This window comes from Pleurodeles waltl, chromosome 8 (assembly GCF_031143425.1).
Source record: "Pleurodeles waltl isolate 20211129_DDA chromosome 8, aPleWal1.hap1.20221129, whole genome shotgun sequence".
Lineage (NCBI taxonomy): Eukaryota > Metazoa > Chordata > Amphibia > Caudata > Salamandridae > Pleurodeles > Pleurodeles waltl.
Genome location: NC_090447.1, coordinates 973017772 through 973261564, shown reverse-complemented (window position 1 = coordinate 973261564; position 243793 = coordinate 973017772). Strand labels below are relative to the sequence as shown.

General features: G+C 45.5%; 1 protein-coding gene across 1 annotated transcript; it reads right to left on the bottom strand.

The window, feature by feature from the left end:
• Positions 1-2999: 2999 nt before the first annotated feature.
• On the bottom strand, positions 3000-233185 carry LOC138249571 (uncharacterized). The gene is made up of 8 exons (XM_069203515.1): positions 233174-233185; positions 229423-229601; positions 206636-206754; positions 109034-109167; positions 74217-74309; positions 54222-54272; positions 53317-53352; positions 3000-3863 (listed from the first exon to the last, which is right to left on the bottom strand). Exons 1-8 carry the CDS (start codon positions 233183-233185, stop codon positions 3816-3818), a joined length of 672 nt encoding a protein of 223 aa, XP_069059616.1. The 3' UTR covers positions 3000-3815.
• Between the last annotated feature and the right edge of the window lie 10608 nt (positions 233186-243793).

Below are 243793 nucleotides of genomic sequence, written 5' to 3'. Positions count from 1 at the left end.
TGAAAGTAACTAATATGTGGCACTTTTTGCTAGTAGACCAATGCTCACTTTTGATTGACTTGTAGACCAAGGTCCGCACACACTTTCTGATCATGCCTGTGACTGCGACTTGGCCTGCTCTGATGGGGGGAAGACAGAGTGAACATGGAACTGAACAGTTCCTTTCTCAGGGACCCAGTGGTATTAGGCAGGAAGTAGATAAGGGACCGCATCATCCTCAAAGGATCAGAAGAGGCTAGGAAAAGGCAGTAGTGAGGGGAATCTTTATATAGGAAACCAACTCACATCAAGAGGACAAGGGAAGCTTTACCACTCAAAGTCACAGAGGAATTACAAGAGAAGGAAGATAAGCAAAGAGCTGCACCATCATTTAGCAAACGTTGCCTGCACGGAGAACTCAAATACATGCTACAGAGAACAACAGAGTTAAATGTATATCAGCAGAGTAGGAATCTATAACCAAAAGGGTGGAAAAGGGCAAACATTTTCATGCAGTATGTTGTGTGCTCTTAAAGTACTTGGTTAGGTCTCAGAGGTTAAAAATTAGTTAGGGGTAGCTCAAGTATCAGAGGACACAAAACTTCAAGCATTCCAAACGTTTCTTTTGATCAGAAAATGTATGCAACATAGCACACATGTCCATACAATAGACACCTTTATTTCTTTATTTACACCCCAGAACCCTGCGTAAATTTAGCACTGCTGAAAGAGCTGCTCAATGAACCATTAGCTAAAGAGATACTTTCAGAGCCTTAATACCCACCAAAGACTTGGAAACAGAAGACACTGATACTTTTGACAAAATGTTCACACTCCAGCTGCTTCCACACATCACAGAGGTCTTCAGAGGTGCTTTCGCCACCCGGTGTATGGAGGAAGCAACAATTTCAGTACTTTTGTAGCTAAACAAGGTCACAGCATTATTTTCCTCACAGGGCTTAGTATCCTCTTTGAACTTGGATGTAACCTCTTTAAGAAACATTTCGCCAACAAGGTGGATAATGTACTTCCTTCCCTACCCAATGTGGACCAGACTGTATTTATCTAACTGCTTAACACTACGAACAACATCAAAACAAATCCCTAAACCTCAGACATTGCTAGGAAGCTGGGGAGGAGGGCAGTCCTGTTTCACTAGACTTCAAAAGAATTGTTTGGCCATACTGCCGGAGGTTTCATGGTACACACACTGATCCTTTGGGTCATCCTTTATAGCTTGGGTTCTGGGCAGCTGTCAGTACCCAGGGGCAAGGGTTATTTTCAATGGTCAATGTACAGGTTGCATTAATATCCAGAAAGATTCCTGCCAGGGCGGTACCCTTTCTACCCTCCTTTTTGCACCAGTCTTAGAATCACTTCAACCAAAGATCACAGACAATCTTGCTGTTAGAGAAACCAACCTAAGTCTCAACACTGTCATGATGGCAGCTGTCACCAATGACATTTTAATTGCAGTAACTGACCCAGAAAAGTCCTTGAAAGAGCTACAGAGAATCCATGAGGTGGCAAGCTTAAATGTCAATCAAAACACATCAGAAGTCCTAACTCTGGAGGGAAGATCACAGTAGGTGTTGAGATTACAGTTGTGCATGCCTTTCTAATGGTTGATAACGAGGATCCAACACAAAGGAGTTGGACTGAGCCCAAATTTGCATGTGTGCAACCAATATTCTTTTGATCCTGCTCTGAATAGGAAACGTGGGCCTCTCGTTCTGCCAGCCCAAATATGCTGTCCTGTGAGGTAGGAACCCCAACCTTGCAAATGGTGATACTGCCATAGATCTTTAATATATTCCAGACTGTCTCATTGCATCTCATGCAGAGCACTGTTAATGGCTTTCAGAAACTCTAATACATTTGGCTGGGAAGGAAGGAGGCAGCTGGGGAAGGGAGGAGACAGTGGCTAAGCTGCAAACAATGCAGTAAACACTAGAGACAGAGAAGTTAGATTTCCTCACCTACTTCATTGCTGTCAGGATTCCTAGTTGTGAAATATACTTAAATGGTCGCTGGCAGACACAGATAAGCTGTGGTCCTTTGTTGATCAAAATCAAGTCTCCCGCTCGTGGTACAGAGTGCAAAGAGGACGAAACATGTACGTCTCCCCTGTAATCAGAATTACACTAGAGGTTTGGGATTTGATATCAGCTAGGAAGGGGCTGGCCACTTACCCATCCCCATTCCCCCTGTTTTCAGAAATGCATCTTTTGACCCTGGTATTTATAGGGATGTCTTCAAAAACTGGTGATTTCAGCTGCAAGACACTACTGAGAGCAAATAAAATTACAAAACATGATCAAAAAGGGAAGGGGAGGCATATTATTTCATATGCAATATAGATGGCAGTATACTACATCCCACCTGCACATTATGGACATGGTATACCTAGAAATATGGTCCAGATAAGATACTGAAACAGAGCAATTCTCACTTCTAAAATACTGATAAAATTTGGTGGCTAGAAAGTACAGAACAACTAGCATATGGGGTTCGGGGGTATCTTAGGGATTTTAGAAAAGTACAGGTTACATTTTCAGTTATTTGAACAATAAATGTCATGGGAAGCTTAGACTTCTGAACATCCTGGAAAATGCCCTAAAAGCTAGATACCTCTTGCTATATGATTCCACTAAGTTCAGAGTGAACAGACTTGGAAATTCGCTAAACAGAAGTTGCTCTGAAGAAGGCAGTATCAGGTAACCACGAGCTAACAATCTGGGATCTAACAAAGTCTGGGGAATTTATGATGGAGGGGACTTTTGAGTCAGTGGACTGGAAGGGATGTAGAGGTGAGGGACTGGAAGGGTTGAAGGGGTGAAGGACTGGAGAGAGGATGTTATCCTTACATTTAGCTCAATACTGACTGATTTAAGTTTGTTAATATTTCAATACAAAACTAGTCAAATTCTCTGCAAACTAAAACATTTTTTTATTGTTCTCATTCCCGAACCATGGGAGCGCAGTTTATTTATTTTCATAATTTACATTTAAACCAACAAATGTAGGCTATCTTTTATAAAATAAAAAATTAAAACTACTACATAGAAGAAACTCTCTCTAATGGTCAACAAATGGCTTACATCACAACTTCACAACGTCAAGAGAATATATTACAAAATGTAAGCAGGATGTTCAATAAACATTTGAAGATAAAGAAAAATGTGGTCTTTTAGATAACTTGGAGTTATCAAAACAGTAAATAACCACATCATCCTTAGATTCAGCAGATTTTCCTGTAAAACAAGGACTTCTAATCGTTGCGGAACCTTCATTGTTTTAAAATTAGTTTTCGAAACATTGTGCACATTTTCTTTATAGATGATGATTTAATTTTACTCTAAGCTATTCATTATTTTCTATACAACATGCAAGTTCACTCCCTTTGCTTTCACAGGAAAGCTTACTATGATAAAATTGTCAAAGCCTTCTTCATTTGAGCTGTGTGGAAAACTTGTTGAACTGTATGTTTAACTAATACATAATGTTATAAAGTATTCTATTGTTTTTGCAGTGGACTGGTTAACTACATCATTCTCACTGTTGACGGATCAATGCAATCGCTCTTTTAATGAAGGTTGAGATATGGAATCCAAGTATTAGTAGTGTCCTGTATTTCAAAGACGCAAAATTGTTCACAGTGGTTTAGAAATGATACACTGTGTCCTGCACCACTTTCTATTTTCTGTCCACACAGTTAATCACATGTTGAACACATATTCTGCTCTTGAATGTTTTTTTTAAGGGTTGCAACTTGAGTCTCAAGATCCCTTACATAATCATTCCTTGCTTTTAATTCTTTCTTCAGACGGTTCAACTCACACTCGTAGTAATCCACTTTGGACTGTAAAGTAGTCCCTGCAACTCTGAAATAAAAATAAAATTTATGGTTTGGGTGTTTGATAACTTAACACCAAGCACGTCACTTTGTATTGCCTTTACTGAAGCACAAGTATGCCAACATTTAACAATCAGTAACACATACTAAATGTCACAACTAAACCTGAACAGCTTTTTAAAACCATGGTTGTCTTAGCATACCTATAGTGCCTAATCAGAAGTAAAACACTTGAATTAACATTTAAAGAGAAAAATGGAGTACAAACAGTGATAAAAAATAAACCAACAATTTAACATTACAAAGGCACTAATCAAGAAGAGCATGCCAAGTTAAACCCATACCAAATTAATATATAATAAGTTGTTAAAAAATTCCATTAACTCCTTTTAAGTCTTTAATACATAAAGTACATTTACATGTTTGCTTTGTAACCTAGTTAGGAACTCTGGAGTACCTTGCTCTTCCCCTCCACAAAACTTCATGAACACTACCCGAGTTCCACGAGATCTGTCCATAGTGACACAACTCCGTAATGCCTGGGTGGTTGCAGTAAGAAAGAACAAAGACTAGCAGTAACAGACTAGCTCTAGGGGTATCTTTTAAAAACATAATTCTCAGTCCTACCTTCCCATTGTTCTTACCGGGTTGTGGGACACATTACACAGTATGACAACTGCTAAATAGAATTAGAAAAATATTCTGGCCACTAATTCCACTGCATATAAACAAAATAAATAATACATACAAGCGCACTGGTCCAGTTGTGAAAATCTTTCTGCATGCTCAATTTCAAAGTGTAAATAAAAAATCTTTGCAAGGTAAACATCTAAATATTCATGCACAGAAAGGGAGCAATGGGATGTTTGCCATCATAAATTAAATGTGCTCACACAGAAATGTACGCCCATTGCGTGTTCATATATGAAGAGGTAGCTCACAATATGCCTAATAATCTGACAGTCACAACATCAAATGGGTATGTCTGGAATTTATTGAAAATTGCTAGTAAATATATATTTTTTTAAACCCTGAAATGTACTCGTTGTGTAAGAGTAACCCAACAGGCAAATAGTCTTGCTTTCAGTAACTTTAGTAACGCGGACTGATTAAGAGCAATGTGTAGAGGAAATGAGGCCATGTTAACAAAAAATATATATATATGACATAGGTAAGTATCTCCGAAAGGACACTGAGCTAAATCTTTCAGGGTCAGATTCTCGGTTTGTGATCTGGTTGTCTCCTGGCGTCCTGTAGTTTTGGCCTGGTATCCTGGTTTGATGGGAGCGCATTACAGCACCATTAGCGAATATGACAAGAAAATGTCATTCTATCTGCCTGCCAACTCTTTCTGGCCTCATCTCTGCACCATATTCCATATTCTTAACTGTTCTATTCTACTTACATTTTAAAGAATCAGTAATCACTTGGAGTCCCAGAAGTTAACTGTTGAAAGTCCTCAAATGACTCCATTGATTGAGACAAATCCACCTAGAGGACAAATCCAGTCACCGTTCTCTCTTACCCTTTTTCCCTGTTTTCTACCACTTCCTCCAATGGGTATATCCTCTGCCTGATACATAGGCACATACATTAAGGGACATAAGTTGTGCTCACTGAGTTTGACTATTTTAACATGACAATAAGACACTAAACACTGACTTGATCACCTGAAAATTGAAGTTTTAATTTAAAACAAATACAAGAAAATATGCATCATACTAAGTAGGTGAATTAACTTCTTAACAGGTGCTGAGAGATTGGGGTGTCAACTTAAGTCAATGGAGGGGGAACATGGTGGCCAGCTGAAGGAGCAGGTCGGGAGTTTGTCGGCGAGGCCAAGATTTTGGCATAATTTACCAGGTTTTTTTCACCTCTCAGCCCCTGCTCTAATGTGGAGATTGCACAGTTGTGATTTAGAAGTATAGATCCTTTGGAATAGCTGTATGTGATACACAGAGTTGGTGCTTCACTGCCGGAGAGATCAGGTGATAGCAAATAGTGTCATAACATTTTGCCCTGGAGTAAAGCAGATAGCGTCAGCACACTCCACAAAGTTTGCAGAACAAGGAAAGCAGCATCAGTGAAGGTGGTGGGAAAGCAACTGATTGGATGTCAGCTTCTGGATCAGTGTCTGAGTCCACCAACCTCAGAGACTAGTCTCACATAAATGGTTTAACTTTGTCGGAGGGGTCAGGCAATGAAATGCAGGAAAGTTTAGGCAGCTCAAGAAAAGCAGAACTTGAAGTAAGTGAAAAGGTGAAAATGTTTATGCATCTCTTAATAGTTCTAGCTCCTTTAAAGGATATTTCAAATGGGCTGAGAAATGCATAAAGAATATTGCCAAGGTTAGTAGATACAGCCTAAGGTTGAGGAAAAGTACTTGGTGCCTATAAAGGAAGCAACAACATATTAGCACAATAAAGCACATACAAATGAAAAACAGAATGGGAAGTTAAAAGTAACACCCAGGTGATACTTAAAACTTATAAAGGTCTGCATACTCTGACGAAAAAAAGCACTGCAAACAGGTATGACTCTAGTAGATCTGGTTTCTGATGATGTGGATGTGCATACTCCAACTGGTGGATGACGGCGACAGAGTTTCTGACGTCAGAGAGTGGTGGGGGAACTGAACAGCCTATGTGATATCGAGGAGATGAGCAATCAAAAAATAGTTGTGAAGTCTCTCCACAGAAATGAAGGGATGTGAGATTTCGGAAGCAACCGATAAAAAGGTAGTAGCAACATGTGCTGCACTTGGGAAAAAATTTGACATTCTGGCAGAGAGTACTGAAGCACTAGAGATCACAATCCAGGAGCTCAGTATAACTGTTGAGTAAAGAGTCCCAGGAATTCTCTTGAATTAAAAAAAAAAAAAAGCCTCAGAAATAAAGGAAAGATTGCAGAACAATGCCAGAAGGAATAAGATAAGATTTTTTTTAATGGGACCGAGGTGAAAGGGGTAAGAGATCTTAAAGGTTTTATAATAAATTTATTAAAGAAGACTATACTACCGGTTGACTCGACCAACGAATTAGCACAGGAAATATACAGAGTGCATCGAAATCACTTCAAATTCAGCCTGTATAAAAAATAAAATTAAAAAAAAAAGGAAAATCCTAGTGAATGTCTTACCTTATGTTGTTAAAGAAAATATACTAGTTAAGTCCCAAACATTACAGGTAAAATACTTTTTTCAGTATAAGATCAGGCATCTCAAGAACAATGCAGGATAGAGAATGGGTGCTAGGAAAGTGAATGGGTGAGTTGAAAAAAATTGGGAGCAAAAGTTCAAATGAGATTTCCTGTTTTACTAAAAGTTATATATGATAGCAAAATACATAACTTCAGGGAACTAGAAGAGGTGGATCAAGTGAAATTTACAACTGAAGTCCAATAAAAGGGTCTGAGAGATTGTACACATTGCAGGCAAGCTCGAACAATGGTATTAGGACAATGTCAAAAAGAACAGAGGGGAAAGTTCACCCTGGGTGTAGGCAGTGAGAGGTGAGCATAAGGGAGAAAAAGAAAGTGAAAATAATTGTCCTTTTAAAAAAAAAAAAAAAAAGGAAAGAGAAAGAGAGAGGGACAGACTATAGCCCAGGGAATGCCAAAGATTTTACTAAAAATAAATTAGAATGAATGAGAAAGACAGGTTGGATAATGCAGTGTCATTCTTAACATGAAACATAAATGGCGTAAAACTGAAACAATGTCTAGTTATTCCGTACCACCTAGGAGATCAATGCAGTAAACTAATTTATCAAGGGATGAACTTATGGCATTTTCAATAATGAAAACTAGATTTCATGAGTAATTGGTACCGACCAAGCAGGTTTTTCAAAGAGGGAAGCCATTTTGCTGAGGCAGGATTCTGGGGTGGAGATATTGTAATTTAAGAGAAAGAAAAGGGGGAGGTAGATAATAGCTAAGGCTAGAACTCAATTAAGGAGTATGGATTTTGTTGGCTTTTATTGTCCCAATGTGGATGATCCTGAATCTCTGAGGGAGGTTTTCTCTAATCATTTGTAGTAATAACTATAGGTGGTGATTGTAACATGTTATTGGATAAAACGATAGAAAGATCAACGATTCGCAGCCAAGTGTGCTCATATTTGTCTTTTATGATAAAAGAACATGGGCTGTGTGATATTTGGTGATTATAAGTAGGTAGAAATTAAGGTTACACTTTACTATAGTAAAACATATGGACACTGCTCACAGCTGGATTATTTATGACAGAATACAAATGAATAACATGAGGAATTTGGAACAACGATCCATTCATATATCTAAGGTTTGAGAAGAATACCTAGAGCTTAGACTAGCAGGACATAGGGCAGAAGTAAGATGGACTATGGATAAATAAAAATCTCCCACAGGAAGATATAATTTAAGAACAAAAAAAAAGTTCTTAAGCCTTTTTTGATCTCAATCTAAGCTCACCAATTATAAAGATTGTGTATGATGCATAAAACTCCTTCCTCAGAGGGCAAGTAACCAGTTTAAATTTCCATCTTGATAAAAAAAGAAAAGCAGAGTCCTAAATATTGGAGAAAATGATCACTTAAATTCAAAATACATTAACATTTGCCGGCTTGAGTGAGAAGGGAAGGCAAGAGATATTAAGTTTGCTTCAAACCTCTCACAAACTATTTATAGTCCATGTGGAAAGGCAGTTTATGTAGAAATTAGAAATTAGTAAAGTGCGTCATTTTGAATATTGAAACAAGGTAAAATGCTTGTCTGGAAAGAAAAGGTGTATCGGAACAGAAGCTTTACATAATATAGCAAATTCCACATCTAATACAACTAAAGATACTGGTAAAGCTTTTCTTAATTTCTCTGAGAATGTCTACTAGTATGAATGCACTTCTAAAACGACAACATTAAAATGCTGGTTAAAAGGTAAACACTTGGATACCCTAAACCTTCAATAACAATTGACACCGAGCCACGAAATTAATGAAGTGGAAATCTGTACAGTATTAAATATGAGTAAGAAAGGAAAAGCCTCTAGCCCAGATGGTATTCCAACCAAATTATATTTTAATTTAAGGGAAGTAACAGTTCTAATCTGGAAACATTGTGCAATACAAATCTGGGAGAAAATACAGAGTTACCAGCATAATGGCACACAGTGACAATTGGCTTGATATTAAACTAACAAACTGCCTAACAGATGTAAGTTGTATCATTCAATTGCTTTAAAATTGTGATTATACGATTTTTGATGCTATCATGGTAAAGAGACTAGCTCAAGAAATAAAAGGTCTGGTGCACGAATATCAGAAACGTTCTAGCCAGGAAGGTAACTACACAATTTAACCCACACATTTGTTGGTTCTATTGACATAGCTACTTTTTATTCAACATCCATAGTGGTGCAAACCTTGGAAGCTGCAAACACTTTAATCAAGTCAACTGCCACTACCTAGAAGTATTAAAACATTTTGGGTTGGGAAGGACCTTTTGCAAGGTTGTGCAACTGATTTACAATTCCCCTAGGTTCAGGAATCTGATCAAGGATAATCTGCTGGAATAAGTGAGGGTAATGAGGGACGAGGTGAGGCTGACCTTTAGCTCCCCTCCTTTTTAATGTGTATATAGAGCCCTTTGCAGGAAGTCTTAGACACAACACCAGTAGTGTCTTTCTTCTGTGGAGAATTTAAAAGAAAAATAGCTCTGTATGCTCATGCGCCAATTATTTATGCAGTAGAGTCAGCAACACTCTTAAACATATATACTACATTTTTTAACCACTTGACAGAGTATGAAGTGAATAACAATAGGAAAGAGATATAAACTTGGAATTTTATCTGGGAAGTTGAAGAAAATAAAAAAAACATTAAATAGCTAGGCATAAATGTGGTTAAGAACTTAGGAAAAACACCCAAGATCAATTTCAATAGGATTACTAAAGAAAGCAGAGGACTGATGAAAGAATAAACAAAACAAATGAAGAACTTGCAGTTGAGGTTAGATGGCTGAGTCAGTCTAGTGAAAATGATGATATTGTCGAAGTTTACCTTCTTGTTTGATAGTATTCCTCTTTTAACAAGAACAAAATTAAAAAAGTTTCACAAAGATATAAGCAGTTTTATTTGCAGTTCCAGGCGAATAAGAATCTTGTCGCAAAAACAAAGGAAGTAGTTAATAAAAGGGAGTCTAGCTTTACCAGATCTACAGCTCTATTGTTGGTCTTTTCAGATAAAGAACTGTAGGATGCGGATTACAATGTCAGATTAGAGTAAAATCAGGGAATTTTTGAAAAGCCTAAATGAGAATCTATGTGAATCTTGTTTTCGGATCACCTAGATTCTTCAAAAAAGTTATACTGAAGAGTTCACAGGCAGCTGCCAGATGATGGTATGAAATTAGAACTATCTTGGGAATCCCATATTAAACCATGTTAACCCCAAGTTGGCATTCACCAGGCATCTGAATGTTTAAATGACTCATTATGTAACCCTATTAGGAAAGAAAGTTAGGCACTGGGGAGATCTAGTGTGCAAAGGTAATGCACTCATTTGGGAACAAAGTACGTACAAATACTGTATTGCTACATACACTACGTGCATGCGGCAGCACTACGTGCAAGGTAAACAGTGGTGCAGAGTGTGGACCATTGGCCTCTGCTTTCATTGGCCTTCGCTTCCATTTTGGTTCACAACTCCATTTTGTCGAGTCTGGTTCGGTGCGTAAGGCACTGTTCTGTGTTTTTCCACAAGCTTCGGCAAGCTGAAGGGTGGGGTGTTTTTCTGCTCAATTTCGCTCCATCTGCCTGGTACGAAGGGCGCTATTTACATTCCACGAGCTATCAGTTAGAACAACAGGGGGATGTGCCTGTACACAAGGAGGAATGCAAGCTTCACCTTGGAGTCCTCTCCTGGGAACTTGGCCCGTTCTGAGGAGACGTCTCGAAGGGTGAACAAGGTACCGCCGATTGCACAATTTGTAAAGGAGGGGGTCTTTTTCTAGAAAAGACTCCTGGGCGTTAGTAAATACTATAAAAGTTGGGGGCCTGGATGGGCTGGTTTAGGAACACTCTCTTCTGGGTTGGACGCAACGCCAGGAGGACTGATTGTCCCGAACAGAGGCTCCCTGTGCCAGCTGATTTGGGTTCCCCAGCTTTGTGTACGGCGGAGGGATGCAGACGCTCTTTTCGGTGAAGCTTTTCAATTTATTAAGTGTATTGTGTGTGCGCGCGTAATGTGTACTTATTCTTGCAGTCATTTTCATGCTATTGAGCATTGAAGTATATTGTGTGTGCGCGCGTAATATGCACTTATTCTTGCAGTCATTTTCATGCTATTGAGCATTGAGGTATATTGTGTGTGCTTGTATTATATGCACTTACTTTTGCAATTGTTCACAGAGTGCTTATATCTTTATCATTATTCTCATGTTATTCTCCTGATGTATATATATATATATTAGTGTGGTTTAGTTTTGCTAGCTGAGAACTTGCCCCTTAAATAAACTTGATTATTCTACTTACGAAGGTGTTTGAGAGTGATTGCTTTACATTGTGCCTTAAAATATCCTGAAGTGCATAGTTTTGATATTCTGAAGAGTAAAGCAGCACAAATTGGCGTAGTCGTTTGCAGGATTCAAAAAAAAAAAAAGGGAAAATGCTTAATAAGATCAAAGCGAGCTCAAAAGCAGGTTCTCAGGTAGCAAATCCAGACATAGAAATACCGGGATGGGAAACTGCCCCGTATAAACTTTTAGCTCAGGAATGGTCACGTTGTGCTGGTTTGTGTGAAAATTGGAATGCGTGTATGTTGAATGTGGAACCTGAAGATCTTCTTATATGTCTACGGAAAGTTTCAATTGACAAGGGAAGGGAGGTTTGTGCGTTGGGGGGTCGAGGCTGGATCTTGCTTTCTGCGTACCGAAAGTTGTATGAAAAATGTTTACAGTTACAAAAAGACCACGAGCAGCTGGAGAAGGAGTTAGTAGAAGCCCGAAATTCCTCTACCATGCTAGCTTGTCAAAATAAATTATTAAGTGATAAGTTGGAAATGTACCAACTGGTTGCAGAGAGAACGGCCGTTAGTGTAGCTAAATATAAACACAAGAAACGAAGAGGGAAAGTTAATAAAAAGAAGGTGCATTTAGCTATCTCTCAGGCAGGATTAGCCTTTGACCCTGAATTTTGGGATGGAAACATCTGGGATACATCTGATTTTTCAGATGGGTCCGGGGGCGATGACTGCCAAGATGTTAGACAGGAGAAGACAGAGCGCAGGAATGTTGTCCGTGCGCAGCCCATATATCGGCGAAAGTTACAGCATAGCCCAGCTAATCCTGGAGGGGTGATGTTGGATGCCCTGGAGGATTATACACAGCAAGAACTAAGTGATGTGATAGACAGATTTCGACAGAGGTCTGGGGAAACATTGTTTACGTGGTTGGTGCGGGTGCACGATATGGGGGGCCAGGGGGTCCAATTGGATCACGGCGACGCCCCGAGGCTTTGTATGTTAAGTACAGACCCGGTTATTCAAAATGAGTTTAGAACCTATCCAGGGAATGGTCCCATGACCAATTTGTTAGAGCTAGCTGCGCAAGGGTGTGCTCAGAAGTATCCGACAGAGTCAGACTGGCCGCCTAATGATAAACCTTGGTATACTTTGAGAGATGCAGTACAGAGATTGAAGGAAGAAGGGATGAAAACAGCTATCTTTATGGGTAATGCCCATGATTTGATGAATGGAATTTTAAGTGTGTCTGTGCGAAACCGGCTGATTAGGGCCGCTCCTCCTGCATATAAGCATGTCATCATGACTTTGTTAATTAATCAGACGGGTAACCCATTGTCTCAGGTGGTAGAAGCGGTGCGTGAGTTAAGTGATTTAGGAGAATGGGCTAAGCCAGAGAGGAATTCACGGTCTGAGAATCGTACTGATAACAACAGGGTGACAAGGCGAGACATGTTTCAGGCCTTGCTGCGAGATGGGGTGACCAGGAATGAAATTGATGGGATAAGCACCAAGGACATGTGGGAAATGTACCGCAAACGCGGTTTGGATAAAAAGGAGGGGAGCAGGAAAGGGAACAAGAAGGATAACAAAGTGGTGAACCAGAGAAAGGCAGGAGGGGAGGAGCGTGAGGGTGAAAAGGGAGAGAGAGGGAGAGAACCCCACCGTAGAGAGAGATCCCCAGAGGACGGAAATTGGGAGGAAGAGCACCGAAGCGCAGAGGGAACCCGGAGCAGGGAGAGAGACCGGGAACTGACAGGTTCTGGGAAAACTCGAGGAAGAGAGTGGGAGAGGGAGCTGGTAAGCTCAGAGAGGTTGCGAAGCAGAGACAGGGAGGAGGAGTTCCCTGAGAATTACCGCAAACTGTATCCAGATTTGACTTGGGCAGACTCTGATGTGCGCAGAGTGAAAATAGATTAGGAAACAGGCCAAACTCCGGTGCAGGGATGGGCTCGCAAAGATAACAGACCTCATGTCAAAGTAGAAATTTATTGGAAACGTGGAAATGTTCAAAAAGTTCGAGCCCTCGTTGACACCGGAGCGGAGGCCACTTTGATTCATGGCAATCCAAGAAAATTCAGGGGACAGTACTTCACCATTACGGGATTGGGCGGAAAAGAAACCCCGGCAGTGCAGATAGTGGTTCCCATGAAAATAGGGGCACTTCCAAAGAGAGAATACACTGTCCTGATTGTGCCCATTCCCGAATACATTATTGGAATTGACATTTTGAAAGGGATGACCCTACATTTGGAAGATGGATGTTATCAATTTGGTTCCAAAAGATTTATATCAATAGCCGCCGCAAGGGTGGGGCTGTTGAAGATTCCTCCGGTAACACTTCCCCAAGCTACTAAGGTGATTCAAATGAAACAGTACAGAATACCGGGAGGACATGAGGAGATTAGCCAGACTATACATGATTTACTAGAGGCCGGGGTAATAGTTCCCATCACCACTGCGTGGAATAATGCCCTCTGGCCTGTTCGTAAAAGTGATAACAGTTGGAGGATTTGCATTGATTATCGCCAATTGAATAAACATACACCTCCTCTGACTGCAGCGGTCCCAGACACCATTACCTTGATTGAGAACATACAGAAACACAGTGGGACTTGGTATGCAACCATTGACATTGCCAATGCCTTCTTTACGATACCAATAGCTACTGAGAGCCAGCCTCAGCTGGCATTCCAATGGGCGGGGCGTCAGTACACCTTCTGTAGATTACCCATGGGGTATTTACATAGCCCCACTATCTGCCACCGGCTGGTGGCAGAGCATTTGGATGAAGTACCAGTGGTTCCTGGAGTGCAAATTTCTCACTATATAGATGACGTGATGATGCAGGGAGAGACGCAAGAACAGGTGCAAATTCAGCTAGACAGGGTGGTGGAACATTTGCAGAATCAAGGGTGGGAGATTAACCCCGAGAAAGTGCAGGGACCGTCTCAGAGCGTGAAATTTTTGGGCATTCAGTGGAATCAGGGACACAGAGAAGTGTTGCCAAAAGTGAAACAAAAGATTAAGGAATTTGCAGTACCGCGAAATCGGAAGGAAGCCCAGAGTTTTATTGGACTATTCGGGTATTGGAGACAACATATACCCCATTTGTCTCAGATTTTGGCCCCATTGTACAAAGTTACACGAAAGAAAAATGCGTCTGAATGGGGAGAGCAGGAGCAGCGCGCGTTTGAATTGGCGAAAGACGCCATTCAGCATGCTTTGGATTTGTGGCCGATTCGAGAGGGAGACATTGAGTTGAATGTGACAGTCCAGGGGCAGTATGCCAATTGGAGTTTATGGCAAAAACAAGGAAGAAAGAGGGTGCCCCTGGGATTTTGGACAAAGAAGTTACCTGAGGCAGGAGAGCGGTATACTCCCTTTGAGAAGCAGCTGCTGGCCTGCTTTTGGGCCCTGGTTGATACTGAGCAAATTACACTGGGACACAATGTGATTTTAAGGCCTGAAATTCCCATCATGCAGTGGGTGATGAGTTCCCCAAAAACTCATAGAATTGGACATGCGCAAGAAGCCAGCATTATAAAATGGAAATGGTATGTCCAGGACAGGGCACGAGAGGGTCCAAAAGGGACCGCCGTTTTGCATGAGCAGGTAGCGCAGGCTCCAGTGGAGAATTCCGAAATGTTGCATGATGTACCTTCAGTGTGTGAATCCCCAGTAGGGTGGGGCCAGCCGTTCGCAGACTTGTCTGCAGATGACAAAAAAACATGTGTGGTTCACAGATGGTTCAGCAAAATATGTTGGAGCGAAAAGGCACTGGAAGGCAGTGTCCTATAATCCTGTTACCAAGAAGCTTTTGACAACTACAGGACAGGGAAAAAGTAGCCAGTATGCAGAGCTTTATGCCGTGTATCAGGCTTTAAAACAGGAGCTACCCGGAAAATGTCACATTTATACAGATTCCTGGTCTACCGCCAATGGGTTAGCTACTTGGCTTCCCACGTGGCATGCACATCAGTACAAAATCCATAACAAAGAGGTATGGGGGAAGGAGTTATGGCAGGAGATCTGGGAAATGTTACCTCAAAGCACCGTGACTGTCTATCATGGGGACGCTCACTGTCCAACTGATTCATTAGACCGATGGTTCAATTGTCTTGCAGACGATCGAGCCAAGATTCAAGAGGCTGAAGTGGAGGCGCAGAGTTCTGATTTGGTGGGAATGGCTAAATGGGCACACCAGAAATGCGGACATCTTGGAGAAAAGGCTACTCACAGGTGGGCTGAGATTAGAGGGATGCATCTTCCCCTAGATTTGATTAAAACAGCGATCATTGAATGTCCCATTTGTCAGCATGCACAGCACAGACCGGTCCCACAGGTGGTGAGAGGCCAGCTAGGTAGAGGTAAATTGCCAGGACAGATTTGGCAGATTGATTACATTGGACCAATGCCAGTGAGCAGAGGGTGTCAGTATGCCTGCACCGTGGTAGACACTTAGGGGGTTATTCTAACTTTGGAGGAGTGTTAATCCGTCCCAAAAGTGACGGTAAAGTGACGGATATACCACCAGCCGTATTACGAGTTCCATAGGATATAATGGACTCGTAATACGGCTGGTGGTAAATCCGTCACTTTTCCGTCACTTTTGAGACGGATTAACACCTCCTCCAAAGTTAGAATAACCCCCTTACTCTGGTTATCTCATAGCCTTTCCCTGCAAGCGCGCAACTCAGCAGAGCACCCTGAAAACACTAGATCTGTTGATTCTGTACTATGGGGTGCCACTCCAGATTCAAAGTGATAACGCCAGCCACTTCAAGGGCAGACTAGTGCAGGACTATTGTGCACAACGCAATATTGAGTGGATTTTTCACATACCTTACTACCCACAAGCAGCGGGACTGATTGAGAGAATGAATGGGTTGCTGAAAGAACAATTGCGTAAACTGAATGATGGGACACTGAAGTGGTGGAGGGATAATTTGTATGATGCTTTGCAAATTTTGAACAACCGACCCCTAACAAATGCCGAGACACCTCTCATGAGAATGCTGACACCTGCTTTACAGATTAATCCGTTTACAACGAGCAATACCATTGTGTATTGGGAAACAGCTCCAGGAGCTTTGGCCCCATATCGAGCTACACCAGAATCTGCAGGACTTGACTTACATGCTTTACACATGCATCGATTGAAACCTAGAGACATCACTCTGATTGAAACTGGGGTGGGAATTCAGATTCCCCCTGAGCATTACGGTCTGATCGCCCCTCGATCTGGGCTTGCCTTGAGGGGCATCCAAGTTTTAGGAGGCGTGATAGATGCAGACTACCAAGGCGAGTTGAAAGTCATTCTCTTGAACAGTGGTGACACAGACCTAGTGGTGCAACCTGGTGATCGCGTTGCCCAAATTGTCATTATGCCGGTTTATGGAGGTGTTGTTAAGAAGGGGAGCGCCCCAGCTCTTCTCACTGTGAGAGGCAAAGGAGGGTTTGGATCTACTGACAAGAACCCAGGGGCCAAAGTGTGGATTGAATCCCCAAATAACCCTCCTCAACCCGCTGATGTCATCGCCACTGGACCAGACAATGTCCTGGTAGTTATGCGACCTGGTCAAGACAAATGGGAACATGTTCCCGCTGACAAATGCTATCTGCGAGAATGATAATACGTGTTTTGTCCTTTGTTCTTTTCAGATCATCCTGTGGAGTGCCTGTGCCATGAGTGTGGTGTATGGAGCCCGTTCGGGAGACTCCACCGGGGAGCGGGAGGGGCTCATAGCCCAAAAATTCAACCGTCAGCCGCAGATGCCAACGCTGCTGCATCAACCGAACAATGTTTGGATTCATCTAGCGCAGGAAGTGCTGAATATATCTCACTTCTGTATGAGTAACATGCAAAGCGTTCAAGATTTAATTACCACTTGTCTAGTGGCAGTGCCCACTCCTGCTGCTGTATTATTACACATCTTCAACAATACAAACCAGGATGGAATGGTGGATATGAGTGACGTTCGCTCCCATCTGTCACTCTATGAGTACTGCCGTCATTGCCCGGAGGTGGGCAGGCGGTTGTGGAGGAACATGACATCTATACTCACGTTTAACATCTCAAATGGGGATGTGTGCTATTCATTGACCTGTGATCCTATGAAAATAGGTAAATGTGCTCAGCTCAAATTGGAGAAAAGAGACAAAAACTTAACTGCTGCACAACGGACGTTGTGCCACTCACGGACTGACCTAACCTGTTTGAATGTAAATAATTCGATGTTTTGCCAACATGTGGTGCCTGCTGCCAGCCACATTCAAAATGTTAAGTTGCCTAAAGGTTGGCTCTTTTCTTGTGGTAATCTTTCTTTTACTTATATTCCAGCCAATCTAACCGGAGGGCCTTGTGCCTGGTCACGCTTAGGCTTTCTCATGTTTCCTATGGATACTGCTCTACACCCTCGCTATACCAGAGACACTATTCAACTACCTACGGACTGTGATTCTGAAATTTCATTGCTGTCCAAAACAGAATATGTTAGTTTAGCTGGTTCTATCGTAGGGGTGCCAGGACTTGCAGTATATATTACCAGAGTTATTAATAAACTTGCATGTTTAGTAGTCAAGAATATTAACTATACATCAGCTGCCTTAGCTGAGCTGTTATTAGATGTACAGGGAATCAGAAGAGCTGCTTTGCAGAATCGCGCTGCTATTGATTATTTACTGCTTAAACACAACCATGGCTGCAGTGATTTTGAAGGATTATGTTGCTTCAATTTATCCGACCACTCCATATCAATCAACTCCCACATAGAGGCCCTGCATAAGTTGGTGAAGGGGGTGCAGCAGGATGTTGACAAGGGGTGGTGGGATTGGGCTTTTGGATGGCTGCCTAATTTAGGCCAACTGCGTTATATCTTTGGTGTAATCATTATCATAACCGTTATTTTAATTTCATTATGTTGTTGTATTCAGTGTGTGCCTAACCTTCTATCTCAGTTTCTCCCAAGAGCATTGCCATTTCAGCTTATAGGATATACTTAGTTGTAAGTTGGCCAAATGGTCCAAGGGTGGAAATGTATTGCTACATACACTACGTGCATGCGGCAGCACTACGTGCAAGGTAAACAGTGGTGCAGAGTGTGGACCATTGGCCTCTGCTTTCATTGGCCTTCGCTTCCATTTTGGTTCACAACTCCATTTTGTCGAGTCTGGTTCGGTGCGTAAGGCACTGTTCTGTGTTTTTCCACAAGCTTCGGCAAGCTGAAGGGTGGGGTGTTTTTCTGCTCAATTTCGCTCCATCTGCCTGGTACGAAGGGCGCTATTTACATTCCACGAGCTATCAGTTAGAACAACAGGGGGATGTGCCTGTACACAAGGAGGAATGCAAGCTTCACCTTGGAGTCCTCTCCTGGGAACTTGGCCCGTTCTGAGGAGACGTCTCGAAGGGTGAACAAGGTACCGCCGATTGCACAATTTGTAAAGGAGGGGGTCTTTTTCTAGAAAAGACTCCTGGGCGTTAGTAAATACTATAAAAGTTGGGGGCCTGGATGGGCTGGTTTAGGAACTCTCTTCTGGGTTGGACGCAACGCCAGGAGGACTGATTGTCCCGAACAGAGGCTCCCTGTGCCAGCTGATTTGGGTTCCCCAGCTTTGTGTACGGCGGAGGGATGCAGACGCTCTTTTCGGTGAAGCTTTTCAATTTATTAAGTGTATTGTGTGTGCGCGCGTAATGTGTACTTATTCTTGCAGTCATTTTCATGCTATTGAGCATTGAAGTATATTGTGTGTGCGCGCGTAATATGCACTTATTCTTGCAGTCATTTTCATGCTATTGAGCATTGAGGTATATTGTGTGTGCTTGTATTATATGCACTTACTTTTGCAATTGTTCATAGAGTGCTTATATCTTTATCATTATTCTCATGTTATTCTCCTGATGTATATATATATATATATTAGTGTGGTTTAGTTTTGCTAGCTGAGAACTTGCCCCTTAAATAAACTTGATTATTCTACTTACGAAGGTGTTTGAGAGTGATTGCTTTACATTGTGCCTTAAAATATCCTGAAGTGCATAGTTTTGATATTCTGAAGAGTAAAGCAGCACAAATACCTTTTTGGATACAGAGTCAATACAGAACTGAGGATTTCACTTGCCAGATGGAACAAGCCGAACAGATCACCCATCCAAAGAAAAACACAACTGTCTATTCAGTATTAGCATATCATTACAGCTGCAGATGAGAAACTGAAATCATTTTATTAAGGTTCAGAGAACAACTTGCCTCCAGCAGAGAACTTTTTGCAAGGGTCTTTGAAAATGATACATGGTAGTGCCAAACACGCTCACCTATAAAATAATCATTATTTTACTCTCCACAGATACTACAGGACTTCATTTAATATTGCAAAATTTAAGAGCAAAGTAGAGAGTAAATGTGTAAGGTGTGAGTGGACCAACGGCAATATCTACTTGTTTTTAGATTGTCTGCTGTTGGCCTTCTTCGGGCAATCTGAATGTAAGGTGTCAATGTCAATTATAGAGATCCAGGAAAGTCTTATCTTGCTATTTTCTAGTACTAATATCAATGAATCAGTGTTGTGAGACTCTAGCCAAAATAATTAGACATCTGAGCACCACCGAGTATGCGGAACTGAGTATGATCCCAAAGTGTGTGGCAGCTGTCAGCCTAACCCTCTCAGCTAGCTAGCAGCACCTCACAGCTACCACAGATAAAAGTGATTTGTGGCAGCCCATCGCATGATACTCTTCGAATTCTCATGGAAATCATGGCGGAAACAGATCGTGCCCCGTTCTCTCAGTTACACAAGTCTCATACATGTAAGGACACGCAAAAGCATATCTTGGTTCAACAGGATTTATTGAAGCAAATGCAGTCTAAGTAAAAAGGCATGAAGTGCGATTATAAGGATGATTAAACTAGATAATATTATAACGGTGACCAAGAAAGTGAAACAAACAGTCCCACCATATTTCTCACAACAGCGTTACCAATATTCCTACACACACTAAGATTCCTACATGTGAGCGAGTAGCAGTATTAGCCCTAACCCGCCCACCTAGTCCCAGAAGTGTAGCATGAGCCTCATACCTGTGCTGAAGGTAAAGGAGAGTTATGTTAGTTTGCTGGAAATCCTCCTCAGCAACAAGAGGAAGCACCAAGTTTCTGCTGAAACTGCAAAGGCGATGGGCAGCATAAGATGGCAATCTGACTGGAATGTGCCTTCTAAAGATACTAAGGCAGTCTGATGTTTTATAATAAACATTGAGTTATTTTAGGAACTGCCCTGACGTGACAACACGTCCCTTTCTGTGTAAAGAAGATACAGTTTTCTCTGAGATTGTAATACCCGGGAACCTATCATATGTAGCCTTAATGCGAGCACAGAATGCAATGTCATGCAATACAATGAATAACCAAAGTCTGCAGAGAAGGACAATAGATAAGAATGATAAAACCTCAGCACTAAAATGATGCCTCACTAAAATAGTAAAAGGAATAAAATGCCAAGTGACTTGGTGAAGGGTCACTGGCCTTAGACCCAAGCTAAAATAGGCAAAAATAAGTGTATGTGCCTATCGAATAACCTCACAACACCCTCCCCACTGTCGGTTCAAGAGTGCTATGTGGTCTAAAAATCCTACAGTTAATGTTGCTGCAAACTAATTAAAAACACGCACCAATATACAAGACTGCAGATACAAAATTTCTTCCCTGACAAGCCAGGCTTACTAAGAGCGAGTCAAATTATGTAAAAGGACAATTTAGAACTTTAAAACTGATGCAAAAGGTCCATCAAAAAAATCAGTAAGTCAAATATCAAATCACAGAGAGTAATCATGATCCTGTAAAAAAAAAATTAATGTCTTCACATGTACATTAATTTATAGAGGACTCCACTTCAGCAGATAACAAGTTAACCAGCTCGGCCAGAAAGAAGACGAGGGAGCACTTATGCTCCTGTGCTTCAGCCAGTAGTCCAGCCAAAGTGTCAACATCCTGTGAAATGTCAGGTGCAATAGCATCTTGCGCCACTTGATCCACGAATGGTGGTTCACAGGAAGGTTCTCATAGCAATCGCAATCTCAATTTGCACATCTGGTGATGAGCCCTCATAGAGAACAACAGACATGCGTCCAAAGCAGGTGCATCTGGCATAGCAAGGCACTTCTGGTATATGTTAGAATTGGCACTATTGACAACAAAAGACGGGCTGCACAAAGTTCAAGACTGGTCTGGATGACAAAGACCAGTCGGACTCCAGTTCTTCCGGGAGTGGTGCTCCAAAATACTGCTTCATGCGATTACAACAGTTAGGATGGTGGAAGAGCCATAAGTCCTTCTTGTTGTGGTAGGGCAGCAATTGCGAAGAAAAAACAGCAACAGCAATATACCACCAATCAAAGCCAATGTCACAGGAAATCCCACCCAAAACACCTGAAAATATAGAGTGTATGTCTGAAGATATAACGCCAAATATAGGGCCTGTTTACGATCTTGGTGGATGGGATCCTCCATCACAAACATGACGGATATCAAGTCCGGCCATTTTACAAGTTCTGTTAAAGCCTATGGAACCTGTAATACGACAGGCGGGATTTTCGTCACGTTTGTGACGGAGCATCCCATCTGCCAAGATCGTAATCAGGCTCACAGCTTGAATGGTGCTGACAAACAGCCTTAAAGAAGTGTACTATCCCCGTGGAGTTGGAAGCATTAAATCTGCAACTCATCAATTTGCCAAAATGTTTAGGAAAATATGTATTTATTAGGGAATGTATCTCCGCAGATGACCTTGCCACTTGAAGATCGTAGGTCTCCCAGGTGGAAGTCAGCGCCATGTGTATTTTTGGAACAAAAGAGCTTTCATTCTGCTCAGTGTGTCAACATTTACATTTGAAGTTGCGATGTGAGGCCACATGAAACTTTTATCCCTCGTGGGGGGGTGGGGCATGTTACTGCAACAAGTTACAATTTGGGATGCCGAAACTACATAGGCAATTCTGGCTCGCATTCCACAACAGTTCTCCCCATGCAGGAGGACATAGCTGCCGTCTAATAGCACCTGGAAAGCTGGGAAAATCAAAGGGACAGGAACGCCTTCAGAGAACAAGCTAAGCAGCTGATGGATTGCATGCTCCCTCCAAAGACAGCTGTTTACAAATTATCGAATGGCTTACAGAGGTCTCATATTCGCTGCCGCTAATAAAGACCTCATTCATTCAATTGAAACATTTTTACTTGAAGGGCAGCTCCCACACCTCATTGATATAACAGTCTCCTAAATTCTCAAATCTGCCTACGGTAATTGTTTTAACACAAGGTGAATTGTAGTGCTGAAATGGGCAAATTGGTAAACCGGCATATTAACCAAATCGCAGAGGATATTTCTGCCACAGTAAAAGGCAATTTTTTAAAAAATTATTGATGTTTAACATTACATAAGCAGCTGATTTCTTCGCCATCATTTGCTGTTGCCTTGTTAAACGCTGCCAACAGGTCTCGTTAGCTGAGATGCTGCTGAGTACGCAACCACTTTTCAGAAACTCTAACATTCAACCTAACTGCATAATGGACCTAGGTTGACTCTGTCAATGTTGTAAGAAAGAAATATCAGTTTGCATGATGTCTACTGCAGAGGAAACAATGTTATTTAAGGTGCAAATGTGGTTAACAAAGTATTCATACCATTATCTACAACAGCTAGATTTTTCGGATAGTTTTCTGGTCTATTTACCTTAACCGGGTAGCAACTTCCATTTGTAATGATTTCCAAATTTCATTGTAAATTGCATACAGGAAGCGCTTTCTGCGTCGCTTATGGGGACCTAACAAAAAAACCTTGTAAATCTGTGTTTTCAGATAGGGGACTAAGGTGTTCTTTGGCAGATGCTAGTGTCAATGTTTTCAACAATTGTTTTTTTTATTTTTTTTATATTCAGTTAAGTGTATCAATATACAAAACAGAAAACCATGCCCAAACAGCATTAAGCAATTATAATGATCATTTTTCTTACCCCACACCCTTCGGCTGGAGACATCACAATGTCCTCGTCTAATCCCTTCGTATTGGCGAATTGATTATATTAGTCTGTCATATTTACTATGTTGGCCTTGATTATAGAATCAGCAAAGCATGGAAAAAAAACCCATCCCTTAATCACTTCCTGATATATAAACACATCCAAGTTTCAATAATGTTGTATAATATTAACACACTATTAACAAACCGTTCTTTACTACACCTCCAGACTTCCCTTTTACTTGGCTTATTATCCCCCCTAAATGCTGCCATATAGCTCAAAATCTTTTTATACTCCCGACGCGTTTTGAGTATGCTTCCTCATATTTCTTGGTTCTTAACATTTTATTCCACCAATTCTGCATTGTAGGGATCGTTTGGGTCCGCCAAAACTGTAGTATTAATGATGAGGCTACTGCGAAAACTATCACTATAAAATATTGTCGATATTTAGCTAGCTGGCACGTTTTCTCAGATACACCAAACAAAACTAGACTCGATTCTAGCTCAATCCTTGTGTGAGATCTGTGATTTATTACCTTCTTTATTTCCAACCAAAAAGTAGTTTGGGACAGTCTAGAAAAATACGGCGCTAGTTTCCCTGCCCCTCCTGAAGGCAGCGACAGCATTGATCGGGAATTGATGGGAACGTTTAGTGTACCATCGCAGGAGTGTAATAAGCCATCCATCTGGAAAGAAAAGACATTGTCTTATAGTTAGCTGCCCTTAACGATGTGTACCCTGCTTCCGAAATAATTTTCCAGTCTTCGTTAGATATTTCACATTGTGTTGTTCTGCAGATTTTATCCCTAAAAATCAATAATTATTTCCGTGGTGGGTTGATCCGCTAGCAATCTGTACCAGTTCCCTGTACCGGGTACTTTACTCCTGCTTACAGCCCTGTATATCGGGTGTTCTTGGGTACTTGCGCTGGGGAAAATTAGCACTAAGAAGGTGGGAGATCTGAAAAAAAATAAACTCCAAAAGAGTCTGGTTGCCATGTTCTCCAGGCTAGTTTCAACCTCGTCCCAAGTAATATATCTACCTCTTAGAAGAAAATCCCCCATCTCTTTAAACCCTTTGCTATTCCATTGAGTTATCACAGTTTCTGGAAGGTACAGACCAAAGTATTTACACTCCTGTAATTGTAGATAAATATAGCCTGATGGTATTTGATGTTTTTACTTACAATTTCTGCTCTTTTACTAAGATCACAAATATATTTGTATTGGTTTTGTTTTGGAAGTTTAGTGGTTTTAATATGCTGTGAGACTTAGTGCTGATTCGACGATCATCTTCTTGACCAAAACTATTTCCAGGGTTACTCTGTTGTCTAAGTATCGTGCCAACATATCCTGCTATGCAGCCTGATAATAAACTTGAAAATTAGGGAGTGCCAGGCCCCCTTGGCTTTTATTGAGCTGTATGAGAGCCTCACCCTTGGGGCTTGTTTCCTCCAAATAAAACTTCGTAACATAGAATCCAATTCATGAAAATGAGAGCTATTTATTCTTATTGGTACATTATTGAATAAGGAAAGAAAAAGCGGAAGAACTGACATCTTAATTAGGGAGACTCTCCCTATCAGGGTCAACGGGAGATCCATCCATCTTTCCAAAAGTGTTTGTACTTTTGCAAGCATCCTAGCATAGTTGAGGTTAAACAACTGTCCATAATGCTTTGTGACGTAGATTCCCAAATACCTGATGGGTTCGGATGAGTTAGCTTGGTTTTGCAAGGCAAGAGGAAGATTCTCCATTCCTGCGTTAAATAGGAGGACTTCTGTTTTGCTTTTGTTTATCTTGTAGCCCCCTATTTGCGTAAACGTGTTAATTTTATCGAGCACTCGTAACAAGTTGTCAATCTCTGGTTTTAAATATAAAATGCCGTTGTCAGCTAAGAGCTTAATTTATGGCATTGCTGCTAATTTCGTTTGAGCTATGTATTATATGAGCTCTTAGTTTTAGGTTTTAGTTGTTTTTTTGTCCGATTAGAGGTATCTAATCTAATATCTTGAACATAATTGAAATCCCCTCCAATAATGAAGGGACCCGTGGCACTCATTGCTATATTATAGAGTTATACTAGTGGCTCTACCTTATCCATGATTGGCCCGTAGTAATTGACCAAATTGATTTGAACTTCTGATTGTCTAACTTTAAGCCAGATCCACCTCACCTTGGGATCTCTAATGACCTCTTTTATAGTCCAGTCAACTCTGTTACTCAGGTATATTGCCACCCCTCTAACTGCCAACCTAGATGAAGCGAATAAAGCTACTGAGTACTGTTTTGGAATAGATATTTTGGGACTATTACTTTTTAGATGAGTTTCCTGAAAAAAATATATATATAACTTCGGGACTGAATGATATTAACCATTTTAACATTGTCTTATATTTCTGCCTATTTAAAATACCATTTGCATTGCACTAAATAATTTTAAGTTTCATCATATCTTTTAATTAGTTTGAAAGTAACCCTTTTCCCCCAGACATACCTAGTGTCTGCTATTGTGTGAGCAAACCTGAATTTTCTCAACCTTTTAGTCCCCCCCCACGTGCAGCCCCTCACTCCCACCCTGCCATCCCATCCCTCCCTCCCTCCCTCCTTGGGTGCTCTGAGCTTGAGGCCCTCCCGTCTAGGGACTCTAAGGACTCTCAGAGGACTTTGTACCTATAGACTGAACTGCTGGGACTCTATGAGCGCGTGTAATTCTAAGATCATCTTGCTGTCGGCAGGCTCCATTAAAACATACTGCTTAATCAGATCTGTAACTAATTTAATAACCGTCTGACCAGACTATCTCCCTTCTGGTATCCCAGTGAACCTCAAGTTGGAGCGATGGGAGCGATTTTCCGCATCATCGTCTCGAATCTGAAGGTCAGGTAATTCAGCTTGGTAACTAGCAACTGATGCTTCCATCTGTGATCCACCATCCTCCAGGTCTGATACTCGTGGTTCGACTTCTTTGACACGAGTACTTAATTGCTGTATGTTATTATTTATGAGACTGAGTTGAGTTTCTGTCTTACGATTTGCCTCCTCTTGTGATAGCTTTAAAGCCTTAAGTTCAGTAAGGATCTGGAGAAGCAGAGACTCTGCAGCTGAAGAGCCTTCACCCGCTTGTCCCCCTTCTGCCCGATTACGAGAAGTCCGCCCAGCATGCCCAGAACCAGGATATGGCGAAGAGCTCGTATTTTCAACTATTTTGCCAACTTCCTGGTGCCTTGCTGTGACCCCCCCATCTGAATAGAGTCTGTCGTCAGTAAATAGTTTCTTAATGCAGGAGAGATGTATGGATCTGGGTGACACTGTGTACTGAATAAATTATAGGAGGTTGGAGACTGGTGAATAGGTACTGAGTTGCGTCTAGCCTGATTCCCCCCGCCTTTAACCGTTCTGCTGGAAGTGCTAGTTTAGATGGTTCTTTGGGCTCCTTGGGCAGATATGTCTGTAGTTGTCCATTGCTATTCTGTTGGGTGGTAATCTGACCTTGCTCTGTCTGTTCAGAGGGGTGGAGGTCTTGTGAGCAATTCTGGATATTGCAGATTTTCTGTAGATAATCCTCTATCCAGCTACTTGTTACCCGTTCCTTGCCCTCCGCTTCCATAATTGCACCTTTTGCTTCGGAGATGATCTGGGAATCGAAGGAGGGTAGTGCTGCTTGGGAGGGGGGTTGCGGTACTGGAGAGGTTGTGCCTGAGCTAGAGGTTTTCTCTCAGCAGGACATTTTGTTTTTAGATTTCACAAAACCTTAATGTTTTTGCCGGATGGGCTTGCCTTTGACTATAGATTGCGAGTAATCCTTTTCATAATGTCAGATAGTTGTTTCTTTTGAGGTATAGCAGGTCCTCACCTCCCTTTTACGTATCTTCACCAGCTTGGTTGCCACAAACCGCACTTACACCTATGCGGGCCTCTTCTGTAGCACACCAGTCTGGTGGCACCCCTATAAAGAAGGCCTAGTGCCACTCTCTCAGTTGGAGGGGGGAGATTATATTCTCCTTTTGACAAGCCTCGGCCCCCCTTTTCCATACTGTCGTAGCACTTTCAATTCTGTGTCCTCATACACTATACCAATGGCCAATGTCCATATATATACTACTTTTATGAACTTTTAAATTGCATTCCCTAATACAGTCCCTAATGCCTCCTTCTGCCAGCAGAAGGCTGTAACCCATAGCTCGGAGTAATAGTAGCAAGGCACTGAGGATATATAGTAGAACAATTGAGAAAGCACAGAATATTATATTAGTCAAGTTCTTTAGTAGGTTGAGCTTCTTCTGGGGCAAGCTGATATAAAGTTATGTGCTGAATATCACCAATGCAAACAAAATGTATTTCAGGTGCCTAATTATGGTCAAATTAGAGTCCAATACAGTCCATGAAAGCCCTTATATTGATTTTTTGGCCAATTTCACTGATAGCCTGGCACCACAAAGTTGAGAAGTGAGAGTGAACGTTTTTCTCCCTCTCTCTCTTTTTTTTTCTTTCTTTCTCCCCCTTTCACTCACCCCTGGTCGGGATCATGCTGCACCGGCATTCCAGGGCTTCGGATCTCTCTCCTTATTTCCAATAGGCTGCAGTTTCCAGCTCGGGCTCCAGCTCGGAGGGTGGGAGGGGAGGCTTTTAAAGCCTTTGTGAGCTTAATATTAGCCCCAGGGAGCTTCTGGGCAACTTAGCAACCCGACTGGTAGCCTTCTAAAAAAAAAAACACTGCCACTTGCTGCCTGCCCGATCAAACGTTCCTGAGCGGCATGAATTACGTGTCCTCCGACGCTCTACTACTGTGCCCATGCCTCCGTAGCTAGCCGCGGAGCATGACGGGAGCTCCAGACGCAGCTAGTCGATCCCAACCATTGTTGGCATAATTCTCCTACACTGTACGGGATACTAGGCACATTCATTTCCTTAATTTTCGCTAAGGCTAAATAACTTGTTTGTTACATGGTTTCATTTAAAAATGTAATTTGTGATGTACATGCTCAAAACAAAGCTTCCCACCCCTGAAGTTGCCAATTTCTACTTACCCACACACTCTTTAAGTCTATTGACCAATGTTCGTAGCCTTCAATAGCCAACTGGGAAACAAATGAATCTGACTAAATCAATTTGGTGTTCGTTAACATGATACTCTGTAACTTCATAGGAGGGAATATAAAATACAACTTTGCATATTTTACTGTGCATGTTGTTTAAAAAAAAGAAGAAAAAAAAAAGCTAACTTTTTCAAGTAAGTTTTAGTTTCCAATTGGTGGCGTTGGACAGTGTTCCCACTATGTATAAAGTGATGTCCATAATGATAACAAAACATTCACCATAGTTGTTTGGGTACCAACTTCACTTTCAAATGTAGTGTAATATTCAAGCTCAGAAATCATAGAATCAACTGTTTTCACATCCCAATCATCACAAACAACCCCTGGTGTTATTACATCATTCATTGGAATTTGAATCTTTTCTGTTGGCCCGTATATATTAAAAGATACTTTATCCCAAACAATCCCATCAGGAATCTGAATAGCTGAAATGTTCACTAGTGACAAGTCTCTTTGGACCTTATGAGAGGACAGGAGGACAGGTTTTAATACTACATCCACCAGTTTGATAGTAGATGTTCAGGAAGATAATGACCATATATCATTAGCCAATTGACTAACTTATGTGAACTTGATACATGTGCAGAAGAAGATGCTGAAGAGTTTGAAAAACAATCGTTGAGGTCAGCAAAATATCCAGAAGCAGCTCGTGCAAATACTAGAGCCGGATGCTGGCAGATGTATCGCTTGGTGGTTCATAGTAAACAATTCCATCAGTTATTGTAGAATTGGAGAAAAAGGACTCAGAACTTTGGACATTTCATGTTGATGGTGTAGAGACAAACTAATGAAAGATCATTTTCCTCCCTTGCCAGGCTCGGGGAAGTCTCATCATTCTTGCTTAAATCTTGGAGAGTCACATCCTGACTGGCAGTGAGAGGTGCCTGGGAACTGCTCAGGATTCCTCATGGTCTACGGTGTAGGGCTGTCCACATGGTGTAACATGACACTGTCAATGGATACAAAGTGGTTTTCTCTGGAACAAGACAACGTTGGTAGTATGACAGTTCTGGTACCGTATACTCGCAGGATTGAATCAGTGCTCTATCTGATGGCCCAAATTCTTTCTTAACGGCAAGCTTTTAATGCACTAGATCCCTAATCTTTGAAATTCAACCTGTTGTTTTTGGTGAGTCCCTCATCCCCAAAGCAGCGGCAGACGTTGATGAATTGTCATCGCAGAACTGTTTTTATTCCTGCAAGACAGTGACACGTTCATTCATGTCAAACGGTGTGTCTGCCGCCATAGCGTCGTGGCCATCAAGATCTGACGCTGATGAATTGTCATCGCAGAACTGTTTTAATTCCTGCAAGACAGAGACACGTTCATTCGTGTCAAACGGTGTGTCTGCCGCCACAGCGTTGTGGCCCTCAAGATCTGGGACATACATAGGTATCGCAAAAAGAACCTCATATTAGATACACTCTCCCAGGACAGGGACCTTTTGGGCAGATTGAGTGCTCTCTGGACTCCATACAGGTGATTAAGACAATTACGACACACATCTAGTACTCTTGCTGTTAAGGACTGCTTTAAGTCACAGTTTTTCGGCTTCACTACCGAATTTCCCTCGGGATGATAGGGTGACGAGAAACAGAGTTGGACCCCCAACGTAGCCCTTGATAGCCCAAGGTGTCCTTGAATGCCCTTGAGGTAAAGCAGGGCCCTGGCCCAAATGGAATGCCACAACTGCATATGTACTGATGAAGACCTGCAAGTCTTTCATAACAGTTTGATTGTCAGCTGATAGTTGTTGCCATAACCATAGGAATCTAAAGCAATAATCAACACAACTAAAATATATGTATATGCACCATCAGATGTTAGGGGACAGAAATGGTCAGGTACATACAATGTAAAGGTTTGTTGGAAATTAGGAGGGGGTCTGCAGTGGACATTTTGTGGGGGACCCTCTTATTTGCTGGCAGACGTCACATCAAATGACATACTGTCTGGTCTGTTTTTACTGTATAGACCCGGCTACCAATAGCATTTTTGAAATAGTGAAATGGTAGCCACTTCACCTGCATGGGCAGATGCAACCCCCATCTCATGTGCTGCTTTAATTCATTCTTGTCTTTGGTCTTGGTTGGGGATCACACTATCACCCACCCCTGGTATGCAGACAAAAGCAAAATTTTGGCCACTTAGATGGTAGGAGTATTTAGCGGGATATGCTTTTGCTGAGGGCTTGCCATCAGCAGAACCTTTCACAGCAGCTAAAGTCTCATCATCCAATCTCATCTTCGAACCGGTAATCGTTGCAACAGAAGCTATAGGAACTGACGATTTTGCCACTTAATTAGACAGGAACGTGCTGGTGGCCCATTCGGTGTACAACATGTGTTGCGTTTTTTAGATTGGCTACTTTCCCCCACAGGAGCCTGTATTCAATGGTGTTCCCTTTTGAGTCATCAAACCCATTCTGTCAGTAATGTACGTATGCACTGAAAGACTGAACACAGCAGTACGAATCCCACACTATGAGTGTTCTTAATTCAGGATCCGTATGTCCCAGTGCCATCAGGAGAGTCTTAAGCTCTGCCAGCTGTGCAGTGAATTCCCAGTGTGTACGTATTTTGAGGCTGGAACTGGTAATTTTTCATTACACAATTCACTGCTGCACAAGTACTGTTGTTTTGTGCCTACTGCTGCTTGTGCTGAACCATCAGTGTAAATGATCATCTGATATTGGTCAAGTGGCAAAATGTTAGCAGGCATTGGGTATTCTAGTTCATTGTGGGCTATCATGTGTCTAATTCAGAAGAGCTATATGAACAAGTTACTTACCTTAAGTAATGCCTTATCTGGTATAGACAATATGTAGCCACAGATTCCTTACCTTTAATTTCCCCAGACTGGATGCAGAAGATTTTTCGTGAGCAGTATTCCTGCGTGCCAGTAGGTGGCATCTGTAGCAGATTCCGCCGCAAGTGACGTCTGGCTCACTTATTCAGGCATCACTTTGGTGCGCTGACATCAGTTACTTTTCATGACTTTCCACGCCAGGAACACAGAGTCATGAAATGCACTGACACTGGTTTGTCCAAACTAAGCCCCTGCAAGGGATCATCCCTAACCCTGGAAATCTGTCTGCTGAGCGGGGAGAATGAGTTGGTAGGAAAGACATTTATGGCTATTGTCTTTCAGATATCAGATACGGCGTTACCGAACTTAAGTAACTTGTTCATCTGATAGAGAGTTCCAGACGCAAATGTCGTACCCGCGAAGATTTGGTCATCCACCCAGAAATCTTCTGTGAGGTCAAGGTAGAACGACAACACTCTTTTTGGGTCCAGACTGTGGAGTCGCTCCTCTTCTTTTGTGGGATATAGAGGAGCGTAGAAAGAGGGCAAGGTTACAGATTGGTCCATATGAAGTGGATTTATCACTTTCGGCAGGAAAGAGGCACTAGTGCAAAGCACTAGTTTTGTCTGGAAAAATAGTCAAGAACAGAGGCTTGGATGATAAAGCCTACAATTTACTCACACTCTAGGCAGATGTGAATACCACAAGAAATGATTTGTTTGTGAGCAGCTGGGGGGAAGGGACGTTAATAAAGAAGCTCGAAAGGAGCACACATCAAGAATGTGAAGAAGAAGTTAAGGTCCCACTGAGGCATAATAAAGGGAGAAGGCGGAAACATAGTTACAAGACTCTTAAGAAATCTATTTACAATAGAGGACTTAAAGAGAGTTGGTCAGTCAGCCGCAAGAAGGCAGACAGAGCAGAAAGGTAACTCTTTAGCGTGCCCAAAGCAGAGCTCTGATAGACAAGGGTAACAAAAAGACTGGTACCCCTGATCTCCACAGATGTGCTGCAACCACCGCCAGCATCTTGGTGAACATACATAGGGGAGCAGGTAAGGCCAAAGGGAAGTATTAAAAATGCTCGTGGCATACTGTAAACTGAAGGTAAAACAGATGGACAGGCATGAAGGGGATGTGAAAGTAAGTGCCCCATAAATCCAACGCTATTATCCAATCTCTTGGCTCTAGGGAAGACAAGACCTGAGCCAACGTGAGCATCCTGAACGTCTCCTTTTGAGGAAGATGTTGAGGGTTCGTAGATCTAGAATAGGACGAAGACCCTTGTCCTTTTGGGAACCAGAAAGGAGCAGGAATAGCAAACCCAGCCTACTTCTGGCTCCGGAAGCCTCTCTAGGGCTCCCTTGGCAAAGACAGCCATGACTTCCTTGTGGATCTGTCAGCCTGTCTTAAGTTGGAGGCACTGAGGGAGGGGAGGATCTGAAGGGGAGGAAATAGCCCCTCCATATGATCTGAAGAACCCACCTGTCCGATGTTATGGGCTGCCAGTGGTGGAGATGATGGCAGATTTTGCCACCAACTGGACGCCCATGATATAAAAGGACAATATTAGGAGGGTTAGGAGACTGCAGCTGCCTGGGTGGTGGTTGTTGGAGCAGACTGCTGGCCACCCGCCCTACGTGGTCGGTAAGAACCATGCCCTTGCTCAGGCTGGAAAACCAGCGTGGGACAGTGACTGGGATAGGGTTGGCGCAGTTGAATGCCCCTGCCGTAGCCATGAAAGGAAGAAAAGGCAGACTGGGGATGCAGGGCAGCTGAGAGGCTCAAGGATGTGGCCATTCTTCATGAGCCCTTAAAGTGCTCCAGTGCCAAGTCTGCCTTGTCTCCGAAGAGACAGTTCCCATCAAACGGTATGTCAATGAAGGAAGCCTGGATAGCCCCGAAAAGCCAGACGGTCTCAAACAGGTGTGGCGTGTAAGTGCCACTGTAGAAGTTGGCTCTGTATATACTATCTCAAAGTGAGAGATAGTGTGCACAGAGTCCAAGGGTTCCCCTTAGAGGTTGATAGTGGCAATAATAGATAACACTAACGCTCTATTTGTGGTAGTGTGGTCGAGCAGTAGGCTTATCAGAGGGTAGTATTAAGCATTTGTTGTACACACACAGGCAATAAATGAGAACACACACTCAAAGACTTAATTCCAGGCCAATAGGTTTTTATATTGAAAAATATTTTCTTAATTTATTTTAGAACCACAAGATTCAGAATTCAAGGGGGCAGTGTGCAAAGTAGGTGTCAGGTTTTGAATAGAAATCAATGGAGGGACCCAGGGGGTCACTCTGGCGCTGCAGGCAGGGCACGGGGGCTTCTCTGGCCAGCCACCGACTGGGCAAAGAGGAGGGCCACCTGCTGGTCACGCTTTCACCGGTAGTTGGTTCCTCTCGGGCCTGGGGGCTGCGGGTGCAGTGCTTCTTCCAGGCGTTGGGTTCTTTGCTACCGGGCAGTCATGGTCAGGGGGAGCCTCTGGATTTTCCATGCAGGCGTTGCCCTGGGGGTGCAGGGAGGTCATCTCAGGGTGTCCACGTCGTGGGAGTTGCCTGGGGGTCCTTGCTGCAGTGTTGGTTTCTCTGGACACGAGCCGGGGGCGTCGCGTGCAGAGTGTTGGGGACTCACGCTTCCGGAGTGAGGCTGGAGTCCCTTTAAAGTTGGTTTCTTCTTTGCTGTCTAGAAAGAGCCACTGTCCACAGGAGTTTCTTGGTCCTTTGGGTTGCAGGGCAGTCCTCTGAGTCGGTAGAGGTCACTGGTCACGCTGGATGCGTCGCTGTTGCAGGTTCTTTGAGTCTGGAGACAGGCCGGTGGGGCTGGTGCCAAGTCCGTCTTCTCTGTGGGGCTTTCAGGTCAGCAGTCCTTCTTCTTGTTCAGGTCATCTTTTTTCCTGGGTTGAGGGTCGGCCCTAAATACTACATTTAGGGGTGTGTTTAGGGCTGGAGGGCAGTAGCCAATGGCTACTGTCCGTGAGGGTGGCTACACCCTCCTTCCACCTCCCCCCTTTTGGGAGGGGTGCACATCCCTAATCCTATTAGGGGAAATCCTCCAAAGCAAGATGGAGGATTTTCTAAGGCAGGGGTCACCTCAGCTTAGGACACCTTAGGGGCTGTCCTGGCTGGAGGGTGACGGTTCTTAGTTTTTCTCATTATCTCCTCTGGACTTGCTGCCAAAATTGGGGGCTGTGTCCGGAGGGGCAGGCATCTCCACTAGCTGGAGTGCCCTGGGACGCTGTAACACCAGGCTTTAGCCTTTAAGGCTCACTACCAGGTGTTCCAGTTCCTGCAGGGGGAGGTGTGAAGCACCTCCACCCAGGACAGGCTTTGTTCCTGGTCACAGAGTGCACAAAGGCACTCACCCCATGTGGCCAGAAACCCGTCTGGAATTGGCAGGCTGGCAGAAACCGGTCAGCCTAGCACTTGTAGTTGGGCTGGTATGCAGGGGGCATCTCTAAGATGCCCTCTGTGTGCGCATTTCTCAATAAATCCCACACTGACATCAGTGTGGGTTTATAGTGCTGACACGTTTGATACCAAACTTTCCAGTATTCAGTGTAGCCATTATGGAACTGTGGAGTTTGTGTTTGACAAACTCCCAGACCATATACTCTTTATGGCTACCCTGCTATTACAATGTCTAAGAATTGGCTTAGACACTGTAGGGGCATAGTGCTCATGCAGCTATGCCCTCACCTGTGGTACAGTGCACCCTGCATCAGGGATGTAATGCCTGCTAGAGGGGTGACTTACCTATGTCACAGGCAGTGGGTTGTGGGCATGGCACCCTGAGGGGAGTGCCATGTCGACTTAGTCTTTTTCTCCCCACCGGCACACACAAGCTGTGAGGCAGTGAGTATGTGCTGAGTGAGGTGTCCCCAGGGTGGCATAATACATGCTGCAGCCCTTAGAGATCTTCCCTGGCCACAGGGCCCTTAGTACCAGGGGTACCATTTACAAGGGACTTTTCTGTGTGCCAGGGCTGTGCCAATTGTGGAGACAAAGGTACAGTTTTAGGGAAAGAACACTGGTGCTGGGGCCTAGTTAGCAGGGTCCCAGCATACTTTCAATCATAACAAGCATCAACAAAAGGCAAAAGGCTAGGGGGTAACCATGCCAACAGTGGCATTTTCCTACAGCCACCATTGACCAAACTGCTCTGCCCAGCAAGTCGGTCATGTCCAAACCACAACGGTACAGTGAACTTCACTGGGTCTCTCCAGTCACTGACTGATTAAGAAAGTATAACCCGGGCCTCCTACGGGACCTGTGGCAGCACCTGCACAAGCATGTCCCACAGTGTTTGAATAATGGCCAAATAAGCATACGGTGTTCATTGACTGCCATGCAAGGCTGACAGAAGAAAACATTTTCTTGCTAAAGCTATCCAGCCTCTTGGATTCCCTGTCCAGAGGAGGGGTAGGGAATGCATGGTAGGAGGTAGAAACTTGGACCACCAAGCTCTCTGGGGTAGGGTGGTGGGTGAGAAAATGTGCATCCCCAGGGTGGGGAGATGGCGGGGGCAAGAGTCCTGTTCACGGGAGCCCTGTGTTGAGTTTGGACCAGGTACCCAGAAAAACATCTGTGGGGCTTTGTTAAAAGAGAGCAGGGGTTTGAAGGAAGAAGCTCCTGGTTCCAGCACCTCTGTCAAGATGTTTGTCTTGACTGCCACTGAGGGCAACTCAATGTCCAGGACGTCAGCTGCCCTCTTTACCACCATAGCTTAAGTAGCTCCCTCCTCTGTAGCCACAGTAGTGGGAGAAAGCAAGCTGGTGTCTGGAAATGTGACTAGTCTGCTGGCATCACACAGTTCCTCACACCAGTCAATGTTCTGGCCTTCTGGTTGATATTCTAAATGGTCCAGTGATACCTCCCATTCTTTCCCGAGCCCTATCTCTTCAGAATAAGGCTGAGGTGCCAACCTAGGACATATGACTCATGTCGGCGCCGGAGTCTGTCAACACCGCTCTAGCTCAGTGCCTGATTTGTGGATCCAAATGAGGCTGACACCACCTGTGGGCACTGGGAGCAATGGCATCAGGATCAGCATCTGGGAAGGTCGCAGTGGCACAACCGGCACACCAGTACGGATTCATTGGGGGGGGGGCATCAGAGCAGAGGCTGAAGACGCCAGCACTGAACCAGATGGGGTCCTTTCTGACCCCATGGGCCTGAAGGTGTTATGGACAGGTCTGCCAGCTCAAAGACAGGGCGCATCGCCTCGTAAAACTCCTCAAGTTGAGCGGGGTTGCTCCGGGTCCTGGAAAAGTGGGGAAGCCCTGGCGCAGGCTTTGAAGAGCAGTGTCTCGAATGCCAATGCTCCTTCAACTTCTTGAGTTTTTTGTGCCTCTTACCAGAGTGTCCCAACACCTTTGAGTGGGACGAAGAGGACTTGAGGCTCCTAGTGCACTTCCAGGACCTTCCTCTTGACCAAGACAGATGAGGAGTCGCCTACTGGGCAACTAGCTGCCTTAGGGAATCGCTCCTTCAAAGCCTTTGGTGCCATGGCCAGGCAGGCGAAGCACGACTTCGGAGGTGTGGGTCCGTAAGCAACATGGCCCGGTGACAGGCGCCATATGGTTTAAAACCTGTCTTCCTCTAAGACACTCCCTCGACACACCAGGAAGAAAAAGCCTCAAAAAAAGGGCCAACAAAATGTCAAAAAAACTATCAGAAAGTGACAGAGAGTAGCTGTCTCTTGATCTGCGCTAACTGGCACAGAAAGAGAAGAACCTATGTTAGCACGCTGAGGTGGCACCTATATAGATGACGCAGACATCACTTCTGGTGCAGACGAAGCAGCTTGGAGCTGACCGATGCTATCTACTGGCACTCATAGGTACTGTTCATGAAAAATCTTCTGGATCCAGTCTGACACCTGAGAAAATTCAAAGGTAAGGAACATGAAGCTAGAAGTCTATCAGAAATTATACATTTTAAACAGATATAAGCACTTGAGATATAAGCAAGTCCTAATAGATACATTGAACATATCACAATAATTATATTTTAAATATGGAAAATGTTAAGTCTCTCCAAAGTATCAAGTACTTACAAATGGCAATGTTTTGTATCTCAATGTAAACACTATGAGGTAACGAACCTATGATGCAGTGGCAGTACAAAACTTCTGAAGCCTGTGCAGACCAGCAAATGGCAGGGTTTAAAGTGAAGCTTTATTAAATGTTTAAAAACGATCATCGCACTCTGGTACCACAAGTAGAGGGAGGACACTAGCGGGAGCTTAAAAAAACTGCGCGCTACTGGAAGGGCAGAATAGCAGAAGTAAAGATGATAGTGCTCTAAAGGTTTCTTTATTTGTTTCAACCAATTCCTGTCACAGTGAAACCAGGTACTCTTAAACAGTTACAAAAGGCCATCTGAGATTACACTTGGAAAGGAAAACACACAAAATATCAAGAAAACAAACAATACAGATCAGGAAGGTCATCCTGCATGTGACAAGGATTTACCAACAACTCGCACTTTCTATTTCAGTGTTGCAAGAAAGACTTAACCAATGTTGTTTCATAGATTCCCCAATCTGCTTGTGAAGGTTTGACCACACAAATTTACAACCTCACATGGATGAGAGCCACTATCACCCAAGATAACTATTCCAAAAATGACTACCTCCGTCACCCCCAATAGGATAAAATGCTATGTTTACAGTCACAGAGGCACAGATGTACACAAAATTTGTAGATCGGTTTGTTAAATGTGTAATTTTGCTCTACAACAAAAACACAACTTGGGATTTAGCAGACTGGGCAGTGGCGTATATACTACCTAAAGTAATAAATGTGCCATAATCTCATTAAAGGGGTTTCATAAATGGCTGCAAAACAAAGATTTAGCAAAAACACACATTCTAAAATTCATAGGAAATAAAACTAGGGAGAAAACTGGAAAAGGGCAGGGACAACATAACAGGGCTAGCACTTTGTATCAGGCACGCAGTTCTAGATGAAGGCGGCATTTTGCTGGTGGGACACACAGTTTACCGCTGATTGTACAGAGCACTACTGGAGGGGATATGGAGTGGTAGGCATATTAATATATGTGATATGACATTTTATCAACTGAAAAGGTTTGGGGATGGGCTTGCTTCTATGAATCAACTCCGTTCATGCAATGCTCAAGACACAGAGGTGGTTGTGCTGGATGTTCTAGTTGCAGAACAGCTGGTCTTGCACTCAAGGGGAGGGATGTGCATTTTACAGGTTTTAGTAACAAAGAAGTGACATTTCTCATTTCTGTGTGTAAGATTGAACCACATTTGGTACATGACTATGGATTTATTATTATCTATCGAAAAGGCTGATTTTTACCAACAATAACAGGAAGCCACTACGTAGCAAAATGGGCACCAGTGCTAATCTTCCAGTCTAAGAAATTGTGGAAGTTCATGCACCAGATATTTGAAACAAATGGGTGGCAAGTCAGAAGGGAGGCAGGTCAAAGATCTAGGACAGGAAATGTTAGATGCCCCCAAGAACTTTTTGAAAGGGGATGGGATGAGGACAACCATCAATAGTTTATCTAGCTATATTGACAGTCATAGCTTCTCTTGCAACAACGTTAATTGATCATTTAAAGAAAGGGGAGCTCATAGTGGAAGTGAGGCAATTTCTGAAAACCAACTGAGAGGTGTGTGAAGATACAGAGATCTGTCACCTAAGAGGTTAGCTGATTTTGTTCATTACAAATGTAGTTTCCATGATAAAGTGATTGCATGTACTTTTTGATGGGAAGACTGATAAGGAAAAGAGCTTTATTAACAGAGGGTATTATGAGTTAAGAATAATTAAGACATTCAAACTTTAATAAAAATGCATAAAAAGTCACAACTGTATGTACTTTTGTTTTTAATTTTTTGACGCCTAGCAGTTAAGAGATGTTCTTACGTTATTAATGTAACAACAAATATAACAAGTATTGACAACCCAATAGGCCAAGAGCTATTGGCATTGTTAATGGCAATGTCTTTTAGCCATGTGGTATAACAGCACAGCTGCTGTTCAGCATGGCTGAAAAGTGTGGAAAAAAAACTATTTGACGTAGCCAGCCCTGGGTATGTCAAAGTGTATTTTTGTCTGGCATGAGGGGCGGAATAAGAATCATGGCGGTGGGATAACCCACACTATGAGGGGATGGGTGATGAGAAATTGAAAAATTGATTTTGTTGTCTGAGAAATGCTGAAAAGCACTGGTAAAGTGACGAAGTATATTGACAAATCTACTCGCTAACTTGCATGTTTTGAACATTTCTTGGAAATTTACTGTATGTAAATGACCGTGCACTACCACATCATGATTTAGTAATATATTTATTAAAAGCGAGTGTTCAAATATAAACTGAAAAACACGCCTGCCCTGATGGCAATTCCATTAGTATAATAAGAGGCAAGTCAATGATCACGTGTCCCATATATGTGGGCTAGATGTTTTTTTTTTACATGGAGCAAATGTTTAATCTATTTCATCAAACAAGTTTCTTTGTACAGCATAAATGCTGAGCTCACATCTGAAGGTGCACTCATGTGAGAATGAATAAAAAGGAGTCTGTATACTAACATATTTGCCTAGTGTCACACAATTTGAGACCCATTAATGGGTCAAGTACATTACAGTTAGGTCAAGTAGATTATTCAAGTTACTCAACCTGCAGGTCTAGTAACAGTTTTATGATTTTTCGAGGCCTGATAAGGGTGCATGAATCATTATGCATACGCACATATTAACGCATACTAACAGTTGATCTTACAAAACCCCATGGAAATACAAATATGTGCCCACGGGCACACGGTGTCTGCAGCACATTCAAGCAACATATGATGGGAGATTGGGGGGGGGGAGCAAGCATCAACAGGCTCTCTCAGGTAATGTGCCAGTGCCTAATTTAAAAAGAAAAAAAAGAAAGAAAACATGAATGTAATCTAACTGGTGCTCCTGTAAAGCACTCATATTTGCTCCATATAATACTGCCAAAATAAAATAAAAAATCAAAGAAATAAATAACATCAGAGAGGCAGTAACATGCTGACACGAAACAAAAGAAAAATGCTGATATGAAACAAAAAAAAACGCACAAATGTAGCATTAGATATCTTGTGAGACGTTGCCAGATGTTGTCTAGGGGTCTTTGCCTCTGTTCGGCTATCATTCAGTTCCAGCCATAGCACCCTTCAACCCTTTTCACTGTGACGCTTCCATCCTTGCACGCCTTTGGTGCAGTAGGGACAGGTTCGAGAAGAGCTCTGCTGGTTTTGTTGTGATTTCCACAGGAGGCTGAATGCTCCTTGAGTTAAATTCACTGGGAGGAGCCTGGGCAGATGATATTATCAAGGTATGATGTTTGATGATCTACGTGGGTTGCGCAGAGCAGTACAGTAAAGTCATAACTATCATTATCTGTTCCTACTCCAAAACACTATCCTAGGTTCATTCACAGCTGCTGTCACGAAACCCCATGAAAACATGAATATTTGCCCATGACCACAGTGTCCGCAGAGCCTTCAAGTAACACTGTGGGAGATATGTTTGGGAGGGAGGGCAATAGCAAGCAGCCTGGATGGGGTGGTAAGCCTCAACAGGCACTCTCATGTAATGGTCCTGTGCATGTAATGTAATTGGTGTTCTTGTAAAGTGCTCAAGTTTGCGCTATACAACATCGCTATTGTTGCAGCTGGGAAAAGTGACAAAAACAGGAAGTTATTCACAGCTGCTGCTACAGAACACCACATAAACACAAATATGTGCCCAGGACCACACAGTGTCTGCAGCGTATTGAAGAAACATATTGTGGGAGACAGGGTTGCTTGTGGCAAGCAGCTAGGACGGGGCCGCAAGCATCAACAGGCTCGCATGTAATGTCCCCATGCCTAATAAAAAAATAAAAGTAACATGAATGTAATGTAATTGGTGCTCTTGTAAACCGCTTGAGTTGGCACTATATAACACTGTCAAAAAAGAAAAGGAATATTTAACATCGGAGAGGCAACAACTAATAAACATTTCTTTACCAAAGGTGGTCTTTGACCATATACTTTCAGTGAGGACTATACATATGGACCCTCTGGCTCAAATCCTGTACACTGAAAAGAGATATTCTGAAATGTTTACCATCCACCTGTACTAAAGTACTAGAAAATGAAAATGTATGATCAATATAAAGTAACCAATCAAAAAGAAAACAGCATCTTCAACCTACAGAGCAGGCTTCACATTACCTCTTATTCGAATTAGAGGAACATGACTTTTCGTGCTGGTTATTTATTCTTCGATTAGGCTTTCTTCCATGGCTCTTCAGTTCCTTACAAACAAGACAAAAACACATTATACATTGTTAAAGAACATAAAAAAATACAATGGAGCAGAAACAGCATTAACATTAATTAGTACACCGGGGGACCGCCTTGTGAAGTAAAGAAGGGTGGGTAGGAGAAAGGAACGGGTGGAAGAATGAAAAGGGCGGGTGGTTGGGAGAAAAAAAAGGGTGGTTTGAAAGGAAAAGCGGGAAGGTGGGTGGCAGAAAGGAAAAGGCAGTCAGAAAGGAAAGGGCAGGGTGTGAGAAAGGGCAGGGTGGGAAAAAGGGCAGGGCGGTCAAAAAGGGCAGGGCGGTCAAAAAGGGCAGGGCAGGAGGGCAGGAAAAAGGAAAGGGCGGTCAGAAAGGAAAGGTTGGGAAGACAGAAGGACGGGAGAAAGCAAGGGCAGAAGGGAGGGAGAAAGCAAGAACAGGAGGGAGGGAGAAATCAAGGGCAGGAGAAAGCAAGGGCAGAAGTGCGGGAGAAAGCAAGGGCAGAAGGGCGGGAGAAAGCAAGGGCAAAAGGGTGGGAGAAAGCAAGGGCAAAAGGGCGGGAGAAAGCAAGGGCAAAAGGGCGGGAGAAAGCAAGGGCAAAAGGGCGGGAGAAAGCAAGGGCAAAAGGGCGGGAGAAAGCAAGGGCAAAAGGGCGGGAGAAAGCAAGGGCAAAAGGGCGGGAGAAAGCAAGGGCGGGAGAAAGCAAGGGCAACAGGGCGGGAGAAAGCAAGGGCAACAGGGCGGGAGAAAGCAAGGACAGGAGAAACCAAGGGCAGTTCGGCTGGAGAAAGCAAGGGCAGAAGGGCAGGAGAAAGCAAGGGTGGGCGCGTCGGGGAAAAAAGGGAGAGTGAAAGGACAGGCGGGTGGAAAAAGGAGAGCTGGGTGAAAGGGCTGGTGGGGAAAAAGGAAAGCGGGGTGAAGGGCGGGCAGGGAAAAAGGGAGGGCAAAAGGGCGAGGAAAAGGGAGAGCAAAAGAAAAAGGGCGGGCGGTTGAAAAGGGAGGACGTAAGGGCAGGTTGGCGAATTAAAAGGGAGGGCGAAAGGGCGGGTTAAAAGGGAGGGCGAAAGGGCGGTTTAAAAGGGAGGGCGACAGGGCGGGGTTAAAAGGGAGGGCGACAGGGCGGGGTTAAAAGGGAGGGCGACAGGGCGGGGTTAAAAGGGAGGGCGAAAGGACGGGGTTAAAAGGGAGGGCGAAAGGACGGGGTTAAAAGGGAGGGCGACAGGGCAGGGTCAAAAGGGAGGGCGACAGGGCGGGGTTAAAAGGGAGGGCGAAAGGACGGGGTTAAAAGGGAGGGCGAAAGGACGGGGTTAAAAGGGAGGGCGAAAGGACGGGGTTAAAAGGGAGGGCGAAAGGACGGGGTTAAAAGGGAGGGCGAAAGGGCGGGTGGGCGGGGTTAAAAGGGAGGGCGAAAGGGCGGGTGGGCGGGGTTAAAAGGGAGGGCGAAAGGGCGGGTGGGCAGGGTTAAAAGGGAGGGCGAAAGGGCGGGTGGGCAGGGTTAAAAGGGAGTGCGAAAGGGCGGGTGGGTGGGGTTGAAAGGGTGGGCTGGCGGGGTTAAAAGGGAGGGCGAAAGGGCGGGTGGGCGGGGATAAAAAGGAGGGCGAAAGGGCGGGGTTAAAAGGGAGGGCGGGTGGGCAGGGTTAAAAGGGAGGGCGAAAGGGCGGGTGGGTGGGGTTAAAAGGGAGGGCTAAAGGGCGGGGTTAAAAGGGAGGGCGAAAGGGCAGGTTAAAAGGGAGGGCGAAAGGGCGGGGTTAAAAGGGAGGGCGAAAGGGCGGGTGGGCGGACTTAAAAGGGAGGGCGAAAGGGCGGGTGGGCAGGAATAAAAGGGAGGACGAAAGGGCGGCTTAAAAGGGAGGGCGAAAGTGCGGCTTAAAAGGGAGAGTGAAAGGGTGGGTGAACGGCTTAAAAGGGAGGGCGGGTGGGCGGCTTAAAAAGGGAGGGCGAAAGGGTGGGCGGGCGGTTTAAAAGGGAGGTCGAAAGGGCGGGCGGATTAAAAGGGAGGGCGGGTTGGGGGGGATTTAAAAGGGAGGGTGGGTTAAAAGGGAGGGCGGGTGAAAAGGGAGGACGAATGGGCAGGATAAATGGGAGGTGCTGGTTAAAAGGGAGGGTGCATGGGCGGCGTAAAAGGGAGGGCGAAGGGGCGGGTGGGAGGGGGTAAAAGGGAGGGCGAAGGGGCGGGTGGGTGGGGTTAAAATGGAGGGCGAAGGGGCGGGTGGGTTGGGTTAAAAGGGAGGGCGAAGGGGCGGGGTTAAAAGGGAGGGCGAAAGGGTGGGTGGGTGGGGTTAAAAGGGAGGGCGAAAGGGCGGGTGGGCGGGGTTAAAAGGGAAGGCGAAAGGGTGGGTGGGCGGGGTTAAAAGGGAAGGCGAAAGGGCAGTTCTTAAAAGGGAAGGCGAAAGGGCGGGTGGGTTGGTTTAAAAGGGAGGGCGAAAGGACGGTAGGGCGGGTTAAAAGGGCGGGGTAAAAGGGAAGACAAAACTTAAAAGGGAGGGCAAAGGGAAGGGTGGACAGGTAGGATAAAAGAAGGGCAGGCGGGTGGGCAGGAGAAAGGAAGGGCGGGAAGGAGAAATGAAGGGCGGGCAGGAAAAAGGAAGGGCAGTTTCTGAAAGGAAGGGCGGACGGGCGGGTGGGAGGAAGGGTGGGCGGTAGAAAGGAAGGGTGGGTGAGTGGGTAGCAGAAAGGAAATGGCAGAAAAGTAGGGTGGCAGAAAGGAAGGTTGGGCGGGAGAAAGGAAGGGGAGTTTCTGAAAGGAAGGGCCGTCGGGTGGGAGAAATTAAGGGGGGGCGGGTGCGAGGAAGGAAGGGCGGGCGGGTGCGAGGAAGGAAGGGCGGGCAAAGGAACGGCGGGCGGGTGCGAGAAAGGAAGGGCGGGCGGGTGCGAGAAAGGAAGGGCGGGCGGGTGCGAGAAAGGAAGGGCGGGTGCGAGAAAGGAAGGGCGGGTGGGTGGGTGCGAGAAAGGAAGGGAGGGGGGGCGGGTGTGCGAGAAAGGAAGGGCGGGAGAAAGGTTGGGTGGCAGAAAGGAAGGGCGGGTGGGTTGAAAGGAAGGGCAGGCGGGAGCTTGTTTGGATGAAGGGAAGGGTGGGAAGTTGGGAAAAAAGAAGGGCGGGCAGGTGGATAAAAAGAAGGGTGGGCTAAAAAGGAAGGGTGGGTGGGAGAAAGGAAGGGCGGGCTCAAGAAAGGAAGGCGGAGGGAGGAAGAAAGGGCAGGTGAGTGGGAGAAAAGAAGGGCGGGTGGGTAGAATGAAAAGAAGGCTGGGTGGGTGGGAGAAAGAAAAGTAGCTTTATCCTCTGTATTTCCATGGTGGGGGCACAGTGACACGAAACAGACATATATGCACCAGTGATGGAAATGTACTGATTTCTCTCTAGACCTGCCCATCTCACATATCTGGATGGAGGAGGTCGCAGAAAGAGGTGTAGTTGTGAGGATCGAGATCACATTAAGTGATGTCATTAGAGGAAGCTTCAGTGATCACAAGCCTATGTTCTCAGTACAGTTTCTTTTATACAAATTCTTCCTCCCTGAACCTGACAATCACATGTTTTATAAAAGTGGTTGATAAACATTTTAAAATAGCTTTTGGGTTGGGGGAGGTAGTGTGTGGAAACCTGCTGTGGATATCTATACTACATACATAGCAAGTTTGAGGGTACAATAGGACTTTGCAAAGTTTTCCTCATGTCTTACATAGATTATGGTTAGCTTGCTCCCCATACAAAGGTCAGGAAGTTACCTACTTTTGCAATGTTAGGTCCTTGGTGTAGTTTTCTGCTGTAACCTTGCCTATTTCCTCAGAAGTTCTAGGTGGTGCTGAAAAAGATGTACTATTTAATTATAAATTCATTTCAAAACTATTTTATTTGCGGCCCTGAATCTGCTACATATCATGCTGAAGGCTGGCTCTGCCCTACCCAAAGACACACACCGCATGTGGGAAAGTGCAGACATACAAAACAGTAACAGCTCAGAAACCACACTTAGTAGCCCTCACTCCTATTGTATGGATGACGAACCGTTGCTCATTGCCTGCACCACCCTGTGCACAAGCATAGCTTTTCTATCACAGGATGAAGGGCAAGGCCAATCTCTCTCTCACACACACACACACAATTGTAGAGGAATCAATGAACAGAGTGTAAACAAATAAATCCCTTTGTACTTCCGGCCCACTAATACCTGGGTTAAAAAAAATTAAAAAAAATGTCCAGAGATTTTCATTTTTGATTTGTGTTTCTGGATCATCAGAGAAGCAATTTAACTTGGGGAGACACTGCTGATCTGGGTCAAAGTTTTCTGGGCAACATTTTTAAAAATGGCAGATGTGTTGCAGTGATGATGTAATATTTCAGAAACCATGAGACCTATATACTTCATTTTAATGTCAAAACACAGGTGTTGGTGGTCAAGTAGCCTTATAGAGACAAAAAAAAAAAAAAACTCTTAAGAGCAACCCTCCTGCCATTTTCCAAAATGGCTACTATAACACTGGAAGAAGAGACACACAGAAAAAAACCAAATACTGCTTTTTAACCTTTTATGTATACGCTAAATAATGTTCATGATCTGAATATGAAAAAATGTCTATCACTCATGTTTTAGACAAATTTTCATAGTTCATTTTATTTATTTCGGAAATTGCTTGTGGTACATTTGCAGAATGTTGAGCATTTGAGAAGAGCATAGAGACATGGACATTTTTTTGTAGCACAGGTTTTGCAAGTACATGTACGTTTAAGTTCTGTGGGTAGAGGCTTTCGAATTTGCTCATAGGGTCATCACTCTTAAGAATAAGTGCTTTGATAAGAACACCGGGCATCTCTGGGTCAAGTTTCTTGTATAGAATATGAAGCGGGATTAAGTGTCTTTTGCCGCTTTTCCATAACTCTGACAATCCTGGACTTATGAGCATTGCAACAAATCTAAGTAGCACAATATTAACAGCTGTGTCATTTGACAGTACAATGACTCGATTGGAACCATTTCGAACAGCCCACTCAACATGTGGCACAACACGAAGTTCAGCTTCCTCCAATTTGCTGTTAGGTTCTTGAACAATATGGCCAGTACTTTTTGAATATCTCTCTGCAGGTACCAACACCTCATTGACAATCAGTGGTCACTGAAGCATTAGCAATGTTTTGGCGAGTTAACATCTCCAAGTTCATCTTGTTCGATGTTGATGACCAGAATTTACCAACTTGCACAGGTATTGGTGTCGAATTTTTGATGCAGGCAAATTCAACTGTTCCACTTGTAGACATTCGTCTGATTCTCTCATTTTTTGACAGATAGTTGAAGATAATTGTAAAAGACAATGTGCAAGGTGCACACTGACATACAACATTCTCAATGAACTGTCCGAAGTTTTGCATAGATTAAATCTTGACCATTCACAATTCTTCAGGTGAATTTTTTTTTTTTTTTTTCGAGCTCCTGTAAGAGTTTGTGCTTCACTGCTTTGGTTGCAAAATCTCCACTTCATAATGTGTTTGTTGGAAGAAGATCATGCAAAAGAATGTCCTTGATTAATTCACCCTTTTCTTTTTCTACATCCATCTTCCTACATGCTTGCAAAATTTGTTTTTTTGTAACCTGTTTTGTAGTGGCTGGTTGGACAAAACTGTTTCTGTGGTAATTCAAGTGTGGAAGTTTAGCTTTAGTGATTCTGTGAAACAGCTTTTTCTCTTTCTCTTTAAATACAAATCTTTCCTGTTTCAGTTCTGCTTAGTTTCGATCCATGTTCCAGGACACCTAGTAGATATATCATTACATCATTATCCACATATAATTCGGTCACAAAGTTGTGCAGTCAGACGGGCTCAGTCATTTCAAAGGGTTTTCTTGCTGCTGCATGAAATGAAGAAGGCAACATGTTTATTAAAACGTTCCGCTCTGTTTCCAACAAGTTCGAGGTGAGGAACAGTTTCAAGATAGTTTATTCATTTTGAATTTGTCATCGCTCTGAAAACATTGCAAATATAAAGGGCTTCATGGTAAACTAGCTGCCATTGGGCAACGTATTCACTTTTACATGTCTGACCAATAATTCCCTTGGAGCTTTTCTGTGATCTCTGAATCGTCTGTTTCACTTTCATATCTGGAGCCACAGCATTGAACCTTCCCTCTCTGTCTTTCACCACAAAATGTCTTTGCGTGAATTTTCTGTAGAGGTATGGCCTTTCCACCTCTTGCTTCTTCACTCTTTTCAAATACCAGGACCCATATCGCAGGTAGTTTATGCAATCAAACTCGCAAAACACAGTAATCAGTGACTCTACAGTCTTCAAGTGCAGCTCAAAATCACCTTACTGATCAGCATGTACCACGTTTTTCACTAGAGCTATGTGTAAAACATTTCCCTAGTACTTGAAAAGTTTTGATTTTAATTCACATTCTTTGAAAAACTCTATGAATTTGGTTTTCAGGTTTTCTGATTTTGAACTGAGTGTATAGAATATTGCCTGGCTTTGCATTATGCCTTCTGAATTAAGTGTACCCTGTGCCTTGTTCACTTCTGAGATAAGATATACAAACCCTAATTTATCGTTCTTGTTCCAGAAAGCATTCTAACCCGATGTTTCTATAGCCACAGATATGAACATACCTTGTAATGAACGAACATAATGATTTCCGCTCGATACTGACTGGACTGCCTTTCTTCCAAAGATTTCAACTTCAGTAAGTGCATCGTCTATGCGACATCCGCTGAGAACTTCCTACACAATGCAACACAACTTTTGTCATGTAAAAAAAAGTCCATCAATGGATAAAGATCATCACATTCTATTGGACTGCTCATAAAAATATCAGCTCCAATATGGAAAGCACCTTCATAACAGTAAATTGGTAGGATAGGTGGGTCTTAAGGCCAAGCATGCACATTTTGGAAATTTGTTAGAACTGTGTTTGTAACTACAGATGGTGATTACTTGTAAAAACACAACCTTCTTCAGTGGGACGGTATATTCTGGGAGATCAGATTATGAATTCCAGCCCACAGAGGAACTGGCTTTTCTTCATCCTTCAGTGTGCACCGAATAAGCGATATGATAAGTTCAGTTAAATCAGCTTTGCAGGCAGTAGCATCAGGTAGAAGATGATCCATGTCCTCAGCCACTTTGAAACTTTCTGGTACAGTGGGACTTGTTGATGGTTTGTAGTGATTTTGCACACGTTGGCAAGGTAGTTGGGTTGTAAGTTTGCAGCTTCAATTGTTTATGCCTACAGCTCTCTCAGCTTGTTTTCCAGCAGATACTCCACTGGTACAGTCTTGAAAAAGAACTATGGCAGTATCGTGTGCTGGATGTTCTAGACAAAGAACAGCTGTCTTCAATATCAAAATTATCAAGAGTAGCAATTGTAAATCCTTTCCTGGTAAAGTGATTCGGAAGTGGTGTGCTGTTCAATTCACAATATTTTACAGCATGAGCTGACAAGTTCCTGCTCCGTACTACGGCATTATAACTTATAACACCAATCTTATTCACTGACGTGATTAGCTCTCTATTTTTGCACTTTCACTGATTGCGTGGGCAGTCATCATGTGTGGCAGATTTTTCTTTCTGCTGTGATGTAATTCATAAAACATGATTTGGAAAAGACAGTGCATTCGCACAGCGTAAGCCTGTTGGTTCAAGGGATTGTCTTCTACTTCTTCATTTATATCTTCAAAGCCACCATCAATGTTGTCAGCTTCTGTTCTGAACTCAAAAAATGTACTTTGTAACAGTTTTGCTTTGCTAATATTAAACAATAATGCAAAAAAATTATAAGATAACATCAGGTATTCTTGTTGACTCACATGATTTGCAGAGCTCTGGGGCATCACAAAATTTGTCATTAAGTCCAAAATCTAAATCTTTCAGGACATTTTTTCTTTTTTTTTTTAAATCGTTCATGCTGATTTTACTATATCATGTGACCTTGTTTTGGCAGCAAGAACTTCAGGAGTCAAATCAGCCGAGAACACCATAAGTGGCTCGCTCTTTTTTTCTTTTTGAATGACAAACAAATTGTACATTCTCACCAGGAAAATGTTAATTTAATTATTGTGGATCAATACAGTTTCATCAACGTTGACCATAATTTCTCAGATCTTGTAGATTTTGGCTAAAGAAATCCATTTTATATTTCCCCAGGCCTGACCTCATCCTGTGATACTCAATGATGAACAGGCCTGAAAAACATATGCAGAAGGTTGAATGACCTTTACTAAATTAACTCTGACAAATAGCTTGTAATGCAAGGTTTGCTTAAAAGAGACACTTCATGCTACATGCATTCCTTTATTCGCCCAGCAACAGATATCTGGATGTCCACATAGGTCTGAGGAGAGGTTATGAAGAAACTGGTTTGGTGACGCCTTGGAAAGTCCCAAATGTGAAGGTCCCGCTTGTGGTCATCTTGTATCATGCTCCCATCATCAAATGTTGTTATACTGTGATTGGTTAGATGCGTAATATATGTATAGCACTGTGCATCTCCTGGTCAACATCACACCATGTACTTGATCAGGAAATTACCTTTCTGTCATTCTGATTGGATGATGGATTTTCAAGACTTTGTGGTTTTCATGCATAAAAGATTGTATTGGAGTTCTGCACTTCAGACTCTTGAACTTGGCTCTGCAAGTCATAGGACCTCATTTTAACATAGGCGGTAATAACCGCCTATCGCCGCGGTGACAGCCACCACCATACCAGTGACCATCCGTCCACCAGAGTATGAGCACTGCCTGACTTCCATCACAATAAGGATGGAAATCCAGCAGTGTTCATACTGGCGAACGGTGGTGACCTGGTGCTGCTACCAACTGTACTGCCCTGTCAGGAACGCCGCCAGCCGTATTTTGAGCTGAAATACGGCCTGGCGGTATTCTGCTGGCGGTAGCAACGCCCCTTCCCTGCTGGACGACCTCCTCGCCCAAGGTAAGTCAGGTGTCCGACAGGGGAGAGGGGGTTGGAGGAGTTGCGTGGTGTGTGTCTGAGTGCGTGTGTGAATGTGTCTGCGTGTTGTGCTGTATGTGTGAGTGAATGAGTGTACGAATGGTGAAGTGAGTGCGTGTCTGCATGTCAGTGTGCCTGTGTGTGAGTATGTCTGGATGAATGTGTGTATGCCAGTGTACGTGAATGGGTGTATTTGTGGTGCATGTGGGTGTCTGTGTGCTTGTATTCTGGGAGGGGGGGTGTGGGGCGCTGTGAATGTAGTGGGGTGGGGGTGATGTGTGCGTTTGTGGTTGTAGGGGTGCGGCAGGTGTGTGGTGGGTGCGTGTTTGTGCGTTTAGGGAGTGTGGGGGATTCAATGCGTGTATCGGTTTGGGGTTTTTTTGAATCAGGGGGGTGGGGATGGGTGCTTGGATGGAGGGTGTCAGGTGTGTGCTGGGAGCTGGGGGGGGGGCGGAGCCAGCTACCGGTGACAGGGAAGGAATTCCCTGTCACCGGTACGGCCTACCGCCATGGTTTTCGTGAGTTGCTGACGCCAAGGAAACCATGGTGGTAGGCCGGCTCATAATGCCGCCAGTGGTACTCTGTGGGCTGCAGGATCAGAGACTGATATCTCGGCCCGGCGGCTCATACCGCCATGGCAGCCGCCATGGCGGTATGAATGCAGAAGTAGCGGGTTGGCTGCAGCCAACTTGCCACACTCATAATGTGGCAGTAATGTACCACCAGCCTGTTGGCGGTACTTCTGCCACATTAATCCGGACGGTCAATAGACTGCCAGTGTTAAAATGAGGGCCATAATCTCAGTGTCACATTAAAATAAATTTTTCTTTTATCTTTCCTGATGAGTTCATGCCTCTGATTTTCAGAAGCTTCTACAATCTCACGGAGTGTGAACCTGTAGCCAGCACCCAAGAGTGGATTTGAAACTTCATTTGCTTTTTCAAAGAGAGCAAACGTCACACTGCTGATGGGAGCTCATTGTATATTCATATTTTTGAATGTATGCACACATGCAGTTTGGGTGGGCACACAAATCCACTGCAAATACATTCACCTCGCAGGTTAGATCAGATACTAGGCTGAAAACGTCATCTTGGAAGAAACAAGCTGCAGACAAATACAGGTTTGCCCTTTGAGACTCACTTGCTCTGTACTTTGTTCTTTCGTCAATACCATTGCCCCTTGCTCTGGCAAAATCACAGATAACATACTGAAGATCCTCTGCTTTCTGATCAGTTGTTGGAGGTGGACGAGGTGTAGCCATCGATCTTCTAAGTGGATTGGCACTGTGTTTGGTTGACGTCGCTTTCTCAGAAGACTCAGATACGTCTTGGGATTCACTGCTTTCTGCTATTTTTCGGCAAAAGTTTTTCAGGCTTTTTTCCATTGTATACGACTTGTAGTACTTGCCACAACAATAAAATATTTGATCCTCTTCATCCATCAGTTTCAATCTTTTGTGAACTTCGTATTGCCGTATTTCTGTAGCATCTTGAACTCTTGTCTGACCAGCTGGAGTTGATGTTCGCTTTTATTTTGAATTAGTTTTTCTTTATTGAAGGACTCCTCCGATTTTGTAGTTAGCAACACTCTGTCAGGAGGTAAGAAATCGGCTGCATTAGCAATGTCTAACCAAGCTAAATTACTTCTCTAATGTTACAAAACACACAAATCAAAAATGAAGATCTCTGGAAAACAATTTTTTTTTTGTTTTTTAACGGAGGTATATCAAGGGGCCAGGATTACTGATGGCCTGTTGCCAAACCACATTTGCAAAGAGTCCAGGCCATTGCTAAAAACATATCTAACTTCTCCAGGGCTGCATGTACCCCTCTACAACTCACCTCCACGTAACTATTTCTAAGTGCCTCTCTTGGGTGGCAGCACTGCATGGAGGCACTGTCCACTGGGCATTGTTCTCTATACATCGGGTACTGAAGTCAGGGGTACTAATTGCACTGAGCTGAGGCAGAAATGCCAACCACCGCAAACCAGCACTACCAGGGGCAGGACCGATAAAGTATTTTCATGAACATTAGATAATAGGCCATGGAAAGGTGAGCCAGCACCCCCCACCAACATACAAGTCATCCAGCAACTATCACACACTGTGGCAGGGTCTCAAACATGCCAAGTCATTAATAGCAAATCATTGTTTTTTCAGGTTTGGATTTAGCCAACACATTTTGATGTTTTAAAAGATATATGTAGAATATCCTTATTTAAAGGGACTTTCAGCCATCTGTCTTCATCCATTGGTCTGTTGGCGTGGCATTCGCATTCTGCTTCCACACACTACAGCATACAACATGGGGTAGGTCGTCAAGCTCACTTCAGCCGCTGGATAAATGCACTTTGAGTTACTGCATTTTGCTTCTTCACAAGGACCACATCCACACACAATGCATTTCTTTTTAGTGCCAGTGTTCATTTTGACTTTATTATTTTGCCGCCGCCCTTGTGTTTAGAGACTCATGAGATTGCAGGATGCTTTCTTTCAGCTCTCCATGTCAAGTATAGGGTACATTCCAGCTTTATACGTACCTGCTGAGGGTGTTGTAAATTCCTTCTGATGTGGCTTATTTTTTTTTAATGTTAACCTGACCGCTGACATTTCCAAATATACCAAAATTGTATCAGTGAGAAGTTGTTCTTCACAAAGTTGTCATTTACTTTTTTTTTTTTTTTGGAATGCACGTAATGAAGTGCATTTCTAACTGCACCACTGTATGCCATGCTTTTAACTGAAGACTGCAGTTTTATTTGTACACCAATTTAGTCTGCATTTCAACCTTTGTCAGGAGGAAGAGAGAGATGTTGGGGATGACCTACCTCATATCCAGTGCTGGGCCTCTTCAAGCTTCCTCCCTATAAGAGAGAAAGAAAAGAAAAAAAAAAACCTTGTTTTCTTTCGAGAGGTGAGAGGAAGAGCAGAAGGACAAACGCAGGAGGTGGATAATGAGGAAAAAGACAGTGACAGCAAGGGACTAGAAATGCAAGAGAAAAAGACCGAAGAAGAAGAAAAGAGAGGAGGACGCAGAAAGGAAGATGGCGCTGCCTTGGGAACTGAAGTCAGAGCAAGCAGGAAGCATGGCCACAGGGATGAAGAGCCGTACAAAACAAATATGAATGCCTGTCAAGCCAGAGTGCAGGAGAAGCTATCCGCCAGGAGGGAGGAGCCGCATGAGCCTCACATGAAGACGCTGTGCTGCAGCACAGCAGGAGATGCTTTCCAAGACAGTAGAGGAGATGCGTGAAGCCACTATGGAAGAGGAGAGAAGCCAGGGGACTGTCTGGCAAGTAACAACATCCTGCCGTGTTCCAGGAGGAGCGTGGCTTCAACAGGTGCAGGAGCAGTTCAGAAGGTGGAAAAGAGAAGGGTGGGGAAAGCAAGGGCTGGATGGGACGGAAGGCTACAGCAAAACAAGAACCCCTCACAAGTTTATATTCAACAGTTGTTTTATGATGCATTTCCTTTTGGTATAAGTGCTATATTATATGCCTTAGAGTTAACAGATACACGTCACTAATTTTATGACCAGAGCGATATAGAGATTCTTATCAATATAGTAGGACTATGAACACTAAATTATTGTAAGGAAGAGAAAAAGGATAAAACAGAAAAAATGGAGGATGAAGAAATGAGAGAAAGAACAAGATAATCAGAGAATTGAAAGAAAACCACAAAAACAGATAGAAGGGAAAGGATATAGCCAATAAGTAAACAGACAGCTTACACATGTTTTGTTTTTTCTGACGGTACTGGCTTGGGATACCTGAAGAGGAACCTAGAAGCAGGAAAACAAAAGAAGGGAACATCAATCTTCATCAGGAGAAAAGAGGCTCTTTGAACTGTCTTTATACAAGATATGTAACTACAATATTCAATAAAGAGCTTCTGAAGAATAACAAGAGTATTAGACTCAAGTGTATTAATCTGCCAAGTGACAATCTTGTATGACCTTCTAGTTTGCTTTCTGTGCTCTTCAGTCTGTATGTCTTCCTTACTTGACTTTCTAGATTCATTTCAGTGTTCTTGTATGTCATGCTTATATAGACATTTAACTTTTATATTACTAATTTTAGCTCTGCTGTTTATTAAAATTTATTGTAGTATCTATTCAACCCACATTTTTTATCAAATTTCCTGTCTATATATCTACCAGTCAGTATGTCTGCCTATCTATGTATCTATCAATGTCTATGTGTAGGAAACTGGCACTTGTTGCAGTTACACCCCCCGCCCCCCACACACACTTTTTTGCCTGATATTGATGCTGACTTGACAGAGTGTGCTGGGATCCTGCTAACCAGGCCCCAGCACCAGTGTTCTTCCCCTAACAATGTAGGATTGTTTCCACAATTGACACACCTCTGGCACACAGATAAGTCCCTTGAAAAAGGTACCAGTGGTACCAAGGGTCCTGTGACCAGGGAGGGTCCCTACACATGCTGGGCTGCAGCATGTGTTGTGCCATGCTGAAGGCCCCCTCACCTAACACATACACACACACAATCTGCTACGGCAGAGAGCATGTGGGGAGAAAAAGGCAAAGTCGACATGGCATCCCCCTTAGAGTGCCATGCCCACAAAACACTGCCTGTAGCATAGTTAAGTCACCCCTCTAGCAGGCCTTACAAACCCTAAGGCAGGGTGCACTATACCACAGGTGAGGGCATAGCTGCATGATATGCCCCTACAGTGTCTAAGTCTATTCTTAGACATTGTAGGTGCAGTGTGGCCATATTAAGTGTATGGTCTGGGAGTTTGACATTCCGAACTCCACAGCTCCATAATGGCTTCACTGAATACTGGGACGTTTGGTATCACACTTCTCAGCACAATAAACCCCCACTGATGCCAGTGTGGGATTTATTAAAAAAAATACACACAGAGTGCATCTTAGCGATACCCCCTGTATTTTCCCCAATCCTCTAGTGTAGGACTGACTGGTCTGTGCCAGCCTGCCACTAGCAGACGAGTTTCTGACCCCATTGGGTGAGGGCCTTTGTGCCCTCTGAGGCCAGAAACAAAGCCTGCCCTGGGGGAAGGTGCTTCACACCTCCCCCTGCAGGAACTCTAACACCTGGCAGTGAGCCTCAAAGGCTCAGGAGCATGTTACAATGCCCCAGGGCACTCCAGCTAGTGGAGATGCCCAGCCCTCTGGACAAAGCCCCACTTTTGGCGGCAAGCCCGGCAGGAAACTTAGGAAAAACAAGGAGGAACCACTTCAGCTGGGACCGTCCCTAAGGTGTTCAGAGCGGAAGTGACCCCCCTCCCTGCAGAATCCTCCATCTTGGTTTGGAGGACAGGGACCAATAGGGATACGAATGTGCCCCTCCCCAAAGGGAGTGGACACAAGGAGAGTGTAGCTGCCCTCAGGGACAGAAGCCATTGGCTACTGCCCTCTGACCCCTGTAACACCCCCAAATCCTGAACCCAGCTCCCCATATTCCTGGCGACCTACAAGAAGAAGGACTGCTAAGGTAAAAACCCCTAGCAGAGAAGAAGGAAGACAACAACAACTGTATTGGCCCCAGCCCTACCGGCCTGTCTCCTGCTTCAGAGAACCTGTAAAAAGACCAGCGACGTGTCCCGTGGGCCCAGCGACCTCTGTCAACTCCAGAGGACTGCTCTGCACCCAAAAGGACCAAGAACTCCAGAGAACAGCGGCTCTGTCTGAAGAAACCTACAACTAAGAACTCTCACCTGACTCCAGATGAGTGAGTCCTGACCCCTGTGCACCCGACGCCCAGGGCCCGTGTCCAGGTGGTCCACCCAGCAAGAAAGGGTCCCCAGGCGATTGTGAGCAAGAGCCCACCCTAGGTTGACCTCTCCAACCATCCATGACGATGCCTGCAGAGGAAATCCCGAGGAACCCCCTGACCGCGAGCTCCGGACGAAGATAACCAATGCCTGAAGAACCACTGCACCCGCAGCTGCCAGGCCTTGGAGAAACCGACCCCAGGTGCAGTATCGACCAGCAGGCGGCCCTCCTCCCTGCCCAGCTGGTGGTTTGCCCGAGAAGCCCCCTGGACCTCGTCTGCAGCCTCAGAGTGACTCCCAGCGTCCCTTCGTAGAGTTGCTTTGAAAACCTGATGCCCTGTTTGCACCCTGTACCCAGCCGCCCTAGTGCCACTAAGGGTGTGTGTGTGGTGCCTACTTGGGGCCCCTACTATGCTCTCTTGAGGCCCCCCGGTCTGCCCTCTGAATCCACGGGTACTTAGCTGCCAGCAGACCAAGTTCCGAGTGCCCCATATCTCCATAGGAGCCCACGTTAATTTGGTGCCTCTCTGACCTCTGCACCTGACTGGCCCAGTGTTGCTGGTGGTGGGTGTTTGGGGTTTACTTGAACCTCAAACGACAGACAACCTACACCCCAGAGATAAGAACTGTAAGTTGTATACTTACCTGCAAAATCTTTTCTTCCCCCATGAACTGTTGAAAAATGCAGTGTCCACTTTTAAAATAGTTTTTTGCCATTTTAAGAAAAACTGTATACATTGTTGATTCTATTCAAAGTCCTGATCATATATATGCAAAGAATCTTTTATTTTATGTACTTACCTGCAAACTGAATCTTGTGGTTCTAGAAATAAATTAACAAAACATTTTTCTATATAAAATCCTATTGGAGTGTGTGTTTCTTCTATTGCTGGTGTAAGTACAACAAATGCTTAACACTACCCTCTGATAAGCCTAACTGCTCGACCACAATACCACAAATAGAGCATTAGTGTTATCTATTTCAGTCTCTGTCAAGCCTCTGGGGGAACCCCTGGACTCTGTGCACACTACATCTCATTTTGATATGGTATATACAGAACCAACTTCCTACACTATGCATGCAACCCTATCTATGTAAACCTGTCTGTGTACCTAGTTAACTATATCTATGCAACCTTGTATATGTATGGAACTCTGTCTATACAACTCAGTCTTTTCAAGCTACCTTGTTTTGTCTGTCTTTTCAATGCTTCTTCCCGATTTGTAAAAGATTTGGAAAAACATTACAAAAACATTCGCAAAGCGGCTACCAAACAATGGCAAATCATTTATTTTTTATGTTTAAGTCTGGTGGTATTAAAGATCTAGTGATTTTAATAAAAATGTACGAGTAACGTAGTTAAACACTTTACCGCCAGACTTCATCCATTAGTCTGTTGTGTCATTCACATTTGTCTTTCACCAAATCCATCATGCATCCTGGTGCAGTGTCCAGTCCCCTTCAACCATTGGCTGACTTCACTGAGTTACAGCATGCTGCCCTTTCACAATGAGTGCATCCACACACAATGTAGTTCTCTTCAGTGCCAGGGACTACTTTTGTAATATGTGCTTTTTGCAGACCAGAAAATAGTTTGCCTTCAACCATTTTTTAGACTGATGAGGGCCCTGCAGTGTCCCCAACAAAAACGTTTTGCTAAAACCATGATGGAACAAAACAAAAATTGCCATAAACAAAAGGCCGTTGGCGAGGGCCATAACTCTTTGCCAATGCTTTTCGTATATGTTTTCTTTTATGGTACTTTCAGCCATGCTTCAAGAACATAAATATGTGAACCAGATGTTCGCCCCAGGAACCATGCTAGGCCATGCGTTGCCAGCATTTGGCGGTTGGGGAAGGACGAGAAGATGATTGCGTTCCTGTCTACTTTGTGAGCTACTACTGTGGTGCTAAACAAGAGTGCTTAAAAATCATGCTGGTGCAAGCCACTGATGTAGCGTCACTTTTATTGGTTGTCCATGGTATGGGTGTCACTTCAGTAAAGCTGCAATGTGGGCTAACAAAAAAAATCAGAGAGAAAGGTGAGTCAATGCTGGATACGATAGGGCATGTTATTTGTGCAGTACTTGTGCGCCCAACACAGAATCGCATTCCATGGGCACAAGAAACTGCATATAATGGTAGGCAGTATGTACTATGTTTCACTACCATAACCTTATAAGCAAACACCTTTTCAGTCAATAGGGCTGTAAAACAAGCCATTTGCACAAGATTGCCATGTTTAGCCAACAAGGGTGTAAAAGAAGTACTCTTTAGGTGGAAGTACACAACTTCTGCCTATTCGAACCCTGCACTCGGGGTTCCAAACATGTGCTGCTGCTCTCATTGTTTGGTGACAGTTGTGCTGTTAGACCAGACTATAAAAAAAGCATTGCCAAGTGATCCTGGTTCCAATAATCTGGGAGCAAAGTCAAGGCAGTTTTTTTGTTTCTTTTCTTTGGAAAGTCCCACTCTACGAAGATGTGATGTAGAGCATCATCTAAAACCTATTCACTGCCAGGGGTAACCACAGGTGCTTGTCTCCACTTTTATTCCCCTTTGATCCTGAGCGTTATTAGCCACCACTTGCTCAGGGAATTGCCACTCGAGACGTCATCCACACTGATAGGTTAAGAGTCACGCCACTCAGGATGGTGGATGCCACAATTTTCAAGTCAAGTGAAGAGTTCATCATCTCAGACATTGTCTGCTTGTGGTACATCTTCTACAACATCGTTTTAAAATAGTATCCTTGCATTCTTTGAACTCTTCAACTCTTCCAACAAGGATATTTAGAGGCCCCAGGTTAGTGTCTAGCTAGATATATTTGTTTGGATTGTGAAACACAACTACTACTTGCACCTACTTATTGAACTCTTCCTTACCTTCTAAGCTGTGCTTTAAGAACGGTCTCTTGAGCCTTTCCAGAGTTATGCTTACAAACTATGAGCAAACCTTTGTTTCTGCTTAGTGCATCAGGTTGTGGAGCTTTAACAGCTGTGTGTCAGACATCATAGGACCAGTCTCCTGACGATTTCCATGGCTCTAGTAAAATAATGGTACTGTGCCTTTGATATGTTAAGTGCTAAAAGGATCGGAAAAATAATCAAGAGTTACTCTAGCACCAGGTGCATTATAGTAGATAGGATGAGCAACGCAACCTGATCACTTCTTGTGTGCCTTGTTCTATATCAGTATGCCCCTTCCTCCCAGCTCCCCATCAGAATCGAGTATAGAGTTGGACATGTTCAGCAGTCGATGTGGAATAAAACAGGTGGGATCCACGTCATTTCTAGAACAACATTCCAGCTACAGATCCAAATAATTAACTGAGGAAACCAGCTTGTTGGCTTAGGGTTCCTGGCAAGCGTACTACTTTAAGTGGCAGGCCTCTAGCTAAGACCCATTACCAGATCTGTAATTCCAAGAAAAGCAGTCTTGATCTCTGTAAGGAACTGGAGTGTATTATATAGTATGGCTACGTATCCCTACTTTGTAGTACACTCCAAAATACTGTCTTATGTCCAGTCAGGTACATTTACTCAATGTTAAGCTCAACCCTGGGTAGCGTGGCTGCGAGCAGGAAGGCATAGCAAAATAACAAGGTGGAAAGCATTTAATAACACCAAAAACAGAATAAGAAAGTCACAGGACAAGAAAAAACAAGACCCCAGGTTAGAAATAGAGATTCTATTGTTATGTACCTCGATCATCAAAATACACTGCAGAGTTCTAGATATATAGATTTGTAAAGGAATAAGTAACTTTAGCATCAACCACAAACAAGCATTGGTCAATAAAAGCTTTAGAAACTTTTGAAAAGTTTGGAAATGTTAGTTACTCTGGGCCATGATGGGCGACGAAGTCCTGCAGGACAGAGGTCCAGGGGGTCAGAGAAGATACTTTAGATAGTTTCCTGGCCACTAGAGTTTTTTAGAGCAAGATCCAAACTTTACAGGATGAATGCCATAGATGGTAATGGAATGGTCCTGAAGCTGAGGGATGCAGGTTCAAAGAGGCTCAAGGATGCTCCTGATCCACAAGGGTGACGTCCGGTTGAGCCTTCGGTCCACAGATGAGTGGGGGTGACTTGTTCCCCGGTTTTCAGGTTCCCATGAAACCCTCTTTGCAAAGAGTTTTGAACCCTGCAGAGTGCCAATGCAGACCATGTGCTTTTGCAACACAGCGGTCATGGTGCAAATCTTTGGTGGGGACTGGTGTCCCTCCCAGGTGACGAACCCGGTCACAACCAACACAGAGGTCCGGCAGACACAAGCGCACCTTTTGGCTATCGCCAAATTGTCCTTGGGCGTGCCCGGCGTCCAGTAAGAGCAAAACGTCTGTGGTGGCTACCAGAGATGTGACTTGGGCTCCTTCAGCTTTAATGTTCCCAGTGCTGTTCAGGGGTGGCCAGCCAACTGACACTTGGAGTCTCTACTACGAACTGGGGCTGGAGATTGGCATTTGCCTGAGCCAGGCATGCAGAACAAGATCCAAATCCACTAGCCCAAAAAGCAACAGGTGCAGTCTCTCAGGCGTCACAGCCTCTCTTTGTGCGCTTCCAGCGGGTGGAGTGTGGTCTCCCTCTAGTCCTCCTTCCAGGTCCAGCAAGTATTTAGAGTTAACGTGTCAGGGGTGCCACAATTTTCACAGGAAAAGTGCCTTAAGTGGACCACGTGGTCACTAGCCAATGGCCTACTTGGTCCCCTCCTACCTAGGTGAGGAAGTTCCTGTGAATTTGTGGCACATTCTTGACCCCTTCAAGATGGCACAACCCTGCCTCGTTCGTGAGGAGCAAGCTAGCTCATCCTAGAGGTGTGGCTACCTGTTGACAACACACCTACGGTAGAACATGTTTTGGGGCGACTTTCCCTCCTCTGGCCCAGCCTCCATACTGTCTACAAGGACAAAAGGCATCCTGCTCAGGGGTGTTGGGCCAGGTGGCCCATCAAAGGCAGCTTCCTCTTCGAAGCACGACTCTGGGCTAATTCTGAGTGGCCATCCTGCCAGAGGAGTTGATACCTTGCTACTGTGGCACTGCCTTTGTCCTTGAGCCTGGGAGTCTTTCACACGTATCCCCAAGCTGTCAGAAAGCTGTATGTGTGTGCCTTTGGTAGGCCGGTGGACAAACAGAGCACAAAGTGGTCACTTTTCTAAAAGTGTTCAACTATTAATAATGACATTAATTTCGACCTGATTATGATGCTGCATTTAATGTCATGATTAATTTGATACCTCACATGACCTAGTTTGGAAGTCCCAAGTCAAATCAGCTGGGTAGGGATGTCGACCCGTAACCCTGTGTTAGCCAATGGGGCTACCAACTTTACTCACAGCCAAGTATGGAAAATGTTACTTACTCAGTGTACATCTGTTCGTGGCATGTAGTGCTGCAGATCCACATGCTATGCATAGCTTCTGCCATTTAGTGTTAAAAGTTGTTTTTCTTCGACGATCGAATGACTCCTCCCTTGGGTGATAGTGCGCATGGGCATCAACTCCTTTGTTAGATAATTTTCCCGCAGAAGGGTGTAGGAAGGAGTGATACAGTGAAAAAATATAAATGTACAAGTAAATGTAGTAAGTAGATAGTTTTTTACATTTGCATGTACATCCTAATATATATATGGAAAATGTCACTTACCCAGTGTAAATCTGTTCGTGGCATGTTGCGCTGCAGATTCACATGCTGTGCACTGTTCCTGCCATCTAGTGTTGGGCTTGGAGTGTTACAAGTTGTTTTTTTTCAAAGAAATCTTTTCGAGTCACGGGACCGAGTGACTCGTCCCTTTCGGCTCCATTGCGCATGGGCGTCGACTCCATATTAGATTGTTTTCCCCGAGGTGCCCATGCAATGGAGTAAATGTGTATGTACATAGCGTATTAAAGTAAAAATTATTTACATATTTACAATTTTAATGCAACTAAAACGGCTACAGGCTCCCGGGGAGGTGGGAGGGCGCATGTGAATCTGCAGCACAACATGCCATGAACAGATGTACACTGGGTAAGTGAAATTTTCCGTTCGATGGCATGTGTAGCTGCAGATACACATGCTGTGCATAGACTACAAAGCAGTAATCTCCCCAAAAGCGATGGTTAGCCTGTAGGAGTTGAAGTTGTATGAAATAATGTTCTTAGAATAGCCTGTCCTACTGTGGCTTGTTGTGCTGCTAACACATCTACACAGTAATGCTTAGTAAATGTATGAGGCGTAGACCAAGTGGCTGCCTTACAAATCTCTGTCATTGGTATATTACCAAGAAAAGCCATTGTGGCGCCTTTTTTCCTAGTGGAGTGTGTCCTTTGAGTAATTGGTAATTCTCTTTTAGCTTTTTGTTAACAGGTTTGTATGCATTTGACTATCCATCTGGCAATGCCCTGTTTGGATATAGGGTTACCTGCATGTGGTTTTTGGAAAGCTACGAACAATTGTTTCGTTTTACGAAATTGTTTTGTTCTGTCAGTGTAATACATTAGTGCTCTTTTTATATCTAACGTATGTAATGCCCTTTCTGCTACTGAGTCTGGCTGTGGGAAGAAGACTGGGAGTTCTACTGTTTTGTTTTAGATTAAATGGTGATATGACTTTTGGTAAGAATTGTGGATTTGTACGGAGAACCACCTTATGTTTATGTATTTGTATAAAGGGTTCTTGAATAGTAAACGCCTGTATTTCGCTAACTCTTCTAAGTGAAGTGATGGCTATTAGAAAGGCTACTTTCCAAGTAAAAAATTGGATTTGACAAGAATGCATGGGTTCAAATGGTGGGCCCATGAGTCGTGTTAATACAATATTAAGATTCCACGAAGGCACTGGTGGTGTCCTTGGGGGTATGATTCTTTTTAGTCCTTCGATAAAGGCTTTAATAACTGGGATTCTAAAAAGTGATTTTGTATGTTTAATCTGCAGATAAGCAGATATTGCAGTGAGATGTATTTTAATGGAAGAGAAGGCTAGATTGGACTTTTGTAAGTGTAGTAGATAACTTACAATGTTTTGTGTGGAGGCGTCTAGTGGCGTAATCTGATTAGCCTGGCAATAACAAACAAATCTTTTCCATTTGTTAGCTTAACAATGTCTGGTTGTGGGTTTCCTTGCTTGTTTAATGACCTCCATACATTCTTTAGAAAGGTTTAGATATCCAAATTCTAAGACTTCAGGAGCCAGATTGCTAGGTTGAGCGATGCTGGATTCGGGTGTCTGATCTGTTGTTTGTGTTGTGTTAACAGATCTGGTTTGTTTGGTAGTTTGATGTGAGGTACCACAGATAGGTCCAACAGTGTGGTGTACCACGGCTGGCGAGCCCATGTTGGTGCTATAAGTATTAGTTTGAATTTGTTTTGACTCAGTTTGTTGACCAGATAAGGAATGAGCAGGAGAGGGGGGGAAGCGTAAGCAAATATCCCTGACCAGCTGATCCATAGAGCATTGCCCTTGGACTGAGGGTGTGGGTACCTGGACGCAAAGTTTTGGCATTTTGCGTTTTCTTTTGTTGCAAATAGATCTATGTTTGGTGTCCCCCAGTGGTAGAAGTGATCTTGTAGAATCTGGGGATGTATTTCCCATTTGTGAGTTTGCTGTTGATCTCGACTGAGATTGTCGGCCAACTGATTTTGAATGCCTGGTATGTATTGTGCTATCAGGCGAATGTTGTTGTGAATTGCCCAATGCCAAATTGTTTGTGCTAAGAGACACAGCTGTGACGAGTGTGTCCCCCCTATTTGTTTAGATAATACAATGTTATCATACTGTCTGTCTTGACAAGAATGTGTTTGTGGGCTAGAAGTGGCTGAAACGCTTTTAATGCTAGAAATACTGCTAGCAGTTCCAAGTGAATTATGTGAAGTAGTTTTTGTTGATTGTCCCATTGACCTCGTATGCTGTGATTGTTGAGGTGTGCTCCCCACCCAATCATGGAAGCGTCTGTTGTGATTATGGCGTGAGGCACTGGGTCTTGAAATGGCCGCCCTTTGTTTACATTTACAGGGTTCCACCATTTGGCGGTCTATCAACACTAGATCTTGGAGTTGACCCTGTGCCTGCGTCCATTGTTTTGCTAGGCACTGCTGTAAGGGCCGCATGCGTAGTCTTGCGTTTGGGACAATAGCTATGCATGAGGACATCATGCCTAGTAGTTTCATCACAAACCTTACAGTGTATTGTTGGTTTGGTTGTATGCTTGATCTTACATTTTGAAACAACTGAACTCTTTGTGGACTTGGAGTGGCAATTGCTCTTTGTTGAGTGTTGCTCCCAAGTATTGTTGTATTTGGGATGGTTGTAGATGTGATTTTTGGTAATTTGTAGAAAACCCTAGTTTGTGTAGAGTATCTATGACGTATTGCGTGTGAAATTGACATTGTTGGCTTTTATGAGCCAATCGTCCAAATATGGGAATACGTGCATGTGCTGTCTCTTTATATGAGCTGCTACTACGGCTAGGCATTTTGTAAATACTCTGGGGGATGTTGTTATTCCGAACGGTAGCACTTCGAATTGATAATGTTTGCCTTGTATTACAAACCTGAGGTGTTTCCTGTGAGATGGATGGATGGGTATGTGAAAATACGCATCCTTGAGATCCAGTGTTGTCATGTATTCCCCTTTTTTTTTAGTAAGGGAACTACGTCCTGAAGTGTTACCATGTGGAAATTATCTGATTTGATGAAGAGATTCAGTGTTCTGAGATCTAAGATAGGCCGTAGTGTTTTGTCCTTTTTTGGAATAAGGAAATACAGGGAGTAAACGCCTGTTCCCTTCTGGTGATAGGGTACTAGCTCTATGGCTTGTTTTTGTAGCAGTGCTTGGACCTCTATTTGTAATAGGGCTAAGTGTTGTGGAGACAATCTGTGCGGTTTTGGTCGAACATCTGGAGGGAATGTTGTGAATTCTATACAATAACCATGTTGGATAATTGATAGAACCCACGTGTCTGTGGTAATGTGTGTCCAATTGTGGTAGTATTTGGTAAGCTTCCCCCCCACTGGTGACAAGTGTTGGGGAAGTGTGACATTGAAGTCACTGTTTGCTAGGGCTTGGTTTGGAGGGCTGGAATTTCCCTCTTCCTCTTTGGAATTGTCCTCTGTAGGAACCACGAAACCCCCCTCTTTTGCACTGCGACTGGTAGGTGGGTTTTGTTTGGGAGGTGGACGGTTCAGATGTCTGTTGTAGAAAACCCCCTCTAAACTGTGGTTTCCTAAATGTGCCTCTGTATTGTGAGGAGTAGAGCACGGCCACGGCTTTGGCCGTGTCTTTTTTCATTTTCTCGATCGCTGTATCCACCTCCGGCCCAAACAACTGATGTTGATTAAACGGCATATTTAGTACCGCCTGTTGTATTTCTGGTTTAAATCCAGAACTTCGCAGCCATGCATGCCTTCGAATTGTCACAGCTGTGTTGACAGTCCGTGCAGCTGTGTCTGCAGAGTCTAGGGCAGACCGTATTTGGTTATTTGAAATGGCCTGTCCCCCTTCAACCACTTTTAGGGCATGTTTTTGGTGTTCCTTGGGCAAATGCTGGATGATGTCTTGCATTTCGTCCCAGTGTGCCCTGTCGTAGCGTGCAACTAGGGCTTGTGAGTTTGCAATTCGCCATTGATTGGCTGCTTGTGATGCCACTCTTTTCCCCGCTTCGTCGAACTTTCGACTCTCTTTATCAGGGGGTGGGGCATCCCCTGATGATTGTGAATTCGCCCTTTTTCTTGCAGCCCCCACAACCAGTGAGTCCGGAGGGAGCTGTTGAGTTATAAACACTGGGTCTGACGGGGCGGTTTATATTTCTTTTCGACCCTTGGCGTGATGGCCCTCCCTTTTACAGGCTCTTGGAAGACCTGTTGTGCGTGCTTGAGCATGCCCGGTAGCATTGGCAGGCTTTGGTAGGATGCGTGAGTGGATGCCAGAGTGTTGAACAGGAAGTCATCTTCCACCGGTTCCGAGTGCATTGTTACGTTGTGGAACGTAGCTGCCCTGGCTAGTACTTGCGTATATGCTGTACTGTCCTCTGGTGGTGAAGGCTTGGTCGAATAACACTCTGGGCTGTTGTCCGATATAGGTGGGTCGTACCCACTGGTGACAAGTGTGGTGATTGCAGTGGGGATGGTTGTGGTGAGAAATGTGGTGGTGGTGACTTGTCTCTAACCACTTTGGCTTTGGGCTGCATCTCAGTCTCTTGAAAAGCTAGTTTTCTTTTCGATTTGAGTGGAGGGATGGTTTGTATCTTCCCTGTGTCCTTCTGGATTTCTAACCTTTGTTGTGTCTGGTCATGTTCTTCTAAATCCAGATCTTGCTCAAATCTGTGCTTTTCTTTGAGCTGCATAGAAAGACCTTGCTCTTCAGTGTAGGAAGAGCGTTTTGGCTCCGAAGCCGGTTTTATCGGTACCGAAATTCCCAACGAAATTGTCTTTTTCGGTTCCGATGAGCTTTTTTGAGGCTTGCCCGACTCGATAACTCGATGGCGAATATTTTTCGGTGCCGGATTCTCGACCGGAGTCGTAAGTCTTCGGCAAATCTTTGGCCTTTTTTGGTGCCAATGTCATTTGGTCACCTTCTTTTCTGTGGGTTGAGCCCTGGCCTGCTGGCAGTGGCGTCCCTGTGGCCTTGAGTTTTTTGGTGTGACCCTGGGTGTGGGACGGGGCAGGTGTACTCACTGTTTGCCGCGTCGTCGGGGGACGATCACCGTCAGATTCATCTGAGTCCGTTTCTTGGATGGAAATTCTCTCTTCCTCCTTGACGTCGAGATGTTGTTTCAGCTTCAACGCCATTTGTAGTCGTCTAGCGCGTCGATCCTTTAAGGTCTTCTTGGATCGAAACGCTCGGCAAGCTTCACAAGTATCCTCTCTGTGTTCAGGCGACAAACACAGGTTACAGACCCGGTGCTGATCTGTATAAGGATACTTGGCGTGACACTTAGGACAGAAACGGAAAGGGGTCCGGTCCATTAGTCTTGGATGACGGATGTGGTCGGGCCAACCAGGCCTTGATGAAGAGCGGAAGCCCCGAAGGGCCGCTGAAGCAGTCTTGATGTCGGTGCCAATACGCTAAAACTAAACCGGTACCGAACGAGAACAATACCGACGAATTTTCGATTCTTTTCTAACTTTCCCGATTCAAAATACAGAGCGAAGAGGAACACGTCCGAACCCGATGGCGGAAAGAAAACAATCTAAGATGGAGTCGACGCCCAGGCGCAATAGAGCCGAAAGGGAGGAGTCACTCGATCCCGTGACTCGAAAAAAAGACTTCTTTGAAGAAACACAACTTGTAACACTCTAAGCCCAACACTAGATGGCAGAAAGTATGCATAGCATGTGTATCTGCAGCTACACATGCCATTGAATATATATATCTCCCACTTAACAAAATAATAGTTGCCTGCCATAGGGCTCACTAGGTCATCCTAGGGAAGAGTTACAGATAATGTTAAGGGGCAAGGTGGCTTTCCCATTAGTTTAATGGGCAAACTTACAACGAGGACACTGTCCTCCCAGTCTGTAGTGGCAGACTGTGCCACTCTTTGTGTGACAAGACACAAAATGGCTCTAACAGTGCTGCAGCCCCGAGTGGACACTCTGCCTTACATGCCCTGGTTACCATATTCTAGGTACTTATTATTAAGTCAGGCCTTGCCAATTAGATGTATCCAATTCAACATGCTTTGTGTGGGGTCTGAACACTGCCACTGATTTCTGGTTATTAGGCCTCAGTCCAATGAGTTGAAAGCCATCAGTCCAAAATTGTGGGGTTGAACATGCAAAAAGAGTCAGTCCCTTACAATCTCATGGTCCCTTAATAGTTCAGGAAGTGCATGGCTGTCATTGTTCATTTGAATAAGCACTCTTTTTGCTGTCAGAAAAGGCAGCAATGCCTTGAGAGCTAGAACGACTGCTCTCAGTTCTAAGAAGGTGATATTGGGAGCTCTACTTCTGCAACCACTGGCCTTATACTTCCAGCTCTCACAAATGGTTGCCCATCTTGATGGAGAGGAATCTATGGCAATTGTCTGAGCTGACCTACTTTGCACCAATATGAGAGGGACAATCTTGCAGGTTGCCATCCCAAACTGTTGAGCGTCAGACGAGTGATCCTGCAATCCCTACTGGAAAAACCTCATATGCGGTCTTGCACTTGGAAGCCATTGAACCCCACGTAGAGGAGAAGAGACATGCTACTGGTTAGGCAGTTTTTAGGTGAAGATGGCATTTTGAATGGATGAGACGTCTTCAAAAGAACCACTTTTTCTTGAGTTTTGTCTGGTGTTGCTCCAAGACATGATAGTCCCTAAATAGGTACTTGGAGATGCATCTTTAAACCTAGATGAAGCAGATCTTTTAGCCCCGTAGAAGCCTGCTCTGATTTGCCAGGGCTATGTGTTTACATCAGCCAGACAACAATATGTGGATAAAGAAACATACTTTGACAAAATAAGTTGACTGCCACTATTGGCATGCATTTAGAAAAGGTTAAAGGAGCAGATTTCAGACTTCACAGCAAAACTTGAAACTAATAATTGTGTTTCCAATACCTTAATTTTAGGTAATTCCTATTCCTTTTGCAAATACGGATATTGAAGTCTGCATCTTTTAGATCTACTGCACAAATCCAATCACCTTGTTTCAGGTGTGTGAAATTTGATGAACGGCTAACATTTGAATCTTTTTCCATTTGGTCCACTTGTTGGAGTTTCATAGATCTAATATTGGTCTGAATTCTAACTTTGGGGCTTTCTTGTAACTCAGGCAGTATCATGAATATATTCCCTTCCTTTGAAGAAAGTGAGGAACTGGTTTGATTGGTTGCTTTTCAAATAGTATGAATGTTTAGTTACTTAAAGTGAGGAGTTGGAACTTTGTTTTGGTGGCACTGGAGGTGGTTTTACCTTGAAACAAAGCGAGTAACGATGCTTAATAATAGTGAGCACCAAGTTCCCCCCTATAGTTTTAGCCCACTTTTGTGCGAAATGATAGTGCTAAAGTTCCCCCTCCCCACAACGGGGAGGGAGGGGTGGTGGTTCTGTGGTATTCGCAAAGGTTTTGTATGGTTGGTGCCTAAGGGTGGCATTAGGCCTTGCTTTTGTGATGCTTTTATATGGTATGGATATTTCAGGCCTTGAAGTTGAACTGAAACAGACTGCGAGTGAAGGCACCGTCAACACCCTTGAGTACTTAAACGCCAACAGCGATGCAGTCTGGTGATTTGACCTGGATGGCCTGGAGGAGTGCTGCCAGTGATGACATCATGGCATTAACATTAAGCCATTAAGCCTTTTACTGGTGAACATGCTGGGGGCCCAGCCTCTCAATAGGGATCGGGTCCTTCTTTGTTAAGAATGATGCCAATGATGTATTCTCTCACCTTTTCTCTCTGGATCAGTCCTCTGGCGATTTTGCCACTTTCAGCAGAACTTGAATTCTCCTTGGATTACTTTTTATTATCTGTTCTTGTTGGCCCTTAGGTCTTTTAGGTTGCTTATAAATCCTATTCCTTCTCTGTCCTTTTGGATATCTTAACATAATCGACATTCCTTCACAAAATGCGAAGGAAGCAAATACTGCACAAGTTTTGTGTGGATCTAAGGCTACTCTCTATTCCCACGATGAGAACTTTACAAACAACAATGGCATTCAGACAAGAAAAATCCTTTAAACCTACTGGGGAAAAAAGCTTTAAACAGTAGCTGGATGTTACAAATGGTATTGAGTGAAAGGGAAGATTTCCAAGGGAAAATGCTATGGGGAAAAAGGTGTGAAAACACCCAGCTCATTCCTCAGATCCCAGTCACAGGAGCAGGTACAAAAAGACCCAACTCTGTGAGACAACTGCAATACAAAGAACCATGGTCTGAGGAAGAACCTGAAAATGGATTGTGATTCGGTAATCTGTCTCAAATAGGTTAACGACTGGTAAAAGGTAAGCATAGAACATAAAGTGTTTTTCGTCTCCAGCATCAAAAATAGCATTGCAAACTGATTACCTACTAGCTATTTTTGAAACTGTAATTTCATATTACCCACTAGTGATAACCAACTTGTATTTCACAGACCTAATGTACAGACATGCATTTGGCACCAGGAAGGCTAACGGATGGGCTGTTTTCTTCAGATATTTCTGAAGGAGAGATGAGTGCCTCTCTTCCAAAGGAAACACCATATTGAAAATTGCTTCCAGGTAATGAAGGGATTGTATTGGGATGGAAATAGATTTTTTGTAATTTACATGTAATCCAAATCGGTTGATGGCGAGGAGAGCTATCTGGTAATGTTGGTATGTTTCCAAACACATTAATGCTTATATCTTCAGCCTCCTGTGCTACAATGAACCCCAATGCATTTTGAAGAGGCACTGGGCACAGACTTAAGACCGAAAGGAAGAATTATTTTAGTAGTTATGGTTGCTTCTCACTAAAAATCTCAAGAATCTGAGATTTTTTTGGGCTACTGATATATACAGAAATAGGCATCTTGCAGATTCATAGAGCACAGTCAACCCTGACTGAAGAAGTTGGGGGTAGATTTGATGCAACACCAACAACATGAACTTTTCTTTGCAAGTCCCTTTATTTGCTTTCTTCCGATCTACAATGGGTCAGAACTCATTCTTTGGTCTTTTCTTCTTCACGTTAATATATATTGATATTTATCTCCTTCACCAATATTTGTTAATAGTTGAGATTCATGAAGTCTGTTTCCTATCATTGAAACAAATGTATATTAAGGCAAAGGTCACCATCATCCATAATGTGTATGATATTATCTACAGTATGGCAGGTTGTTTGTTTCATATGGCATTTGAGTTAGAATCTAGATTGGAAGAGACTTAGTAAGTTATTAGCCAACATGCAAGAGAGGAGTAGCAATGCTAGAGAGCTGCTACAGAAAAGCTGTTTAGATTGCAGCCTACTAGGCAGCACAGCTGTTTGGTTTGCTAAAGACATCTTGGGGACTTTCAGAAAGTTGACCTGGGAATGTATTCCGTTCATTGATTACCACTGGCTTTGTGGCTTGTAACTCACACTTTCTGGCTTTCCATTTGCTGACTTTATTTGCTTTAGGCTCTCCAGCTTGAGTTTGTCCCTCCCATTGCCTTAACCATGTTTACTGTATCCTTTCACAAACTCCCTTTCTATTAACAGGCCTTTAAATCTTGGCACATTTGCAGGGCATTCAGAGACTAAGGTCAAACATCAGGAGTGGTGTTCCATGGACGCTTGTTTACTTTTCTTTTTCTGACTTCAAAGTGAGAGGATTTATGTGACAATCTTGCTGGAAACTGGGGGTAGGAAAGAGGTTTATTTCTAGCACAGGACGACGTTTAAATGAATTGTGTATTTAAAAATATATCAGAAGTATGAACTCACAAATTGAGCACATTTTTAGTTATTTCTGAAGTGTGTTGGAAACAAATCAACATGGGTCATTAAACTAGGTTAAGCAATTTCTATGTGTTTTCATCTATGCACTACATAGATTTATTAGTAAAACTAGGTCTGTGCAAATGTTATGGTCATTTCAATGGAAAAACGTGCTATCTGTAATGGCAGTGTGCTACCACACCATGAATAATCCACTGTTTGCCACTCAACTCTATTCTGCATCACTCCATACCACAGTACTCTACTCTGACCCACTCTACGCCACTCTGCACCACTGCACGCTATGCCTTTCATATCTACCCTGTACCACTCTACGCCAATGCACTCTTTGCCACTCTATTCCACACCACTCCAGTCTAGGCCACAATAGTCTACTCTGTACCACTCCATGCCACTGCACTCTCTGTAACACTCAACTCTTTTGCCCTACACTCTATGCCAATCAACTGTATGTCATTACTCTCTATGCCACTCTACACAACTGCACTCTAGCCAACACCACTCCACTCTAGATCACTTCACTCTACCCTGCACCACTCCACTCTATCCTCCACCACTACACTCAAATGCACTCTACTCTGCACTACTCCACTGCACTCTATGCCACTCAACGGCACATTACTCTGCATCCTCAACACCACTGCACTCTATGCCACTAGACTCTGCACTTTATGCCAACCTACTCGGCGCCACTCTACACCAGCCCACTTTATGCCACTCCAGTGTATCCCATTCTAAACAATTCCACACTATGCTACTCCGATACACAACACTGCCACTCCACAACACTATTCGCAATTTCACTCTATGCCACTCCATGCCACCCTCCTCTACGCCACTAACATTTAGTCATGCTGAACAACAGCCACACTGGTTAACATCATGGCTTTCTGGTTTTGTCTAGGATTTTCTCTACAAAAGGAAGTTGAGTCTCTCCTGCCACAGTGTTTTCTAAAGCATCTGTTTTCCTCCACCATTTTTAGGAGATATATGGATTCAAGGCAAAAGGTGTCTGCACATGATTCAAAGCCAGGTACGCTTTAGGTGGTGTTGAGAGGATTATTGTTCTTTATTTTGCTTACCAGATCAGACAGAATGTTTATTATTATTGTACTGACTATTGGCACTAACAGAAATTGGATTCTAAATGATGATCAAGCTAGAATACAAAAATGAGCTACAGACACCGTATTTAGAAATCAAAGAATTTGTAAAATGCAATTTTAGTACATTAGCAGTGAAAAATTCAGTACCACCATGCAGGTAACTAGTTTGAGGTGTTGGTCCAACTCTTGAACTCATGTCTTGAATTGTGGGTGCAGTTATCGGACCTACTGTACAAGGCACCAGTACATATTTAAAAGACACCAAGTATGTACTTGCCTCCTACGTAATTAACGCCAACCCAGAGTCCCACCTACTTTTAGAACTAGACAATGAATGTCTATATACTAACTTCCCTCAACTGGAGACACTGGATATAGTGGAGGAGGTCCTTTTCGAAGTGGATCAGGAATACCACACCCCCAGAAACAGTCATGGAGTGCTGCAAATGGGCTCTCACAAAAACTTGAGTTTGAGGGGGTTCCTCTTCCTGCAGAAGCACGAGACTAGCATAGGGGAGAACCTATGCGTCCAGTACTGCCAAAGTATACGAGCACTATGTAGAAATCCATAAAACTCTGTGTCCCAATAACCCCTTCTTGAAAAACATCAAACTCTGGAAGAGGTGCATAGATGATGTCCTGTTCAAATGGGAAGGCAACGAGAGGGCAGCTAGCAGCTTTGTGGATTGGCTAAACACATAAAATGAATTCCCACGTTACCCACAATATAAGTAAAGACTTGGTGTTCCTTGACCTTAACACCATTGCAGACCAAGGTAAATTGAAAACAACCACACAATAAAAATGTTTAAAAAACCTACAGCCCGAAACTGCCTGCTGCTACATTACAGTTTCCATCCATGGCACATGCGGAAGACTCTCCCCTTTGGCTAATTTCTGAGGTTAAGACGCAACTGCTCAGACATACGGGACAATCCACAAGCGGCATGATTAGCCATTAAACTGAAGGCCAGGAAGAGCCCAGCGAGGGTAGTGGATAAAGGAATGAAACGGGCCCACAACAATAACAGGGATTCTTTTTTGGACTTTGTCCTACAGAACAAGAATGGCAGGTTGATCTGCATTTCTACATTTAACATAGCAACCGACAAAGTTAGCAAGACCATTAACAAGATAAAGATAAAAATTAAAATATGTTAAAAAGTAATTCCAGAGTAATCCAATACAGTACATAAGTGGCAACGGGGACAACAATATCGCAGAGAGAGCTAAATGGAGAGGGCTTCAAACATCGCCATATCATCCAGCAATCTGCATTAACCCATACTTTGGGGAACCTTCACCCCACTGTGCTACAGATAAGCTAAAATGCAGATGCAGGATTTAGGAGTAAATGACAACAATGTGAAAATGCCAGAGACCCCAACACACTTATATTTAAGCCAAAAAGGTATCTACAACAGTTAAAACCGCATTAAATTCATTGTGTTGATGGCACATTTAAAAAAGAACATAAATTAACATACCTGGACAGGGCATGCAGGGGTTGAAAATGTTCCAGTTCCTCCTTCAATCTTCTGACACCCCGTTTCCTTATAATTGGGAGTAAAAGCGGTTTGCTAAAATAACAATAAAAGTGGCAGAAAAATGACAAATTTAACAAACTCTGGGGTGAATTTTTTTTCACAAGGACAAAGCACGATTTTGGAGGGGTTGTATTGGCTCAAAGGGAACCCCAAGTGCCAGCGCAGAAAGCCCAATCTAAAGTTGGTGAGTAACATTCTGTCCCTGGAGTGATCAGTCATCTCCAGATACGGTTCCAAACCATGATTAACGCATAGGGAGGCATATTCCTTGGCAGATTTTTAGTTAGCTTAAGGGCATCTCTACGCTGATGTGTGTACAATTTGAAATACGTTTTTACCTGTATCATGTCTTGTTCAATCATGAACTCGGGCTCAATAAACAAATGCAACGCACCTAATTCTGCAAAGACTGCCTTAATGTGGTGAAACCAAAGAATATTTACACCTCTTTCAACAGACTGCAACACACAAAGAGTGGAGTATATTATCAACTGTTCATGTAGGTTACACTACATTGGAATGACCACTAGCAAGGTGAAAACAAGAATAGGGGCACACCACAGTAACATAAGATGTGGTCGAGTGGCAAGTAATATGTTCACCCCCATACATGGAAAAGAAACATTTTATCAAGTTACCTGTGGGTGGTCGTTGAGCATGTATATGAGACAGACAATTGAAAGAAAAAAAAAAGACTTTGAAAAGTAGTAACACTGTTTTTTAAACTCAATACACAAAACATTAGCGTAAATGATATCTTGTGGGGCCAGTTCACAGTATAAATACCCAGGCATGCACATGTGCAATAGCTCTGCTAAGGGGCGCTAAAACATGACGAGATTAAGGAAGGGATCTTCCTCCCTTACACCTAGGGTTTACCACATCTTCATAGTGGGTATTATGCCAGAGATTTGCTCACCAACTTTCCTTTTAATCACTACACCAGATGGAATCTATCACCAAATTTATATTTTTTAATGCAGTCTAACTAAAGGAATTATGCAGAGCCAAATGTTTTTGCTCAAACATCCTTTCCTTTCCCTCAATTCTCACTGTTGAAAAGGCACATCTCCCTAAACATTACAAGTGATAATCAATTTGGTAGTGAGGAACCAAGTCAAAGGTTCCATGCATTATTAATTACATTATTTACAGGCTGGCATTTTTTAATCACTGAGTGTGTTAGACATGCTGCATTCAGAGCTAACTAGCGGCTTGAGAAGAACCAAGAAATGGTTCCATGCTGAGCTGTCACAATCTAGTTCTCCATCATTCAAAGCAAGTCTTGCGTGTTACACCCGCTCGCTCCACTTAAAACAGGACAAGTGAGGCAAAACAGGTGACATTAAGGCCCCGTTGAGGTGCTCTCAGGTTAACTTGCCAAGACGAGACCTTGTTGCATTAAGTACAGCATAGCCGATACGTTTCCTCAATACAGGACGACGTTTTTCTTCCTCATACTGACTCCTTATCCTTTACTTATACACACAGTGTGTGACTACAGGCTCGCCTTGCCACTGGAGGACTTATGGAGCAAAATTCTTGCTTTGTGTATATATATGTAATGTCTCCATTCATGTATTGTAAGGTATAGTATGTCTATTGCACTTGAGTGCCCAATCACAGGGGTCATCACTGGCTTACTTAAACGCTTTATGAAGTGACACTACCTGTCCAACCACTTGTCAGCATCTTTAAGTAAAATGCATGCTCTCCACCCCCCCCCCACCGCTCCCTATGCCTATCATACTGGTGTGAAGCGTTTTGTTTCATATGAATCTACCAAATAACATGGCAGGCTAATTCTCGCCGTATATGTTACATGTATTACAGAATATAGTACCAAGTAGGTGAAAAGGGAATTAACGCATACAGTGTGTGTGTGTGTGTTGCTACACTTTGCTGTTGTTGGATAGTCTAACTATGAGTGTTATCAAGGAGTGTAATCCTTGGTCCCGACGAAAGCCACAGGGAGGGGTGGCTTTGAAACATGTAGACCATGTATAAAGAAGAGTCATTAAGACCACACATACTTTCTACATTTCTTCCCTTTTTGATCATATTGTCTCGAGGACTGAATATTGCATGGCTTTCCTACCTGGCAGGTATTTTTTATTCACAATACAAAACACCCTCCAACTCCTATTTATCATAATTTGGTGTATACCATTCAGTGCTCCCATGTATCTCGTAGGTAGCGGCACAGCCTATTCCGCAGCGGAACGGTAAGAACCCTATGATGAATCATGCCACCAAGGGGTAAACTTGGTGGGTGAGGGTTATACAAAAAAAGATGTGCGCTTTTCCTCCCTGTAGGGGGTTTAGTACACACTACGGAGTTCAGGCCCAGTTTTTTCTAGTGTTTCAAATAGCTAATTGTAGCCAGACAAATTTCTGTTGATAACCATCAAACAGAAGGCAACAATGGAGAAAGCGTTACACTCTCTGGAACTGAAGATCAAAAGGTCTGGTTAGTTCCAGCAAAGTTCAGCTTTAAGTGATTGCCAGGTGAAGATTTGTTTTACCATTTTAAATATGTCCTTTACTTTTATTATTTTCAGCAACAGTCTGGATTCTTTTCTGTAACTGAGAACAACCCACAACTGTAAGCTTGTCAGAATACAAGGGACATGTTTGAGAAGGAATATGTAACTTTGTAAGCATCTGTTCGTGGCATGTAGTGCTGTAGATTCACATGCTCTACATACTCCTGCCATCTAGTGTTGGGTCCAAATGTGTGCAGGTTGTTTTTCTTCTAAGTCTTTTGAGTCACAAGTTAGAGTGACAACTCTATCGGTGATACTGCCCATGGGCAGTACTCAACTGTTAGATTGTTCTCCCGCAGGTGTGTGAGAATGGAGTGTACAAGTAAGTGTAAGAAATTAGATTGCCATGTGATAAGAGTGAGAAACTGCAACGGCCACGGTGTCCGAAGAGGAGGGCAGCCACATGCCTCAAATAGAGGCTTACATGGTAAGTAACATATTCCATTTGAGGCATTTCTGGCTGTAGATTAACATGTTTTTCATAGACAGTAAAGCTGTCCCCCTCAGAAGCTGTGGCTAACCTGTGGGCACTGCAGTTGTTTGAAAAAGTGTACATGGCACTGCCGAACAAGAATGTTTGGTGAAGGTGTGTGGTGTGGAGCATGTAGCTGCCTTTTATATGTCAGCTATTGGACTTTTTCCTAGAAAAGCCCTTTTTCTTATACAGTATGCTCTAGGAGGAGTAGGTAAAGTTATTTTGGCTTTAGCATAACATTTGAATAGATTTTGCTAGCCACATGGCTATGACCATTTGGGTATAGGGTTTCCTTCATGAGGCGGTGAAAAAAACAAAAGGTTGCTTGGTTTTTCTTAAAGTTTCACATCTATCAATGCAAAACATAAGGGTCCTTTTAATATATACTGTCTGGAGGGCCCTCTCCACAACAGTATCTGGAAGTGGGAAAAATAATGGTGACTCGATTGGATCAGGTGAAAATGAGAAACCTCTTTCAGGAGAAATTTAGGGTAAGTGCAAAGAACCATCTTGTGTCTATGCAGTTGGAGCTCACTAATACATATGAATGAAGCAATAGCGACTAGAAATGCCACTTTCCAAGAAAGGACCTAAAAGGGGCATGTGTGTAGAGGTTCAAATGGCAGGCCCATAAGTTGTGTGAGAACAGTGTTAAGAATAAATGAAGGTGCAGGTGGATACCGTGGTGGAATAATTCTTTTGAGCCCATCCATGAAGGCTTTAATGACAGGTATTTAAAATAAAGAGATGTGTTGACTGTTTTGTAGATAGGCAGCCACTTCAGCAAGATGAAATCTAATGGATGTGAACACTATCGCAGCCTTTGGTAAATGAAGCAATTACTAGACGCTGTCTTGCACATTAGCTTTGAAATGGTAAATATGTTTTGAATGACATAGCAAGCTTTGGTGATAGGTCTACGTGCTTCTTTAAAAATATCAATACATTCAGTTGACAACTTAATGTAACCAAATTCAACGACATCAGGAGCCAAATCACTAAGTTGAGTCATGTGATCTGCGCGCCTGATTTCTCTATGGTTCCAAGTGAGAAAGTGTGGACTGTTAGGAAGCTTCTTATGGTGGACTACTGAGAGATCTAGTACTGCTGTGAACCACTGTTGACAAACCCAGGTGGGAGCTACTAGGATCATGAGAGATGTCCATCTATAAGCTTCCAAACCAGATATGGAAGGAGAGGGTAAGGAGGAAAGGACACACAAATAACCCTGACCAAATCATTCATAGTGCATTACCCTTGGATAGTGGAAACCTGGAGGTGAAGTTTGAGCATTTTGCTTTTTTTTTTTTTTTGCAGTTGCGAAAAAGGCCTGTTTGCAGGAACCCCCATCTCTGGAAGTATAGGAGGAGTACTTGTGGGTGGAGTTTCCAGGTGTGGCCTTGTTGATGCATCCTGCTGAGCAGATTTGCAAATTTGTTGTCTGTGCCTGGGCCATTTTGTGCTAGCAGGTGAATGTGTGACACAATGGCCATTTCTAAATGGTCTGTGAGAGATATGAAAAGTAGCAGAGACCATCTACCCCTCTCCCTATTTTTGTAGATAGTACATTGCTGTCATGGTGTCCATTTGGATTAGGACAACCTTGTGAAGGGGGTGAGGAAGGAAGGCTTTCAGGGCTAGGTGAACAGCTTGAAGCTCGAGGAAGTTAATGTGGATACCCTAGTGTTTGGTGTCCCATATAACCTGTACTGTGAGGTCCATCAGATGGGCAAACCATCCCTGGAGTTGGGAATCCGTCGTAATAACTACATAGGGAACATGGTTGAGAAAAGGCCGCCCCTTTGGTGGGTATTCCACCAGTGCAGAGTGAGATAAGTTTGGCGGTTCAACAACACTAGATCTTCTAAATGAGCCTGTAACTAAGACCACTATCGAGCTAGACATTCCTGTAACGGGAGTATATATAGTCAGGCATGGGGTACTATAACAATACAAGAGGCCATCTTTACGAGCATAGCATTACTGTCCTCACAGTTATCTGAACTTTTGATTGGAATGGAGGTCATATTTCCTGAACTCTTGCATAATTGGGGTATATTATCCCTATTTGTGTGGTTGGAATAGCTCCTAGATATGGTTTTATCTGCAGACGTTGAAGGTGGGACTTGGGAAAGTGGATTGTGAATCCCAAGTTGTGAAGCAAATCTATTGTAGTCTGAGTGTACTGTTGTAGAGTATTGTCTTTGATAAGCCAACCGTCCAGGAAGGGAAACCTTCACCTTTTGACTGCGTAGATGAGCCCCCACATCACTAACAGAAACTTGGTGAGTAGCTGAGGTGCAATAGTCACTTTGAACTGACAGTGTTTCCCCACCCACTGCAAATCTGAAATATATATGTGATGAGCTGGGTGTATTGGCACGTGAAAATATACGTCTTTTAGATCTAGTGTAGTCATAAAGTTGCCCTGTTGAAGGAGTGGAATTATCTCTTGCAAAGTGAACATGTTAAAGTGCTCTGACATGATGTATGCGTTCAGTGGCATTAAATCTAAGAATGACCGCAGAGAACCATCTTTTTGGGTATCATGAAGTATACAGAGTACACTAAAGAGAAATGGGTTCTATAGCTTCTTTGAGGAGGAGAGCTTGGACTACTTGCTTGAGTAATATGTCACCTACCCAGTGTACATCTGTTCGTGGCATGTAGTGCTGCAGATTCACATGCTATTCATAGCTCTTCCGACATCTAGTGTTGGGCTCGTAGTGTTACAAGTTGTTTTTCTTCAAAGCCGAGTGACTCCTACTCTCGGTTACAGTGCGCATGGGCATTGACTCCATTGTTAGATTGTTTTCCCGCAAAGGTGAATGAAGGAGTGACAGAGTATAAGAATATAAAGAGATGTCCATGCAAATGCAAATGTAAATGTATCTACATATATACAAATGTTAAACTTGAACGACTACAGGCTTCCGGGGGGGAGGGAGGGTGCATGTGAATCTGCAGCACTACATGCCACGAACAGATGTAAACTGGGTGACGGTGAAATTTTTCGTTTAATGGCATGTGTAGTTGCAGGTACACATGCTATGCATAGACTACAAAGCAGTTAGTCCTCCCAAAAAATAGAAATGGTTAGCCTGTAGGAGTTGGAAGTTGTATGAAAGTGTTCTTAAGACAGCCTGGCCTACAGTAGCCTGTTGCTCTGAGAAAACATCAACAGAATAGTGTTTTGTAAATGTATGAGGAGTTGACCATGTGGCTACTTTACTTATATTAGCCATTGGTATGTTTCCTAAAAATGCCATTGACACACCTTTCTTTCTTGTAGAATGTGCTCTAGGAGTGATTAAAAGTTGTCTCTTTGCTTTGATGTAGCATGTTTGTATGCATCTAACAATACATCTTTTTTTTCTTCTTTTTATTTTGTCCTCATTCACCACAGCCTCTGAACCATCTCTATTCCAAAAAGACTTTTCGCACCCTCTCAGTGAACAAAGATGGCCCATGCCAGGGGGCTCTATTAAACTCTCATACAACCTTCTGCCGTGGAGGGAGAAAAACCACTGCTGGGCAGGAGATCCTAGAGAGAGGTGTATAATCGTTGGACATCTGGGCTTCCTTACCCCCGGGTTTTATCATTAAATACCTACTCCACAGCTCACTCAAAAGATCACAGATTGATATCCAATCCATTCTACCAAATGAGCCCAAAGATTCACTGTTGTCCTCCAGTACTTCGTGATTCCAAGTCTATTTCTGAAGTATGAAAGACAGCATTGAGCCAATCTGAATATGTTGGGGGGGGTAGGAGGGGGGGGGGGGTGGACAGACATCCATCTTCTCCAAATTTCTCTTCTAGACAATAGGATAACATAAAACAAAGAATTGATCCACTTGCTTCTTCCCTTTCTACTCCCCAATTCCAATTCCCGTGGCTGCCAAATATAATCAAGGGGAGAGATACTATAATTTCCCAACCTAATATACCCAAAATGGTACTACATACTTCCGCCCAAAATGAATAAATGCCCAGGCATTCCCAAAACATATGAACATCTGTTGCCCTTTCAAAACCTAATTTCAGGCATTTCACCACCTCTCCTTTTTTTTTTTTTTTGACAATTTATCCAGTGAGATATAATCTCTGTGTATAGTGTACAGATGGTTTTTCCTTAATGGAGCTGTTTTACTACATCAAACAAAATTGACAAAGATTTCGTCCAACATATGTGTACCATCTGCCTGGATATAAGATCCCCCAAAAATCCATAGGCAAATTAAAGTCTCCGTCTAATCCTTTCACAATTTCCCAATACCAAACCGCAATCTTTTTGTGGAGCCAAAGAAAACACAGGGAGACTATCTTCCAAAATATTTCCAATCCATCTTGCTAAGCCTTGCTTAGATATAGGATTGCCTTGATGTGGTTGTTGAAAAACAACGAAAAGTTGTTTTGTTCTCCTAAAATCTTTAGTTCTGTCTATATAGTACATAAGAGCTCTTTTGAGATCTAGAGTACGAAGAGCTCTTTCTGCCACAGAGTCTGGCTGTGGAAAGAAGACTGGCAATTCCACTGTTTGGTTGATGTGAAAAGGAGATACTACTTTTGGTAGAAATTTTGGATTTGTCTTATGTACAACTTTATGTTTGTGTACTTGGAAGAAAGGTTCTTCAAGAGTGAATGCTTGTATTTCACTAACACTTCGTAAAGAAGTAATAGCTACAAGGAAGGCCACTTTCCATGTTAAAAATTGAATTTTACAAGAATGCACGGATTCAAAAGGTGGGCCCATGAGCCTGGTAAGTACGATATTTAAATTCCAGGAAGTAACAGGTGGTGTTCTAGGTGGAATAATGCGTTTTAATCCTTCCATGAAGGCTTTAATCACAGGAACTCTGAGTAGAGAAGTGTGTTGAATATTTTGTAAATACGCAGATATTGCAGTAAGGTGGATTTTGATGGATGAGAAAGCTAAATTAGATTTTTGCAAATGAAATAAGTAGCATACAATATCTTGTATAGATGCAGTAAGTGGTTATATGTTTTTAGATTGACTGTAGTAGACAAATCTTTTCCATCTGTTAGCATAACATTGTCTAGTAGTAGGTTTACGTGCCTGCTTAATCACTTCCATACATTCTGATGGGAGTTTTAGGTAACCAAATTCTGAGACTTCAGGAGCCAAATCGCTAAATTGAGAGCATTGGGGTTTGGGTGCCCGATTTGACCTTTGTTTTGTGTTAACAAGTCTGGTCTGTTTGAGAGTTTTGAATGAGGTACTACAGACAGATCTAGGAGTGTTGTGTACCAATGTTGACATGCCCATGTTGGGGCTATAAGTATCATGGTCAGAGATGTCTGACTTAGTTTGCTGACCAAAAAGGGAAGGAGTGGGAGAGGGGGGGAAAAGCGTAAGCAAATATCACTGACCAATTGATCCACAGAGCATTGCCCTTGGATAGTGGATGAAGGTGTCTGGATGCGAAGTATTGGCATTTTACGTTTTCGTTTGTTGCAAATAGGTCTATTTCTGGGGTTCCCTACTTTTGAAAGTACTTTTGAAGTACTTGGGAGTGGATCTCCCATTCCTGAGTTTGTTCGTGATTCCTGCTTAGGAGATCCACTAGTTGATTGTCTATTCCTGGAATGTATTCTGCTAATAGATTAATGTGATTGTGAATTGCCCATTTCCATATTGTTTGGGCTAGCAAGGACAGTTGAAATGAATGTGTCCTGCCCTGTTTTTTGAGGTAATACATGGCATGGTGGTCATGTCTGTTTTTATCAGAACAGTCTTCTGTTTGAGAAGGGGTTGAAACGCTTTTAGGGCAAGAAATACAGCCAATAATTCTAGGTGGTTTATGTGAAGTTGTTTCTGTTTGGGATCCAATTCCCCTTGAATGGTATGATTGTTGAGTTGAGCTCCCCAACCTATCATTGATGCGTCTGTTATTATGGTGTGACCGCCCCTTCATCAGATTGCTGAGATTCCACCATTGAAGGAACATGTGTGTTTGGGGGTCCATCTACACTACATCTTGAAGTTGACCGTGTGCTTGAGACCATTGTTGAGAGAGGCATTGTTTTAAGGGTCTCATGTTTAGTATTGCATGTGGAACTTTGGCTATGCAAGGTGCCATCAATCCTAGAATTTTCATGATAAGTGTATTGTTGATTTGGCTGTGTGTGTGGGATGAGATTTTGGAAAGTCTGCATCCGTTGTGTATTTGGGTATGCTAGGGCTTTTGAGTATTTAGAATAGCACCTAGGTAAGGTTGTACCTGTCCTGTTTGAAGGTGTGATTTCTGATAATTTAGAGTGAACCCTAGTGTCTGCAGGGTTTGTATTACACAGTAAGTGTGTTGTTGGCATTGTGTAAAATTGCTTGATTTTATTAGCCAATCGTCTAGATATGGAAAGAAGTGAATGTGTTGTCTTCTTAAGTAGGCTGCTACTACTTCTAGACATTTTGTGAACACTCTTGAGGCTGTTATGCTGAATGGCAAAACTTTGAACTGGTAATGTTTTCCTGTTATGACGAACCTGAGGTATTTTCTGTGAGCTGGATGGATGGGTATATGGAAATATGCATCTTTGAGGTCTAAAGCAGTCATGTAATCTTGTTTCTGTAGTAGGGGAATGACATCCTGCAGAGTTACCATGTGAAAATGTTCTGACAGGATGTATAGATTGAGAGGTTTGAGGTCTAGGATAGGCCTTAGAGTGCCATCTTTTTTGGGAATGAGGAAGTATAGTGAGTATACTCCTGTTCCCTGTTGAGAATGTGGGACCAATTCTATTGCTTGTTTTAGTAGTAGGGATTGTACCTCCTGTTGTAACAGAACATTGTGTTCTGGGGACAATTTGTGGTAACGTGATGGAATGTTTGGAAGGCTGGAGATTTACTCTAGGCAATTGCCACTGCGGATAATTGATAACCCCCAATTGTAAGGAAATGCTTTCCTTGGCATAGTTACCCCCTAACATTTTGCCTTTTGTGGATGCCAGGTATGATTGAAAGTGTACTGGGATCCTGCTACCCAGGCCCCAGCACCAGTGTTCTTTCCCTAAACTGTATTTTTGTTCCCACAATTGGCACAGCCCTGGCACACAGATAAGTCCCTTGTAACTGGTGCTCCTGGTACCAAGGGCCCTGTGGCCATGGAAGGTCTCTAAGGGCTGCAGCATGTCTTATGGCACCCTAGGGACCCCTCACTCAGCACATGCACATGCACACTGCCTCACAGCTTGTGTGTGCTGGTGGGGAGAAAATGACTAAGTCGACATGGCACTCCCCTCAGGGTGCCTTGCCCACATCCCACTGCCTGTGGCATAGGTAAGTCACCCCCCTAGCAGGCCCTACAGCCCTAAGGCAGGGTGCACTATACCACAGGTGAGGGCATAGTTGTACAAGCACTATGCCCCTACAGTGTCTAAGCCAAATCTTAGACATTGTAAGTGCAGAGTAGCCATAAAGAGTATATGGTCTGGCAGTCAGTCAATTACAAACTCCACAGTTCCATAATGGCTACACTGAAATCTGGGAAGCTTGGTATCAAACGTCTCAGCACAATAAATCCACACTGATGCCAGTGTGGGATTTATTGAAAAATGCACACAGAGGGCATCTTAGAGATGCCCCCTGTATACCAGTCCAACTCCTAGTGTTAGGCTGACCAGTTTCTGCCAGCCTGCCACAACCATACGAGTTTCTGGCCACATGGGGTGAGTGCCTTTGTCACTCTGTGGCCAGGAACAAAGTCTGTACTGGGTGGAGGTGATTCTCACCTACCCCTGCAAGAACTTTAACACCTGGAGGTGAGCCTCAAAGGCTCATGCCTGTTGTTACAGCACCCCAGGACATCCCAGTTAGTGGAGATGCCTGCCCCTCCGGACACAGCCACCACTTTTGGCGGCAAGCCCAGAGGAGATAATGAGGAAAACAAGGAGGAGTCACCTACCAGTCAGGGCAGCCTCTAAGGTGCCCTGAGCCGAGGTGACCCCTGCCTTTAGAAATCCTCCATCTTGGTTTTGGAGGATTCCTCCAATAAGAATAGGGAGGTGCCCCCCTCCCTTCAGGGAGGAGGCACAAGGAGGGTGTAGCCACCCTCAAGGACAGTAGCCATTGGCAACTGCCCCCAAGACCTAAACACACCCCTAAATTTAGTATTTAGGGGCAACCCTGAACCCAGGAAATCAGATTCCTGCAACCTACAAGAAGGACTGCTGACCTGAAAGCCCCGCAGAGATGACAGAGTTGAGACCTGACTTGGCCCCAGCCCTACCGGCCTATCTCTAGACTCAAAGAACCTGCACAGCAACACATCCAGTGGGACCAGCGACCTCGGAGGACTGAGAGGACTGACCTGCACCTACAGGACCAAGAAACTCCAGAGGACAGCGGCTGTGTCCAGAAAACAGCAAAAAAATTGCAACAAAAAGCAACTTTAAAGAGGCTCCCACTTCCTGCCAGAAGCGTGACTCTTCGCACTCTGCACCCGACGCCCTTGGCTCGAGTTTGGAAAAACCAACACTGCAGAGAGGACTCCCAGGCAACTCCAACGACGTGGACACCCTGAGTCGACCTCCCTGCAGAACCGAGGCCCCCAGTCACCAGGACCGAGAGAAACCACCTACCAGTGCAAGAGTGACCAGTAGGCGGCCGTCATCCTAGCCCAGTCGGTGTATGGCCCGTGAAGCCCCGTACCCTGCCTGCATTGCCAGAGTGACCCACGGGTCCCTCAATGGTTTTCAATAGCAAACCAGACGCCTACTCTGCACACTTCACCCGGCCGCCCTTGTGCCGCTGAGGGTGTGTTTTGTGTGCTTGTGTGTGTCCCGCGCAGTGCACTACAAAACCGCCCTGGTCTGCTCCCCGAGGATGCAGGTACTTATCTGCTAGCAGACTGGAACCGGAGCACCCGTGTTCCCCATAGGCGCTTATGTGTTTTGGGCCCTCCTTAGACCTCTGCACCTGACCGGCCGTGTGTGCTGGTGGTGTGGCTTTGGGGTTGCCTTGAACCCCCAACAGTGGGCTGTCTATACCAAGGAGACTGAACTTGTAAGTGCTTTACTTACCTGAGAAACTAACCAATACTTACCTCCCCTAGGAACTGTTGTTTTTTGCAGTTCCAATTTTAAAATAGCTTATTGCCATTTTAACCAAACCTGTGTGTACTACTGTTTTAAATCAAAGTTCTATACTTACCTGTGTGAAGTACCTTGCATTTTATGTGCTTACCTCAAATTTGAATCTTGTGGTTCTAAAATAAATTAAGAAAATATATTTTTCTATATAAAAACCTATTGGCCTGGAGTTAAGTCTGAGTGTGTGTTCCTCATTTACTGCCTGTGTGTGTACAACAAATGCTTAACACTACCCTCTGATAAGCCTACTGCTCGACCACACTACCACAAAATAGAGCATTCGTATTATCTAATTTTGCCACTACCAACCTCTAAGGGGAACCTTTGGACTCCTTGCACACTATTACTTCTCTCACTTTGAGATAGTATATACAGAGCCAACTCCCCACAGGGCCCCCCCTGCAAATAACATGGAGGGGTCCCCTACTGGTGGCAATGCGTGCGTTTGGGAACCAAAACAGTTGTTTTCTTTTTGCCAGTGTTTGTTACAATGGTGAGGGCCTGGCAGCTCCCACAACAATAAAGTAACAAAAGCTATGTCAAAACAAGACATGCATTGATGAAACCAAAAGACTCACAAAAAATGTTGGATCGGTTGGCTTTGCCAGTGCTCGTTTATTTTCATGTTTACCATAATCTTGTTGAAAATAGTTACATTGCTTTTCCATTAGGAATATTTTTGGGAAATAGTAGCATGCATTTAACACATTTTCCTAAATGACTCTTCAAAGAAATAGCACCTTAAGTTTCATAGTAGCAAAACGTTTTTTTCTGACTTGCATTTTTTTCTGAAAATGTTATTTTGACAGCAAAGAATCATCACTCTTGTTTACAAGCTTCTGCAAACATTTGCATCTCATCAGAGAGCATTCTGGGAGCATTAGACTCAGACTCATATTGTTAAACGTTTCAAACGGGTGTACACTTTTGTTTTTCTGGAACCACTGCTGTCAGGAGTGCAATGTGACCTTAAAACGTTTATTTACAGTGCTCACCCTAATAATGAAGGCTTTTCATTAATGCACCATAAATACAAGTTCGAACAACATTAACTATGGACACGCTTATTACCTCAACTGTAGACCGTTCCCTTCTCTTTAAGCTGGCAGCCAAAGGTTTTGTGCTGCAGAGGGTTGGGCCTACATGAAAAACTGTTACCCTTGACCCCAAACAATATGTCCCTGGCGTAGGGCAATAGGAATTCCACATCCCCAATAATCCTGGCATAAACTATTCTTATATAACTTCCTCCAATTATCTTCATTAATGCCAGATACATCAAATGAAAGATTGCCCATTAACTTCTGTATCAAGTTTGCTATGTATCACAACTCAAATAACATCACCTAAAGCAACAATAAGAATTATCAGTCTCCCTCGCCCAATGACACAATGAAAGAATCAGAATCATGTGCCCCTTGTAAATCCACTTTCATGAAACTTCAATACAGCAAATAGGGACATAGTGCTAACGTTGCCAGGGAACTATTCACAGTTTGTACGTACAGTAAGCAATATGTTGGAATCCAAAAATCCTGCATACATAAGCACCCGATATCACGTCAGAAACCAGTTACAGGTTTTGAGCAGTCTCAAGCGGGCAATGTTTACAAGCTGTACCGAACAGTCTAAAACCTGAAACAATATACAAACAAAAGGAGCAGTAACGGAACCAGCAATTCTCGCAAGGCACGCCAACTGCTCCAGACCACCGACTGGAGCCAAAGTCTCTGAACAAGAGCCAGACTTCTTTGTATCCGACAAGGATTTACAGGAGCAATGCTAACACGGCAGGATATGAACCACTGAGCCGTGAGGACAAAGGATTCAGAATAGGAGATGCTGCCCTGCACTTTGACTCTTTAAAATGTCAGACCACGACGGAACATGTGACGCACAATGTTGAGCGGGTGGTGAATGGTCTGGAGCGCTCTGACTCGTTCTGGCATAAGCGGCCTCTCTCCGTCATGGGAAAGGCGGCTGTGAAGAATTATCAGTTTCTGCTGGCAGCTTGGCTTTTTAATCGTCAGGACAGTTGGTTGATTTCCTTGGTCTGGGCTGGTCGTCGTAGCAGGGTGGCGCTGTCCACGTCACAAAGGGATATGGAAAATGGAGGCTTGGCACTCCCTAAGATTAGACTCTATTATTATGCAGCTCATTTACAACATGCTGCAAAGTGGATGACGCAGTCAGATAATTGGGAGAAGCGACTTCACGGGCATGTCGGGAGGAGAGGCATTGGTGCATGTATTTATGACGGGCGGTCAGTCGGAGACTCCTGTCCCCTATTTGGTTAAAACTACATCAGGGTTCTGTGAGCAGGCTGTTAAAAAAGGTACTCCGACGTGCCCCCTTTGATAGGGAACTTAAGTTTTGGAGTCTAGCCCCCTTTCGGAATATGGATACTCTAATGTCAATGGAAGCTTGGAGAGTGGGTGGCTGCTTGGTGGTGGGTGATTTACATCCAAACAGGGAGTTTATCTACTTTCAGGAGGCACAAGATATGTTTGGATTGAGCGCTGGTCAGTTCTTGCAGTATACCAAGATTGAGTGCCCCCCCGACATCAAAGGTGTTGAACAGGTTAAATAATTTGGGGAGAGGAATCCCACTTGGTTACCCTGTTTTTTTTTTAGAGCGCTGCATAGGGTTCGTATAGGGGTGGATTGTTCAGCACGTAGTGCCTGGGATCAAGAGCTAGAGGTTCCTCCAAAAGATGTGGACTGGAATATGGCCGTGTCTCTGGTTTCTTGTAACCACAGATTGAAGTTGTTGCATTTTAATTTTGTTCATCGTGTATATCTTATGCCTGCATGAATCACACAAGGGATACTGGGTGTCCTCGATGTGGGGAGATAAGTGCGTCCTTTCTCCACTTAGCTTGGTCCTGCAGGGAGATGCAGCAATTTTGGTGGGTGGTGGTTCAGAAGATAGAGAGGGTCACAGGTTTGGGACTCGAAGCAACGCCTTTGACTTGTCTCCTGGGTATACTACGGAGACCACTATGTAGGCGCGTCCCATACAGATTTGCACAGCTTGCGCTGGTGCTGGCTAAGCACAGGGTGGCTATAGGCTCGATAAGTACACAAAGCCCATCCTTTCCTAGCTGGACCCGTGATGTTCCGGAAAGGGGTGTTGCCGAAGAACAAAACATGATTCTTACACGTAGGGAGAAGGGGGCTCTGACTGACATAACGGCTTGAAGTATATTATTAGAACGCTTCACAGGGGTTGAGGAGTCCAGCTCTGATTGGAGCACTGATGATGATTGTTGACAGTTGTCACCTGTATGCACAGCATAACATTCGACTAACAGTGGTGATATGGTAAAGCTGGTAACCATTGTATATGAACGAATTGGTTACATGGGAGCTCCTCGGGGAGGTGGGGGTATCTACTATTGTAATGATTGGATATGCTCTAGGTTTCTGTCTGTATGTGTCATCATCCTCCGTTCTGGATAGCAACAGATATTGTGGTATCTCACATTGATATGCACTGCTTTGTTTCTATTTTTGTCTTTAAGTTGTTTCTAATATAAACTCAATAAAATAGTTATAAAAAAAAAATATATATATATTTCCATTTGTCTCAATAGCTTTGACTCTTGACACCATGCAGTTACTACTCAAGACTGATGTTGAGGTTTTTAGTGATTATTACAGAACAGTATTGAGCTAGCAGGATACCATGGTTGATGTGCCTTTCAATGACATTTGAGAGTCTGTGTTTCCATGGAGTCTCCGGGGCCACTATAAAACCCTATCAGTACTGTAACTAAAGTCCGAGACTTCTGTCTGCAGCCCAAGGTTTAACTTAGTGGAGGTCTCCTGTGAAAGAAACCAAAGAGTTTGGAAACAACCTGTTGGGGAAGGGACCCCAACTCCGTGCTATCACTAAGTTCCTTCTTAGAGCAGAGATCATGGTTAGAGTAGCGATAGTTTAAACTGAGACCTATTTGCCTGCCAGAGGTAGAAATGTATACCAGATATGATGGTAAGGGAATTTGAAAAGGGTGACAAAGAATTAACAAGGAGAGGATGACAGGAGACATAAAAGGGGTAACGGAGAGAGAGACTAGGATGATGTATAAATACCTACAGTTTGCGCTGATCCTCGCCTGCCATTGAGTAGCTATTACATGGATGGGTCTATGTGCCCTGGAAGTGGAGCACTGGCATAGAGGCGTAGAGGAATGGATTCTAGCGGAAGAGATTTCCATGAAACTAAGCAGGAGAGATTAAAAAAAAAAGGTAGAGGATGACATTAAAGCATGGAGGGCCCTGGGGAACAGATGTGTGGCTCAAGAAGACATTTCATTAAGTGAAGGGTCTATTGACATGGAAAACAAACTCCAAATGGGAATGGTGTAAGGGTTTACAATTTGACTAGGTAGATATCTTGATGTACTTTAACTGGATTGTCTTCCCCCCTGTGGGACAGCTGTAGTCATTGTTATCAATGTGGTTCTGTTCCTCTACCTGTTTACTGTATACTGTGACAAATGTTAATTGATGCAATGTTGGTGTGACAGAGTGAACAGTATAAAGGCAACGGAGAGGTGTAGAATTGATTAGGTAAGTGGTTTATTCTGATTAATTGGTGAAACAAAATAAAAAGAAGTCTTTGTAACAAAGGTGGGGTTGAATTTTCCTGGACTTGTAGTTTTGTTCGTCTGTTTTCCCAGATGGGTGAATTCTTCTATTTTCTTGTTGTCTCTTTCAGGTTGGATGTTTGGCTTGCCCTCGCAGGTGGATCCAGGACGACACCGGAAACAGAAGGACAAAGAACGCTCGGGTAAGTATGGGGATCTATAACAGGGTTTTCACTCTCTCTCTATCATTGACTGGGGAAATAGGTAAGAACACAGGGAGGGGGTTGGTGCCAGTGGGGAGTTGGGGAAATGATGTGGTCACAATCTAAGGTTGGTGGGAAAAGTGCCTCACATGTGCTGGTCGTGGTGCCCCTTTTTAAACCTCCCTCTTCCCCCTCCTCTATATCCCCTCCCCAGTCCTTTTATTAGGTGTGCCCCTTTTCTGTGTCCACAAGGACCGTACCTTGGTTAGCCACGACCCTCCAGGGTCGTGGCTGGCGTTGTGGCGGTCCTCCTGTGGCTCTCTCTCTCCAAGGGTGTCCAGCTCGCGATCCTCGTGGTCTTCGGGATTTCCACGTCCTTCCGTCTTCGTTGGCTTTTCCTCTCGGTGTTCCTCCTTTCTGGTCGTCTCCTCTGATCTCCTACTGACCTCTCGTCCCATGGGACTCTCCCCCGGTTGCCGCGCCGTCTCCCTTTTTCCCCTGCTGTGCCGGAAAACCGTATTGGTTTCCCTGGCAACGGCATTCTCCCAGTCTCGTTCTCGTCGCGTTTCCCCGACAACGGGGAGACGCGGAAGTGACGTATCGGCATCGTCCGATACGTCACTGGTAGCGCTCTGTGCCGGGAACACCCAGTCACACACCTCTCCCCATGAACGGTCCTGTTCGAGGGCCGTAGTAGAGACCGGGAACCGAGACAAATAATCAGCCGGGGCTTGTTGGGGACCTGGTATGTGACGGACCTGAAAGGAAAATGGTTGGAGTTCAAGGAACCATCTCAAGATCCGGGAATTTGTATCCTTATGAGCGGATAACCAAGTGAGGGGTGCATGATCCGTAAAAAGTACAAAAGGACGGCCCAAAAGGTAATACTGTAAAGTGTCCACGGCCCATTTAATGGCCAAACATTCCTTTTCGATAGTAGGATAGTGACGTTCCCGGGGAAACAGTTTTCTACTGACATATACTACTGGGTGATCCCTACCTTCCTCATCTGGTTGGGCCAGCACTCCCCCCAAACCTACATCCGAGGCATTGGTGTATAGGTGGAAGGGTTTCGAGAAATCCGGGCACCGTAGTATTGGGTCCCGAGTCAGATAGGACCTCAGTTGTGCAAAACTAGCCTTCTGTTGATCCGAAAAAGGGGCTAACCGATTGGGATGGGATTTAGACAAAAGATCTGTGAGGGGGGCGGCAAGAGTGGAATATTCGGGTATGAATCTTCGATAGTAGCCTACTAACCCTAGGAATGAGCGCAATTCTTTTTTTGTTGTAGGGTCAGGTGCATTTAGAATGGCTTCTACTTTCTTAGTTTGAGGTTGTAGGCTCCCTTGACTGATTTTGTAACCTAAGTATGATATGTCGGGCTTTCCTATAACACACTTCTTAGGGTTGGCAGTTAACCCAGCGTGTGCAAGGGTGTGGAATATCTGTTGTAAATGTATTAGATGGTCATCCCAGGTTTCACTAAAAATAACTACGTCATCAAGGTACGCTGCTGCAAAAGACTGAAATGGGTTTAGGAGTCTATCCATTAACCTTTGGAACGTAGCTGGTGCTCCATGCAGTCCGAACGGTAATACGGTGAAATGATAAAGACCGGACTGCGTGGCAAAAGCCGTTTTCTCCTTATCTTCTGGGGCTAATGGAATCTGCCAATATCCTTTAGTCAAATCTAATGTGGACATATATTTTGCTTTTCCCAGTTTTTCTAGTACGTCATCCACTCTAGGTATGGGATATGTGTCAAACATAGAATTTTCGTTAAGCTTCCGGAAGTCAATACAGAATCTAATAGTGCCATCAGGTTTTGGTACCAGGACCACTGGGGAGCACCAGGGACTAGTCGAAGGCTCTATCACCCCTAGTCCTATCATTTTCTGTACTTCGTCCTCCATAATCTGTTTTCTTGCCTCAGGGATACGATACGGCCGTAACCTGACAATTTTACCTGGTGTAGTCCTTATTTTATGGGTTATCAGTGTGGTTTTACCTGGTACTACTGAAAAGAACTTTCTGAAGTGCTCTAGTAAGCTGTATACTTGTTCCTTCTCTGGTATCGTTAATGTTTCGTTTACTGCGGGTAGTCTCTCCCCATCATTGTGTTCGGTTGGACAAAACTCGATATGCAAGTTTTTGCTAGGACATAGGAATTGGCCCATTGCTCCGGAAGTGTCGGAGTTGTCTGGTTCTTCCCATTTTTTAAAGAGATTTATATGATAAATCTGGGTTTTCTGAGGAGTGTTCGAGATTTCAACTAGGTACGTGACCAGAGAAACGGCTCTTAGTATCTTATAGGGACCCTGCCATTTTGCAACCAGTTTTTGTTCAGACGTGGGACGCATTATTAGAACCTGATCTCCCGGTTGTAAAACCCTTAACTTACTTACTCGGTCATAATACAGTTTTTGGTTTTGTTGAGCTTGTTCCATATTTACTCTGACTGTTTCCCATAAACTCTGTAATTGAGACCGTAGGTTGTGGGCATATTCTAATAAAGGCCTTCCCCCTTCTTCCGCCTCTTCTTCCCAGGTCTCAATGGCCATGTCTAAAAGGGACCGAGGCTGTCTTCCGAACACGAGCTCAAAAGGGCTGTGGCCGGTTGAGGCCTGTTCATGGGTTCGTATAGCGTACAACACTAACGGTAACTTCTGATCCCAGTCTCTCCCTGAATCCTCTACCACTTTCCTCAATAGGGTTTTTATCGTTCGGTTGTATCGTTCCACCAGTCCATCCGTCTGTGGATGGTACACCGAAGTTCGAATCTGGGAAATACCTAATGTCTTACACACCTGCTTCATGAGCGTAGACATAAAAGGGGTTCCCTGGTCGGTGAGTATTTCATGCGGAAACCCAACACGAGAGAAGACATTTATCATTGCTTGGGCAACCGTTTTGGTTGTCATACTTTTTAGAGGGACGGCCTCGGGGTATCGGGTGGCATAATCAACCATAACTAGGATATACATGTGACCTTTCGTTGAGGGTACTACCGGACCAATCAGGTCCATTCCCATCCTACTAAAAGGGATGTCTATGATGGGTAGGGGCATTAGAGGGGCTTTTTTAGGTCTACCTGATTCAGTAAGTTGGCACCTGGGACATTGGGAACAATATTTGCGTATGTGGGCTAAAACCCCCGGCCAATAAAACCGCCTGAGGAGGTACTCTTTGGTTTTTTCTCTCCCATAATGACCCCCACCTGGTTGACAATGAGCCAAAGTAAGGACATGATCTCTATAATGTTCGGGTACTAACAATTGTTGTTTATGGTCCCCTGTACGAGTAGTGGTTACCCTGTATGAGAGGTTTTTCTTAATTAGGAAGTAGGGACCCACCTCCTCGGTTTCTTCTGTTTTTGCTGACTTCCAGGCTTGGGCGAGAGAAGGATCTTCTCTCTGTCGCTGGGGAAAACTGACAGGTACCTCATGTGTTTCGGCAATAATACCCGGGTTTAGTCCTGGTACCTCTTTTCCTCGGTGATTCGCTCTTTCTGCCCGTTTCTCTCTACGTGACAATTGTCTACAGATTCTGGGGCATTCAATATCACTGTCAGAGAAGGGAGCTTCCCTCCACCAGTCTTGTGTCAATTTGGGTTTTCTAACGTGGTCCAGGATCTCTTGAAAATGTTCATAATCAGTCCCGATGATACACTCCTCGATCAGATCCGTCATTATCCCCATAGGTAGGACATCCCGGTAAGTTCTCCACTCTACTGTTAGTTTATGTAAGGGGTATTGCTCTTTGTCCCCATGAATACAGCAAATATTCACCCATCGCTCTACTTCATTGTCTGCTATGTTTACTATATCTTTTCTCACTACGGATTGGCTACACCCGGAATCTATAAGAGCCCATACCGCACGTCCATTGATGTTCAGAGCCTGTTTAAACTTAGGGTTACCTCCGCCTGTACACAGTACCCGTCGCCGAGTTACTCCGATCTCCATTGGCTCACTACTATCTTGTTTCCTCGGACACATGCGGGCGATGTGTCCCCATTCCCCACAGTTATAACATTGTGGTCCAGATACCGGTGGATGATCAATTAGTCTGCCAGGTACGGGTTCATCGAGGAGGGCTCTGGGAGAGCTTTTAGGGTTGGACATCCCTGGTTTTACGCTGGGTCGGGGTTGTACATTTCTTATATCCACCGAGCGATGATAGGCACATGCTAAATCGATCGCCATGTCCGTATTCACCTTTGGATGTTGACGGATCCAGTGTTTTGTGGCTGTAGGTAAGGCATCTAGATATTGTTCAAGAACGATCGTTTGGATCACTTCCTCCCTGCTATTCCCGGACGGACCCAACCATTTCAAAGCCAAATCCTTTACACAATAGTAAAAGGTTCGGGGGTCCTCATTCGGTCCCCATTTGATTTTGCGGAATTTGACCCTATAATATTCAGTGTCATGTCCCACATGTTCTAAGATACTAGTCTTTATTTCTTGGTAGGGCGTGGTTCCACCCGGGTTTGCTGCTTGATGCGCTGCTTGTAATATCCCCGTAAGGAGGGGGGGCGACATACTGACCCCATCTATCCTCCGGCCATTGGGCTGATGAAGCCAGTCTCTCAAAATTAGTGAAAAAGGATTCGGGGTCTTCCCCTTCTTGATATTTCTGCAACACGGAACTTGGGACATTGGGGTGAACCTTACTGACAGCAATAGTCTCGGTTAATTTCTTCATGGCCGTCTCGTGGACCAGTTGATTATTTGCAAGGATTGTGGCCTGACTTTTCAAATCCGACTGTAAGGCTTCCCTGTCTTCTTTTGCTTCTCGCTGGTGGGCCTCCCACACCAGCTGCAGGTGTCGCTGGCCTTCGGCCAATTGTTTTATCATATCCTCCAATGAAGGGGTGTCACTCATTGTTTATACTGTTCAATTGTCGGGGAGGGTCCAAACAAAGATCCCACTTCTGACACCACTGTGACAGAGTGAACAGTATAAAGGCAACGGAGAGGTGTAGAATTGATTAGGTAAGTGGTTTATTCTGATTAATTGGTGAAACAAAATAAAAAGAAGTCTTTGTAACAAAGGTGGGGTTGAATTTTCCTGGACTTGTAGTTTTGTTCGTCTGTTTTCCCAGATGGGTGAATTCTTCTATTTTCTTGTTGTCTCTTTCAGGTTGGATGTTTGGCTTGCCCTCGCAGGTGGATCCAGGACGACACCGGAAACAGAAGGACAAAGAACGCTCGGGTAAGTATGGGGATCTATAACAGGGTTTTCACTCTCTCTCTATCATTGACTGGGGAAATAGGTAAGAACACAGGGAGGGGGTTGGTGCCAGTGGGGAGTTGGGGAAATGATGTGGTCACAATCTAAGGTTGGTGGGAAAAGTGCCTCACATGTGCTGGTCGTGGTGCCCCTTTTTAAACCTCCCTCTTCCCCCTCCTCTATATCCCCTCCCCAGTCCTTTTATTAGGTGTGCCCCTTTTCTGTGTCCACAAGGACCGTACCTTGGTTAGCCATGACCCTCCAGGGTCGTGGCTGGCGTTGTGGCGGTCCTCCTGTGGCTCTCTCTCTCCAAGGGTGTCCAGCTTGCGATCCTCGTGGTCTTCGGGATTTCCACGTCCTTCGTCTTCGTTGGCTTTTCCTCTCGGTGTTCCTCCTTTCTGGTCGTCTCCTCCGATCTCCTACTGACCTCTCGTCCCATGGGACTCTCCCCTAGTTGCCACGCCGTCTCCCTTTTTCCCCTGCCGTGCCGGAAAACCGTATTGGTTTCCCTGGCAACGGCATTCTCCCAGTCTCGTTCTCGTCGCGTTTCCCCGACAACGGGGAGACGCGGAAGTGACGTATCGGCATCGTCCGATACGTCACTGGTAGCGCTCTGTGCCGGGAACACCCGGTCACAGTTGGTTAAATTTCAACTAATAAATATAAGAGGATACAAGAGCAGGGTTAGCTCTAAGGCGTTTCAGGGACATAACAGGGGGTTGCACCCACAGTCACCCGTAACATGTTTAGCCCATTTCTGAATGCCAAGGCTTTTACCTAAGAGGAGGAACTGTGACAAGTGACCATGGTGGCTGATATGAGATTTCAGCAGGGCTGCCAGGGAGAACAGAAGTGGGAGAAAAAATAAGAACTGGAGCTTCTGCAACAACCACGTTTCCACAAACATTCCCAAAATTAGATTAAAATGCAACTTTAGAACTTAAGAGCAATTGAAACTTTACACCTATATTAGCTCCATTTCTACCAGTTTAAAAATGTTAAAAAAACACAGCACTTTCACGTATAAAAGACTGACTCAAACCTACACACTATGGCCCTCATTCTGACCCTGGCGGTCGGCGGAGAGGCGGCGGTCGGACCGCGAACAGACCGGCGGTATTAAAAATGGCATTCTGACCCTGGCGGGAACCGCCAACACAGCCCGCCAACTTAACACTCCGACCGCCACAGCGGTACAAACAAACAGCGCGGCGGTTCCCGCCAACAGCCCGGCGGCAGACAAAGTACCGCCCACCCTATTACGACCCACCAATCTGCCACCTTTTCCGGGGCGGGAGCACCGCCGATAAGAACACGGCGGAAACAGACTACGAACGGGAAAACGCTCACCTCTACGCACTCCACGGGAGATTCCGGCAGTATGGAGCCAGAGTTGCAGGTCATCCCCGCACTCCTATTCCTCCTCATATACCAGGAGCACGCCCGGCGGCGCGGAAGACATCGGTGAGTACTGCACCTACGACACAGGGGAGGGAAAAGATTACCGGCACACACCCACCCACCCACACCCACTACAACACACACATCAATGCATTCCCACAGATCACTGTCACAACCCACAAACCACCCCCCTCCGAAATAATGCAAAGACCAAAAGAAGAGATCATAAACGGCCAGATATATTGAAATAAACTATGTACAAAATATATACAGCTACTAAATGTAGTCCAACCACTGTCCGTGGATCACAGGGGTCCTGTGCAAAGGGGCAAGGCCCAGTCCCACGACAAGAACTCCACGGAGAGAACACTGCAGGGGCATCAGAAAGAAAATAGGACAGGCACCTCAGGGGGAAGGGAAGGGGGGGCACCTCAGCCACTTGAGTACACGACGCCAGATCCACGAGGGGACTCCATGACCACTGGGCCATCCTGGGGAGAGCAAAGCCACAGTCCATACAGTCCATACAGTGGGTGGCCTGCCCACTGGGCCATCCTGGGGAGAGCAAAGCCACAGTCCATACAGTCCATACAGTGGGTGGCCTGCCCACTGGGCCATCCTGGGGAGAGCAAAGCCACAGTCCAAACAGTCCATACAGTGGGTGGCCTGCCCACTGGGCCATCCTGGGGAGAGCAAAGCCACAGTCCATACAGTCCATACAGTGGGTGGCCTGCCCACTGGGCCATCCTGGGGAGAGCAAAGCCACAGTCCATACAGTCCATACAGTGGGTGGCCTGCCCACTGGGCCATCCTGGGGAGAGCAAAGCCACAGTCCAAACAGTCCATAACAGACCCCACTGCCACTGGAGGAGGCAAGTTGGCCAGAGGACATCCTGCAGCCCTGCGCGAGATAGATCCTGCCCTGCCACGTCTGCCAAAGGGCCAGCGGTTCTTGCCTTGAAGGGCCCAGTCCAGCGGTTCTTGAGACGGCGGGGCCCAGTTCAGCGGTTCTTGAGACGGCGGGGCCCAGTTCAGCGGTTCTTGCCTTGAAGGGCCCAGTCCAGCGGTTCTTGAGACGGCGGGGGCCAGTTCAGCGGTTCTTGCCTTGAAGGGCCCAGTTCAGCGGTTCTTGAGACGGCGGGGCCCAGTTCAGCGGTTCTTGCCTTGAAGGGCCCAGTCCAGCGGTTCTTGAGACGGCGGGGCCCAGTTCAGCGGTTCTTGCCTTGAAGGGCCCAGTCCAGCGGTTCTTGAGACGGCGGGGGCCAGTTCAGCGGTTCTTGCCTTGAAGGGCCCAGTTCAGCGGTTCTTGAGACGGCGGGGCCCAGTTCAGCGGTTCTTGAGACGGCGGGGCCCAGTTCAGCGGTTCTTGCCTTGAAGGGCCCAGTCCAGCGGTTCTTGAGACGGCGGGGCCCAGTTCAGCGGTTCTTGCCTTGAAGGGCCCAGTCCAGCGGTTCTTGAGACGGCGGGGCCCAGTTCAGCGGTTCTTGCCTTGAAGGGCCCAGTCCAGCGGTTCTTGAGACGGCGGGGGCCAGTTCAGCGGTTCTTGGCTTGAAGGGCCCAGTTCAGCGGTTCTTGAGACGGCGGGGCCCAGTTCAGCGGTTCTTGAGACGGCGGGGCCCAGTTCAGCGGTTCTTGCCTTGAAGGGCCCAGTCCAGCGGTTCTTGAGACGGCGGGGCCCAGTTCAGCGGTTCTTGCCTTGAAGGGCCCAGTTCAGCGGTTCTTGAGACGGCGGGGCCCAGTTCAGCGGTTCTTGAGACGGCGGGGCACAGTTCAGCGGTTCTTGCCTTGAAGGGCCCAGTCCAGCGGTTCTTGAGACGGCGGGGCCCAGTTCAGCGGTTCTTGCCTTGAAGGGCCCAGTTCAGCGGTTCTTGAGACGGCGGGGCCCAGTTCAGCGGTTCTTGAGACGGCGGGGCCCAGTTCAGCGGTTCTTGAGACGGCGGGGCCCAGTTCAGCGGTTCTTGAGACGGCGGGGCCCAGTTCAGCGGTTCTTGCCTTGAAGGGCCCAGTCCAGCGGTTCTTGAGACGGCGGGGCCCAGTTCAGCGGTTCTTGCCTTGAAGGGCCCAGTCCAGCGGTTCTTGAGACGGCGGGGCCCAGTTCAGCGGTTCTTGCCTTGAAGGGCCCAGTCCAGCGGTTCTTGAGACGGCGGGGGCCAGTTCAGCGGTTCTTGGCTTGAAGGGCCCAGTTCAGCGGTTCTTGAGACGGCGGGGCCCAGTTCAGCGGTTCTTGAGACGGCGGGGCCCAGTTCAGCGGTTCTTGCCTTGAAGGGCCCAGTCCAGCGGTTCTTGAGACGGCGGGGCCCAGTTCAGCGGTTCTTGCCTTGAAGGGCCCAGTTCAGCGGTTCTTGAGACGGCGGGGCCCAGTTCAGCGGTTCTTGAGACGGCGGGGCCCAGTTCAGCGGTTCTTGCCTTGAAGGGCCCAGTCCAGCGGTTCTTGAGACGGCGGGGCCCAGTTCAGCGGTTCTTGCCTTGAAGGGCCCAGTCCAGCGGTTCTTGAGACGGCGGGGGCCAGTTCAGCGGTTCTTGGCTTGAAGGGCCCAGTTCAGCGGTTCTTGAGACGGCGGGGCCCAGTTCAGTGGTTCTTGAGACGGCGGGGCCCAGTTCAGCGGTTCTTGCCTTGAAGGGCCCAGTCCAGCGGTTCTTGAGACGGCGGGGCCCAGTTCAGCGGTTCTTGCCTTGAAGGGCCCAGTTCAGCGGTTCTTGAGACGGCGGGGCCCAGTTCAGCGGTTCTTGAGACGGCGGGGCCCAGTTCAGCGGTTCTTGCCTTGAAGGGCCCAGTCCAGCGGTTCTTGAGACGGCGGGGCCCAGTTCAGCGGTTCTTGCCTTGAAGGGCCCAGTTCAGCGGTTCTTGAGACGGCGGGGCCCAGTTCAGCGGTTCTTGAGACGGCGGGGCCCAGTTCAGCGGTTCTTGAGACGGCGGGGCCCAGTTCAGCGGTTCTTGCCTTGAAGGGCCCAGGTCAGCGGTTCTTGAGACGGCGGGGCCCAGTTCAGCGGTTCTTGAGACGGCGGGGCCCAGTTCAGCGGTTCTTGCCTTGAAGGGCCCAGTCCAGCGGTTCTTGAGACGGCGGGGCCCAGTTCAGCGGTTCTTGCCTTGAAGGGCCCAGTTCAGCGGTTCTTGAGACGGCGGGGCCCAGTTCAGCGGTTCTTGAGACGGCTGGGCCCAGTTCAGCGGTTCTTGAGACGGCGGGGCCCAGTTCAGCGGTTCTTGCCTTGAAGGGCCCAGTCCAGCGGTTCTTGAGACGGCGGGGCCCAGTTCAGCGGTTCTTGCCTTGAAGGGCCCAGTTCAGCGGTTCTTGAGACGGCGGGGCCCAGTTCAGCGGTTCTTGCCTTGAAGGGCCCAGTTCAGCGGTTCTTGAGACGGCGGGGCCCAGTTCAGCGGTTCTTGAGACGGCGGGGCCCAGTTCAGCGGTTCTTGAGACGGCGGGGCCCAGTTCAGCGGTTCTTGAGACGGCGGGGCCCAGTTCAGCGGTTCTTGAGACGGCGGGGCCCAGTTCAGCGGTTCTTGAGACGGCGGACGGTCTATGGCCAACTGCTAATTGCATGGTGGTGCCCTCCTGGGCAGCGGGGATGGTGCTCCTTCACTGCCCACCTGGGCTGTGGGTGGTGGGGCCCTCCTGGCCAGCTGGGCTGGGTCCTCCCTGGGCAGCGGCTATGGGGGTGGTGGGCTCTCCCGGGGCAGCGGCTATGGGGGTTGTGGGCTCCTCCTGGGCAGCAGGCCTGCTGCCTGACCTCTCCAACTTGCTGCCCTTGCCCTCCTTAGTCGTCGGCCTGTGGCCCTTGCCTCCCTTTGGAGCTGTGGCTGGTGACTGTCTCTGGGTGGTGTCCGGGGGGGATGTAGAAGGCGGGCTCCTGCGGCGCCCCTTCCGCCTTCTGCTCCTCTTCCCAGGGGGTGGGCTGGCTGTCCCCTTGCTGCTGGGTGAAGATCCAGACATGCGGGCTGGCGGGCTCCAATACCCCTGCACCCTTGTCAAGGGGGCTGCAGGGCTGGTGGTGGCTGAGGTGCTCTTCTTACCCCGACGAGAAGGAGGGGGGGGCTCAGGGTCAGGAAAGAAGTTAGTAGTGGCGAGGAAGAGCTTCTTGGGACAATGGAGAGTGGTAGGTACAGTGGGAATGGGAGTGGAGGGAGAGGATGTGGTTGTAGGTGAGTCACGTTTGCTGTCTTTGGGTGCAGGTGCAGGAGGGATAGGCTGTCGTGAGGTGGATGGCTGTTGGGTGGGTGGGTGGCTGCGTTTGTGTGGTGTGGAAGAGGGGGTGACAGACACAGTGGGAGAGGACACAGGGGACGTGTAAATGGCAGTGGGGGTGGTGACTGCACGTGTGCGGACTGGAGTGGAGGGTGTGCTGGTGATGGAAACACTGGCTGATGGTGAGGTGAATGGAGGTGTGAGTGTAGACGTCACAGGGAGGGAGGAGGGAGACGAGGAGGTGGGGGTCACAGAGGTGGTAGTGACTGTTGGCATGTCTGCATCGGAATGTTGCGTGTGTGAATGTCTGGGTGATCTGTGGTGCTTATGTTTGGATGAGCTTCTCTTGGGTGTTGAGGTGTGTGCAGGCTGGTCTGATGGTGTGGGTGGGACAGGCAGAGGAACAGGAGACTGGGAGGAGGGAGTTAGTAGAGGCAGGCAGGAGACAGGGACAATGGCTGCCGTCAGTGCTGAGGCCAGAGCCTGGAACGATCGCTGATGGGCAGCCTGACCCGAATGAATGCCCTCCAGGTACGCATTGCTGCGATGAACCTCCCTCTCCACCCCCTGGATGGCATTCAAAAGGGTAGTCTGCCCAACAATGAGCGTTCGGAGGAGGTCAATGACCTCCTCACTGAGGGCAGCGGGGGTAACAGGGGCAGGGCCTGAGGTGCCTGGGGCGAAGGAGATGCCCGGCTTCCTGGCAGAGCGGGCACGGGGCGAACGCGGAGGGGCTGCTGGGAGGGCGGAGATGGTGCGCTGGGTGGCGGCTGTACCTGTAATGGCGGGGGGCACGGATGGTGCCACCCCCGCAAGGGAGCCCCCTTCCGAGGACGTGTCCGTGTCGCTGCAGGGTCCAGTCGTCCCCGTCGTGGAGCTCCCCTCGCCCTCCGTCTCACTGGTCCAGTCTGACTCTGTGGCATGGCCCTCCTGGGCCATGTGAGATGCAGCTCCCTCCTGCCCCGATGCCACTTCTCCTCCGCCTGATGATGCTGATGCACACAAGCACAGAAAGACAAACAAAAAGGGGGGGGAGAGAGAAATAAAGGGATATTGAGTACATGGATCTCCGGTACAGTTAGCGGACATGACAGACACAGATGCCCCCTGCACTAAGTTGCGCACTTGGGGTCCGCTACGCATTCCGTGGAACATGCCCTACACGCCTAGAGTTGTCAACTGCACCCATGGATGACACGGCCCAGGGATGGCTGTACTGACACACTACTGAGGGTGGTGGCTGGGGACACAGGGGCTTACGGGGGTGCCCAGCCTACAGATATCGCCCTGGCCTAGGGGGACCCACAGCCCTCCTCCCCCACCCAGACACCTCCACTGCACGACAACAGAGTAGATGATGCTTCTACTCACCCCCTTGTGTCTGCTGTGCTGCCCTCACGCGCCCATCCAAATCAGGGTAGGCCACCGCCAGGATCCGGAACATCAGGGGGCTCAGTTGACGGCAGGCACCCCGCCTACGTTGGGAGGCCATCCCCAGCAGAGACTCGGCGGTCTTCTTGGTCCCGCGGCGGATGTCCTCCCACCTCTTGCGGCAGTGGGTGCCCCGTCGATGGTGGACCCCCAGGCCCCGGACTTCCTTGGCGATGGCACGCCAAATCCCAATCTTCTCATGGGCGCGGACCTATGTGACACGTACAGGGAGGGAGAAATACCACGTTCAAGTTACTCAGCATTTACCTTTCCAGTGGCCCAACGCCCCCCATCCCCGCCAGGCCCCCCGCCAGGCCCAACATGCCCCCCATCCCCGCCAGGCCCCCCGCCATGCCCAACATGCACCCCATCCCCGCCAGGCCCCCCGCCAGGCCCCCCGCCATGCCCAACATGCCCCCCATCCCCGCCAGGCCCCCGCCAGGCCCCCCGCCATGCCCAACATGCACCCCATCCCCGCCAGGCCCCCCGCCAGGCCCCCCGCCATGCCCAACATGCCCCCCATCCCCGCCAGGCCCCCCGCCAGGCCCCCCGCCATGCCCAACATGCCCCCCATCCCCGCCAGGCCCCCCGCCAGGCCCCCCGCCATGCCCAACATGCCCCCCATCCCCGCCAGGCCCCCCGCCAGGCCCCCCGCCATGCCCAACATGCCCCCCATCCCCGCCAGGCCCCCCGCCATGCCCAACATGCCCCCCATCCCCGCCAGGCCCCCCGCCAGGCCCCCCGCCATGCCCAACATGCCCCCCATCCCCGCCAGGCCCCCCGCCAGGCCCCCCGCCATGCCCAACATGCCCCCCATCCCCGCCAGGCCCCCGCCAGGCCCCCCGCCAGCCCCAACATGCACCCCATCCCCGCCAGGCCCCCAAGCCAGCCAGTGGCCCCAAATCCAGATAGAATTAAACTCACTTGTTGGTCTGGAGGACCGTAGAGTTGCGCATACTGGGGGAGGACCCCATCCACAAGTTTCTCCAACTCCTCTCCAGTGAAGGCAGGGGCCCTTTCCCCAGTCGCAGCAGCCATTGTCCCTTCCAGACCGAGGTCACAGCAACACTTGCAGTATAGGTCCTCTCCTGTGAAAGTTCAAGTCGCAAGTGGATAAGTAGATAGAAAATGGCGGTCACGTCCGCGGCGGTGCGTACCGCGGCGGTGCGTCCCGCCACCGCCGGCGCCCTTCGCCATTGGCTCCTGAAACCCATAGGCTTCAATGTTAACCAATGCGGCTTCGCGCCGCGGTCTTGGCCCGCCGCCCGCCGCGGTGTGCCACGCCAGCGCATTGACCTCACATCCCATTGTCACACTTCACAGGTCAGGCAGCCGCCATTTCCAGGGCCCACATGGCTCAATTTCAACTGCGTCACACAGGCCTAGGCCTTGCATAGCCACTCATACACGCCATTCACTGCATAGAGAATCGTATACTGTGCTAGCTGTGAGTACGTACCTGTGGGTTGCCTGACTGTGTGCTCCATGTTGTCCTTCCTAGGCACCGTCCGCTGGGTTGGGCGAGGAGACGGATGAATCCTCCCGTGTACCGACCGCTGGTGGACCTGTCGACAATGGAAGAACGCCACATTATCCTGACCTACCGTCTTAACCGTGCCACTATCCATGAACTGTGTGCCCGGCTGGAGCCCGACCTGATGTCCCCCATCCGCCAACCCACCGGGATTCCCCCTCTGGTGCAGGTCATGTCAGTACTCCATTTCTTGGCAAGTGGGTCATTTCAGACAACAGTGGGAATTGCTTCTGGGATGTCTCAGCCCATGTTTTCAAAGGTGTTATCCAGAGTGTTGTCTGCCCTGATGAAATCCGTGAGGAACTACATCATTTTCCCTGAGGTGGGCGAACTGGCTACAGTGAAGGGTGATTTCTACGCCCTTGGACATATTCCCAACGTAATTGGTGCCATTGATGGGACCCATGTGGCTTTGGTTCCCCCAAGAGACAGGGAGCAGGTGTACAGGAACAGAAAAAGTTACCATTCAATGAACATCCAGGTGGTGTGTTTGGCTGACCAGTACATCTCGCATGTAAATGCCAAATTCCCAGGGTCAGTGCATGACGCCTACATCATGCGGAATAGCAGCATCCCTTACGTGATGGAACAGCTACAGAGACACCGTGTATGGCTAGTGGGGGACTCTGGGTACCCCAACCTGTCGTGGCTACTGACCCCAGTAAGGAATCCCCGGACCAGGGCAGAGGAACGGTACAATGAGGCCCATGGGCGTACTAGGAGGGTGATCGAACGCACCTTTGGCCTCCTAAAGGCCAGGTTTCGCTGCCTGCATATGACCGGGGGATCCCTAATGTACTCACCTAAGAAGGTGTGTCACATCATCGTGGCCTGCTGCATGCTTCACAACCTGGCTTTGCGCCGCCAGGTGCCTTTCCTGCAGGAGGATGGTCGAGACGGTGGTGTTGTGGCAGCGGTGGAACCTGAGGAGAGTGACGAGGAGGAAGACGACGGGGCTGAAACAGACAACAGGGACAGAATCATTGAACAGTACTTCCAATAGGACACAGGTAACATTTCAAAGATAATTTAGTAAAAGTTAACTACTCTGCAGCATCTCTGCTGCCTGTCTATTTGCCCCAGTGTATGATGACTGAGTTTTGGCTTTTCCCTCCCTATTTCAGATCTGGGGTCCCCACTACGAGTCCTGTGCTTCGTTTCCCCATGGACTACAGCTTTGTGGCAGCTGTTTGTTGACTTCACCATGTACAAGGACATATTTGCACTGTCATGTCAATTACAATCTATTGAAATCACAGCCAGACTCCTGATATTTTGGTGCAAAATAGGTGTTTATTGAAGTGCTCAAAATGGGATGGGTGGTTTCAAGTGGGTGGGGGCTATGGTGAAGGAATGTCCATGGCAGAGTCCAGAGTAACAGTCACACAGGTGCATTGTCCAGAGGCCTGTGGAGAGATGGAGCATGGGCAGTCCGAGGATGGACAGGGTGACAATGTGGGACAGTGGGATGACATCAGGTGGTATCCATTGCTGGCGGGGGTCTTGACATCCTACTCTGTCTTGCGAGATCTCAGGGCCCTCTTGCGGGGTGGTTCTTCTCCTGCAGGAGGTGGGGGTCTGGTGGGCTGCTGCTGTGCGGGGGCCTCCTGTCCACTAGCGCCGGCGGAGGTGGATGGCTGTTCTTGGTCCCGGCTAGTGGCAGGGGCCCTTGGGTGTTGTTCAGTGTCCGCCCTGCTGTTTACGAGGTCCTGCAGCAGCCCTACCATGGTAACCAGGGTGGTGTTGATGGCTCGGATGTCCTCCCTGTACCCCCGATAGTGTTCCTCCTGCAGCACCTGGATCTCCTGGAACCGGGCCAGTACCGTCGCCATCGTCTCCTGGGAGCGGTTGTATGCTCCCATGATGGTGGTGAGGACCTCGTGGAGAGTGGGTTCCCTGGGCCTCTCCTCCCCCCCCTGTCGCACAGCTGCCCGCCGAGTTGCCCTGTTTCCCTGGGCCTCTGCCCCCTGGCCGGTGTGCCCACTACCACTGCCCCCAGGTCCCTGTTGTTGTTGGGGTGGTGGGTTATCCTGGGTGCCCTGTAGTGGTAGACACACCGCAGATTGACGCGCCCTGGAGACAGAGGCATGGGCCCGCTGGGTGGGAGCTGTGCTGGTGTTCCCAGAGGGGTTAGGGTCTATAGTGGCCTGTGCCTGTGTGAGGGGAACCGACTGTCCAGAGGTCCCCGATGGTCCGGGCTGGTCATCGGTGTCCAGATCGACAGAGCTGCTGTCATCGCTGACGGCCTCTTGGGTGGGGGGTGTGGATAATTCTGGCCCCTCCGCCGCGGTGTGTTGACGGTCGGGTCCTGCAGGGGTATAGAGGTATGGTTATAGTTTCAATGTGTGGCATATGGGTGTATCTGTGGGTTCCCGTGTCCCCAAGTGCTGGCATTCGTGTGTGGGGGCTTTGGTGAGGGTGGCTTGTGGGGGGGATGTGTATATGCATTGGGCATGCTTTGGTGATGGGTGTCCATGCTTAGTGGACGCATGCAGGCCTAGGTTTTGGGATGTGTGGGTTGTGATGGTGAGACATTGGCGGGGAATAGGTGTGCTGGGGGTGGGGGTGAGGATGGTGGTGGGGGTGAGGATGGTGGTGGGGGTGAGGGTGGGGGTGAGGATGGTGGTGGGGGTGAGGGTGGGGGTGAGGATGGGGGTGGGGGTGAGGGTGGGGTTCGAGGATGGGGGTGAGGGTTGGGGTCTGATTTGGCATGCAGGTGGGGGGGAAGCAGTATTGAAGCTTCAACTTACCAGTATCCATTCCTCCGCCGACTCCTGCGAGGCCGTCAGGATGCAGGATGTTCAAGACTTCCTCCTCCCATGATGTGAATTGTGGGGGTTGAGGTGGGGGTCCTCCGCCAGTCTTCTGCACGGCGATGTTGTGCCTGGATACCATGGAACGCACCTTCCCCCGTAGGTCGTTCCATCGCTTCCTGATGTCTTCCCGATTTCTGGGGTGCTGTCCCACTGCGTTCACCCTGTCGACAATCCTCTGCCATAGCTCCGTCCTCCGGGCAATGCTGGTGTATTGGACCTGTGTGCCGAACAGCTGGGGCTCTACACGAACGATTTCCTCCACCATAACCCTGAGTTCTTCGTCTGTGAAGCGGGGTTGTCTTTGGGGTGCCATGGGGTGGTGTGTATGATGTGTGGGGTGGAGTATGTGTATTTAAGTGAGTTGAGTGTGGTGGTGTGTGTTGTTTTGTGTGTGGATAGTGTGTGGGTGATGGTGTTGAGTGGCTGTGGCTGTTATGTTTTGGATGCTGGTGTCTCTCTCTTGCCTTCTTTACGATTTTGTAAGCGTAGGGGTTGGTGGGTGATGTGGGTGGGTGTTTTATATTGTATTGTGTGTGTGGGAGTGGTGTGTGTATGTGTATCAGGTGTGTGGGATTCAAATCGTCCAATGTGGGTGAGTTTTGTTCGTTGGTGGGTATTCTGACCGCGCCGGTGTGTCCCGCCAATGGAATACCGCGTTTGAATGACCGCCGCGTGGATTCGTGGGTCGTAATGGGATGGGCGTATTTCTGTTGGCGTGGCGGTGGAGGTTTGGTCACCTCCACCTTTCCGCCGACCGCTGGTCTGGCGGTCTGTTGTGGCGGTCGGATTTTCGGAGGTTTGCCTTCTGCGGGTCAGAATGACCGTGGCGGGTTTCCGCGACCGCGGCGGGATTATGGAGGATTTCTGACCGGCGGTAGGCGCCTTTTACCGCCGAGGTCAGAATGACCCCCTATGTTTTACTTAACCTCAAGGATAGCACAGAAAAGGACTCCTAAGCAGGGAAAAGAAAGCGGCACGTAGAAAATGTACATGGTAGATAAGGGGGAAGGTGTCGGAAGAGATCTGCAACAACCACATTTCTACCACTAAGACCAAGTTTACAAATAAAGGAATTTGATGTTTAGAGTATATTTGAATTGTGGCTCCCTTATGCTGAGCCTATTGTGTAAATTTTCACATTTCACTTTTCGCTTTACTCTGAACATGTCAAAGAGATAAAAAACACTGAAGATGCAATTTATATAAATGATCAAAGAAATCATCATCTTACCTCGATTTTAATATCTTTATAAGGATGTTGAAAGGAATCTACATTTGCGGGCACAGAATGCAGCTTCTCCAGTGGTAGTAAATAACTCTTGTCATTCACAGCAACAAGCAGCTGATCTACAAATCTGTAGGTCTCTACAGAAAAGAGACATAAGGTCAAAGTAGGTTCATCAAATAAAAATAGAAATAAAAGATTAATAAAATACTTGAAAATATATTGCAGGGAGATTACCATAACTGATGTGACAGTATAGCCAAAACAATGATCATGTGTAGCTCTACATTTCCTGGTTCAGATTCCTGCACTTATGGGGCAAGATTATTTTTTTAAGGTACTGATATAAATCTGCTTCACTTGACAAATCTTCAAAATGTAGGCATGATCCTTGCAAACATCAGTCGGCCAAAAGACTAATGGGGACAGTTAAATTACGGCCACTGGTTCTTCAATGGATAAAGGGTTTGGTCTTCAGAAAAAGAGACTTAAGGAGGAAATCACTAATCAGCACAAAATATGCATATGACGCCTGCACTATTCAATGATAGACAAAGCATATGCTGTGAAACTTACATGTGAATACTTAAGTGTAAAATCAGAATTTTAGTACAGCTACAAATCCAGGGGCAGAAAGTTACCAAAGCCAATTTGTACTGGCCAATAATAGACTATCCATCAGCTACGAATTACTTAATGATGGCCTGAGTGTTTATCTTAAGTGCATTTGACTTTGTGGAATAATTATCCCATATTGTATTTGGTTGCTAAATGTACTAACACTAATCATAAATTCATTTTCAAAAAGTAAACTTAAATACAGATCATAAGAAGACAAAGTACTGTGTATAGATGTAATGGAAGATCTTTATTTAAAATATTTTCTACCTCACTAGCTACGGCATAAATATAAATATATATATATATATATATATATAAATATATATATATATATATATATATAAATATATATATATATATATATATATATATATATATATATATATATATATATATATATATATATATATATATATATATATGTTCACCATTTCTCTTATCCAAAGACTTACATCCTTAAATCACGAAAAAACACCCAGGTCACAATCGTCTTGGGGTATAGTCTTATTTATTTAATTTGGCACAAAATATTCATCCATCCGACCCGTTTCGGAAAACGTTGTTCCCTTGTTCACGGGTATCCATCAATAGGTATTTATTTGTTCAGTGTGGCTACTCACCAGTTAGGGTCTCAATGCGGTTGGGGGGGGGCCTCATCCGAAGAGCCACGTCTTGAGGTTCCTACTGAAGATGGTAAGCGACGGGGGAGGTTGTTCCAGCTCTTTGCTGCAGTGTAGATGAAGGATCATCTTCCGGCAGTGGTTTTGTGGATGCAAGGGACAGTGGCCTGGGCCATCTGGGCGGAGCGGAGGGATCTGGTGGGGGTGCGGAAGGAGACATGGTGGTTCAGATAGGCTGGTCCTGCGTTGTGTATGGCCTTGTTTGTGTGGGTGAGGAGCTTGAAGGTGATTTGCTTCTTGACTGGCAACCAGTGGAGGGTCCTCAGGTGTAGGGAGATGTGTTCTCGACGAGGGAGGTCCAGAATGAGTCTGGTGGCGACGTTCTCCATCAGTTGTAGTTTTTTGATGTTCCTGATTGAGGTGCTGGCGTAGAGGGCGTTGCCATAGTCAAGCTTGCTAGTGACTAAGGCGTGTGTGACTGTCCTGCGACACTCTGTTGGGATCCATCTGAAGATCTTGCAAAGTTTGCAGAGCATGTGCCAGCAGGAGGAGGTGACAGAGTTAACCTGACAGGTCATGGTTAGGGAGGAGTCGAGGGCGATTCCTAAGTTGCAGACGTGCTCAGTCGGTGCAGGGGAGTCATCCCAAGCTGAGGTGGCGTTTCCGAAGATGATGAGCTCGGTCTTGTCGGAGTTGAGCTTGAGGCAGCTTTCTCCCATCCAGGTGGCAACAGCTTTCATTCCTGAGTGGAAGTTCCTTTGGCTGTGTCTGGGTCTCCGGGGAGGGAAATTATGAGTTGTGTGTCATCGGCATATGACACTATGTTCATACCGTGACTTCGGGCGATGGCAGTGAGAGGGGCCACGTATACGCTGAACAGTGTAGGACTCAGTGAGGATCCTTGGGGGACTCCGCAGTTGACTACTGTGGGTCTGGAAGTGTAGGGCGGAAGTCTGACCCTCTGCATCCTTCTGAAGAGGAAGGAGTGGATCCATTCCAGGGTTCTTCTGCAGATTCCTATGTTGTGGAGTCTGGTGCGCAAAGTGCTGTGAAAGACTGTTGAATGCTGCTGAGAGGTCGAGGAGTATTGGTGCTGCAGTGTGGCTGCAGCTTAGGAGTAATCTGATGTTGTCGATGGCTGCCAGGAGGGCTGTCTCCGTGCTGTGGTTGCTGCGGAAGCCGGACTGGGAGCTGTCCAGGGAGTTGTTGGCCTAGACGAAACTCCGTAGTTGTGAGTTGATTGCTTTCTCCAGTACTTTGGCGGGGTAGTGTAGCAGTGAGATGGGCCGGAAATTCTTTAGTTCTAATGGGTCAGCCAAAGGTTTCTTCAGGAGAGGGCGTATTTCCAGTCCTTGGGGAAGGGGCCCGTGTTGATAGAGCAGTTGATTGTGTTCCAGAGCTCGAGACGATGAATGCGCTGGCTCTGATGTATATGTGGTGCGGGCATGGGTCCAAGGGGGCTCTGGAGTGGGTGCTGTTCATGATTTTGACTGCTTCCTCTGTGGTAAGCGTGGACCAGCTGTGGATGGTCTGGGTGGGTTCTTGGGGGGTGGGTCGGTCACAAGTTCCGGTGCCAGGATTTTTCGGGCGGAAGCTGTTGTAGATGTCCTGGATCTTGTGGTGGAAAAAGGAGGCAAGTTTGTTGCAGAGGTCCTGTGACGGAGGGATGCTGGTGGCTTCGGAGAGGGGGTCTGTGAACTCATTGATGACTGAGAAGAGTTCTTTAGAGTTGTGCGCGGAGGAGTTGATGCGCTCCCAGAGGGCATCCTTCCTAGCGTTCTTGATTTTTCATCAGTGGGCGGCGGTTGCAGCTCTGAATGAGGCAAGGTCTTCACTCGTTTTGCTGTTGCTCCATTTTTTCTCTAAACGTCTGTGGGTACGCTTTGATTCTTGGGAGTTCAGTGGTGAACCAGCTGGCTTTCTTAGGTACGCGTTTGGCCGATGTCAACCAGAGAGGGACTAGAGTGTCAGCGCAATCGGTGATCCATGCATTGAGATTGCATGCTGATGTGTTGCCGTCGGAGAGAGGGATTTTGCAAGCGATGAGTTGAGTAGCTCGTTGGTGATTTCGCTCCATTTCCTGTGGGGGTGCCTGGAGGTGTGGGTGCGGCTGCTGGGTGCGGTGATTGTGAAGTGTATGCAGCAGTTGTCGGTCCAGTTTGGGGTGGAGATGGTCTCAATGATGATCCCGTTGATGGAGGTGAAGATGGGGTCCAGTGTGTGTACTGCAATGTGTGTGGGTGCGGAGACCAGCTGTCTGAGGCAGAGGGTGGCAAAGTTGTCGAGTAGAGCATTGCTTCTTTGGGTTGGTGGAGTCCTCAAGGTGGAAATTCAGGTCGCCGTGGAGGAGGTAGTCGACTGACGCCTGGGCCTTGCGGGGGGGGCAAGAGGTAGCGATGCCTACGATGTAGTCTATGAAAGCTGGGCAGGGGCCTGGTGGCCTGTACACCAGGGTGCTGCAGATGGTGGAGTTGTGGTTAGAGTGAACCAGGAAGTGAAGGTGTTGCATGGTGGTGCAGTGTTCTTCTGGGACGGCCTGGACAAGTAGTGAAGACGATGGTGCGTCCACCCCCGGGCGGGAGGGCCAGTACCTCCTTAGGATGCTACAACCGTCGGGGATGGTGATGTCTGGACCCGAGGTGGGGTTGGTCTAGATCTCGGTAAGGAAGGCGATATCCGGTTGGGAGGTATTATTCCCAGAGTTCGGTGGCGTGTTTGTGGAGGGAGTGGATGTTCAGGAGCAGGCAGTTGATGGGGTTGTGGATGTTATTGGTGCCTGTGTGCAGAAAGTACCTTTAGCTTGTTGAGGCTGGCGCTGAAGTTGCAGTTCCTGCAGGTGAAAGGTTTGTGGGTGTCCCTGGGGGAGATGGGGCAGCAGTTGCTGAGACATCCGATGTTGAGGCGGAGGAGGGTCTCGGAGTCATAACGGAGGCAGTCCAGGGGGTGGTTTGACGGAGATCCAGGGTTCCTGGTGCTGGGCGCTGTCAAGACACAGACAGCTTGCCAGAGGCGCGGCCACCATTAAAAAGGGGAGGGGTGGGGGGATCAGTCAGCTGGGAAGCGGGAAATGTGATTCGCGGGGGGGGAGGCAGAGGAAAGTGGGGAGAAAGGAAAAAGGAATAAAGGCAAAACAAGTGAAAACGTGAGGAAAAAAGAGAAAAAGGCAGAAAAAGCAAGAGTGAAAGAGAGACAGAGAGAAAAAAATACTTGTGATGGCCACTAGACCGCCAGGGATGAGGTGCACGGACGAGCCTGCGGGTGGAGGAGGGTCTCAAACAGAGTCAGGAGACTCTCAGTTCGTCCCAGCAAAAGGCAGAGGCAGCAGCAGTCAGAGGAGCTGGGGAGGGCAGCAGACACTGACCAGAAGCACAGCTCCAAATTATGTGCTTCAACAAACTTTTCCTTACATTTAAATAAAATGGACCCTAACAAAAAGGGACGTGCATCCACCTGCTGTGTGTAATTTCAAATATAAGTTGCAGAAGTGGTCAATACAAATATTCAGCTGCAATATCCCCAATCTGAACTTCAGATAAACAACTGAAGAACTTGATCTTATAAAAAGACATTCAATTTTCATGTTACAAGAATTCTGACTAGGAGTAGATGTTTTAACAATATCTATATCACTACACTGTCCAAGAAAATATTACTTTATTAAGGCTTGATCTAAATTATCTTTTCTAGTTCAGCCCAAAAAGTGTTGAACCCCAATTTGATCAGAGTGATTTGAATACAAGAGAACCAGAGCAAATGTATGGCATCATTGCAAATCACAACATGTTACATCCTATGCTTGTAAACATTTGATCTTGTGGGTTGTCCACAAACTGACTAATGAAACCCCCTCCACACCCGTATATGAGTTCCTGCATTCACGGCTATCGAGGTGCATGGTTATTGACACTATCCCAGAACAACCCAACCATGCTACTGGTTGTCTTCTTTTGTGGCACTGCAAGCTACACCAGGCATTTTAATAAGACAGTAGATCTATGTATGAGCAGAAATTACTCTACTTAAATAAACAGCTGCAGTGCCTCTAAACAAATCTTTGAATGACGGAGCAGTGGAATTTTTCAATGGGATGCTGCGAGAGAGAAGTATCACTTCCGAATACGAACATGATTGGACAGTCTCTGGACAATTAACAGGCACCTAAACAGCAAGGAGTTTAACAGTTGCAAAGCTCTGCAGCATCTCTCAGATATTCAATAGGACGGCAGAGGAGCCAAGATGGCGACGAGGGCTGATGCTCATTGAAGAGCTCCTCGCCTAGGCCCCATATAAATCTTTCACGCTCCCAACTCAATCCCAAATCAAACACCACAGACAATGGTAGGACAGCCCACTGCTTTGGAAACAGGAGAACAGTGAGTGAGGTAGAAAGGAAAGGCCTCGACGGAGGCCGCCCCATGGCGCCATGGGGAAGACTGGCCGCGCACTCACCCTCCCAGATGACACAATGAGACACAGGCAGGGAGAAGAGCTGGGGGAAGGCTCCACATCCCAGCGAGCGAGACGGGTCCACCCTCACAGAGGAGCGATGATATCAGCAGCCACAGCCTCAAACGGCGAGACACAGGGAGAGGAAAGCAGAGACATGAGGTCGGAGAGGTGGGGGAGTCGTGTGGCTGGAGAGGTCTCCTTTGAAGACAAGATGAGAGAAGTGCAAGACGAAAAGGTAAAGGGCATGAACGGAGAAGGTGGAGGAGGCCCGAGAAGGACACCAACAAGCCGCACTGGGGGACGGAGACGATGGGAGGCCGGACCGTGAGCAGCCAGAAGGCAGAAGCCAGCCTGCAGAATAGAGACAGAGGCTGCCCCGGGTGGACCGGACCACCCCAAACCCCACCTCAACCCTGGTGGACTGAAAACAGAAACGGTCCAGTGGTGAAGACCACTAGGGCCCACACACACCCCCCCCTCCTTCCTGGAGTGCGCAATAAACAGTGGAGACGGACCCACGAGAGGAGTCTGGAGGTGAGTAAATTGGCAGGGGTGGGGTGGGGTGGAACTGGACACCTGTGTCTCCCCCCGCCCCCACCAGACAAGGATAGCGGTGGGCTGCTAGTTGTCAAGGGGGGGGGTGGAGGCTGAGAATGGCAGTGTGTGGCTAAGGAGACTGCTGCGTCCTTTCTCCCCCCCAACCCCGCGCCCTGGGCAGAGAGACGCATATTTGTGGACAGCGCTGCTTAAGTTGGGCAAGGGCGCAATAGGCCTCACAAGCCCCTCATTCATACTGGGAGAGACTGGGGCAGGTGGGAACCACAACAGCTGCCACAAGAGACCCATGGGCCCCAGGGTGTCATTCAAATCCTTTCCCACGAAGATACGGAGACGTACTTCAGGAACTTGATGAACACTCTCAGTAGAGAATAATGAAAACTGTTAAGCAGCACTAAGCGATGATCTGAGGTACCAGGAGAGCAATGGAGGGGGCTGGGATCAGCAGCTCAACGGAAGAGAACACATAGAATAGGGCCGCAACCCCATTCCAATAGATATGCCAGGGTGGTGCCACCCACAACAGGGGAGGTAGAACAGGACCCCCCTCGGGTCCCAGACAAAGTAATCCTATAGGTGATCTAGTCATCACGCAAAATGCTAGAGGGGAAGATGGGTCAGGTCCGGTCAGAGGTCTCCCTCCTTCGTCAGGACCTGAGAAACGTGGCAGAGTGTCCACAGCAGAGAACAAGAACACCGAACTTGAAGACATGGTCCGGTATTTGCGTAAGGAGGTAAAAGAAGGTCGCACATTTACTAAAGACAGTATGTAGAGGCTTGAGGACGCTGAGAACTGAGCCAGGAGAAACAATTTAAGATTTGTCGGGGTCCCCAAGGGCGTGGAGGGATCAAATATGCAAGTGTTTCTGGAGAAATAGCTGAGGCAAGCACTCTCTTGAGGGAACTTCTCATCATGCTTCATGCTCAAGAGAGCCCACAAATCATTAGGCAACAAACCACCACCTGGAGCCCCTCCAAGAACAGTAATTGTGCACTTCCTAAACTACCAGGACAGGGACATGAAGCATGGAAGCAGGGCGAGACCTGGCATAAAATCTCTAAGACACAAATATACCCGGACTACACAAGAGAGGTTCAGTGTCAAAGATACACATTTTATTTGGCTAAGGCAAAGTTGTGCAACCTCCAGGTACAGTACATGTTCTTATTTTCAGGCAAATTGAAAGTAATATTCAAAGACAAGACATTCTTCATTCAAACCCTGGAGGAGGCGTGGGGATAGCTAGAGGAAAGACCTCAGCTGAAAGGGACTGGGCACACAGCAACAGACACCCCTTTCAACAAAGAGCATAAGAAAGGTGCCTCCGCAAAACGGAGATTCAAGAGGAAAGGCCAGCAGATACGGAAGCAAGGTGGATCAACACCATAAATAGGCAAAGGCAGAATGCCCAAACTTTGGACTCTGAGTGAGAGAGGCCTCTGGCCTACAAAAAGCACAGACGCCAAAAAGCTCAGGGTCTGAACGAGACACCGGAACAGACTTGGACGTTCCACACCCTTTGGCAGAGTTCATCCTACAACTTGAAAGTGAACGGGCGTAAACGGCAGCATCCTCCCAGACTGACCAGGTTCCAGAAATGACAGACAACTAGATGTAAGAGGGAATGCAGACAAGGTTGGGATGCCAGGTTAGATCACCCCTTACCTGGCAGAAGGGACTCGGGCCACGATATAGCTAGGGACTTTGCCCGATACAAAAAGAGGTCATTGGCAACTGAAACCCAGAGAGGGGAGTACTTTCCTGGAATCGCCATTCCCACCCTGACAGAAACTGAATGAGACAGCCTAGAGGGTGACATAACCCTAATAGAGATAAGAAACGCGACAGACAAAATCAAACCGGTAAAGTACCCAGCCCCAATGAGAAACCAGCAGAATTCTTGAAGAAAATGATACCAGCAAAATTCTTTAAGAAAATGGCAACCATCCTGAGCCCACATCTATTGCGCATGTTCACAGAGGCCAGGGATAAAGGATTCCTTCCCCAGACCTCGACCGAGCCACAGTAGTAGTACTCTCAAAGGCAGATAAACCCAGGGAGGAGTGTGGCTTATAGCACCCAATCTCCCTCCTCAACATTGAAATCAATGTACTGGCTACCATCCTGGTCACCAGGTTGATCAGAGTAGTAACGTAGCTGATCCATAACGACCAATCAGGCTTCATGCCCAAGAGATCGACAAGATTCAATGTCCGTAGACTACACAACTGGTAGATGCCATAAAGGAAAGGGAAGAACCCCACATGCTACTAACTCTAGATGCCAAAAAGGTATATGATGCTGTGCATTGGCCCTTTATGTTCGTGGCCTTGCAGAGATTCGGATTCAAACTCCTGCAATCGATAATGTTACTTTATCACGGTGCCATAGCAGCCGTATGCGTTAACGGAGTGACATCTGAGTGCTTCCTAATAGAGAGGGGGACTAAGAGTTGCCCCCTCTCCCAACTGCTCTTCGTCCTCCTGCTGGAACAACTGTCATGTATGGTGCGATACCAAGAGGCAATCAAGGGATTCAGGGAGGGGGATAACGGGGAAGAGGATAAGAAGATCTTGTTGCACGCAGACAATATCTTGCTTTACATCATCAGGCCACACACAACACTGCCCGCAGCGTTCCAACTATTCAAGCAATATGGCGACCATTCCAGATATGTGATAAATTGGAATAAATCCAGCTTATACCTGAGGGGAGGGCACCTGACAACTTACACTCCGGAACACTTGCTAGGGACAGGTTCAAGTATTTGAGCATCTTTGTGAATCAAAACAAGGTGCGTAGCCTCCCTCGAAACAATGGTAGGGTTCTGACGGGCTTTCAGGAAGACACAGATATTGAGGACCCTGTCCCTTGACACTGATGGGCAGAGCGGTCTTGTTTAAGAAGGTCACCCTACCAAAGTTCCTATACATTGTTCAGTACACGTATGTGCAGATCCCACAGGATATAGTCCTCAGGATTGAGGGGAAGAATCGTAATCTACTTTGGAACAGGAAACACCCACTCACTGCACTACACACACTCCAACGCAATCAATACAACAGAGGGTTAACCGTCTCAGATATCCGGGCATATTACTGGGCAGCAAATCTCATAGTGATAAACTACTGGGGGCAGGTTCAGGGAGCTAACCCCACATACTTATTAGAAAGAAGCCAATTCCAAGGAAAGTCATAGCTACACTATCTATATGGAGGGAAAGGGGAACAGAAACTACCAACAGCCACAAAATTAACCATTTCAGCCTGGAGGGTGGTGGTGAAGTGCAAAGGAATGTAACAAGAAAATCACAGGAGCTACACCACTCTGGGAGGGAGCCCAGCTTAGTGAATTCAAGAAGCTGAGAAGTTTCAAGGCCGTGGACAGACTAGGGATCTCCACTGTAGGAGACCTGATCGACGCAGGACAGTTAAAGCCCTTGGAGACATTGTAATGGGAATACCAGTTAGACCACACTCAACAATACAATTACATGAGGCTGCACCATGCATGGATAACAGAGAAACTAGAACCCACGATTATCTCTGAATACGCCCCACTCAAAGGCAGATTACTAAGGGGGTGGGAGATAGCAGAGAAGGCACTCTCATGGACATATAAAACAATTAACAATAATATGCCCGACTCCCTGAAAAGATTGCGGGCGAGGTGGGTGAGAGAGGTCGGCAAGATGGACAACGCTAAGTGGGAAGTAGCCCTGATGCACCATAGGAGAGGGCCATTAAAATCAGGCTGTGGCTTAGTCACTGTAAAATCCTCCATTGGATATATTAAAATAGATCCCATCTGCACAAATTTGGAAGGGCCCTATCCCCTCACTTTCTGAGATATAAGACGACACTGGGTACCTTCATGCACACAGTCTGAATATACACCCCAATACAAGAGTATTGGATAAAAATACTGAAAGAGCTAGAAGATGCACATACATATTGCTAGGGACACTCACTGATATAGATCTCACATGTTCTAAACTTCTATTGGCCAGTGTAGGTCTAGTGGTGGCTAAGAGAGATGTGGCCAGGCACTGGGGTACCCCTGAACCGCCAACCATTGGGGAATGCAAGACAGGTATGGACTTAAACATAATGGCCGAAAAAGTGACATACAGGGATAGGGCCTGCCCGAAAAAAGTTCCACAGGATTTGGGGACCTTGGAAGGCATACTGCCACATAGAGTATGGGTCAGAAGAGGAAGGTTGCGAGACAGAGGACATATCATGGCAATAGCCAAGTGGAATACCAGCACAGGTTGCAGAGATACAGTAGTAAACCTTAAAAATCTTGCTGTCTTATGGTGTTTCCTGGGGAATGTGTATATCACCTGTATGTAAAGGTCTCACAATGCAGTTTTAAAGCAATTGCTGTCTTTTGAAGTTTCATAAACGTTCTAAAATTGAAAATAAAAATATATTTAAAAAAAGATATTCTGTAGCACGGTGGCATGTCTGTTGGGAAATGCTGCTAAAGTCATAACATTGCAGAGCAAACACTTCTCAGTAGGGCTAAGGCTCATTTAGAGGGACATTATCTGCAATGGTTAGTTTTTTGGGGTAATATGTAACAATGATCCATACCTAAAACTTTCAGCTGGTAGAAGAATCCCAGGTGCAGAAATCATAATTTGTTGTGTGCTTTATTAATTTAAAGCATTGTCATTCCCACATTACAATCAGTTTCCTCAACAGAAGAGAGGGATTAGGGGCCGTATTTATACTCTGGTTGCGCCGAATTTGCGTCGTTTTTTTCGACGCAAATTCGACGCTAAACTAACGCCAACTAACGCCATATTTATACTATGGCGTTAGAGGCGAATAGCGCCAAAGTTCCCGGAATGTGCGTCATTTTTTAGCGTGAACCCCTTCCTTGCGTTAATGATATGCAAGGGAGGCGTTCCCGTCTAAAAAATGACTCCCAGGCCTTTACGTGGTATTTATACTCCCGGGCAAAAGAGACGCCCGGGAGTGGGCGTGGCTAAAAACGGCGCATTTGCGCCGCTTTTTAATGCCTGGGTCAGGCATGGCGTTAAGGGACAAGTGGGCTCAAAATGAGCCCACAGTGCCCTCCCCTGCCCCCAGGGACCCCCCCTGCCACCCTTGCCCACCCCAGGAGGACACCCAAGGCTGGAGGGACCCACCCCAGGGACATTCAGGTAAGTATATATATATTTTTTTTAAATAATTTTTTGTGGCATAGGGGGGCCTGATTTGTGCCCCCCTACATGCCACTATGCCCAATGACCATGCCCAGGGGACAGAAGTCCCCTGGGCATGGCCATTGGGCAAGGGGGCATGACTCCTATCTTTACAATGATAGGAGTCATGTTGATGGGGGATGGGCGTCGAAAATAAATGGCGCAAGTCGGGTTACGACGATTTTTTCGACGTAACCTGACTTGCCCCATTTTAAGACGCCCATGCGCCATTTTCCCCCTACGCCGGCGCTGCCTGGTGTACGTGGTTTTTCTCGCGCACACCAGGCAGCGCCGGTCTGCTTGCGCCGGCTAACGCCATTCCATAAATACGGCGCCCGCATGGCGCTTCAGAATGGCGTTAGCCGGCGCAAAACTTTTTGACGCTAAACTGCGTTAGCGCAGTTTAGCGTCAAAAAGTATAAATATGGGCCTTAATTTTTTCTTCACCGTGTAATAGTATAGAATCTGAGAGCAAACATCTCCAACGATATTGGACACATTATACAAGTGACTAGACAGTCTCTCTAATGAGTATATCTTTGGAAACAGCAACAAAAGCTTCTTTACCCCTCAAAGAATGAGCCAGAGCTTTAGTCAATGGGAACGATTTGCCTCATAATATCAAGTAGAATTACAAAACACTGACTTGTGAAGGCCCCATCTCCCCTTCACATCCACCAGAACAATGCCCAGATGTAAAAAAACACTAAGAAAGGTGTTTATTAGGAGGAAAATGTCTCCTTTATATTGTCTAAACTAATCACCGGAACAGTTTTGAATTAGGTCTGAAAATGACACTTACCACATGCTGTAATGGCATCTAAAGGCGATTTAATAAAGAAATTAAGGCCAGACTTGGCTAGCTAAAAATGGTTTTAAGTGCTGCAATGTCCTTATATTTGTAAGGTTGTTGAGATACAACACGCAAAATTTCCTCCAGCCACTAAAAAGCAGACAAGCTCCTTTAAGAGTGTTCATGTAGTCTGTAAGAATACTTAGGTAGTTCTCCTTAAGGCATTATGGGACCAGAATTGACGAATAATTTGAAATGAGCGTGTTTATGTAAAGGAAGCCAGTGCAGCTCTCTGAGTTGTGGTGTGAATTCTGTGGGGGAGGCTGAGGATGGTTTGTAGAGTGACAGAGTTCTGAATGGTTTGTAGTTTTCTAGTGGTTGCTTGGTGATCCCAGTTTGGAGGGGGGTTTCCGGTAGTCCAACTTGGCCAGTGACCAGGGCATGAGTGATTTTGATTTTCTTTTACTGGTGCCTGGGAGCCATATGAAGATCATGCTGGCCATCTTAAGGTTGCTGAAACAAGATCCATTGAGGGCATGGACTTGTGTGATCATGTCAGTCTTCTGACAAGGATTATTCTAAGCTTTCTTGCATGGGTGATGGGTCAGAGTTCAGCAGGCCACCGGATGGAGTACCATGGTGAAGTGTTCTTGCCGAAGATCACTACTTCTGTCTTGTTGTTGTAGAGCTTGAGACTGTTAATTTTCATGCATTTAGCGACTAATGTCATGCAGGTGGTAAGCTTTTTTTCTTGTCTCTTCTGAGAGGGAGAATGCATATTCAATTAAGTCTAATAACTACATCATGAGTCATCTTCCAATATTCAAGCAACCCACTTAACTAGATGGTGAGGCAGAAAGCTTTGACCCTACTGCCTTATCAACGCAATACAAGTTGCATTATATGTCCACTTGGTGCTCTAAAGCTAGGAGGACTCTACAAACTTTAGTGCTCACAAGTGTTCCCGATTCAAGTCAGCAACCACAGGTCTAGCTGAGTTGGTGGACTCCAATTCACAGCCTGTATGTTCAATAATTCACACACACTGCTTTATGCAGTGGACTTTATCTGCCATTTTATTTTTTACTTGAATGATTTTTATTGAAAAAGAAGTACACAAAACACTGCATGACAAGTCTTTTAAAACAGAGGGTATGGTCATAAATGCATACCTGGGGGAACCAGCATTAGACAATTGCACCTAGAGATTATCAAAAGCACATAGTAAAGACATCCAGTACCAAATGAAATAAATGACTCACATCCTCACTCTGTTTTGACAATGTTGTATTTCTTCTTGACATGTTCAGTCTTTAAAAACGTAAAGGTCAATACATGTGGCCAGGGCCCCCCACCACCCAAAGCAGTACGCGCCCCGTACAGGTGTGTATCCCAGAAGCCTGTAGGACACCAGAATTCCTGAGCAGGGAAAGGAAGAGTGCTATGGGTCAATGGGTGAACTGTGCAAGTTGGCAGGGAAGGGTAGCGGAGTGGTATGGTAGTAGTGCGATCAGCCCAATCATTGAAATTGTGGAATGGAGTGCCTGGGAGGCCAGAATAGTCCCAAGCTATTATGGAAATAATTGGAGAGCCTTCAGAAGCACTGGTATGAAGCATGCGAATTCAATGCTGGATAGGTATAGTATCAGGGAGTGCCAGATGGCATGGAACTTGTTATAGGGGCCAGCTAGGTGGTGCGAGAGCTGTTCCATGGCAATAATGTGCCAGTCGGGTCATCCACTATGCTATAGAGGGCGGCGTTACTTGCTTCCAGGACAAGGCAATTAATTGTCCGCTGCGTGCAACATACAGCTGATTAATGTCCAATCAACCTGGGTCATAGCTGTTAGAGGCCTTAGATGTGGCTAAGAACCTCCTTCCAAAACGTGGAAATAAGGGTGCAGGGCCACCATATGTGTTCAAAGTCTCCTCGTGCGTTCTGACAACGCCAGCACCGGTCAGGGAACCCAGCATAAATAACTTCTCCCTACTCTAAGCTCGCCAAGGCCATTGGATTAATCTTAATCTCATTGTCAATACTGGTAATCAGGTGACTAGCACCAGGGATCATTTGGTCTAAGGAATCCAGTCTGGTTGTAACCATGGTGACACAGGTAACTGCATCATTTAGAACCTCTACCTCTGTCTGATTGATTCTTGGCATCTTTCTATACTGCTTCAGGTTTTGAGGTTAGACTGCCAAGGGTTTATTGTCCACCCCTCCCAGGGAAATAATAGTAGTCTCAGTGTGGCCTCTGGCCTCTCCAGAGTACACTTCTATTCTCATACCAATACGAACACCACCATTGGACTGCCCCTCTGTGGCGGGCTTCTTGGGGCAACTTGCATCATCCCTCTTGTGCCCTGGCTGCCGACAGTCAAAGCACTCCCCAGCCTTCTTGGGATCCAGTTTTTCCCCTGACCACACTTTCCTTTTGTCTTGGAAGAATCTTGGGGCCCACTCTCCTTGGAGGTCTTCTGAGGGCCTGGTGAGACTTGATCTTTGGCAGTGCTATTCCCCTTCCCCAATTAAGAAGTTTGAGTACCCTTCTTGGAGTCACCTCCATGATGGGCCTTGTTCTGGGTTACCCAGGATCTGAACCGTTGATCAACTATCGTCCCCAACTCTTTGGGAGAAGACAACTCAGAATCCACTAGAATCTGTTTCTTTACACAAATTAGTTAAGATGTGCTCTTTCACCAAATATTATACAACCCTTCATATGTGTCAACCTTATTGCCCTTTATCCAGCCTTCCAGTGCTTTGACTGAGGAGTCAACAAACCCTGCCAAACTTGACTCTGTACTCCTCTGTGGTGAGTTCAAACCCTCTATCGGTGTCTCTTTGGTGTAGGGATAGGACTCAGCCACTTCCTCAGGTAGGGTCAGAAGTCTAACACTGCCCTTAGCTGGGAATAACTCCCAAAGTAGAGAGCCCCACTGCTGTGGAAGTACCTTCCTCATTCTGTAACATCTCTCAAATGCTGCAAACCATTTGCCAATGTTATGTGCATGGGGACAATCCCTTTAGGGACCTTAGGGTCAGTGGAACCCTCACTATCCCCTAGTTAAACTGCTGCCACCATCCTTGTGAACTAGTCCCAATCTAGCCCTTCTCTCTTCCAAGGCTAGGCTCCTCTCTTCGAGCTCAAGCCTCATCTCCTCCAGGGACAGCTGCTGAAACTTGGTGTTGAGAGTCCTACTCATCCTTCCAGTGGGGGTGGGGTGGGTGGGGGTTGCTAGAGTGACCACAGACATTTCCCACTGGTGAAGGTGGTCTAGGGAAAGATGGAGAACCATGATCCTCGCCTCCTTCCCCTTCACTTACTGGGGCCAGGGCTTCATCCTCTAAAGGTGCTCTTTCAGAGGAGGAAGCCTCTTCCCTAGCTCCGTTTTCCTCAAATAAGGTGAGGGGTTCTACTAGGCCCTCTCTTTTGGCAGTAGCCCCAAAGCTAATGCCCATAGCTTTGCACATGGCGCTTAGATAGATCATTGATCTTGAGGATGCAAAGAATAGGCTGATCGAAGCTCAGACTATTTTTTCCATGGTGCACTGGCTATCTATGGAGCTGGGTACTTTTTAAAAATGCTTTTACCAAACTGTCTAGATACTTTTTTGAACTTTTAGAAACCTACTGGAATGAAGATGTAACAGAGGGCCCTATCAATTTCAATAAAAATAAATAAAAAACTTTTGGGTATAAGGACAAAAGAGTAGTCAAGCTAATTGGAAGAACATGTGTAAACCATTTCACAAAAACAACATGGGCAATAAGGAAATGACACAATACAAAATGACACAACATGGCAGAACCCTTCTTCGGTTGTACAAACCCCCTAGCTCACCCTAAAGGTGTGGCTAGTCTTTAGGGGTGTACGCTTCCTGAATAACACATTTTCCCATCTGCCAGCATGGTCAGGGCGGGAAGGGCTTTGTCCACCAGCGGGGGCAAGAGATTACACATCAAGGGTGGTGAAGCTTTTCAGGCTCACGCCTTGATCACTATAAATACCAGCCTTCCTGGGAGAGAGGAGGGGTGTAAGGAAATGCCTTCCTTGGCATGGTTACCCCCTAACGTTGCCTCAGGGAGGAGGCACAAAGAGGGTGCAGCCACCCTCAAGGACAGTAGCCATTGGCTACTGCCCCCCAGAACTAAACACACCCCTAAATTCAGTATTTAGGGGTGACCCTGGACCCAGGAAATCAGATTCCTGCAACCTGAAAAAAGAGGGACTGCTGATCTGAAAGCCCCGCAGAGACGACGAAGACAACAACTGACTTGGCCCCAGCCCTACCGGCCTGTCCCCAGACTCAAAGAACCTGCACAGCGATGCATCCGACGGGACCAGCACCTTCTGGGGACTCAGAGGACTGCCCTGCACCTAATGGACCAAGAAACTCCAGAGAACAGCGGCACTATTCAGAAACTGCAACAACTTTGCAACAGTTTTAAGGAGACTCCACTTCCCGCCAGAAGCGCAAGTCTTCACATTCTGCACCCGACGCCCCCAGCTTCAATTTGGAGAAACCAACACTGCAGAGAAGACTTCCAGGCGACTCCAACGACGTGGACACCGAGTCGACCTCCCCGCACCCCAACAGCGACACCTGCAGAGAGGATCCAGAGACTCCCCCTGACCAGCGACTGCCTGGTAACAAAGGAACCCGACGCCTGGACCAGGCACTGCACCCAAAGCCCCCAGGACCGAGAGGAACCACCTACCAGTGTAGAAGTGACCAGCAGGTGGCCCTCATCCTAGCCCAGTCGGTGGCAGGCCCGAGAAGCCCCCCTTTGCCCTGCCTGCATCGCCTAAGTGACCCCCGGGTCCCACCATTGCTTTCTATAGCAAACCTGATGCCTACTTTGCCTACTGCACCAGGCCGCCCCGTGCTGCTGAAGGGGTGTTTTGTGGGCTTGTGTGTGTCCCCCCCCAGTGCTCTACAAAACACCCCTATTCTGCTCCCCGAGGAAGCAGATACTTACCTGTAAGCAGACTAGGACCTGCTTCTTCATAGGCGCCTATGTGTTTTGGGCCCTCCTTTGACCTCTGCACCCGACCGGCCCTGTGTTGCTGGTGCTGTGGCTTCGGGGTTGCCTTAAACCCCCAACGGTGGGCTGCCTTTGCCCAGGAGACTGACTGCATAAGTACTTTACTTACCTGGGAAACCTAACCAAACTTACCTACCTCAGGAACTGTTGATTTTTGCAGTGTCCACTTTTAAAATAACTTATTGCCATTTGAACCAAAACTGTGTGTACTACTGTTTTAAATCAAATCAAAGTTCTATACTTACCTGTGTAAAGTACCTTGCATTTTATGTACTTACCTCAAATCTGGTGACCCCTTTACCATCCCTGCCCTCTGTACCACTGGTACCATTTACTAGGGCCTTACAAGGGTTTAAAGTCCTTGCCAATTGGATTGGTAGATGTCTCAGAAAAATTTAAGGGAAAGAGCACTGGTACAGAGGTCTGGTTGGCAGGCCTCAGAACCAGCGGCGGCGGCCGCAAATCTCAAGGGGGAGGGTTGGGGCGGCTGGGGAAGGGACGATGTTTTGGGGGGGGAGAGGATTTAATATTAATCTTGGTGTCCCAGCATTCAATGGGGCACAGGCTCCCCTGCAATCCTAATGCTGCTTTCATGCTAAAGCTAGCATAAAAGCAGCGTCAGGATTGGTCTGAGCGGCTTGGACTGCTGCTCAGACACTGCCCTGGGGTCTGTGCAGTTTCTCCAGCACAGCTGTTCAACACAACCGGGCTGGAGAAACCTAAGTCTGCATGTGTGTTTGGCCGGCCTAAGACGCCAGGCAAACAAATGCGCACTTAGGTCCGCTCTCTCCTCGTCCTCCCCTCTCCTGTGACCCAGCCCCATCCTTCCCTTCCCTTCACATGCTGCTGGCTGATAAAATGATAAATAAATATTGTTTATTTTTCAGCTCCTGGCTCAGTTGGGGGGGGGGGGGCTACTTCACCACTGCGAAGGAGCCGCCCCTAATCAGTACTCTTACATTTCAAAAGCAACAACATCAAGAAGCAAAAAGTGGGAGGTGACCAGTAAAAAAAAAAGGGGACTTTACAACAGCAGGTTTTTGTTATATCATTCTCAACAAATACTGGAATATACCTTGGGGTGCTAGCAGGAAACCATACCACATGGAGACTCCCAAAGAGGATACTGACCGATCCCACTTGTTTTGAGACTTTGGGAACAGTTACTACACACGACTTTGAGGGCAACTGGGATTCCAGTAGCACTTGGGGCAATGAATGGGACCCACTGAAGGAAGTAATTCAGGGGTGGGGCGAAATAGATGTCTAAGTCTGATTCACTGCGTTTAGGGGCAACTGTGTATAGACTGGAAGAGCTGTGTATAGAAGCAGGAAGAGAAGCTAGTGCGTGTAGTATAGACCCCCTACTGCCCTAAATTGCAGCAGAGGTTATTGGATGAGAAAGCATTAAGGGCCACTTGAGATAGACTGGACAAATTCACATTGAGTTAAGATCATCTGAGATAGCACAGGGAGGAAGACAAACCAAGCAAACTGCTGGTTTGGATTACTGTAAAGAAACTTCTCCTATACTGCCGCTATGCAACCCCACAACCCTGATGCAACAGATGGCTATAAATAAAACAATGTCAATCCATTTGCGTCATTTTATAGTAGTATGGACATGGTGTCCCCTGAACACTTAGGGCCAGATGTAGCAAAGGTTTTTACCCATTCTGTGTCTATGGGAAAAAGTGTTCGTACATATGGCCCTTAGTACCTTATCTCAATACTGTTGCTTTACCAAAGTTAAGAGAGCCAGTTAGGGAGGATCTGGGGGGGCGACCTCATACTGAAAGAATTGAGGGAAGCGCTAGAGTTGAATCAAAAGGAGAAACCCCTGTTGGATTACCCGCTGAACTGTACCAGGTTTTCAGTTCACAGTTAACAAAAAATAAACTGCTGGACATTTTCAGGGAGGCACTTCAACTGGGTATCCTTCCACCTCCCATCAGGGAGGGTATCATAAGCATGATGCTAAAACCAAAAGGAAACCCTGTGGATTAATCATTCTATCCCCAGTATATGACATTATGGCTCAGAGATGTATTGGAACGGGCTCTGGAGGAGGAGAAATACATTAAACTTGTCAGGAGAGATGAAAAAGTGATACAAATTCTGCAGGTTTGGGGGAATGATTTTGCAAGAGCACCTGAATCAAGGGTGGGGACTCGCATGCATGAGTAAGTCTTAGGAAGAACTCATGAACTGCACAAGAATGAAAATATTCATCATGAGTTTGGTCACTAAACATTTCGCTTGTGGCTGAATGAGAGAATAGTTTAATGGATGTATGTATGCAGGGCTAGATAGATAGATGTCTGTCTGAGTACAAGCATGAATAGATGCCTGATGTCATGGATGAATGAGCGTGTGGGTGAATAGACAAGTAGTCGGTTCCATAAATAAACGAGAGCATGGATTCAAACAGTACCAGAAAAAAATAAAAATAAATTTCAGGCCTTGCCTCCCGCACCTGCAACAAGAACAATCTGATAAAGTGGTGCCAGTTGTGAATTATAAGATGTAATGGTTTAATGACACTGGCCTTTACTGGATGGAATTTAACTATAACAAGGAAAGTGATTATTTACTTGTAATGAATTAGAACTTTTCACGAACTGCAGAATTAGACTGGCCTACAGAGCAGTCAATCAGAGACTGGCGTGGGCTGCCTTTTTAGCAGTTTGTGGTCCTGTTTTGTCTGCTGTGCCTGCTTAGGGTTGAGCGCAATCGCTCTGTCCCTGTTGTAATCTCTCTGTGGGCTTTTAACCACGCCCATGTCACGTTCATCACTTTCGTAGGGTGGTGGGCTTGCCTTTTAAAGTTTGCTGGATTTCATTAGTGAAAGGCATGCATACGTCATGCCTTTTCTGGTGTGTAGCCCTCCTCGAGAGAGCCCTTTTTTTTAATTACTATGCAAAGGTGAAACCGGTCGAGTCTTTTTGTTCTGATTAGTCACCTTCACACTCACGGCGTGGTGCTTTAAATCAGCTCCCTTATGTGAAATTGTATTACTTTTCATTTTCAGTATATGTGGCAACATAAGTCCAGTTAGGATTTTACAACGCAAATAGCTCTAACTCGAACAAACGCAAGAACAATTGTATTGCACATGCTTCTGGGCATTGGGTGCATCTCATTAGAACTAATTTAACACCCAAATAAGCAATAAGCAACAGAAAGGTGACCAGTCCAGCTTTGCAAAGGGCCTTTCACTGCGTGGCATATTGAGTAACATTTGAATTGTTTGAACTTGAATGCAGATTATGCGGCAGATGGTGGATTATGTGTCAAATCTATAATTACTGTGAAATTCGCAGCACAATTGCATAATTTCAGTTGCCCTGGCTAAGAGGCAAGCCAGGGGTCATGAGTATCCTATGTGCGGCTAGATTTGTCTTATATATGCAGCAAATATTTAGGGTCTCATTACGAGTTTGGCGGTCTGATGGTAAAACCGCCATGGTGGCGGCCGCCAAAAGACCACTATGTTGGCGGTCATACAGACTGGCGAATTACAAGTTACACAGGCAGGACCGCCGAAACCCAGCCAAAATTCTGACACCACCAGGACTATGGAGAGTGATAAAGTAGTGGTTCCACCACAAGCCTGTCAAAAATATTCCAAACCAATTACAACCCACAAATCACTATAGCGGTTCTCCCATGGCAGAAAATCAATGGCGGTGCGAACCGTGGCAGTCGGCAGTCTACACAGTAATACACTACACCACATTGGATAGTTTGAATTCCACACACATCTACATACTGCACTATAAAACACACCCCTTCACATCCCACAATCCTTAGCATCCAGAATGCCACACAGAACACGATAGAGGTCGCAAATATAAATATAATAGCATAGAATAAAATAGGCACCCCTTGACACTTCCAAAACCACTCATCACACACCTACACAACATATACAATACAACAATAAGTATCCCACACATTAGACAACATTGGTCATCCACTCACATCACAACACCCACACCTAATCACCAATTCCATTTTCCTACTTTGTTACATCCTTACTGCCTCGTCCACCACTACCATGTCCCCACTAATCAAATCAAAATCAAATAGTAACTTTATTTCGGCTAAAAGCCATAAAAGTAAACAATAAAACACCATATCATAATTGAACAAGCTAAATAAGTTATAAGATCACATAGTTGTTGAAAACAGTACAAAACAACCATTTTTCTTAAAATCTAAAAATCCTAAAATATTACATATACAATTATTAGGCCATTATATCTCAACTCCAAACAGTTAAAACTTGTTATGCTAAATAAATATAATCTAAGACCAATATGTTAAAACACACAATTATAACAATTCTCTGGTTCTTATAGCCCATGCACTTTGCAGGAATCTTGCAACTGGAAAAACTATTTTGTCATTTGTGTCAGTTGTCAAAAAGCGTAAAGCTGTATTCCATTCCCTAATCCCCACTGACCTACATAACGGAGCAATCCACTTCTTCCTAGGTACCAAATATCTAGGGCAAAAAAACTTCAAATGCGCGAGTGATTCTATTGTCTTTTGACAGTAGTGACAGAATATTGAGTTACTTTCCTCCGCTCTCCATCGCGCTGTAAATGTCTTGAGCGGGAGGATCCCTAATCTGAATTTGATGAAAAGTGTTTTAGTATAGGGAGGATTTACATTGTCCATATAGGCCTCAAATTTGGGGCTACATTTATGGTCTAGGAACTGTAGGGTCCGACTGCCATGCTTTTTAGACCAGATTTGAGCCAAGATATTCTCCCAGTAGCACCTTTTTACACGCTCTTTTACATCCTTGGTCAAATTATGAGGGGTACTCCACACCTCCTCCATCTTGAGGAGTTTACACATATCTCTGATGTGACTAAACCAAGGGATCTTTAATGCACAATCACCTACAAGAAACTCATCTAATGCTACATGGAGGGTAGACAAGTGCTCTGAAGTCCAAAGACGAACCCAATACATGAGTGGTCTTAGTGCAATTTCGTTATGGATCTCGTTTAAGGCTAGGTCAAATCTAAGGGGGATGAGAGGAGTACTCATCGGTAGCCGCAAGAAATTCCGCATGAAACCGTTTTCTACCGTAGTCAAACACCTAGAGTTAGTGTATCCCCAAAGCTCAGCGCCATAGATTGAAGCTGCAACTGCCGCTGCTTTATAAACAGTAATGGCGGGTGATATCTCCCCTTCCAAGGTATTAGCAATTTTCCTCCCTATCGCTGTTGACCTCTGCCTGAGTACTGTCAGACTCTTCCCAATCTGCGTAGACCAGTGTTGGTCATCACATAGCCTGATCCCCAGATAGTCAAATTGGCTGACTCTCTCCACTGGTTGGCCTGCTATGGTCATTTCCCCCCTAAACTAATTATGTGGGTTAAAAGCCATGAACTTTGATTTTGTTGGATTTATTTCAAGACCTCTGATAAAACAGAAGTTATAAAAAGCATCCAGTTCATTTTGCAAGCCCATGGGTGTTCTCGAGATTAATAAAGTGTTGTCAGCAAACATTAAACTGGGGACAGGGGATCCAGCTAGCTTTGTGGCATTGTGGTTGCAGTGTAGCAGTTGGTCTGCCGCACCATTAATGTAAAGATTAAACAATGTTGGGGCCAAAATGCACCACTGCCTGACCCCCCTATTGACAGGTATGGCTTCCGTTAGATCGCCACTTTGTGACCAACGTACTTGAGCGTAAGTCCCTTCATGTAGGTACCTAATCAATCTTAGTAATTCTCCTTCAAGTTGATAGCTCTCCATGACATTCCATAATAGATCCCGAGGTACCATGTCAAAGGCAGCTTTTAAATCAATAAAGGCTACATATAGATAGCTCGTATTAAGTGACAAGTATTTCCAGCAGAGAAGGTTAAACCTAAATACCTGATCTATTGTACTCATTCCTTTTCTAAAACCTGCCTGGAAGTCGGAGGGAATATGAGAGTCCTCTATCCAAGCCTGTAGTCTGTTCAATACCTGCTTGCTGAATATCTTTTGACTAACATCAATTAGGCTAATAGGCCTATAGTTGGAAGGTTGTTCCCTTGGCCCTTTATTATAAATAGGGACTATGATTGCTCCTTGCCACGTGGTAGGAAGTCCTCACTGGGATGCCATCAAGACCAGGGGCCTTCCCTTTCCGTATTGATCGAAGAGCCAGAGTTGTTTCTTTTAGGGAGAAAAAATTCCAGGTCGAATTTGGATGATATAACTCTCCCATCCATAAAAGTATTGGCAAAAGATTCATTGGGTTTTAAAGAAGGAATAGTGGTGCTGCTAGTTTGAGGTTTTCTGTATACGTTTTTAAAATACGTCACCCAAGTTTCAGGCTGAATTACGGGAAAATTCTCCAAACCTTGAGAACTACTTTTGTCTGCCACTAATTTCCAAAATCTTTCTCAAAGTGCATCAACCATCCTATTCCAATATTTAGTTACCCACTCTTTTTTTGCGTTTTTAAGTACCACTTTATATGCAGCCCTGCCTTAAGTGCTCCCAATTGCTGTATTTTAGCCAGACGGCAGGAGTTAGAGAACCACCTCAATGTTCTAGTCCCAGTCTCTGTTCGCCTCCTTGCTATCTGAAAATGTGGTTTTAGCCGGGTGATCAAGATATTATGCAGATTGATCAAATCCACCAATATCATATTTATAAGCTTCAGTGGGGAAAGCGTTGTTACAACTATTCTATAAATTAATAGCTGGAAGTTTACGTCATTCTCCACCCAATCCCATTTCACATTTTTATAGTCATTGTTCATAGTTAAAACATTACTTTGGGCCCGTGTTGTCAATGATTTACAACTAAATAGAATAGTAGAAAAGCTGGTACTCAAAGCTTGATGGTCACTATCATAACGAGGGAGAACAACCATGTCAATAAGAGATTTCCAGAGAGCGTCATCTACTAAAGCATAGTCCAGATGGCTAGAGTATAGACCTCTCCTATATGTAGGCGACACCGGGGTGTCTGATCTGGTGTTTCCATTTACTATTCTTAATCCCTTTATTTTTATTAAATCTTCAAGTAGGTCTAATGCTCCTCCTTCTTTCTTAGATATAACTTGCACCGGCCCAGATCTATCCCATGGATCTGCTAACTGGATTCCTCTTTGCTGGTTGTCGTCTCTGCAATTCAATTGCATATTAAAATCACCTGCGACAATTAAACCCCGCCCTCCGGGAAGACAATTAAGGAAGTCTGTTAGCATACTCATCAGAACAGTCTGCGTCCTTTGGATACCCGGTCTAACATATATATTTACGATTATTATACTAACAGGACCCCTAGTAGTACTAATTTCAACCTCAACAGCTAATAGATCCCTTGTAGGGGTTGCTAGTTCCTTCACCTTAGGGAACAAATCGTGTTTTAGCCAGATTATCAGACCCCCTGAGGCCCTGCCAGATGGTGATGGAAGCGCGGTCTTCTGGAAGGTCCAATAACCTTCTCTATTAATTGCAGATGAAGCCCATGTCTCCTGCAATAAAATAATATGGTGTTGATCTATAAAACTGCACCAGTCAGGGTTAACTGTTTTCTGAAGCAGCCCTGCCACGTTCCAAGATAGAAACCTGATCGGTAAATCAAAACCATCCCCCATCTCAGACGGCTTTTCTCTAGTCTCATTTAGACGAGGCGTTGTTCCCAGGTCCTTCTCCTTTAGTAAATCACTGCAATATATTTTTGTCTCTGCTCCCAAGGTGTATGGTATCTGGTTACTTGACGTAAAGGGATCGCGACTGGGTAAACCGTCTCTCCCAACCTTCACCGTGGGGGCTTCACGTCAGTCTATGGCTGAAGTTGGGCTGTTCGTTTGATCCCTTCTATGGGTACATATATCCTGAGCCACTGGGATGTTAATTCTCTCGTGAAAACCCAAATTTGTCAGTGATTGGGGGAGTCTATGGGCAAGTGACACTTGGGATGAGGCACTGGGTCTCACTCTTGCATCAAGTGCCAGAAGGCCCTTAACTAGGATCTGGCTAGTCAGTTTTAACCCTATAAAATCTGTTGTCAATCCTACTGTTGTGTATCTCTGTGAGGTGACTATGTCATCCCTTATAATAGAGCTGCACTTCTTTGTCCCCCTTATCCAATGGATTACTTTATTTGTAAGAGAATCCCCTTGCTCTCGTTGACCATTACTTAGCTTGGGGACATTTATCATGTATATATCGTAATCACTATGTCTGATCTGACTTGAGTGGGCATTTCTCAAAGGGCTTATAGACCTCTTATCTAAGGGTTAATTTTTGTGCACCTCACAGTTAGCCCCCTTATTCAGGATTTTATCGCATTTATTAGAGGCTCCCACTACAGGAGGTACGCTATCGCCCCCGTAAATGTTCCGCACTTCAGCCCTTTTACCCCTACACCTCCCTGTCATGGATGTTTCAGGTAATGAGATTGGCTTCGCCAGGGAGTTAGAGTCAGATTTTAATGATGACTGCCTTATATCTCCAATTACTGCAGATATGTCATCCAACTTCTCATATATCATATGGCTAAAGGATGTAAGGTACTCCCTAAGACTCAGAATTTCAGCTCTTATCTGTACTAGCTGTAATAAAGCAGGCTGTTCCTTTTGGATAGCTGAGAATGGTATTAACTCCTCTATTTCCCCTGGCATAATCTTCTCTGATTCAAGTGGGGCCAATAGGGCAAGAGGTGAAAAACGGTTATTACATTTTATAAGGGGGGACACACCGTCTTGCCGACTAGGCAGGCTTGGTTTAAGGCTCTCTATTAGGTTATGTGGGTTTTCTGACCTATTAAATTCTAAGTTAGAACCCTGAGATATGGCTATCTGTGACTCTCTACTCACAGGGGCAAAAAAAGATTTTATGTCATTTGTGGTAGCAGTAACATCTTTCCTACGGAAGTTTGAGGGTTTAGTAGCTAACAAACTCTCCACTTCCTCTATAAGATCGTCAATTTGAGTCAGTGTACAATTCTCAGCAGCATGTCTGGGTACTTTTTTAGCCCCTCCCTGCTCGGTGGGATTACTACTGGCTTTCGTCTTTCCCATTTGGTAGGTTGTTGGAATCCTCAGATTTGTTGTCACGAAGGAAAAAAGGGAAAAGGAGGGTATAAATACCACGCCAAATATAATTAAAAAATCCAACCATGTCCCCACTAAATCATCCCCGTTTCACAGATGATGAATTGAGGTTCATGGTGGATAAAATCATCAGAGTAGAGCCACAACTATTTGGAGCATAATTCCAGCATACATCTATCGCCATGAAAATGGAGATGTAGCAAAGAATAGTCGACAGGGTCAATTCAGTAGGCAACTATCCACGCACAAGGCAGGAAGTCAGGAAGAGGTGGAACGGCCTCGGGGCAAAGTGCATTCCATGGCTGCCAGGCACCAGCTGGTGGTCATCAAGATCGGCGGTGGACCCCCACCTCCTCCTCATTGTACACTGTGCAGCTGCTAGTTGACTCAGTGGTGTCATAGACCTAACTGGAAGATAACTTTAAAATGTAAATTCATTTAGCAGACAAGATATGATTCTATGAACAGACACCTGACCACCAAGATACTCCAACATCTTGCAGCAAGGTGTATGATATAGGAAACCTCTGTTTACCATATAGCTCTAACCCAGATTTGGAAGGAGGTGTCAATGTCATATCAGGGGCTCTGTGTGTATGTCACATAGTATGTCTACCAGTCAAAGTCTGATGTCACTTGTTGTAACATTTTTAGAAACTGTGTGTTCCATTTCTCCAACAGGTAACCTAGCCATTGTGACAACGGGGAGGAGACCAGAGACATCCACTTCCCTTCTGGAAGAAGCCCTCAGTGAGGAAATCACCTCTGGATGTGTGGACATTGAGGACGACTCTGGCCCATTTGGGACACCTGGTCAGTCAACAACTGTGAGCCTCACACTGCCTACATCAACTCCTCCCAGCCTTTTTGCTATAATATCTCAGGCAACCATTCGCCCCCAATCCTGTGCTTCAAGGACAGTGTCAACCCCTAAGGAACCCCCACCCCTCCCCCCAGTACAGGTACCCGAGTCACCAGTCGTAAACCCAGGCAATGATGAACCTGGCATCAGTGGGAGTGGGCAACCAGTACGATGGACACAGGCACATGGGGGTAGGGTGCGTGGGAGGGATGGTGTGGGCCCGAGGATGGAGGCTCCCAGTGATACAACTGGCTAGGATATCATCTCCAAAGTCATGGGAACTTACCAACAATCCAGAGGAATGATGGGCCAGGTACTCATCATGATGGGGGAGATCAAGCAGCTGCAGAGGGACAACCACCAAGAGGTGATGCAGCAGAGGGAGGCCCAAAATGCCCATTTGGCTGCCACTGCAGGGGTGCTGAGACACATGAATATCACCCTGAGTAGGTTATGTCCACAACAGCTGGCCTCTTCTAAAAGCAATGTAACATCTGCCCCTTTTTCATCTGTGGCAGCCACTGAAATGGAGGCCGTGCCAAGGGAAGGACATGCCTCAGACACTCCTGCCTCTGTAGCCGACAACCCCCCCCCCCTTCAAATGTAAACGTCCATCTAAACATTCAGGAGGAGCAGGCACCAAGACTTCAAACACTACTGTTAGACCTGACATGCCTTTGGGTGGTCACCCCTAACTTTTTGCCAGCCTCCCTCCACTTTTTGGACTATGTTTTTGCTGGCTTTTAGACTCTGCGCACTTTTCCACTGCTAATCAGTGCTAAAGTGCATATGCTCTCTCCGTTTAAACATGCTAACTTTGGATCATACCCAATTGGACTATTTAATATACTTATAAGTCCCTAGTAATGTGCACTGTATGTGCCTAGGGCCTGTAGATTAAATACTACTAGTGGGCCTGCAGCACTGGTTGTGCCACACACTCAAGTAGCCCCTTTACCTTGCCCCAGGCCTGCCATTTCAAGGCCTGTGTGTGCAGTTTCACTGCCACTTCACATTTAAAAGTACTTGCCAAGCCTAAAGCTCCCCTTTTTCTACACATAAGTCACCTCTAATGTGTGCCCTAGGTAACCCCTAAAGCAGGGTGCTGTGTGGGTAAAAGGCAGGACATGTACCTGTGTAGTTTACATGTCAAGGTAGTGTAAAACTCCTAAATTTGTTTTTACACTACTGTGAGGCCTGCTCCCTTCATAGGCTAACATTGGGGCTGCCCTCATACATTGTTGAAGTGCAGCTGCTGATCTGAAGGGAGTAGTAAGGTCATATTTAGTATGGCCAGAATGGTAATACAACATCCTGCTGACTGGTGAAGTTGGATTTAATATTACTATTTTAGAAATGCCACTTTTAGAAAGTGAGCATTTCTCTGCACTTAAATCTTTCTGTGCCTTACAATCCACGTCTGGCTAGGTTAGTTGACAGCTCCTTGTGCATTCACTCAGACACACCCCAAACACAGGGTACTCAGCCTCACTTGCATACATCTACATTTTGAATGGGTCTTCCTGGGCTGGGAGAGTGGAGGGCCTGCTCTGACACAAAGGACTGCCACACCCCCTACTTGGACCCTGGCAGACAGGATTGAACTGAAAGAGGACCTGATGCACTTCTAAGCCACTCTTTGAAGTCTCCCCCACTTCAAAGGCACATTTGGGTATAAAACAGGGCCTCTGCCCTACCACCTCAGACATTTGCTGGCGAAGAAACCTGAACCAGAACCTACATCCTGCCAAGAAGAACTGCCTGGCTGCCTAAAGGACTCACCTGTCTGCTTTCTACAAAGGACTGCTGCCTTGCTGTTGGCCTGCTGTGATGCTATTAATTGTGTTTGACCAATGACTTTGTGTTTCACCACTGCGCATATTAGTTACTCAATGTTCACCAGTAGCACATTATGGGGGTTATTCTAACTTTGGAGGAGGTGTTAATCCGTCCCAAAAGTGACGGAAAAGTGACGGATTTACCACCAGCCGTATTACGAGTCCATTATATCCTATGGAACTCGTAATACGGCTGGTGGTATATCCGTCACTTTACCGTCACTTTTGGGACGGATTAACACTCCTCCAAAGTTAGAATAACCCCCTATATGTTTTGTTCAGTTTAGCTGCCTATTGGCTTTGACATTGCATTAGCCATTACTTTCTGTATTCAGTTTAGCCGCCTATTGGCTTTGACATTGCATTAGCCATTACATTCTGTATTCTGCCTATTGGCTTTGACATGCTGTATTCAGGTTAGCTGCCTATTGGCTTTGACATGGCATTAGCCATTACATTCTGTATTCTGCCTATTGGCTTTGACATGCTGTATTCAGCTTAGCTGCCTATTGGCTTTGACATGATATTAGACATTACATTCTGTATTCAGCTTAGCTGCCTATTGGCTTTGACATGACATTAGACATTACATTTGATATTTAGGTTAGCTGCCTATTGGCTTTAACGTGGAGTTAGACATTGCAGTTGAAACATCGCAGATGTCTGTATTCTTCCAAGCTGTGTTTTTCCACAAGATGAACCAAGCTGTTTTCTTCACACCAGACTAGACCTGATAAGAGAGAGTACATTTGGTGTTTTCCTTTCTGCTCAGCCTTGGGAATAGGAGAAGTCTAGGAGATCTGGCCAGTCTCCAAAGGCTTGCGTAGTTTTCCCGAGTCTGAGAGGAGGGGGCACGCTTTTGTAAGGATGACTCTGGGCTACAGTGATTTAGATTCGAATCTGCTTGACTTCAGGCTGGAGCTAGACGTCAGTTGCCAGTCTCCCGTTTGGGTAGATAATCTCTTTCTCGCAGTTGACCGGAGTCATCAACTTGCAGACCCCAGAAAGATGAAGCTGAATATTTAAGCCCTGCTGCTTTGCCCATACGGTGATGAATTTGACTTTTATGCTTTGCTTTGAATATATTATATATTTGCTGTGTACATTGCAACTGAGAAGTACTGTGATATATTTTGTTTACTTGCTGCGACTACTTTGTGTGCTTGAAATCTACTAATTCGTCTCTCAAGAACTTGTGAGTGGGGAAGAATTAACAACAATAAAGGTCTTCTTTGAACTTAGAAGTGCATTCCAGAGAGGTTCTGTAAGCTCTGATATGAGATATGTAGGAAAGCAGAACACCTGCTGCCTTGCTAAACTCTTGTCTGGCTGTAAAAGTGCTCTCCAAGGGCTTGGATAAAGCTTCCCTCCTGTTTCCTGAAGTCTCAGGACCAGAAAATACTTCTTTCTTTCAACTGGACGCTGTGTGCACCGAAAGATTCGACGCATAGCTTGTTCCGCGGTGAGAAATTCACCGCACGCCGATCCAGAAAGACGCCACTCGACGCGACGTCTACGGTGCGACCGAAACTTCGGCCCACGGCCTCGCCTGGACAATGCCGCCCGACTTCCAGAGAGGAAATCGACGCAACGCCTGCCGTGAGGAAGAAAATTCCACTCACAGCTCCCCGGAACGACACGCAGCCGGTTAACAAGTCTAGGATTCCACGCACAGACCCTGGGACATCTGGTAATCCCGCGAACCATAGAAGGAGTCAGCCCGCGTGCCAGAAAACGACGCACGTCTTCCCCGAGTGAAAAATAACGACGCAAGTCCGTGTGTGAAGGGGCGAAACAGACGCAAACACCATTTTTCTTCCTGCAGAACGACGCACGTCTCCCCGCGTGAAAAATAACGACGCAAGTCCGTGTGTGAAGGGGCGAAACCGACGCACACACCATTTTTCCACGCATCTCCTCCTCTGTGGCCCTCTGCGGAGATTTTCCACTCCAAACCAGGTACTTTGTGCTTGAAAGAGACTTTGTTTGCTTTTTAAAGACTTAAGACACTTTATATCATCTTTCAGTGATATTTCTACAAATTCTTATTGCATCTTTTATTGTGTTGATCTACAAATATCCAGATACATATTCTATATTTTTCTAAACACTGTGTGGTGTATTTTTGTGGTGCTATATTGTGTTATTGTATGATCTATTTCACAAATACTTTACACATTGCCTTCTAAGTTAAGCCTGACTGCTCGTGCCAAGCTACCAGAGGGTGGGCACAGGATAATTTGGATTGTGTGTGACTTACCCTGACTAGAGTGAGGGTTCTTGCTTGGACAGAGGGTAACCTGACTGCCAACCAAAAACCCAATTTCTAACAACTATCAAGAAGGGAACCTCTACTGATGGGTCCCCCCCCCCGTTTGTCACTACTAGACCATGTTGACTGTCTGTAAGGAAATGGCTCCCTGTTGCAATTACCCCCCACTTTTTGCCTGATACTGATGCTGACTTGACTGAGAAGTGTGCTGGGACCCTGCTAACCAGGCCCCAGCACCAGTGTTCTTTCACCTAAAATGTACCATTGTCCCCACAATTGGCACAACCCTGGCACCCAGGTAAGTCCCTTGTAACTGGTACCCCTGGTGCCAAGGGCCCTAATGCCAGGGAAGGTCTCTAAGGGCTGCAGCATGTCGTGCCACCCTAGGGACCCCTCACTCAGCACAGACACACTGCTTGCCAGCTTGTGTGTGCTGGTGGGGAGAAAATGACTAAGTCGACATGGCACTCCCCTCGGTGCCATGCCAACCTCACACTGCCTGTTGCATAGGTATGTCACCCCTCTAGCAGACCTTACAGCTCTAAGGCAGGGTGCACTATACCACAGGTGAGGGCATAGGTGCATGAGCACTATGCCCCTACAGTGTCTAAGCAAAACCTTAGACATTGTAAGTGCAGGGTAGCCATAAGAGTATATGGTCTGGGAATCTGTCAAAAACTAACTCCACAGCTCCATAATGGCTACACTGAATACTGGGAAGTTTGGTATCAAACTTCTCAGAATAATAAACCCACACTGATGCCAGTGTTGGATGTATTTAAAAAAATGCACACAGAGGGCCTCTTAGAGAATCCCCCTGTATTTTACCCAATTGTTCAGTGCAGGACTGACTGGTCTGTGCCAGCCTGCTGCTGAGAGACGAGTTTCTGACCCCATGTGGTGAGAGCCTTTGTGCTCTCTGAGGACAGAAACAAAGCCTGCTCTGGGTGGAGGTGCTTCACACCTCCCCCTGCAGGAACTGTAACACCTAGCAGTGAGCCTCAAAGGCTCAGGCTTCGTGTTACAATGCCCCAGGTCACTCCAGCTAGTGGAGATGCCCGCCCCCTGGACACAGCCCCCACTTTTGGCGGCAAGTCCAGGAGAGATAATGAGAAAAACAAGGGGGAGTCACCCACCAGTCAGGACAGCCCCTAAGGTGTCCTGAGCTGAGGTGACCCCTGCCTTTAGAAATCCTCCATCTTGATTTTGGAGGATTCCCCCCAATAGGGGGAACACACCCCTAAATTCAGTATTTAAGGGCTCCTCAGAACCTAGGAAACTAGATTCCTGCAACCTGAAGACGAAGAAGGACTGCTGACCTGAAAGCCCTGCAGAGAAGACGGAGACACCAACTGCTTTGGCCTCAGCCCTACCGGCCTGTCTCCCCACTTCAAGAAAAACTGCAACAGCGACGCGTTCCACGGGGTCCAGCGACCTCTGAAGCCTCAGAGGACTACCCTGCATCTCAAAGGACCAAGAACTCCAGAGGACAGCGGCTCTGCTCCAAAGAAGAAACAACTTTGCAACAAAGAAACAACTTTTAAAGGACTGCGCGTTTCCCGCCGGAAGCGTGAGACTTTCCACTCTGCACCCGACGCCCCCGGCTCGACGTGCGGAGAAACAACACTACAGGGAGGACTCCCCGGTGACTGCGACCCTGTGAGTAGCCAGAGATGACCCCCCTGAGCCCCCCCAGCGACGCCTGCAGAGGGAATCCAGGGGCTCCCCCTGACCGCGACTGCTGCTTCTAAGAACCCGATGCCTGGTAAAGACACTGCACCCGCAGCCCCCAGGACCTGAAGGATCGGACCTCCAGTGCAGAAGCGACCCCCAGGTGGCCCTCTCCCTTGCCCAGGTGGTGGCTACCCAGAGGATCCCCCCCTTGCCTGCCTGCTTTGCTGAAGAGACCCCCGGGTCTCCCATTGAACTGCATTGCAAGCCTGACGCCTGTTTGCACTCTGCACCCGGCCGCCCCCGTGCCGCTGAGGGTGTACTTTTTGTGCTGACTTGTGTCCCCCCCGGTGCCCTACAAAACCCCCCTGGTCTGCACTCCGAAGACGCAGGTACCTACCTGCTGGCAGACTGGAACCGGGGCATCCCCTTCTCCACTGAAGCCTATGCGTTTTGGGCACCACTTTGAACTCTGCACCTGACCGGCCCCGAGCTGCTGGTGTGGTAACTTTGGGGTTGCTCTGAACCCACAATGGTGGGCTACCTTGGACCCAACTTTGAACCCTGTAGGTGTTTTACTTACCTGCAAAACTAACCAAAACTTACCACCCCCAGGAAATGTTGAAAATTGCACTGTCTAGTTTTAAAATAGCTTATTGCCATTTTTACTAAAACTATATATGTTATTGTGTTGATTCAAAGTTCCTAAGATACCTGAGTGAAATACCTTTCATTTAAAGTATTGTGTGTAAATCTTGAACCTGTGGTTCTTAAAATAAACTAAGAAAATATATTTTTCTATATAAAAACCTATTGGCCTGGAATTGTCTTTGAGTGTGTGTTCCTCACTTATTGCCTGTGTGTATGTACAACAAATGCTTAACACTACCCTCTGATAAGCCTACTGCTCGACCACACTACCACAAAATAGAGCATTAGAATTATCTCTTTTTGCCACTATCTCACCTCTAAGGGGAACCCATGGACTCTGTGCATGCTATTTCTTACTTTGAAATAGTACATAGAGAGTCAACTTCCTACACTGTCCTACAACCAATCTCCATTTTCCAATGACATATGAACACTGGACTGAGACTCCAAATGTTGTTGTGGCTACCCTGATGATTTCACCCACCACAACTGAACCCTTCACTTTTTATAAGCATTTGATTTGATCCAATTCCCACATATGAATGTGCACGCCTTATTTAACACCACTAAACCACAGATCATGTGTGAGAGTCATTTTTCTGCTATATGTAACTGTGAACTGTAATACTTCTTGCACATAAAGAAAATGCACAAATGTACCAACTTTTCAAAGTCCCATCTCAATGTACTGTTTAATCAGGGTACATTTGATAATACTGATAGACAAACTTATCACTTTCATTGCACTTTCCTACATATAGGTTGGGAAATTGCAAATGATCACACAGTTATGTACTGATGCTCACTTTAATGACTCAGCATAGGTGTGAATAAATAACACCCCCCAGACCACAAGCGTTAGACACATGTCAGTCATTCACTATCTGAATTATCAAACAGATTTGGTCACTGTATCGTCAGCTACAGCCTTATCAAATACTCATTCCATACTTTCACAATTACCATACCCCATAATACAGACAGAGAGGTCTGTACAAATACCCCAGTCATGGAACCTTCCACTTACCATGGGCAGGTATTATTAGGCATACTACTCTCCTATGTCAGTCTTGAGACAAACACACAGTGGCCTGAAATGAAGAAACACAGTGATCGCTACATACAAATACGGTATTACAAAAATCAAGCCATTAAGTTGGTTGAGAGTATGGATTGCACAGGAAGACGTGTCAGACACACAAGGCCACACACATGGCACCACTGGACACACCTACCTTGGCAAACAGGTCTGTAGTGTGGAATAGGACACTACCACCCCACTCCCCTGAGAGTCAAGAGTCAAGGCATAGAACTCTCACACCACAAGTCTCATGCCTGACAGTACCTGGTTCAATCCATTTTCACTTCAGATGTCAGTCTGCAAATCCCACCTGCCTGTGACACTGTCAGATAATGCCAAATGAGGATGCCCTTGTGAGATAATCTGCAAAATAATAGTGTAATACATATGGTAGCCGCAGGAATTGATTGTAAAATGTCATACGGCTATGTGCTATATACAATAGTAACAGTGATTGTGCAGTGTGACAAACAGACTATGCTGATCAAAAAGCTGCACACTACTCAATGTTGTATTTTGCATGCACATCTGAGTAATGTGCTTTGAAGCTACTTATGACCTGTCTGATAGTTATACTATGACCCTTATCAAGCATCTCTAACCCACCCAATACCCCACTGAGTTAGTACAATTACATGACGTTACATACCTACAGTCAGGTGAAGTTCTGATTGATAAGATCTGCCCCATGTCTCCAGCTTCATAGTCATCCTCACTTAGCACATCTGTATTCTCACCCACTGGAACTGCTGGCTCCCCCTCATCTGGTATAAATGTGATTTGACGTCTCAGGGCGAAGTTGTGGAGCATGCAGCAGACAACAATAATTTCACATACTTTGGGGGGTGAGTAGAGGAGCAATCCACCAGACTTATCAATGCTATGTAATCTTGCCTTCAGGAGCCCAAAGGTCTGCTCCACAACACTCCTTGTCCTTCCGTAGGCTTCGTTGAAGCGGACTTCCCCTGCTGTGGTTGCATACCTCACAGGTGTCAACAACCAAGGACGGTTTGGGTAGCCAAAGTCCCCTGTAAGAAATAGTTACAAAGAGGCAAACTGAAATCTTGGACATACACACATTGGGTATCAGATAAAGATTACAGACACACATGACATATATGACTTACCAACCAGCCAGGCCCTCTCTGTGTACTGCTGCGACATCAGCAGTGGGATATTCCTGTTCTGCATGATGAAGGCATTATGGACTGACCCCGGGTACCTTCCAGAAACTTGTGATATGTATAGGTCAGATAAACAGACTACTTGGACGTTAAGGGAGTGGTAGTTTTTCCTGTTCCTATACACCTGTTCATTGGCTTTTGTGGGAACCAAGTCTACATGGGTGCCATCAATGGCACCTACCACATGTGGGATGTGTGCCAAAGCATAAATATCAGCCTTCACATTGACCAAATCTACACGCTGTGGAAATCTTACGTAGCTGTCCAGGTGTTTCAACAACACAGACAGTACAGCCTTAAAAACTAGATTGAACATAGGCTGTGACATCCCTGCAGTTAAGGCCACAGTATACTGAAAGGAGCCTGTGGCCAGAAAAAGCAGCACTGACATGACTTGTACTATGGGTGGTATGCTATGCTGTATTACAACTGCCAAGTATCAGATCTGGCTCCAACTGACAATATAGATCCATGATTGTGTTCCTATCCAGCCATTAGATTTGGATTATATGTTAATTCTCAATGGTCTGCAGGTCTGTTAGTGGAAAGTACACTGGAGGTTCTCTCACTTTTCTCATGTCAGGGTAACTATGTTCAACAAAACAAAACCAAGATGTCTGTGTTTCACTCATTCTGTCCATTGTAAGTGTTAACATATGTATGTTGCACATAATGCTCAGACATGGCACATGAAAATGTAGAAACACTGTACAAACCTAGGTAAATAATGGCATCTTACTGCAGTCACATTCCTTTTCCTCAATCATGATTTGGAAATGGAGAAGGAAGTCACTAAGTCTCTGTAATAATGACATTCTTACCATGTTTCACATCGATAAGACACAAATGCCATATTTCAGATTGTCATTGGTGTGCTGACTATGCCACTAAAGTTAAGTTACCATTAACTCATCAAGTTTACAACCTGTACATAAATCCTGCATTTTCCTACAATTTTGCTCAGAGTCAGCAGTGAACACAAGTTCATAAGTATGTCGACAGCTTGTGACACAACTTTGTTCTAACTTTTCTGATCAGCAATGAGCCTCAAAATGGCAGCTGCCTGAACTGGACATTAGGAAATGACCTACTACGTCGGCAGAAGTCATCATGGTGGTAGGCGGATACAACCGCGATGGACATTGCCACTGGAACACATTGCTGCCTTTGGCGGTCTTGCGCTAATGGTGGTGACTGTGTCTTACATGGCGGATGTGACCGCCATCTCATACTTCATCGCTCACCTCATTTCTGACACTGCTGCCAGCAAGACCTCCACAACCTGAGTTGCTGTGTACTGTCCCTGGGAGCAATCATGCCACGTCCTACAGGTTACAGGGCCCCTGCCTTGTCCCCGAAGGAGCTTGATAAGCTGGTGGAGGAGGTTCTACCCCTGTATGGACAGCTCTATGGTGCACCAGAGGAACAAATATGTGCACCATGTGCACATATGCATATTTCCCCATCTGTCATTTTATTTGACAAGCAATGGATGATGGGTAAAGTTTGTGATGATGTCCAGAAAATGTGGCAAAATTAAGGGTTGTGGTGATGTGTAGGTAGATGGGCATGTGCATATTTGATTTGATAGATTGTGAGTACTTAAGACATAGTAGAGTGTGTGAGGTATGTTCCCTGATTCACCTACTGACTGTAATACATGATGACTGGAGTATGACAAACTTTGCCAGGAATACCATCTTTGCAAATGTGGTCTGGTCATATATGACAGGCTGACAACTACTGCTGAATATGCATGTTGGATGCCTGTTCCATCATCACACATGGCCTGACTGCATATGTTCATCTATCACTGAAGGGGATGTTGAAGACAATCTGTGTATGGCTATGTGCACTAACTTGTTTTTCACACTACTTGTATTGGTATGGTGCCTGTGGACATGACATTCTACTCTTGTCTGGGTCATCCATGCAGGTCAAAGCCAATCAGAAGAGGGGCATTTGGCGTGCCATCTCTAAGAAAGTAAGGACCATGGGGGGCAGCTGGCGGAGCATCCACTGCAGGAAGAGGTGGGAGGACCTGAGATGCTGGGCCCGGAAGACCACAGAGGCCCAGCTGCAGATGTCCTCCCAACGAGGAGAGGGTACCAGTCGGACCTTGCCCCCCTAATGGTGGTGGCCTACCCAGAGTTCGATGGGCGTTTGAAGGCAGTACAGAAGCCCCAAGGGGGTAAGTACAGACCTAAGACAATTTCACCCCTTTAGCAGGTTAGTGTGTAATGTGACAGACTGTTAGCTCTGACAATGTGGTAAGTCCAAAGGGTCAAAGATCTCCAGTCAACACATTGATGTACAGTCCCCCACAATGGTACACAGGTGTGCACATTCTAATGTGTATAGGGACATATTACTTACCTATGTTGTACCCTCTGTACAAAAGCACACGATGTTGCAGGTGACAGTGTCATACGTGTAGCACGCTACAGCTTTTCACACTCTGGTGGTTGTTCATTCCCAACCACAGATCAATACTCCCAATATCATGATGATAAGTTGTCCAGGTCCTTGCTCTCCGTCCATGGCAATATCCCTTGATCTAGGTCTAAGTGCAACATTGAGTCAGACAATTCAAAGTCATTCCTTCTTTTCAAAAGGTTACAGATGAGTGACAGCATCATGGGAGGCTGTTACTTCCATCTGACATTTCACATGACATACCTGCTTCACTTATTCTGACCTGTTACAAGGTGAACCCCCTTGGTAAGAGAAGGATGTACATAGACCTTTGTAATCTCTCTTCTGAGAGGACACATACATGTTGGGAACCATGGAGTCATTGCTAGAATCCTATTGGATCAAATACATTGGTGTCAGGACAATGAATGTTAGTGCCATGTAAATGTTCAGTAGGTGGTGAGTGCCTACCCAGCATTTTATTTAGCCATACTGTTGTAGGCATGATAAATAGTCAAAGAAATCACATTCTCTGTTAAAATCATACAATTTTGTTGCCAATATCATGTGTAAATTGAAAGGTTCTGTCATGATTCCACATTGCAAAGAGCTATATACATACTTTCTGTTGCTAGATAGGTTATGTTTATGGAGTCCTGGCTGTATGGAAACCTACTGTTTACAGTGACACCAATGTGGTGCAGGTGTGGTAGTTCACATGCACGAGTGGTATGATGTGTGTATTCAGACATTTGGCTTGCATCATGGTGGCTGTACCTGGTATGGTAGCATCAGATGTGGTTCGTCTCTCAGAAATTTGTCACTGACAGATGGATGGGTAGACATGTCTGATGTGTGGATAGTGATTTTGCCACCCAGTCAGTCATTGGGCTAGTGATGGAACGATTGCATGATTAGGTAATTCTGAATGTCACCTTTATGCACATGACAGTGGTCCATGGACTAGAAAAAGAAGATATACTAGCTGTTATGTGTAGGTAAATGGTTTGAGTTGATTCTGGCTGACATTGGTAGAGTGCCTGTGTGTGTGTGTGTGTGTGTGTAGCTTGATGCTTCCTGTATTGTTTGAGCAGTCTCTGTGAGGTTGTGTGCAGTGCTTTTTGTCCTCCAGGGATATGGTGTGTGTTGTGTGATGGGCATGTGTATGTAGCATAAATGTTATCATGGTATTGTGTTTGTGCTGATATCTGTTTGTTGTTGTGCTGTGTTGCTTTGTGTGTTTGGACTGTGAGTCTGCGTGTATTATGCCTGGTATCATAGGTCTGATATGATGTGTGTGTGTGTGTGTGTGTGTGTGTCGACTGCTAGGTTGCATGATGTTGTAAGTGTGTGTGTGTTCCATCACAGATGTTTGTACATTGAGTTGCGTGTGTGTTGTGTCCCTGGCAAGTGGTGTTGTTGTCACAAGTTCGTATGTTGTATGGGATTGTGTGAAACTGGGCCTGTGTTGTGTTGTCGTGCGTAACTGTGTGTTGTTGACGTGTGGTGTGTGGGCACTGGCTGCAGTGTGCGTACTGTGTATGTGTGGGTGTATTTGTTGCTGTATGTGAGTGTGTGTGTGTGTCACTGTACTGTTACGTGCATGTGTAGCCCTCGTATCCCCTTCCCTTTGCTATGTAATGTAACTGTACAGATTTTAACATTTCACAATTGTAACAGGTGTCTGTGTGTGCTTACGGTTGTTGTCGTCCTTGTTGGCGATTATTCTGTTGTCTTTCTGCAAGCAGGAGCAGCGGAATGACATCCAGTTGTGGTTCCATGGCAGCTCTGTATGAGTATAGATTCCTGGAGGTGAGTGTCTCCTTATCCAGTTCGTTTCCGCCTGGGTTTCCACGGTGGTCCCACTGCAGTGGAAATGTTGGCGGTGTGCAACGTCGTAATGAGTCAGATGGAAACATGATCTCCGCTGGACTGTTGGTGTCTCCAATCGTCCGCGGTGGTCTGACTGCATTAGCGGTGCTTTGGCTGTATTCCGTTGGCATCTCCACCATACTCATAATTTGGCGGACTGACCGCTAGCGCCAACATGGAGGTCCTCTGACTGCCAAACTCTTAATGAGGCCATTCTTCTATTAAACAAGAGTGTTTTTTGCACAGCAGGCATGCTGCACTAACATATTTAAAGGTGTTTTCATATGTGACAATGAAGAAAATTGTGACTCTATAAATCAAAATATTTGCCCAGGATTACATAATTTGAAAAAAGTTTATGGGTCAAGAGCATTACAGTTAGGTCGAGTAGATTTAAGTGTCTAGACCTGCATGTCTGGTAAAATTTCTATGATTTTTCAAGGCCTGAGTGCTACGTGCTTCTTACGGCTGATAAAGGCCTGAATCCTAAACACTCCCATGTTCTTTGTTCAGAGCAATAGCTGTGAACAAAGGCCTCACGGAGCCCGAGGGAACTGAAATTGCCTCGGGCTCGGTGAGGACTTTGTTTTATATATTAGAACATTCTGCCCTCTAGTGGGAGAATGTTTTAATAGCCTTATAGCCCTTCCTAGCTAGACTATACTGACCATTAAAGTCCTGCTCCCTTGTTTAAGTCCCTAGCCTTCGGTTCAGACCTTTAACGCTGGAGCAGTCCTTTAATAGCTGGTATAGCCCGCTACAGCAGGCTTTAAGGCTATAATCAGCTAAATTTGGACAAACTTATACTGGTATATCACTGTTTTAGGAGCTAATATATTCAGCTAAAATAGATACTATTTTCAAATACCGCATCATATTTTAAAAGATTTGAAGGATAGACATTTCATCAAGTCTTTAGGCTTGTCTCGCTATCAGTTTCAAGGAAATGTGCCTCTAAGTAGCTCATCACATTTTAAAAAGTGGCCTGGCCTGTATTCAATTTTAACTTAGCTATACAAACATTACCCTTTTTATTTAGTAAAGCAGCATCTGTTTGACTTGGGTAGAAGTCAGAGCACTCATTCCTGCTAAAAGAGAAAATAAATTGAATTCTGTCAGGACCGGAGGCTTCAGATTATGCTCCTCTCTCTTTACTCAATAAACTCTCAGCAGCCAATGAAAACATAATAGAAAAACTACATTTCCCAAGATCCTACGTAGTCCACCATTCTGTCCAATCATACCCAACCCTCATATATAAAGGTCACATTTTACAAAGTCCTTCCTCTTTCTTTGCTGTTCGCAGCACAAGATAGGTGTCATTCTCCTTCTCCTTCTATTTGATGCATGATTGTCAGGGGTGTGGAATTTATTAAAATATCTACTTGTCCAGTGGACAGGTTGCTTCTCAAATCTACTTGTCCTGTAAAAAGATCTACTTGTCCCTTTGGTGCCATGTAGTGTGGCGACAAATTATGGCAGCAATCTCATTATGTAAGTGCTCTGATAATAGCCTCTCTGATTATGTCAGGGCTACTACCATAGTAGGGCTTAAATACTTGCAGTTTCAATCCCTACTGTAACAATTTCCTTATTTTGCCACCTTTCTGCAGATCTGCATACTGGGGCTGGAGGAAGCAGTAAGCAATAGTTCTAGGGCTGGAATGCCTTTGAGTCTGCAAACCTACTAACCTGCATGTTTTAAAGATTTTTACCAGCTTCTCTCTAATATTTTCCCATAATAAGAAAGGTTGGACATTTACTCCTGACAATGGCAGAATTAGAACTTCATCCAGGGTTGGGAAGAAAGTGGCTGGAGGGAAAATGAACTTGCAAATGCTCAATAGATTTTTACATGAGCAAATCTACACATCGTATTTACCCATGCTAAAATACAGTTCACAAATATTTTACAGGGTACAACATATACCATGGGTGCACTTTTGTGACTTTCTTTAAGAATTTGGGGCCACATGTAGGTAGGTTCAGATTTGCGACCTGCAAATTGCGAGTCGCAAATCCGAATGTAGGATGGTGTCCCTGACACCATCTGTGATTCGCAAGGGCTTCGCAAATGCCCACCTCATGAATAATCATGAGGTGGGTCGCAATTTGCGACCCCCTCGCGAATGGCGGCCCTCACAGGGATGGTGGCCTGCTGGAGACAGCAGACCACCATGTCTGTGACTGCTTTTCAATAAAGCAGTTTTTTTTTTGTAATGCAGCCCGTTTTCCTTAAAGGAAAACGAGATGCATAACAAAAATGAAAAATGAAACGTTTTCGTTTCATTTTTTCAGAGCAGGCAGTGGTCCACAGGACCACTGCCTGCTCTGAAAAAATGTTTACAGTGACATTCACAATGGGGAAGGGGTCCCATGTGGATCCCTTCCCTTTTGCGAAAGTGTTAGCACCGATTTGAAATGGGTGCAAACTGCGATTGGTTTGCACCCGCGTTCGCGGTCACAAAACAATCCTACATTGCACTGCGAGTCGCAATTAGGAAGGGAACACCCCTTACTAATTGCGAGTCGCAAACCCGTTTTGCGATTCGGTAACCAGGTTACCGAATCGCAAAACTGGGTTTGTGCATCGCAGTGTGCTTTTTGCATGTCGCAAACAGCGAAAGTCGCTGTTTGCGACATGCAAAAAGCTACCTACATGTGGGTCTTGGTCCCTAATTAGGTCTGGTGTTAACAAAGACATTTTGTTTTTATTAAACTTCTATTTCTCTCTCTTTCGGCCGGCTTTACTGTGAGTGATCGCATTCTGCTCTTCCACAAGGAGCATATTGCCACACAAAGTAGTTTTGTTCAGTGTCAGGAACTACAGTGGCAATCAGTGACGTAACTAAACTGGAGGGTGCCCCTTTGTAAAGAACATGGAGGAGCCCCCTCTCCAGACTCACTCAGGGCAGGTGCTGTGCTGAAGGGGCCCCCTGGAGGGCGGCTGCGGGGCCTTTGTTATGCCACTGGTGTGCTTTTAGAGAGTTCAAAAACTTTTTGGGGGGCGTTTGCCAGTGTTTGTTACAATGTTGAGGGCCTGGTAGCTCCCACAACAATAAAGTGTTACAAAAGCCATGTCAAAACAAGACACGCATTGATGAAACTAAAAGACTTATAAAAATATGTCAGATCAGTTGGCTTTGTCAGTGTTTGTTTATTTTCATGCTTCCCATAATCGTGTTGAAAATGGTTACACTGATTTTCCATTAGAAATATTTTTGGGAAATACTAGCATGCATCAACACATTTTACTAAATGACACTTCATTTGCATATAATCAGAGAGCATTCTGGGAGCATTAAACTTAGCCTCATAGCCTAAACTTTTCAAACATGTGTATACACGTTTTTTTTTTTTTGTACTGGAACCAACGTCAGTAGTGAAGTGTGACCTTAAAACATTTATTTACAGCACTCACCCTAATAATGAAGACTTTCAAATAATGAACCATAAATACAAGTTCGAACAGCATTAACTTTTGGAAACACATTAACTCAACTGCAGAGAGTTCCACTCTCTGTAATCAGGCAGCCAAAGGGTTTGTGCTGCAGGGGGTTGGGCCTACTTGTCCCAAGGACAAAGTAAACATAAAAACTTGTAGCCCTTGACCCCAAACAAGATGTCCCGGGCGTCGGGCGATAGGAATTCCACATCCCTGATTAATTGTTTATTACTCTGTAATTAGCACCTGTGGAGCGGGACGTGAACCTGGCCTGGCCTCCCGCTGTGCCCAATAGTTTTTTTTCTGATCGCACAATCTCGCCTTTTTCTGCAGTGACGGGCGATCAGTAAAACAGCCGCGGTTGGGTCTCCAGACCCTTATTTTCACTGCAGCAGACCTTGTCATTGTTTTTTCCCTCCCCCGGGAGCTTGTGGGCACGGTGCGCGCATGTACGTGCTCGAGTTGCGGCCGGAGGTAGAGGACTTTGTCCTCTTTCTACTCCAGACTCTCACATGCGCTCTGGAGGCATTTTTCATTCCGATAGTGCCACAGAGTGCAGTGCAAGTTTGAAACACCGGCAAACTGTCCCTGAAGGCCCGACAAGGCGCATAAACATGGAAGGGCCTTGCCCTAAGGGTTACAGGTGCTCCCTCCACCTACTATTGTAAAGAGCATTATTTTTGGAAGCACTTTTGTGCTAACCATTATTTTACCTGCTGGGTAACCTCCCCGTTAACTTCTCCTCTCCTCTCATTATTAAGATGGCGTACTACGCCGATGAAGAGGAGTATTATCAGGAAAATCCTGACACACAAGGTATTTGGAATGGAGGAAAGACTTGCGGAAGCCCTAGGCAGCCATGTCCAGGCACCATAAACCAGGCTCTGATAAAGGCCTTGAAGCCTATTACTCAACCTCTGTATGGCCAATGTGAATTAAGAGGAAAACTCCCTATGGTGAATATGCCCAGAGATGATCTGGCATCAGATGTGGGCTTTGCCCAGAGAGCCTCTGTGGCTCCACCATCCTCTGCAGAGATTCTTGCGCAGATGGCTGCATCAGTGCTTAAGGACCACAAATATGACCCTTTCTTTTCCTTGGAAGGTGCGGGTCTCTTCCTAGACTGTCTACAAATGCTTTAGAGACCACTGAGTCGGGGTCCTCTCATTCCTCAGAATCGGAGCAGGCAAACGACCCGAAGCCCTCAGGAAAACGCAAACATATGTCTAATAGCCTCAAAGAGGACAGCCAGACCCAAAAGACTCTGTCCTTCGGCCCAGAGCCCATCATCCACCACGGTCTACCGAATGGGTTCCTTGTGCTTAGGTCACAGACTATGTCCAGGACAGAATTTGCAAGGGTTTCGACCGCAACGTGCGTAGCACTCTACGCTCCGAATGTCAACGCCCCTCACGCGCAGGGAAAGTTGCAGATACCCCGGAGTTGGATCCAAATCTGGCAACTTTTGTTAAAAAGTTCAATAAAGACGGGTTTGGACAGGGCCTAGAAAGAATGCCAGGACACACTGTTGGACATATCTGGTCCTATTACTAAGATCCTTGAACTGGCGGTACAAGCTAAGGAGTCCAGTACTCTCTTGAATCGGTACACTATATTGCAATGGTCCCAAAGAGCCATATGTTTGTTGGCAATGCAAACTGTGCTATTTCTATGGAGAGGAGACGGTCCTTCCTCATGCAGATTGATCCTAAGCTGGCAGAGTCAGCCCCCAATGAATGGGCACTTTAGCAAACGGAATGTTGTTCGGGGGCAAGTTTGTCAAAGATTTGGAAAAATATGTGGCCACTTTTTCGGCCTTGGACAAAGCTTAATCATCCATGAGTACGATGGTTAGTGGTGGCCTTTTTGCCAGGGTCGGGCGATTCAGAGGTTGTTCGCCGGGCCGTGGATTCCATCAAGCCTCACAAGGATTTTGGCAGAGGAAGAGGCTCTACCTCTGGGGGAATTCTATCCCTCCAGATCTCAAAGGGGCTACGGCCGTGGCTACTGAGGCGGTAACCGAGGCAGATCCGCCACTTTAGACAACACCACAGGTGAGAATTATTCCTTTTTCGGAAGTAATCCTGGGGGGCAGAATAAAACATTGTTTAAGTTACTGGGATGTTATTATTACAGATCCCTGGATCTTGCAAACCATTCAAGGGTTCAGACTAGAGTTCTATACAACGCCTCAGCAGTCCTGTTTACCTCACACTCTTCATTTTTTCCAAGAAGAGAGTTCTTTCATAGATCTGGAAGTTTCCGCTTTACTTTGCAAACACGCCATAGTCAAGGCCACTCCACACCCACTCTGCTTTCTCAGTCCCATTTTTCCAGTGCAGAAGAAAGGTGGAGGTTCTCAGCTGGTTCTCAATCCGAAGGACTTCAATTCTTGGATAGTATTTCCTCACTTCAAGATGGAAGGTATCCATCTTCTAAGAGACTTACTTCAAGAAAAAGATATTCTTGTACGATTAGACCTCAAGTACGCCTATCTAACCGTCCTGATCCTCGGCCCACTTCACAGATTTCTCAAATTTTTCTGGAGAGATCAATGTTACAAATTTACCGTTCTTCCATTCGGCCTGCCTTCCGCCCCATGCTGTTTTACCAAGCTCTTAAGACTAGTGGTTCAATCCCTCAGAGAGAGGTGTTCGTCTGATTATTTACCTGGACAACAGCCTTCTCATGGCCAAATCCAAAGAGACACTTATGACACGTGTCATGGACTATCCGACTTCTCCATGACTTAGGTTTTCTCATCAATCTGGAAAAGCCGCTACAGACTCCCTTTCAGAATATAGAATATTTAGGTTTTCAAATAGACTCCATCAACGCGCAACTTCTGTTGCCTCTTTCGAAGAGTATTTCTATCAAGAAAGAGTTGAGGAGAGCCCTTGCCTCTCCGATTATATCATTTTGGATGTTAGCTCGCCTCGTAGGTCTTCTGGCATCTTCCATTCAGGTGATTTTCCCAGGACCTCTCCATTATCGAGCCCTTCAGTGCTTGGTAATCTTGCACCTTTGCAGGGGCCTATCTTATTCCGAACAGATCCAGCTTTCTGACGAGGCCAAAGCAGAGATCTCTTGGTGGTTGAATTATATGGATGCTTGGAATGGCGGAGCAATTTTTGCAGCCACTCCGGAACTTGTGCTAGAGTCAGATGCCAGCCTTTGGGGTTGGGGAGCCCATTGCGGCTCAGTGACAACAGGGGAAAGATGGTCCTCTCAGGAGAAATTGCTCCAAATCAATTGCCTGGAACTCTTGGCAGGATCGTTTGCGATCTGCTCTCTATCCCCTCAGAACGCAGTGTTGCATTCTGCTGTGCTTGGACAACGTGTCGGCAGTTCGATAAATAAACTATCTGGGGAGGGGGCCCAAATCACAAGTGTTGGTAATGATAGCCAAAGAATTTTGGGAGTACTGTCTCCATCAGATTTCTGTTGTCGCGGAGTACATTCCGGGCAGGTCCAACCTGATTGCACACTGGATCTCTCGTTTCCTTAAGGATGGCAGAGATTGGAAGCTGAACCTCAGATATTCCCCAAAATCAATCTGTTATGGGGTCCTTGTTCCATCGATCTTTTTGCCTTGTGACTGAGCACACAACTTCCTCGGTTCTTCGGCTGGAGGCCGGACCCAATCAATCAATCAATCAATCAATGCATTTATAGAGCGCGCTACTCACCCGAGAGGGTCTCAAGGCGCTGGGGGGGGGGGTGTGGGGGGGGGTTACTGCTGCTCAAAAAGCCATGTTTTGAGGCGTTTCCTGAAGGCGAGATGGTCCTGGGTAGTTCTTAGGTGAGTGGGGAGGGTGTTCCATGTTTTTGCTGCCAGGTAGGTGAAGGATTTTCCTCCTGTGGTGGTTCTGCGGATGCGTGGGACGGTGGCGAGGCTGGCTGGTGGGTGTGTAGAACGAGAGGCGGCTGTTGAGGTATTCGGGACCCCTGTTGTGGAGAGCTTTGTGTGCGTGGGTGAGGAGCCTGAAGGTGATCCTCTTGTTGATGGGAAGCCAGTGCAGGTGTTTTAGGTGGGCGGATATGTGGCTGTGGCGCGGGATGTCAAGGATGAGGCGTGTGGAGGCGTTCTGTATGCGTTGGAGACGTTTCTGCTGTTTTGCGGTGGTCCCTGCGTATAAGGTGTTTCCGTAGTCTAGACGGCTTGTGACGAGGGCATGGGTCACTGTCTTTCTGGTTTCGGCGGGGATCCATCGGAAGATTTTTCGGAGCATGCGAAGGGTCATAGTGAGGAGGGGGTCCAGGATGAATCAGAGGTTGCATGCGTGGTCTGAGGGGGTTGGTGCGGTGCCTAGCACCGAGGGCCATCAGGAGTCGTCCCAGGCGGAGGGTGATTGTCCGAGGATGAGGACCTCCGTTTTGTCTGAGTTCAGCTTTAAGCGGCTGAGCTTCATCCATTCCGCGACGTCTTTCATTCCTTCCTGTAGGTTGATTTTGGCGGTGGTTGGGTCTTTGGTGAGGGAGAGTATCAGCTGGGTGTCGTCGGCGTAGGAGATGATGTTGATGTTGTGTTTGCGAGCGATGTCGGCGAGGGGGCTCATGTAGATATTGAAGAGGGTTGGGCTGAGCGAGGAGCCTTGGGGTACGCCGCAGATGATCTCGGTGGGTTCTGAGCGGAAGGGCGGGAGGTAGACTCTTTGGGTTCTGTCGGAGAGGAACAAGATGATCCAATCAAGGGCCTGTCCCAGGATTCCAGTGGAGCGGAGGCGGGTTATTAGGGTGCGATGGCACACGGTGTCGAAGGCAGCCGAGAGGTCCAGGAGGATGAGGGCGGTTGTTTCTCCATTGTCCATCCGAGTTCTGATGTCGTCGGTGACTGCGATGAGGGCGGTTTCCGTGCTGTGGTTGGCCTGAAATCCTGATTGGGAAGGGTCGAGCGAGTTGTTAGCTTCAAGAAAGTTGGTCAGCTGCTTGTTGACGGTCTTCTCGATGACCTTGGAGAAGGGGAGAAGAGAGATGGGGCGGAAGTTCTTCAGGTCGTTGGGGTCAGCCGTGGGTTTTTTCAGGAGGGCGTTGACTTCCACGTGTTTCCAGCTCTCGGGGAAGGTGGCAGATGAGAACGAGCTGTTGATGATGCTCCGGAGATAGGGGCCGATGGTGGAGTCAGCTTTGTTGAAGATGTGATGGGGGCACGGGTCCGAGGGGGAGCCGGAGGGGATGGTGTTCATGGTGATTCTGGTCTCCTCAGAGCTGATGGGGGTCCAGGTGTTGAGTGTAGTGGTGGGGGCCGTTGGTTCGGTGGTGGGCGGCGGGGTCTGTGGTCCGAAGCGGTCGTGTAGGTCTGCGATCTTCCGGTGGAAGAACGTAGCGAGGGAGTTGCAGAGTTCTTGTGAGGGCGTGATGACGTTGGAGCTGGCGCTGGGGTTGGAGAGCTTTCTGACGATGTTGAAGAGTTCCTTGCTGTTGTGCGTGTTGTTGTCTAGTCGCTCTTTGAATTATGTCTTTTTGGTGGAGCGGATCAGCTGGTGGTGTTCACGGGTGGCGATCTTGAGGGCTGACATGTTTTCTGTGGTGCGTTCTCTGCGCCAGGTTTTTTCGAGGGTACGGCAGGATTTATTGGATTCTTTGAGGGCGTCCGTGAACCACAGTGGTTTCCTGATGCTGATCCCACTTGGGTGGCTATTAAGTGGAGCGAGGTTTTCGGCACAGTTGGCGTCAGTGTTGATGGCAGGTGGGTTTTGGTTCAGTGTTGAGAGGAGCTGCTCTGTGGAGATTTTGCTCAAGTGTCTGCGGGGGATTTGTTGTGTGCGATGGTGGTGGGCCTCCCGCTTGAAGGTGAAGTGGACGCATCTGTGGTCGGTCCAGTGTAGCTCAGAGGAGTGACTGAAGGATATGTGGTTGCTGGCGGAGAAGATGGGGTTGAGTGTGTGGCCAGCGGTGTGGGTGGGGGTGTTCACCAGTTGGTTGAGTCCGAGGTTGGCGAGGTTGTCGAGCAGGGTGGCGGTGTTGTTGTCGCTGTTTTTCTCCAGGTGGAAGTTCAGGTCCCCAAGGAGGATGTAGTCTGGTGAGGCTAGGGCGTGCGGGCTGATGAAATCTGTGATGGTTTCGCTGAATTGGGCGCGTGGGCCCGGGGGCCTGTACACGAGAGTTCCTCGGAGGGTGGTTCTGGGGTCGGTGTGGATCTGGAAGTGTACGTGTTCGGCGGCGAAGGGGGTGTCTTCGGTGGTGGTCGTGATGTTAATGGAGTTCCTGTAGATGATGGCGATTCCTCCGCCGGTTTGGTTGATGCGGTCCTTCCGGGCGATCTTGTAGCCGTCGGGGATTGCAATGGCGATGTCAGGAGCCGAGGAGGCGTTCATCCAGGTTTCTGTGATGAAGGCGACGTATGGTGCTATTGTGTCCAGGAGCTCTCATAGTTTGATGGTGGAGCGTGTGTTGAGAAGGATGCACTTGAGGTGGCTGTTGGTGAGAGTGCCGGTAGGAGATCTGCAGGCTCGGTGGAATGTGTACTTGCAGGCTTGACTGGTGAAGGGTCCGTGAGTGCGTTTAGGGCTGGCTTGGTAGCAGGTGGCTGTTCGTCCGGGGTTGAAAGGAAATTCAGAAGCAAAACGCAACTGGAGAGAAAGGAAATTCAGAAGCAAAGCGCAACAGGAGAGAAAGGAAATTCAGAAGCAAAGCGCAACAGGAGAGAAAGGAAATTCAGAAGCAAAGCGCCACAGGAGAGAAAGGAAATTCAGAAGCAAAGTACAACAGGAGAGAAAGGAAATTCAGAAGCAAAGCGCAACAGGTGAGAAAGGAAATTCAGAAGCAAAGCACAACAGGAGAGAAAGGAAATTCAGAAGCAAAGTACAACAGGAGAGAAAGAAAATTCAGAAGCAAAGCGCAAAGGTAACCTAACACCTTCAAACAAGTGGCAGGGGCCTGGGCAGGTGGAGCTGCAGCGGCGGGGAAGCGACCTACCCGAGGGTCAAGGGTCGCTATGGCAATTGGGTCAGACAGTTTCCTTCAGTCATGGCTGAAGTATCTGCTATATGTTTTTCCCCCGTTTACCATGATTCAGAGAGTACTCTCTCAGGTGAGGAGACAATCGGGGGAAGTGGTCGTTGTGACTCCGCTTTGAAAAGCTCAGCCATGGTTCCCAGTGACGATGGAACTCTAATATGCCCTTCCAATTCTTATTCCAGCGTTTCAATCTCTGTTGCTGGACCAAGCAAGGCTACCTCATCTGCTAATAGTGACGGAACAGTTGTCCCTAATGGCATGGAGACTTTCAGGAACAGTTGGCAAATGCCAGGTGTTTCAGACAAGGCTTTGTTCGTCCTGTCCCAGTCCTGGGCTCCCTCTACTCACAAACGATAGAAATATTTGCGGAAGTGATGGACTGATTGGTGTAGTGAACGGAGTATCAATCCCTTGGGGGCAAAGGTTAGTATAATTGTGAATTTCCTCTCCGATCTAGCAGCCCAAGATTTGGCATATAGTACGATCAATCATTTTAGGTCAGCTATTTCAGTGGGTCGTCTCCATATTGATGGAGAATCTTTGGGTGAACATTGTAGGAAGCTGGCTCCGTATATACTATATCAAAATGAGATATAGTGTGCACAGAGTCCAAGGGTTCCCTAAGAGGCTTGACAGAGGCAAGAATAGATAAAACTAATGCTCTATTTATGGTAGTGTGGTTGAGCAGTTAGGCGTATCAGAGGGTATATTAAGCATTTGTTGTACACACACACACAAACAATAAGTGAAAACACACACTCAGTGACTTAACTCCAGGCCAAAAGGTTTTTATATAGAACAATATTCTTTCGTTCATTTATTTCGAGAACCACAAGATTCAGTTAGCAGGGAAGCACATTAAATGAAAGGTACTTTACACAGTAATACTTGGAACTTTGAATGGATGTACACAACGTACACAGTTTACTTTAAAATGGCAAAAGGCTATTTTAAAAGTGGACACTGCAATTCTCAACAGTTCCTGGGGGAGGTAAGTAAAGTACAGTTTTTGAGGTAAGTAACAAACTTACGGGTTCAATCTCCGGGGCATAGGTAGCCCACCGTTGGGGGTTGAAGATAACCCCACACACCCAGCGCCAGCAACACTGGGCCGGTTAGGTGCAGAGGTCAAACAGGAGCCAAAATAACATGGGCCCCTATAGAGATGGGGGTACTCCGGTTACGGTCTGCTTGCAAGTAAGTATCTGCGTTGTAGGAGGGCAGAGGAGAGGGGGTTGGAAGAGTACTGGAGGGGTCCCAAGTAGGCACAAAAACCACACCCTCAGCGGCTTGGGGGCAGCCGGGTGCAGTGTGCAAACAGGGTGTTGGGTTCTTAATAGAACTCTATGGAGTGACCCTGGGGTTACTTAGGCGCTGCAAACAGGGTACAAGGGGGCCTCTCGGGCAAGCCACCGTCTGGGAAAGGGTCCGGGCCACCTGCTGGTCATTGCTGCAGTGTTGGTTGGTTTCTCTCGGGCCTGGGGGCTGTGGGTGCAGTGCTTATCTAGGCAACGGATATCTTCGTCTCGGGCAGTTGCGGTCGGGGGGGGGTCCTCGGGATTCCCTCTGCAGGCATCGTCATGGGGGTGTAGAGAGGACAGCCCAGGATGGACTCAGTCGGAGTCGCCTGGGGATCCTCTATGGCTAGTTGGTTTCTCTGTACATGGGCCGGGGACGTTGGGTGCAGGATAGTTGGACTCGCACTTCTAGAGTGAGGTGAGAGTCCCTTTAAAGATGGCTTCTTTGTCTTCTTTTTGGACAGGTCCACTGTCCACAGGAGTTTCTTGGTCCTGAGTGATGCAAGTAGTCCCAGGGAGGCTTTTCGCTGGTCTGGCAGTATGCGTTGCTGCTTTTCTTGTAGCTTTTTGAAGCAGGAGACGGGCTGGTAGGGCTGGGGCCAAGTCAGTTGGTGTCTCCTCTTCTCTGTGGGGTTTTTGAGCTCAGCAGTCCTTCTTTCTTGAGGTCGTCAGGAATCTGAAGAGCTGGGTTCAGGGTTGCCCCTAATTACTAAATTTAGGAGTGTGTTAGATTCAAGGGGCAGCAGCCAATGGCTACTGTCCCTCAGGGAGGCTACACCCTCCTTGTGCCCACTACTTCTAGGAAGGGGGCACATCCCTATCCCTATTGGTCCTAATCCACCTAAGCAAAATGGAGGATTTCACAAGGGAGGGTCACATCAGCTCTGGACCCCTTAGGGGTGGTCCTCGCTGAGGGGGCGGCGACTCCTTGTTTTTCCTCACTATCCCTTTAGACTTGCCGCCAAAAGTGGGGGCTTGTCCGGGGGGGTGGCATCGCCACTTTCTGGAGCACTGTAACACCAGGCCTGAGCCTTTGAGGCTCACCGCCAGGTGTTACAGTTCCTGCAGGGGGAGGTGCGAGGCACCTCCAACTAGGGCAGGCTTTGTTTCTGACCACAGAGTGCACAAAGGCACTGAACCCCACGTTGTCAGAAACTCATCTGGAAGTGGCAGGCTTGCATAGACCGGTCAGCCTTACACTAGCAGTTGGGCTAACATACAGGGGGCATCTCTAAGATGCCGTGTGTGTGCATTTTTCAATAAATCCTACACTGGCATCAGTGTGGATTTATTGTGCTGAGAAGTTTGATACCAAACTTTGCAGTATTCAGTGTAGCCATTATGGTGCTGTGGAGTTCGTAATGACAAACTCCCAGACAATATACTCAGTATAGCTACCCTGCACTTACAATGTCTAAGAATTGACTTAGACACTGTAGGGGCGTAGTGCTCATGCAGCTATGCCCTCACTTGAGGTATAGTGCACCCTGCCTTAGGGCTGTAGGGCCTGCTAGCGGGGTGGCTTATCTATGACACAGGCAGTGGTTTGTGGGCATGGCACTCTGAGGGGAGTGCCATGTCGACTGTCTTATCTCCCCACTAGCACACACAAGCTGCAAAGCAGTGTGCATGTACTGAGTGAGGGGTCCCTGAGGGTGGCATCATACATGCTGCAGCCCTTAGGGACCTTCCCTGGCCACAGGGCCCTTGGTGCCAGAGATACCTTTTACAAGGGACTTAACTGTGTGCCAGGGCTGTGCCAATTGTGGAAACAAAGGTACAGTTTTAGGGAAAGAACACTGGTGCTGGGGCCTGGTGAGCAGGGCACCAGCACACTTCCAATCAAAGCTGGCATCAACACTAGGCAAAATGTGGGGTGTGACCATGCCAACAGTGGCATTTTCCTACAAACATCCATTAGTTTGTAAGCTGTTGCATGGTATCAGGATGGTTAATCCTCCCAAGCCTAAATATTAAGTGCTTTGGGATGCTGATGTGGTTTTACGATTCCTGAAAGCTTGGCCCTGTAACAAAGACCTTACACGCAAACAGTTAGCTGGGAAGCTGACAACCCTTCTTTGTCTAATTTCCTGTTGTCGAGTAGCGTTGGATTTAGCAGGTAGAGTATTTACTCCTTCGGGAGTATCATTTACTATTTCCAAAAGAACAAAACCTGATTCTAAATGTGTTTCTTACCCTGCTTTTCCACATCATAAAAAACTGTGTGTAGTTCAATGTTGGAAGGTGTATGAGGAGTCCACTCGAGAAGTTCACCGGGACTTTCAGGGTCAACTATTCATTTAATTACAAAACCCTTTTGGTCCAGTGTCATCAGCTACATTAGGTCGATAGGTTAGATGGTTAATGACCGAAGCTGGGATTGATACCTCCAATTTGGGGGCTCATTCAGTCAAAGGAGCTATGACTTCTTAGGCCTTTTCAACAGGTTCTCGCTTGGAGGACATTATGGCAGCGGCTGATTGGTCAACCGACTATTCCTTTGGAGTATTTTACCATAAACCTATTGTTGATGAGGCTTCAGTTATAGTAAATCGACTTTGAACTAGCAAAATCTGAAGCCTCCGTTCCAGACATAGAATACAAACTTTTCTAGTTATCACGTTAAGAAATTTCAGTTCTATTAAGGACATGGAGGCGAGGTCTATCCCACCCTTTTTAGACAATACTAAAATGAAAATGATTTTATGTTAAAGACTAAAATGGTGTAACAATATGTGTCAAATTTATATATATATATATATATATATTTATATATATCAGGGATGTGGAATTCCTATCGCCCGACGCCCGGGACATCTTGTTTGGGGTCAAGGGCTACAAGTTTTTATGTTTACTTTGTCCTTGGGACAAGTAGGCCCAACCCCCTGCAGCACAAACCCTTTGGCTGCCTGATTACAGAGAGTGGAACTCTCTGCAGTTGAGTTAATGTGTTTCCAAAAGTTAATGCTGTTCGAACTTGTATTTATGGTTCATTATTTGAAAGTCTTCATTATTAGGGTGAGTGCTGTAAATAAATGTTTTAAGGTCACACTTCACTACTGACGTTGGTTCCAGTACAAAAAAAAAAAAACGTGTATACACATGTTTGAAAAGTTTAGGCTATGAGGCTAAGTTTAATGCTCCCAGAATGCTCTCTGATTATATGCAAATGAAGTGTCATTTAGTAAAATGTGTTGATGCATGCTAGTATTTCCCAAAAATATTTCTAATGGAAAATCAGTGTAACCATTTTCAACACGATTATGGGAAGCATGAAAATAAACAAACACTGACAAAGCCAACTGATCTGACATATTTTTATAAGTCTTTTAGTTTCATCAATGCGTGTCTTGTTTTGACATGGCTTTTGTAACACTTTATTGTTGTGGGAGCTACCAGGCCCTCAACATTGTAACAAACACTGGCAAACGCCCCCCAAAAAGTTTTTGAACTCTCTAAAAGCACACCAGTGGCATAACAAAGGCCCCGCAGCCGCCCTCCAGGGGGCCCCTTCAGCACAGCACCTGCCCTGAGTGAGTCTGGAGAGGGGGCTCCTCCATGTTCTTTACAAAGGGGCACCCTCCAGTTTAGTTACGTCACTGATTGCCACTGTAGTTCCTGACACTGAACAAAACTACTTTGTGTGGCAATATGCTCCTTGTGGAAGAGCAGAATGCGATCACTCACAGTAAAGCCGGCCGAAAGAGAGAGAAATAGAAGTTTAATAAAAACAAAATGTCTTTGTTAACACCAGACCTAATTAGGGACCAAGACCCACATGTAGGTAGCTTTTTGCATGTCGCAAACAGCGACTTTCGCTGTTTGCGACATGCAAAAAGCACACTGCGATGCACAAACCCAGTTTTGCGATTCGGTAACCTGGTTACCGAATCGCAAAACGGGTTTGCGACTCGCAATTAGTAAGGGGTGTTCCCTTCCTAATTGCGACTCGCAGTGCAATGTAGGATTGTTTTGTGACCGCGAACGCGGGTGCAAACCAATCGCAGTTTGCACCCATTTCAAATCGGTGCTAACACTTTCGCAAAAGGGAAGGGATCCACATGGGACCCCTTCCCCATTGTGAATGTCACTGTAAACATTTTTTCAGAGCAGGCAGTGGTCCTGTGGACCACTGCCTGCTCTGAAAAAATGAAACGAAAACGTTTCATTTTTCATTTTTGTTATGCATCTCGTTTTCCTTTAAGGAAAACGGGCTGCATTACAAAAAAAAAACTGCTTTATTGAAAAGCAGTCACAGACATGGTGGTCTGCTGTCTCCAGCAGGCCACCATCCCTGTGAGGGCCGCCATTCGCGAGGGGGTCGCAAATTGCGACCCACCTCATGATTATTCATGAGGTGGGCATTTGCGAAGCCCTTGCGAATCACAGATGGTGTCAGGGACACCATCCTACATTCGGATTTGCGACTCGCAATTTGCAGGTCGCAAATCTGAACCTACCTACATGTGGCCCCAAATTCTTAAAGAAAGTCACAAAAGTGCACCCATGGTATATGTTGTACCCTGTAAAATATTTGTGAACTGTATTTTAGCATGGGTAAATACGATGTGTAGATTTGCTCATGTAAAAATCTATTGAGCATTTGCAAGTTCATTTTCCCTCCAGCCACTTTCTTCCCAACCCTGGATGAAGTTCTAATTCTGCCATTGTCAGGAGTAAATGTCCAACCTTTCTTATTATGGGAAAATATTAGAGAGAAGCTGGTAAAAATCTTTAAAACATGCAGGTTAGTAGGTTTGCAGACTCAAAGGCATTCCAGCCCTAGAACTATTGCTTACTGCTTCCTCCAGCCCCAGTATGCAGATCTGCAGAAAGGTGGCAAAATAAGGAAATTGTTACAGTAGGGATTGAAACTGCAAGTATTTAAGCCCTACTATGGTAGTAGCCCTGACATAATCAGAGAGGCTATTATCAGAGCACTTACATAATGAGATTGCTGCCATAATTTGTCGCCACACTACATGGCACCAAAGGGACAAGTAGATCTTTTTACAGGACAAGTAGATTTGAGAAGCAACCTGTCCACTGGACAAGTAGATATTTTAATAAATTCCACACCCCTGAATATATATATGCACACACACACACACACACACACATATACACACACACGCGCTCTTCGCCCGTTAGTCTAAGTCTGAGAACCGTTTTTAGTACTATTTTATTTGTCCATTGTTTAGATGGAGATAAGAATTTGTGAGTTCTGAGGATTAATCCTGGTTCTCTGCAAGTTGGTGTCCCGTTGATTCCACTTCCGGATGTTGCAGTTCAGTTTTCGTGCAGTTGATGACGCTTTGTTGGACTTCATCTCGCAAAGAAAGAGGAAGGTCTTTGTAAATGATGACTTTTATATATGAGGGCTAGCTATTATTGGACAGTATGGTGGACTACATCGGATCTTGGGAAATGTAGTTTTTTTCTGTTATGTTTTCATTGGCTGCTGCAAGTTTATCCAGTAAAGCGAGAGAAGCATAATTCTCGCCTCTGTGTCCTTGATAAAATTGAAAATTCTTGACACGATAGCTAGAACATTTTGTATTCCTGTTTACAAATTATAGCATGCAAAACATGCTGGGAGATCTTATGCATGGTAATATGCACTATATCTCCAGCAAAGGTATCACCTTCTGTTGATACCAATCCAGTCTGCCACACTTTTTAGCTCACATCTAGTTATTATGTGTCCACTCGTGCTAAATGAGAGAAATATCTTTAAAAACACTATTTTTAGGGAGAGGGGACTTCTACCTGTAAACTAATTTGCTCTCTTTTTTGAAGTCATTTTTAAAAGGGACTGGTTTAAGTATCTTCTTTTTATTGTTTAGTTTTGCTTGTTTATATTTGCTCAATTATCGACTATTATAATTGACCTTTACATGGATATAGAATGTCTAATAAACTTTATTTCTCATTCATTCATTCAGAGTGTTATATTTGTTAAACAGAGAAATGTTTCTGTGAAACAGATATAGAGAAAAGAACATGGTTCTTCTGAGCAGGCACCAGAGTCTGGGCTATATTCCTCCTCTAAGAATGTTGGGTCAATTTCATCCACTTAATTTATTCTCTGGTCTCCCGAGACTGAATACACTAAGGAAAGCTTGATGAAGGTGTCCATGATTCGTCTAAGACGACACTGACTAAGAGCGTAACAGGTCTGCATGTGATTTGGTCTGAGAGTTACCTACCTCAGGAACTGTTGATTTTTGCAGTGTCCACTTTTAAAATAACTTATTGCCATTTGAACCAAAACTGTGTGTACTACTGTTTTAAATCAAATCAAAGTTCTATACTTACCTGTGTAAAGTACCTTGCATTTTATGTACTTACCTCAAATCTGGTGACCCCTTTACCATCCCTGCCCTCTGTACCACTGGTACCATTTACTAGGGCCTTACAAGGGTTTAAAGTCCTTGCCAATTGGATTGGTAGATGTCTCAGAAAAATTTAAGGGAAAGAGCACTGGTACAGAGGTCTGGTTGGCAGGCCTCAGAACCAGCGGCGGCGGCCGCAAATCTCAAGGGGGAGGGTTGGGGCGGCTGGGGAAGGGACGATGTTTTGGGGGGGGAGAGGATTTAATATTAATCTTGGTGTCCCAGCATTCAATGGGGCACAGGCTCCCCTGCAATCCTAATGCTGCTTTCATGCTAAAGCTAGCATAAAAGCAGCGTCAGGATTGGTCTGAGCGGCTTGGACTGCTGCTCAGACACTGCCCTGGGGTCTGTGCAGTTTCTCCAGCACAGCTGTTCAACACAACCGGGCTGGAGAAACCTAAGTCTGCATGTGTGTTTGGCCGGCCTAAGACGCCAGGCAAACAAATGCGCACTTAGGTCCGCTCTCTCCTCGTCCTCCCCTCTCCTGTGACCCAGCCCCATCCTTCCCTTCCCTTCACATGCTGCTGGCTGATAAAATGATAAATAAATATTGTTTATTTTTCAGCTCCTGGCTCAGTTGGGGGGGGGGGGGCTACTTCACCACTGCGAAGGAGCCGCCCCTAATCAGTACTCTTACATTTCAAAAGCAACAACATCAAGAAGCAAAAAGTGGGAGGTGACCAGTAAAAAAAAAAGGGGACTTTACAACAGCAGGTTTTTGTTATATCATTCTCAACAAATACTGGAATATACCTTGGGGTGCTAGCAGGAAACCATACCACATGGAGACTCCCAAAGAGGATACTGACCGATCCCACTTGTTTTGAGACTTTGGGAACAGTTACTACACACGACTTTGAGGGCAACTGGGATTCCAGTAGCACTTGGGGCAATGAATGGGACCCACTGAAGGAAGTAATTCAGGGGTGGGGCGAAATAGATGTCTAAGTCTGATTCACTGCGTTTAGGGGCAACTGTGTATAGACTGGAAGAGCTGTGTATAGAAGCAGGAAGAGAAGCTAGTGCGTGTAGTATAGACCCCCTACTGCCCTAAATTGCAGCAGAGGTTATTGGATGAGAAAGCATTAAGGGCCACTTGAGATAGACTGGACAAATTCACATTGAGTTAAGATCATCTGAGATAGCACAGGGAGGAAGACAAACCAAGCAAACTGCTGGTTTGGATTACTGTAAAGAAACTTCTCCTATACTGCCGCTATGCAACCCCACAACCCTGATGCAACAGATGGCTATAAATAAAACAATGTCAATCCATTTGCGTCATTTTATAGTAGTATGGACATGGTGTCCCCTGAACACTTAGGGCCAGATGTAGCAAAGGTTTTTACCCATTCTGTGTCTATGGGAAAAAGTGTTCGTACATATGGCCCTTAGTACCTTATCTCAATACTGTTGCTTTACCAAAGTTAAGAGAGCCAGTTAGGGAGGATCTGGGGGGGCGACCTCATACTGAAAGAATTGAGGGAAGCGCTAGAGTTGAATCAAAAGGAGAAACCCCTGTTGGATTACCCGCTGAACTGTACCAGGTTTTCAGTTCACAGTTAACAAAAAATAAACTGCTGGACATTTTCAGGGAGGCACTTCAACTGGGTATCCTTCCACCTCCCATCAGGGAGGGTATCATAAGCATGATGCTAAAACCAAAAGGAAACCCTGTGGATTAATCATTCTATCCCCAGTATATGACATTATGGCTCAGAGATGTATTGGAACAGGCTCTGGAGGAGGAGAAATACATTAAACTTGTCAGGAGAGATGAAAAAGTGATACAAATTCTGCAGGTTTGGGGGAATGATTTTGCAAGAGCACCTGAATCAAGGGTGGGGACTCGCATGCATGAGTAAGTCTTAGGAAGAACTCATGAACTGCACAAGAATGAAAATATTCATCATGAGTTTGGTCACTAAACATTTCGCTTGTGGCTGAATGAGAGAATAGTTTAATGGATGTATGTATGCAGGGCTAGATAGATAGATGTCTGTCTGAGTACAAGCATGAATAGATGCCTGATGTCATGGATGAATGAGCGTGTGGGTGAATAGACAAGTAGTCGGTTCCATAAATAAACGAGAGCATGGATTCAAACAGTACCAGAAAAAAATAAAAATAAATTTCAGGCCTTGCCTCCCGCACCTGCAACAAGAACAATCTGATAAAGTGGTGCCAGTTGTGAATTATAAGATGTAATGGTTTAATGACACTGGCCTTTACTGGATGGAATTTAACTATAACAAGGAAAGTGATTATTTACTTGTAATGAATTAGAACTTTTCACGAACTGCAGAATTAGACTGGCCTACAGAGCAGTCAATCAGAGACTGGCGTGGGCTGCCTTTTTAGCAGTTTGTGGTCCTGTTTTGTCTGCTGTGCCTGCTTAGGGTTGAGCGCAATCGCTCTGTCCCTGTTGTAATCTCTCTGTGGGCTTTTAACCACGCCCATGTCACGTTCATCACTTTCGTAGGGTGGTGGGCTTGCCTTTTAAAGTTTGCTGGATTTCATTAGTGAAAGGCATGCATACGTCATGCCTTTTCTGGTGTGTAGCCCTCCTCGAGAGAGCCCTTTTTTTTTATTACTATGCAAAGGTGAAACCGGTCGAGTCTTTTTGTTCTGATTAGTCACCTTCACACTCACGGCGTGGTGCTTTAAATCAGCTCCCTTATGTGAAATTGTATTACTTTTCATTTTCAGTATATGTGGCAACATAAGTCCAGTTAGGATTTTACAACGCAAATAGCTCTAACTCGAACAAACGCAAGAACAATTGTATTGCACATGCTTCTGGGCATTGGGTGCATCTCATTAGAACTAATTTAACACCCAAATAAGCAATAAGCAACAGAAAGGTGACCAGTCCAGCTTTGCAAAGGGCCTTTCACTGCGTGGCATATTGAGTAACATTTGAATTGTTTGAACTTGAATGCAGATTATGCGGCAGATGGTGGATTATGTGTCAAATCTATAATTACTGTGAAATTCGCAGCACAATTGCATAATTTCAGTTGCCCTGGCTAAGAGGCAAGCCAGGGGTCATGAGTATCCTATGTGCGGCTAGATTTGTCTTATATATGCAGCAAATATTTAGGGTCTCATTACGAGTTTGGCGGTCTGATGGTAAAACCGCCATGGTGGCGGCCGCCAAAAGACCACTATGTTGGCGGTCATACAGACTGGCGAATTACAAGTTACACAGGCAGGACCGCCGAAACCCAGCCAAAATTCTGACACCACCAGGACTATGGAGAGTGATAAAGTAGTGGTTCCACCACAAGCCTGTCAAAAATATTCCAAACCAATTACAACCCACAAATCACTATAGCGGTTCTCCCATGGCAGAAAATCAATGGCGGTGCGAACCGTGGCAGTCGGCAGTCTACACAGTAATACACTACACCACATTGGATAGTTTGAATTCCACACACATCTACATACTGCACTATAAAACACACCCCTTCACATCCCACAATCCTTAGCATCCAGAATGCCACACAGAACACGATAGAGGTCGCAAATATAAATATAATAGCATAGAATAAAATAGGCACCCCTTGACACTTCCAAAACCACTCATCACACACCTACACAACATATACAATACAACAATAAGTACCCCACACATTAGACAACATTGGTCATCCACTCACATCACAACACCCACACCTAATCACCAATTCCATTTTCCTACTTTGTTACATCCTTACTGCCTCGTCCACCACTACCATGTCCCCACTAATCAAATCAAAATCAAATAGTAACTTTATTTCGGCTAAAAGCCATAAAAGTAAACAATAAAACACCATATCATAATTGAACAAGCTAAATAAGTTATAAGATCACATAGTTGTTGAAAACAGTACAAAACAACCATTTTTCTTAAAATCTAAAAATCCTAAAATATTACATATACAATTATTAGGCCATTATATCTCAACTCCAAACAGTTAAAACTTGTTATGCTAAATAAATATAATCTAAGACCAATATGTTAAAACACACAATTATAACAATTCTCTGGTTCTTATAGCCCATGCACTTTGCAGGAATCTTGCAACTGGAAAAACTATTTTGTCATTTGTGTCAGTTGTCAAAAAGCGTAAAGCTGTATTCCATTCCCTAATCCCCACTGACCTACATAACGGAGCAATCCACTTCTTCCTAGGTACCAAATATCTAGGGCAAAAAAACTTCAAATGCGCGAGTGATTCTATTGTCTTTTGACAGTAGTGACAGAATATTGAGTTACTTTCCTCCGCTCTCCATCGCGCTGTAAATGTCTTGAGCGGGAGGATCCCTAATCTGAATTTGATGAAAAGTGTTTTAGTATAGGGAGGATTTACATTGTCCATATAGGCCTCAAATTTGGGGCTACATTTATGGTCTAGGAACTGTAGGGTCCGACTGCCATGCTTTTTAGACCAGATTTGAGCCAAGATATTCTCCCAGTTGCACCTTTTTACACGCTCTTTTACATCCTTGGTCAAATTATGAGGGGTACTCCACACCTCCTCCATCTTGAGGAGTTTACACATATCTCTGATGTGACTAAACCAAGGGATCTTTAATGCACAATCACCTACAAGAAACTCATCTAATGCTACATGGAGGGTAGACAAGTGCTCTGAAGTCCAAAGACGAACCCAATACATGAGTGGTCTTAGTGCAATTTCGTTATGGATCTCGTTTAAGGCTAGGTCAAATCTAAGGGGGATGAGAGGAGTACTCATCGGTAGCCGCAAGAAATTCCGCATGAAACCGTTTTCTACCGTAGTCAAACACCTAGAGTTAGTGTATCCCCAAAGCTCAGCGCCATAGATTGAAGCTGCAACTGCCGCTGCTTTATAAACAGTAATGGCGGGTGATATCTCCCCTTCCAAGGTATTAGCAATTTTCCTCCCTATCGCTGTTGACCTCTGCCTGAGTACTGTCAGACTCTTCCCAATCTGCGTAGACCAGTGTTGGTCATCACATAGCCTGATCCCCAGATAGTCAAATTGGCTGACTCTCTCCACTGGTTGGCCTGCTATGGTCATTTCCCCCCTAAACTAATTATGTGGGTTAAAAGCCATGAACTTTGATTTTGTTGGATTTATTTCAAGACCTCTGATAAAACAGAAGTTATAAAAAGCATCCAGTTCATTTTGCAAGCCCATGGGTGTTCTCGAGATTAATAAAGTGTTGTCAGCAAACATTAAACTGGGGACAGGGGATCCAGCTAGCTTTGTGGCATTGTGGTTGCAGTGTAGCAGTTGGTCTGCCGCACCATTAATGTAAAGATTAAACAATGTTGGGGCCAAAATGCACCACTGCCTGACCCCCCTATTGACAGGTATGGCTTCCGTTAGATCGCCACTTTGTGACCAACGTACTTGAGCGTAAGTCCCTTCATGTAGGTACCTAATCAATCTTAGTAATTCTCCTTCAAGTTGATAGCTCTCCATGACATTCCATAATAGATCCCGAGGTACCATGTCAAAGGCAGCTTTTAAATCAATAAAGGCTACATATAGATAGCTCGTATTAAGTGACAAGTATTTCCAGCAGAGAAGGTTAAACCTAAATACCTGATCTATTGTACTCATTCCTTTTCTAAAACCTGCCTGGAAGTCGGAGGGAATATGAGAGTCCTCTATCCAAGCCTGTAGTCTGTTCAATACCTGCTTGCTGAATATCTTTTGACTAACATCAATTAGGCTAATAGGCCTATAGTTGGAAGGTTGTTCCCTTGGCCCTTTATTATAAATAGGGACTATGATTGCTCCTTGCCACGTGGTAGGAAGTCCTCACTGGGATGCCATCAAGACCAGGGGCCTTCCCTTTCCGTATTGATCGAAGAGCAAGAGTTGTTTCTTTTAGGGAGAAAAAATTCCAGGTCGAATTTGGATGATATAACTCTCCCATCCATAAAAGTATTGGCAAAAGATTCATTGGGTTTTAAAGAAGGAATAGTGGTGCTGCTAGTTTGAGGTTTTCTGTATACGTTTTTAAAATACGTCACCCAAGTTTCAGGCTGAATTACAGGAAAATTCTCCAAACCTTGAGAACTACTTTTGTCTGCCACTAATTTCCAAAATCTTTCTCAAAGTGCATCAACCATCCTATTCCAATATTTAGTTACCCACTCTTTTTTTGCGTTTTTAAGTACCACTTTATATGCAGCCCTGCCTTAAGTGCTCCCAATTGCTGTATTTTAGCCAGACGGCAGGAGTTAGAGAACCACCTCAATGTTCTAGTCCCAGTCTCTGTTCGCCTCCTTGCTATCTGAAAATGTGGTTTTAGCCGGGTGATCAAGATATTATGCAGATTGATCAAATCCACCAATATCATATTTATAAGCTTCAGTGGGGAAAGCGTTGTTACAACTATTCTATAAATTAATAGCTGGAAGTTTACGTCATTCTCCACCCAATCCCATTTCACATTTTTATAGTCATTGGTCATAGTTAAAACATTACTTTGGGCCCGTGTTGTCAATGATTTACAACTAAATAGAATAGTAGAAAAGCTGGTACTCAAAGCTTGATGGTCACTATCATAACGAGGGAGAACAACCATGTCAATAAGAGATTTCCAGAGAGCGTCATCTACTAAAGCATAGTCCAGATGGCTAGAGTATAGACCTCTCCTATATGTAGGCGACACCGGGGTGTCTGATCTGGTGTTTCCATTTACTATTCTTAATCCCTTTATTTTTATTAAATCTTCAAGTAGGTCTAATGCTCCTCCTTCTTTCTTAGATATAACTTGCACCGGACCAGATCTATCCCATGGATCTGCTAACTGGATTCCTCTTTGCTGGTTGTCGTCTCTGCAATTCAATTGCATATTAAAATCACCTGCGACAATTAAACCCCGCCCTCCGGTAAGACAATTAAGGAAGTCTGTTAGCATACTCATCAGAACAGTCTGCGTCCTTTGGATACCCGGTCTAACATATATATTTACGATTATTATACTAACAGGACCCCTAGTAGTACTAATTTCAACCTCAACAGCTAATAGATCCCTTGTAGGGGTTGCTAGTTCCTTCACCTTAGGGAACAAATCGTGTTTTAGCCAGATTATCAGACCCCCTGAGGCCCTGCCAGATGGTGATGGAAGCGCGGTCTTCTGGAAGGTCCAATAACCTTCTCTATTAATTGCAGATGAAGCCCATGTCTCCTGCAATAAAATAATATGGTGTTGATCTATAAAACTGCACCAGTCAGGGTTAACTGTTTTCTGAAGCAGCCCTGCCACGTTCCAAGATAGAAACCTGATCGGTAAATCAAAACCATCCCCCATCTCAGACGGCTTTTCTCTAGTCTCATTTAGACGAGGCGTTGTTCCCAGGTCCTTCTCCTTTAGTAAATCACTGCAATATATTTTTGTCTCTGCTCCCAAGGTGTATGGTATCTGGTTACTTGACGTAAAGGGATCGCGACTGGGTAAACCGTCTCTCCCAACCTTCACCGTGGGGGCTTCACGTCAGTCTATGGCTGAAGTTGGGCTGTTCGTTTGATCCCTTCTATGGGTACATATATCCTGAGCCACTGGGATGTTAATTCTCTCGTGAAAACCCAAATTTGTCAGTGATTGGGGGAGTCTATGGGCAAGTGACACTTGGGATGAGGCACTGGGTCTCACTCTTGCATCAAGTGCCAGAAGGCCCTTAACTAGGATCTGGCTAGTCAGTTTTAACCCTATAAAATCTGTTGTCAATCCTACTGTTGTGTATCTCTGTGAGGTGACTATGTCATCCCTTATAATAGAGCTGCACTTCTTTGTCCCCCTTATCCAATGGATTACTTTATTTGTAAGAGAATCCCCTTGCTCTCGTTGACCATTACTTAGCTTGGGGACATTTATCATGTATATATCGTAATCACTATGTCTGATCTGACTTGAGTGGGCATTTCTCAAAGGGCTTATAGACCTCTTATCTAAGGGTTAATTTTTGTGCACCTCACAGTTAGCCCCCTTATTCAGGATTTTATCGCATTTATTAGAGGCTCCCACTACAGGAGGTACGCTATCGCCCCCGTAAATGTTCCGCACTTCAGCCCTTTTACCCCTACACCTCCCTGTCATGGATGTTTCAGGTAATGAGATTGGCTTCGCCAGGGAGTTAGAGTCAGATTTTAATGATGACTGCCTTATATCTCCAATTACTGCAGATATGTCATCCAACTTCTCATATATCATATGGCTAAAGGATGTAAGGTACTCCCTAAGACTCAGAATTTCAGCTCTTATCTGTACTAGCTGTAATAAAGCAGGCTGTTCCTTTTGGATAGCTGAGAATGGTATTAACTCCTCTATTTCCCCTGGCATAATCTTCTCTGATTCAAGTGGGGCCAATAGGGCAAGAGGTGAAAAACGGTTATTACATTTTATAAGGGGGGACACACCGTCTTGCCGACTAGGCAGGCTTGGTTTAAGGCTCTCTATTAGGTTATGTGGGTTTTCTGACCTATTAAATTCTAAGTTAGAACCCTGAGATATGGCTATCTGTGACTCTCTACTCACAGGGGCAAAAAAAGATTTTATGTCATTTGTGGTAGCAGTAACATCTTTCCTACGGAAGTTTGAGGGTTTAGTAGCTAACAAACTCTCCACTTCCTCTATAAGATCGTCAATTTGAGTCAGTGTACAATTCTCAGCAGCATGTCTGGGTACTTTTTTAGCCCCTCCCTGCTCGGTGGGATTACTACTGGCTTTCGTCTTTCCCATTTGGTAGGTTGTTGGAATCCTCAGATTTGTTGTCACGAAGGAAAAAAGGGAAAAGGAGGGTATAAATACCACGCCAAATATAATTCAAAAATCCAACCATGTCCCCACTAAATCATCCCCGTTTCACAGATGATGAATTGAGGTTCATGGTGGATAAAATCATCAGAGTAGAGCCACAACTATTTGGAGCATAATTCCAGCATACATCTATCGCCATGAAAATGGAGATGTAGCAAAGAATAGTCGACAGGGTCAATTCAGTAGGCAACTATCCACGCACAAGGCAGGAAGTCAGGAAGAGGTGGAACGGCCTCGGGGCAAAGTGCATTCCATGGCTGCCAGGCACCAGCTGGTGGTCATCAAGATCGGCGGTGGACCCCCACCTCCTCCTCATTGTACACTGTGCAGCTGCTAGTTGACTCAGTGGTGTCATAGACCTAACTGGAAGATAACTTTAAAATGTAAATTCATTTAGCAGACAAGATATGATTCTATGAACAGACACCTGACCACCAAGATACTCCAACATCTTGCAGCAAGGTGTATGATATAGGAAACCTCTGTTTACCATATAGCTCTAACCCAGATTTGGAAGGAGGTGTCAATGTCATATCAGGGGCTCTGTGTGTATGTCACATAGTATGTCTACCAGTCAAAGTCTGATGTCACTTGTTGTAACATTTTTAGAAACTGTGTGTTCCATTTCTCCAACAGGTAACCTAGCCATTGTGACAACGGGGAGGAGACCAGAGACATCCACTTCCCTTCTGGAAGAAGCCCTCAGTGAGGAAATCACCTCTGGATGTGTGGACATTGAGGACGACTCTGGCCCATTTGGGACACCTGGTCAGTCAACAACTGTGAGCCTCACACTGCCTACATCAACTCCTCCCAGCCTTTTTGCTATAATATCTCAGGCAACCATTCGCCCCCAATCCTGTGCTTCAAGGACAGTGTCAACCCCTAAGGAACCCCCACCCCTCCCCCCAGTACAGGTACCCGAGTCACCAGTCGTAAACCCAGGCAATGATGAACCTGGCATCAGTGGGAGTGGGCAACCAGTACGATGGACACAGGCACATGGGGGTAGGGTGCGTGGGAGGGATGGTGTGGGCCCGAGGATGGAGGCTCCCAGTAATACAACTGGCTAGGATATCATCTCCAAAGTCATGGGAACTTACCAACAATCCAGAGGAATGATGGGCCAGGTACTCATCATGATGGGGGAGATCAAGCAGCTGCAGAGGGACAACCACCAAGAGGTGATGCAGCAGAGGGAGGCCCAAAATGCCCATTTGGCTGCCACTGCAGGGGTGCTGAGACACATGAATATCACCCTGAGTAGGTTATGTCCACAACAGCTGGCCTCTTCTAAAAGCAATGTAACATCTGCCCCTTTTTCATCTGTGGCAGCCACTGAAATGGAGGCCGTGCCAAGGGAAGGACATGCCTCAGACACTCCTGCCTCTGTAGCCGACAACCCCCCCCCCCTTCAAATGTAAACGTCCATCTAAACATTCAGGAGGAGCAGGCACCAAGACTTCAAACACTACTGTTAGACCTGACATGCCTTTGGGTGGTCACCCCTAACTTTTTGCCAGCCTCCCTCCACTTTTTGGACTATGTTTTTGCTGGCTTTTAGACTCTGCGCACTTTTCCACTGCTAATCAGTGCTAAAGTGCATATGCTCTCTCCGTTTAAACATGCTAACTTTGGATCATACCCAATTGGACTATTTAATATACTTATAAGTCCCTAGTAATGTGCACTGTATGTGCCTAGGGCCTGTAGATTAAATACTACTAGTGGGCCTGCAGCACTGGTTGTGCCACACACTCAAGTAGCCCCTTTACCTTGCCCCAGGCCTGCCATTTCAAGGCCTGTGTGTGCAGTTTCACTGCCACTTCACATTTAAAAGTACTTGCCAAGCCTAAAGCTCCCCTTTTTCTACACATAAGTCACCTCTAATGTGTGCCCTAGGTAACCCCTAAAGCAGGGTGCTGTGTGGGTAAAAGGCAGGACATGTACCTGTGTAGTTTACATGTCAAGGTAGTGTAAAACTCCTAAATTTGTTTTTACACTACTGTGAGGCCTGCTCCCTTCATAGGCTAACATTGGGGCTGCCCTCATACATTGTTGAAGTGCAGCTGCTGATCTGAAGGGAGTAGTAAGGTCATATTTAGTATGGCCAGAATGGTAATACAACATCCTGCTGACTGGTGAAGTTGGATTTAATATTACTATTTTAGAAATGCCACTTTTAGAAAGTGAGCATTTCTCTGCACTTAAATCTTTCTGTGCCTTACAATCCACGTCTGGCTAGGTTAGTTGACAGCTCCTTGTGCATTCACTCAGACACACCCCAAACACAGGGTACTCAGCCTCACTTGCATACATCTACATTTTGAATGGGTCTTCCTGGGCTGGGAGAGTGGAGGGCCTGCTCTGACACAAAGGACTGCCACACCCCCTACTTGGACCCTGGCAGACAGGATTGAACTGAAAGAGGACCTGATGCACTTCTAAGCCACTCTTTGAAGTCTCCCCCACTTCAAAGGCACATTTGGGTATAAAACAGGGCCTCTGCCCTACCACCTCAGACATTTGCTGGCGAAGAAACCTGAACCAGAACCTACATCCTGCCAAGAAGAACTGCCTGGCTGCCTAAAGGACTCACCTGTCTGCTTTCTACAAAGGACTGCTGCCTTGCTGTTGGCCTGCTGTGATGCTATTAATTGTGTTTGACCAATGACTTTGTGTTTCACCACTGCGCATATTAGTTACTCAATGTTCACCAGTAGCACATTATGGGGGTTATTCTAACTTTGGAGGAGGTGTTAATCCGTCCCAAAAGTGACGGAAAAGTGACGGATTTACCACCAGCCGTATTACGAGTCCATTATATCCTATGGAACTCGTAATACGGCTGGTGGTATATCCGTCACTTTACCGTCACTTTTGGGACGGATTAACACTCCTCCAAAGTTAGAATAACCCCCTATATGTTTTGTTCAGTTTAGCTGCCTATTGGCTTTGACATTGCATTAGCCATTACTTTCTGTATTCAGTTTAGCCGCCTATTGGCTTTGACATTGCATTAGCCATTACATTCTGTATTCTGCCTATTGGCTTTGACATGCTGTATTCAGGTTAGCTGCCTATTGGCTTTGACATGGCATTAGCCATTACATTCTGTATTCTGCCTATTGGCTTTGACATGCTGTATTCAGCTTAGCTGCCTATTGGCTTTGACATGATATTAGACATTACATTCTGTATTCAGCTTAGCTGCCTATTGGCTTTGACATGACATTAGACATTACATTTGATATTTAGGTTAGCTGCCTATTGGCTTTAACGTGGAGTTAGACATTGCAGTTGAAACATCGCAGATGTCTGTATTCTTCCAAGCTGTGTTTTTCCACAAGATGAACCAAGCTGTTTTCTTCACACCAGACTAGACCTGATAAGAGAGAGTACATTTGGTGTTTTCCTTTCTGCTCAGCCTTGGGAATAGGAGAAGTCTAGGAGATCTGGCCAGTCTCCAAAGGCTTGCGTAGTTTTCCCGAGTCTGAGAGGAGGGGGCACGCTTTTGTAAGGATGACTCTGGGCTACAGTGATTTAGATTCGAATCTGCTTGACTTCAGGCTGGAGCTAGACGTCAGTTGCCAGTCTCCCGTTTGGGTAGATAATCTCTTTCTCGCAGTTGACCGGAGTCATCAACTTGCAGACCCCAGAAAGATGAAGCTGAATATTTAAGCCCTGCTGCTTTGCCCATACGGTGATGAATTTGACTTTTATGCTTTGCTTTGAATATATTATATATTTGCTGTGTACATTGCAACTGAGAAGTACTGTGATATATTTTGTTTACTTGCTGCGACTACTTTGTGTGCTTGAAATCTACTAATTCGTCTCTCAAGAACTTGTGAGTGGGGAAGAATTAACAACAATAAAGGTCTTCTTTGAACTTAGAAGTGCATTCCAGAGAGGTTCTGTAAGCTCTGATATGAGATATGTAGGAAAGCAGAACACCTGCTGCCTTGCTAAACTCTTGTCTGGCTGTAAAAGTGCTCTCCAAGGGCTTGGATAAAGCTTCCCTCCTGTTTCCTGAAGTCTCAGGACCAGAAAATACTTCTTTCTTTCAACTGGACGCTGTGTGCACCGAAAGATTCGACGCATAGCTTGTTCCGCGGTGAGAAATTCACCGCACGCCGATCCAGAAAGACGCCACTCGACGCGACGTCTACGGTGCGACCGAAACTTCGGCCCACGGCCTCGCCTGGACAATGCCGCCCGACTTCCAGAGAGGAAATCGACGCAACGCCTGCCGTGAGGAAGAAAATTCCACTCACAGCTCCCCGGAACGACACGCAGCCGGTTAACAAGTCTAGGATTCCACGCACAGACCCTGGGACATCTGGTAATCCCGCGAACCATAGAAGGAGTCAGCCCGCGTGCCAGAAAACGACGCACGTCTTCCCCGAGTGAAAAATAACGACGCAAGTCCGTGTGTGAAGGGGCGAAACAGACGCAAACACCATTTTTCTTCCTGCAGAACGACGCACGTCTCCCCGCGTGAAAAATAACGACGCAAGTCCGTGTGTGAAGGGGCGAAACCGACGCACACACCATTTTTCCACGCATCTCCTCCTCTGTGGCCCTCTGCGGAGATTTTCCACTCCAAACCAGGTACTTTGTGCTTGAAAGAGACTTTGTTTGCTTTTTAAAGACTTAAGACACTTTATATCATCTTTCAGTGATATTTCTACAAATTCTTATTGCATCTTTTATTGTGTTGATCTACAAATATCCAGATACATATTCTATATTTTTCTAAACACTGTGTGGTGTATTTTTGTGGTGCTATATTGTGTTATTGTATGATCTATTTCACAAATACTTTACACATTGCCTTCTAAGTTAAGCCTGACTGCTCGTGCCAAGCTACCAGAGGGTGGGCACAGGATAATTTGGATTGTGTGTGACTTACCCTGACTAGAGTGAGGGTTCTTGCTTGGACAGAGGGTAACCTGACTGCCAACCAAAAACCCAATTTCTAACAACTATCAAGAAGGGAACCTCTACTGATGGGTCCCCCCCCCGTTTGTCACTACTAGACCATGTTGACTGTCTGTAAGGAAATGGCTCCCTGTTGCAATTACCCCCCACTTTTTGCCTGATACTGATGCTGACTTGACTGAGAAGTGTGCTGGGACCCTGCTAACCAGGCCCCAGCACCAGTGTTCTTTCACCTAAAATGTACCATTGTCCCCACAATTGGCACAACCCTGGCACCCAGGTAAGTCCCTTGTAACTGGTACCCCTGGTGCCAAGGGCCCTAATGCCAGGGAAGGTCTCTAAGGGCTGCAGCATGTCGTGCCACCCTAGGGACCCCTCACTCAGCACAGACACACTGCTTGCCAGCTTGTGTGTGCTGGTGGGGAGAAAATGACTAAGTCGACATGGCACTCCCCTCGGTGCCATGCCAACCTCACACTGCCTGTTGCATAGGTATGTCACCCCTCTAGCAGACCTTACAGCTCTAAGGCAGGGTGCACTATACCACAGGTGAGGGCATAGGTGCATGAGCACTATGCCCCTACAGTGTCTAAGCAAAACCTTAGACATTGTAAGTGCAGGGTAGCCATAAGAGTATATGGTCTGGGAATCTGTCAAAAACTAACTCCACAGCTCCATAATGGCTACACTGAATACTGGGAAGTTTGGTATCAAACTTCTCAGAATAATAAACCCACACTGATGCCAGTGTTGGATGTATTTAAAAAAATGCACACAGAGGGCCTCTTAGAGAATCCCCCTGTATTTTACCCAATTGTTCAGTGCAGGACTGACTGGTCTGTGCCAGCCTGCTGCTGAGAGACGAGTTTCTGACCCCATGTGGTGAGAGCCTTTGTGCTCTCTGAGGACAGAAACAAAGCCTGCTCTGGGTGGAGGTGCTTCACACCTCCCCCTGCAGGAACTGTAACACCTAGCAGTGAGCCTCAAAGGCTCAGGCTTCGTGTTACAATGCCCCAGGTCACTCCAGCTAGTGGAGATGCCCGCCCCCTGGACACAGCCCCCACTTTTGGCGGCAAGTCCAGGAGAGATAATGAGAAAAACAAGGGGGAGTCACCCACCAGTCAGGACAGCCCCTAAGGTGTCCTGAGCTGAGGTGACCCCTGCCTTTAGAAATCCTCCATCTTGATTTTGGAGGATTCCCCCCAATAGGGGGAACACACCCCTAAATTCAGTATTTAAGGGCTCCTCAGAACCTAGGAAACTAGATTCCTGCAACCTGAAGACGAAGAAGGACTGCTGACCTGAAAGCCCTGCAGAGAAGACGGAGACACCAACTGCTTTGGCCTCAGCCCTACCGGCCTGTCTCCCCACTTCAAGAAAAACTGCAACAGCGACGCGTTCCACGGGGTCCAGCGACCTCTGAAGCCTCAGAGGACTACCCTGCATCTCAAAGGACCAAGAACTCCAGAGGACAGCGGCTCTGCTCCAAAGAAGAAACAACTTTGCAACAAAGAAACAACTTTTAAAGGACTGCGCGTTTCCCGCCGGAAGCGTGAGACTTTCCACTCTGCACCCGACGCCCCCGGCTCGACGTGCGGAGAAACAACACTACAGGGAGGACTCCCCGGTGACTGCGACCCTGTGAGTAGCCAGAGATGACCCCCCTGAGCCCCCCCAGCGACGCCTGCAGAGGGAATCCAGGGGCTCCCCCTGACCGCGACTGCTGCTTCTAAGAACCCGATGCCTGGTAAAGACACTGCACCCGCAGCCCCCAGGACCTGAAGGATCGGACCTCCAGTGCAGAAGCGACCCCCAGGTGGCCCTCTCCCTTGCCCAGGTGGTGGCTACCCAGAGGATCCCCCCCTTGCCTGCCTGCTTTGCTGAAGAGACCCCCGGGTCTCCCATTGAACTGCATTGCAAGCCTGACGCCTGTTTGCACTCTGCACCCGGCCGCCCCCGTGCCGCTGAGGGTGTACTTTTTGTGCTGACTTGTGTCCCCCCCGGTGCCCTACAAAACCCCCCTGGTCTGCACTCCGAAGACGCAGGTACCTACCTGCTGGCAGACTGGAACCGGGGCATCCCCTTCTCCACTGAAGCCTATGCGTTTTGGGCACCACTTTGAACTCTGCACCTGACCGGCCCCGAGCTGCTGGTGTGGTAACTTTGGGGTTGCTCTGAACCCACAATGGTGGGCTACCTTGGACCCAACTTTGAACCCTGTAGGTGTTTTACTTACCTGCAAAACTAACCAAAACTTACCACCCCCAGGAAATGTTGAAAATTGCACTGTCTAGTTTTAAAATAGCTTATTGCCATTTTTACTAAAACTATATATGTTATTGTGTTGATTCAAAGTTCCTAAGATACCTGAGTGAAATACCTTTCATTTAAAGTATTGTGTGTAAATCTTGAACCTGTGGTTCTTAAAATAAACTAAGAAAATATATTTTTCTATATAAAAACCTATTGGCCTGGAATTGTCTTTGAGTGTGTGTTCCTCACTTATTGCCTGTGTGTATGTACAACAAATGCTTAACACTACCCTCTGATAAGCCTACTGCTCGACCACACTACCACAAAATAGAGCATTAGAATTATCTCTTTTTGCCACTATCTCACCTCTAAGGGGAACCCATGGACTCTGTGCATGCTATTTCTTACTTTGAAATAGTACATAGAGAGTCAACTTCCTACACTGTCCTACAACCAATCTCCATTTTCCAATGACATATGAACACTGGACTGAGACTCCAAATGTTGTTGTGGCTACCCTGATGATTTCACCCACCACAACTGAACCCTTCACTTTTTATAAGCATTTGATTTGATCCAATTCCCACATATGAATGTGCACGCCTTATTTAACACCACTAAACCACAGATCATGTGTGAGAGTCATTTTTCTGCTATATGTAACTGTGAACTGTAATACTTCTTGCACATAAAGAAAATGCACAAATGTACCAACTTTTCAAAGTCCCATCTCAATGTACTGTTTAATCAGGGTACATTTGATAATACTGATAGACAAACTTATCACTTTCATTGCACTTTCCTACATATAGGTTGGGAAATTGCAAATGATCACACAGTTATGTACTGATGCTCACTTTAATGACTCAGCATAGGTGTGAATAAATAACACCCCCCAGACCACAAGCGTTAGACACATGTCAGTCATTCACTATCTGAATTATCAAACAGATTTGGTCACTGTATCGTCAGCTACAGCCTTATCAAATACTCATTCCATACTTTCACAATTACCATACCCCATAATACAGACAGAGAGGTCTGTACAAATACCCCAGTCATGGAACCTTCCACTTACCATGGGCAGGTATTATTAGGCATACTACTCTCCTATGTCAGTCTTGAGACAAACACACAGTGGCCTGAAATGAAGAAACACAGTGATCGCTACATACAAATACGGTATTACAAAAATCAAGCCATTAAGTTGGTTGAGAGTATGGATTGCACAGGAAGACGTGTCAGACACACAAGGCCACACACATGGCACCACTGGACACACCTACCTTGGCAAACAGGTCTGTAGTGTGGAATAGGACACTACCACCCCACTCCCCTGAGAGTCAAGAGTCAAGGCATAGAACTCTCACACCACAAGTCTCATGCCTGACAGTACCTGGTTCAATCCATTTTCACTTCAGATGTCAGTCTGCAAATCCCACCTGCCTGTGACACTGTCAGATAATGCCAAATGAGGATGCCCTTGTGAGATAATCTGCAAAATAATAGTGTAATACATATGGTAGCCGCAGGAATTGATTGTAAAATGTCATACGGCTATGTGCTATATACAATAGTAACAGTGATTGTGCAGTGTGACAAACAGACTATGCTGATCAAAAAGCTGCACACTACTCAATGTTGTATTTTGCATGCACATCTGAGTAATGTGCTTTGAAGCTACTTATGACCTGTCTGATAGTTATACTATGACCCTTATCAAGCATCTCTAACCCACCCAATACCCCACTGAGTTAGTACAATTACATGACGTTACATACCTACAGTCAGGTGAAGTTCTGATTGATAAGATCTGCCCCATGTCTCCAGCTTCATAGTCATCCTCACTTAGCACATCTGTATTCTCACCCACTGGAACTGCTGGCTCCCCCTCATCTGGTATAAATGTGATTTGACGTCTCAGGGCGAAGTTGTGGAGCATGCAGCAGACAACAATAATTTCACATACTTTGGGGGGTGAGTAGAGGAGCAATCCACCAGACTTATCAATGCTATGTAATCTTGCCTTCAGGAGCCCAAAGGTCTGCTCCACAACACTCCTTGTCCTTCCGTAGGCTTCGTTGAAGCGGACTTCCCCTGCTGTGGTTGCATACCTCACAGGTGTCAACAACCAAGGACGGTTTGGGTAGCCAAAGTCCCCTGTAAGAAATAGTTACAAAGAGGCAAACTGAAATCTTGGACATACACACATTGGGTATCAGATAAAGATTACAGACACACATGACATATATGACTTACCAACCAGCCAGGCCCTCTCTGTGTACTGCTGCGACATCAGCAGTGGGATATTCCTGTTCTGCATGATGAAGGCATTATGGACTGACCCCGGGTACCTTCCAGAAACTTGTGATATGTATAGGTCAGATAAACAGACTACTTGGACGTTAAGGGAGTGGTAGTTTTTCCTGTTCCTATACACCTGTTCATTGGCTTTTGTGGGAACCAAGTCTACATGGGTGCCATCAATGGCACCTACCACATGTGGGATGTGTGCCAAAGCATAAATATCAGCCTTCACATTGACCAAATCTACACGCTGTGGAAATCTTACGTAGCTGTCCAGGTGTTTCAACAACACAGACAGTACAGCCTTAAAAACTAGATTGAACATAGGCTGTGACATCCCTGCAGTTAAGGCCACAGTATACTGAAAGGAGCCTGTGGCCAGAAAAAGCAGCACTGACATGACTTGTACTATGGGTGGTATGCTATGCTGTATTACAACTGCCAAGTATCAGATCTGGCTCCAACTGACAATATAGATCCATGATTGTGTTCCTATCCAGCCATTAGATTTGGATTATATGTTAATTCTCAATGGTCTGCAGGTCTGTTAGTGGAAAGTACACTGGAGGTTCTCTCACTTTTCTCATGTCAGGGTAACTATGTTCAACAAAACAAAACCAAGATGTCTGTGTTTCACTCATTCTGTCCATTGTAAGTGTTAACATATGTATGTTGCACATAATGCTCAGACATGGCACATGAAAATGTAGAAACACTGTACAAACCTAGGTAAATAATGGCATCTTACTGCAGTCACATTCCTTTTCCTCAATCATGATTTGGAAATGGAGAAGGAAGTCACTAAGTCTCTGTAATAATGACATTCTTACCATGTTTCACATCGATAAGACACAAATGCCATATTTCAGATTGTCATTGGTGTGCTGACTATGCCACTAAAGTTAAGTTACCATTAACTCATCAAGTTTACAACCTGTACATAAATCCTGCATTTTCCTACAATTTTGCTCAGAGTCAGCAGTGAACACAAGTTCATAAGTATGTCGACAGCTTGTGACACAACTTTGTTCTAACTTTTCTGATCAGCAATGAGCCTCAAAATGGCAGCTGCCTGAACTGGACATTAGGAAATGACCTACTACGTCGGCAGAAGTCATCATGGTGGTAGGCGGATACAACCGCGATGGACATTGCCACTGGAACACATTGCTGCCTTTGGCGGTCTTGCGCTAATGGTGGTGACTGTGTCTTACATGGCGGATGTGACCGCCATCTCATACTTCATCGCTCACCTCATTTCTGACACTGCTGCCAGCAAGACCTCCACAACCTGAGTTGCTGTGTACTGTCCCTGGGAGCAATCATGCCACGTCCTACAGGTTACAGGGCCCCTGCCTTGTCCCCGAAGGAGCTTGATAAGCTGGTGGAGGAGGTTCTACCCCTGTATGGACAGCTCTATGGTGCACCAGAGGAACAAATATGTGCACCATGTGCACATATGCATATTTCCCCATCTGTCATTTTATTTGACAAGCAATGGATGATGGGTAAAGTTTGTGATGATGTCCAGAAAATGTGGCAAAATTAAGGGTTGTGGTGATGTGTAGGTAGATGGGCATGTGCATATTTGATTTGATAGATTGTGAGTACTTAAGACATAGTAGAGTGTGTGAGGTATGTTCCCTGATTCACCTACTGACTGTAATACATGATGACTGGAGTATGACAAACTTTGCCAGGAATACCATCTTTGCAAATGTGGTCTGGTCATATATGACAGGCTGACAACTACTGCTGAATATGCATGTTGGATGCCTGTTCCATCATCACACATGGCCTGACTGCATATGTTCATCTATCACTGAAGGGGATGTTGAAGACAATCTGTGTATGGCTATGTGCACTAACTTGTTTTTCACACTACTTGTATTGGTATGGTGCCTGTGGACATGACATTCTACTCTTGTCTGGGTCATCCATGCAGGTCAAAGCCAATCAGAAGAGGGGCATTTGGCGTGCCATCTCTAAGAAAGTAAGGACCATGGGGGGCAGCTGGCGGAGCATCCACTGCAGGAAGAGGTGGGAGGACCTGAGATGCTGGGCCCGGAAGACCACAGAGGCCCAGCTGCAGATGTCCTCCCAACGAGGAGAGGGTACCAGTCGGACCTTGCCCCCCTAATGGTGGTGGCCTACCCAGAGTTCGATGGGCGTTTGAAGGCAGTACAGAAGCCCCAAGGGGGTAAGTACAGACCTAAGACAATTTCACCCCTTTAGCAGGTTAGTGTGTAATGTGACAGACTGTTAGCTCTGACAATGTGGTAAGTCCAAAGGGTCAAAGATCTCCAGTCAACACATTGATGTACAGTCCCCCACAATGGTACACAGGTGTGCACATTCTAATGTGTATAGGGACATATTACTTACCTATGTTGTACCCTCTGTACAAAAGCACACGATGTTGCAGGTGACAGTGTCATACGTGTAGCACGCTACAGCTTTTCACACTCTGGTGGTTGTTCATTCCCAACCACAGATCAATACTCCCAATATCATGATGATAAGTTGTCCAGGTCCTTGCTCTCCGTCCATGGCAATATCCCTTGATCTAGGTCTAAGTGCAACATTGAGTCAGACAATTCAAAGTCATTCCTTCTTTTCAAAAGGTTACAGATGAGTGACAGCATCATGGGAGGCTGTTACTTCCATCTGACATTTCACATGACATACCTGCTTCACTTATTCTGACCTGTTACAAGGTGAACCCCCTTGGTAAGAGAAGGATGTACATAGACCTTTGTAATCTCTCTTCTGAGAGGACACATACATGTTGGGAACCATGGAGTCATTGCTAGAATCCTATTGGATCAAATACATTGGTGTCAGGACAATGAATGTTAGTGCCATGTAAATGTTCAGTAGGTGGTGAGTGCCTACCCAGCATTTTATTTAGCCATACTGTTGTAGGCATGATAAATAGTCAAAGAAATCACATTCTCTGTTAAAATCATACAATTTTGTTGCCAATATCATGTGTAAATTGAAAGGTTCTGTCATGATTCCACATTGCAAAGAGCTATATACATACTTTCTGTTGCTAGATAGGTTATGTTTATGGAGTCCTGGCTGTATGGAAACCTACTGTTTACAGTGACACCAATGTGGTGCAGGTGTGGTAGTTCACATGCACGAGTGGTATGATGTGTGTATTCAGACATTTGGCTTGCATCATGGTGGCTGTACCTGGTATGGTAGCATCAGATGTGGTTCGTCTCTCAGAAATTTGTCACTGACAGATGGATGGGTAGACATGTCTGATGTGTGGATAGTGATTTTGCCACCCAGTCAGTCATTGGGCTAGTGATGGAACGATTGCATGATTAGGTAATTCTGAATGTCACCTTTATGCACATGACAGTGGTCCATGGACTAGAAAAAGAAGATATACTAGCTGTTATGTGTAGGTAAATGGTTTGAGTTGATTCTGGCTGACATTGGTAGAGTGCCTGTGTGTGTGTGTGTGTGTGTGTAGCTTGATGCTTCCTGTATTGTTTGAGCAGTCTCTGTGAGGTTGTGTGCAGTGCTTTTTGTCCTCCAGGGATATGGTGTGTGTTGTGTGATGGGCATGTGTATGTAGCATAAATGTTATCATGGTATTGTGTTTGTGCTGATATCTGTTTGTTGTTGTGCTGTGTTGCTTTGTGTGTTTGGACTGTGAGTCTGCGTGTATTATGCCTGGTATCATAGGTCTGATATGATGTGTGTGTGTGTGTGTGTGTGTGTGTCGACTGCTAGGTTGCATGATGTTGTAAGTGTGTGTGTGTTCCATCACAGATGTTTGTACATTGAGTTGCGTGTGTGTTGTGTCCCTGGCAAGTGGTGTTGTTGTCACAAGTTCGTATGTTGTATGGGATTGTGTGAAACTGGGCCTGTGTTGTGTTGTCGTGCGTAACTGTGTGTTGTTGACGTGTGGTGTGTGGGCACTGGCTGCAGTGTGCGTACTGTGTATGTGTGGGTGTATTTGTTGCTGTATGTGAGTGTGTGTGTGTGTCACTGTACTGTTACGTGCATGTGTAGCCCTCGTATCCCCTTCCCTTTGCTATGTAATGTAACTGTACAGATTTTAACATTTCACAATTGTAACAGGTGTCTGTGTGTACTTACGGTTGTTGTCGTCCTTGTTGGCGATTATTCTGTTGTCTTTCTGCAAGCAGGAGCAGCGGAATGACATCCAGTTGTGGTTCCATGGCAGCTCTGTATGAGTATAGATTCCTGGAGGTGAGTGTCTCCTTATCCAGTTCGTTTCCGCCTGGGTTTCCACGGTGGTCCCACTGCAGTGGAAATGTTGGCGGTGTGCAACGTCGTAATGAGTCAGATGGAAACATGATCTCCGCTGGACTGTTGGTGTCTCCAATCGTCCGCGGTGGTCTGACTGCATTAGCGGTGCTTTGGCTGTATTCCGTTGGCATCTCCACCATACTCATAATTTGGCGGACTGACCGCTAGCGCCAACATGGAGGTCCTCTGACTGCCAAACTCTTAATGAGGCCATTCTTCTATTAAACAAGAGTGTTTTTTGCACAGCAGGCATGCTGCACTAACATATTTAAAGGTGTTTTCATATGTGACAATGAAGAAAATTGTGACTCTATAAATCAAAATATTTGCCCAGGATTACATAATTTGAAAAAAGTTTATGGGTCAAGAGCATTACAGTTAGGTCGAGTAGATTTAAGTGTCTAGACCTGCATGTCTGGTAAAATTTCTATGATTTTTCAAGGCCTGAGTGCTACGTGCTTCTTACGGCTGATAAAGGCCTGAATCCTAAACACTCCCATGTTCTTTGTTCAGAGCAATAGCTGTGAACAAAGGCCTCACGGAGCCCGAGGGAACTGAAATTGCCTCGGGCTCCGTGAGGACTTTGTTTTATATATTAGAACATTCTGCCCTCTAGTGGGAGAATGTTTTAATAGCCTTATAGCCCTTCCTAGCTAGACTATACTGACCATTAAAGTCCTGCTCCCTTGTTTAAGTCCCTAGCCTTCGGTTCAGACCTTTAACGCTGGAGCAGTCCTTTAATAGCTGGTATAGCCCGCTACAGCAGGCTTTAAGGCTATAATCAGCTAAATTTGGACAAACTTATACTGGTATATCACTGTTTTAGGAGCTAATATATTCAGCTAAAATAGATACTATTTTCAAATACCGCATCATATTTTAAAAGATTTGAAGGATAGACATTTCATCAAGTCTTTAGGCTTGTCTCGCTATCAGTTTCAAGGAAATGTGCCTCTAAGTAGCTCATCACATTTTAAAAAGTGGCCTGGCCTGTATTCAATTTTAACTTAGCTATACAAACATTACCCTTTTTATTTAGTAAAGCAGCATCTGTTTGACTTGGGTAGAAGTCAGAGCACTCATTCCTGCTAAAAGAGAAAATAAATTGAATTCTGTCAGGACCGGAGGCTTCAGATTATGCTCCTCTCTCTTTACTCAATAAACTCTCAGCAGCCAATGAAAACATAATAGAAAAACTACATTTCCCAAGATCCTACGTAGTCCACCATTCTGTCCAATCATACCCAACCCTCATATATAAAGGTCACATTTTACAAAGTCCTTCCTCTTTCTTTGCTGTTCGCAGCACAAGATAGGTGTCATTCTCCTTCTCCTTCTATTTGATGCATGATTTTTACTCTGTAATTAGCACCTGTGGAGCGGGACGTGAACCTGGCCTGGCCTCCCGCTGTGCCCAATAGTTTTTTTTCTGATCGCACAATCTCGCCTTTTTCTGCAGTGACGGGCGATCAGTAAAACAGCCGCGGTTGGGTCTCCAGACCCTTATTTTCACTGCAGCAGACCTTGTCATTGTTTTTTCCCTCCCCCGGGAGCTTGTGGGCACGGTGCGCGCATGTACGTGCTCGAGTTGCGGCCGGAGGTAGAGGACTTTGTCCTCTTTCTACTCCAGACTCTCACATGCGCTCTGGAGGCATTTTTCATTCCGATAGTGCCACAGAGTGCAGTGCAAGTTTGAAACACCGGCAAACTGTCCCTGAAGGCCCGACAAGGCGCATAAACATGGAAGGGCCTTGCCCTAAGGGTTACAGGTGCTCCCTCCACCTACTATTGTAAAGAGCATTATTTTTGGAAGCACTTTTGTGCTAACCATTATTTTACCTGCTGGGTAACCTCCCCGTTAACTTCTCCTCTCCTCTCATTATTAAGATGGCGTACTACGCCGATGAAGAGGAGTATTATCAGGAAAATCCTGACACACAAGGTATTTGGAATGGAGGAAAGACTTGCGGAAGCCCTAGGCAGCCATGTCCAGGCACCATAAACCAGGCTCTGATAAAGGCCTTGAAGCCTATTACTCAACCTCTGTATGGCCAATGTGAATTAAGAGGAAAACTCCCTATGGTGAATATGCCCAGAGATGATCTGGCATCAGATGTGGGCTTTGCCCAGAGAGCCTCTGTGGCTCCACCATCCTCTGCAGAGATTCTTGCGCAGATGGCTGCATCAGTGCTTAAGGACCACAAATATGACCCTTTCTTTTCCTTGGAAGGTGCGGGTCTCTTCCTAGACTGTCTACAAATGCTTTAGAGACCACTGAGTCGGGGTCCTCTCATTCCTCAGAATCGGAGCAGGCAAACGACCCGAAGCCCTCAGGAAAACGCAAACATATGTCTAATAGCCTCAAAGAGGACAGCCAGACCCAAAAGACTCTGTCCTTCGGCCCAGAGCCCATCATCCACCACGGTCTACCGAATGGGTTCCTTGTGCTTAGGTCACAGACTATGTCCAGGACAGAATTTGCAAGGGTTTCGACCGCAACGTGCGTAGCACTCTACGCTCCGAATGTCAACGCCCCTCACGCGCAGGGAAAGTTGCAGATACCCCGGAGTTGGATCCAAATCTGGCAACTTTTGTTAAAAAGTTCAATAAAGACGGGTTTGGACAGGGCCTAGAAAGAATGCCAGGACACACTGTTGGACATATCTGGTCCTATTACTAAGATCCTTGAACTGGCGGTACAAGCTAAGGAGTCCAGTACTCTCTTGAATCGGTACACTATATTGCAATGGTCCCAAAGAGCCATATGTTTGTTGGCAATGCAAACTGTGCTATTTCTATGGAGAGGAGACGGTCCTTCCTCATGCAGATTGATCCTAAGCTGGCAGAGTCAGCCCCCAATGAATGGGCACTTTAGCAAACGGAATGTTGTTCGGGGGCAAGTTTGTCAAAGATTTGGAAAAATATGTGGCCACTTTTTCGGCCTTGGACAAAGCTTAATCATCCATGAGTACGATGGTTAGTGGTGGCCTTTTTGCCAGGGTCGGGCGATTCAGAGGTTGTTCGCCGGGCCGTGGATTCCATCAAGCCTCACAAGGATTTTGGCAGAGGAAGAGGCTCTACCTCTGGGGGAATTCTATCCCTCCAGATCTCAAAGGGGCTACGGCCGTGGCTACTGAGGCGGTAACCGAGGCAGATCCGCCACTTTAGACAACACCACAGGTGAGAATTATTCCTTTTTCGGAAGTAATCCTGGGGGGCAGAATAAAACATTGTTTAAGTTACTGGGATGTTATTATTACAGATCCCTGGATCTTGCAAACCATTCAAGGGTTCAGACTAGAGTTCTATACAACGCCTCAGCAGTCCTGTTTACCTCACACTCTTCATTTTTTCCAAGAAGAGAGTTCTTTCATAGATCTGGAAGTTTCCGCTTTACTTTGCAAACACGCCATAGTCAAGGCCACTCCACACCCACTCTGCTTTCTCAGTCCCATTTTTCCAGTGCAGAAGAAAGGTGGAGGTTCTCAGCTGGTTCTCAATCCGAAGGACTTCAATTCTTGGATAGTATTTCCTCACTTCAAGATGGAAGGTATCCATCTTCTAAGAGACTTACTTCAAGAAAAAGATATTCTTGTACGATTAGACCTCAAGTACGCCTATCTAACCGTCCTGATCCTCGGCCCACTTCACAGATTTCTCAAATTTTTCTGGAGAGATCAATGTTACAAATTTACCGTTCTTCCATTCGGCCTGCCTTCCGCCCCATGCTGTTTTACCAAGCTCTTAAGACTAGTGGTTCAATCCCTCAGAGAGAGGTGTTCGTCTGATTATTTACCTGGACAACAGCCTTCTCATGGCCAAATCCAAAGAGACACTTATGACACGTGTCATGGACTATCCGACTTCTCCATGACTTAGGTTTTCTCATCAATCTGGAAAAGCCGCTACAGACTCCCTTTCAGAATATAGAATATTTAGGTTTTCAAATAGACTCCATCAACGCGCAACTTCTGTTGCCTCTTTCGAAGAGTATTTCTATCAAGAAAGAGTTGAGGAGAGCCCTTGCCTCTCCGATTATATCATTTTGGATGTTAGCTCGCCTCGTAGGTCTTCTGGCATCTTCCATTCAGGTGATTTTCCCAGGACCTCTCCATTATCGAGCCCTTCAGTGCTTGGTAATCTTGCACCTTTGCAGGGGCCTATCTTATTCCGAACAGATCCAGCTTTCTGACGAGGCCAAAGCAGAGATCTCTTGGTGGTTGAATTATATGGATGCTTGGAATGGCGGAGCAATTTTTGCAGCCACTCCGGAACTTGTGCTAGAGTCAGATGCCAGCCTTTGGGGTTGGGGAGCCCATTGCGGCTCAGTGACAACAGGGGAAAGATGGTCCTCTCAGGAGAAATTGCTCCAAATCAATTGCCTGGAACTCTTGGCAGGATCGTTTGCGATCTGCTCTCTATCCCCTCAGAACGCAGTGTTGCATTCTGCTGTGCTTGGACAACGTGTCGGCAGTTCGATAAATAAACTATCTGGGGAGGGGGCCCAAATCACAAGTGTTGGTAATGATAGCCAAAGAATTTTGGGAGTACTGTCTCCATCAGATTTCTGTTGTCGCGGAGTACATTCCGGGCAGGTCCAACCTGATTGCACACTGGATCTCTCGTTTCCTTAAGGATGGCAGAGATTGGAAGCTGAACCTCAGATATTCCCCAAAATCAATCTGTTATGGGGTCCTTGTTCCATCGATCTTTTTGCCTTGTGACTGAGCACACAACTTCCTCGGTTCTTCGGCTGGAGGCCGGACCCAATCAATCAATCAATCAATCAATGCATTTATAGAGCGCGCTACTCACCCGAGAGGGTCTCAAGGCGCTGGGGGGGGGGGTGTGGGGGGGGGTTACTGCTGCTCAAAAAGCCATGTTTTGAGGCGTTTCCTGAAGGCGAGATGGTCCTGGGTAGTTCTTAGGTGAGTGGGGAGGGTGTTCCATGTTTTTGCTGCCAGGTAGGTGAAGGATTTTCCTCCTGTGGTGGTTCTGCGGATGCGTGGGACGGTGGCGAGGCTGGCTGGTGGGTGTGTAGAACGAGAGGCGGCTGTTGAGGTATTCGGGACCCCTGTTGTGGAGAGCTTTGTGTGCGTGGGTGAGGAGCCTGAAGGTGATCCTCTTGTTGATGGGAAGCCAGTGCAGGTGTTTTAGGTGGGCGGATATGTGGCTGTGGCGCGGGATGTCAAGGATGAGGCGTGTGGAGGCGTTCTGTATGCGTTGGAGACGTTTCTGCTGTTTTGCGGTGGTCCCTGCGTATAAGGTGTTTCCGTAGTCTAGACGGCTTGTGACGAGGGCATGGGTCACTGTCTTTCTGGTTTCGGCGGGGATCCATCGGAAGATTTTTCGGAGCATGCGAAGGGTCATAGTGAGGAGGGGGTCCAGGATGAATCAGAGGTTGCATGCGTGGTCTGAGGGGGTTGGTGCGGTGCCTAGCACCGAGGGCCATCAGGAGTCGTCCCAGGCGGAGGGTGATTGTCCGAGGATGAGGACCTCCGTTTTGTCTGAGTTCAGCTTTAAGCGGCTGAGCTTCATCCATTCCGCGACGTCTTTCATTCCTTCCTGTAGGTTGATTTTGGCGGTGGTTGGGTCTTTGGTGAGGGAGAGTATCAGCTGGGTGTCGTCGGCGTAGGAGATGATGTTGATGTTGTGTTTGCGAGCGATGTCGGCGAGGGGGCTCATGTAGATATTGAAGAGGGTTGGGCTGAGCGAGGAGCCTTGGGGTACGCCGCAGATGATCTCGGTGGGTTCTGAGCGGAAGGGCGGGAGGTAGACTCTTTGGGTTCTGTCGGAGAGGAACAAGATGATCCAATCAAGGGCCTGTCCCAGGATTCCAGTGGAGCGGAGGCGGGTTATTAGGGTGCGATGGCACACGGTGTCGAAGGCAGCCGAGAGGTCCAGGAGGATGAGGGCGGTTGTTTCTCCATTGTCCATCCGAGTTCTGATGTCGTCGGTGACTGCGATGAGGGCGGTTTCCGTGCTGTGGTTGGCCTGAAATCCTGATTGGGAAGGGTCGAGCGAGTTGTTAGCTTCAAGAAAGTTGGTCAGCTGCTTGTTGACGGTCTTCTCGATGACCTTGGAGAAGGGGAGAAGAGAGATGGGGCGGAAGTTCTTCAGGTCGTTGGGGTCAGCCGTGGGTTTTTTCAGGAGGGCGTTGACTTCCACGTGTTTCCAGCTCTCGGGGAAGGTGGCAGATGAGAACGAGCTGTTGATGATGCTCCGGAGATAGGGGCCGATGGTGGAGTCAGCTTTGTTGAAGATGTGATGGGGGCACGGGTCCGAGGGGGAGCCGGAGGGGATGGTGTTCATGGTGATTCTGGTCTCCTCAGAGCTGATGGGGGTCCAGGTGTTGAGTGTAGTGGTGGGGGCCGTTGGTTCGGTGGTGGGCGGCGGGGTCTGTGGTCCGAAGCGGTCGTGTAGGTCTGCGATCTTCCGGTGGAAGAACGTAGCGAGGGAGTTGCAGAGTTCTTGTGAGGGCGTGATGACGTTGGAGCTGGCGCTGGGGTTGGAGAGCTTTCTGACGATGTTGAAGAGTTCCTTGCTGTTGTGCGTGTTGTTGTCTAGTCGCTCTTTGAATTATGTCTTTTTGGTGGAGCGGATCAGCTGGTGGTGTTCACGGGTGGCGATCTTGAGGGCTGACATGTTTTCTGTGGTGCGTTCTCTGCGCCAGGTTTTTTCGAGGGTACGGCAGGATTTCTTGGATTCTTTGAGGGCGTCCGTGAACCACAGTGGTTTCCTGATGCTGATCCCACTTGGGTGGCTATTAAGTGGAGCGAGGTTTTCGGCACAGTTGGCGTCAGTGTTGATGGCAGGTGGGTTTTGGTTCAGTGTTGAGAGGAGCTGCTCTGTGGAGATTTTGCTCAAGTGTCTGCGGGGGATTTGTTGTGTGCGATGGTGGTGGGCCTCCCGCTTGAAGGTGAAGTGGACGCATCTGTGGTCGGTCCAGTGTAGCTCAGAGGAGTGACTGAAGGATATGTGGTTGCTGGCGGAGAAGATGGGGTTGAGTGTGTGGCCAGCGGTGTGGGTGGGGGTGTTCACCAGTTGGTTGAGTCCGAGGTTGGCGAGGTTGTCGAGCAGGGTGGCGGTGTTGTTGTCGCTGTTTTTCTCCAGGTGGAAGTTCAGGTCCCCAAGGAGGATGTAGTCTGGTGAGGCTAGGGCGTGCGGGCTGATGAAATCTGTGATGGTTTCGCTGAATTGGGCGCGTGGGCCCGGGGGCCTGTACACGAGAGTTCCTCGGAGGGTGGTTCTGGGGTCGGTGTGGATCTGGAAGTGTACGTGTTCGGCGGCGAAGGGGGTGTCTTCGGTGGTGGTCGTGATGTTAATGGAGTTCCTGTAGATGATGGCGATTCCTCCGCCGGTTTGGTTGATGCGGTCCTTCCGGGCGATCTTGTAGCCGTCGGGGATTGCAATGGCGATGTCAGGAGCCGAGGAGGCGTTCATCCAGGTTTCTGTGATGAAGGCGACGTATGGTGCTATTGTGTCCAGGAGCTCTCATAGTTTGATGGTGGAGCGTGTGTTGAGAAGGATGCACTTGAGGTGGCTGTTGGTGAGAGTGCCGGTAGGAGATCTGCAGGCTCGGTGGAATGTGTACTTGCAGGCTTGACTGGTGAAGGGTCCGTGAGTGCGTTTAGGGCTGGCTTGGTAGCAGGTGGCTGTTCGTCCGGGGTTGAAAGGAAATTCAGAAGCAAAACGCAACTGGAGAGAAAGGAAATTCAGAAGCAAAGCGCAACAGGAGAGAAAGGAAATTCAGAAGCAAAGCGCAACAGGAGAGAAAGGAAATTCAGAAGCAAAGCGCCACAGGAGAGAAAGGAAATTCAGAAGCAAAGTACAACAGGAGAGAAAGGAAATTCAGAAGCAAAGCGCAACAGGTGAGAAAGGAAATTCAGAAGCAAAGCACAACAGGAGAGAAAGGAAATTCAGAAGCAAAGTACAACAGGAGAGAAAGAAAATTCAGAAGCAAAGCGCAAAGGTAACCTAACACCTTCAAACAAGTGGCAGGGGCCTGGGCAGGTGGAGCTGCAGCGGCGGGGAAGCGACCTACCCGAGGGTCAAGGGTCGCTATGGCAATTGGGTCAGACAGTTTCCTTCAGTCATGGCTGAAGTATCTGCTATATGTTTTTCCCCCGTTTACCATGATTCAGAGAGTACTCTCTCAGGTGAGGAGACAATCGGGGGAAGTGGTCGTTGTGACTCCGCTTTGAAAAGCTCAGCCATGGTTCCCAGTGACGATGGAACTCTAATATGCCCTTCCAATTCTTATTCCAGCGTTTCAATCTCTGTTGCTGGACCAAGCAAGGCTACCTCATCTGCTAATAGTGACGGAACAGTTGTCCCTAATGGCATGGAGACTTTCAGGAACAGTTGGCAAATGCCAGGTGTTTCAGACAAGGCTTTGTTCGTCCTGTCCCAGTCCTGGGCTCCCTCTACTCACAAACGATAGAAATATTTGCGGAAGTGATGGACTGATTGGTGTAGTGAACGGAGTATCAATCCCTTGGGGGCAAAGGTTAGTATAATTGTGAATTTCCTCTCCGATCTAGCAGCCCAAGATTTGGCATATAGTACGATCAATCATTTTAGGTCAGCTATTTCAGTGGGTCGTCTCCATATTGATGGAGAATCTTTGGGTGAACATTGTAGGAAGCTGGCTCCGTATATACTATATCAAAATGAGATATAGTGTGCACAGAGTCCAAGGGTTCCCTAAGAGGCTTGACAGAGGCAAGAATAGATAAAACTAATGCTCTATTTATGGTAGTGTGGTTGAGCAGTTAGGCGTATCAGAGGGTATATTAAGCATTTGTTGTACACACACACACAAACAATAAGTGAAAACACACACTCAGTGACTTAACTCCAGGCCAAAAGGTTTTTATATAGAACAATATTCTTTCGTTCATTTATTTCGAGAACCACAAGATTCAGTTAGCAGGGAAGCACATTAAATGAAAGGTACTTTACACAGTAATACTTGGAACTTTGAATGGATGTACACAACGTACACAGTTTACTTTAAAATGGCAAAAGGCTATTTTAAAAGTGGACACTGCAATTCTCAACAGTTCCTGGGGGAGGTAAGTAAAGTACAGTTTTTGAGGTAAGTAACAAACTTACGGGTTCAATCTCCGGGGCATAGGTAGCCCACCGTTGGGGGTTGAAGATAACCCCACACACCCAGCGCCAGCAACACTGGGCCGGTTAGGTGCAGAGGTCAAACAGGAGCCAAAATAACATGGGCCCCTATAGAGATGGGGGTACTCCGGTTACGGTCTGCTTGCAAGTAAGTATCTGCGTTGTAGGAGGGCAGAGGAGAGGGGGTTGGAAGAGTACTGGAGGGGTCCCAAGTAGGCACAAAAACCACACCCTCAGCGGCTTGGGGGCAGCCGGGTGCAGTGTGCAAACAGGGTGTTGGGTTCTTAATAGAACTCTATGGAGTGACCCTGGGGTTACTTAGGCGCTGCAAACAGGGTACAAGGGGGCCTCTCGGGCAAGCCACCGTCTGGGAAAGGGTCCGGGCCACCTGCTGGTCATTGCTGCAGTGTTGGTTGGTTTCTCTCGGGCCTGGGGGCTGTGGGTGCAGTGCTTATCTAGGCAACGGATATCTTCGTCTCGGGCAGTTGCGGTCGGGGGGGGGTCCTCGGGATTCCCTCTGCAGGCATCGTCATGGGGGTGTAGAGAGGACAGCCCAGGATGGACTCAGTCGGAGTCGCCTGGGGATCCTCTATGGCTAGTTGGTTTCTCTGTACATGGGCCGGGGACGTTGGGTGCAGGATAGTTGGACTCGCACTTCTAGAGTGAGGTGAGAGTCCCTTTAAAGATGGCTTCTTTGTCTTCTTTTTGGACAGGTCCACTGTCCACAGGAGTTTCTTGGTCCTGAGTGATGCAAGTAGTCCCAGGGAGGCTTTTCGCTGGTCTGGCAGTATGCGTTGCTGCTTTTCTTGTAGCTTTTTGAAGCAGGAGACGGGCTGGTAGGGCTGGGGCCAAGTCAGTTGGTGTCTCCTCTTCTCTGTGGGGTTTTTGAGCTCAGCAGTCCTTCTTTCTTGAGGTCGTCAGGAATCTGAAGAGCTGGGTTCAGGGTTGCCCCTAATTACTAAATTTAGGAGTGTGTTAGATTCAAGGGGCAGCAGCCAATGGCTACTGTCCCTCAGGGAGGCTACACCCTCCTTGTGCCCACTACTTCTAGGAAGGGGGCACATCCCTATCCCTATTGGTCCTAATCCACCTAAGCAAAATGGAGGATTTCACAAGGGAGGGTCACATCAGCTCTGGACCCCTTAGGGGTGGTCCTCGCTGAGGGGGCGGCGACTCCTTGTTTTTCCTCACTATCCCTTTAGACTTGCCGCCAAAAGTGGGGGCTTGTCCGGGGGGGTGGCATCGCCACTTTCTGGAGCACTGTAACACCAGGCCTGAGCCTTTGAGGCTCACCGCCAGGTGTTACAGTTCCTGCAGGGGGAGGTGCGAGGCACCTCCAACTAGGGCAGGCTTTGTTTCTGACCACAGAGTGCACAAAGGCACTGAACCCCACGTTGTCAGAAACTCATCTGGAAGTGGCAGGCTTGCATAGACCGGTCAGCCTTACACTAGCAGTTGGGCTAACATACAGGGGGCATCTCTAAGATGCCGTGTGTGTGCATTTTTCAATAAATCCTACACTGGCATCAGTGTGGATTTATTGTGCTGAGAAGTTTGATACCAAACTTTGCAGTATTCAGTGTAGCCATTATGGTGCTGTGGAGTTCGTAATGACAAACTCCCAGACAATATACTCAGTATAGCTACCCTGCACTTACAATGTCTAAGAATTGACTTAGACACTGTAGGGGCGTAGTGCTCATGCAGCTATGCCCTCACTTGAGGTATAGTGCACCCTGCCTTAGGGCTGTAGGGCCTGCTAGCGGGGTGGCTTATCTATGACACAGGCAGTGGTTTGTGGGCATGGCACTCTGAGGGGAGTGCCATGTCGACTGTCTTATCTCCCCACTAGCACACACAAGCTGCAAAGCAGTGTGCATGTACTGAGTGAGGGGTCCCTGAGGGTGGCATCATACATGCTGCAGCCCTTAGGGACCTTCCCTGGCCACAGGGCCCTTGGTGCCAGAGATACCTTTTACAAGGGACTTAACTGTGTGCCAGGGCTGTGCCAATTGTGGAAACAAAGGTACAGTTTTAGGGAAAGAACACTGGTGCTGGGGCCTGGTGAGCAGGGCACCAGCACACTTCCAATCAAAGCTGGCATCAACACTAGGCAAAATGTGGGGTGTGACCATGCCAACAGTGGCATTTTCCTACAAACATCCATTAGTTTGTAAGCTGTTGCATGGTATCAGGATGGTTAATCCTCCCAAGCCTAAATATTAAGTGCTTTGGGATGCTGATGTGGTTTTACGATTCCTGAAAGCTTGGCCCTGTAACAAAGACCTTACACGCAAACAGTTAGCTGGGAAGCTGACAACCCTTCTTTGTCTAATTTCCTGTTGTCGAGTAGCGTTGGATTTAGCAGGTAGAGTATTTACTCCTTCGGGAGTATCATTTACTATTTCCAAAAGAACAAAACCTGATTCTAAATGTGTTTCTTACCCTGCTTTTCCACATCATAAAAAACTGTGTGTAGTTCAATGTTGGAAGGTGTATGAGGAGTCCACTCGAGAAGTTCACCGGGACTTTCAGGGTCAACTATTCATTTAATTACAAAACCCTTTTGGTCCAGTGTCATCAGCTACATTAGGTCGATAGGTTAGATGGTTAATGACCGAAGCTGGGATTGATACCTCCAATTTGGGGGCTCATTCAGTCAAAGGAGCTATGACTTCTTAGGCCTTTTCAACAGGTTCTCGCTTGGAGGACATTATGGCAGCGGCTGATTGGTCAACCGACTATTCCTTTGGAGTATTTTACCATAAACCTATTGTTGATGAGGCTTCAGTTATAGTAAATCGACTTTGAACTAGCAAAATCTGAAGCCTCCGTTCCAGACATAGAATACAAACTTTTCTAGTTATCACGTTAAGAAATTTCAGTTCTATTAAGGACATGGAGGCGAGGTCTATCCCACCCTTTTTAGACAATACTAAAATGAAAATGATTTTATGTTAAAGACTAAAATGGTGTAACAATATGTGTCAAATTTATATATATATATATATATATTTATATATATATATGCACACACACACACACACACACACATATACACACACACGCGCTCTTCGCCCGTTAGTCTAAGTCTGAGAACCGTTTTTAGTACTATTTTATTTGTCCATTGTTTAGATGGAGATAAGAATTTGTGAGTTCTGAGGATTAATCCTGGTTCTCTGCAAGTTGGTGTCCCGTTGATTCCACTTCCGGATGTTGCAGTTCAGTTTTCGTGCAGTTGATGACGCTTTGTTGGACTTCATCTCGCAAAGAAAGAGGAAGGTCTTTGTAAATGATGACTTTTATATATGAGGGCTAGCTATTATTGGACAGTATGGTGGACTACATCGGATCTTGGGAAATGTAGTTTTTTTCTGTTATGTTTTCATTGGCTGCTGCAAGTTTATCCAGTAAAGCGAGAGAAGCATAATTCTCGCCTCTGTGTCCTTGATAAAATTGAAAATTCTTGACACGATAGCTAGAACATTTTGTATTCCTGTTTACAAATTATAGCATGCAAAACATGCTGGGAGATCTTATGCATGGTAATATGCACTATATCTCCAGCAAAGGTATCACCTTCTGTTGATACCAATCCAGTCTGCCACACTTTTTAGCTCACATCTAGTTATTATGTGTCCACTCGTGCTAAATGAGAGAAATATCTTTAAAAACACTATTTTTAGGGAGAGGGGACTTCTACCTGTAAACTAATTTGCTCTCTTTTTTGAAGTCATTTTTAAAAGGGACTGGTTTAAGTATCTTCTTTTTATTGTTTAGTTTTGCTTGTTTATATTTGCTCAATTATCGACTATTATAATTGACCTTTACATGGATATAGAATGTCTAATAAACTTTATTTCTCATTCATTCATTCAGAGTGTTATATTTGTTAAACAGAGAAATGTTTCTGTGAAACAGATATAGAGAAAAGAACATGGTTCTTCTGAGCAGGCACCAGAGTCTGGGCTATATTCCTCCTCTAAGAATGTTGGGTCAATTTCATCCACTTAATTTATTCTCTGGTCTCCCGAGACTGAATACACTAAGGAAAGCTTGATGAAGGTGTCCATGATTCGTCTAAGACGACACTGACTAAGAGCGTAACAGGTCTGCATGTGATTTGGTCTGAGAGTGAACTAGTGGAGTCCAGATTTTCTTGCAAAGCATCTTAGCCACCTCTTGAAAAGCTATTATGTCACCCACAGGAGACACCCTCAATTGGAGGATTCTGGAGACTAAAAGAACAGTTTACCTGCCAATTTTATCGGCCATGGCTTGTTTCCATGTCCAGGGTCACATGATGCCTTCTGGATGTTGGTGTCACTTCTATCAGATGTCTTTGTTGATCTTCTACAGGAAGATCTTCAGAAGAACTGGTCTCGGACTGTTCTGATGGTGTGGCTACATGTCTGGAATGCAATGGACGGCTCCTCTATGGATTTGTGATTACAGAGTAGCTGGATGTTCTTTGTGTCAATGTTTCTTAAGCCAATTTCCTCTCCTATTGGTGATGTGTGTCGAAGGCACACATACCAGAGTCTTAGGTGCCACAGAAAGTGGTTGCCCTGCTGGAGTATTGATGTCACATAAGGCAGAGAAGGAGCTCTAGTTTCCTACTACACAGCCAGAAACCATCTAAGCTCCTTACTGGGGTCTCCCATAGGATGGGCAAAGAGGACAGCAGCATGATCATCCACCATGAACTTTGGCTCAACATCTTGTAATACACACTAGGGGCCGTATTATGGAAAGTGCCCCAGTGGTGCAACGGGCATGTGTCCCTGTTCTGTGCACACCCTGGGGCACTTTATTACAGAAAGGGCTGCAGACGTTTGTGGGACCCTTTCTGTAATACACAACGCTGGTGCACATATAATGCCAGCGCCATCATTGGAGGGTGTGTCCTCATTTGCATGGGGGTGTGGCCCCATGCAAATGAGGGAATTCCCGTTTCTCTGCATCATATTATAGAAGTGGGTGCAGAGGCAAAAAAGTTGTCAGGAGGCGCACGGGCAGCGAGCCACCTAAAAGTTGGTGTACCCTAAGTGCACCCCCACCTCCCCAAGAGACAGCCCCCTGCTGGCAGGTGCATTCACTCACTGCATCGTTCTGGAAGGGGATCTCTAATAACCCCTTAAAAGTGCAGGCAGATTGGCACTTGAACAGTGAAACACTGAGCAGCTGCTTCAAAGGCTCTCTGCTTTTCACTTGAATGCGCTGCCCCCAGGGAAGCGTATGTTCACAGCTGGCCTGTGGGCAGTGCATTTAATGTAAGAGGGCACACTTTTTCTGGTTGAACCTGGCAGACCTGTTTTAAGGTGCACCAAGGCGCAAACAGAGAAAGTGTGCTCTACATGTAATAGGGCCCCCAGCTCATGTCACTAAAGAGTCGTACTGACTGATGACGCTCCTCAGCATCAAACAAGATTGCTTTGAAGCTCTTAACTACATTATTAACCACAATAGCTCCAGGAGACTCGGTAAATCAAAAATACAAAATAATAAAAAGGAAAGCACCAACAACAATGTAATGACAAAACAAATGTAATTATACAAAAATCCCTTATAAACCATTAAACAATGGCTCCACAAAAACACACTGCCATACAAGTATACATACTCCGTGTTTAGAGTCAAAAGCGATGGATCCCAAATACAAATAAAGAAAACAAAACAGGGTTAATGCAGACATTAAATACATTGCTCATATTCGATCAGCTTCAACGCCGTTTCGACCCATTATTGTTTACAGGGTCATCATCAGGACATAAAACTAATGGAGCACATATGATAATCTACAAAACAAAAAAATAATAGAATAGAAATATGATAAGATACCTTTGAAGAAATAACACATTCGATCCATTTTATCAACCCTCAAAAAATGAATCCTAAAAAACATCAATAGGAATAATTAATATCCACACAATCTTAACCCATGACACCATGAGTGGCATAAACCCCAAAAAAAGAAAAATCGCACATGCCATCACAAGTGCAAAACCTAACACCAAATCCCAAAAAAAAAAACACACCTACTTGTATCAGGAGCAGAAACTTCAATAAAAATTAAAAATCCCAGTCACTTAAAGGAAACACGTTGAAAACCTAAACGCAAATATGGGACATAACATTTTTTTTAATTACTGTGGCCACTAGCTAGAGACCACTATCACGCAGAAATTATCGTGGTATTAAAGGCCACTTACCCAAAGGCAATTCAACAATGCACAACCCATTCCAGAAATAACCAAAATACAAGTGCAAACAAGTTCGAAATACTCTTCCGTAGCCGCGTTACATAAGAAAAACAGGATTACAATCGAATCAGCATTTTTTAAGCGTACTAATCACTCACAGCACGCCTGCACTGGAAACAAATACTGGTCTCCGATAAGATCCACTGCAACAGCAGCCACAAAAACCAAAAGCACGTGTCAAAAAAAAAAAACATCACTATTCATATTGAGCAGGCGCACGCATATAGCATTTAGTTCATTGCCCCAAGTTCTGGGTTTGCAGGGCAGCTCCTGTAGTTTGTATATTTATTGAAGCTCTTGACGTCACAAAGTGAGAAATGTTAGACGTTCAGCACTACATCTGAATGGTGCTGATGCAGAGTTTGTAGAACGGTTTATAAAGGTGTGTGTTTGGGGGGGAAGGGGGGTTGTACTTGCAGTATACTTAAAGAGGCCAAGGGAGTAAGGCCTTCTCTTTTTGCGTCATCTAGTGAAAAGGACAGCATAGGAGAATGATCCAACTCATTTGAGAGCTCTTGTTGCTTAGCTCAAGTTAAACCGATTTTTAGCCAACTGTCTTCTGCAAGACATCTCTGGGTGTTACATTCCTAAATTCTGCAACAATCCAAACAGACCACGCACCCTCATGGTGGTAATTCTTCATGGAAGATATTCTGCTACAGCAAATAAATCTGTTAAAACAGTAGGTATTGTAACTGGACAAAAGAAAAATACCACCTTAGAAATAAACTGTGTAATGAAGGTGACTCACGTTTTCAAACAAAAACAATAACAGTGGCAGAAAAGCAAATGTTTTGATTGTGGCACTTGTGCAACAAAATTTTATATAGCCACGTACCCTACTTTGTCAGTGGCTGAGATTAAGTCAAGCAATCCATTCGTCACACAAGGGATGTGCCCAAATGTGTGGCCTATCCATTCTGCCACAGGACTCCACCTATACCTTGACAAAGCCTAAGTAAGCCAAAACTGGTCTGGGGTTGCTAGTGTTCTCACCTGGAATGGACCTGGACCTCGCAATCTGGGGAGATTTGTTCCTATTGGTGCAGGAGAGGACTGATTTGCACGTTGCAGGTCTCTGTCTAGACACATATAATAGGTGACAAATAGTGAACTGTAGTGCAGCCCTCATGATTGACAGTCTGAGATTAATTCAAGCATTGTTCATTGCAAAACGTTCGTTGTGGCTGTAAAGATTATCTAAAGCTGTTAATATTGTATGAGTGCACGATACAAACAAAGTGCACAATGCCACATCCACCATTTCTTACCGCGGTGAAGAAACATATCAAGCTGATCCAGGAGGAAGGACTTCAGCTCAGGTTCACTCTTGTCTTTCTTCAGCAAAGCAATGATATACCTAGCCAGAGCAGATGGATCTGCATCACAACTAATAAACATAAAGAATAAGGTGTTAGTGTCTACCTTAAAGAAAAAAACTCTGAAATTACAATTTCACTGCTTTTTAAAACACAGCTCCAGCCACAATGTACACCTCTAAGGATTTCAGTTCTGTCACTTTGAAGCTTTCATGTGGCGAACGTGCACAGAGGGAAGCAAACATATGAAATCCTAACATTTGACATGGAGACCCACGTGCCACACAAACAGGTACATCAATGGGCTAAGGAGAGCTGTTTAGAAGGAAGCAACATGTTAGAGTTACTACGTGGTTTTATCTCACCAGATCACTGCTTCCAGTCTCGCACTTTAGAAAGCTATTCATTCTTTAATCTGTAGTACTGGTTTGTTCAAACAAACCTGAAAACACTCATGATAAATGTAAGCCTATTTGCAATTTGTGGAGTGTCTTTCTAAAGGTGAATGAAAGGTACATGTGGCTAAATACCATCTTTAGGTTTTTAACGGTTTTTACTGAAATTCAACACAGATTCCAAATAAATTCCTCTTGGTGAAACCTACTGGACTGATACCAATTTTCACCACTAACCGCAACGGAAAGACTTATTAGTAAACTACACTCTGCCTTTATCGCCATACGTCACTTGCTGGGTTCTAGTCAGACCAGAAAAGGCAAAGGAGCAGAGAGACTACGCATGAAAAATACTGAAACAACCATTTTTATCATATATTCCCACTGCTCATGCCCTTCCAGCTCCCCAGAGGTAGAGTTCAAGCACACAAGCAGCCATACCATCCCCTTCAGTGCCCAAATGTACCTTCAAAGAAAATTACTCCAAGAGTGCACACATCATCACCAACCAGGGTCACTCGGTGGGGAAAAGACTGGGGAGGTTAAAAAAAAAGGGGGGGGGGGGGGCCTGAGTCTCTTTGCGCAAACACACACACCCACACACACACACTTTTCTGCAGGGAAGGAACTAAAACGAGAGTGTGGCACACTCAAGTAGCTTGCCACTCATTTCAATGATAGCCGTCATTCTAAACAGAGTCTCAGCACTTAGATTGGGGAAGAAGAAGCAGTTTATGCAAAATAACTTTTCTTTTCTTTACTGCTGCGGGTAGTGCCCTCTCTCACTCTCCAGGCCAGACTCAATGTCACTATCAAAGCGTTACCAGTCTCCACATCATAATCTTTGAAAGCCAAAATCTACCACATACCGCCTGGAGCACCTTCTCAGCATTCAGAGCCTACAGCTCATCCATGTTCCCAACATCTCCTTCAGTAGTGACTCAAGTGGATTTTACACATCAACTAAGCACTCCTAATAATGACAAGCACAGATTTTTATTTATTTATTTTTTAAGCCAAGCCAGTTTGGTCTCCATCGAACCAAAGTGCTATCATGTTCGCTTTAAAGGACCTCAAGTTCTATACCTCAGCACTGAAGCAATGGAGTTGCAGGACTAACACCTGAAGTTTAGCTGCAGAAGTCACGATACCTGTCACTTCATCCATCAGCCCTTAAATTTAAATCTTTCTTTTGACGGCTCTCACTACCTTGTTAACGCTGCCTGTGGTCTCAGCCAGATCACTCGTCAATTCGGCTAGATTTCAAAAGGGCCTACTCCTGGCATCAAGTTCCGCTTCAGCGGAGGATCCAGTATCATGCTTTTCTTTTCTCTTCCTTGATGCACCCCTTGATTGGTGAAGAATATCCTCTGCATCAATGCCAGTCGACCAGGTCATCCAGGAACAGCAGCATCAATCTCATGGCATGAATTGTCACTCAGGCAGCGCTGGGCTACATACCACAGCTGCTGTATTCATGGGACTGCCACCACAGCGGTTACTCCGGTGCCCAGTGTGCGGGGCACACACCTCTTCCATTAACCAAGGTCAGGTAGAAGCTGGGTCTCTGCTTTAAATCCTTTCACAAAGGTAACGGTGTTGCATCATTCAAGGGCTGTGTTTCCATCACTCGCTCTCTGTGCTCCAAGGTACCCTTGCAACCAGGGTTAGGCAAAACAGGAGACTGATTAGGACCCTAGAATTGAGCTCCAAGAAGTGCTGCCATCTGTCTGCCCTTTCCAAAGATGATATGTTTAAAATGGGATAGATAGAGGGGGTGTGGACAAGATGGCAGCTAGGATCATCATGCTCCAACGAGCTCTGCAGTGATTGCTCGCCTTCCTACATTCAGCAACGTATTGGGACACGCTGCCCACCAGGCCACGAGGGGCCTACTTTCCTCACCATGGACTCCCCTTCATAGGGATCATTACAGCATGGTGAAACGTTACCCCAAACAGGGCACCAAAATGGATCCTGGCCCCCATTGCTTTGCCACCAGTCCTGCAGAAGGGACTTTGAAAGCCCACGTGGACCACATCATATGGGGTCAATTGGGGAGGTTTGATGAACTCCTGTAAGCCATCAAGGATAAAAAGATATCATTAAGGCCTAAAGCCGATGCCCTCGCTAATGAAATGTGACTCTTGAAGGCAGACAAAGAGAAATTAAAGAACAGAGTGGAGTCCACAGAGTCAATGCTGGCCATGATATGCTCTTTTGTTATGTTATGTAGCTCTGCTAGCGCACCATCACCTATGAGAATATCCTGGCACTTGAGCAGGTGTGTAGTCCCCATAAAGTTATTCAAAGAGCCAGTTCTCCAGCTTCTTGCTCACCGATGTGTTGTGGGAAGTCTTAACATGTTTTTTGTGATGTAGGAGAACGAGGAACCTCCCGCCCTGCTTTTGTGAATGCGGGGTATGTGTGTGAGTGAGTGTGAGGCGGAGCGTAGGGATCTAGCTAGCTGGTGAAAGTATATGTGGCTGTTCAGCAGAAGAGTAAACTGCAAGTAGAGCAGAAAAACTTAAGTCATGAAAATAGACAAGTTAACAACTAACCTGGCAATAGTTGAACTGGGCACAGGAGAAGACCGATCAGGAAAACTGTGGTAATCTTTCTTCTCTAAGTATATGCATACTGTAATGCATTGGAATATTGCTGTGGGTGATGATCTGACTCTGGAATTCGACTCTGTCAGTTGAGCCTGCTCTCAGGACTACAGAGCTGTGTGGATGAGGTGTTCTACAGTTTAAAAGTATTGAACCCACATGAATGCTTCATGAGTGGATGTTTACAGTGGGGACAACTGAGCAAGAGCACATCACCACCAAGCACTACTACTGCTACAAGCTTACCTTTTTAAAGTGGTAAGTAACTTTTGCGTACAGCTTCAGTAAATGGGCCTTCACCCTTCACACCTATCTACAGTATTATCTTAGACTCATTGCACTGAGGATTTCACTCCCTTCTGCTTCTTTCGTTTTTTTTTTTTTTTTTAAATAAAGGATTTGTACGCTCGTATACCTCTCTATTTATTGTTTTTACAAAAAGTTTGTGTACTTTCTTTGACTTATCTATTTCTGGAAGATTAGCCCCAGGGTTGTGTATTGTGGCTTCTCTGCATTCCCAGTGTGATTTTTCTTTCTTTACAGTTTCTATTTCTGCCATAAACAAACTGCATTTTGGAACTGTTGGGACATTAAAATACTCACCCTGTATGCACTCTCTGCCAGCCTTTAGTAACGTCTTTGGCACTCTCCACAGGTCCTAGTTAACGAAGCATGTCTACGCTCGCCGCAGCATAGAATCACCTTTAACTTCGAACACTCACTTCCTGCAACGAGAGCACATAACTAGACCGCCAACCTTGCTTTCTCTCTAATACGTGTGTAAACAAGGCAAAAGATTGTCTTTTCATTACATTTTTTTTTCTGAATGGTGGTTTGTTGTTCTTTTTCTCAGTGATTATTCTATGCAATCTATTTTGGGTATTACTGTAACCACTGCAGGGACTAGAGTCTATCCTCAGTGAATTTATATGTATTTGTATAAACAGTGTTTTTATTAACCACTTCTATTTACAGTAGTCTATCACCAAGATGCAGAATGTTGTTCCTCCCATGTTTTTTTTCCTCACCAGAAGAACCACCTAATAAGTGGTCTAAATGGAAGAAACCATTCAGGCATTACGCCACAGTATGGGGATCTAATCTAATCTAAAATCTGAGAGGAAGACTTCGCTTAATTCACTGTTTAGAATGTGAAAGCCGGAATATTTCTGAAAGTTTACCAGAACTGATGGGTGAAGATATAAATGACTTTGACAAGTGCATTAAAAAAATTGGATCAACATTTTATAGGTGTTGTAACATGGGTCCATGTTGCCTCTTTTATCCAGCTCTAAATCTATAGTGCAACAGGAAAGGACATTTTGTCAAGTGTGTCCGAAAACAGGGTTCAAAGGGTGACGATTTGTCCTTGGAATCTTTTCAAATTGTTGAAGATTGTGTTTTGCCTGTTTCCAATGAGATAGAAAAAAAAATCCCAAAGACATAATTTCCACTGATGGGTTCTGCAGGGAAGCATTAGCTGACCCGGGTGCTTGGCTCATGTTAATTAACAATGTAGGGTTTGACATGAAGTTTAGTGATAACATATTGTTCGAAAGGCCCTGATGCTGTACCAGGTTGATATGGGACAGACCATCGAACTGAAAGGGTCCTTCCAAGCTACACAGGAGTTCAGAGTAAAAAAATTCAGGGAACAATATATGCTCCTGTAACAGGGGACTGTGTGTTAAGTAGGCCACACCAGAGGGATCTGGGGATTCTTTTGGATCCTAATCCCTCACCTCCCATTATGCTGGCAGGGGATTATATCAGAGACATACAGAGGACCATTGAACAGGGTCTTCAAATTGTGACACATTTGGAGATTTCAAAACAGATTTGTAGTTGAATTTCCAGAAGGTTTTGAAGAAAAGAAATCTGTGGTGCTTAAAGGGGTATGTCCATCAGATAAGGTTGAAGGAATACTCCACTCCTGTCAATTGTAAAGTTAGATCAATCCCCATCTCTGATTAAATCAGTAGAAAAGGAACAGGAGTGTTTATGATATGAGGGGTTCACAGAGTTGGTGGAAAGCTCAGAATGGGTGGCTTCAATAGTAGTGGCGCGTAAACAATCAGAAGAGATCAGACAATGCGTGGACCTGAGGGCTTTGAATAAGTGTGATGTGACTGACCACTTTCCACTACCCAGTATTAATGAAAAAGTGACATTATTGCATGGAGTGAAATTTTTCACCACTCTATATCTCACAGCAGCATATCACCAGATAAGGCTGCATCATGACTCGAAGGAACTCACCGCCTTATTAACTCCTTTTGGCATGTATTATTGTGTGTATGATTTTTGGTCTGGTGTCAGCTGCAGCTGTATTTCAAAGTGTGATGTATATGTTATTTGGTAGCATGGAAGGAGTGAAGTGATTCCAAGATGACATCTTGATTGGGGAGGGGGTGAGGGGAGGGGGGAAATGATGGAAGCATGATGTGAGAGTGAGACTGCTTTTGGATGAGCTGAAGAAAGGTGGTTTGACTCTCAAACTCAGCAAGTGCAAGACTGGTAGGCAGGGAATTGAGTATTTGGGATATACTATAAAAAGTGATGGGATTTGTGACAAGAAAATAACTGATTTCAAGTATACTGTCTATACACAGTCTGTCTACGAAGGAGGAACTAATGATCTTTTTAGGGACGGTGAAATGTCATGTGGAGTTCATCCCAAAGTTATAATCAAGGACAAGTAAGATTAAACAGTTACTTAAGAAGAGAGAGGGATTTTGTGACGTGAGGATTGTGAGAGGAAATTTATCGATGTAAATGGGAAGTCTTGAATGTGCCAACCAGTTCCAATGTTATGATCCCAAGAGATGTTTTATAATGACCGACGTAATACAGCACCCAAACCAACTGCATTTGCATCAAAGTGAATGTGACAAAAATAATGGGAATGGCTTCTGCCCCATAACACATATTTTGAGATCCCTACATAAAGCAGAGTCTAACTATTCTACAAGGGAGAGGCTTTGGGTGTGTTCGGGGCAAAGAAATTGAGAAATTTTGCGTGGGAAAGCCATTCCCCATACTGAGAGGTCACAAACTTTTGGTTGACGTTTTCTCCAAGAAAGGTCAGGAGGTTGTTTCTATGTGGATAAGCAAATGGATAGTGGGACTGCAGGAGTATAGTTTTGAAATTTGCTATGTGCCTGGGCCCTGAAAAAAGGTTGCGTTATCTAGGCTGAGCATAGCTACAGATGTGGAAACAACCGGACAGGATGAACAAGTTAAAGTGTGTGTGGTCTCGGACGATACCATGTCCCAAGAGGAATAGTTGAATGCTCTTCGTGGAGAGGAGGTCTTACAGAAAGTGGGCAAGTCCATACATAGTGGAAGGAGGTTAGGAAAGAGCAGAGATGCAGATTTGGAGTTCTTTCGGAAGGTGAGACATGAGTTATCATGGGAGGAAGACATTTTAAGTAGAACAAGATTAGATGTGCCAGTATATCTTAGGGAAGGAGTAGTTGGACTTGCACATAAAGGACACCATGGTAAAAGCAAAACCAAGGCGAGGATCAGAATGGACAATTGGCTTCTGGGAATGGACATCCAGATTGAAAGGTTGGTCAGAGAGTATTTGGATTGTACCAGAAGTGACAAGGTATGCAAGGTAAGATGTCCACCCATCAAATGTAAGGATCTCCCAAGTAAGCCCTGGAAGCAGCTGCTTTGACACTGTGGGACCTGTACCTGACAAGGGGTCTTGTAATTACCTTCCAGTTCTCAATGATCTTTTTTTTTTGTTGAGCTGCAACAGGAGTAGCAGGGAGAAACCGAGATCAAGAGAGTTATAGATTTCTTGAGCTAACTTATTCACAGAGAGGGGCTACCTGAGTCAATTCTGACAGATAACGGACCTCAATTTGTGTGAAAAGAGATGGGTAAATTTTCTGACTCAGGAAGGCATAAAACATACAAAATGTTCCTTGTACCACCCTGAAGTTAATGGTATTGTGGAGAGATTTAACGGAGTTATAAAGGAATGTGTGCAACTGGAAGCATGTGCTGGGAGGAGTTGGAAGGAAGGTCTGAAAAAATACTATTATGCAATAGGTTTTCTCCATATTCAATACCAAGGAAGGTCCCTTTTGAGCTATTCAGAGGCAGAAAGGCCAACACAGAGTTGTCACCAAACTGGAAGTGTTGGGGTAAAAACAGCAGCATACAATGGGAATCCAGAAGTGGTTTTCTTAAGGAATGGAAATGTGTGAAGGATCGCAAATGCAATTTTGATTTGAGGAAATTCATTGCACATCATGATTTCAGTTTAGGAACACGAGCATGTGTGATAATTGCACAGGGATATTAATAATAAATCACAGAGAGGTTTATAAATAAGTTATTCGTGGGAAAGTGAGCCGTTGATGCCAACCTGAAAATTTACTATGTCCATGTTTGATTATTAAATTATTTTTCATAAAAGTGATGTAGCAATTTTTCTAGAAGCTAGAACAGTTTGTGGGAAATAAATGACAAGGAGATGATACAATATGTTATATCTTTCTTCTGATACCTGCAAACATTTTTATAGGCACCTGTGTACGTATCACCTAAATTGAAGGTGTGAATCAATATATAAAAGTATGCTAGCCTATAGGAATGTGGCACACGCTTTCACAGGTATTTTGTGATGTTTGAATGTCCAGGGAAATCAAAAGGTTGCTACAAGTATTCTTTCCACACAGAGTTGTGAAAGTATTCTGCAATTCAGTCAAAGCGGATGAGAGGAGAATGTGAAGCCCTAAAAGAGTTGCGTCTTACAGGGGAAATATGTCCTAACTTTGTGTTCCTAGTCCATTGTTTTATTTCCATTACTTGTATTTTGTTGTTTTAAAAAGGTAGTCACTATTGTTTTCAGATATTTTTCTGTTTTTCGTTTTTGAAAGGGGGAGGTGTGTGGTCATCTTTTTGAACTCTATGTATATGCATACTGTAAAGAATTGAAATGTTGCTGTGGGTATTCCTAAAAGGTGATAATCTGAGTCTAGAATTCTACTCTGTCATTTGAGCCTGCTCTTGGGAATGAGGAAGAGTTGAGCCCACATGAATGCTTTATGTGTGGGTATTTACAAAAAGAAGTAATACAAACAACTGGAATAAAGAGAAGAAGAGTAATGACACAGAGCAGACAATACACTTGCCTTAACTGTGGATGACAATTTCAGTTTATAAATGCCCAGCGTAAAATAAGTCGTGGCACGTCTGTGAAAAATGTTGTGAATGTTTGTTTATGTAATGACTTCCAAGGCGCAATCATCACCGGGGGTGGAGGCTATCCTGACACCTAATAAGTGAACGCGTTGTAGTGACTAGGGCCTATTGCAATAAGCAGGTTTTCAGTTTTTTGCAAATTCTAAAATGAAGCTGGTGTCTCTAATGTGTAACAGGAGACAGTTCCAAGCTTTAGGAGCCAGGTTAGAAAAGGTGCTCCCCAGGCTTTGGCTATGCAAAAGCGGGAGACGAGGGTGAGCAGGAAGTGAGTGGTAGGGTTGTAGAAGCTGATTTGGCTGTTCAGTTCAACAGACGAGCAAGGCAATCGCACCTGAAGGTGTGACTGAGGAGTATGGGCCATATGTACAAAAGCTTTTTCCCATAGACACAGAATGTGTAAAATCATTTGGTACATCTGGCCCTATGTGTTTGTGTCCGAGGAGCCAGTGGCGATGTTTTAGGTGATGGGATATCTGTGCGCATAGCAGGAGTTTGAGAGCGAGCGAGAGTCTGAATGACCTGGAGTCTCCCAGAAAGTTGCACTGGGATCGAGAAAGACGAGTGCTGCTATGTCTCCCTTATCCATGATTAGACAAATTCCATCAGTGGCAGCAATAAGGACAGGGTCCATGCTGAGATTCAGTCTGAATCCTGATTTGAAGGTGGCCAGGAGGCTGCTGGTGTCTAGATTGTTAGCCAGTCTTTGGTGGGTGTGTTTTTCCAAGGCACTGAGAGGCTAGGTCCTGTAGTTTGCTGGTGTCTTCGGGACCGCTGAGGGTTTTTTCCAGAAGGGGTAAGATAGTGGTATGTTCCAGAAGTCCAGTAAGGTACTTATAGTGACTGACTCCTTGAGGATTGGCAGGAGGGTGGTACAAATGGAATTGAGTCCTTTGTTGAAGTTAAAGTGGGGACTTGGATCCAAATTGGCTCCAGAGTGGATGGAGCACATGGTGGTGTCTGTTAACAGATGGGTGATCATAAGCCTGCATGTCAGAGCAGTTTTTGGAATGTACTTCTCATTGGACTGGAAGATGGTAAGAGTGGAGCGGCACAGTTGACATGTCAAGCTGATGTAAATGGTGGAGAACTTATAGCTGGAGTACTGAATTGTTTAGTCTATGTATTATATATTTGCAGCACAGGACCCATAAGAACGAGACTAGGAAGCAAACAAATTGAATAAAGTATATGATGTAAGAACGCAATATGAACTGCCTACAAAAATTGGTACTACATACTGTGACAAAAAACACAAGACATTTACCACTTTAGACTAAGTACAAGAAACAATCCTAAGGTAGTGTTACAGATTTGGTCACAATGCAATTTAAAAGAGGATGTATGCAACCATCAAGCGATATGACAACAGAGCGTCAGTTGAAATTACTCATTTGGCATTTCTAAAGCCAAAATTTACAATGCTACTAGCGAAATTAAATGTACACACTGAAACAAATCTGAGAGCTTTGCAAACAATGGACAATTCACGCTACGACGACGCCCGGGACATCTTGTTTGGGGTCAAGGGCAACAAGTTTTTATGTTTACTTTGTCCTTGGGACAAGTAGGCCCAACCCTCTGCAGCACAAACCCTTTGGCTGCCTGTTTACAGAGAGTGGAACTCTCTGCAGTGGAGGTAATGTGTTTCCAAAAATTAATGCTGTTCGAACTTGTATTTATGGTTCATTATTTGAAAGCCTTCATTATTAGGGTGAGTGCTGTAAATATATGTTTTAAGGTCACACTTCACTACTGACGTTGGTTCCAGTACAAAAAAAAAGAAAACATCTATACACATGTTTGAAAAGTTTAGGCTATGAGGCTAAGTATAATGCTCCCAGAATGCTCTCTGATTATATGCAAATGAAGTGTCATTTAGTAAAATGTGTTGATGCATGCTAGTATTTCCCAAAAATATTTCTAATGGAAAATCAGTGTAACCATTTTCAACACGAATATGGGAAGCATGAAAATAAGCAAACACTGACAAAGCCAACTGGTCTGACATATTTTTATAAGTTTTTTAGTTTCATCAATGCGTGTCTTGTTTTGACATGGCTTTTGTAACACTTTATTGTTGTGGGAGCTACCAGGCCCTCAACATTGTAACAAACACTGGCAAACCCCAACCCCCCCCCCCCCCAAAGTTTTTGAACTCTAAAAGCACACGTTGCCACCAGTGGCTTAACAAAGGCCCTGCAGCCGCCCTCCAGGGGGCCCCTTCAGCACAGCACCTGCCCTGAGTGAGTCTGGAGAGGGGGCTCCTCCATGTTCTTTGCAAAGGGGCACCCTTCAGTTTCGTTACGTCACTGATTGCCACTGTAGTTCCTGACACTGAACAAAACTACTTTGTGTGCCAATATGCTCCTTGTGGAAGAGCAGAATGCGATCATTCACAGTAAAGCCAGCCGAAAGAGAGAGAAAAGAAGTTTAATAAAAACAAAATGTCTTTGTTAACACCAGACCTAATTAGGGACCAAGACCCATATGTAGGTAGCTTTTTGCATGTCTGTGAGAAGGTAGCCTCTTTCTAGCCTTGTTACCCCCACTTTTGGCCTGTTTGTGAGTGTATGTCAGGGTGTTTGTCACTGTTTTCACTGTCTCACTGGGATCCTGATTGCCAGGCCTCAGTGCTCATAGTGAAAACACTATGTTTTCAGTATGTTTGTTATGTGTCACTGGGATCCTGCTCGTCAGGACCCCAGTGCTCATAGGTTTGTGGCCTATATGTATGTGTCACTGGGACCCTGTCACACAGGGCCCCAGTGCTCATAGGTGTGCATGTATATGTTCCCTGTGTGGTGCCTAACTGTCTCACTGAGGCTCTGCTAACCAGAACCTCAGTGGTTATGCTCTCTCATTACTTTCAAATTGTCACTAACAGGCTAGTGACCAATTTTACCAATTTACATTGGCTTACTGGAACACCCTTATAATTCCCTAGTATATGGTACTGAGGTACCCAGGGTATTGGGGTTCCAGGAGATCCCTATGGGCTGCAGCATTTCTTTTGCCACCCATAGGGAGCTCTGACAATTCTTACACAGGCCTGCCACTGCAGCCTGAGTGAAATAACGTCCACGTTATTTCACAGCCATTTTACACTGCACTTAAGTAACTTATAAGTCATCTATATGTCTAACCTTTACCTGGTAAAGGTTAGGTGCAAAGTTACTTAGTGTGAGGGCACCCTGGCACTAGCCAAGGTGCCCCCACATTGTTCAGAGCCAATTCACTGAACTTTGTGAGTGCGGGGACACCATTACACGCGTGCACTACATATAGGTCACTACCTATATGTAGCTTCACCATGGTAACTCCGAATATGGCCATGTAACATGTCTATGATCATGGAATTGCCCCCTCTATGCCATCCTGGCATTGTTGGTACAATTCCATGATCCCAGTGGTCTGTAGCACAGACCCTGGTACTGCCAGACTGCCCTTCCTGGGGTTTCACTGCAGCTGCTGCTGCTGCCAACCCCTCAGACAGGCAGCTGCCCTCCTGGGGTCCAGCCAGGCCTGGCCCAGGATGGCAGAACAAAGAACTTCCTCTGAGAGAGGGTGTGACACCCTCTCCCTTTGGAAAATGGTGTGAAGGCAGGGGAGGAGTAGCCTCCCCCAGCCTCTGGAAATGCTTTGTTGGGCACAGATGTGCCCAATTCTGCAAAAGCCAGTCTACACCGGTTCAGGGACCCCTTAGCCCCTGCTCTGGCGCGAAACTGGACAAAGGAAAGGGGAGTGACCACTCCCCTGACCTGCACCTCCCCTGGGAGGTGTCCAGAGCTCCTCCAGTGTGCTCCAGACCTCTGCCATCTTGTAAAGAGAGGTGCTGCTGGCACACTGGACTGCTCTGAGTGGCCAGTGCCACCAGGTGACGTCAGAGACTCCTGCTGATAGGCTCCTTCAGGTGTTAGTAGCCTTTCCTCTCTCCTAGGTAGCCAAACCCTCTTTTCTGGCTATTTAGGGTCTCTGTCTCTGGGGAAACTTTAGATAACGAATGCATGAGCTCAGCCGAGTTCCTCTGCATCTCTCTCTTCACCTTCTGATAAGGAATCGACCGCTGACCGCGCTGGAAGCCTGCAAACCTGCAACATAGTAGCAAAGACGACTACTGCAACTCTGTAACGCTGATCCTGCCGCCTTCTCGACTGTTTTCCTGCTTGTGCATGCTGTGGGGGTAGTCTGCCTCCTCTCTGCACCAGAAGCTCCGAAGAAATCTCCCGTGGGTCGACGGAATCTTCCCCCTGCATCCGCAGGCACCAAAAAGCTGCATTACCGGTCCCTTGGGTCTCCTCTCAGCACGACGAGCGAGGTCCCTCGAATCCAGCGATGCTGTCCAAGTGACCCCCACAGTCCAGTGACTCTTCAGCCCAAGTTTGGTGGAGGTAAGTCCTTGCCTCACCTCGCTGGGCTGCATTGCTGGGAACCGCGACTTTGCAGCTGCTCCGGCCCCTGTGCACTTCCGGCGGAAATCCTTCGTGCACAGCCAAGCCTGGGTCCACGGCACTCTAACCTGCATTGCACGACTTTCTAAGTTGGTCTCCGGCGACGTGGGACTCCTTTGTGCAACTTCGGCGAGCACCGTTTCACGCATCCTCGTAGTGCCTGTTTCTGGCACTTCTCCGGGAGCTACCTGCTTCAGTGAGGGCTCTTTGTCTTGCTCGACGTCCCCTCTCTCTGCAGGTCCAATTTGCGACCTCCTGGTCCCTCCTGGGCCCCAGCAGCGTCCAAAAACGCCAAACGCACGATTTGCGTGTAGCAAGGCTTGTTGGCATCCTTCCGGCGGGAAAACACTTCTACACGACTCTCCAAGGCGAGAGGGATCCGTCCACCAAAGGGGAAGTCTCTATCCCTTTTCGTTCCTGCAGAAACCGCAGCTTCTTCTGTCCAGTTGAAGCTTCTTTGCACCCGCAGCTGGCATTTCCTGGGCATCTGCCCTTCTACGACTTGCTTGTGACTTTTGGACTTGGTCCCCTTGTTCCACAGGTACCCTAGATTGGAAATCCACAGTCGTTGCATTGCTGGTTTGTGTCTTTCCTGCATTATTCCTCTAACACGACTACTTTGTCCTTAGGGGAACTTTGGTGCACTTTGCACTCACTTTTCAGGGTCTTGGGGAGGGTTATTTTTCTAACTCTCACTATTTTCTAATAGTCCCAGCGACCCTCTACAAGGTCACATAGGTTTGGGGTCCATTCGTGGTTCACATTCCACTTTTGGAGTATATGGTTTGTGTTGCCCCTATCCCTATGTTTCCCCATTGCATCCTATTGTAACTATACATTGTTTGCACTGTTTTCTAAGACTATACTGCATATTTTTGCTATTGTGTATATATATCTTGTGTATATTTCCTATCCTCTCACTGAGGGTACACTCTAAGATACTTTGGCATATTGTCATAAAAATAAAGTACCTTTATTTTTAGTATAACTGTGTATTGTGTTTTCTTATGATATTGTGCATATGACACTAAGTGGTACTGTAGTAGCTTCACACGTCTCCTAGTTCAGCCTAAGCTGCTCTGCTAAGCTACCATTATCTATCAGCCTAAGCTGCTAGACACCCTATACACTAATAAGGGATAACTGGGCCTGGTGCAAGGTGCAAGTACCCCTTGGTACTCACTACAAGCCAGTCCAGCCTCCTACATTGGTTGTGCAGTGGTGGGATAAGTGCTTTGAGACTACTTACCACTCTTGTCATTGTACTTTTCATAAGAGAAAAATATACAAAACAAGGTCAGTGTATATACACATAGCCAAAAAGTTTAGCATTTCCTCTTTTCACTCTTTTCTAAGTGCTGAAAAGTACTTCTAAACTTTCAAAAAGTTCTTAAAAGTTTAAAAAGTTTTTTCTGTCTTTCCAAAAAGTTCTGAAAACTTTTTTCTCTTTATCTATCACTTTAACTCTCTCTAAAAATGTCTGGCACAGGCCAAAAAGTTGAACTGTCCAAACTTGCATATGATCACCTTAGCTGGAAAGGAGCAAGGAGTCTCTGCATAGAGAGAGGTTTGAGTGTAGGGAAGAATCCTTCCTTAGAACTGTTAATTAATATGCTTAGAGTACAGGATAAGGCCATAAGTGCCCAATCTGTGGAAAAAGTAGCTAATGGTTCTCAATCTGATCCAGGGACTCCCCCAGGAAAAGGTTCAGGAAAGAAACTTCTCAGCCTGCCCATTACTAGACAGTCTAGCATAGTTGGTACAGAGGTTGAATCACACCATACTAATGGTGTGCTCTCACATTATACTGGTAGCCAAGCTGTTAGGGTGCCCTCTGTAAGGGACAGGTCTCCTTCTGTTCATTCCCATCATACCTCTGTATCTAGAAATGTCCCTCCCACCCACCCTGATGACAGAATGTTGGAAAGGGAGCTCAATAAGTTGAGAGTGGAGACTTCCAGACTGAAGCTTAAGAAGCAACAGCTGGATTTAGATAGACAATCTCTAGAGATTGAAAAGGAAAGACAGAAGCTGGGTTTAACTACCCATGGTGGCAGCAGCAGTATTCCCCATAGTCATCCTGTAAAAGAGCATGATTCCAGGAATCTGCACAAGATAGTTCCCCCTTATAAGGAGGGGGATGACATTAACAAGTGGTTTGCTGCACTTGAGAGGGCTTGTGTTGTTCAAGATGTCCCTCAAAGGCAGTGGGCTGCTATCCTATGGCTATCATTTAGTGGTAAGGGTAGAGACAGACTCCTTACTGTGAAAGAAAGTGATGCCAACAATTTCACTATTCTTAAGAGTGCACTCCTTGATGGTTATGGCTTAACCACTGAACAATACAGGATAAAGTTCAGAGAGACCAAAAAGGAGTCTTCACAAGACTGGGTTGATTTCATTGACCAGGCAGTGAAGGCCTTGGAGGGGTGGTTACATGGCAGTAAAGTTACTGATTATGAAAGCCTGTATAACACAATCCTGAGAGAGCATATACTTAATAATTGTGTGTCTGATTTGTTGCACCAGTACCTGGTAGACTCTGATCTGACCTCTCCCCAAGAATTGGGAAAGAAGGCAGACAAATGGGTCAGAACAAGGGTGAACAGAAAAGTTCATACAGGGGGTGACAAAGATGGCAATAAGAAGAAAGATGGTGAAAAATCTCAAGATAAGCATGGGGATAAGGGTAAAACCAAAGATCCCACTTCAAATCTTAAACACTCTTCAGAGGGTGGGGATAAAACAAATTCTTCCTCTTCTTCCCAACCTGCACACATTAAAAAGCCTTGGGGCTTTGTGTGTAAAAATAGAGGCCATAGGCCAGGGGATAAGTCCTGTCCAGGTAAACCCCCTGAGCCTACCACCACTAATACATCAAGCTCTAGTGCCCCTAGCAGTAGTGGTACTAGTGGTGGGACTGCTGGCAACAGTCAAGCAAAGGGTGTAGTTGGGTTCACTTATGGGTCCATAGTGGAAACTGATGTAATCAGTCCCAAGACAGTTTCTGTCACACCTAGTGGCATTGGCCTTGCCACACTGGCTGCTTGTCCCCTTACAATGGATAAGTACAGGCAGACAGTTTCAATAAATGGTGTTGAGGCCTTGGCCTACAGGGACACAGGTGCCAGTTTCACTTTGGTGACTGAAAACCTAGTGCCTCCTGAACAACACATCAGTGGACAACAGTATAAGATTATTGATGTCCATAACTCCACTCAGTTTCTTCCCTTAGCTATAATTCAGTTTAGTTGGGGTGGAGTTACTGGCCCTAAGCAGGTGGTGGTATCACCTAGCTTACCTGTAGACTGTCTCTTAGGTAATGACCTAGAGGCCTCAGGTTGGGCTGATGTAGAGTTTTATGCCCATGCAGCCATGCTGGGCATCCCTGAGGAATTGTTCCCTCTCATTTCAAGTGAAATGAAAAAGCAAAGGAGAGAAGGCCTGAAAACTCAGGATCCCTCTCCATCAACAGGTAAAAAGGGTATCACAGTATCCCCTAACCACCCTACCATTCAGGATACTATTCCTGTGGTGGGAGAAACCTCTCCTGGGGTGGCACCTGTTCCAAGGGAATCATCAGCTGGCAAAGCTGGACTCCCTGAGGTGGAAGTACCTCTCTGTGGGACAACTAACATTGGTGAGAAAAAGAGCACCATTTTAGTTAACATGGAGCATCCCTCCAACCCTCCCAGAGAAACTTTAGTGCAGAAACTCTGCACTGCCGCACAACACTTAGGACAGCATCCCTGCCCTAGTGTGGAGCTGATAGGACAGCATCCCTGCCCTGCTCCAACTCAAGAGAAACAGCATCCCTGTTCTCTCTTCCAGCCAGATGGACAAAGTTTTTGCCCAGCTATGGCTTTTCTGAGACAGCATCCCTGTCTGGCATTTCCATCACTACAAATAGGTTCAGTGGACAATTCCCACTGCTCTAAACTAAAACTTACTGATAGAAACTCTGAAAATACATCTTCACATTGTTGCTTAGCTAAAAAACTTCAAACAGGGTGGTTTACATCCCCACAGGGAAGTAACCATAGAGTGGATGATAAAGGGAGTAACCAGTCTATTGCAGAGCTACTCTCTACTTATCACCACTTAGACAATAAAGTCTCAACTGGCCAAGGTTAGCCTTATTGTCCTTCGTTTGAGGGAGGGTTGTGTGAGAAGGTAGCCTCTTTCTAGCCTTGTTACCCCCACTTTTGGCCTGTTTGTGAGTGTATGTCAGGGTGTTTGTCACTGTTTTCACTGTCTCACTGGGATCCTGATTGCCAGGCCTCAGTGCTCATAGTGAAAACACTATGTTTTCAGTATGTTTGTTATGTGTCACTGGGATCCTGCTCGTCAGGACCCCAGTGCTCATAGGTTTGTGGCCTATATGTATGTGTCACTGGGACCCTGTCACACAGGGCCCCAGTGCTCATAGGTGTGCATGTATATGTTCCCTGTGTGGTGCCTAACTGTCTCACTGAGGCTCTGCTAACCAGAACCTCAGTGGTTATGCTCTCTCATTACTTTCAAATTGTCACTAACAGGCTAGTGACCAATTTTACCAATTTACATTGGCTTACTGGAACACCCTTATAATTCCCTAGTATATGGTACTGAGGTACCCAGGGTATTGGGGTTCCAGGAGATCCCTATGGGCTGCAGCATTTCTTTTGCCACCCATAGGGAGCTCTGACAATTCTTACACAGGCCTGCCACTGCAGCCTGAGTGAAATAACGTCCACGTTATTTCACAGCCATTTTACACTGCACTTAAGTAACTTATAAGTCATCTATATGTCTAACCTTTACCTGGTAAAGGTTAGGTGCAAAGTTACTTAGTGTGAGGGCACCCTGGCACTAGCCAAGGTGCCCCCACATTGTTCAGAGCCAATTCACTGAACTTTGTGAGTGCGGGGACACCATTACACGCGTGCACTACATATAGGTCACTACCTATATGTAGCTTCACCATGGTAACTCCGAATATGGCCATGTAACATGTCTATGATCATGGAATTGCCCCCTCTATGCCATCCTGGCATTGTTGGTACAATTCCATGATCCCAGTGGTCTGTAGCACAGACCCTGGTACTGCCAGACTGCCCTTCCTGGGGTTTCACTGCAGCTGCTGCTGCTGCCAACCCCTCAGACAGGCAGCTGCCCTCCTGGGGTCCAGCCAGGCCTGGCCCAGGATGGCAGAACAAAGAACTTCCTCTGAGAGAGGGTGTGACACCCTCTCCCTTTGGAAAATGGTGTGAAGGCAGGGGAGGAGTAGCCTCCCCCAGCCTCTGGAAATGCTTTGTTGGGCACAGATGTGCCCAATTCTGCAAAAGCCAGTCTACACCGGTTCAGGGACCCCTTAGCCCCTGCTCTGGCGCGAAACTGGACAAAGGAAAGGGGAGTGACCACTCCCCTGACCTGCACCTCCCCTGGGAGGTGTCCAGAGCTCCTCCAGTGTGCTCCAGACCTCTGCCATCTTGTAAAGAGAGGTGCTGCTGGCACACTGGACTGCTCTGAGTGGCCAGTGCCACCAGGTGACGTCAGAGACTCCTGCTGATAGGCTCCTTCAGGTGTTAGTAGCCTTTCCTCTCTCCTAGGTAGCCAAACCCTCTTTTCTGGCTATTTAGGGTCTCTGTCTCTGGGGAAACTTTAGATAACGAATGCATGAGCTCAGCCGAGTTCCTCTGCATCTCTCTCTTCACCTTCTGATAAGGAATCGACCGCTGACCGCGCTGGAAGCCTGCAAACCTGCAACATAGTAGCAAAGACGACTACTGCAACTCTGTAACGCTGATCCTGCCGCCTTCTCGACTGTTTTCCTGCTTGTGCATGCTGTGGGGGTAGTCTGCCTCCTCTCTGCACCAGAAGCTCCGAAGAAATCTCCCGTGGGTCGACGGAATCTTCCCCCTGCATCCGCAGGCACCAAAAAGCTGCATTACCGGTCCCTTGGGTCTCCTCTCAGCACGACGAGCGAGGTCCCTCGAATCCAGCGACGCTGTCCAAGTGACCCCCACAGTCCAGTGACTCTTCAGCCCAAGTTTGGTGGAGGTAAGTCCTTGCCTCACCTCGCTGGGCTGCATTGCTGGGAACCGCGACTTTGCAGCTGCTCCGGCCCCTGTGCACTTCCGGCGGAAATCCTTCGTGCACAGCCAAGCCTGGGTCCACGGCACTCTAACCTGCATTGCACGACTTTCTAAGTTGGTCTCCGGCGACGTGGGACTCCTTTGTGCAACTTCGGCGAGCACCGTTTCACGCATCCTCGTAGTGCCTGTTTCTGGCACTTCTCCGGGAGCTACCTGCTTCAGTGAGGGCTCTTTGTCTTGCTCGACGTCCCCTCTCTCTGCAGGTCCAATTTGCGACCTCCTGGTCCCTCCTGGGCCCCAGCAGCGTCCAAAAACGCCAAACGCACGATTTGCGTGTAGCAAGGCTTGTTGGCATCCTTCCGGCGGGAAAACACTTCTACACGACTCTCCAAGGCGAGAGGGATCCGTCCACCAAAGGGGAAGTCTCTATCCCTTTTCGTTCCTGCAGAAACCGCAGCTTCTTCTGTCCAGTTGAAGCTTCTTTGCACCCGCAGCTGGCATTTCCTGGGCATCTGCCCTTCTACGACTTGCTTGTGACTTTTGGACTTGGTCCCCTTGTTCCACAGGTACCCTAGATTGGAAATCCACAGTCGTTGCATTGCTGGTTTGTGTCTTTCCTGCATTATTCCTCTAACACGACTACTTTGTCCTTAGGGGAACTTTGGTGCACTTTGCACTCACTTTTCAGGGTCTTGGGGAGGGTTATTTTTCTAACTCTCACTATTTTCTAATAGTCCCAGCGACCCTCTACAAGGTCACATAGGTTTGGGGTCCATTCGTGGTTCACATTCCACTTTTGGAGTATATGGTTTGTGTTGCCCCTATCCCTATGTTTCCCCATTGCATCCTATTGTAACTATACATTGTTTGCACTGTTTTCTAAGACTATACTGCATATTTTTGCTATTGTGTATATATATCTTGTGTATATTTCCTATCCTCTCACTGAGGGTACACTCTAAGATACTTTGGCATATTGTCATAAAAATAAAGTACCTTTATTTTTAGTATAACTGTGTATTGTGTTTTCTTATGATATTGTGCATATGACACTAAGTGGTACTGTAGTAGCTTCACACGTCTCCTAGTTCAGCCTAAGCTGCTCTGCTAAGCTACCATTATCTATCAGCCTAAGCTGCTAGACACCCTATACACTAATAAGGGATAACTGGGCCTGGTGCAAGGTGCAAGTACCCCTTGGTACTCACTACAAGCCAGTCCAGCCTCCTACAATGTCGCAAACAGCGACTTTTGCTGTTTGCGACGTGCAAAAAGCACACTGCGATGCAAAAACCCAGTTTTGCGATTCAGTAACCTGGTTACCGAATCGCAAAACGGGTTTGCCACTCGCAATTAGGAAGGGTTGTTCCCTTCCTAATTGCGACTCGCAGTGCAATGTAGGATTGTTTTGTGACCGCGAACGCGGGCGCAAACCAATCGCAGTATGCACCCATTTCAAATGGGTGCTAACACTTTCGCAAAAGGGAAGGGTTCCCCATGGGACCCCTTCCCCACTGTGAATGTCACTGTAAACATTTTTTCAGAGCAAGCAGTGGTCCTGCAGACCACTGCCTGCTCTGAAAAAATGAAACGAAAACGTTGTATTTTTCGTTTTTGTAATGCATCTCGTTTTCCTTTAAGGAAGCAGTCACAGACATGGTGGTCTGCTGTCTCCAGCAGGCCACCATCCCTGTGAGGGCCGCTATTCGCAAGGGGGTCGCAAATTGCGACCCACCTCATGATTATTCACTAGGTGAGCATTTGCGAAGCCCTTGCGAATCACAGATGGTGTCAGGGACACCATCCTACATTCAGATTTGCGACTCGCAATTTGCGGGTCGCAAATCTGAACCTACCTACATGTGGCCCCAAATTCTTAAAGAAAGTCACAAAAGTGCAACCATGGTATATGTCGTACCCCTATAAAATATTTGTGAACTGTATTTTAGCATGGGTTAATACGCATGTGTAGATTTGCTCATGTGAAAATCTATTGAGCATTTGCAAGTTCATTTTCCCTCCGGCCACTTTCTTCCCAACCATGGAAGAAGTTCTAATTCTGCCATTGTCAGGAGTAAATGCCCAACCTTTCTTATTATGGGAAAATATTAAAGAGAAGCTGGTGAAAATCTTTAAGACATGCAGGTTAGTATGTTTGCAGACTCAAAGGCATTCCAGCCCTGGAACTATTGCTTACTGCTTCCTCCAGCCCCAGTATGCAGATCTGCAGAAAGGTGGCAAAATAAGGAAATTACTACAGTAGGGATTGAAACTGCAAATATTCAAGCCCTACTATGGTAGTAGCCCTGGCATAATCAGAGAGGCTATTATCAGAGCTCTTACATAATGAGATTGCTGCCATAATTTGTCGCCACACTACATGGCACCAAAGGGACAAGTAGATCTTTTTACAGGACAAGTAGATTTGAGAAGCAACCTGTCCCCTGGACAAGTAGATATTTTAATAAATTCCACACCCCTGCTACGACTTTAAAGAAAGGCAACTCCAATAGAACTTTCTATGTAGAAGAACAAGGAAGAACTTATTAGGCTACAACACACCCCATGAACTACAAATAGGGAGACAGCTGTCCAGATGTCCCTCATCTTAGGATATTTTGTCTAACAACCCTGATCTTTAACTGCTTGGTAAATTTCAAATTCAGGAGTGTAAACTTTCAAAATGCTAACTTTTTAAGTATTTGCCCTCAGACAAACAGGTGATGTCAAATATCCATACTACTTTTCTCTTGTAAGATTTAAAAAAAAAATAAGTTAATAAAAATATCGTCAAATTTAGTTTGTTTGATTTAAGCCTAAAAAGACAAAACATAATGCAGGCACACATTATTAAATAATAGTGATACATATTCAGCCCATTAATACCCAAATCAATTTACTAATTCACTTAATAATTATATACCAAAACAATCTTAAATGTTATTGGCCAACGTAACTATAATAGAAAAAAAATAAGTAACATTATTAACATACTCTTCACACTAATCTAAGCTGATCTTATAAAATAAATTCCCAGTTTGCTTTTAATGAAAAAATAAAAAGGTATTACAAAAACCACCAATAATTTAATACACAAAGGAGGGGGCATTTAAAATCTAAAATTATTCTTATCGGAAGACACTTCTCTTGACGTTACTAAAACTATGAAAAAAAATGCGGGAGGAAATAAACTAACATTTGTGTAATTTTAAAACTTCTACCAATAACTCTTACTCAAAACGAAAGGTTTTGGGGAATAAACACCACAACACATATCATAATAATAATAAGCAATGTTATCATAAGTACTAAGATCCCATTTAGCAGCACGTTTATTTAGCAACGTTTTCGTAAACTGACCCTTGCCTACTGATTCAGTCAGTTAGACCAGCTACTTGTTACTGCTTGAGATCTAATATTATTTCATACTTTATGGTTTTTACTGGGTCCTTACAACATAAGACCAGGTGACCTCAGAAAGACTAACTGTACCGATCTCCTTTTAGTTCAATGCAATGCAGTGAAGGAGTCAGACATAAACTGACCATATGTATTACTTACAACAAACAATAAAAGCACTTGAAATAAAAGGTACTTTAAAATCTGTAAACTAAAACAGAAGTGGGTTCTCTCCTAAAAATGACAAACGCTCCTTTCAAATAAACACATGCGACGGACGATATGAACACCCCATTGTGGAACCAGCAAGAATAAGCGGATACTTTCTTGCACGTTTCCTCCGCTTTGAATCTATAAACTCCAAACCCTACAATACACACACAGAACTGAGGGCGATAAAATAGTGGCTGACAACCTCACATATTAAATTGTTGTAGTGCCATATTTTAATGAACACCTGAAAATTCGCTTACTATTGGGTAATGGTACAAACGTACGATTTTAACCAGCCGCTAGAAATCACATTGCCCTACATGTGAAACAAACGTCTTCTTCCCACAGAGGCCCGCCACCCTGATCACGTACATATTTTTCACAGCGCCTGAGATCCAATTCTGCAGTATCTTGTAGTCTTCTACGTACATTTTCATCAAATCAGGAGGTTCTCCGATTACTGGATGCAGGTGGACTACAAACCCAGAACTCCTTGTTGATACGGAAGATTGGAAACTCACATTCTCGCGAGATAAAAGGGAGATCTCATCCTGCAAACAATACGGTGGAGAACGCACTAGGTGTTAACCCCTTCGCTGCCAGGCCTTTTCTTGTCCGTTTGGGGCAGTTCGTGCTTAGGCCCTCATAACTTTTTATCCACATAAGCTACTCACGCCAAATTTTCGTCCTTTTTTCCCCAACATCCAGGTACCCAGAGCTTGTGGGTTCCCCTGAAGGAGACCAAGAAATTAGCCAAAATACAGCGAAAATTTCAAAAAAATGGGAAAAAGTGCTGCAGAAGAAGGCTTGTGGTTTGTTCCCTGAAAAAGGCATCAACAAAGGATTTGCAGTGCTATCATCACCATCTTCCCAGCTTTCAGGAACAGGCAGACTTGACTCAGAAAACTACATTTTTCAACACAATGTTGGCATTTTACTGGGATATACCCATTTTTACTATTTTTTGTACTTTGAGCCTCCTTCCAGTTAGTGACAAAAATGGATGTGAAACCAATGCTGGATCCCAGAAAGCTAAACATTTCTGAAAAGTAGACAAAATTCTGAATTCAGCAAGAGGTAATTTGTGTAGATCCTACAAGGTTTTCCTATAGAACATAACAGCTGGAGTTAAAAAAATATTGAAATTGAGGTGAAAAAAACAGCCACTTTTCTTCACGTTTTACCCTGTAACTTTTTCCTGCAATGTCAGATTTTTTAAAGCAATATACCGTTACCTCTGCAGGACTCCTCTGGTTGCGGAGATATATAGGGCTTGTAGGTTCATTAAGAACCCTAGGTACCCAGAGCTAATAAATGAGCTGCACCTTGCAATGGGTTTTCATTCTATTCCAGGTATACAGCAATTTGTTTGCTGAAATATAAAAAGTAAGAAATAGGTATCAAGAAAACCTTTGTATTTACAAAATGGGCACAAGATAAGGTGTTGAGAAGCAGTGGTTATTTGCACATCTCTGAATTCCGGGGTGCCCATACTACTATGTGAATTACAGGGCATTTCTCAAATGTGCATCTTTTTTACACACTGTCTTACATTTGGAAGGACAAAATGTAGCGAATGACAAGGGGCAATAAGACTTTTTTTGCTATTCTGTGTTTCCCCAAGTCTCCTGATAAAAATGGTACCTCATTTGCGTGGGTAGGCCTAATGCTCGGGACAGGAAACGCAACATGGACACATCACATTTTTACATTGAAATCTGATGTGCTTTTTGCAAAGTGCCTAACTGTAGATTTTGGCCTTTAGCTCAGCCGGCACCTAGCGAAACCTACCAAACCTGTGCATTTTTGAAAACTAGACACCCTGAAGAATCCAGGATGGGGTGACTTGAGGGGCTCTCACCAGGTTCTGTTACCCAGAATCGTTTGCAAACCTCAAATTTGGCCAAAAAAACACTTTTTCCTCACATTTTGGGGACAGAAAGTTCTGGAATCTGAGAAGAGCCTCAAATTTCCTTCCACCCAGCGTTCCCCCAAGTCTACTGATAACAATTGTACCTCACTTGTGTGGGTAGACCTAGCGCCTGCAACACGAAATGCCCCAAACCACAATGTGTACACATCACATTTTCCCAAAGAAAACAGCTGTTTTTTGGAAAGCGCCTAGCTGTGGATTTTGCCCTCTAGCTCAGCCAGCACCTAAGGAAACCTATATAAACATGTGCATTTTTTAAAACTAGACACCTAGGGGAATCCAAGATGGGGTGACTTGTGGGCCTCTCACCAGGTTCTGTTACCCAGAATCCTTTGCAAACCTCAAAATTTGGCCAAAAAAACACTTTTTCCTCACATTTCGGTGACAGAAAGTTCTGGAAGGTGAGAGGAGCCACAAATTTCCTTCCACCCAGCGTTCCCCCAAGTCTCCTGATAAAAATGGTACCTCACTTGTGTGGGTAGGCCTAGTGCTCATGACAGGAAATGCCCCAAAACACAACATGGACACATCACATTTTCCCAAAGAAAAGAGAGCTGTTTTTTGCAAAGTGCCAAGCTGTGGATTTTGACCTCTAGTTCAGCCGGCACCTAGGGAAACCTACCAAACCTGTGCATTTTTAAAACTAGACACCTAGGGGAATTCAAGATGGGGTAGGTAACTTGTGGGGCTCTCACCAGGTTCTGTTACCCAGAATCCTTTGCAAACCTCAAAATTTGGCAAAAAAAAAAACTTTTTCCTCACATTTCGGTGACAGATGTTGGAGTGTGTCTTTAAAAGGCAATATTAACACGAGGAGCTTGCAAAATATTGTGTGATAAAGCTGCATAGAAAATGTGTTAACATAGAAAATAATGCACCATTTGAAATGTGCCCACGTGGAGTGGCTATCAATGTATGCGAAGACTAATGAAAGTTGCTAATTCAGAATTAACTATGTACTAATGTTTTGAATTTGTATTAGCATATCATAATTAGAGTTATGTATTATGAATTGTTTATTAATTACTGGGCCTTAGCTTAGCAAGTGTCTGGGTCTAGCTGCCTGGTCTCATATTAAACTGTATTTTTCTAACGATTAATGTGCTGCTTCCCTGAAGGACACAAAGCTGTACTTTTCCAGAAGTTATGTTTGTGTAGCCGTAGTAAATTCTTTCTCATGAGAACCGACTTGTTCAAGGAGACGTTCTTGCTGAATGCAACAGTGTAATTCGGAACAGGTGCAAGGTTACTAGAGTAGGAGAAAACAATGGAGACACTGACTGGTGCGCAAAGTGTAACTTTTCTTACCTGACATTCCAACCGATGAAGAGGTCAATAACATGGACCAATCTTCGACATGAGAACTGTGGTTTGTGGAAAATTCTGGCGAAATGCATGGAGGATTATTGGACAGAGATAACGATGCACCAATTATTATCCAATGAGGAGTTAAGGGTTAATTAGAGAGTTTTGATTTAACAGAGGGACCCAAGGAGAAAGGGCAGTTCTGAGGCGCAGAAACTTTGAGACTCCACTTACCTTACAGAGACTTTAACTCTTTTGCTCTTGTCTTATTACTTTAAACCATCCGCTACCCGTCCTTACCTGATACTTACTTCTCCTCCATAAGAGGGAAGATACTATCCCTTAGCTATGCTATATCGAGACTTTGCCCCGTCCTATCTCTGTTGATGGTGAATCGACTGATGTCCTGAGGACGAAGACTGACGCTGTTTGCTGATCTGCTGGATTGGTAGCTATCTAATGCAAAATTGTAATTGACTGTTTGCCTTTTCTTTCTAGGTACCAACTGCTCTTTTGACAGAGGCCATAGTTTAGATGTTTTCCAAATTCGTGTTTGCAAAATGTTTTGCATGAAGCCCAACATGCTAATGCTAATCTGTGGTTAGATAAGGTGTTCACAAATATCCTACGCAAATAGATAAATGACTGAGTTCTTGCTTTGTTGAATCATGTATTACTGGGACTTTGCTAAGTTGCTTCTTATTAATGACGTGTTAATACTGAATGAATATTCTCTATGCATTGATAAATTGCGTTCTAATTGCAAATCTGAAGAATTACTAATGGGATGAATTGCTAATGAGATTAACAGAAATGACATTAGATTGTAACTAATAGGGAAATAAATATCCTAACACTTAACTAAATTGGTGAGGTTATTCATACCTGAAAGGTCATGGTGTGTTCATCTTATTGATTCTTACTAAATGTTATTGATTGGGTTGCTATTTAGTCATTGAAATTATTGATCGGGTTATTGATCTATTGATTTGTGATGCCAAAAAGACATCTCGTACTGGGAAGTCCCCGAACGTGGTCCAAAGGTCCTTGTAAGTTTACTTATCAAGGCTCTGACGCGCTAGCAGTTTTTGGTAGCAGAGGTAATGGTTTTGCCCTTTAGGGCCCTAGTACGAAGGATCGCGGGGTGTGATAATTAACAGTTTTGGTAACAGTGGGGATAGGTTTGGCCCTTTGGGGCCCCAGTACAAGGGACTACGGTTTGACAGACTGTTGCTAGGAAAGGTGTTGGGTTTTGGTAGAGATTGATGGCCGTGATTCGGAAGTAAACAAGGTGTATCGGAAAAATTGGGGTTTGGGAAAATTATTTTTTTCAATGATGCAAATAGGAGAGATGATGTGCCCCTAAGTCCCAAATGACTTTCCCGGAATCTCGGAGCTTGCTGAAGGAAGTTTGAGTATGTTCTCAGCGTTCTAGTGTGAATGAAGTAGGTTTCGCGCTTGCACAGCTTATGCATATCGCAGGTGAAGTGTGAAGTTTGTGAGGATTTTAGGCCAGACAATGATGTTTTAGTAGGAGTGTGCGTACTCCGCAGTGTGATAGTAGGGAAGTTGGCGAACTTCATGTGAGTGTGGCGCTTTGTGCTAAAAAATAGTCCAAGTGGTTGTTGATGATGTACGGACCCTGCGTGGTCTAAGACTCCGGAGTATATTGATAAGTGTATGAGACACTTGGTTTATGTTGTAATTTGCGCGGTTTTATAGGTCGATGGTGAAATCGACGAGTCGAGTTTGAGTCAAAGTGAGTGAATGAAAACTTCGATGGAGATTTGGTGAGTTCTAAAGTGCACTAGAACAACCCATTGACAAGTCAAGAGTAAAATTTGCAGGTCAAATTTTGCTTGTGAGTGCAGGATCTGAGAAGGAGAGAGTAGCGGCTGAGGCTAAGCGAAATCTCTGTAAAGTTCTGAAGCGATTGTGTTACCCTTTCCAGTAGTAAATCGGCAAATTTGAGTTTATTTTTGGTTGGTGCTCGCATTATATTGCATTAGTTTGTGTGAATTTGAGAGTGGGAGGACAAGCCGCAAGACTATGTCAGCCGCAGGGTGTGTGAGTGTGACGTCATTAGAGCCGTGCTGGGATAGGCCGGTTAGTGAGAAGGGTCACGCACGGATTGGCAGCTGTCCGTGAGAGGCAATTGGTTGAGAAGGTAGGCGAAGAGAGTTCTGGGAATTAAAGTCACTTCCTGATTCGATTGTGAACAAAATAAAAGACATAAAATGAAAATTTTCAAGGCTTTAAAGAGCGCTTTGAGGGGAGACGTATATATTACCGTGAGTGTAGGGGAAGTTACACCGCCGGAGGATACACCGGCTTATGCTGTAATGGAGGAAAAGGGTGTCGCGCCATGTCTTTGGCTAAAGCAATGGTGCAAAGCTACAGAGAAAGAAGGGTGTTTGGCATTTCCGGAGCACGGAACGTTCAACTTGAGGATTTTGAAAAACTTGCGGAGGGTGCTAAATGAGCTAAAGCCACCTCCGAGGCCAGCACAGTTTGAGGCATTAACAATTTGGGAACTGATGGTAATACGACAACAGCAACAGAAATTTGAGAGGAGAATGAGGAAAGCAGAAAAGACACTAGCGGAGGCTAGGAGGGATGATGCACAGAGAGTTTGGAGGAGAGAAACAATAGATGGAGTCAGGCTGTTTCCAGCAATAGCTCAAGAAGGTGAAGACAAAGGGGGGAAAGCCACTTGTAAGACTGACAAGAGTCCTTCCAAAGCCAAAGAGGCTAGGAATCCCTGGACAGAGGTAGATGACTCAGACGATGATGAGTTCCTTAATCAGTTACTGAATGATCGACCACCGCCATATGTAATAGATGACAATGGACCGAGTACTAGTACATGTCCTGCAGGTTCATCCCAAAAGAAGGTGACAACGAATCCGATACAGGTTAGTCCTGTGTCAACCCCAGTTCCGGTGCAGAGTAGTTTTAGCATGTCCACTGCCCATGGTATGCAATCTCAGTTGCAACCACCACAGGTTCAGAGACGTTACCCCGATATCCCAATTTTAGAGACAACCACAAATCTGATGATGCCGACAGAGCCAATATATGGGAGACCAAAGTTGATTCAGACTGAGCCAACTCCACCTTTACTGCCGCAGGTACAGCAACATAGGGTTCCAAATTATACTTTGGTCACAGGGCCGCAATCAAACATGGCACCAGTGATGAGCTAGAATGTGGGAGTTAGTCCTCCACAGGTTTTGGGGAACAGGCAGCCGCCAGCCGCCATATCTTTGCCCATTACAGTTGGTCCACCAGTACCATTGTATGCGCAGGCGAAGCCTAGTGTATGCTATCAAGGGGTAATGACTCACGAGATGACAAGAGGAGGTTTCGTAGGAAGCTCCCAAGAAACGACTCCAGTGGAACCGACATTTAAAGGACATAGGTCCCTATTAGATTTCAGTCCGATTGGGGCTCCTCCAGAGACCATAAGGCAGACAGGTTCGAGACTGTTGACTCTGCAGATCACAAGTGGCAATATACCGCAGACACCTTTAGCGCAGGCTGGGAATATCTCATTACAGGGTTTAACACCACAACAGCTGACCAACTGGTTAGACAAGCTTAATACTCCACAGACTGCTCCTGTAGATGCAGGGAGAGCAGAAAGGGAAGAACACCTGAATTTTGTGAGGTTGGGCATGGAAGCAAATGAACTTGTTGGAGGGAGCATGGGAGTGAACAGGTTAGAGTCATACACGGAAGTGAGCAGGGTGCACCAGAGGTTGGCAAATTTGGCAGATAAATATGGCATCGATTTAAAAAATACCAAACATCTGAAGAGAAATTACAGGTTAGATTTTGAGCCAAAGGATTTCGAGCACATGAGGTCTACTGGTATGAAGGCACACCTTAAAGAGATACTGCAGAATGCACAAGTTTGGGGAGCCTTAGAAAAGTGGCAAGGCAGATGGGTGAAGAAAAGAGACAAGAGGAAAAGTGACTGCATTGGGCAGCCAGCAAAAACCTTACCGGATACCGGTACAGTAAAGATGTTACCAATGAGAGAGACTGCCAGGGAGGTTCTTGTCCATGTGCTGTGGACTAGAGGTGATATTCTGTCATTTACGAATGATTTTCCCAGGCTGAGGGAGAAACCAATAGAGTGGTATCAGCAGATGGACAGGTTTATGAAGCTTGCTAAATGCCTTTGGGAAGACCTGAATACTCTCTTTGAGATCATAGTTCCAGCTGATTTGTGGCTTGAGTGCAAGAGGGGCGTGGATTGGCCGACCAAGGAACCAGCAAGGGACAGAATCACAGGAGCACCGTCTCCTGAAGTGATGAAGTATTACTATAAGGTGATTGAGTTTTTGATATCGAGAGTTTCGCCAAAGAATACTGATTGGCAAAAGATTGATCGGACGGCTCAGGAAGCAAAGGAGTCGATACATGCCTATTATGAGAGGTTGTTGAAGGCGTTCAAACACTACAGTGGTACAGAGGTTGTTGAGGCGAAGGACATGAATCACCTTGTGTTTCGATTTGTTGAAGGGTTGAGACCTGAGATTAGCCAGATGATTAAGAGTCATTTGATTTGCTGGCAAGCAAAACCGATTGACGAGGTGTTGCAGTATGCGAAGTACTGTAGTGACGAGATTGAGTTAAAGCAGAGAAAATTAAAAGAGAAAGCAATGGTGATGCAAATTAAGGCAGCACAGTCAGGGATGCAGGGAGGTTGTCTACAACAGATGGTGCAACAGCCGCAAGGAAACAGGATGTTTCAGGCGCAATTGAGGGGTAGAGGTCGAGGAGGCTTTGTAAACCGAGGGCCAGATTTGAACACTGTAGTAGTTCAAAACGATGTGCAGAGAATGAAAAAGATGTTACATTGTCATGCTTGCGGGGTCATTGGACATTGGAAGCGGGAGTGCCCGATGATGGTGCAGGAGGGTGTTGTTTAACAAAGCAATGATGTCAGTTCATTTCAAAATGTGAAGGGACCGAGTCTGAGAGGTCCAAATCCAACTTTTCAGAATAATGCGAATCAAATGCAGGGTTTTCAATCCATGCAGCAGGTGCAGATGCCACGTATACAGCCAATACAGTTACAACAAGTGCAACAGCAGGTTCCCATGGTACCTAGACAGCAAATGCAAGTGCCTTTAGCGCCAATGGAACAGCAACAGGTGATGCTTCCTCAACAGGTCACAGGTCAAAGGATGAGTCAAAATAACACAGTGCAACAGTACCCATTGCGTGGTGAGAATGGAATAAACGATGAATGGTCGGATGAGAGTTCAGATAGCGAGGAGTGTAGGCTTGCAGCGTCCTTAGAGGTAGACCAGAAAGGGCCCTATGTTCAGGGGAAGGTAATGTGTCACAAGGTTTCATACTTGGTTGACGCAGGAGCTATGCGTTCTACAGTCAGAAGTGCAGAGGTTCCGAAACTGCCCCTTTCAGGACATACAGTTAAGGTAGTGGGAGCAGCATACCAACTCCTGACTAACCCAATCACAGATCCTGTTCAGGTTGAGCTTGGCACTTTCCAGGGATTGCACCGATTTGTGGTTTGAGATTCAAGTCCTGTGTCCCTACTGGGAAGAGATTTACTGTGCAAGACAAGGTGTTCCATCACCTGTTCCAATGAGGGGATTGAGGTCCAGACAAACAGTGATGATGAAGGAGAGGAGCAGGTGTCAGAGCCTGAAACTAAGACCACAGACGAGGAGTATCCTCTCATTAACTTCTTCCCGATGTTCACAGTGGCTGATCTCCCGGCAGACTTGCAGGGAACAGTCCAAGAGAAGGTGTGGGACTTGACAGTGAAAGAAGTAGGACTGATAAAAGGAGTAGAACTCGTTAAAGTCAGTGTGCAGCCAAATGCTGCATTCCCCCAGATACCGCAGTACCATTTAGCGCAAGATGTCCTTATAAAGGTTGCGCAATTAATTGCAGACTTTGTGAAACAAGGAGTCTTGAAAGAAGTGATGAGCAGTCCATGTAATTCACTGATAATGGGACTGAGAAAGCCTTGTGGGAAAGTTCGAATTGTCCAAGATTTGAGAAAGATCAATGACATACTGGTGAAATGCTGCCCAGTGTTGCCAAATCCAGTTGTGATAATGTTTCAGATTCCATGCGATGCAGAATGGTTCACAGTAATTGATCTGTCCCAAGCGTTCTCTTCTGTGCCTCTTCATGAGGACAGTCAATTTCTCTTCAGTTTTAAATTCCTGGACAAGGTTTACAGTTGGTGTCGAATTCCTCATGGGTTTTCGGAATCACCTTCCATATTCAATCAAATACTGAAGAAGGATGTGGAGTCATTGGAGTTGCCTTTTCAATCGACTCTAGTGCAGTACATTGATGATTTGATAATCGCATCTAAAACGAGGGATGAGTGCAAGTATGATTCGATTGCCTTACTGAATCACTTGGGGAAGAACGAGCACAAGGTGTCTCCAAAGAAATAGCAATATTGCCAGAAAGAGTTGAAGTACTTGGGTCATCAAATTGAGAAAGGGTCGAGGAAGATATCCAGGTAAAGAGTAACTGCACTATTACAGATGAATCCCCCAACAACACGGAGAGATGTTAGGATGTTTCTAGGAATGGTGGGTTACTGTCGTCAGTGGATCCCAAATTTCTCAGTCATCTCCAAGCCATTGGTGAGACTGAAGGTCAAAGAGAGGCCGGATGTCATAGTGTTGGGAGAGAAGGAAATGAAAGCGTTTACTGAGTTAAGAGAGGGCATGTGCAGGGCTGCGGCTTCAGGTATGCCTGATTACACAAAGCCTTTTGTTCTGTTTTGTCATGAACATGATGCATGTTCTTTGTCTGTTCTGACACAGGTTCATGGAGGTATAAACCGACCAGTAGCATATTTTTCAGCTACGTTGGACCCAGTCACAGCAGCCTTACCGGGTTGTCTGCATGCAGTAGCAGCAGTTGGACTAAGCCTCACACAGTGTGAAGGCATAATGATGGGACATCCTCTAACAGTCATGGTCCCTCACTCAGTTGAAATCCTGTTGACCCGTACTAAAACGCAGCAGATGACAAATGCAAGACTGACAAAATATGAAACGATTATATTGGGGTCACCAAATGTAACGTTAAAAAGATGTACAGTGTTGAACCCGGCAACTTTGCTTCCAAGTGAAAACATAGAGGTTGAGAATGTAGAAGATGTAGAACATGATTGTCTTGAGGTAACAGAAATGTGCACCAAACCGAGGCCTGATATTAAAGATACCAAATTGGAAGAAAATGACCAAATTATCTTTGTTGATGGCTCATGTTTGAGAGACTCAGTAGGAATGCTGAGTGCCGGATATGCTGTAAGTACAATTTCTGGTATCCTGGAAGCGTCTTGGCTTCAAGGAGTATATTCTGCTCAAGTATCTGAATTGGTCGCTCTTACTAGAGCTTGCCATGCTTCTGCCCAGTTGAGAGTGACTATCTATACTGATAGCCGGTACGGATTCGGAATTGTCCATGATTTTGGCCAACTGTGGTCACAGAGGGGTTTCTTGACCTCCTCTGGTTCGCCAGTGAAAAATGGTGAGAGAATTAAGGAGTTGTTGCACGCGATTCAGTTACCTCGTGAAATTGCCGTGGTGAAATGCAGTGCGCACCTGAAGTCACAAGACTTTGTTTCAATGGGAAATGGATATGCGGATCAAGTTGCGAGGTTTTGCACATTGAACTGTTTATCGTTTAAGGATCAGTGGGAATTGTTACCTGAAAAAGAAAACGAGACATGCACAGGTTACGCATTAAGGGTGATTGATACGTTAGAAGAATTAAGATTGTTACAGGGACGTGCCAGCAAAGATGAGAAGAGTTCTTGGGTTAGGATGCAATGCGTACAAAGCCCAGATGGTTTGTGGGTCTCAGACGAAGGGAAAATGGTCTTGCCGAACAGTATTTTGTCACAATTTGCAAGGTTTTACCATGGTCAAGCACATATCGGGAGGGATGCCATAATCAGGTTGTTCAAAATTGACTGGTTTAACCAGAAGTTCAGACAAGCTGCAGAAGTGATTTGCCATAGGTGTGTCATCTGCCAACAAATGAATGCGGGAAAAGGAACAGTGGTGAATTGAGCCACATTCGGAGAGCTGGAGGTCCATTTAGCAGAAGGCAATTAGATTTTATCGAGATGCCGTGTGTGGAGGTTTGAGATATGTGTTGGTGATTGTGTGTATCTTTAGTCACTGGATTGAAGCGTACCCTACACGCAGGAATGACAGTCTCACATTAGCGAAGCTGCTGCTTAGGGAATTGATACCACGTTTCAGTTTTCCGATCTCTTTAGAATCAGATAGGGGAAGTCACTTCAACAACGAGGTGGTTAAGCTATTGTGTGCAGCGAAGATTAAGGCAACAATAACCATTCTTTAGCTGCACATTCCTATCAGTGTAAATATCTAAGTATCCGGTGCTCAAACACTGAACACGTGCCTGTTGCCAAAGCACATACACTGGGATAAAAAAAAAAATCATTTAAACCAGTTATTCATATACTAAGAAAAACCAGTTAGTGGAGCACTTGTACATTTGAATACCTGAATTTTAACAGAATCAATTTAAGATTGACTATTTATAGGGGCAAATTATCCATTTGCAATATGTTTTTATACAAAAGTAAAAGTGGGTATGTGGCAGCTTAAATCAAATACATCATTTATTAAACACAAACAAAAATCCATAACAAACTACAATAATCATCTTACACTCCAAAAAATAATATTGAAAAATATACAAATATTTTAACCAAAATCAATTAGATAGTCAAACTTTGTGACCAAAAGAGATTTAGCTAAAAACAATCTTCATAGATGTTGACAGTATTCCACCAATAATTAAAGTTGACAGGATTCAGCCAATAAATACAGTTGACAGGAATCAGCCTAAAATTGACAGGAATAAGCCGTTAGATTTTGATTTAAATCCACTATTTAGTGACAAGTCCTGTTCAATTGCTAAATCATCTAGTACTTGTTGTATGCCAATTTGTTCACCACCTGAATCATTCAGGGAAAGCAAAGTCTGAATGTCTCTAATGTCTTTAATCGTATGAACACTAGGAGTGTTGATTGCCATATCAACGTTAGATCTTTTGCTTTTATCTAAAAAATATTTTTTAAGTTTCAATTGTCGTACAAACTTAAAAATATCAATGTGTACCTGGGTCATGTTGCAATAATTGGAAAGTGAAAAACCTAATCCTTTGCTCAACACATTTATTTGTTCCTCTGTTAGTGCACAATTCGATAGATTGACAATAGAGATATCATCATTGCAAACAACATTAGAGATTGTGTTTCCTTTGTGAGAACATATTGTGGTCAATTCTTTAGGTGCCTGGTTTTGGCAGCTCTGGTTTGAACCCTGGTTACTTTGTTTGCCCCAGCAGTTCCTTTGCCTTTTTTCTCGACGTGTTCGTCTCTTTGTTTTGATTGTTCTTGTTGTGAAAAATTTCTTCTGTTGCCTAATCGATATCTTCTGGCCTCTTGTAAAAAACTTGAGGAGGCTCCTAAGTCTCAGTTAGATGCTATGCTTATGTTATCACTTGATTCTTCCCTCTCCTGTTCACCTGATGTGATTGAAACTTACGATTCCCTTTCAGATGTATATCTGATCTCAGTCATTTCCTTGTTTAAGAGTTTGGTGGGTAAACCATCAAATCTTTTGGCAAAGGTGTATACTCGCCCATTCCTATAATCTCTATCATCTCTTTGTATTTTGATCATTTTTTTATTTTTAACATACAATTGATGTTTCTCTAATACATCTCTCAATATTTTATCATTTTTTTCCTTAACTTCTGGTAAGTTTAGGCTTAAAATCTCCTTTTCCAGCTCTTCTATCTCCATCAGTAGACTTTCTCTTTTAGATTCTGCATGTTCTATCAAAATTAGCATCATTCCCTTGGATGCCTCAAAGAGCAATTGTTCCCAATCCTGCAAGTGTTTAGACGATAAGTCATCAAATGAAGGAAAAATTATTATCCTGAGCCCCCTAGGCACTTTTCTGTCTGTGATGTATTTTTTCAATACTGTTGCATCCCACCATCGGCATAATTCTTGTTTGCGAAGTTTTTCTAATCTAATATATTTTTTCTTCATTCCTTCTGTGTGGTTTAGACCTGATATTGCCCTAGAGGCCTCTTCTGGTCGTTGTGAGAACATTTCCAAGAACATTTTATCTCTATTGTCTCCAAAGGGATCCATTGTAACAAATGTCTCTTCACCTATTGTTATAAATGTCTATAGTCAACAATATGTTATTCACTCAGGAAGTGCAAACTGTCATTCAAGAACACTGAAGATTAAGGCAACAATGACCATTCTTTAGCTGCACATTCCTATCAGTGTAAATATCTAAGTATCCGGTGCTCAAACACTGAGCACGTGCCTGTTGCCAAAGCACATACACTGGGATAAAAAAAACATTTAAACCAGTTATTCATATACTAAGAAAAAGCAGTTAGTGGAGCACTCGTACATTTGAATACCTGAATTTTAACAGAATCAATTTAAGATTGACTATTTATAGGAGCAAATTATCCATTTGCAATATGCTTTTATACAAAAGTAAAAATGGGTATGTGGCATTGTGTGCAGCATTGAACATTGAGCAGAAGTTGCATTGTAGTTACCGCCCTGAAGCATCCGGACTAGTGGAGCAGATGAATGGTACCCTGAAGTCGAGAATTGCAAAAATGTGTGCATTTGAAAAGGTCCGATGCATTACCTTTGGTGTTAGTGTCAATGAGAAATACACCTAACAAGAAAACAGGATTGTCCCCTCATGAGATTCTCATGGGCTGAGCTATGAGACTGCCCGCAGTGCCTGTGAATGCTCTTGTGAATATCACGGATGATATGGTGTTGGACTACTGCAAGGGTCTGGCTGATGTGGTCCGCTCTTTTTCTCACCAGGTGGAAGCTACCACCCTGCCACCGATAAATGATCTAGGACACAACCTGAAAGCTGGTGAATGGGATGTCACCAAGAAACACGTAAGGAAGACGTGTTTGGAGCCACGTTGGAAGGGGCCATATCAAGTGATACTAACAACTACTACTGCGAAGCGTGCGGGAATTCCGAACTGGATCCATGCCAGTCACACGAAAAAGGTGACGTCTCCAACTGATGAGGACGTTGAGTTATTGAAAGTACCAACAACAGAGAAGGAAGTCTCAGGGCCGGAGAGTGATCGAAGGGGAACTGAGACTGAAGGAGAGCCCGTTGAGGACGGCTTGGTCACTCCGGTAAGAGACGAGGGAGAAGAGATCCAGAGGGGTGACGGCGAGCCTATCTCAACTGAGGCAACAGGAGAGCCTAAGCAGAGAGAGGTTCTCCCAGAACAGACGATTATGGAAATGAGCTAGAGCATTTGACAGACACAGAAGGTGAAGGATTCGAGGTAGACGAGAGTCAGAGTGTCCAAACTCCTCCTGAGCAGTTTGCAGGTCCATCAAGAGAAATCACCACAGAGCCAAGAGAGGGCAAAGG

Excerpts from the sequence above, each read along its gene's own strand:
- LOC138249571 (XM_069203515.1), bottom strand. Across the intron at positions 53,353-54,221 it reads TCAGAAAAAACAAAACATGT|GGAGGAAGCTTGAAGAGGCC; the intron begins GTAAGCTGTCTG and ends TCTCTCTTATAG. Across the intron at positions 3,864-53,316 it reads GGCCCAGCACTGGATATGAG|AGTTGCAGGGACTACTTTAC; the intron begins GTAGGTCATCCC and ends TTTTTATTTCAG.